General features: G+C 55.4%; 89 protein-coding genes across 89 annotated transcripts; 44 read left to right on the forward strand and 45 right to left on the reverse strand.

Moving 5' to 3' along the window:
- Window positions 1–1561: 1561 nt before the first annotated feature.
- Window positions 1562–3603, reverse strand: CMQ_1615 (gaba permease; the record flags this gene model as incomplete). The annotated part of the gene is made up of 7 exons (XM_014318694.1): window positions 1562–2065; window positions 2129–2302; window positions 2372–2460; window positions 2529–2604; window positions 2672–2993; window positions 3055–3424; window positions 3492–3603. The coding sequence occupies 7 exons, from the start codon at window positions 3601–3603 to the stop codon at window positions 1562–1564; spliced, it is 1647 nt and encodes a 548-aa protein (XP_014174169.1).
- A 1219-nt stretch (window positions 3604–4822) lies between these two features.
- CMQ_780 (uncharacterized protein) lies at window positions 4823–5272 on the forward strand (the record flags this gene model as incomplete). Its single annotated transcript, XM_014317859.1, has 1 exon — window positions 4823–5272. The coding sequence occupies one exon, from the start codon at window positions 4823–4825 to the stop codon at window positions 5270–5272; it is 450 nt and encodes a 149-aa protein (XP_014173334.1).
- A 1042-nt stretch (window positions 5273–6314) lies between these two features.
- On the forward strand, window positions 6315–7547 carry CMQ_766 (aspartic proteinase; the record flags this gene model as incomplete). The annotated part of the gene is made up of 1 exon (XM_014317845.1): window positions 6315–7547. The coding sequence occupies one exon, from the start codon at window positions 6315–6317 to the stop codon at window positions 7545–7547; it is 1233 nt and encodes a 410-aa protein (XP_014173320.1).
- A 306-nt stretch (window positions 7548–7853) lies between these two features.
- On the reverse strand, window positions 7854–10910 carry CMQ_423 (c6 zinc finger domain containing protein; the record flags this gene model as incomplete). Its single annotated transcript, XM_014317502.1, has 1 exon — window positions 7854–10910. One exon carries the CDS (start codon window positions 10908–10910, stop codon window positions 7854–7856), a length of 3057 nt encoding a protein of 1018 aa, XP_014172977.1.
- A 1560-nt stretch (window positions 10911–12470) lies between these two features.
- On the reverse strand, window positions 12471–14461 carry CMQ_1190 (malate oxidoreductase; the record flags this gene model as incomplete). The annotated part of the gene is made up of 4 exons (XM_014318269.1): window positions 12471–13257; window positions 13325–13559; window positions 13616–14105; window positions 14162–14461. 4 exons carry the CDS (start codon window positions 14459–14461, stop codon window positions 12471–12473), a joined length of 1812 nt encoding a protein of 603 aa, XP_014173744.1.
- Window positions 14462–15457: 996 nt separating this feature from the next.
- Window positions 15458–16433, reverse strand: CMQ_849 (uncharacterized protein; the record flags this gene model as incomplete). The annotated part of the gene is made up of 3 exons (XM_014317928.1): window positions 15458–15576; window positions 15627–15937; window positions 16012–16433. The coding sequence occupies 3 exons, from the start codon at window positions 16431–16433 to the stop codon at window positions 15458–15460; spliced, it is 852 nt and encodes a 283-aa protein (XP_014173403.1).
- A 1928-nt stretch (window positions 16434–18361) lies between these two features.
- Window positions 18362–20084, forward strand: CMQ_510 (putative dfg5 protein; the record flags this gene model as incomplete). The annotated part of the gene is made up of 4 exons (XM_014317589.1): window positions 18362–18458; window positions 18526–18594; window positions 18659–19314; window positions 19383–20084. 4 exons carry the CDS (start codon window positions 18362–18364, stop codon window positions 20082–20084), a joined length of 1524 nt encoding a protein of 507 aa, XP_014173064.1.
- A 386-nt stretch (window positions 20085–20470) lies between these two features.
- CMQ_559 (extracelular serine peptidase) lies at window positions 20471–22262 on the reverse strand (the record flags this gene model as incomplete). Its single annotated transcript, XM_014317638.1, has 2 exons — window positions 20471–22084; window positions 22152–22262. The coding sequence occupies 2 exons, from the start codon at window positions 22260–22262 to the stop codon at window positions 20471–20473; spliced, it is 1725 nt and encodes a 574-aa protein (XP_014173113.1).
- A 395-nt stretch (window positions 22263–22657) lies between these two features.
- CMQ_880 (uncharacterized protein) lies at window positions 22658–23785 on the reverse strand (the record flags this gene model as incomplete). The annotated part of the gene is made up of 1 exon (XM_014317959.1): window positions 22658–23785. One exon carries the CDS (start codon window positions 23783–23785, stop codon window positions 22658–22660), a length of 1128 nt encoding a protein of 375 aa, XP_014173434.1.
- Window positions 23786–24378: 593 nt separating this feature from the next.
- On the forward strand, window positions 24379–24831 carry CMQ_1307 (uncharacterized protein; the record flags this gene model as incomplete). Its single annotated transcript, XM_014318386.1, has 1 exon — window positions 24379–24831. The coding sequence occupies one exon, from the start codon at window positions 24379–24381 to the stop codon at window positions 24829–24831; it is 453 nt and encodes a 150-aa protein (XP_014173861.1).
- A 306-nt stretch (window positions 24832–25137) lies between these two features.
- Window positions 25138–26682, reverse strand: CMQ_1741 (zip family zinc transporter; the record flags this gene model as incomplete). Its single annotated transcript, XM_014318820.1, has 3 exons — window positions 25138–26303; window positions 26411–26578; window positions 26655–26682. 3 exons carry the CDS (start codon window positions 26680–26682, stop codon window positions 25138–25140), a joined length of 1362 nt encoding a protein of 453 aa, XP_014174295.1.
- A 378-nt stretch (window positions 26683–27060) lies between these two features.
- Window positions 27061–28073, forward strand: CMQ_633 (60S ribosomal protein l23; the record flags this gene model as incomplete). Its single annotated transcript, XM_014317712.1, has 5 exons — window positions 27061–27074; window positions 27389–27436; window positions 27590–27836; window positions 27898–27975; window positions 28041–28073. 5 exons carry the CDS (start codon window positions 27061–27063, stop codon window positions 28071–28073), a joined length of 420 nt encoding a protein of 139 aa, XP_014173187.1.
- Window positions 28074–28850: 777 nt separating this feature from the next.
- Window positions 28851–33989, reverse strand: CMQ_1602 (uncharacterized protein; the record flags this gene model as incomplete). The annotated part of the gene is made up of 2 exons (XM_014318681.1): window positions 28851–29110; window positions 29282–33989. 2 exons carry the CDS (start codon window positions 33987–33989, stop codon window positions 28851–28853), a joined length of 4968 nt encoding a protein of 1655 aa, XP_014174156.1.
- Window positions 33990–35174: 1185 nt separating this feature from the next.
- CMQ_545 (uncharacterized protein) lies at window positions 35175–36930 on the forward strand (the record flags this gene model as incomplete). Its single annotated transcript, XM_014317624.1, has 3 exons — window positions 35175–35754; window positions 35804–36368; window positions 36522–36930. 3 exons carry the CDS (start codon window positions 35175–35177, stop codon window positions 36928–36930), a joined length of 1554 nt encoding a protein of 517 aa, XP_014173099.1.
- Window positions 36931–37862: 932 nt separating this feature from the next.
- On the reverse strand, window positions 37863–40544 carry CMQ_964 (c6 zinc finger domain containing protein; the record flags this gene model as incomplete). Its single annotated transcript, XM_014318043.1, has 2 exons — window positions 37863–40004; window positions 40074–40544. The coding sequence occupies 2 exons, from the start codon at window positions 40542–40544 to the stop codon at window positions 37863–37865; spliced, it is 2613 nt and encodes an 870-aa protein (XP_014173518.1).
- A 1557-nt stretch (window positions 40545–42101) lies between these two features.
- On the forward strand, window positions 42102–45831 carry CMQ_1470 (kinesin family protein; the record flags this gene model as incomplete). The annotated part of the gene is made up of 3 exons (XM_014318549.1): window positions 42102–42184; window positions 42248–42367; window positions 42423–45831. The coding sequence occupies 3 exons, from the start codon at window positions 42102–42104 to the stop codon at window positions 45829–45831; spliced, it is 3612 nt and encodes a 1203-aa protein (XP_014174024.1).
- Window positions 45832–45932: 101 nt separating this feature from the next.
- CMQ_1562 (c2h2 finger domain containing protein) lies at window positions 45933–46896 on the reverse strand (the record flags this gene model as incomplete). Its single annotated transcript, XM_014318641.1, has 2 exons — window positions 45933–46771; window positions 46830–46896. The coding sequence occupies 2 exons, from the start codon at window positions 46894–46896 to the stop codon at window positions 45933–45935; spliced, it is 906 nt and encodes a 301-aa protein (XP_014174116.1).
- Window positions 46897–47331: 435 nt separating this feature from the next.
- CMQ_698 (udp-n-acetylglucosamine pyrophosphorylase) lies at window positions 47332–48810 on the forward strand (the record flags this gene model as incomplete). Its single annotated transcript, XM_014317777.1, has 1 exon — window positions 47332–48810. One exon carries the CDS (start codon window positions 47332–47334, stop codon window positions 48808–48810), a length of 1479 nt encoding a protein of 492 aa, XP_014173252.1.
- Window positions 48811–48987: 177 nt separating this feature from the next.
- CMQ_645 (carbohydrate esterase family 9 protein) lies at window positions 48988–51957 on the reverse strand (the record flags this gene model as incomplete). The annotated part of the gene is made up of 1 exon (XM_014317724.1): window positions 48988–51957. The coding sequence occupies one exon, from the start codon at window positions 51955–51957 to the stop codon at window positions 48988–48990; it is 2970 nt and encodes a 989-aa protein (XP_014173199.1).
- Window positions 51958–52323: 366 nt separating this feature from the next.
- Window positions 52324–55932, reverse strand: CMQ_635 (nuclear migration protein; the record flags this gene model as incomplete). Its single annotated transcript, XM_014317714.1, has 3 exons — window positions 52324–53387; window positions 54498–55692; window positions 55792–55932. 3 exons carry the CDS (start codon window positions 55930–55932, stop codon window positions 52324–52326), a joined length of 2400 nt encoding a protein of 799 aa, XP_014173189.1.
- Window positions 55933–56947: 1015 nt separating this feature from the next.
- CMQ_1264 (bifunctional catalase-peroxidase cat2) lies at window positions 56948–59176 on the reverse strand (the record flags this gene model as incomplete). Its single annotated transcript, XM_014318343.1, has 1 exon — window positions 56948–59176. The coding sequence occupies one exon, from the start codon at window positions 59174–59176 to the stop codon at window positions 56948–56950; it is 2229 nt and encodes a 742-aa protein (XP_014173818.1).
- Window positions 59177–60657: 1481 nt separating this feature from the next.
- CMQ_497 (uncharacterized protein) lies at window positions 60658–61706 on the reverse strand (the record flags this gene model as incomplete). Its single annotated transcript, XM_014317576.1, has 2 exons — window positions 60658–61374; window positions 61446–61706. The coding sequence occupies 2 exons, from the start codon at window positions 61704–61706 to the stop codon at window positions 60658–60660; spliced, it is 978 nt and encodes a 325-aa protein (XP_014173051.1).
- Window positions 61707–62923: 1217 nt separating this feature from the next.
- On the forward strand, window positions 62924–66311 carry CMQ_1651 (nb-arc and ankyrin domain containing protein; the record flags this gene model as incomplete). Its single annotated transcript, XM_014318730.1, has 3 exons — window positions 62924–62969; window positions 63025–63834; window positions 63892–66311. 3 exons carry the CDS (start codon window positions 62924–62926, stop codon window positions 66309–66311), a joined length of 3276 nt encoding a protein of 1091 aa, XP_014174205.1.
- A 1956-nt stretch (window positions 66312–68267) lies between these two features.
- On the reverse strand, window positions 68268–73124 carry CMQ_1290 (nacht and tpr domain containing protein; the record flags this gene model as incomplete). Its single annotated transcript, XM_014318369.1, has 1 exon — window positions 68268–73124. One exon carries the CDS (start codon window positions 73122–73124, stop codon window positions 68268–68270), a length of 4857 nt encoding a protein of 1618 aa, XP_014173844.1.
- A 1421-nt stretch (window positions 73125–74545) lies between these two features.
- On the forward strand, window positions 74546–76043 carry CMQ_1625 (methyltransferase type 12; the record flags this gene model as incomplete). Its single annotated transcript, XM_014318704.1, has 4 exons — window positions 74546–74611; window positions 75204–75244; window positions 75304–75821; window positions 75892–76043. 4 exons carry the CDS (start codon window positions 74546–74548, stop codon window positions 76041–76043), a joined length of 777 nt encoding a protein of 258 aa, XP_014174179.1.
- Window positions 76044–76434: 391 nt separating this feature from the next.
- On the reverse strand, window positions 76435–78949 carry CMQ_1514 (beta-glucosidase 2; the record flags this gene model as incomplete). The annotated part of the gene is made up of 2 exons (XM_014318593.1): window positions 76435–78391; window positions 78456–78949. The coding sequence occupies 2 exons, from the start codon at window positions 78947–78949 to the stop codon at window positions 76435–76437; spliced, it is 2451 nt and encodes an 816-aa protein (XP_014174068.1).
- Window positions 78950–82038: 3089 nt separating this feature from the next.
- CMQ_702 (uncharacterized protein) lies at window positions 82039–83346 on the reverse strand (the record flags this gene model as incomplete). Its single annotated transcript, XM_014317781.1, has 2 exons — window positions 82039–82524; window positions 83113–83346. The coding sequence occupies 2 exons, from the start codon at window positions 83344–83346 to the stop codon at window positions 82039–82041; spliced, it is 720 nt and encodes a 239-aa protein (XP_014173256.1).
- Window positions 83347–84082: 736 nt separating this feature from the next.
- Window positions 84083–84997, forward strand: CMQ_371 (short chain dehydrogenase reductase; the record flags this gene model as incomplete). The annotated part of the gene is made up of 1 exon (XM_014317450.1): window positions 84083–84997. The coding sequence occupies one exon, from the start codon at window positions 84083–84085 to the stop codon at window positions 84995–84997; it is 915 nt and encodes a 304-aa protein (XP_014172925.1).
- A 768-nt stretch (window positions 84998–85765) lies between these two features.
- On the forward strand, window positions 85766–86743 carry CMQ_1311 (methyltransferase type 11; the record flags this gene model as incomplete). The annotated part of the gene is made up of 1 exon (XM_014318390.1): window positions 85766–86743. One exon carries the CDS (start codon window positions 85766–85768, stop codon window positions 86741–86743), a length of 978 nt encoding a protein of 325 aa, XP_014173865.1.
- Window positions 86744–87114: 371 nt separating this feature from the next.
- CMQ_906 (monocarboxylate permease) lies at window positions 87115–88605 on the forward strand (the record flags this gene model as incomplete). The annotated part of the gene is made up of 3 exons (XM_014317985.1): window positions 87115–87353; window positions 87425–87892; window positions 87948–88605. 3 exons carry the CDS (start codon window positions 87115–87117, stop codon window positions 88603–88605), a joined length of 1365 nt encoding a protein of 454 aa, XP_014173460.1.
- A 422-nt stretch (window positions 88606–89027) lies between these two features.
- Window positions 89028–91353, reverse strand: CMQ_1563 (calcium calmodulin-dependent protein kinase; the record flags this gene model as incomplete). Its single annotated transcript, XM_014318642.1, has 5 exons — window positions 89028–90093; window positions 90173–90417; window positions 90575–90628; window positions 90889–91244; window positions 91314–91353. The coding sequence occupies 5 exons, from the start codon at window positions 91351–91353 to the stop codon at window positions 89028–89030; spliced, it is 1761 nt and encodes a 586-aa protein (XP_014174117.1).
- A 5196-nt stretch (window positions 91354–96549) lies between these two features.
- CMQ_1193 (uncharacterized protein) lies at window positions 96550–99405 on the forward strand (the record flags this gene model as incomplete). Its single annotated transcript, XM_014318272.1, has 3 exons — window positions 96550–97449; window positions 97521–97767; window positions 98804–99405. 3 exons carry the CDS (start codon window positions 96550–96552, stop codon window positions 99403–99405), a joined length of 1749 nt encoding a protein of 582 aa, XP_014173747.1.
- A 623-nt stretch (window positions 99406–100028) lies between these two features.
- CMQ_865 (uncharacterized protein) lies at window positions 100029–101012 on the reverse strand (the record flags this gene model as incomplete). The annotated part of the gene is made up of 1 exon (XM_014317944.1): window positions 100029–101012. The coding sequence occupies one exon, from the start codon at window positions 101010–101012 to the stop codon at window positions 100029–100031; it is 984 nt and encodes a 327-aa protein (XP_014173419.1).
- Window positions 101013–101512: 500 nt separating this feature from the next.
- CMQ_794 (proteasome regulatory particle subunit) lies at window positions 101513–102681 on the reverse strand (the record flags this gene model as incomplete). Its single annotated transcript, XM_014317873.1, has 3 exons — window positions 101513–102203; window positions 102275–102528; window positions 102613–102681. The coding sequence occupies 3 exons, from the start codon at window positions 102679–102681 to the stop codon at window positions 101513–101515; spliced, it is 1014 nt and encodes a 337-aa protein (XP_014173348.1).
- Window positions 102682–103344: 663 nt separating this feature from the next.
- Window positions 103345–105797, forward strand: CMQ_788 (histone deacetylase rpd3; the record flags this gene model as incomplete). Its single annotated transcript, XM_014317867.1, has 4 exons — window positions 103345–103548; window positions 103631–103931; window positions 103995–104536; window positions 104604–105797. 4 exons carry the CDS (start codon window positions 103345–103347, stop codon window positions 105795–105797), a joined length of 2241 nt encoding a protein of 746 aa, XP_014173342.1.
- Window positions 105798–106048: 251 nt separating this feature from the next.
- CMQ_1408 (trans-aconitate 2-methyltransferase) lies at window positions 106049–107062 on the reverse strand (the record flags this gene model as incomplete). The annotated part of the gene is made up of 1 exon (XM_014318487.1): window positions 106049–107062. The coding sequence occupies one exon, from the start codon at window positions 107060–107062 to the stop codon at window positions 106049–106051; it is 1014 nt and encodes a 337-aa protein (XP_014173962.1).
- A 755-nt stretch (window positions 107063–107817) lies between these two features.
- Window positions 107818–108228, forward strand: CMQ_1689 (uncharacterized protein; the record flags this gene model as incomplete). Its single annotated transcript, XM_014318768.1, has 1 exon — window positions 107818–108228. The coding sequence occupies one exon, from the start codon at window positions 107818–107820 to the stop codon at window positions 108226–108228; it is 411 nt and encodes a 136-aa protein (XP_014174243.1).
- Window positions 108229–109765: 1537 nt separating this feature from the next.
- Window positions 109766–111428, reverse strand: CMQ_1155 (major facilitator superfamily transporter lactose; the record flags this gene model as incomplete). Its single annotated transcript, XM_014318234.1, has 2 exons — window positions 109766–111122; window positions 111181–111428. 2 exons carry the CDS (start codon window positions 111426–111428, stop codon window positions 109766–109768), a joined length of 1605 nt encoding a protein of 534 aa, XP_014173709.1.
- Window positions 111429–112265: 837 nt separating this feature from the next.
- CMQ_1229 (beta-galactosidase) lies at window positions 112266–115556 on the forward strand (the record flags this gene model as incomplete). Its single annotated transcript, XM_014318308.1, has 1 exon — window positions 112266–115556. One exon carries the CDS (start codon window positions 112266–112268, stop codon window positions 115554–115556), a length of 3291 nt encoding a protein of 1096 aa, XP_014173783.1.
- A 339-nt stretch (window positions 115557–115895) lies between these two features.
- On the forward strand, window positions 115896–116927 carry CMQ_1505 (alcohol dehydrogenase; the record flags this gene model as incomplete). The annotated part of the gene is made up of 1 exon (XM_014318584.1): window positions 115896–116927. The coding sequence occupies one exon, from the start codon at window positions 115896–115898 to the stop codon at window positions 116925–116927; it is 1032 nt and encodes a 343-aa protein (XP_014174059.1).
- A 579-nt stretch (window positions 116928–117506) lies between these two features.
- On the forward strand, window positions 117507–120105 carry CMQ_1101 (exosome complex exonuclease rrp41; the record flags this gene model as incomplete). Its single annotated transcript, XM_014318180.1, has 5 exons — window positions 117507–117798; window positions 117868–118239; window positions 118305–118340; window positions 119191–119482; window positions 119562–120105. The coding sequence occupies 5 exons, from the start codon at window positions 117507–117509 to the stop codon at window positions 120103–120105; spliced, it is 1536 nt and encodes a 511-aa protein (XP_014173655.1).
- A 285-nt stretch (window positions 120106–120390) lies between these two features.
- On the reverse strand, window positions 120391–121906 carry CMQ_536 (disulfide isomerase; the record flags this gene model as incomplete). Its single annotated transcript, XM_014317615.1, has 2 exons — window positions 120391–121680; window positions 121754–121906. The coding sequence occupies 2 exons, from the start codon at window positions 121904–121906 to the stop codon at window positions 120391–120393; spliced, it is 1443 nt and encodes a 480-aa protein (XP_014173090.1).
- Window positions 121907–122408: 502 nt separating this feature from the next.
- Window positions 122409–123631, forward strand: CMQ_674 (duf605 domain containing protein; the record flags this gene model as incomplete). Its single annotated transcript, XM_014317753.1, has 3 exons — window positions 122409–122517; window positions 122581–122863; window positions 122935–123631. The coding sequence occupies 3 exons, from the start codon at window positions 122409–122411 to the stop codon at window positions 123629–123631; spliced, it is 1089 nt and encodes a 362-aa protein (XP_014173228.1).
- Window positions 123632–124257: 626 nt separating this feature from the next.
- On the reverse strand, window positions 124258–125609 carry CMQ_407 (cytochrome p450 monooxygenase; the record flags this gene model as incomplete). Its single annotated transcript, XM_014317486.1, has 2 exons — window positions 124258–124916; window positions 125021–125609. The coding sequence occupies 2 exons, from the start codon at window positions 125607–125609 to the stop codon at window positions 124258–124260; spliced, it is 1248 nt and encodes a 415-aa protein (XP_014172961.1).
- Window positions 125610–126438: 829 nt separating this feature from the next.
- CMQ_785 (major facilitator superfamily transporter) lies at window positions 126439–129021 on the forward strand (the record flags this gene model as incomplete). Its single annotated transcript, XM_014317864.1, has 2 exons — window positions 126439–126842; window positions 127383–129021. 2 exons carry the CDS (start codon window positions 126439–126441, stop codon window positions 129019–129021), a joined length of 2043 nt encoding a protein of 680 aa, XP_014173339.1.
- A 3132-nt stretch (window positions 129022–132153) lies between these two features.
- On the forward strand, window positions 132154–133880 carry CMQ_881 (serine beta-lactamase-like superfamily protein; the record flags this gene model as incomplete). Its single annotated transcript, XM_014317960.1, has 5 exons — window positions 132154–132156; window positions 132216–132341; window positions 132397–132460; window positions 132511–133426; window positions 133493–133880. The coding sequence occupies 5 exons, from the start codon at window positions 132154–132156 to the stop codon at window positions 133878–133880; spliced, it is 1497 nt and encodes a 498-aa protein (XP_014173435.1).
- A 757-nt stretch (window positions 133881–134637) lies between these two features.
- CMQ_1718 (aldo-keto reductase) lies at window positions 134638–135755 on the forward strand (the record flags this gene model as incomplete). Its single annotated transcript, XM_014318797.1, has 3 exons — window positions 134638–134689; window positions 134756–135305; window positions 135374–135755. 3 exons carry the CDS (start codon window positions 134638–134640, stop codon window positions 135753–135755), a joined length of 984 nt encoding a protein of 327 aa, XP_014174272.1.
- Window positions 135756–137144: 1389 nt separating this feature from the next.
- On the forward strand, window positions 137145–137723 carry CMQ_367 (uncharacterized protein; the record flags this gene model as incomplete). Its single annotated transcript, XM_014317446.1, has 1 exon — window positions 137145–137723. One exon carries the CDS (start codon window positions 137145–137147, stop codon window positions 137721–137723), a length of 579 nt encoding a protein of 192 aa, XP_014172921.1.
- A 1811-nt stretch (window positions 137724–139534) lies between these two features.
- On the forward strand, window positions 139535–141293 carry CMQ_1154 (benzoate 4-monooxygenase cytochrome p450; the record flags this gene model as incomplete). Its single annotated transcript, XM_014318233.1, has 4 exons — window positions 139535–139676; window positions 139746–139918; window positions 139986–140238; window positions 140305–141293. 4 exons carry the CDS (start codon window positions 139535–139537, stop codon window positions 141291–141293), a joined length of 1557 nt encoding a protein of 518 aa, XP_014173708.1.
- A 63-nt stretch (window positions 141294–141356) lies between these two features.
- Window positions 141357–143657, reverse strand: CMQ_998 (c6 zinc finger domain containing protein; the record flags this gene model as incomplete). The annotated part of the gene is made up of 1 exon (XM_014318077.1): window positions 141357–143657. One exon carries the CDS (start codon window positions 143655–143657, stop codon window positions 141357–141359), a length of 2301 nt encoding a protein of 766 aa, XP_014173552.1.
- A 330-nt stretch (window positions 143658–143987) lies between these two features.
- On the forward strand, window positions 143988–144540 carry CMQ_863 (uncharacterized protein; the record flags this gene model as incomplete). The annotated part of the gene is made up of 3 exons (XM_014317942.1): window positions 143988–144165; window positions 144218–144459; window positions 144520–144540. 3 exons carry the CDS (start codon window positions 143988–143990, stop codon window positions 144538–144540), a joined length of 441 nt encoding a protein of 146 aa, XP_014173417.1.
- A 1988-nt stretch (window positions 144541–146528) lies between these two features.
- CMQ_1704 (caib baif family enzyme) lies at window positions 146529–150462 on the forward strand (the record flags this gene model as incomplete). Its single annotated transcript, XM_014318783.1, has 9 exons — window positions 146529–146811; window positions 146966–147348; window positions 147411–147744; window positions 148409–148694; window positions 148746–148984; window positions 149044–149156; window positions 149359–149378; window positions 150000–150283; window positions 150350–150462. The coding sequence occupies 9 exons, from the start codon at window positions 146529–146531 to the stop codon at window positions 150460–150462; spliced, it is 2055 nt and encodes a 684-aa protein (XP_014174258.1).
- Window positions 150463–150746: 284 nt separating this feature from the next.
- Window positions 150747–152027, reverse strand: CMQ_427 (fructosyl amine: oxygen oxidoreductase; the record flags this gene model as incomplete). Its single annotated transcript, XM_014317506.1, has 1 exon — window positions 150747–152027. The coding sequence occupies one exon, from the start codon at window positions 152025–152027 to the stop codon at window positions 150747–150749; it is 1281 nt and encodes a 426-aa protein (XP_014172981.1).
- Window positions 152028–153107: 1080 nt separating this feature from the next.
- Window positions 153108–154758, reverse strand: CMQ_1134 (trypsin-like serine typically contains c-terminal pdz domain protein; the record flags this gene model as incomplete). Its single annotated transcript, XM_014318213.1, has 2 exons — window positions 153108–153850; window positions 153912–154758. 2 exons carry the CDS (start codon window positions 154756–154758, stop codon window positions 153108–153110), a joined length of 1590 nt encoding a protein of 529 aa, XP_014173688.1.
- Window positions 154759–156349: 1591 nt separating this feature from the next.
- CMQ_764 (zinc-binding alcohol dehydrogenase) lies at window positions 156350–157486 on the forward strand (the record flags this gene model as incomplete). Its single annotated transcript, XM_014317843.1, has 2 exons — window positions 156350–156526; window positions 156578–157486. The coding sequence occupies 2 exons, from the start codon at window positions 156350–156352 to the stop codon at window positions 157484–157486; spliced, it is 1086 nt and encodes a 361-aa protein (XP_014173318.1).
- Window positions 157487–159282: 1796 nt separating this feature from the next.
- CMQ_1572 (uncharacterized protein) lies at window positions 159283–163598 on the forward strand (the record flags this gene model as incomplete). Its single annotated transcript, XM_014318651.1, has 8 exons — window positions 159283–160475; window positions 160589–160614; window positions 160685–160795; window positions 160997–161123; window positions 161182–161253; window positions 161356–162147; window positions 162212–162498; window positions 162571–163598. 8 exons carry the CDS (start codon window positions 159283–159285, stop codon window positions 163596–163598), a joined length of 3636 nt encoding a protein of 1211 aa, XP_014174126.1.
- A 538-nt stretch (window positions 163599–164136) lies between these two features.
- Window positions 164137–165643, reverse strand: CMQ_527 (uncharacterized protein; the record flags this gene model as incomplete). Its single annotated transcript, XM_014317606.1, has 3 exons — window positions 164137–164988; window positions 165097–165215; window positions 165277–165643. 3 exons carry the CDS (start codon window positions 165641–165643, stop codon window positions 164137–164139), a joined length of 1338 nt encoding a protein of 445 aa, XP_014173081.1.
- Window positions 165644–166408: 765 nt separating this feature from the next.
- On the forward strand, window positions 166409–166899 carry CMQ_1574 (pre-mRNA splicing factor dim1; the record flags this gene model as incomplete). Its single annotated transcript, XM_014318653.1, has 2 exons — window positions 166409–166625; window positions 166685–166899. The coding sequence occupies 2 exons, from the start codon at window positions 166409–166411 to the stop codon at window positions 166897–166899; spliced, it is 432 nt and encodes a 143-aa protein (XP_014174128.1).
- A 755-nt stretch (window positions 166900–167654) lies between these two features.
- On the reverse strand, window positions 167655–168118 carry CMQ_1355 (small nuclear ribonucleoprotein; the record flags this gene model as incomplete). Its single annotated transcript, XM_014318434.1, has 4 exons — window positions 167655–167738; window positions 167813–167887; window positions 167957–168028; window positions 168089–168118. 4 exons carry the CDS (start codon window positions 168116–168118, stop codon window positions 167655–167657), a joined length of 261 nt encoding a protein of 86 aa, XP_014173909.1.
- Window positions 168119–168349: 231 nt separating this feature from the next.
- CMQ_640 (uncharacterized protein) lies at window positions 168350–170054 on the forward strand (the record flags this gene model as incomplete). The annotated part of the gene is made up of 2 exons (XM_014317719.1): window positions 168350–168431; window positions 168526–170054. The coding sequence occupies 2 exons, from the start codon at window positions 168350–168352 to the stop codon at window positions 170052–170054; spliced, it is 1611 nt and encodes a 536-aa protein (XP_014173194.1).
- A 255-nt stretch (window positions 170055–170309) lies between these two features.
- Window positions 170310–171688, reverse strand: CMQ_891 (uncharacterized protein; the record flags this gene model as incomplete). Its single annotated transcript, XM_014317970.1, has 2 exons — window positions 170310–171038; window positions 171113–171688. The coding sequence occupies 2 exons, from the start codon at window positions 171686–171688 to the stop codon at window positions 170310–170312; spliced, it is 1305 nt and encodes a 434-aa protein (XP_014173445.1).
- A 516-nt stretch (window positions 171689–172204) lies between these two features.
- Window positions 172205–172713, reverse strand: CMQ_1491 (uncharacterized protein; the record flags this gene model as incomplete). The annotated part of the gene is made up of 2 exons (XM_014318570.1): window positions 172205–172441; window positions 172516–172713. The coding sequence occupies 2 exons, from the start codon at window positions 172711–172713 to the stop codon at window positions 172205–172207; spliced, it is 435 nt and encodes a 144-aa protein (XP_014174045.1).
- Window positions 172714–172834: 121 nt separating this feature from the next.
- CMQ_1055 (uncharacterized protein) lies at window positions 172835–173176 on the reverse strand (the record flags this gene model as incomplete). Its single annotated transcript, XM_014318134.1, has 1 exon — window positions 172835–173176. The coding sequence occupies one exon, from the start codon at window positions 173174–173176 to the stop codon at window positions 172835–172837; it is 342 nt and encodes a 113-aa protein (XP_014173609.1).
- Window positions 173177–173707: 531 nt separating this feature from the next.
- Window positions 173708–174305, forward strand: CMQ_1199 (uncharacterized protein; the record flags this gene model as incomplete). The annotated part of the gene is made up of 2 exons (XM_014318278.1): window positions 173708–173926; window positions 174003–174305. The coding sequence occupies 2 exons, from the start codon at window positions 173708–173710 to the stop codon at window positions 174303–174305; spliced, it is 522 nt and encodes a 173-aa protein (XP_014173753.1).
- Window positions 174306–175474: 1169 nt separating this feature from the next.
- On the forward strand, window positions 175475–176893 carry CMQ_735 (uncharacterized protein; the record flags this gene model as incomplete). The annotated part of the gene is made up of 4 exons (XM_014317814.1): window positions 175475–175602; window positions 175676–175905; window positions 175970–176111; window positions 176167–176893. 4 exons carry the CDS (start codon window positions 175475–175477, stop codon window positions 176891–176893), a joined length of 1227 nt encoding a protein of 408 aa, XP_014173289.1.
- Window positions 176894–177370: 477 nt separating this feature from the next.
- CMQ_1628 (methyltransferase type 12) lies at window positions 177371–178057 on the reverse strand (the record flags this gene model as incomplete). The annotated part of the gene is made up of 1 exon (XM_014318707.1): window positions 177371–178057. One exon carries the CDS (start codon window positions 178055–178057, stop codon window positions 177371–177373), a length of 687 nt encoding a protein of 228 aa, XP_014174182.1.
- A 1437-nt stretch (window positions 178058–179494) lies between these two features.
- On the forward strand, window positions 179495–181015 carry CMQ_1642 (flavin-binding monooxygenase; the record flags this gene model as incomplete). Its single annotated transcript, XM_014318721.1, has 1 exon — window positions 179495–181015. One exon carries the CDS (start codon window positions 179495–179497, stop codon window positions 181013–181015), a length of 1521 nt encoding a protein of 506 aa, XP_014174196.1.
- A 135-nt stretch (window positions 181016–181150) lies between these two features.
- Window positions 181151–182645, reverse strand: CMQ_1375 (candidapepsin-4 precursor; the record flags this gene model as incomplete). The annotated part of the gene is made up of 2 exons (XM_014318454.1): window positions 181151–182352; window positions 182405–182645. The coding sequence occupies 2 exons, from the start codon at window positions 182643–182645 to the stop codon at window positions 181151–181153; spliced, it is 1443 nt and encodes a 480-aa protein (XP_014173929.1).
- Window positions 182646–184251: 1606 nt separating this feature from the next.
- Window positions 184252–185902, reverse strand: CMQ_1509 (amidohydrolase 2; the record flags this gene model as incomplete). Its single annotated transcript, XM_014318588.1, has 10 exons — window positions 184252–184612; window positions 184687–184831; window positions 184891–184954; window positions 185025–185143; window positions 185200–185283; window positions 185352–185430; window positions 185488–185553; window positions 185621–185647; window positions 185704–185716; window positions 185772–185902. The coding sequence occupies 10 exons, from the start codon at window positions 185900–185902 to the stop codon at window positions 184252–184254; spliced, it is 1089 nt and encodes a 362-aa protein (XP_014174063.1).
- A 1094-nt stretch (window positions 185903–186996) lies between these two features.
- On the forward strand, window positions 186997–188407 carry CMQ_968 (DNA-directed RNA polymerase 3 subunit; the record flags this gene model as incomplete). The annotated part of the gene is made up of 2 exons (XM_014318047.1): window positions 186997–187262; window positions 187312–188407. 2 exons carry the CDS (start codon window positions 186997–186999, stop codon window positions 188405–188407), a joined length of 1362 nt encoding a protein of 453 aa, XP_014173522.1.
- Window positions 188408–188849: 442 nt separating this feature from the next.
- Window positions 188850–189713, reverse strand: CMQ_1029 (peptidyl-prolyl cis-trans isomerase; the record flags this gene model as incomplete). Its single annotated transcript, XM_014318108.1, has 4 exons — window positions 188850–189039; window positions 189118–189394; window positions 189506–189573; window positions 189703–189713. The coding sequence occupies 4 exons, from the start codon at window positions 189711–189713 to the stop codon at window positions 188850–188852; spliced, it is 546 nt and encodes a 181-aa protein (XP_014173583.1).
- Window positions 189714–191537: 1824 nt separating this feature from the next.
- CMQ_1451 (golgi to endosome transport protein) lies at window positions 191538–193432 on the forward strand (the record flags this gene model as incomplete). Its single annotated transcript, XM_014318530.1, has 3 exons — window positions 191538–191619; window positions 191729–191840; window positions 191905–193432. The coding sequence occupies 3 exons, from the start codon at window positions 191538–191540 to the stop codon at window positions 193430–193432; spliced, it is 1722 nt and encodes a 573-aa protein (XP_014174005.1).
- A 1564-nt stretch (window positions 193433–194996) lies between these two features.
- On the forward strand, window positions 194997–195793 carry CMQ_392 (uncharacterized protein; the record flags this gene model as incomplete). Its single annotated transcript, XM_014317471.1, has 2 exons — window positions 194997–195161; window positions 195230–195793. 2 exons carry the CDS (start codon window positions 194997–194999, stop codon window positions 195791–195793), a joined length of 729 nt encoding a protein of 242 aa, XP_014172946.1.
- Window positions 195794–196309: 516 nt separating this feature from the next.
- On the forward strand, window positions 196310–196537 carry CMQ_1302 (uncharacterized protein; the record flags this gene model as incomplete). The annotated part of the gene is made up of 1 exon (XM_014318381.1): window positions 196310–196537. The coding sequence occupies one exon, from the start codon at window positions 196310–196312 to the stop codon at window positions 196535–196537; it is 228 nt and encodes a 75-aa protein (XP_014173856.1).
- Window positions 196538–196713: 176 nt separating this feature from the next.
- On the reverse strand, window positions 196714–196914 carry CMQ_1658 (uncharacterized protein; the record flags this gene model as incomplete). The annotated part of the gene is made up of 1 exon (XM_014318737.1): window positions 196714–196914. One exon carries the CDS (start codon window positions 196912–196914, stop codon window positions 196714–196716), a length of 201 nt encoding a protein of 66 aa, XP_014174212.1.
- A 1367-nt stretch (window positions 196915–198281) lies between these two features.
- On the reverse strand, window positions 198282–200123 carry CMQ_721 (major facilitator superfamily transporter; the record flags this gene model as incomplete). The annotated part of the gene is made up of 1 exon (XM_014317800.1): window positions 198282–200123. One exon carries the CDS (start codon window positions 200121–200123, stop codon window positions 198282–198284), a length of 1842 nt encoding a protein of 613 aa, XP_014173275.1.
- Window positions 200124–201114: 991 nt separating this feature from the next.
- Window positions 201115–201878, reverse strand: CMQ_641 (isochorismatase family protein; the record flags this gene model as incomplete). Its single annotated transcript, XM_014317720.1, has 2 exons — window positions 201115–201756; window positions 201810–201878. 2 exons carry the CDS (start codon window positions 201876–201878, stop codon window positions 201115–201117), a joined length of 711 nt encoding a protein of 236 aa, XP_014173195.1.
- A 1356-nt stretch (window positions 201879–203234) lies between these two features.
- On the forward strand, window positions 203235–206947 carry CMQ_530 (hmg-reductase; the record flags this gene model as incomplete). Its single annotated transcript, XM_014317609.1, has 2 exons — window positions 203235–206494; window positions 206566–206947. The coding sequence occupies 2 exons, from the start codon at window positions 203235–203237 to the stop codon at window positions 206945–206947; spliced, it is 3642 nt and encodes a 1213-aa protein (XP_014173084.1).
- Window positions 206948–207327: 380 nt separating this feature from the next.
- On the reverse strand, window positions 207328–209333 carry CMQ_506 (heat shock protein sti1; the record flags this gene model as incomplete). Its single annotated transcript, XM_014317585.1, has 3 exons — window positions 207328–207480; window positions 207615–209202; window positions 209263–209333. 3 exons carry the CDS (start codon window positions 209331–209333, stop codon window positions 207328–207330), a joined length of 1812 nt encoding a protein of 603 aa, XP_014173060.1.
- Window positions 209334–209749: 416 nt separating this feature from the next.
- Window positions 209750–210655, reverse strand: CMQ_1203 (uncharacterized protein; the record flags this gene model as incomplete). Its single annotated transcript, XM_014318282.1, has 2 exons — window positions 209750–210246; window positions 210316–210655. The coding sequence occupies 2 exons, from the start codon at window positions 210653–210655 to the stop codon at window positions 209750–209752; spliced, it is 837 nt and encodes a 278-aa protein (XP_014173757.1).
- Window positions 210656–211242: 587 nt separating this feature from the next.
- CMQ_758 (ribonuclease hi large subunit) lies at window positions 211243–212424 on the forward strand (the record flags this gene model as incomplete). Its single annotated transcript, XM_014317837.1, has 2 exons — window positions 211243–211377; window positions 211645–212424. 2 exons carry the CDS (start codon window positions 211243–211245, stop codon window positions 212422–212424), a joined length of 915 nt encoding a protein of 304 aa, XP_014173312.1.
- A 176-nt stretch (window positions 212425–212600) lies between these two features.
- Window positions 212601–215315, reverse strand: CMQ_619 (GTP-binding protein; the record flags this gene model as incomplete). The annotated part of the gene is made up of 3 exons (XM_014317698.1): window positions 212601–212887; window positions 212960–215154; window positions 215224–215315. The coding sequence occupies 3 exons, from the start codon at window positions 215313–215315 to the stop codon at window positions 212601–212603; spliced, it is 2574 nt and encodes an 857-aa protein (XP_014173173.1).
- A 667-nt stretch (window positions 215316–215982) lies between these two features.
- On the forward strand, window positions 215983–217241 carry CMQ_1702 (biotin synthase; the record flags this gene model as incomplete). The annotated part of the gene is made up of 2 exons (XM_014318781.1): window positions 215983–216258; window positions 216333–217241. 2 exons carry the CDS (start codon window positions 215983–215985, stop codon window positions 217239–217241), a joined length of 1185 nt encoding a protein of 394 aa, XP_014174256.1.
- A 2031-nt stretch (window positions 217242–219272) lies between these two features.
- On the forward strand, window positions 219273–221773 carry CMQ_733 (glycosyl group 2 family protein; the record flags this gene model as incomplete). Its single annotated transcript, XM_014317812.1, has 2 exons — window positions 219273–221243; window positions 221300–221773. The coding sequence occupies 2 exons, from the start codon at window positions 219273–219275 to the stop codon at window positions 221771–221773; spliced, it is 2445 nt and encodes an 814-aa protein (XP_014173287.1).
- Window positions 221774–222122: 349 nt separating this feature from the next.
- On the forward strand, window positions 222123–222845 carry CMQ_1549 (carbonic anhydrase; the record flags this gene model as incomplete). The annotated part of the gene is made up of 4 exons (XM_014318628.1): window positions 222123–222220; window positions 222298–222335; window positions 222409–222548; window positions 222624–222845. The coding sequence occupies 4 exons, from the start codon at window positions 222123–222125 to the stop codon at window positions 222843–222845; spliced, it is 498 nt and encodes a 165-aa protein (XP_014174103.1).
- A 359-nt stretch (window positions 222846–223204) lies between these two features.
- On the reverse strand, window positions 223205–225350 carry CMQ_731 (uncharacterized protein; the record flags this gene model as incomplete). Its single annotated transcript, XM_014317810.1, has 4 exons — window positions 223205–223666; window positions 223986–224077; window positions 224228–224659; window positions 225272–225350. 4 exons carry the CDS (start codon window positions 225348–225350, stop codon window positions 223205–223207), a joined length of 1065 nt encoding a protein of 354 aa, XP_014173285.1.
- Window positions 225351–226110: 760 nt separating this feature from the next.
- On the reverse strand, window positions 226111–227179 carry CMQ_1521 (phosphotransferase enzyme family protein; the record flags this gene model as incomplete). Its single annotated transcript, XM_014318600.1, has 2 exons — window positions 226111–226204; window positions 226269–227179. The coding sequence occupies 2 exons, from the start codon at window positions 227177–227179 to the stop codon at window positions 226111–226113; spliced, it is 1005 nt and encodes a 334-aa protein (XP_014174075.1).
- Window positions 227180–227865: 686 nt separating this feature from the next.
- CMQ_1237 (glutaminyl-tRNA synthetase) lies at window positions 227866–230070 on the forward strand (the record flags this gene model as incomplete). The annotated part of the gene is made up of 5 exons (XM_014318316.1): window positions 227866–228252; window positions 228316–228397; window positions 228472–228990; window positions 229060–229901; window positions 229987–230070. The coding sequence occupies 5 exons, from the start codon at window positions 227866–227868 to the stop codon at window positions 230068–230070; spliced, it is 1914 nt and encodes a 637-aa protein (XP_014173791.1).
- Window positions 230071–231181: 1111 nt separating this feature from the next.
- CMQ_610 (uncharacterized protein) lies at window positions 231182–231613 on the reverse strand (the record flags this gene model as incomplete). The annotated part of the gene is made up of 1 exon (XM_014317689.1): window positions 231182–231613. The coding sequence occupies one exon, from the start codon at window positions 231611–231613 to the stop codon at window positions 231182–231184; it is 432 nt and encodes a 143-aa protein (XP_014173164.1).
- Window positions 231614–235395: the final 3782 nt, after the last annotated feature.

Raw genomic sequence — 235395 nt, forward strand, 5'->3', positions numbered from 1 at the left:
GCTAATAGCTTTATTAAGAAGTAGATGTACCTGCCGTGCAGAAATACCAGTAAAGGCTTCGCTTTGATTATTCGTAGCACCGAATAGCTTTAAGCTAAGGGCCTGCGCCCGGGTAGCAATATCGTATGAAGGCATAATGAATTAGATGTAAGAAAAAACAAAAGGCGCGACGGCAGCAGCGGCAGCAGCGGCAGCAGCGGCACGGAAAAGTAAACAAATAATTCTGCCGGCATTATTTAGATTTGTGGGTCTAAGGCGGTCAGAAAGGACTTTTGGTAGCGACCTCTGTACAATCCTCTCATATCCGGCCGGTGGGCCAAGCCTTGAAGCGCTAGGCCGGCCCACAATCAACTGGGCAAATGTGACGGGGTCAGCAAAAACTAAAACAGTGGGGGCTCTTTACTACCTGCCCAACTGCTGTATCCTTCTTAGGCGGCAAGGCAGTGCAAAGATCTACAGTTGCTGTTGTTCCCGCTTATGATACAGATTGTTTGGAAGTACTCCGTTTGTCGAAAAGAATGTAGCGTAGGTCTAGGCTTGCTGTGTTACTACTCCGTATGTATATTATCTTACATAGCGATAGCTTCATCTGTCTCTAACCGGATTCCCGATCCCCATTGTCCGATCACCAATTGAATGACTGGTTCAGTACTCAGTCAAAATCACAAGCAGCCTCGAAAAACAAAACTGTCGTCAGCTGTTCGTGCCCACGGAACACAATGGCCATAGAGGTGACATGCCAAGATAGGCCAAAATTGACAATGCTGTTCTTTCCGGACTTTTGAGGGATTCAAGCTATTTTAACGTTGACCGCTCTACTGATTCTGGAACTTTCGAAGCACGACATAATGTGAGAAACAATTAGGTGTCTTGCTCGGTTGGTGAGTCATAACGCACGTGTTGCAAGTTGTGACGCCACGTGATCGACATTCCATCATGAAGTTTGAAAGATGCATGTATCTACATTGTCCGTACATGAACTCGTGATACAAACTCAAGTAGTATCTCCCTGTTGTACTCGTACGACTAGAACTAGTGGGAATTGTCCCCGACGAAAAAGGAAAGCGGCGTTCGTATACCGGAGTACAGTGAAATATTCTATACGGTACAGATCATCAGAAAAGAAAGCATCTCGAGTTGAGAATGACAATGCCGACTGAAGTTAGTGGAACGTATATTGCAGCCTCCTTTTTCCACCGATGGCTTGAATCAATCGTCGAGCCGAAATCGATCTACTACTCCGTATATATGTAAGATGCTATTGAGATATCTTCCATATACGAGCACAATCCTGGTTCGGCCGCTTCCCATCGGGAAAAGATCTTCGGTAGGTATGGGGTGCTCCGGATTGGATGGCGCCTCATTTCCTGATTTGTGGACTCATCTGCCATGAGGACCGAGATCTGTCCTGCTGTTGCATTCCCCCACGAACGCAACCTTGCTCACAGAGCGACAAAATACGACTGCATGCTAGGCAGCTGCGGTGCTGTCAGTCCACAGGCACAAACTGGTTCTTATTAGACCCTCTACTCCGTACTGAAAATAGCACAATCCAGGGCATCTACCCCTGCTTCTGCTTTTCGGACTCCACCGCTTCGTCAGAGCTGGCCAGCTCGGGCGCGTCAACGCCAGCGATGCCTTCGTCGTCGAGCGTCGTCTTCGGGCCCGTGAACCACTTCCGCGCGTCGATCAAGTAGTAGAGCGATGCGCTGCCCCACACACCCATGTTGATGACGACGGTGTAGTTCATCGACTGGGGATCCGGGTTCGGGCCAGACAACGGGAACATGGACAGGACGATGCCGAAGCACAGGAATACGACGGAGAACCAGGCAATTGGCTTGGAGAAAGCGCCGGTGTAAAAGGCGCCGGGTGTAAATCGCGCGTTACCCCAGACAATGCGAGAGAAGATGGGCAGACCCCAGGCCAGATTGTTGCCGGCGACGGCGAGCGAGAAGAGAGCCGACGCGGCGGCCGATGCGATCAGACACAGGAGGCCGAGGATGATGGCCAGGAAGACGCTGCCCCAGATGGTGCGCAGCGGAATGTAGCCAAACGTCTTGGACTGGTTGTGGGGGTCAGCACAAAGCCTAGCATCGTACATTAGGGATCATCAGTCGGTGCTTACGATAGGCCGGAAGAAGGACGAAAACGGGAGGGCGCCGTCCCGCGAGAATGCCCACATCTGGCGCGAGGATGCCACAACGATCGAAAGGCCCATCAGGTACTGCACGATGAAGAGAAAGGACATGAAGCCCAGGGTGCCCTTCTTTCCGAACGCGTCGTAGTAGATCTGGGCCATCTAAGAGTGCGGGATAAATCAGAACCAGTCACGGACAAAGATGGGAAGAGCAGCAGGTATTGTTCTTACTGGCTGACCAAAGGAAGAGCCAAGCACGTTCTCCAGATTCGGGTCGATGCACGCGGCCAGAACGATGACGATGACGAAGCCGAGACCCCCTGTTCAGCAAGCAGTCCATGTAAGCATGGACACATGACAGAGTGGGGGCTGCATTGTGGAGACTTACAGCACATGCCGATAGACGACAAGATGCCCAGAGGCACGGCTTTTGCCGCGTTGGAAGCTTCCTCGGACATGTGAACCTGAACAGACGGGAGATGAGTGAGAATATGTGCTTGGCAAAGGCTGGCGAAGAGGAAGAAAACTCACGCAGGAATCAAACGCGCCAATGGTCCAGATGGGCGACAGCCAGGCGAGCATGAAAGCCCAGCCCTTGGGCCAGGTGGTGAGGTTCTGCAGCGAGGCAAAAATAAAGTGGCCGTCGTTGCGAGCGTTCTTCATCCCGATGGGCAGCGCGATGATGGTCGACAGGATCAGGGCGATGTTCATAAATACGGCGACAGACTGCAGCTTGGCCATATACTTATTCAAGACCGAGGCCAGGACGCCGTGGGTCAGGACGCAGACGAGGAAGACGACGTATACGATTCCGTTGGACGGCTCCCAGTTGCCGTCCTTGGAGACGACGATGCTATTTCTTGTCAGCGATCGGACGGGAGCGAAAACAAATCGAGGCAGAGGAGAGGACGCACACAGAGCAGAACATCAGGGCAAAGCCGTAGTCGATGCTGCAGAGGCCGCCGACGAGGCCGAGACTGTTGCTGTAGCCGACCAGGAAGCAGAGGTAGTTGCGTGTGCGTGGACTGGCGTAGTAGTGCGTCCAGTAGTAGAGGCCGCCGCTCGTGGGCATGGCGCTGCCGAGATCAGCCATGGCCAGGCCGACCATGAAGATGCAGCCGCTGGCCAGGAACCAGGACCAGACCATGCCGGAACCGCCGGCTGGCAGCGAGAAGGACAGCGTGCTGGCGATGGACGGCAGCAAGCCCATGATGGAAAAGGCGATGCCAAAGACCTCGAGCGTGCTGAAGTTGCGCTTCAGCTCCTGCTTGTAGCCCATCTTGGCTGCAGAGTGTCGGTCAGCAGTAGCAGCAGCAGCAGCAGTAGATAGTGCAAGGACAGAGAGACATACCCAGAAGCTCAGCATCAGCTGTGCCTGAGAGCGGCATGCCTCCCTCCGGGATCGCCGTATGGGGGTCATCTTGGGCCAAAGCCTCTATGTCGGACACGGGTTTAGTCGCCATTGCCGTGGCTATGACGTTGGCAGCTGGTCTCGGGATTTGCCGTGCACCAGGTTCACGTGTACGAAAGTGCAGGCTTGTTGCAGAAGCGGTAGACCGGTAGAATGAGCGGCACGTTGGAACAGCAAGAATTCGGTCACTGCAACGATGCTCAAGGTGCATGCAACGACATCTATATAAAGCTTCCGATGGCCTGTATGCTTGCCATGAGATGAGGAGATAAGATTGATTGTGGGCTTCGGTCGAATTGCGACTTTCCGAGCGCAGTCGTCTGTAAAGTACCTTGCTGGAATACGGACGAATAGGGATGGAGCATGGCATAGATAAGAGGTGCGAGACGACCCCGAAGATGTGTAGACCGTTTGCAGATCACAGCGGAAGTCGGCGAAGCTTTCCGAGCAGCATGGCACAGACAGCGATAGGAACGTCACTTGAAAAGAACACATAGCAATTGTGCTGTCAATCAGATGGTCTCGCGTGTATTTTTCCTTCCAAGAGACTGGTATCAGTCCATTCCATGACCGGAGAGATTCTGAGATTCTGGCGTTGCAGCCAGGTCGGCCGATAGACGAGGCTCATGCAAGTGTGATAAGCTCGATAAGCTCGATAAGCGCAGACGAGGTGGGAGGCGTCCTGGCAGAGATGCTGCAGAGATCCATGGCTTCGGTATGCGGAAGGCTCTCGGACGTTATCATGGCCCTGCATATGGGTGGGAAGCATTCGCTTAGGCGTGCCGTTTGGGGGGCAGCTGGGCGATAAGAACGTCGCGAATCGACACTAAACAGTATCAAGTGCCGTGGCTGTCGGCATATTTCAGGCACACAACGGCCGGCAGGCAAGTTGAAGCATGTCTGATCGTTCATGGTGCCTGTTGTCGGAGAGTTCCGAGTAGCTGATGCTGATAACGATCTCGGTCGTCATTTAAAGGTGCCATACCTCTTCCTTCTTCTTCTCTGTCTCTTCTGGTCTTGTGTGGTCATGTTCGACGACATGGTGAAGTCGGTGACCTGGCGATAGGTGCAACCAAGCTTCACGATGCTTCCAGGTGCCTGCTGTTGACGCTGTCTTTGTCAAAGGACACGCCATCACCGAATTGCCTGTGCTGCTAGCAGGAAGAGTTCGGCTGCTCTGTCGAGACTGCCTGGCCCCCCCCCATCGAAGAAAATTCGACAAGTCCACAGCAACGTTTGGCCAGAGGCATATACGAGTCAATGACACTCCCATGGCAGAAAGGCCCGAACCCCTATCACAGGACACAAATGGCGTCATGCAACAGGTCGTTCGACTGCCTCGGCTCGTCTCTCGATTGCAATGGCATCTTCGTGCTGCTCTCCAGACAGGGCAGGAGGATGTCGACTATTCCGGAAGGCTAAACGGCGCCGTCTGCGCTATCTGCGTTATCAGCGGTGGATGCCCGACAAAGTGCTGTGTACGAGAAGGCATCACGTACTCGTATGGATCAGGACCTGTGCAACGGCGGGCTTTCCTGCTTTCAGCGGCCTTGGCGAAACAGGCCCCGGTCTGGTGGACGCCCGTCTGCCGCTCCGGATTGGCTGTCCGCAGGCGCTCTGCATATCGGCATCGTATCCCCATCAAGAGCGACAGGGGGGCAGTGCTGCTATGTATGCAGACGTTCTGGAAGAACGGACGGACGTGGGTTTGCAAGAGGTGACCAAGAGGGCAAATGGGATAATAGGATAACGTGATCAGGTTTATGCAGGACATTTCACCGGTTTTGGCAGGTTCGGCCGGCCAGTGTTGCGCGATAAGGCCCAATCGGTGGCGACTCTCATGATAGACGAGGGATCGGCACGATGACACTGACAGGGGCTCAGCCATGGCACTTTCCTCTTTGGGAACCGGGCGCTAAGGCAGCTAATGGTCGGACTGAAATTAACCTTGTGTCTATTCTGAGCCAATGGCCTGAATATGCGTCTCTGGCATTCGACCTTCTTCATCAGACGAGCGGGCCATCAACCAGAGGCGGAGTGTCTCGATGCGGCGCAGTACTCCGTGAACATGGTACACATAATACACATTGTACGAGCGAGCCATGCCGGATCGCCAGCATGCATCCACCTTCCCCGAACGGACAAGGCTGTTCTCTGCCGCTGCGGCACGTCTTCTTGGACACTTGGAGGCCGCTGCCACACTGACTATGGCAGGCCAACTCTAAACCGTCGCCCCCAACAGCCATCCGTCCAGTCGTCCGTCGTCCGCCGTTTTGAGATGGGCCCCACAATGCTTAATTCTGCCCCAAGGTCGCCAACCAGGCACCGGCCATCACCAGGGATCCTCGTCTGAAGACGGCAGGACAGCAAGATAGCAGACGTGTGGCCGACGACCTGCTGCTTCTTCCGTCTTCTACCACGTCGATCCCTCGCTTGGCGGGCGCAGCTGGATCGGCCATGCCGTGACGAAGGCCCGGCTAACATGAAAGAAGAAGGTCAGGCCTGCGTGCGGACAACGGCCTCGTCGACAGCATTGCGTGCTTTCACGATACGCACGGATGGCGCCGGCCGGTGCGAGCAGCTACCCTTCTGGGCAGTCTGGCCGTCGGACAATACGAGCGTCGAGCAGCCATAAAAGGACGGTCTCGTCCGGACTCTCTCTCTCGATATTACTCCTCATCCTCACTTCTCACCTCTCCTCTACATCTCATCCCGTCTCCAGCCTCCAGCCTCTCCTGCCAGACTTGCCAGACCTCCAGAAATATGCCGTCCACCACCTTCCTCACGGTGGCTCTTGCCGCCGTCAGCGCCGTCTCGGCCATGCCGGCGCGCATTGGCGTGCCTGTCTCGACGAGCAACTTCTCGATCCACCAGGTGCGCAACGAGCAGTTCACCGGCCACCACGGTCCTCTGGCGCTGGCCAAGGCCTACCGCAAGTATGGCGTCGCTCTGCCGACCGACCTGGAGGCGGCCGTGGCCAAGATTCAGGCCGACCAGGCTGTCTCGCGTCGTGACACCGGCAGTGCCACCAACACGCCCACGTCCGACGATTCGGAGTACTTGACGCCCGTGCAGATTGGCACGCCGGCTCAGACTCTCCACCTCGACTTCGACACCGGTTCGTCTGACCTCTGGGTTTTCAGCACCGAGACCCCGTCCGGCTCCGTCGACGGCCAGACGCTCTACAAGCCGGCCAGCAGCAGCTCGTCTGAGAAGCTGACGGGCGCCACCTGGAAGATCAAGTACGGTGATGACAGCACGTCGAGCGGCGATGTCTACACTGACGTCGTCTCCGTCGGCGGTCTCTCGGTCCAGAGCCAAGCCGTCGAGTCGGCCAAGACCGTCTCGTCCTCCTTCACGTCCGACACGGCCAGCTCCGGCCTTCTCGGTCTTGCCTTTAGCTCCATCAACGCCGTTCTGCCCGACCAGCAGAACACCTTCTTCGACAACGCCCAGGACTCGCTCGACTCTGCCCTCTTCACCGTCGACCTGAAGCACGGCAAGGCCGGCAAGTACAACTTTGGCTACATCGACTCTGCTGCTCACACCGGCAGCATCACCTACACCGATGTCGACAACGCCAAGGGCTTCTGGGGCTTCACTGCTGATGGCTACAAGATTGGCAACGCTGCCAAGAAGGGCACCTCCATCTCCGGCATTGCTGACACCGGCACCACCCTGCTGCTGCTGCCGGACGCCGTTGTCGATGCCTACTACGCCGGCGTCTCTGGCGCTTCCTACGACAGCAGCCAGGGCGGCTACACCTTCCCTAGCAGCGCCACTCTGCCTGCCTTCACGTACTACGTCGAGGGTGTTGCCTTCACCGTCCCGGCTTCCTACATCAAGTATGCTGCCATCGACTCGTCCACCTACTTCGGTGGCATCCAGTCCGACAGCTCCATTGGCTTCTCCATCTTCGGTGACGTCGCTCTCAAGGCCGCCTTTGTCATCTTTGACGCCACCCCGAAGCTGGGCTTTGCTCCCAAGACCCTGTAAGCGTCTTGCACTCGCTTGCATTCGCCGGCATTGGCCTTGCGCCCGCCTCACACCCATCAATGTACAGCCCGTCATAGGGATATTCTCGGCCGAGGACGTCCCCGTCTCCGGTCTCTCTCCTTCTTCGATTCTTGCCCATATTTGATCCTTTTCTTTGCTTATTTCCTTTTTCGCTCATGCAATCAATTCAAAAATGCTGTCAAGATACTATTATGAGCTAGGACAGATGAATGGACCAATGAAAACCAACTGAGTGTACTACATCCACGTGACATGTTGAACCGAGCAGATAACAACTCCACCCCCTTACAGCCCGGCATTCTCGTTGTACAGCAGCAGCGGCCACTCTGTTGGCCCCGGCACTGCCTGTGCTGCTGCTGCCGCCTGTTGTGCTGCTGCCGCCTGTTGTGCTGCTGCTGCCTGTTGACCGGCCTCGTTTCCGTCCACGCTCGTCGACGATGGCGGCGGCATCGGTGCCAGTCGCTGGTGCAGCACGCTGAGGTCGAGCAGCGCGTCGGCACTAGCAAAACGGTCCTGGCTGTTGCTGGCCGCGATGGCTGCCGTCCAGTCGGTCCACGTGTTGTTGGCTGTCGCCCCGGCAGCCGAGGAGCCGGTCGCTGCAGGGTGTCCGGCAGCGCCTGTAGACGCTGCTGCTGCTTGGGCCTCCGTCAAGAAGCTGCCGTCTGGCGATGTGGCATACATGTAGGGCGGCTGTTGTATGTGATGCAGATGATTCTGGTGGTGTGAAAGGTGTTGTTGCTGCTGCTGCTGCTGCTGCTGACGATGACCGCTGTTGTCGTCCAGGGCCATTGGCGTGTACGACATCGACACAGGACCGTATGCATTGCTGCTAGTAGTAGTAGTAGTAGTGATGGTCGTCGTCGTCGTCGAGTTCGCCGCAGCCGAGCTGCTGCCGTGGCCATATATGTTCGATATGGACTCGTTGTTGTCTATGCGGTCTTCGAGCTTGCGCCGGGCTTCGGCCTCGAGCTTGATGGCCACGCTGTCAATGTGACCGTTGCTCGGGTGCGTGTTTGCGTTGTTGTTGCCACTCCTACTACCACCACCACCACCACCACCACCACTCATACCAGTTCCACTCCCACTCCCAATCCCTCTCCCAAAACCACCACTACCCCCATCCGGCATGTCGCGCAGGATCCATGAGATGGTACGTGCGCAGATGTGGGTCAGCTTGCTGTTGAATGGCTGGCTGTTGGTCGAGGCTCCCGTCATCAGGCCGATCTCCGCAATGACCGACAGCCAGATGCTCATCTCGTCCTGCAGCACCTCGACCTCCTCGCGCGTGGCGGTAAAACGACGCTCCCACACGCCGGCCACGGTCGAGAACATGGCGGCGCAGTAGACCGACATCTGGTACCATGTCGTGTCCAGCGACTTGAAGGCCAGCAGCCGCTGCACCACCTTGAGCAGCCGCCGTGCCGCGTCCTCGCAGATGCGCGTGCTGTGTGCCCGCACCTCCGAGTCCGTCGACAGACAGACGGACGGGTGCCATAGACACAGCCGGAACTCCAGCATGATCGCCTCCGCGTACAGCGCGCCCACCATCTCCGTCGGCTTGCACCGGTCTGTCCGCAGCTCCGTCGGCAGGTCCGCCTCGATCGCCCAATACTGCCGGTCCAGGTCCCGGATCGTGGCCTCGTACCGTCGCGGGTCCCGACGCGCCCCGTAAATGGTCGAGAACATCTCCATGAACAGCGGCGTGCACCGGAACGCGTGCAGGCTAAACAGATACACACACGACCCCACCTTGCTCAGGTCCGTGATCCCTTCGGCCGTCAGGTACTCGTCCGGCACTGCTAACGGCAAGTCTGTGTCGAACTCGCGCAGCGAAATCGGCATCGGCCGGCCCAGCCGTCCGTTGAGCGTGATGCACAGCATCAACGACGTCCACCAGCACCGCCGCCGCATCTCAATGTCTAGCGTCGTCGTGCTCGGCGTGCTCGCCGGCACCCGGTGCAACCCCAGGTCGATCGCCTTCATCAGACTGAGCTTGGACATTGTGGATCCGCAGCCCGGCTTGGGAAAGGCCCGCGTGTATGCCGTGATCAGCAGCACGGCCTGCACGGCCGTCAGCGACCAATCACACATCAGGTCGCACACCTTGCTGAGTGCCCAGTGGTAGTGCTTGTTGGAGAGGTCGTGCAGCTGCATCTGCCGTCCGGGCTCCTCCCGGTTGCGCGTCCCATACTGGAAGTATATGGTGGCAAACACCATGTGCACAATCACCAGTTCCGATGTCGTTGCCTGGTACTTGGCGTCGTCGTAGATGCGTGCCAGCAGCGCCATGTACGACGGCTTGTGTAATATTGGGAGGAACGGCTGCACGATCAGAAAGTACCACTCCGAGTACTCGAATGCGTCCGAGCGTGACGGCAGCTCCACGTCCTGCAGTGGCGGATTGATGTTCATAAAAGACCGGAAAAACGACCCGAGCGACCGGTTGTACAGTCCGGTTGGCTCGTGGTAGATCGTCGACGGCTCCGGCTCGACGGCCGACGGGCTGACGTCAATGTCCAGCAGCGTGCCCAGGATCGATACCTGCGTGCCGTTGACCGAGTTGAGCGGCGACCGGTCTGCATAAACGCCCAGATAGCTGTCTGTCGGAACCGACTGTAGGGCCGACGCGCTGGCGTATTCCGACACGTAGTGGTCTGTTTCTGCTGATGTTGCTGTCGTCGTCTTCGTAAGTGCTGTGCTGCTCCCACTTCCACCACTCCCGTTGCCGCTGTCGTCACCGTCGCTGCTGCTGCTCCCCTTGCCCTTGTACCACACCGAGCCCAGATAGGACCACGGGTTTGCCGCGTCCTGCACCACGCCGCCATTAGCGTCCACGGCCACGTCCGGCGGATAGACGGGCGAATAAGCTGACCACCGCCACGGCAGCACCTCGACACCCTGTTTCTGTAGCAGCACCTGCAGCTGCTGTATGTGCGCCTGCATCGCCAGCTTCTCGCGCTCCAGCTCTTGCAGGTAGCCGCGTCGCTCGGTCCGCCCACTGATTCGGTCTGTCACGTAGCACTCCAGCTTCTGGCTGATGCAGTGCGAGCAGCCCTCGGGTAGGGCATCGCAGCGGATCTTGCGCACCTTGCAGCGATCACATGCCTGTCCTGTGCGCGTGCACGACTGCAGCTTGCTCTTGACCACACTCGAGAAATCGTCGCCCGCCCGCTCCAGACGCGGCAGCTTCACCCGGTTGGCTGCATCTTCATCTGCTGCCACTGCTGCTGCTGCTGCCGCTGCTGCTGCCGTGTCGGCTGTGTTCGCCGCGCCCGCGTGGCTGCCCTCGCCATGTGGCCGCTTCGTCAGCCGCGAGGTCGAGCCCGTAAACGCCGCGGGCATCTTAGTCTTTTGCCTTGCTTGGCCGTTGCTTCTTGCTGCTGACTGCAGACAGGACCGGTCAGTGCAGACGGACACACAATAACGGCCGTGTCACGACGGAAAAGCAGGTTGACCGCCGTAAATGCCTGTGGCTGCAGGAGCCGCGGAGAATTCCGATGGGGGATGGAAGATGCCGTTGATAGCTGCTTCGCTAATTGCCTGGGCCCTGTTGCGGAGTCGCCGCTCAGCCTCTAGGCGTCATTAGTCACAAACGGTAAGTCCGGTGAAAGCCGAGTTTGCTCCATCCTGGGGCCCCTTTATGCAGCTAATTTGCAACAATTTGCACCCAATGCAGGCTAATTAGCGGAAGGATCGACAAGCCTGTTTCCTTTGGCTATTTCCGTTTGCCCAGTCGGGCCAACTGCCGTGTCCTGTCTCTGGCCTCACCGGGCCCGCCTCTGCCCAGCATGCTGTAGCAATCGTGGTGGACATGTGTCTCTGTTCTGCCCGGACCCGGGAGGCGTGCCGGAGTCGTCGGAACGGCAGCTGCTGCTGGCGGTGAACGTGCGAGCTGAATCCACGACGGGGATCCATATCTCGATCTCCACGCGGGTCGTAATAGCGCAGCCCGGACTTTTCGACAACTCCGGGGGTGCTCGACGTACGGAGGCATTGATTGTGCTGCTCACATTTGTCGGTGTTGATTGAAGCAAATACAAAATTATCCAAGTGATGGACTACGACTTATCAAGCGTACTCAGCAGTCCAATACCAAGGAAGGCACGATGGTCTACGTTACGTAAGCTGTGTGTCGTAATGTCGTTCATCCGCCATTGACAACTACGACGACGGGGCGGTGGCGAATACACATGGGCCCGACAGCAGGGGTAGACGACGTCGGCGAGCAGCGAAGCGACGACGATGATGACGGGCAGACGGAGAGTCGTGATTGTCGCTCCATGGGACGGCCCTGATGGCAGCATCTGCAGACATGTGACCGCCTCGATTACTTTCGGTCAACAAGCTCTTTGGCTGGCCTGCGATTTGTCTGATTCTGCTTCTCGTTGGCTCGACGGCTTTGATATCAGTACGTCGTATAGCAGCTACTCCGTATGTATGCACAAGGCTGTTGACAGAATCACTTTATCACTTTCCTCCTTCCTGAACGAGTAAAGCGGACACCATGTTGGTCTGGGGAATAAAAGGGGTGGAGCAAGGATCCGTCCTGCATGGGTCCAGCTGAGCCATCCATACGACGTACATAGTAGCATTGTCACAAACCGGCCAATACTATGTACGACGAACCGCCTTATCAACAGGGGCGGGACCGATGACCAGTTCCGAACCTTGCGTGTTCGTTGGTCGACGAATGAGCCGAACCCGATTGTTTATCTTCGCTTTGAGCTGTTCCGTAGTCGGAGATCAGTCTACTATGTACAGGCTTTCACTCTTCATATGCTTCATTTGCAAGCACCAATGGATGACCATCTTTCCCGGTACGTATTTACCAAAACATCCCATTCACCAACGCTCCGTCTAGTCCACTGTCTAAATCTGTAGCGTCTAATCGTCCACGCAAACCTACGCCCAGCTGTCACGACGACTAAACGTGCCGGCTTGCCGCTGCAGCCCCAACGCCTCATAGCTAGCGTACTCCACAGGCACGCACTTGAGCCGCCGGTAGTCGGCCTTCCACATCTGCTCGCGGATCCACTCGGCCAGCAGCTCGTCGTCGTCCAGCGGGATGTCGTGCTCCGTGGCCACACCCTCGTCCACGGCCGCGTGGATGACCTTGCGCGCGATGCATACGCTGACCTGACGCACCGACTCAACGCCCGGCAGCAGCGGATTGCGCGGGTCCTTGAGCGCTGGACTGAGCTCGGCCACGGCCTCCACGGCTGCCACCAGCATCCGGTCTGTCACCCGGCTGGCCCGACACAAAATCGAGCCCAGTCCGATGCCTGGGAAGACGACCGAGTTGTTGCACTCGGCAATTTCAAACTCCACCTCTTCGCCGTCTTCGCCCCACGGGCCGCGCACTGGTTTGAACGGCGACCCCGTTGCCACCAGCGCTCGGCCATCCGTCCAGGCCAGCAGGTCTGCCGGCACCGCCTCGTGTAGTCGTGTCGGGTTGGACAGCGGCAGAATAATCGGCCGATCCGTGTGTGCCGCCATGGCCTGCACCACATCCTTGGTGAATGCGCCCGGTACCGTCGATGTGCCGACAAGCACGTTGGGATGGATGGTCTCAATCACGCCGAGTAGGTCTGTCTTCTTGCCGTCCCATTCGGCCTGGTCCCTGGCATACGATTGTTGCGCCCTGGACAGCTCCAGGCCGTTCGTCAGCAGGCCGGGTTTGTCGATGAGCCTACAGAGATTGGTTAGCAAATGCGAGTAGAACAGAGTCTTTTGTCGCTTGTTCTGACCATATGTACTGAGAAGCTTCCTCCTTGCTGATGCCTCCTGCTGTCGCGATGGCATCTCGCACCTGATCGGCAATACCGACGCCGGCAGTGCCAGCTCCAAAGATGAGCATACGCAGGTCGGCAAGAGTCTTGTGGCTGACGTGGAGGCCCGACAGGATGGCGGCCAGGGTCACGCAACCGGTGCCTTGGATGTCGTCGTTGAAGCAGGGAATCTGCGGCCGGTAGATGTCGAGGATGCGTCTGGCTGTTGCACGTATCAGCAAGTGGGCCTACTGTCTATCTGCTGCCTCACCAACTCACCGTTGTTGAGGCCAAAGTCCTCAAAGTGGATGTACGCGCGCGGAAACAGCTTGCGGGCTGACTTGACAAACGTGTCGACGAGGACGTCATAGGGCCTGCCGCGGACACGCTTCTCGCGCAGGCCTAGGTAGAGCGGGTCGTTCAGCAGCTGCTCGTTGTCGGTGCCGCAGTCGAGCACCACGCCGAGAGTGCGGTTGGGATGGATGCCGGCGCACAGCGTGGTCAGGATCAGCTTTGCCAGCGAGATCAGGATGCCACCGACGCCCTGGTCGCCAATGCCGAGGATCTCCTCGCCGTCCGTGACGACAATGTAGTCGATGTCCTCGGGTCGGCCCCACTGCGACATGTCACGGAAGACCCGGTCGACCTCGTGGATGTTGAGGAAGAGGCCGTCTGGCCGCCGGAACAGGCGCGAGTAGTTTTGGATCGCGTCGCCTTCGGTGGGCGTGTAGAGCACGCTGAACATCTCCTTGATGTGGTCCTGGGCAAGCTGTGGGCCTGGTTAGCTGTTGTCTGCGTGCTTGCTGCCTATTGCTGTCTGCGTACCCGATAGAACAGCACCTGGCTCTGGTCGCGCAGAGAGGACAGAAACGTATTCTTGGCCAGGTCATTGGGCCTGCTGCTGTACTGCTGGTAGGCTCGCTCGACCTGCTGCTCCAACGTCTGCACGCTGGCAGGAAGTAGACCGGTCAGGCCAAAGGCACGACGTTCCGCTGCCGTAAAGGCCGAGCCCTTGTTGAAGACGGTGTGCTTGAGCATCATTGGGCCGCGCAGAGCGCATTCCAGCGGACCGCTGGTGCCCAGTTGCAGCTCGCCAAACTTGGATGATCCGGACGAGTCGGACATGATGGAGGAGGGGTTTATGGAAACAGCTGCAAGTCAAAAGCAATAGAATGCAAGAGGAATAAGTACGTTGTATTATATCTGACAAAATTACAGCCTGAAAGACAGCCAGCCGTATCCAAGCAATGTCCCAATTCCCCTCAAAATACAAGGATCGTCACGGAGACGCGGATACGTCCAGCGAATGACGTATGCGCCTTCTTTCGACAGAAGATGGTGGGGGTTTTGGCCCTGATTAGGCAGGAGCCGATTGGGCTAGACAGGCCTGACATTCCTTCTGCACCCGGATTCTCGCTGGTCTCTCTACTTCTCTCTATCTGGGCTGCGATACGAATATTTCATGATCAGCTCGGTCGAGCGAATGTGGGAGCGCTTGGAGCCTCGCCCGTGTGGGTAGACAGCCTCAGCCTACCCCTGTCCCCTCTGACAGGGAAGGGGGCAATGGCGTGAAGAGGCCGGCGGGCGCGGACTATGATGGTCCTTTGTTTGTTCTTGCAGCTGTCTAAGAGCAGCAGCCGCAGCAGTCAGGCCGAAGCCTAGCCACCCCGACCAAAACTCCTCCCCCAAACGATTGCATCCAAGCCCATTTCCGGCTTTGACACAAGACGTGTCGCGACTGGAAAGCCTGCGGCCGAGGCCACAGGAGCACACGAAAGGATCTGGCTGGATGGGGAAGCTGCTTGAGGCAAATAAAGAAAAAGGAGACGGGGATGAAGGACGGGAAAACAGGAATAGGACGCGAACAAGGCCCAGAAATCCATCTACAGACCTACCAGGATCAAGCTGGCCATTTCACAACCGGCCATGGGGGCGCGCTTGTTCGCCGTCAGGAGATAGGTTGCTCTGAGGAAAAGGGGATTAAGTGAGGAAAATATTTTCTCTTTTTCTCTTAAAATAGGTAGAGCTGGGGATAATTGCTGACTAATGCACTGATAGCGATTTGCCAGCCTTGGCTCCGCCCCACGATCAGCTCGCCCTGCCCAGCAGGCCGCCCACCCGCTACGATGCCGAGCACAGCCCCTCGTAGACGGAGAGAGGATCGCTCGTGGCATCGCCCCAGTCGAAGCTTCCGAGGATCTTGCCAGCGCTGGTGGAGTTGTCGGCGAGGATGTAGTCGCCTGATGGTCAGCTGAGGAGCGATAAGGGAAAAGGAAAGAAAAGGACGCACTGCTCGTGGGAAAGTACCACCAGTCCTGGCTGCGGAAAGCGTTGTCGGTCAGCTGTGAGAGCGCGTCGTTGTAGCCGGTATTGCGCGTGTTGTAGTGCGCATGTTTGGACCAGGCGACATAGACCTTTGCGTGATCGAGGTTTGTCCGGCCGTTGGAGCCGGCGCGCGAGAGCGACACGTCGGCCGTGTTGAACGTGTTCTGGATCTTGGCCCAGGCAAGCGTCTGGTAGCCCGAGTGCTGCGACAGCATGATGTGCGACGGCGTCCAGCTGCCGGAGAGCGTCCACTTGACGACGACGCGTTCCCAGTCGCTGATGGTCAGCTATGACTGTCTCTTCTCTTTCTTTCTCTTTCTTTGCCCTCTCTCCTCTCTCACCCAACTTACTAGGCATGTCCAAACACTCCCGACGGGTTGAAGCCATCCTTTTGATAGAAGAGGTTGTAGACCACGCGGATCTCTGAGCTCGAACACTTCAGAAAGGAAAAGTACACCGGAAACGACGGCCCTGGATTGCTGATGGCCACGCCCGGTTTCCGACAGTTGCACCCCGTGTCGGGCCAGTCGCAGAGCGCCACTGACGCTACCTGGCCGTTGCTGCTGTCCAGCGCCGCTGTCGGATAGCACGGCGGCTCGTCCATGGCCTGTCCGAAGAACCACATGGGCGCCGCCGCTTCGGCGAGGTCGACGCCGCCATTGCTGAGCCACGTCGCCATAGTGTCGGTCGACACGGACGACACAGCGCCAGTGCCGCCGGCGAGCAGCAGGCACAGGGCGCCGACGAGAGCAGGAAGAGCAGAGTGATGCATCGATGGGAAGAGGACAGGATGCAAAGCTGTCTTGCCTCTCGCAATCAGTTCTCACTGCCCTCTTACGAGAGACCAACTGCTTTTAAGCTCCAAACTAACGATCCTTTCGACGTCATCGTGCTGGCCAGACGGAGAGCCTTGGACCGAAAAGAGAAAGTGCCTCAGATGCAGTCCGGCTGAAGGATCGCAGGTGTGGCAGCTCGTATGTTGATGGACTGTCGACAGCTCTCACGGCTGCAGCCCGCCTTGCCGTTCATGGTGTCGCGAGGGGTCTGATCGCCCTGATTGCAACGGAGCGCTGCGCAGAGGCAGCTGAAGCAAAGGCCCACATGTTGCTGCTGTTTGGCCGTTTGTTAATACGCGGCTGCTTGCTGCACGGCTGCTGCTCTCGGAAGATGTTCCGGCTTGTCAACTCGTTCTGCATAATAGGTATCGGCTTGAATCGATACTATTATGCACCTTGTGCAGAGCGGCTCTACGTTTACGGAGTACTGTGGCTCCGACGGGGCTGGAAGAATAGCCCGGCGTTTTAGCGAAAGACACCACCTTGTGTGCATGATCCAACGGCATTCCATGCTGGCTAATTGCCCCTGAAAACACCGGCCGTAGCCACTTTACGTGCAATACCGCTTAGCTGAAGCACGCCGAGTTGCCATTACTAAAATAAAATAAAACAAAACCGCTGTATTGGTGGAGCTTAGGGCCTAACTTTCGGTGGTTATACTCCATACTTTCCCCCTTGCTTGAGCAGAGGCTTGTGAATCTTGAAATCGCGTTTGCTCTGTTTTGTCCACTCGTACGGAGTACTCCGTAAATGCGGCACAAACGGCAGCCGCGGGCTCTACCACACTCGTATTGTGTCTGGCCAATGCCAAGCCACCCACGCGATGTAGCGCCGGCTTTTATTACACATACGAGGTACTTACGAAGTAGAGAGCACACCCGGCACGCCAGTGTTTAACAGGCCGACGCCCAAAGCCCCCCAACCGAACAACCGAACGATGGCCCCTCTCTTTTCCTTCTGCTCGTATTCTCTAGTTCTCGATTATACGAGCTCTGGGACGGTGTGCTGTCCTTTGTATTGCAGCACAATCGTCATCGCGGCCGAGAGGGAGGGTGGTCTTTGTAATCTTACCGTCCTTCTTTCTTTGCTCATTCTGTTTCGACCTGTTCCTTCCGAGCGGTCCGATGTTGAGGCCAGCAAGCAGGAATAATGGAAGAAGAAAATCAGGCAAATGAATTCACCCCTGCAGACGCTAAGACACTGTTAGAGGCGATAGAGTTTTATTAGGGGAAGATGCAGCACGAATCAGGAGGAGTTCTGTGTTGAGCTTCCTCCTGACCACACTTCAAGGTTAATCAATCGGCACCGGAGCCCACAAATTCCTTGTTCCGACCACAGCCCCCCCTGATTCGTGTGGAGGAAGAGGCAAAAGGCCGAAGCACTGTACGCCGTACGAGTTGTGACCATCATGCAAGTCAGACGGTTGGATTTTCCCCAGCGTCTTGCATCCCAGGAATGAGATACGAGCCGCTGTGGGTGGCATTCTGGTGCCAATTTCCCATTTTGGCCGCGCTAAGACACCCGTCTCGTGTTCTACGGCCAACTGGGCCTTTGTTCTCGCCGGCTGGTCTTAGCTGTCGGCTCGTAGCTCGCAGGCTCGTACGGAGCGGTCTCGTAGGCTCGTAGTCTGCCAGTTCTGGCACCGTGTCGGCATTCTCTGGCGCGTCGTATCCGTCAACGGCGAGGAATGTATTTTGACCTCTGACCACTCCTTCCCCCTTTGCTCGAATCACGTCTCGACAGGAAGGAGCCTTGGAGATGACCGCCTTATCTGTCCTGCCTTTTCTTGCATAGTCTGTCTGTCTTTGTTACTACCCCCGTTTCTTGTCTTGTATTCCTCACGGTCCATCCATCTACCGGCATCATGAAGCTCAACGCGGCCACCACGCTTCCCTTCCTGGCCTCTTCCCTCCTGGTTCGGCAAGCCTCAGCCGCACTTGACGTCGACTTGACCTCTTCCGGTGCGTTCAGCTCGTTTCGAGTCCGCTCAGCTCGGTCTGGCTTCTCAATGCTGATTGTCGCTTCTAGACTCCATCAAGCAGGCTGCCAAGCTCGTGGCGGCGAATCTGTTCACGTACTACAAGGGCAACCAGTATGGTAAGATCGGAGGCAACCCCGGACGCGCGCACCGGTAATTGAACACCAACGCTGATCCTCGCAGGCCAGACACCCGGCATCCTTCCCGGCCCGCCGCCCTTTGGGGCCTACTACTGGTGGGAAGCCGGCGCCCTTTGGGGCACCTACATCGACTACTGGCACTATACCGAGGACGACACGTACAGCAATGTGAGCATGAACTCGTTGTTGTTTCAGGCCGGTGCACCCGGCAACAGCTTCCAGCCGGCCAATGTCACCATGTCCCTCGGCAACGACGACCAGGGATTCTGGGGCATGTCGGCCATTCTGGCGGCCGAGACCGTCTTCCAAAACCCACCTTCGAGCAAACCGCAGTGGCTGGCCCTGGCCCAGGCCGTCTTCAACACGCAGGCCGCTCCCGACCGCCACGACGGCACGTGTGGCGGCGGCCTACGCTGGCAGATTCCCTTTGCCAACACTGGCTACGACTACAAAAACTCCATCGCCAACGGCATCTTCTTCAACCTTGGTGCCCGTCTGGCGCGCTACACTGGCAACGATTCATATGCGCAGACGGCCACTGAGACCTGGGACTGGGTGCAGGGTGTCGGCCTAATGTCGGCCGAGTACGACATCTACGACGGCGGACACGTCGAGAAGAACTGCACCGACATCTCCAAGGCGCAGTTTAGCTACAATGCCGCCGTCTTCCTGGAGGGAGCGGCCTTTATGTACAACTATGTAAGTGCAGGGACAGACAAGAGAAAAAGAGGAAAAAGGAAAAAGAGAAACAAACTAACATTCACCAGACAAATGGCTCCGATATCTGGCGCGAACGCGTCGAGGGTCTCGTTAATCGCACGCTCGATATCTTCTTTCCCAACGGCATTGCCGTCGAGCTCAGCTGCGAGCTGGCTGAACGGGTGCAGTGCAACACCGACATGCTCTCGTTCAAAGGCTTTCTCCACCGCTGGCTAGCCACGGCCACGAAGATGGCACCCTTCACCCACGACACAATCATGGCGGTCTTGCGCACCAGTGCAGCCGGAGCCGCCCAGGCCTGCGACAGCTCGGGTGTGTGCGGCTTCCGCTGGACCACCGGCTCCTTCGACAACCTCACTGGTGCCGGCCAGCAAATGAGCGCCTTGGCAGCACTCTCTACCCTCCTCATTAACGAGCCTTGGGCCATTGCGCCGGCCACCAACAGCTCCGGTGGCACCAGCCAGGGCAACAGTGCGGCCGGTACCTCCTCGCCAACTATTGAGACCTACAGGCCTCTCACTACCGGCGACCGTGCCGGCGCCAGCATCCTCACCATCGTCATCCTCGCCAGCCTCGTCGCCCTCTACTTCTGGCTCTCGACTGACCTGTCGGAGAACAGTGGCAACTGGTGGCTGGAGCTTGAGTCGACTCCGCTGGGTGCGATGCTGCTGCGGACAAAGCCAAAGCAGGACTTGACGAAACAACTATCGGTAGCTTCAGCCACCTCGGCCTCGACATCCGCGGCTTGAAAGGCTGCACTGCAACTGGGGCATGGCGCCCTTCTTTTTCTTCATTCTCTTATAATTGGATTGCATTGATTGTATTGGTGGCGAGGCAGCCATGAAAATGCAGACGGCCCGTAGCCACTGCACAGGACAGGCGTTTGGGGGACTCACATCTGGTGGCGTATTCAGGCATTCAGGGTTACCCCGTGTCCCAGGAAAGGATGGGGGTTTGTTATAGATGCCAGGCATTGGCTGGGGTTTTTGCTTTTGTGCACGCTCTTCACTGTGCTTGTACAAAACCCACTGTACATATATTCCGGGGAGCCGGCTTGAGATTAAGAGAGTATCTTGGGCGTTGAAAACAATCATAACTTACCGGCTGTAATATGGTGCTCAGTGCTGGTAGTTCCTTATAGGCTGCTCTTCTGGGCGGTCCACTCGTCCACCCAAGCTTTGACGAACCGTACCTCCTCAGCCTGGACGTCGAGAATGGGCTGTGGCGGAAGGTCAGCGGAGGTTTCGTCAGGCAGCAGGCCGTTCTCGTCCCAGTGGTGAACGGCGCCACCGCCAATGAGCCAAAAGGGTTCATCGGTGGTGCTAGGACGGTCTTTGGCGCCAACGAGGGCGTGTGGCGTGGCAGCACGCCAGGGATCGGCCTCGCCGTCGACGATGGCCAGTCGAGGGTACTGGATGTCGAAGCCGCCGAGCCGGTTGACAGATTCGACGTCGGGCGGACCGGTGATGCCAAAGGCGTCGCGGCAGATGATCGAGAGGTACTCGAGGTCGAGCAAGCGGCTGATAAGCGGCAAGCGGTCGTTCGGGACGCCGGAGCCGGTGGCCAGATAGCCCCACTGCGTGCAGTACTGGTAGGGCCAGGCTCGCCAGTGCTGGGAGAGATCGTCCTGGCGGTAGAAGGTGGCGTTGCGGTTGCTGAAGCACTGGTCCTGCGTCCGGCCGTCAGCGCACTGGAATGTGGCCCGCACCCAACCTGCAAAGTTGAGCAGGGCGTCGGCAAGCGTGGCGGCCTCGTGGCTATAGGTCGTAGCGGCCAGCAACGTCGTGGCGACGCTCCGGCTGGCCTCCAGCTCGGGGAACAGCAGCGTGTCGGCGGTGACGTTGCCGCAGTACCAGCCGAAGCTAGGACTGCTGACGGCCGGGTCCCAGTTGGTGTCCTGCCAGCCGGCCAGGCCCTCGCTTAGCAGGGCGGCAAAGTCGTCGTCGTGGGTGACGTTGGCCAGGTTGAAGAGGGTCTTGAGCGTGGTCACGTGATCGGAGGTAAGCTCTCCGAGCTCGTCTTGAAGCGCTCTCAGCGGCTGTTGGTTGGCGTGGCGTCTTTGTTGCTTGCCCGCAGGCCTTAGAATCTGGTCGACGGCATGGATGAGGGTCTGGGTCGTGTTGACGCAAGCGGGCGGGCTGAAGAGCCGCTGGGCTTCAAAGTACTGCCAGTAGTCGTAGATGGCGACGGTGACGCCGGACGAAGAGATGGCGCCCCAGAAGACGTCGGGATAGAGGATGCGAGCGAAAGCGGCAAAAGCGCCGGCATAGGAGCCGCCGTAGATAATCCAGGGGGCATCAGAGCCAGGGGTGGTGTGAGCGAGGCCGGGGAAGCGCACGTGGCGGGCAAAGTAGGCGGTGTCGGCGAGGGCCTGCTCGGTGCGCAGAAAGCGCAGACTGGCAGTGCTGAGGTCAGAAAGCGGAAAGCTGGCGCCGTAGTAGCGATGCTCGAGGATGACGGCGAGTCCATGCGTGGCAGCGGCTAGCTGGGCGGCGATGCCCTTGCGCAGGAACGGCAGCCGGTCAGCCCCGCTAGTCTCGCCGGCTGCCAGCACGATGACGGGGCCACCTGGCCGGTAGTGACGGTCGTCGAACCAATAGCGCAGGTCAAAGTGGCCGTCGACGTGTGGCTCATAGAGCGAGTCGTTGTGAAAGTGGTCAATGGGCACGCGCAGGACGTGTGCCGGGTACTCGGGGTACTCGTCCGCAATGTCGTGCCCGTGGGCAGACAGGCTGGGGCCTGACTGGATCTGTTGGAGTCAGAAGCTGTACAGAGTAGCGGCTATGGCAGGCAGCCAGAATGAGACGCATACACACCTGCTTTTCTAGATGGCGAATCGGCTGCCACGTCTGCAGGCCGGCGCCCGGCTGCAGCTGCGAGAACAGTGCCGCAGCAAGCGCCAGCAGCGCGCCTCCAACCGGTCTCATTGGGAATACGAGCGAGCCTAGATAGTTGTGTGTTGTTTCGTCTTGAGTTTGGCTGGTTGATGTTTAGTTGAGAATGTGATGTACGGAAATATTATCGTAAACGTGTGAAAGATACAAGGGCTGTGACCGCTAATCCACGCGGGGAAGGTGCATAGCTGCTCTTTCCGCTTCTGTTCATGCAATTGAGACGATGGCAAATATTATGTAAACAATCATGTGTACTGGCTTCACTGAAATTAGATGCCATCGCCGAAGCTGGTTTGATTTTATTCTTCATACATAATACCCCTCCTTCCATCCTGCTTGATAGCTTATTCCTCCCATCCTTCGTCTCTTCATCCCTCAGACCACCAGGTAAAGCAATCCATTTTGTGAGCTCCATCTTCCTCATTCTCCTAATATCCCTCAATAATCTTTGTAAAATCGTAACGCTGCTGGGCCGTCGGCGACGTGCGCACGACATCGAGCAGGTCAGGCTGGCCGTTCAGGCGCTGTAGCTCGAAGCGCCAGAACAGGCCGCCATACTCGTTGTGGGCCTGGCTCTCGCGCACGATGCGGTAGAGTCCGTCGTAGCGGATGCCAACGCTGGGCGCCCAGCGTGACTTGCCGGCAGCCGAGCGCAACACGCGGATCGGGTTGGCCAGCTCGAGCGAGCGCAACAAGGCCTGGGTGAAGTTGCTCGGCCGCGACGCTGCGTTCGGGTTGCGGTTGCTGTGGCTCTGACTGCCCGAGTAGAAGACGGTATCGCCGCGATCGTCGTCGAGACCGTCGTAGAGGCCGGAGATGACGATGCTGTAGGCGCCGAGTCGAGCGCTGCCGGCGATGCCGCCCTGGCTGCTGCCGTGGGCCCCGTGGAAGAGCGCGACCATCTGCATCGGCCACCAAGCCCCGACGGCTAGCCCGTTGTGCCCAAACACCATCGCGTTGTGTGGCCGGTAGTTGGGGTTGCGCCGATACACCCGGCCGGCGTTCTTGCCCTGCGTGATCACCACGCCGTGCATGATGCCGTGTTCGCCAAAGATGGCGTGACCGCGTGGCGGCGGATGGATCGTCACCATGTCGCCGCCGGCCGTCACCACCGTCGTCTGTCGTTCTACGTTGTTTGAGACCGCGTTAAGGCTTCCGTCTGCACCTCCCTCGCTATCCGACCCTTCGTCCACCACCAGGTCCTCGCCCCAGTTCTGGTCTGTCCACTTCTGCTTCAGATCCCGGGCCGTCTGCACAAAACGCGCCGGGAAGCAGTACTTGGCGTCGATAATCAGATCCAGCCCCTTGTCAATGTACGTCGCATCGCGCAGCTGCGGTGTCATCTCCACACAATTGTCTAGGTACTGCAGGAACTGTTCCAGCTGCGGCACGCGTGACAGCTCTTGCCGCCCGCTCTTATTCTTGAACTGCACGGCCAGGTGCTGGATCACCTTGCGTCGGATGTTCTTGATATAGTCCACGCGGCTGGCAAAGCTGACGCCCACGTTCGGGATCAGCAGTGCCGCCTGCGAGCTGGATTCTTCAGACGTTGCCATCTTGAAGTGGAAGTCTAGTGCTCTTATATTGTCTGTTTGTAACAGTCTGATGCTCAGTTTTTGCCTGTTTTAAGAAAGTCTGATGCTCAGTTTTTAGTCTGCTTGAGACAAGAGTCAAAGCTCTAATTTTGGTCTGGTTGAGACGAGAAGTCGATGCTCCCATTAAAAGCGGTATGCTATTTGTGCTCTTTGGCACTATTTCACTTGACGATATATCAGAGTCGAATTAGCATTTATTATGTCTATTTCTGTCTGATTTGTCCTGTTTGGAAGTCCAAACTGTGAATATGACTAGCCACAAAATGTTTGTGCAATTCGGGAAGGAGTGTAAAACACTACTCATTCACTCAACTCTTTGGCCGAGGTGGGAGACCGGTCGCCTCTTAAGTACATCAGTCGAGCCACGTGATTTTAATGAGCTAATGACGACACGGTATCTCGGTACGGAACATTAAAGTCGCGCATAGGCAGCAGCGTGGCCCCACTGTAAGAAAGTGGACCAACAGCGTCTTATATACTCCGAGACGGCTACAAAACATCATCGTGCACAGCTTTCGTCTTTCGTATCACGACCAGGTCGTCCCATAGCCACCATGTCTCAATACGGCGCCTGCTGCAATCCGGAAGCCAATTTCCCCGATCCAAACCGCCGTACCGGAAGTGCTGGCCGGCCCATTACCAGCAATCGCGACCGGCAGTACCGCCGATCTCGATTCTTCTCGCCTCGTCTGCTACGCGTGTCCGAGGTGCTGCAGAACCCCATGTCCATCAGCCTTCGCGAAATTATAGCCACCGTCTTTGTCGTCTTCTCCCTGTACCATGCCTATCTCGCTGGCGGGCACATGTACGAGATTCTCGCGCTGCGCGATGTCGGCGTCGTGTGCAATGGCGCCTCGGCGATGCAGTGTCTGCGCTATCACGCGAGTCTGTGTCTGGGCTTGACGTTTGGCTGGGCCGCCAACGTGGTGCCGTGGGGGATTCTCGCCGTCGTCGCGGCCTTTATTGGAGAGGAGCTCTTGCGAGCAGTACGACGAAATGTGAAATGATCACGAGGAAAACTTTGTCAATGCGTCCTTCAAGGCACATATCCAACAAGCAAGCATAAGAGTGTCTAAATGATATCCCAGAATCGTCGAAACCTTATAATACAATATATCGCAGCGTGTGCCACGAATGCCGTCTATGCAAGTCAATTTTAAGCGCTCAGCTAGCCGACCATGAGACTAAAATCTCAGCCCAGCCCGATCCAGTCGTGGCCGATGTAGCGTACTATGCAGCAGCCTGTGCTGTAAGACATCCGAAGGGTGTCCTGGCTCGCGCTGTTGTGTAAGGAGAGGGAGAACAGCCCTGTCTTACGCAAAAGCGCCGACGGCGGCCATCAACATGGCGCCGGAGATGACGGCCAGGAACGCCTGGGTTCTGCGCCGTCCGTGGAGGGTCTTGTAGCTCTTCTCGGTGAGGAAGTCTTCGGCCAGGAGCTGGACGAGACCAGCAAAGAGCAGAAGGCCGCTGGAGATGGCGTTCATGATGCCGACCATGAGCAGGCCGGTCTGGCTGAGAGGGTCGTAGAGGTTGTGAACGAGCAGGCCGATGGCCTGGCCGAGAGGCGTGGTCGTGCCATAGGCCAGCACCATGAGCCAAGGCCGGTACGATGCGCGAGGGAAGTGAATGGCCGCGATGCGGCTGCCGAGTGCCAGGCCCTCGAAGCACTGGTGGAAGGCAATGGCGACGAGGAAGACCACGAAAGCCGGCCCGGTCGCGACCGAAATGGCCATGCCGATGAACACACTGTGGAAGAGAATGCCGGCCTCGAGCAGCAGACACTGCAGCATGAGCCGCTTCTGCTCGGCCGAATCGGGCAGATGGGGTGCACTCGTCTCGCCGACCGGCAGCGGCTGGTCTGGAGCCTGATCCAGCTCGTCGAGGCGGACGTTGAGTCCGAGCTCGTCGTCATTGTCATCATCGTCGTCGCCGTCGCCGTCGTCAATGTCATCATTGACATTGACATTGTTATTCTTGCCCCTGTTCCCTATACCCGGCCGTGTCGGTGTCGACTCAGGCAGCGGCGAGGCCCCGGCCATGAGGCCCTCGGACGCGCTCCGATCGCCCAGCACAATGTGTCTCGGACGATGGTTCGAGCTGCGGTGTGCAGCCAGGCCGTTGGCCGGCCCATGTGCAGCGCCGTTGCCGTGGCTGTGGCCGCCGTCGGGATCGTCCGAGTCGACTTCCTCCCACATGTGCGAGTGCGAGTGGCCGGCACCGCGTGTCGTTAGGTAGGACTCAAGCCAGACGACGCTGAGGGCAAAGGCCATGGCGATCAGGCCGGCGAGCGGGTTGTAACCTTTGTTGAAGAAGTAGGGAAGACAGGGGTCGGTCAGCGAGAGAAAGGCTGTCGGGAGGAGATGGACAAAGGCCGTGGCGATCAGCACGCCGGTGCCAAAGTGCTGGCAGAGAAAGATGATCTTGCTGGGACGCATCCCTTTGCTGGTGCGGCGGTTGAAGAGGGGGAAGCCGCATGCTGGGAGGCGAAGTTGAGTGTGAGCCTGCTGCAGCTAATTCCAAAGAGGCAAATGACGGCTTTGGGCACCGGAAGAACCCGAGCTGCTCGCAGGAAGCTGCACATACCTAATATGCTGATCGTCAAGATCAGGAAGAGCGCAAACACGTGAAGGCCGGTTTCGTAGGCTCCTTTCTTGCCGGAGCCGCAGACTGGCCGCGTTGGCTGGCCGGCTTCTTCGTCGGAAGCTCGTCGAGCCAGCTCTGCCCGCAGAATCTCGGTCGGAATCGACCAGGCTGCGTCTGATCCCATCAGCAAATGAAGGACGGAGGAAAAGGACAGGTAGAGCTCATTGGACGTCTGCATACGCACCTCTTGCCATGGCTTGCGGTTCCTCCATTGTTGAGGGCGTCGATGATCCAAGATCAAGGACCGAGTACCAACAAGGAGAGACCAGCCGGATTGGCCAGGGATACTACGCGACGTATGTATGGAGCACTACGGAGTATTATTCTCGTATCCGAAATATCTGGAAATGCGACCGCTATCGGCACGTGTGAGGCGGATGGCGTATCTGCACGTGATATTAGGCGTGAGTGAGCTGGAGTGACACGTGACCGTATAGTAGGGTTAGTCTGGCCCACACCAAAAAGTTTCTGGACAAAAAGTTTTTTGGCGGGGAGTGGAAAATCGGTGCACAACTTCACAACACCCATTGTCCACACGCCGAGTCGACTCAACAAACAAGCATCTCTTTTTCACACAACCAAACGACGCAATGGCCAAGCTCTCGTAAGTCGAGGATTCCTTCCGGATTAGTCTGCCTTTCAGGGAGATATTTGCACCAGGTTGTCGGGCCGGAGGAACACCAATGCGAGGATGGAGCTGGGGATGAAAAAGAGAAGAAAAAAGAGAAGCAGAGAAGAGGAGGGCAACAGACGAATTTGGATGGGAACGGGGCGAAGTCTGGACGAGTTCCTTCGAATGAATCGTTGAAGATCGGGCCGTCTGACAATCTGGGCGCAAATTGGTCGAACACATTGTCATCTCGTGAAGGGCAGACGACGTTTCCACGACGAGCCCCCATGCTGACATATTTTCTCTAGTCGCGGTGCCCCCGGTGGCAAGCTCAAGATGACCCTGGGTCTTCCTGTGTATGTTACCATTTTACCTATTGTGATTTTTCCGTTTTCTCTCGTCTCCTCGGATCGACCGAACGAGGGAACATCCGACGAATGAAGCAAGGATCGAACGACTCCGACCGGGAGAACCAGCGCGACAGAATGGAATGCTAACAGCGATTACAGTGGTGCGATCATGAACTGCGCAGACAACTCTGGCGCTCGCAACCTGTACATCATCGCCGTCAAGGGTATCGGTGCCCGCCTGAACAGACTACCTGCCGGTGGTGTGGGCGACATGGTGATGGCCACGGTCAAGAAGGGCAAGCCGGAGCTGCGCAAGAAGGTGCACCCGGCCGTCATTGTGCGCCAGTCCAAGCCGTGGAAGCGCACCGACGGCGTCTTCCTGTACTTTGAGGACAACGCTGGCGTGGTATGTTTGGAGGATCTGCTCTCGCTGAAGGGATCGCGTGGTCTTGCTGACAGTTGTGCAGATTGTCAACCCCAAGGGCGAGATGAAGGGCTCTGCCATCACTGGCCCCGTCGGCAAGGAGGCTGCCGAGCTCTGGCCGGTACGATATATGTCCCTGTTTCTCTTCTTCCTGTCTACTCTTTCCTCCCTGCTGACCAGCTCCAGCGTATTGCCAGCAACTCCGGTGTCGTCATGTAAAGTTGTTTTTGCGGATGGGCCAATTTTAGAGTTTTTACACACTAGTTTTCGATTTCTCTTCTGCGCCCGGGATCGGCGAGAGGAACGAGAAAGCCAGGTTAGACGGCGAGTGCGCAGACAGACGGCCTTGCTCTGGGGATGCGGGGGAAAATTCACAACCGGGCTTGCATGTGCATTTTTTCGTTTGTTTTCTGGCTGTGGTGCTGCATGGAGAAATCACATACCACCGGCATGACAAACAAGGAAAAAAAAAGAGAAAACAAAACGAGTAATACGAAAAAAAATCAAATACACACGACGAGAAGCAGTGAATGTAGTGCGATCGTCTTGATGTTCACAAGCACAAATGCACAGCCTGTTGTAGTTTGAAGAAGTCCTTGAAGACCTTGACTGCTGGGACATGCCCATCGACAGCGATAATTAACAATAAATAAGTGCGATCATAGACGCATGCTACCCGTCACGAGCTATATGCTCGTGTCGGGTGCGATAAGAGATCCTATGCCGTTTCATGATCCATCTAATAACCACTTTTGTTGCCCATGTGCATCATGATGCCTTCCGGAACGCCTGACGAGGAACAATGGGAAAGGACGAAATAGGACGAGACTGGGTAAAGGACAAGAACAGAAGCAGAGGGCAAGAGAGGCAAGGCAAAAAAAGAAAACAAGAAGAAAACAAGAAGCAAGAAGCAATATACATGAACACTGTCCACAACACACTGTCCAAACACATACAAAAAATACACAATACACGCAGTTCGCGTCGCAACGCGCTTTAGATCAGCGGCCGGTCGTAGTAGAGGGCGCTGTCATCGGCGCCGAGTCCGAGACGGTCGCCACCAGGACCGGGATAGTCGACCGGGCTGCCGGCGCCCAGCGGTGTTGTCGTGGTCGCAGGGGTGGCGGCAGCAGACGGTGTCGGCGTGGGGGCCACGGTGGCCTGCTGTGCGGCTTGTTGTGCGGCAGCCTTCTTTGCTGCCAGCGTGGCCTTGCGCTTGGCCACGGCGGCCTGCATGGAGCCATTTGCCCAACGAGCTGTAGATGTTAGTGGTGGAAAGAGAAGAGAAAGAAAGAAAAGAAGAAGAAAGAAAAGAGAAGAGAGAAAAGAAGAAAGAAAAGAGAAGAGAGAAAAGAAAAAGAAACAGAAAAAGAAAAAGAGAAAAAGAAAAAGAAAAAAAAGAAACGAGAAAAAAACAAAAAACTCACTTTTCATCGAATGGCTCATCTTCTCGCTCTTGGTCATCTGCCGGTAGTCCTTCCCGTCGTCCGCTCCGCTGACGTTGCCGCCGCTGTCAGCCCGACTGCCACCACCACTACCGCTCTGATGCGCCATGGCCACCGGGCTGTCTCCGGCAACGAGGCCGCGTGCTGCGCTGCCGTACCCGCCGTGACTGTGGTGGCTGCTGTGGCCGTTGTGGCCGTTGTGGACACCATGTCCGCTGTTGGGCATCATCTGCGTAAATGCCTGCAAGCCCGTAGACGAGGCCACCGGGGCCGGCGTGTAGTTCTTGATCTTAAACGTCGTCCGCTGACGGCCAGAGCCAGGCGGCGCTGGAGCCAAGGCGGCCGGCCGGTGTCCCTGATGGCTCTGGTAGTTCTGGTGGGCTTGGTAGTGCTGCTGCTGCTGCTGCTGTTGTTGTTGGTGGTGGTGGTGTGCATATGTCGCTGAGAACAGGTCCAGCGGCATCCCGTTGCTGCCGTGACGCTGAGACGCATCACCACTGCCCATGGCTGCTGCTCCGGCATTCCGTCCGCTGCTGCCCGACATCGCTGTCGCTGCTGCTGTCGTCGTCGTGGCGGCGTACCCGTTGCTCGCGTTGTTGCTGTTGTTTCCGGTGGCTATCCGACGTCGTCGCTGCTTCTTGGCCGGTGGACGTGTCGTCTCGGCCATGTCGTTTTCGTCCCCGCCGTTCTCGTCCCCACCATCCTCGTCTTCGTCGTCCTCGTCGAGAAACTGTCGACGACGCTTTGGCCGCAGCGAGTAGCTCGAATCGGCCGTGCCGGCCGTGTCATCCGAAGACGAAGAAGACGGCCGTGAGCTGCTGTTCTTGCCCCCGGCTTTGACTGCAAACGGATCTGAGTAGAACCGGTCCGGTCCGATCTCGCCCAGGTGGCCGTTGGCTCCGTTGGCATCCCGCTTCACCACGGTGATGCGAGTCCGTCGCGGGTTGCTGCCGTTGATCCCACCACCACCCTTCTCGGCGCTGCCTGGTCCCCGACGTCGCTTTCGCCGGTTCTGTTGTGGTGTTGGCTTCTCCTGTGGCGGCGGCATGTCCCGATCCTGGTCCTGGTCCTGATCTTGGTCTTCGTCCTGCTCGTCGATCTCGTCGGCCGCCACCGATTCCGACAACAGGCTCTTGACCACACGGCTGCGGCGACCGCGTTTCGGCGTCGTCATCGGTGACCCCCCATCGGCTGCTCCGGCTTCCGTCGCCGCCGAATTCTTATTACCATCACTCGAAATATCACCTCCGCGTCGACGAGTTCGCTGTGATGTCACCGTCGTTGAAGATGCTGCTGCTGCTGATGCTACCGGCGTCCCAGCCCGGCTGTTGTCCCGGCTCTCGTCATCCATCGTCTTTCGTCTTCGCGTCCGTCGGCCGAGACCCACAAAGCTGCTGCTGTTGTTGTTGCCGCTGCTGTTGCCACCGTTCGCACCGTTGCTGTTGCCGTTGCCGTTGCCACCACCACCGCTGCCCACCAGATCGTCTGCCGCCTCGGCCTCGGCTGCCTTCAGCGTCTGCTTCGGCCGGTTGCGTAGCCGCGTGTTCTGTAGCCCCTGGCGCTGGGCCACCGGGTCTTGCCGTCCCACCATGGAGTCGCGGGCGTCGTACTCAAATAGGTACACCTGCGACATCAACCGGTCCTGTTTCTTCGCCCGCTGCTTTACCACGTCCGTCGTCGTCTCGGCCGCCCGGATCCCCTTGACCACAAAGTCGCGCTCCACCACCTCCGAGTCGACGTTGCCGCGCTTGATCGCCAGTGCTGTCCGGTTCTCAAACGTCGCGTCTTGCTGTCGTCTTCGCACCGCATTCTCCTCGTCGTCTGCGATCCCCCGCAGAAACTTGTACTCGTCCTGCCATGCCACCAGGCTCTCGTTGACGCGCGCCAGGCACGCAAACAGCTCCTCTGTGCTCATGTTCTTGTGGTCCTTGAGTGCTTCCACAAATTCCTTAGGGTCCCGGATCTTCTTGAACCGGTATCTCTTCTTCCACATTGGCGTTGTCCCGTCTTCTGTCATCGTCTTGGCCTTTGCCGACAGTGTCTGAATGCGAGCAGGAGCGGCAGGAGCAGAAGTGACTGAAGTAGCACCAGCACTACCACTCTCGCCTGCCTCCGCCGGTGAGCCGCCATCTGGCGTCTTTCCCTGCGACGCCTCATACTCTTCGTCGTGCTCCACGACGCTACCGTTGCTGTTCTGCGATGCAACTGTCGTTCCGTCTTCGTTAGCAGCACTTGCGTCGGCCGGCTCGGCCATCGCTTGCTCGATGCTGCGGGCAGGCGCCACGACTGCTACAGGCACGCCAAACTGTTCCGGGTAGTACAGGTTCTCGCCCGTGAACGGCGTCAGCAGCTCCCACGGCCGCGGCGGCTTGCTGTCCTTCCTACCGGCAACGGCAGATGAAGCAGATGTGGAAGATGCAACCGCAGATTGTACCGTGCCCGCCCCTCCTGTCTTGGCAGTGGCAGCAGACGCCGGCTTGTGCTTTGGCTCGCTTGCTGCATGGGCCGAGGCGATACGCGTGCTCATGCGCCGAGTCATTGGCCGGAGTGGCGAAGGCTCTGTGAGCTTGTGCTCTTCTTCGGGGCTGCCGACCACAGCCGCAGCCGCTGGTATTGTCGCTGCCGTCTCTTTTTTCGGCTCGTCCGCCACGACGGGCCCGTCGGCCTGGTTGTTGTTCGAGACCGTCACCGTTTCCGAACTGGCCGACGGCGGCTCGTTCTTCGTCTCGGTCGGGCCATCCGCAGTAGCTGGCTGTACAGGTGTCTGTTCTGACACGCGCACAGGCGACTCGCGTCTCTCGGCCTTGGGAACCGATTCCGGCCGTGACGGTTCTTCTGCTACTGCAGTGGCCTCGTCTGTCTTCACGTCCGCAGTGGCCACTGCGTCTGCGTCTGCATCTGTATCTGCTTCTGCTTCTGCATCCTCCGTCTTAGTTGGCTCTTCTGGAGGAGGCAAGTCGTCGTCCTTTGCTGCCGCCTTAGCAGTCGTGGCTCTGGCATCGGCAGCCCTAGTGGCGAGGTACGTTTCGAAGCGCTCCTCGTCCTCGTCCGACGAGATGGGAAAGACTGTGGGCGGCGAGCGGTTACGACCGTACGGCAGCCGTAGCATCAGCCGCCGGTGTCGACGGGCGACCGGCTCGGGCGAGCTCTCAACCGTCGGAAGCGGCTTGGCCTCTGCTGCCGTGGAGCTGGGAACAGCAGAAGCAGCAGCAGCAGAAGGCGTGGACGAAGAAGTGAACTGCACCGACTGGCGTCGTGGACGCGAGGCCTTGCCGCTTGTGCTAGGCGGATGCAGCGACTTGGCGTCCAGAGGAACCGACGACGAGCCGGATGACCGCGGCGTCCGCACAATGGTGATGGGGGGTGGACGCGAGAGGCTGCCGCCAAAGGCCGCCGGAGGACAGACAGCCGCTGCCGTTGGCTTCGGCTTCTCAGGAGGCGTGACGCTGGCCGCCGACGACGAATCCTGCTCCGTATCGCTGCTGACGGGACTGCCGACCTCGATAGTGTCCTGCACGACGATGCCGTCTGAGTGCGGCGTTGACGCGTGCGACTGCGACGACGGAGGCGCCGGAGGGGCGTCCACGACGGCCGTAGCTTTGCGCTGCAAAGTGCGGCCGCGACGGCTCACCGGTGCTGGCGTGGTCACGCTGCCGGCATCGTGGCTTGTGTTAGCGGTACCGCCGGTTGTGCTGCCGGTACTGCTGGCGTCGTTGGCACCTGAGCTGGCGGCGGTGGAACCGGCGTTGTTGCCGGTGCTGCCAGAGTTGCTGCCATTGCTGATGAGCACGGACGTGGTCGTGGTGCCGGTCGTGGCTGCAGCTGACGAGGGCGTATAGTTGTGGTTGACCAGGCGAATCTTCTTCGTCACGGCAGCCGGCGCCGGCGACGACGCAGCCTCGTCGGCCTGATGGTGATGATGAGTGTCCGCATAGACCGACTTGCGCTTCCTACCACGAGTCGACGACGGCTGGTCATTGCCGACAGCCGAGGTGGTCGTTGTGGTGGCTTGGGCTCCAGAATGGGCTCCAACACTAGCACTGGCATTGGCATTGGCAACGCCCTGCAGAAAATCGATGGCGTCCCCGTGCTCCATGTGGTTGTAATCGATGCGCGTGCGGCGACGCAGCGAATGGCCGCCCTTGGAGACAGCGTCCTCCTCGGCGACACCGGCATCATGGCTCTGGCTGCGAGCAGGGGTGTCGGGCCCAGCGGCACGCGAGCGCGTCCGCATGCTGTCTCGTCGGGACGGCATGGTAGGTGAGACGGGCGGCGAGGACGTAAAGGGCTGAAAGAGCACAGAAGCGATGGTAGTCGTGGTGGTGGCAGCAGAAGGAAACGACCTTGGTCGATCAGACGACTGCAGCAGGGGAGGGAGAGAGTGGAGCCGAGACTGAGCAGGGTCTGAGAACCGGCTGAGGGTAGGGGGTGATGACGAGGAAGGGGTTGAGCCGAGCCGGGCCCGCGGTCGACCACGGCCGAGCTGGCCTGGTTGAGGCTGAGTTTGAGAGGCAGGTGAGAGCGAGCTGAGCGATGACGGCACTGCGGCCTGAGTGGCCTGCTCGCTTGTGTTTGCGGTCCCCTCGATGGCTGTTGGCCCTGCAGCTGCTGCAGGGGACATGGATGACTGGCTGCGGCGCTGAGACGAGCCGCTGCCACGCGACCGGCTGGCCACCCGTGCCCGGTCCATTGATGTGTGGAGGTGTGAGGGAGAAGAAGGGGATGAGTGCGTTTGCAGGAAAGAGCAAAGAAAGCGACCACACTGACACAACCGGCTGTTCCGACCGGCCTTGACCTCACGATGCTGCCACAACGGCCAGAGCTGGTAGGGGGCCGCGATGGATGACACGTATGGCAGCCGTCGCTCGGGTTTGTGTGTAAGAGAGGATGCTGTTTGCAGCAGAAAATGGGGCAGGGAAAATAATAGGATTAAAATAAAATCGGAATAAAACAGATAAATAAGACGAGCCAATAAAACCGGGTGGAGAAGGACAGCCGGCTGTAGAGAGAAAGATGTACGTGCAGGGACAAGAGAGGGAGCAGAGAGTAAGAACGCGCGAAAGAGAGAGAGAGAGAGAGTGAGAGAATGAGCGCAAAAGCCAGAGAGCGAGGTTGCAAGCGAGAAAGACGGAGCGAAACAAGGCCACACAACAGCCACACGAATGCCGTCCCGGCTGGGCGAATGCGCACAACGGGGCACTGGGCAATGGCTGATGGGCTCGGCGCGGCCGTCTCCGCGTCACTCTGCTGATTCTTCTGCACGTCTTTCTGTGCTGGCGAGGCGTATGCGTGCGCAAAAGGGTGGCGGATCGGTTGCGTGTGCTGGCCAAAAACACTGACAGATTAAAATTTGGGCCTCTGCTCGCAAGACCATTTCACTAATAACAGCCCGGCCGGGCTGGTCATTCATTCACCTCTCCGGTCGCTCTCCCCTGATTAGCCTTAGGAAAAAACCCCCTTCCTGCCTTCGGATAGGCTAAGCCATCCACCGTGCGCCCAGCCACATCCACCAGCCACACCGCCCACGCTTGCATCCGCTAATAGTCGCCAACTGCTCCGTAGGGAAGGCGGCACAGTGGGAAGTGGGGGGAAAGAAGCAATCCTGGTGGAGCATCGCTCCCGTGACGACAGGATAACAGCGGATAGCTTGAGCACCTTGTCTTTGTCTCCCATCCCGACTTTGCATTTTTCTGTACACCTCGCGGCCACCGCTACCCTTCGTTTCCGTGTGCATCCCCCGGCTGCACACACGCGCATCGTCCTGTCGTAACAGACCTGCAGCTCGTCTACACTGACCTTGTCCAGACTCGGCAATCTGACCGATTTTTGACTTTCACTTTCTCTCTTCTCTTTCCGTCCTTCCCTTTCTCTCACTATGGCCAGCAAACGATCAAAGAACGCCCCTCCTGCCGACGATCTCGACGAGCTCTTCGAGGGTATCGGCGACGAGACTACCGCTCCCAAAAAGACCACAAAGACAAAGGGCCCGGTCGGAGCCAAGAAGACCGGCCCAGGTGGCCCTGGCAAGGACATACTCGCCGAGCTGGAAAACGAGCTCGAGGACAAGCCGATCTCACGCCCGCACACGCCCCGCATCAAGGAGATTGCCGCCTCCTCGACCTCGAGAGCCTCGCCCGCTCGTCGTGCTGCTGCCGGGACGCCGCCTCCGGATGCCGCCTCGCTTCCCCGTCGGTCTGCCGACAGCGCAAAGTCTGCTCTGGCTGCCGAGGTCGTACATGATCACGCACCAGAGCTGATGTCTACATCGGCATCGGCACCAACAGCAGCACCTGCTGCTGGCGGCGGCGGCTCCGGCTGGTGGGGTGGTCTGCTCTCGACCGCTTCAGCAGCCATGAAGCAGGCCGAGGCTGCTGTTAAGGAAATCCAGCAGAACGAGGAGGCCAAGAAGTGGGCCGAACAAGTCCGCGGAAACTACTCTGCTCTTCGCGGCTATGGTGGGTTTCGTCTTGCCCTTCTTTCGCCTCCCTCTCACTGACATCTCAGGCGATGAACTTCGCCATCGCGCACTGCCGACTTTCACCGACATTCTCCACACTCTGGCACCACCAATTGCCTCACACGAGCGGCTGCTCATCCACATCACCCACGATATGGTCGGCTACCCGTCGCTCGACCCGCTCGTCCACGGCGCCTTCTCGCGCGTCATGGCCCAGGTCGAGGGCGGTGATCTGATGGTCATCCAGCGCGGGCAAGAGAGCGCTGTGCGCACGTCGTCTTCAGCGTCGGAGCGAAACCCGGGGTCCACAGGCAACGGCACGGCTGGCTGGCGCGATGGGCCCTGGTGGCGTGCTGTCGACAGCCCTCGTGATCTCGGGGCCGTGCCAGGACTGCATGAGGGCACGAAGCTGTGCCGCGCCAGTGCTGAGGCCTATGCTAAGGAGTACCATGCGGCCACTGGCGGCCTGGATGAGGCTCGTCACCGCGCCGTGGAGCCCATGTCCGAGAGCAACCCGGTCCGGCGCTCCGACTTATTCCTGGCCGTGCAGGCCATCCTCACGACTGCGGCTGCTGCCGGCAGCGACAGCAACACAGAGCCGCTCTTTTCCGGGTCCCCGGCAGCAGCAGCAGCAGCAAAGAAGGCCAAGGCAGCCAGCAAGAAGCACGAAGAAGACGAAGACGACGAAGACAGTGATGACGAAGACGAAGATGAGGATGAGGACGAGGACGACGAGGTCGGCGACGGAGCGGAGGAAATGGTCAGCTTTGCGGTCTACGTGCTGGACCCGGTGCACGAGATTGTCTTCTCGACCGTCAGCCAGGAATTTCCGTCCAAGTGGACACGCTGGCTGGAGGCGCCGGCAGCGTTGACGCCCGCCAGCAGCAGCGTCGACGATGGGACAGCGGCAGCGACGGCGGTGTCGGGAGGCGACGACTACGAGCGTGTGCCCGAGGACATCCGTGCCATTATTGAGAGTGGTGGCGTCGATCCGCGCGAGTGGGTGGCCGAGTGGGTCGAAGAGGCGCTCACGCTGGCCGTCGGCGTTGTGGCCCAGCGCTATGTCGCACGCCGGATGGGTGTCGGTTTGGGCAGCATTGGCAAGGGTAAGCGGCGCATGGACGCCGTTATTGCAGATGGTGGCGGCGAGGCTGCACGAGCCGGCCTGATCTAGGGCTGTCAAGGATGATGGGATCTAGGCCCAGTCTGGTCTAGGACGGGGGACCTTTCTCCGGTCTTTATCTATTGTCTGTTTTTGATTATTGGCTGTTCTCTACCGCTTCTTTCTGGCTTTTTGATGTTTATGCGTTGTTTTTTGCTTTAGCCTGTATTCTATGCACATCGATCCAATTGAACACCGTGTCTCGCAGCAGATGGGGAGAGGGACTGGTTGTGAAGACATGGACTGTCTGAGAGCTCGGACGGAGATAAGACGACGGGATATTAACTGCTTACAGCCCTATGGACATATATATCCGCAGCGCAGCTCCTAGAGAAGCTGCGCAAGGTCTCATCCTCAACCGGTCATAGGGTCTCATCCCTCCTTCTTCTGTTCCTGTTTCTTCCGTCTTCTCTGTCTGCTCCCGTCTTTATCCCTTTCCATCTTCTCCTTGTGGTTCTCCATCGCCTTTGTCGTCGCCGAGCTCTCGGGCTCTTGGCATATTTCTACTCAATAAAAAACTCCCCCAACAATACCTCGACGCAAATGAAACGCTGGCACGGCTGGCACGCTGCCTGCGTTCCCGTATACACCAGCATGGCACCCAACTCGGACGCCCTCTGGGAGAATTGGCACCACTAGTTGCAGAGCACGTTACAAACTCGCTGGCGTGACTGATACATCATCTCGAGATATCTCTGCCAAATTGAATGATCTCTAATACGGAAAGCGCGGCTGGCATACATTACGAAAACTGTTGCTCATTCCTACCTGCAAAAAGACATTCTGGTTAAATTCGTTAGTCCCGGTACGTAATCCTGTGCCTTCCTTGCCATATTCCTTCCCTCCTCGCCACACGTCCTTTCCCTGTGTTCGAGTTATTTGTGCATTTTCCATTCAAATCGTTGATCCAAACATTCCAGTCCTTCACCCATCTCCCTCGTTTATCAAAAGCTCGCCCCGACACAGTCGTTGTATGGATAGAACCAGTTCGGATCGACCATGTACTCACCATTCCAGGAGCCGGCGCTGCCCGTTACGCTGAGGTCGGTGCTAGGAAAATGGCCGATCGCATCGATATCCACATTGCCAGCATCAATTTCGCCATACAGGGCTGGTCCCACAATGTTGTGTGTCGGTGCAACGATCAGATTCAACATGTGTTCTTGCGGCAGCGCCATCGGTGGCATGTGCGGCATCGGTGCGTCCGCTGATGCAGTCACCGATGTGGCCACCGATGCAGGCACCGATGAGGCCACCGATGTATCAATGGGTGCGACCACGGGTGCGGCCACAGGTATGTCCACTGGTGCATCGACAGCATCGTCAGGCAGTGTCACCTTTCGAGAACTCGCCAGATCCTGCAAAAGTTCAATGCCTTGCCCTGCCGCGCGATCCATGGCATCTGCGATATCCCGCCGCACTGGTCGACCGCTCATCAACGCCTCCAGTTGGGCCATGCCACCGGCAAAGAAAATGAGACCCTTCACGCTTGTCTCGCCCGCCAGAATGCGATCCTCCAGCAAGGTCTGACATGCCTGTGCTGTGCCGTACAGCTCGCGCTGGGTCACACTCAGGTCTGCTCCGGGGATGAAGTCCTCCTGCAACTGCAGGATCAGCTCGATAACCACCGTGGCGTGCACGTCGATAAACGTGCACTTGACAAGTCCGCGGCCGACAATGAACAACTGCAAGCATGGGTCGTCGACAGCCTTGCCGGCGCCTTGCTGTTGTGGCTGTGGCCGTCGCGGTCGACTGTCGTCATCCTGTGGCGGTCTGCTGCTGTTGAGGCGTCTGCTACCCATCGCTGGAGACAGGCTCATGCACAGAAGCCTGACAGCCGTGTCAATGCGGGCGCGCCGCGAGAAATAGTAGGTGTTGCCGGACGACTTGCGAGCAAAGGGTGAGTGCAGCGAGTGGTGAAAACGACCCGTGAGCACTTCGTAAAACAGGACACGCAATCGCAAAAAGCTATCTTTCTCCCGTGGATCCATCGTCACACTCTCCATCATGAGCCGCGCCATCCGCAGCGTCGTCGCCGTATAGCGCCTCGCCTCCAGCAGTTCGCCGCTCAGCTGCAGCACTCGACCATACGGCAGCACCTCCTTCAGGCTATTCATCACCCTGGCAATCTTGAGTCGGGGGGGGAACGACCGGAGCAGAAGCCGCTGCATGCTGGACTGCGTGAACTCCGTGTCCGGACGACCCTGTGTCGTGGACGATGACGACCGTCGGTCCTTGATCCGGCCATCATACGGGTTGCTGGAGGCCTGTGTGGTGCCGTCCTCGCTGCTGCTTGCGTTCTCGGACGGGCTGCCTTTAATTTCTATATCGTCGAGGTTTGTCGGCGGCAGGCAGTCGTAGTCGTCGATGCTGATCAACGGCGGCATGCCCTGGTCCAGGGCAGACTGCACCAATAGCTCGAGGACCGTGGCCCACAGGCGCCGGCGCATCTCACACTCGAAGAACGAAAGCGACCGGAAGTGCGACGGGTCGCGGTGGAGGCCCATACCAAGCGCCATGTGCTGCAGCGAGCCGGTCGAAAACCAGACGAGGTCGTCACCCCGGTCGAACGCCGTGGTCTGCCGCGCGATGATCACCAGACAGTACACCTGCAGCATGTCCATGCTCAGATCGCGTTTGTCCAGCGGCGTACACGCTGCTACCTCGAGATGCTTTACCGCCCGTGCGACCGCAAAACTCAGGTCGTCCCGCAGCGACGCATAACCGTCATAGAAGCGGCTGCCTAGGGCGAGAACGAGAATCAGCTTGACCGCGAACACGTCGGGCACCGCGTCCGCGTCTGCACCGCCTTCCCAATAGAGACGACACTCTTCCTCGAAAGTCGGAATGTGCAGTACTCTGAACACACACTCGAAAGCGTTAAAGTACAGGGCGACCAGGTGGTCACAAACAGCGCGCGGTGGCCGCTTGAACCACCCCGGGTCGCCCGCCTTGACAGCTGCGATACGCGTGCGATAGTCGTCCTTGATGGCCCGCGCATACCGCTTGCTGATCTGCAGAGATTTGTGAAGCGTCGGCACGGCCGCCTGAGGGCCTTGGATCGTGAGCGCATGAATGTCCGTATACTATTGGCCAGCGGATCGTCAATCGAGGCCAAATCAAGAAAGGAAAGTGGATGATGGCCGCTAACGCACCTGATCCATACTGTGCATCCAATGCGTGCGCCCAAACAGACGCGTCTTGGCCAGTCGACCGCCGAACCGAGATGGCTGATCCGTCATGGAAGCAGCATACCTCTCGGGCTCACCGGACGCCTCTTCCCCGAACGACACGGCATCGAGAGACTCGGCACTCGGCTTGACGTCGGCCGCATCTGTGTCCGGCCAATCAGGACCACTCCCTGGCTGCAGCACGGGGCTTGTCGGCGCCTTGACAGGACGGCCGTACGGAGGCGGCACCGCTCCCGTCACGTACACGCACTCGACATTATGCAGGGCACACTGGCCACACGGCGTCTTTCGGTCGCAGGCAATCTTGCGTCGCCGGCACTCGGCACACACAACGGCGGGTCTTCTTCTCTTCCGTGGCGGCTTTGACATCGGTGAGGAGGCCGGAGGCCCAGAAGAGGAGACCGAGGCTGAGACCGAGGCTCTAAATTCCGTCATCGCGTCGCCGGCCGTGAGGGGGTATCGAATCGATTAAGCACTTGATGCAGCGCAATGGAGGGGGGTCGGTAGATTGGTTGCTGCTTTGTCACTCGCTGCTACGGACATGTAGCCGGCAAAGGCGTTGGGAGCGTCACAATTTTCTTGTGCGGGCGTTGCCTTGTTGGGGACTCCGAAAAAGAAAAGGTAGGGGGGTCGTTTATCAGATCATCAGATATTCAAAGTTCAAAAGTCCCGTTTACCGTATCTTTAGCTCCGTGATTAGTGTTATTCGCCTGGAAGTCCCAGTCGGTTGAGTAATCCATCCGAGCGCGGGAATGAAGGGACAAAACGTATATACGGAGTAGACAAAGGCATTCGGGATGATTCAGCCCGTCGGCGCTTATTGTCGGCGGTCGCGAAAACGGTCTGGCCTTGTGTAGTGAGGCACACGATGTGGTGAAAAAGCTTGTATTTCCTAGGAGATCGCTATCTACACTAGGATGAGGGAGGGGTATTTACCCCCCCTCTACACCACGTGACCGTAGGTCACGACATGTAGCCGTTTTGGACTGGTGCCGTAATATCTTGCATACTATTGCGCACAAAGAGTGGCTTGCGGCAAGCAAAGCTGTTTGCTCGGTGTTTGAGTTGGCTTGATCACCGCAGCCAAGAAGTCTCTTGGGTATTTATACGAGTTTCGGCCAGACTAATATTGGAATTTGCCGATCGGTCTGCTGTCCAACACTTGCAAGAGGACATGCTATACGAAGTATGCAGCATGAATAGACTTGCTGCACGGTAAGCTTTTAGGCAGACGAAGTGTGGAGCGAATGCCCACTTCAGCTTGACGGGAAACGTGGATTAGCGGCTTGAGTTTAGCAAGAGCCGGTGGAGATGGTCAATCCAGCATAACCTGCTCAGCCGCCGCCAAAAGTGACGAGAAAAATCCGCACAATTTGCACAAAAATGGGTAAATTTGCACGTGTCTAATTGCAGGGAAGTCCACATGTGTGAAGATGGCGGCCGAAGCCGAATAGACCAATTTTCGGTTTTGATACCTGATGTGGTATTGTTCGGCCGTTGAGTTGGGTTCACGCGTTGCAGCGATGGTGGATGATGTGGGGTGCGATGTGTTGATTAGTCAGCAGATATCGTGACGCGGTCCACAGGAAAGGAAGGGGCGACCAAACGTGGTTGCCGTGGTTGCCCCAGCAAAGGCGCTAGAGAGAAAAGAGAAAAAAAATAAATGGTGGCCAGCACATACATACGACAAAGTAGCCAGTAAAGCCCAAGGCGATAAAACAAGTCAGCACGTTAGAAGAAGCGGACCCAGAGGCCATTTCGACACGACGCCAGCAAGCCTCTGCTAGCATTGGAGGACATCCGGCATTCAGTCCCTCATCACTCTCGTTTGTGGCGGGATTGTTTCTCATAGTTTCGCCCACCGCCTTTCCTCGCCGTGCTCCGAACGAAGGGCACTTTTGACTTGTCTCGACATTCCATGCGAGACCTACACGACTCACGGTCCTTACCACTACGACACAGCACGCGAGGCACTCTGGAAGGCACGTCATCATGCCGCCGACAGACGCGGGCGCGTCGTCCATTGCGGTGACGGTTCGTGTGCGGCCATTCACAATTCGAGAAGCAGCCCAACTGTAAGCTATCTGCAGCAGACGGAAAGGTAACTGGCACGGATGGCTGACCGGATCGGACGACAGACAAAAGACAGATGGGGGCACGCTCTTCCTCGGAGACGGCTCGATGGCGGCGGCTCCCACGCCGAAGCTGAACCAGAAAGGACTGCGGTCGGTGATCAAGGTCGTTGACGACCGCTGCTTGTAAGATGCCCTCGCTTTTTGTGCGTTCTTCTGGGTTCCCTTCTAAGACAGGCAGGGTTTTCGATCCACCGGAAGACAACCCGGTGCACAAGTTCTCTCGATCGGTGGTGCCGACGGGCAAGAAGGTCAAGGACCAGGTGTTTGCGTTTGACCGGATCTTCGACGACAACGCAACGCAGGCGGACGTGTACGAGGGAACGACCAAGGGCCTACTGGACTGCGTGCTGGACGGATACAACGCAACGGTGTTTGCATACGGAGCGACGGGCTGCGGCAAGACACACACGATCACGGGAACGGCGCAGCATCCGGGAATTATATTTCTGACGATGCAGGAGCTGTTTGAGAAGATGGACGAGCGCAGCGGGGAGAAGGTGACAGAGGTGACACTGTCATACCTGGAGATCTACAACGAGACGATCCGTGACCTGCTGGTTCCGGGAGGCAGCAAGCAGGGGCTGATGCTGCGGGAGGACTCGAACCACGCGGTGACGGTGGCGGGGCTGAGCAGCCACCGGCCGAACAACGTGCAGGACGTGATGGACATGATTGTGCAGGGCAATGAGTGCCGGACGGTGTCGCCGACGGAGGCGAACGCGGTATCGTCACGGTCGCACGCGGTGCTGCAGATCAACGTGTCGCAGAAGGATCGCAACGCGAGCGTGAATGAGCCGCACACGATGGCGACGCTGAGCATCATCGACCTGGCGGGCAGCGAGCGGGCGAGCGCGACGAAGAACCGTGGAGACCGGCTACTGGAGGGAGCCAACATCAACAAGTCGCTGCTGGCACTGGGAGGCTGCATCAACGCGCTGTGCGATGCGCGCAAGACGAATCACGTGCCGTACCGAAACAGCAAGCTGACGCGGCTACTCAAGTTCTCGCTGGGCGGCAACTGCAAGACGGTGATGATTGTGTGCGTGAGCCCGTCGAGCGCGCACTTTGACGAGACGCAAAATACGCTGCGGTACGCGAACCGGGCGAAGAACATACAGACCAAGGTGACGCGCAACGTGTTTAACGTGAACCGACACGTCAAGGACTTTCTGGTCAAGATCGACGAGCAGATGGCGCTGATCAACGAGCTGAAGGCGCAGCAGCGGGACGCGGAGCGGACGTATGCGACCAAGGCGCGGCGGCAGCTGGAGAAGCGCGACGTGACAGTGCGCGAGGGCATGCAGCGGATCCGGCAGGCGTACGACAATGCGGCGGCGGAGCGGCAGCAAAAGGTGGCGGACATGTGGAAGCTGCGGTGTATTGAGCGGCGGATCAGCACGCTGTCGGCGTGGATGATGGCGTTTGAGATGGTGGAGAGTGGTGGTGGTGGTGAGGTTGGAGAGGATGGAGAGGCTAGAGAGGAAGCAGGACCTACAAGGATGGCAGCAGCACTGGTGCCGATGCACAAGTCAGCACGGGGAATCCTGGCGGAGCTGGAGCACAGCCGACAACACCTGCACCAGAAGGTGGAGCGGTGCAACTGGGAGCGGGCAGTGGACACGGCGCTGCAGCACAGCATTGGACAGGTGAAGACAGCGGTGGCAGACAGCGCAGTAGCGGATGCAGGCGAGGCGATTGCGACGCTGACACGCGAGGCAGAGCTGCTGAAGGCGCAGTTTGGGCGCGAAGCGTTGGTGGAGGTGCAGGAGCAGGAGCGGAAGACGGGGACAGGCGAAGTGATGCAGGGACTGCTGGCGGCACAATTCCGGATGATGGCCGCACTGGCCGAGACGCTGGAGATGGGCGACGAGGAAGCAGGCGAGCGTGGACCGACGGTGATGCAGGAGCTGCTGGAGAAGGGAGTGACAGCGGCAGGACAGGTGATCCGGCCAGACGTGTCGGCAGAGATGGCGGCGACGATTCCGCTGCCGAAACGCGGACAGCCACGACGCAAGCGAATGTCTAGCCTGGGCTACGGAGGCTATTCGTCGACAGCACGGCCTTCTATTGGCGGGTCGTCGTATCTGGGATCGCATCTGTTGGTGGCAGCAGCGGGGACGCGGCCGGGGTCGGGGTTGGGGCTGGCATCGCCGTCGAAGGCGGCACCTCGACGACATCGGGTCAGCGGAGCGGGAGCGCGTAAGAGCGTGTCGTTTACGCCGTTGAAGAAGAAGGCGTCGTCGTCGTCGCTGAAACGCAGTGTGCGATGGCGAGACGACGCGTCGGAAGACGGCACGCTGGCCGACTACGAAAAGACGCCGCAGGGGGAGAGAAGAGAGGGAGAGGGCGTGAGAGCCGAGAGTAGGGCGAGCGAAGCGAGGAGTGAAGAGAGCCAAGAGAGCCAAGAAGAGGCGAGCGGAGCGAGGAGACAACTGGCTTGGACGATGGATACGGTGCCGGAAGAGGCGTCCAGTCCGATGAGAAGGGCGATACCCGGCTCACCGGCATCTCCAGCACTACCGACACCACCATCGCTCAGCCGGATGGACCTGTTGGCAGCAGATGAGTCGCTGTTGGTGGGCGACACGTCGTCGATGTCGACTTCGATGCTGGCCAGCAAGCCGAGCCGATTCCAAGCGGGATTTCTGACAAAGACGCGGCTATCGTCGGCAGTATCGGCGCCATCCGTGACATCCATCCCATCGGCCGTTTCGTCCTCCAGTCTCAGTCCGCCGTCACCCGACAGCGAGCGGACGTTGACGCTGGCACCTTTACAGCGACGGGCGTCACCGCTGCGCAACATCTCGCTGCCGCGGGCGGCGAATCACCAGCTGACACCGCCGTCAGCGACGCGGATTGCGAGCCTGAATCTGAGTGGCAGTCCCAAGTATATCAGCACAGGCTTGTCACCGTCGTCGTTGCGGGACGAGAACCAGCCGCCGAGTCAGCTGCCGCGGACGTCGTCGCCACGAACGTCATCGCCGGCCGGCCACCATTCGGACGCGGACATGACAGCTGGACTGACGGCTGGCGAGCTGATCGACCCGCTAAAGCTGCGGTCGGCCATTCCAGCGGCAGCAGGCGCGCGGCTCTTCTCGATCGGCACCCATAACGCGCACAGCCGGCGGACGTCATCGTCGCTGCCAGCATCGTCGGCGAGCTCGACTAACGGCATCTCGCGCCAGCGACGGCGCAGCAACGAGCGCCAGCGATCGCCACCCATTTCGTGCTCGCCGCCTAGGAGTCACGGCGCCGGAACGAGTGGCATTGGCCGGCTTGGCAGTAGTCTCAGCGGCAGTGGCAGCGGCAGCCTGCGCGACGGCATGGCCACGCGTGGCGGTCTTGCGGGTCCGTCCGGTCTGTCGGGTGCTTCAGGTCTCTCAGGTCCGTCCGGTCTGTCGCCCACACGCATCCGTCATGTTGCCACGATCAGCGGCGGCGGCTCACCTCAACAAGGCAGCCGTCTGCTGGATGGCACCGGCAGGCGACGGACTACGACCGGCAACAGCGGACTGACCGGACCCGTGGTCGGGAAGAAGGAGGGTAGCGGCAGCAGCAGCGGCAGCGGCAGTATGTCATGGCGATGAGGCGAGAGAGTCACGTGTAGGATTTAGTAGAGCGGGCTGTAACTGGTTGAATGAGTACGTGCATGATTACATAAGCAGAAGCAAACGCGTAGAGACAAGTATCAGGCCGTTGCAACGGCATAACGAGGAATGAGGGCCATGCGTTCCTCGAGGCTGAAGTCGCCGTCGGAATAGACCATGCGCATAGCCTTTTCCTTTTTCTTTTCCTTCTCGGGTGCGGCCGGCTGAGCAGCAGGCGGGCCAGGCTGAGGAGCAGGGGGACGGATGCCGGCCTCGGCCATGCGGATGATCTTGTCGATGTCGTCACCGCCGTGAGCAGCGCCAGAGACGAGGTCATCGAGCGTGGAGGCAGCACCGGTGCCGTAGGCGGAGGGTCGCTGGGGCAGGCCGGCAGGGCCGCCGATGCCGCTGTTGGGAGGCCGATTGGGGAGAGAGGTAGGCGAGGTAGCAGGAGCGGAAGCGGAAGCAGAAGCAGAAGCGGAAGCGATGGGAGCCGAGGGAGCAGGAGGCGGACCAGCAGCTGCGGCAGCTTTGCGAGCGCCTTCCTGAGCACGGTACTCGGCCAGGCGGTGCTTCAGCTCGTCGGCCGACTCGATGCGGATCTTCTTGGCCGGTCGCTGAACGCCGGGCTGACCAGGCTGTGGGTTTCCGGTCACGGCCTGGCGGCTGGCCCGGTCCTTCTGGAAGCCCTGCAAGATCTCGTTGTTGTGCTGGGTAGCAGCGGCTTCGGGCACGCCCTCCATCCCAAAGATCTCCACGTCTAGACCCTCGCGGCCTTCGATCGCGTTTTCGACCCGCACCAACGTCTCCTTGTGCACCTGGTTCATGTGCACCGACAGGCCGCCGGCCGTGTTCAGCCGCCGACCGCATCGGTCACACTTGTAGTGCTTGGCCTTTTGGTGCGAGATCAGCAGCTTCAGATCCTCAAAGTCACGCTCGCCTGGTCCGTCAGCTCAGCCGGTACGCGCTCGCGGGCACACACACGAAAAGGCACCTACAGTAGTAACACCATGGCCGGCTCAACAGCTCCTCCAGGTTCGGGTAGTTGCGCCGCTTCTTTCCCATCGTGCCGTCTGGGTGCGCGTCAGTACAAGAGGAATCGTCGTCAGCGCGGACTCCGTCGTCCGAAGGCTCGATGCCGCACCTCACCAAAGCTAGAAAGTTTCGGACGCGCGAACCAAGGACAACGCGGCTGGAGGTCACGTGATATAATGTTACGTAATATGCTCACCGCCTCAAGGGCGGGACCGTGCATCAGCTCTGTACGGAGTACGCTAAATATAGCTTGCAAACGGAATACGTCGTAGCGTCTCGATGGTCAAATAGGACAGCTTAGCCCGGTCAGCCCTCGTATTCTGTCTTTGGTGTGTATGTTTCCGTCTGTCGCTGTCGTCTGTCGTCTGACATCTGTCTGTTGCTGACAAGAAGATAGTTTGCAGAAACACCATCTCATCATCCCCTCAACCCCTCCATTTCATCTCTCCCATTCTCTCCATCACCATGTCTTCTGTCGACGTGGTCGAGCTGCGGGCGCGCTACACCGAGGCCGGCCAGGGCCAGGTGTTTACGTTTTTCGACGAGCTGACGGCGGCCGAGCAGGCCGCGCTGGTGCAGCAGCTGAGCCTGTTTGACCCGGAGCGAATCAACCGGCTGGCCGAGGAAGCGCTGCACCCGACGACGGCCGCATCGACGGGGCCGGCGCAGCTGGAGCCGCTTCCGGCGACGGCGACGGCGAGCATCATGGACGCGTCGGCCAGCGACATGGCGGCCTGGCAGACGGCGGGCCTGGACCTGGTGGCGGCGAACAAGGTGGCCGTGGTGCTGATGGCTGGCGGCCAGGGCACGCGGCTCGGCAGCACAGCGCCCAAGGGCTGCTACGACATTGGGCTGCCGAGCGCCAAGTCGCTCTTCCGGCTGCAGGCCGAGCGCATCCGCAAGGTGCAGGCGCTGGCGGCAGCCCAGGCTGGGCTCGCCGCTGATGCTGTCGTGGTGCCGTGGTACATCATGACGAGCGGCCCGACACGTGGCCCGACCGAGGCTTTTTTCCAGGCCCACGACCATTTCGGGCTCGCACCCGACAACGTCGTCTTCTTCGAACAGGGCGTCCTGCCGTGCATCAGCAACGATGGCAAGATCTTGCTCGAGAGCCGCGGCCGCGTCGCTACCGCTCCGGACGGCAATGGCGGCCTCTACCAGGCTCTCGTCGCGTCTGGCGTCCTCGCTGACCTCCAGGCCCGCCGCGTCGATCATGTTCATGCCTACTGCGTCGACAACTGCCTCGTTCGCGTCGCCGATCCCGTCTTCGTCGGCTTCGCTGCCCAGAAAGACGTCGATGTCGCCACAAAGGTCGTCCGCAAACGCAGCGCTACCGAGTCCGTCGGCCTCATCCTCCTCAAGAACGGCCGCCCCGACGTGGTCGAGTACAGCGAGATCGATACGGCCACGGCTGAGGCCCTCGATCCCAACCAGCCGGCTGCTGCTGATGCCAATGCTGCTCCCGTCCTCAAATTCCGCGCTGCCAACATCGTCAACCACTACTACAGCCGCCGCTTCCTCGAATCCATCCCCGAATGGGCTGCTGACCTTCCCCATCACGTCGCTCGCAAGAAAATCCCCTACGCTGATCTCACCACTGGCGCCACCGTCAAGCCGACCTCCCCCAACGGCATCAAGCTCGAGCAGTTCGTCTTTGACGTCTTCCCTCGTCTTCCCCTCGCCCGCTTCGCCTGCCTCGAGGTCCGTCGTGAGGATGAGTTCTCTCCCCTCAAGAATGCCCCCGGCACCGGCGAGGATGACCCCGAAACTAGCCGCCGCGATATCCTCCTGCAAGGCCGCCGCTGGATCGCTGCTGCTGGCGCACATGTTCACGGCGCCCCCGATGCCGGCGTCGAGGTCTCCCCCCTGCTCAGCTATGGCGGCGAGGGCCTCGAACGCTTCCACGGCAAGACTGTCGATGTGCCTGCTGAGCTCAAAGAGTAGACCTCCGTCGCCTGAGCAAAAGTGCATGTGCAGGTTCGTGTGTACATGATTTAACGTCATATTTACTGGCCTCGTCATGTGACTCCATTTAAACTTTTCATACATATTAGTAAGCAAGCGATCTTGTGTCAACTGTGTACTTTGTATCTTACGAGTAGTCTCTTTGCTCATCATTCTCTACTCAAAAACCGTAGTCTTGCCAAGGCCCCCTGCGACGGCCCGGATCTTGGATCCAATCTCCAGCGGGCTGCCCTCGTACACGACAAAGTGGTTGCTATCGTCGCCGCTCTGCTGCTTGCCCCCCAGCTGCAACATCTTGTAGATGTTGGTCGAAATCAGGTCCAGCGCCGTCTTCTCCGTCAGCCGTCCACCGCCGTTCTTGTAAGCAATGCCGGCCAGCAGAGCCAGGTCGCGCACCAACCAGTCCTCTTCGAGCCCAATGGCCACCACCACCCCCGCGTCCACCAGCACGTCGATCGCCGTGCCGTTGGTCAGTGGCGCCCCCGTCAACGCCCGCCGCTCGTCCCACCCTGTGCGATACGACTGCAGAGGTGCCAGCACCACGCCGACGTCTGCTGCCGCCAGCTGATCCGCCAGCAGGAACGACTCGGCGCCGCCGACAATCACAAGCCGGATCTTGGCCGGTGCCGACGCAGCCGCTGCTGCTGCCTCCACCTCCTTCTTCACTCGCAGGATCGCTGCAATCGAGTCGGCGCTGTGTGTCGTGACGGCTAGCGATAGCGAGCCAGCCACAACCTGTTGCAGATAGGCAGCCTCAGAAAACGGCTCGGTCGCACTGCTGCTGCTGCTGCTGCTGCTGCTGGCTGCCACCGCCTTGAGCAGCTTGTTCCGAAGAGCACCGACAGCCGACGACAGTGACGGCGTGCCGCCGGCTTGCGTCTTGCCGGCTTGGCCCAATGTGTAGTGAACAGCAGCATCCGAGGCAAAGACGACACCGTCGTCGAGAGTCGTCGGGCCGCCGCCCGTCAGGAAGCCCGCGCTGGTGCCAAAGTGCGTAAAGGCGCCGCCCTGCTCTGGTGCCGAAATCGCTCGCGTCACGCCGTAGCGCTGGGCTGCGTCCAGCTTCTTGCCCCCCAGGGCAAGACCGTCAATGGCCCGACTGAAGACACCGCCGCTGGCCCCGTTGTCCGTCGTCTTCTCCGCGTCGATCTGCAACAGGCCCAGCTTCGATGCAAACGCCGTAAAGGCTGCCGTCACGTATCCGTTCTGCAGTGACACCACCCGGCTGCCTTCACGCGCCATCCGCAGCTCCTCCGAGCAGGCACCCACACACGTCACACGGCCGCCAGACACGGCAACGTTGAGTCCGGCCGTAGACTCCTGCGTCACTTCCTCCTCGAACCCCGGCAGCAGCACTTTGGCCACACCCGTGAACACCACGTCGCCGCCCACATCGACGGGTGCCTCCTGGCTCTTCAGGGCGAGCTTCTCGTCCGGAACGACCGGCTGGCTGGCCGGCTTGCTCAGCTCCACGGGGTCTTCAAACTGCACCACACCGTCGATCCACACCTGCACCGGCGTGGCACCAACGCTGAGCGGATCGCTGTCCCAGACGACAATGTCAGCATCAAAGCCCGGCTTGACGCGGCCCAGACGCTGGCCAAGACCCAGACGTGCAGCTGGTGCCGTCGTGACCGAGGCTAGGGCGGCATGGTAGGGCAGGCCGTAATGGTAGGCCTTGGCAGCTTCGAAGAGCACGTGCTGGGCGTTGAGGACCGGGTTGTCGCTGACGTAGATGGGCGTCAGGCCGTTGTCGTAAAGGATCTTGCCGGCGAACTCGGAAGCCACGTAGGACTCGGCCTTGTAGTACATGTTGTCGGCAAACATGGCCGAGGCCGGAGGACCAAAGCGGTCGGCACCCCAGGCACGCTTGAGGATCTCGGGAACGAGGAATGTCTGGTGAGCGTGGTGGAAGGCCCAGACAGGGAAGCGGAACTCGTTGGTGTGGTCGACAAAGGCCTCAAGGTCGGGCACGGTGTAGCAGTGCGTGTTGACGCGGACTTGGCCACGAAGCACCGCCGCCAGCGTGTCCCACTTCAGGTCGCGTGGCAGGTAAGCCGAGACGGTGTGGTGCAGCGTGGCGTTGGACTGAGCCGCCGCTGCCTCGGCCGTGGAGCACCAGTCGTCTTGGGCCTGCACGAGGGCCGCGGCCTGCTCAAAGGCGTGCCGGAACTCCCAGCTCTCGCCGAGACGGCTGTAAGGGCCGCGCTCACCAACCTTGCCGTACACCCGCTTCGCGTTCTCGCCACAGGCCATCTTGATGTAGCGCAGACCGGGTGCATCGGGTGCCGCCAGCAGCGAGGCGATGCTCAGCTCCGGCCGTCCGTCGTGGCGGTCGACTGCGTGTTTGATTACGTAAGCCTCTCCGCCGATGTTGTTGCCGGAACCGGGCAGCACGAGCGACGTGGTGACGCCGCCGGACTTGGTCACCTGGATCTGGTGGTCCTGTGGCTGGATACCGTCGATTGCCCGTACGTACGGTGTGATGTCCGACGATATCTCGTTGGTGTCCTCGTTGCCGTCTAGTTCCGGCAGTGAGTCCAGGCCGGCGTGGCTGTGCATGTCGATGATACCGGCCGTCAGCTGGCGGCCTCGCGCGTCCCACACCACAGTTGACGCCGGCAGGGCGTCCTGGCCGATTGCCGGAGCCACCTGCTGGATCAGGCCGTTCTCTAGCAGCACGTCGGCCGTGATCCACTGGAAGCCCTTTCCGGCGCGCGCCTCCTCGGCCGTGGTGCCGGCAACCGGCTCGCCTACCCAGACAGTGGCATTGCGAATCAGCACGGGGCGCTGACCATCCAGATAGCGCGCGTTCGTGGCTCGGCCGAGTCCCTCTGCATCGCTCGGAATGCTGTGCAGGGCCGCACACGTGGCCACGTCCTCCTGCAGCTTCTCGAGCGACAGACCGGCCGTCGGGCCGTCATCAACAGGGCTCCCACGCTTCAGCTGCGTCCACTGTGCGTAACCGATGTAGAGCAGACAGGCCAGGCCGGCCAGACGCAGAAATCGGCCGCGACGACGCAGACTGTGGAAGCTTCGAGGGCCATGACGACGGGTCCACTGAGGAGGAGGCGGTGGGGGGACGGTGGCCGAGTACGGCGGCAGCAGCTGCTCGCCTTTTTCCATGCTCGAAGAGTGTCTATGGGAGCATGCAGCATTCGTTAGGGGAGTGGTAAGAGGAAAGAGGAGAGAATGGAAGACAGGAAGAAGAGAGATGGAGATGCAGCGAAACGCGAAAGATAGCCAGTCCACATAGAGACCCCACAGCAGGCCAATCGCACGTATGGCAGGAGCGACTAGCAGCGAAGCTGCCTAAATGGCGTCAGGATTGACGTGCTAAGGAGCTCTTATCTCGCCGAGACGGAAGGCGGTATTGAATTAGGCAGGTGTGATTGTCTATTGTGTACTATGTAGTAATCCAACAGGCCGAGATGTTGACTTTTTGTATCCTGTGAGCTTCCAATGCACAGCCGTCCCCAGCCTACGACTTCTTTACAGCTCCCGCAGCGCCCCGCCCTCGGCGCCCGACTGCAGCATTGTCTCCACCACGAGCAGGTCCTGCAGGGCCTCGCGGGGCGACTGCAGCTGGTCGACGGCAGCGGCACCGGTCGCAATGCTGCGGGCAAACGCAGCGAACTCGGCCTTGACCCCGTTGGCCTCGGCGGCCGGAAAGGCAGCCGGGTCGGCGGTGTCGATGACGGCAGGAGTGACGTCGCCGCGGCGCATCACGGTGACGCAGCGCGGCGTCCAGGTCAGGCGGCCCTCGGTGGTAGTGACGACGACTTCGAGCAGCGGGCCGCCAAACTCGGTGCCAAACGACATGTTGAGCACGCCGCTGACGCCGCCTCGCGTCACAGCGACGCCCCGCAGAGTGTCGACTGGCGGCAGGTGCGGCTGCAGCTGGGCGGCAAAGCAGGCCAGCCGGGCGATCTCGCTGGCATCTCCTAGACTTCCCAAACTGCCCATCAGCTGTCGCAGCGCTGCCACAAAATGCACGCCACCGTCCAGCAGAAAGCCGCCCGGATGTGTCGGCTGGCGTCGCCACGACGTGTTGATGTAGCCGCCGCTGGTCTCGTCGCGCACCAGCCGGTCGCTATGCAGCGAAAACGACACCAGTTCGCCGCCTAGCCGTCTCGCCTCGGCCACCGCCACCTGCAGCCCCGGCTGGTACCGGTAGTTCTCGGCTACCGCCCACAACGGCCGTGACGACGACGACGACGACATCTGCTCATACTCCGCAATCAGCTCTCGCGCCTCTGCCACCGTCGCTGCCACCGGCTTCTCGCTGATCACGTGCTTGCCCGCCGCCAGCGCCTGGCGCACGACTGCCGGCTGCAGAGTGATCGGTATGCCCACAGCCACTGCTGCCACGTCGCTGCGCGCCAGCAGATCTGCCAGCCCGCGGCCTGCCGTCGCCGGCTCGTCGAAATACACGTCCACGGCGCTGCTGCTGCCGGCCTTGGCGTGCAGCGTCTCGGCCGTCTTCTGCGACCGCGAGTAGATCGCCTTGAGCTCTAGCTCGCTCGCTGCCTCAATGGCCGGCAGGTGCTCTGTTGCTATCAGAGAGAAGACAGGCAGACAAGGTGGACAAGACGGCAGATAGCCACGCACCTCGCGTGGCAAAGATGCCAGCTCCCAACATTGCAATTCCAATGGCCATTTTCGCGTTCTGCTCGTTTCTTGCTTGCTTCCGTTTCGCTGTTGCTGCTTGTTGCTGCTTTTGTGATGTTTCTGACAGCAGCTCTGTCTTCTGCATCGACGTTTTCGACTAATACGTGGCCGGTCGTCGGAAAGGTCCAGCCGAGACATGTCCCCAGTCGCGGCGATTACCTCTCGCTAGTGACTTTAGCCTCGGAATGAACCCCACCATGTTGAATGTCACGAGATTACGCAAGACCAGTCATGCATTGCCACTGTGGACTGCAGTCCCATGCCGAGGACCTGGTGATCATGCTGGCTCTGGTGCTGTGGACGTCTCGATGCAGGACAGTTGTCTTCGAAAGGCAGGGCCTCTTTTCCGTACTCTGTAAGCTGGTGCTGCCAGTAGCCCGAGAACTTCGAACTCGTATCTCAGGTTGCGTTGGCCCAATGCTGTTTGTCCGACCACGCAAGTTTGATCGGAGCTGCATTGGCCAATTGGATTGACCAATCACATCATCCCACCACCAGCACAGAAGCGTAAAGCTGACAACCCTGTTCGTTTCTATTTCCCAACTGTACAGACGAAACGGAGAGAGAGCAGCATAAACAAGTTCCACACGCTGATATCTACATGCTTCCATTCTCTAATCTTTCAAAAATACTCCTCCTCATGCTCTCCCCGACCCGTCCTTGCCAATGAGGACGCTGCTGTCGTCTCCTGCACCTTTCTGTGTGGAGGGACCGCGTACCTTGTCGTGTTTCGGCTGCCCATGTCCGATGACACAACCACAGACGGCTGTTCCGGCACGCCGGCCCCTTGATTCTTAGCAGCGGGCGGGCTGCTCACGCATGGCTCCTACCACGTGCATCTGCAAACGGGGGATGGGGGATATAATGCGTGCTGTTTGCTTTGTGCTTTGTGCTTTGTGCTTTTCGCTTTAGCTTCTTGTCTGGTCTGTTTTGTAGTTTCTTCACTTCGTCTGGACGTCTGGGTGCTCATTAGTTCGTAAAGATCCGTAGCTTACAGTCCACACATCCCGTGGCTACCACGCAGCGGATCTGCACGTCCTGTGGCTCCTTTGTTCGCGTGCCGTTGGCCGCGACCGTGGTGGTGTCGGTCCTGCCGTTGCCGTTCTGGTCGGCGCCCGTGCCGCTCAGCCCTGCCGCCAACTGATCCGTCCCGCCGGCACTACGGACGAGGCTGGGGGCCCAGCGCAGCGATGTGACAAAGCGCTCGTGCGGGTCGCTGATCACCTTCACGCAGCGGCCCTCCTGGGCCAGGTCCCAGCAGCGGACCGTCTTGTCGTCGGCGGCCGAGAGCAGAAACTTGCCGCCGGGGTGGAAGACGAGCGAGCGGATCCAGTTGTCGTGGCCGATGAGCGTGCGCAGACAGGTGCCTCGGGCGTCCCAGAGCCGGATCATCTTGTCGCGGGAGCCGGTGGCGACGAACTCGGCCGAGCTGGCTGCTGAAGGCGGCCGCTTGAGGCCGGCCATCTGCGCGAGGTGCACGTAGGCCGACGGCGGCGCCAGGGCGCAGCACTCAATGTAGTGCTCGTGGCCGTAGAGCGTCAGCTTGCTCTCGTTCGTCGTGGCGACCGACGTAATGTCCCAGAGCCGCGCCGTCATGTCGTCGCCGCACGAGACGAGGTAGCGGCCGTCAAAGGCCGGCACAACATCGCGCACCCAGGCCGTGTGACCGTGCAGCGTGCGCACGACGAAGCCGGTCGTAACGTCCCAGATCTTGAGCGTCATGTCGCGGCTGGCGCTCACGAGCAGGTTGGCCGAGTTGGGGATGAAGCGCACTGCGCTGACGCTGTGGTCGTGGCCCGAGAGCGTCCGGATGTTCTTGTAGTCGTCTGCCGGGTCCCACAGCTTGATCGCCAGGTCCGAGCTGCACGACACCAGCAGCACGTTGCCCTTGGGCCCGCCGTAGTCCACGTCCAGCACCGCCCGCGTGTGGCCCTTGATCGTCTTCTCGAGCTCGCCAATGTCCCAGTCCCAGATCTTGATCGTGAAGTCGTCCGACCCCGTGGCCAGCGACGAAAAGGTCGGGTGGAACGCAATGCAGTTGATCGCGTTGCGGTGCGACTCTAGCGTGTATCGCGGTGGTGCCTTGGGCAGCCACGATGCCGGATCCTTGTTGCGCAGCATCAGCGATCCGGGAGTCGCGTTGTCCACCTCTGACTGCAGCGCGTTGTTCCGGGACTCCAGGTCCATGATCTGCCCGTGTTAGACTGTGAAGAAAAAGAGCGGAACAGACCCCCCCTCTCCATGACGCCAGAACTCCTCCCGGCTGCCCACCTTTCGCTGTAACCGTACAACGCTCGTCCATTTCTTCTCCAGCAGCGTCTCGTACTTCTTGGCCGTCGTGGCGTCATACTGGGACTCGTCCAGATTGAGCTCCTCTCGCAGGGCCGCCGCGCTGGCTGTGTAGTTGTTCGCCGCAAGATACGCAATCATCGACTTGTGTCTGGTTCGAGGCGAGGCGAAGAGAAGGTGAGGGGAAGCCCTTGTGTTAGTTGTGTTGCTGTTTGCCAGCCCGGACGGCAGGGAAAAACGTACAGCTCTTCGGCTTGGCGGCTAGTCAAAAGACTCATCGTGATGAAAGCAGCGCTTCCAGACGGGGGATCGCTGCGTGCACTGGCAGTAGACGTTCGGAGGTGATGATATGGGGGGGGGTCGTTCCTCTGTGGGCTCCCCTTCTCTTTAGCGACGTCCCTTGATTTTAGTTGGACAACCAGTGGAAAAAGGTAAATCCGACCGATCTGGGGGATGGAGACGTCTGGAGAAGGCACGCCTTTCTTGCGAGGCAGGAGCCCTGTTTGTCGTGCCTGCAGAATCGGGAGACCGGCCAGTGAGGTCGGTTTGGAAATAAGGACAGGCCACGGCAACAAAGAGAAGGGGCAGAATCTGTCGCAGCATGTAGACGGCCAAAATCCGCCGGCAGTTCGTTCGGTCACAGTGGGGCCCTGGTTTTGCGCGCCTAGAGCTTAGGTGTCACATTAGCTGGGCGAGAGCTGGATGCCAGGAACTCAGGACGGAGTGTGACACCGCATAAGCTCCCGGCTGCCGGCTGTCCAATTGATTCGTCTGTGCTGCTGTTGTCACAGCACACCTTCTTGCGCACTCGTGTTTGTATTTCTAGCAATACTGGGTCTCGGGCTGCTCGAGACGCTACAAAAGTACAGGGCAAAAAAAAGAGAAAACGGCGAAAGGGACAAACAGAGCATACAGAAAACATGTGTCGCTCTCTCTTTCTTCAGCCATACAAGGCTGTAATCGTTAGATCCGTCCGATATTAGCCATTCCAATCAGCATCCAGTTTCCAGTTTCCAGCGTCCCTATTTCAAAGCATTTTTTTGTTGAAATTGTGGGGTTTTTCAAAAGTTCAGGTTCCATTGGTGTTTTCCGTCTCGCAGAAAGGCTCTTACAGCCTGCTGCGCTCAAGAGGGCGGTCCTCAACGCTGCCATGCAGTCAATGGGGCGTTAGGTCGAAACGGTCCGCATTGGCGACCTTGGTCCAGGCGGCGACAAAGTCGCGCACAAACTTCTCGCCCGCATCGGCGCTGGCGTACACTTCGGCGATAGCGCGCAGCTCGGCGTGCGAGCCGAAGATGAGGTCGACGCGCGACGCCTTCCAGCGCGGCGTGCCCGTGGCACGGTCGCTGCCGACAAAGAACTCGTCCGCGTCGGCGCCGCTGCCGGCTGGCTTCCAGACTGTGGCCATGTCCAACAGGTTGACAAAAAAGTCGTTGGTCAGCACGCCCGGCCGCTTAGTCAGCACACCGATCGCCGAGCCGTCAAAGTTGGCGTTGAGCGCGCGCAGGCCGCCGAGCAGCACCGTCAACTCGGGTGCGGACAACGTCAGCAGCTGCGCGCGGTCGATGAGCAGCTCCTCGGCACGTGCACGAGCCGTCGACTTGCCGTAGTTGCGGAACGCATCGGCCACCGGCTCGAGGTAGCCGACCGACTCAATGTCCGTCTGCTCCTGCGTGGCATCGCCGCGACCCGGCGAGAAGGGCACCTTGACAGACGTGTAGCCGGCCGCATGGGCGGCCTTTTCGATGGCCGCAGCACCGGCCAGCACGATCAGGTCGGCCACCGACACCTGCTTGTCGGTGCTCTGCTGGGCCGTGTTGAACTGGGCCTGAATCTTCTCCAGCACGGCTAGCACCTCAGCCAGCTGGGCCGGATTGTTGGCCACCCAGTTGCGCTGGGGCAGTAGGCGAATGCGGGCACCGTTGGCTCCACCGCGCCGGTCACTGCCGCGGAACGTCGAGGCCGACGCCCAGGCGGTACGGATGAACTTGGCCGGCTCGACGCCAGAGCCCAGGATGGCCTGCTTCAGCGCAGCAATGTCGGCACTGTCGATCAGTGTGTGGGTCACTTCCGGGATCGGGTCTTGCCACAGCAGCACCTCCTTGGGCACTTCGGGACCGATGTAGCGCGTGCGCGGGCCCAGATCGCGGTGCAGCAGCTTGAACCAAGCGCGGCCAAAGGCGTCGGCGAACTCGTCTGGGTGGTCTTTGAAGTGTCGCGCAATCTTCTCGTAGGCCGGGTCAAAGCGCAGTGCCAGATCCGTCGTCAGCATGCGCGGCCGGTGCTTCTTGCTCTTGTCAAAGGCGTCTGGGATGATCTCGCCACCGTTCTTGGCCACCCACTGGTTGGCGCCACCCGGGCTCTTCTCCAGTTCCCACTCGAAGCCGAAAAGGTACTCGAAGAACTTGTTCGTCCACTTGGTCGGCTCCGACGTCCAGGTGACCTCGAGTCCGCTCGTGATGGCGTGCGGACCGGCACCCGTGCCCAGCTTGCCGCGCCAGCCGAGGCCCTGCTCTTCAAGCCCGGCTGCTTCAGGCTCGGGGCCCTGTAGATCGCCGCCGCCGGCGCCGTGGGTCTTGCCAAAGGTGTGACCGCCGGCGATGAGCGCCACGGTCTCCTCGTCGTTCATGGCCATGCGGCCAAAGGTGACGCGGATGTCATGAGCTGCAGCCAGCGGATCCGGCACCGCGTTAGGGCCCTCGGGGTTGACGTAGATCAGGCCCATGTGGGACGCAGCAATGGGCTCCTCGAGCCCGCCAGCATGCTCATGGGGGTCTTTGCTGTCGCTGACGGCGGCATAGCGCACGTCGTTGGCCATCCAGGTAGTCTCGCCGCCCCAGTACGTAGCCTCGTCGGCCTCCCAGGTGTCGGCACGGCCGCCAGCAAAGCCAAAGGTCTTGAAGCCCATGTTCTCGAGAGCGACGTTGCCGGTCAGCAGGATCAGGTCGGCCCACGAGATCTTCTGGCCGTACTTCTGCTTGACTGGCCACAACAGCCGGCGGGCCTTGTCGAGACTGACGTTGTCCGGCCAGCTGTTGAGGGGGGCAAAGCGCTGCTGGCCCTGGCCGCCGCCGCCACGACCGTCGGTGACACGGTAGGTGCCGGCGCTGTGCCAGGCCATGCGGATGAAGAGGCCGCCGTAGTTGCCAAAATCGGCTGGCCACCACGGCTGCGAGTTTGTCAGCACGGCGTTGATGTCCTTCTTGAGGGCCGCGTAGTCGAGGCTCTGGAACAGCTTGGCGTAGTCGACGTCCTTGTCGAGCGGATTAGAAGCGTCCGTGTGCTGGCGTAGGATGCCGAGACGCAGCTGGGCCGGCCACCAGTCGCGGTTGCGTGTGCCGTTGCCGGCGACATTGTGCACTACGGGACACTTGCCCTCGGCCATGTTGCTGGGTCGAGACGAGGAGAATGGGTGGCTGTGTTGTGTTTGGAGAGAAGATGTGTGAGGCAGACGGCTCAGACGGGTCAAACGACAGAGACGAGGAAGTCGGGTGCTGTGATACATGAGAAGACGGCCTGCAGCGTTGAATATGTAGCCGGAATGAGAGAGGCAGAAAGAATGGTCCACACGATACCAAATTGTGACCCAGAGACCCCGCACTTTATGCACGCACAGTGGCAATAGCCCCCTCCCGATTGGCAGGTGCTTGCGCCATCACTGCCTGTAGGGCAGGTGGGTCGGCCTTTGTGGTGCCTATGGTGCGATTCCAGTGGTCCGTAGCGCCTGATCTCGGCCTTTGAAAATCAAGCTACAGCACAAAGGGGCTCCAGCGACGGCGGCCCCACAAGACCTGGCATGAGCTATCACTACAGTAGCACGTTCAAGTTTTCAAAACACGCACACACGCACGTACGCGCACGCTTGCGAGAGCACCGCGCAGCAGCAGCGAGAAATGTATGTCATCTTCACGGGTGCCTGCACGGCACAAAATGCGACTGCCACGCGGTATCACGTGGTATCAATCCGAGTAGATCTCGGGGTTTGAACCCCACCCACACCGCCATTCGACAGAAAGGCCGCAGCGGCAGGAGCATTCGGCAGTGGTTACCAGGTCTGGAACGTTTCGAACCGGCGTCTGTTGGCGAGGGGAACACACAACCGTCAGGGCCAAGCAAAGAGGGGAAGACACGGAGGAGCAGAGGCTCTCCCCGAAGAAATCCCGAGAGGATAGGAACAGCGGAGCTGCACAACATCTGTTCTGTCAGAGAAGAGCCAACAGCCCCGTGCCGGCCTGCTCCTGTAGTTCTTCCCCGCATCCTAGATCCCGGGGTCCCGTAACAGGATGGAGCAAGACCAGCGAGCGAATGGGGGACGCTGGAATAGGATCACCTGTGATGCTTTGCTTCAGTTCCAATAGCGCCATGAGCAATGGTCATCGTTGTGGGGATGACGCGGGGAAGTGGCCGTGGATTGCCTTGTTCGTCGAATGAGTTGGTGCCTGTTTGTTGCAAACGGGCGCTCCATTTGTGGATGCCTTCTGTGGATAATTGAAGTGGTTCCCAGTTAATAATCGGCATACAACTATCTACATCCTCGGTAGCTCTAAGTTCTCTTGCCTATAAGCTGACGTAACCCGGAAGACGGGAAAGCGCATCCGTCCGTGTCAGCGCTCCTGCCATATTCCCTGTTAGCCCAATTGACTTGACTTCTCACATAAGCTTTACAAAAATGCGAACAACGCAACAATGCCCGTCAGACACGGCGTTGGCTGTCCGGATATATTACTATTAACTATGTTAATTTCATGAGTATCGTGAAATTGCATTCATGAGAACCGAAATCTCGCAATTCATCTTTCCCAAGACTCGAAGAAAAATCGTTACAAAGAAGTGAAAAGAAACCAAGCCGGCAGTCCAGCATGGCGATCAACGGTGGTATTCGGCTGGCAATTCCGCAATGTCGCCAGCCGGGAGTTCGACCGGAGCCGGATACTCGTTGGGGTGAGTAGCGCCGCCCAGCTCGGCAGCAGCAGCATGATCGTCTGGATGGGGTGTTCCTTTCAGCTCGGCAGCATCTGGGGTTTCGTCTGGGTGAGGCGTGCCCTTCAGCTCGACGGGGGGACTCCCGACCGGGGCAGGGGACATGGGCGAAGGGGCGTTTCCGGGGGTGTTGGTAGCAGCAACGACGGCCTCCTCAGGCTGGTAGGGCGCCTGTCTCCGCTTCCGCCTCCACACGGCCCAGGCAGCCACGAGGACGAGGACGATGCCCACAACGACGCCCACAACGATGCCCGCAATGGCACCACCGCTGATAGAGCTGCCGGACGACTTCTTGCTGCCGATCGTGCCAGCTGCTGTGGCCGTGGCCGTGCCCTGGCTCGAGCTCGTTGTGGAGCCAGGCCGGGCTGACGACGACGTGGAGGCCGTGAGCCCGGTGGCAGTCGAGGCCGACACGGTCGTGCATTTGGTCGAGGCGGTCGTGATCTGGGTCGCGGTTGTCTCGCCCGGGGCCAGGGTCGAGCCGTAGTCGGTGCAGCCAACGCCCTGGCCGGAAATGGACACGCCAAATTCGTCGCTCTCACAGCACCAGGACCCGTTGACGGCACTGCCAGTCGCCCACATGGTCCAGTCTGTCAGGGGACACTGCAGACAAACACATTGGTTAACGCCAACTCCCAGAGGATCTCCCGGCTTGCGAATCCGGGTCAGCTTACCTGTGGCACATTCTGGAGGTCGTCCCAGCAGTCCACGTCCTCGCTAGGACAACAGTACGCCGAGCTGTTCTCCCAACAGTGGAGCGAGTCAGGACAGCATCGAGCCTCCTGCCCTCCACCACACTCGGTCGTGTTGCTGGGACAGCCAGTCGGATTGCGCAGCGCGTAGCCGCCATCAAAATCACAGGCGGTCGCGTAGACGGCCGGGAAGAGTGAAGACAGGGCTATCAGGGCGCCTGCCACGGCTGCAAATGATGTCATTTTTCTTCGTAGAGTTGAGTTGTGAACCGGAACAGAATTTGCCGGGCAGCTTGGAGCACGGAAAGGTCGAGGTGCCGACGGTTGAGTTTAGACTGCACCAAACAACAAAGCGAGCAAGGAAGTAAGGGAAAGGGCGCAGGATCATCTTTACATACTGCGGACAGGCTTGTATTATCTTACATCCAAAAGTAGCAGACACAATTTGGGCTAACATGTCTCCACATTGTGGATTGGATGCTCAATATGGCAGATATTGAACTTTTGTTGACGAGTTCGCTTTCCTATTCGGCCTTGGCTTTGGAGCGAAGGATCGCAGAAGACCACGATGGGCCTATTAGCCAGCACACCGTCGGTGGCAGATATGACTTGTGCCCGTGGTAGCCTGAATACTCCTGCTGTGCACGTACGAGCGTGATTCTCAGTACGGAGTAGGGTTGAAAGAGCTAGAGCATAGCAGCTAGCAACCAAGGGTCGCTTGGCCCTTGGCGGCCGACAGTTCCCTAACTGCAGCGGACAATTATGCAGCAGTTAGAAAGCAGCACAGCTATGTTTTCATCTCAAGTTGCATCAGGGAGTCGCAGTATTATCATGTGGCAGGATCCAGACAAAAGTGGCACGGTGCGTATCTTGCACCAGTCCTTGAGGCCAATCGTGTTAGCACTAAACAGATCTCTCTTGGCGATCGAAAAATGAGTCTGAATTCGTCTAGCTCGACACTCCCTATGTACCCACTCGCTCACCCCTTTCCCGTGTTAGGGTCAGTGCTTTGGACAGGTCACACTTGCTCATCGGATGAATGGCCAGATCGAGAGCTCAAGGATCGCAGGTGGTCTTGCAGGAGACTACATAGTAATCTTTGCTCGTACATATATATTGCCTGGTATTTCACGCGTGACTTCTCACGTGCAGTCTCGCCTTTGCGCACTACTCCTGTAGAGATGCGGAAGCCCGACATGACACGTCAGAAGTAGCTGCAGCCAATTAATGCTGGTCGGAAGCTCGTCGGGCATCAAAGTCTGCCTTGCGATGCTCGCCTTGTGTTTGCCCCGCCCTCTCCCCCGCTCATCTTCGTTCTGAAACCTTTTCGTGACTTGACCTATCGTGCCCTCTCCCAAAATCGTATTGTATATTGCCATCGATCTCCTTGCATACTGCGAGCTCGGCAGCTAAGTCGTCAGGAAATACTGCACTGATATATATCTGTGCTAGATATTACAATGTGGTGTATCAAGATCTTGCGAAAAAAGCGCGGCACAGGTCCAGGTAAGCACTTCGGCCCTTCCCATTGATAACAACACCAGTCTCAAACATGTGCCAGAACTCCCTTTCCCCGATGGCGTGAAGGTTCTTCATGACTGCCCCGACGCCGCGGTTGACATTTGCTTTGTCCACGGCCTGACCGGTAATCGAGAAAGCACCTGGACCGCCAAAGGTCAGACCAAGCCTTGGCCAAAAACCCTCCTCCCACAAACGCTTAGCGATGCCCGCATATTGACGTACGGCTACGATGCGTACGTGGTTCGAGCGGGAGTTGCGGGGTCGAATCGGCTGATCGATCATGCGATAAACCTTCTGCACGACTTGGTTGCAGAACGGGCCAGTTGCGGTGCATCAAGTCGCCCTCTCATCTTTGTCGCCCACAGCCTGGGCGGCCTTGTCTGCAAGTTGGCCATCCTTCGCTCGCGAAACAATGCCGAAGATCACCTTCATGGAGTCTTCGACTGTGTCAAAGGTGTTGTATTTATGGGAACACCTCATCGGGGCGCTTGGATGGCCGATTGGGCCAAGATACCTGTTTCTGCTTTGGCTGTTGGGAAAACTGCAAACACGAAGCTCTTGGACATTTTACAGAGAGACAACCAACTACTCGAGTCTATACAAAGTGATTTTGTCGGCATGGTACGGGAGCTACAGCAAAGCGGCAGGAGATTTGAGGTTGTATGCTTTTTCGAAGAAATACCTCTGCCCGTTTTCGGTAAAGTCGTGTCTAAGGATTCGGCTACTTTTGATGGCTATGACCCGATTACCATCCACGCCAACCATATGGACATGGTTCGGTTTGCCTCGGCGGAAGAGAATGGCTTCAAGAGATTGAATGGAGAGTTGACAAGATGGAAAGGGCAGATTGGTAAGGAAAATTAGGACTTGTTTGTTACTAGGAACCTATACCAACTGCAAGAAACAGATTCGTCCAAGCCAGCACCACAGCTGTCGGAAATCGAATCTCGCTGCCTAAAGTCACTAGCGTTTCCAGCGATGCATGATCGCTCCAATGACATTGACCGCGCTGCCGGTGGAACTTGCGAGTGGCTGCTTCAGCATGAGCAGTACACAAGCTGGGCGTCTCGCGACCAGGGCTTGATGTGGATCAAGGGAAAGCCGGGCTCTGGGAAGTCGACTCTGCTCAAACATGCTCTTGGCAATCAACGAATTCTTTCTAGCGCCAAGAAAGACGATCTGGTGCTGTCTTTCTTCTTCCACGATCGTGGTGACAGCCTCCAAAGGACTCCCCTCGGCTTTTCCCGATCTCTCATCCACCAGGTCCTCAGCCAGTCTCCCGTTGCCCTTTCAGATTTAATCAAAACATTCAAGAGAAAATGCGTGGAGATAGGCGAGCCTGGCAACAAGTGGGATTGGCATCAAGGAGAACTGCAGCGCTGTTTTGAGTCGTCTATTTCAGCTGTTCTGAAGGAACGCTCGGTTTGGCTATTTGTCGATGCCTTGGATGAATGCGGCAGAGACAGCGCGGTCGAGCTCTTCCAGTGGTTCAAATCATTGCTTCAGACCCTTCCTCAAACGCTGCGTTTTCACATCTGCGTTACCTGCCGCCACTACCCGATCATAGGCCAGACTTGCGACTTTGAGATATGCCCAGAGAAGGAAAACCACAAGGACATTTCCTTGTATGTGCGAACCCAGCTGTCTGGGGCGCGTGAGTTGGCCGAATCGTCGATTCCGTCCCTGCTCACCAACGCGGCCTCCGGCGTGTTCATGTGGGCCCGTCTTGTTGTAAAGCAAATCCTGGACCTTGACAATGAGGGGAAGGGACTAGAGGAGATCAAGCAACGGATCAGCGACATCCCTCCGGAACTAGGTGCTTTATACCGCAAGCTCGTCGAAGACATGCAAGAGAAGCAGGCTTCACTAAAGCTGATCCAATGGGTCCTCTTTGCGACGAGGCCGCTGAAATTGAAGGAGTTACGATGGGCTATGGCAATCGAACCTGGTAGTCCACAACGATCACTGGAAGAATACCAAAAGAGCAAAGAGTTCGTCACTAGCAGCGACAGAATGAAACGGCGATTAGAAGCGCTAAGCTGTGGGCTTGTTGAGGCTATTGCGTCATTTGGCAATGATGAAGACGAATATGACTCAGATGACTCAGACTGTTTTATCTCAGGCGCAAACTCGCCACTTGACGTCCAAAACGTCCAGTTTATCCACCAGTCCGTCAAAGACTTCTTCATGGACAATGGCCTATTAGCCCTAGACGACAGCTCGGCATCGTATAAGGCAGCAACCGGAAAGTCGCACTATCAGTTATCTCGGACCTGCTTACGCTATTTGATGACAGAGGAGATCGAACAATCAAAGGGCTTTAAGAAAGACGTGTTGATCGCCGACTTTCCTCTGCTGAAGTATGCCATTAAATCATGGCTGGTGCACACAAAGAGAAGCGAAGATCAAGGTGTTCCTCAAGATGATCTTCTGGAATTGACTGCTTGGCCATCAAACAGTTTCACGGCGTTATGGAGGCTATTAGACGGCAAGCTAGAATTCGGAAATTATTATGCAACAGAAGGTACAGGTGCGACTACTCTCGTACACGTTGCAGCGATATACGATATAACAGGACTTTTGTCTTCCATTCTGCAAAAAACCAACCAGTCCACTCTCGTCGATTCAAAGGACAATAATAGCCGGACGCCACTGTTGTGGGCCGCTTGGGGAGGGCACGAGGCTGTAGTAAGGCTACTACTTGCTACTGGCCAAGTTAACACGAATTCGAAGGATGATAGTGGCCGGACGCCACTGTCGAGGGCCGCTTGGGGAGGGCACGAGGCCGTAGTAAGGCTACTACTTGCTACTGGCCAAGTCGACACGGATTCGAAGGATGATAGTAGCTGGACGCCACTGTTAAGGGCTGCCATTAAAGGGCACAAGGCCGTAGTAAGGCTACTACTTGCTACTGGCCAAGTTGACACGAATTCGAAGGATAAAGAGGGCCGGACGCCACTGTTGTGGGCTGCCGAGGAAGGGCATGAGGCTGTAGTAAGGCTACTACTTGCTACTGGCCAAGTCAACACGGATTCGAAGGATAATAATGGCCGGACGCCACTGTTGAGGGCCGCTTGGGGAGGGCACGAGGCCATAGTAAGGCTACTACTTGCTACTGGCCAAGTTGACACGAATTCAAAGGATGATAGTGGCCAGACGCCACTGTCGAGGGCCGCCGGGGAAGGGCACGAGGCCGTAGTAAGGCTACTACTTGCTACTGGCCAAGTCGACACGGATTCGAAGGATAATAATGGCCGGACGCCACTGTCGTGGGCCGCCAGAAGAGGGCACAATCGGATTGTAGAGATATTATCTAAGATGGCTTAAAAGTAAGGGATTTGTATAGGCCTAGAGCTGCCGTGAATGTGTGAATAAGAGCAACAGTGTCTTGTCTATAATTATTTGATAAGGAAAATTACACTACTTATAACTTGCTCATTAATATATTTCGATAGTATAAAGACCGCAAAGATCGGGACCGGTTGTAACGCCGCCCCAGGAAGGGGACCGACGCAGGCTACGCGCAAGCCGTACGCAGTATGCGCACAGCGTATTAGATGCACATCGTGAACTAGAAGCGGTGCTTGTGGCGCAGGCTGCGTGGCGCAGTCTGCGCACAGGCCACAGCACGTGCTAGCGCACGGGCCAAGTAGAAACGGGGTCGCGCCTGTCCTGCGCACTTGGTGCGCCAGAGGTGCGCCTACGATAAAGAGCGCCTCCCGCACTCCCTTAGAGTGCAGAAGGCAAGAATTAGCTATTGAATATACGGCTGCTTCCTCCTGTTAAGAAGATACCTCCTTGCCTGCCTGACTTACCTGGCCTGCCCAAGTACACCTTTAACACCGGTGCAGCTTTAGCTGGCTGATTTGTATTATTGTCGTTAGCATTACCCGTTAGACATCAAAACCATTTTCTTCGTTTCTATAAGCAGCGTCCTATACGTATCCTACCACCGTTCCGACGGCCTCTCTTAGCAACAACACTCGATCGGTCTAAGGCGGCTGGACAACCCTGAAAGGAACGACCCTCTTTACAAGCATAGCGTTGTAGATGGAATATAGATGTAGTTTGGTAGTGGCATAGGATCCTATTTATCTTGGCCAAATCTGTATGCCTTATACAAGAGCACAAACTTCTAAGGCTCTAATATGTCTTTTCTGTTGTCTGTTTTTTTCCTATGGTATAAGTCTCTGGGAACACGGATTCCTCCTAGCCACGGGGTATAATTTGCCCTTCTGGAACTGTCCTGTACCGACGTGATGACTAGGTACAGCCAGCACCAACCTCACGTCTCGAGTTTGTCTCTAACCCTAATTCCATAAACTAAAGTTTCCCGTCAACAGCAGGGACAGCAGTGCAGAGGGAAAAAAGTTGGGCTTCCAGTCTTGTGCATAGATGATACCAATCTCACTTTGATTCTCTGGTTCTATCTGGGGCCACCTTTTAGCCAGCTTCATTGACAATGAGTAGTCTGGCATGCTCGGACGCCTAAGTGCTCCCGTTGTGAGGTCTTGGATGCGCATGTCTAAAACTCGACCGGCCGACTACGAAGCCGGTGCTCTCTCAAGGTTTGAGTCCATTAAACTCACCTGTTGGACATCATTAACCGCTCCGACCCAGACCCGTCAATGTCCAGCTCGCAGTAAGGTCCATGTCTATTTGACCAGGATGACGCACGCACCTTCCAAAATATAGCTGGCGCTGTTCATTTTCTCGTTCGGCTCGAGTAACGAGATAGCTCAGATGCCACACCAACCGTATTTATACTGAGTGATATACGCATTCATCCCGGATCCAACAGCCGACAACGTCTGTGTGGCACACATGGTATAGTTCGTCTTCTGAGGCATTACGGTCGGTAATTAGCGAGTACAATATGTCAATTTGCGTAGCATTTCGTCCATGGTGCCAAAGTGCGTGTCTAGCGGCACGTCTTGCGTCTCGGGATGGGCGAAATGTGTGTCAATGCGACTCGGCATCGTCGAATGCATAGAGTTGTAAAGGAATAGAGGGAATAATAGACGCTGCTCTCTAGAAACCTCAGTGACATGGCTTGTCTTGCATCAGACTTCCACCTAGCGATAATGCCTCGTCTTAGAGATTTTACGCTGAGTGTGTTTCGATAAGAAGACAAGTATAAATTTGTAAATAAAGATTTCCTGGTTGCATATATCTAGTTACTTCGTCAGTATTTCCTACTCGATCGACAGATTATTGCCCTTGAACGGCGGAGAGGACACTGATTTCTTAGAAACAAACTGCAAATAAGACTGCTCTGCTCGACTACAACCCCAAGTCCATATACTTCGCCCTGAGCCCCTTTTTCCAGTCCTCCAGCCTGATCGTGTCGCTTCCCATCGGCAGTGACCCCTTGGGCACGGTCTTGGCTGCTTCATCATCCCACTTTGGCAGATACACGAAGTGGTGGGCTTTATTGCACACGGACGGGGTGGACCTGCACAGCTCGCCCTTCTGGAGCCGCTGATAGCACTTTTCGTCAAACGAGACCGTGCCGACGCAGTCACAGCACATGTATGCCTGACTGGCGTACAGAAACTCTTCATTGCAGCCGCCACATATGAGCAGTGCCACGGGTGCATCTGGAATAGAACCGAAGCTGACGGAGGAGGCATCATCGACATCTTCGGTCGCAACGGTTTCTCCGTCAGTGGTAACGTGGTCGCTCTCTACCGATCCGGAAACGCTTGTGTGTGCGTCCTCGTCTGTCGTGTCAAGCGTCGTAAAACTCGCATTCTCCCCGGCAGCGGACTCTGCACCTTCCCCATCGTCAACTTCCACCTCGGCAATACTGCCGCGACTCTCAGACATTTCCCCATCTGGAATCATCTCTTCCCACGCCCTACGTGCTGTTATCGCCTCGGTCTGGATCAGGTTTACAACCTGCCAAGCAGCGATTGTGTTTTCCTCATCGGCAAAGACATTGACCACTCCTGCCAGACACATCATGGCCCACTCATCGTTGGATGGATCATCATCACTCAGCATGGCCATGATGGCCTCCATCAGGTCAGCCACTGCCTTTTTGGCCTCAACCATGTTGCCCACCTGGACATGGTAGCGTGCAACACAGCACAACACAGTACGGTTCCACATAGGTGCCACATCGGGGAAGACGAGTGCCGTGATCTTGTCCAGCAACTGCGTCGCTTCCACTTCTTTGGCCTTGTCCTCTGGGACTCTCCCACCAGCTTCGCGCAGATGACGCAGCGCTTGCTCGAGGTAGATGCGTGATAGGTTGTTTGCAATTTCAGTCACGCTGCCCATCGCGATCCCGTCGCTCGGGTGAGCCACCAACACCTCGATGGCTGCGGCCCAGCTCGCCACCACGCCCGTCTCGTGCCTTTCCAGATCGGCGTCATGCTTGTATAGCATATCGCCGAGCGACTTGAGCATGCCAAACGTGCTATCCCAGTCTTCCCTTTTGCGAGCAATGCGTGTCGCCTGTGCAAACAGATTCTCCACTGTGTCCCAGCGGTCCAGTGCGTTGGCCGCTGCAGGAACCACGGCGTCAAACTTCGGGTTGGAGATCAATATGGTGTACAGCTCATTAAAGTATGGCGGCCACTGCTCAACACAATCCAGTATCCAGCCCAAAAGCGCAATAACTTCGTCCCAATGCTTCTCGCCGCTATACAGCAACAGTGCCTCAATGTACTCCCGGAAACGCGTCCCGCTGAATTTGAAGCTTTCCTGGTGGTGCTGAACTGCCTTTTCGAACTGCCCGGTTTTCCAGTACCTATGGCCCAAGCGGAGGTGGATATGAGCCAGAATGAGCTGGTGGTCTCTTGCTGCGTTCCAGCGCGTCTTGTCGCTGCTATTTTGTATTTTTTCGATGCTCTGAAGGGAACGTAGCAACAGATTGATACTGGCTTCGTCTTTTGCCTCGCTACAAGAGAGGTAATAGCACACAAGCCAATGACTGGGGTCTTTCTTCAGTGCTTTGTGTGCACGCCGGTCGGCTATCGTCTCGGCCTTGAGGTGGTTGCAGCTGTAGGATATGATGGCGGCCATCTGCACTTCCCACAGTGGTTCGCAAGCACCACTCTTCTCGAGCGCTATGGAAGCCCAATTCTCGATGCGCGTCAACTGCGCCAGGCTAACCTTTCGCTTCTCAATTTTCCTAAAAGCCACACCATCGAGTTCGTTAATGGCGTCGGCAGAGCGCGGAATCTCTGGCAGGTCGTCGTTGCCGTCATGTTGATCATTGCCATTGAGTGGACGGACAGTGCCGTCGTTTTCTGTGCCAACATCTCCTCTGTCACTACCGCCAGTCTCGAGCTGAGCTGGTGTCTGCACCGACCCCAACGTCACAGGCTTCATTTCTTGTCGTGGCAGCTTGTCCATGAATCCGTTCAAGAAAAACAGCCAGGTATGAGCCTCACGAAGCGAGCAGTGATCAAAACACAGCAGTTTCTGAGCCAGTCGCTTTGCTGCCGGCTTGAACAGCACCTCGTGCCGGTTGGCGCCCTGCTTTGTGAAAGCGGCCACGAAGGCGCCTTCCCTTGTGTTGGTAGCGATTTCATGCACCACGTCGGCGTCACAAAACCACTTTAGCAGGATGTCCACACCGTCGAAGCTGTACAACCAGTCGACGCGCACGAGGCGGAGGAACCTGTTCTCTTCCATCTCCCATCTCTGCTGCGAGACCGTGTCACACTCGATCCAGAACAGCGCATCGATGCCGACATCTCGCGTGAATAAAGCGACCAACAGCTGTCCCGTGGCCGCTTTGAGCCCCTTGTCTGCCCTGTCGAGGTCGGTCTTGCAGAGGTGCTTAAGCAAGTTTACCCGTGCATAGTGGCGAATGGCAGCCGTGGGCTTGTCCTTTGGGCTCGTCAATACCATGAGGCTGGAGAGGGCGATGCGGATATGCATATTGTCTGGGTCGCTGCAGATATCCGTGCTGTGAAGCGGTGGATCGGCCTTGTGTGCAAAGAAATGATCAAACTGAAAGCGTCCATACAGGTCCGGCGGGCAGAAGGTGATGAGTAAGTGCTGAACAAGGGAAATCTCGCCGTTCGTGATGCGCTTTGGGGAGGTTGACGATGCAGACACCGTGCGGGCGGAGATCGCTGTCTCGACCTCATCGGAGCGGAAATTCACGTTGCCGCTGGAGTCAATCTGAAAGATGGGATACTTGTTTTTGATCTTGACGTCAAAGAGCAAAAGCGATGTCATCGCTGGCCCGTTATTGTGCTTCACAGCCAGGACGGCCTCCATGGCCTCGACCGAGAGCCACGATTCGCCACCTTGAATCCACAAGATGATCTCGTTGATCTCTATGCGTTCTTTGAGCGTCCGCGCGCGGTTGAGCCGCTCGATTTCGGCAACAATCTGGTTCGCACGCGTACCGTGGGCATTATCGAGCACCGCCTGGATGTCGTCCACGAAGTCGGCATTGGCGATGGCGTCCAGACTCGTGACGAGCTTGCAGTAGTCGCCGTCACACTTTACCTGGAGCTCCTCTCGGATTTTTCTTCGCCACTCATCAATGCCGGGGCGTGTTGAGTCCTTGAGGATGTCCATCTGGTTCATCCGGTAGCAGATGTAGCTGGCAATGTCCTTGTCGTTGCTGTGAACAGGGTGCTTGTCTTTCTTTCCGTGCGCAATGCCCTTTTTTTTTCTGCCGTGAATTTCAATGCATCGGAAGTCGAGGGAGCCCAACTGGTTCTGTAGTTTTGGTGTCGTTGTCAGGAACACGCGAACTCGGCGTTCGGCCTTGTCTGCGCTGATACGCCGCAACAGTGGCAGCACAAGCGACATGTCATCCAGCCCGTCGACAAAGAGATAGAAAACAGTATCTGTCTTCTGGCGCTCGGCGTTGTTCAGGAACAGCTTGCTCCACATGTCGACAGCGCCGACCAGATCCCGACCCTTCTCACACATCTGTCCAATGGACCGCGTCATCGTTTCAGAGCCGACTGCACATTGCCACAAAAGACTGCGCGACACTGCCTCAAGGATGCTGACGCCATCCCGCAAACCCGCCTGCTTCGGGTCAGGCTGCACGAAAAAGTACGACAACACTGCCTTGGACGCAATGCCATCCATCTTGCCGAGGTACTTGATCACGTTGGCCATCATGAATGTCTTGCCAGACCCGCGCTCTCCGTTCAGTAATAGTATCGGTGGCACTTCCCGGTTGCTGGCACCGGTGGCCCACTGCATAAAGGGGCCATCGGCGTCGTCCATGATCCACTGGCCGGTGTCTTCCAGCAGCGACAGCAGGTTCTTGTACTTGTTGAGCATGGTGCGCCACTTGGCCACCGGCTCCGAGTCAGGGTCCAGATCACCAGGTTCAAATCCCAGAGTCTTGGCAATCGTTTTTCGCCATCGCCTGCCTTCGCTCTCCTTCTTCTGGTCGTTATTGTCCTTGGCCAGTCCCTTCAGGCTGGCGCTGTTGTCGTTGGTGGAGTTGAAGACCTGCGCGAGCACCAAGCCGCGCTCCTTGTCGAAAAGCTTGCCCATATCGGTCAGATGCGAGCGGACTTCGTCGTCGTTGAGGAAAAGCATCTTGGTAAAGGCCAGAAGCTTGACGTGCTTCTTGCGCAGACGTATGCTGCGGTCGCAGATGTCCACAAACAGATTCAGATACTGCACGGCCACGCGCGTCAGCTTAACGTCCATGTAGGCTTTGTAGTGATCCAGCCGCTCAAGAAACTCGACACAGCGCTCCAAAAGGTCTGCCAGGTTCTCAAAGATGCCGACATAGCCCTGCCACGCCTGGATGACAAAGGTGAGCGCGTTGTAGCATGTCTGTGCCGGCTCGAACACGGTCGACACTCCATCAGCAATAATGCCGCCGATGTTGCTGATGCAGCGCAGCGTCGTACTGATGGCTTTCTCCACGCGCGCGTACTTGACTGTCTCCTTTTCGCTGTACTCCTTGGACTTCTTCATGATCTTGAGCACGCCGTCAATGTCGAGGTTACGCTGCAAGCTCGGTACCTGGCCGGCCAGCGAGAGAGTTCTCGTCTCGGCCAGGCGCTGCACGCGGCTCTCAACATCTTTCCACACCTTGCTGAGCTCTCGGTAGTCCTCGCTGTCGCGGTCGATGCTTGACGCAAAGGCAACGCTTACAGGGCCGCTACCCGTGGTGCTGGTAGCCGCAGTCGTCATGATTTGTGCTTTATACAGTCCACAGATTTTTTTAGGTTGTTCGTGCTCGGATGGGTTCTTTGCATTGGATGAACCATGAAGCAGCGGTATATATAGCCGGAACATCTTTGCATAGATGCTTCACTTATTGTCTCATGGGCAGCCCTCGATGTCAGCATTCCGTGCGGCTGAAGTAAGAGCCGCATCCTCCGTATTCGTAACCAATCGGCGCGGTACGACCCTTACAGGGGGCTTCACGAAAGAAACAAGTCATATTTCACATACGTTTGCGAGGATATGTGTAATAATACGGAATAGTATCATACGAAAGGATTCCTTTACCCCGGACGTACGGAGAAAGCCGTACATAGTAGTATTGGAATTTGCACATGAGTAATCATGTCGAGGCAAAGAGCCCGTGCAAAGTGTAACTATGCAAGTGACAGCAACGTATCCGTGTGACTCCTTCTACGGATACACGGGCTTCGTATCGTTGTTCTGAATGAGAACAACGCACTGGACTTCCCGTGGTTCCACTCCCTGTACTCTATACGGAGTAAGCGAATACACGCTTCTGTCCATCCTCTCCCCTTCCACCGTCCGGACCCTACCGGACTGACAAGAGCTTCGCTCGGTCACGACGATTTTAGCAACGGCCAACAAATGCTCGGTGATTTTTTCGGACCGCGCCCTGAAGCTACGATGATAGGCGATTGATCTCCTATCCAGCTGAGAGGGTGCCATTTTATGTGCTACTGCATTTCTGAACTTCATTTTTTGTGTCAATGATTGCGTCCACGCACGCTGGTTGTTTGCTGCGTGACTATCCATGTGGACTGACCACTAGGCTGTCTTATCAGTAGACTATTACCGAACGTCCGCATACTTTTACCGCTGTACTGAACATGGCTGTGTTGACTTATCGTTTCCCGGGGACACCTTCCGTAACAATACATTATGTATCATAGACTGGTAATGTGTGTGGCGCAAGCTACCCGGCCTACCTAGTTGTATTCATACACGCTGGCACAGCGTGCAAGTACTTAAGCACATTAATACGTTAATACATACCGAGTACTCACTCAAGTGGCCAATAAGCCGATATCGTGCGACTGGGCCCACAAAGACTGCATTTGTAATTGCATGCCATCATCCTTGTGCATATTGACTAACCGTATTGGCTCTCTATGCCGCTGCTCCTCCTTCCCGTGTGAAGTTGACATACGTTGTGACCAGATAGCTGAGCCGCATAATTTTCCCCTCTTCTTGATCTTCTCCCTATTCTGTGCCTCGGTATTTCTATACCGATACGAATGTACAGCTGTTTGTCTACCTTTTTCTTCTTCCCTCTGTTTGGTTTGAGTTTTTGTTTTTGTTTTTGTTTTGTTTTTAAAAAACAGGAAGCTGCCGTCATGTTTTCCGACACAGGCAGCGGAACAGCAATGGCACCGGCCAGCCATACTAATGCTGCTACTATAGACGAGCCACTACTAGCGGCCGAAGGCGGTGTATGTGTAGAGAAATTGATGGAATAAGAACAAGGGCTAAGCTTCTTTTTTTTAGGTAGACAACTTGGATGGAGATGCTGATTCAGCTTTCGGAGACGAATATTCGTAAGTGTAATCTCTTCATCGCTGCATAATCTCAAACTCGCTCTCCGTAGTTTCATTTCGCCTTCCAGCCATACGTGCTTTTTTTACTATCAGCGGGCGGCCGAAGCCCTCCTACCTTTCATAACACGTTTATCACCAAGCTAACACGTCTTTAGACTTTCGACGGCATCTGTGACCAGCAGCATCTTACAGTACCGTACAATCCATGGACGGACCTTCCATAGCGACAAATACGCAAGCTTTTTTTTGCCAAACGATGGCCAGCAACAGGAGGCAATGGATATAATGTATGTTGTACCCATATACGCCCTTTCTTTCTTTACTATATCTTCCAACGGTTGACGTATACGGAATAGAAACCATGTCTTGACCCTACTACTAGACGGCGCTTTTTTCTTAGCGCCTGTTCCAGAGACGGTTAAAGTTCGTTCTTATAACGGATAATACTATTAACTTAAAGTAACCTAATCCCCTTACCGTTTACTAGAACATCCTTGACATCGGCACTGGTAGCGGCACCTGGGCAATGTAAGAAGGTCCCATTTTCGCGCATTCAAAGGGCCTATTTCTAACCCTATGCTTTCTAGCGACGTTAGCGACCAGTTTCCAAATGCCCAGGTGATCGGTACTGACATTTCACCCACCCAATCATTGTGGGTGCCGCCCAACACTAGATTCGAAATCGATGACGCGACGCAACCATGGACCTGGGATGAGAATACCTTTGACTTTATCCACGTCCGTTATATGCTAGGTGCTATCACGGACTGGGATGCGCTGTTTTCTCAAGCATACCGCTGCTGCACGCCGGGCGGCTGGCTTGAGTCGTGTGAGGTTCACCCTGAGCACCAAAGTGATGATGGGACGAACGAGTTGGCTCCGGTCTTGAAGCAGTTCTGGCAGCTGTATGAAGAAGGCATGCCCAAGATAGGCCGAAAGTTCTTTGTTGTCAGAGAGGGTACACAGCGCAAGGCCATGGAAAATGCAGGATTTACGAACATCACGGATAAGACCTTCAAGGTGCCGATGGGCGGCTGGCCTGCCGACAAGAAGCTGGCCGAGATTGGGCAATATAATCTTCTAGCGTTGCTAAACGACCTTGAGGGTATGTTTCTTGTTCTCTCTTTCTACGAAATCTTGCCCCTTATTGGAGGTGTTCCTACTAACTGTTATAGGATATACTACCTATCTGTGGAACGAAGTTTTACAGTTAGGCAAGGCCGAGTACCAGGTCTTTCTTATGGAATTGCGCAAGGCCGTAAAAGACAAGAGAATCCACACATATTACACTGTCCGCTACGTCTACGGGCAGAAACCGTATGAGTAGTAGTTTTGCAGCAGGCGGTCGTTAAAATGAAGAGTGTTTCAGTGTACCCAGTCAAGATAAACACGGTTCATCAAGCACTACAAAGACCATCTGCAGTCCATAGTGCTCGTATTAGAGGTTACAGCTGCAGCTGCCACAGGCGCCAGTCGTGTTATTTTGTCTCGCTGGCCACTATGACGCTGTGTCTTGTTGCACGACAATGTATGGGAGAACGGACAAAAGACAGATACGCCAACTGTTACGAAGTACTAATCACAAATTATGCCGGGACAAAGTGATCAATTCCTCAACAAGACAAAACCTTACAGTCTGCACGCAAACATACACTCGTTATCATTACACCTCTAGGAGGTTCTCGATGCAACTATATACAATTTGTGACCATCTCGACCTAAGCGGTGCGAGCGGTCAGGGTAGTGGTAGCCTTGATGTCGCGGCTGCTGAAGCCGACGTTGACGGTGAAGGCACCCTCGGGAATGAGCCACTGCTGGGACACGATGTCCCAGTAGCTGACATCGCGGCGCTGGAGCTCAAAGGTGACGTTGCGGATCTGGCCGGGGGCGATGGCGAGCTTGTCGAAGCCGCGCAGCTGCTTGGGCGGAGTGCCAGAGGGCGTGCTGTCGGGGAAGGTGAGGTAGAGCTGGGGAACGGCCTCGCCGGCGACGCTGCCGGTGTTGGAGACGGTGGCGGTGACCTCGTAGAGGGTGTCCCAGAGGGCCGGGTTGCCGCCGGGCTGGATGGGCAGGTTCTCAGGAGCAGCGGTGATGCTGGTGCTGGTGGTGACAGCATCGACGGCGAGGCTGCTGTCGATGGCAAAGGTGGTGTAGGAGAGGCCGTAGCCGAACTCGTAGCGGACCGAGATGTTGTTGGCGTCAAAGTAGCGGTAGTCGATCTCGAGGCGCTCGGTGAACCAGGACTGCCAGTCCTCGATGCCGGTGGTGTTGATGGCCGTCGTCGGCGGCGCGTTGTAGTCGGACGTGTTCTTGGCAATGGTGTAGGGCAGCTTGCCGGACGGGTTGACGTCGCCGTAGAGCACGTCGACGATGGAGTTGCCAGCCTCCTGGCCAGTGAAGTGGGCAGCCAGGATGGCCGTCACGTTCTCGTTGTCAGCAAACGGCAGCACGTTGATGCCGGACGACTGGGTCACGACGACCGTGTTGTTGCAGTAGGCGGCCACGGACTCGACGACGGCATTGCCGCTCCAGTCGAGCTCGAGTGACTCGCGGTCGGCACCCTCCTCGGCATAGGTCTTGAGGAAGACGAGGCAGACGTCGGGCGAGGGCACCCAGAGGCTGGACACGTCCGAGGCGGCCACAAGCGTGTTGTTGAGCCACTGCTGCACGAGCGCGCCGTCCTGGGCTGCACGGGTCTTGACGGCCTGCAGCGGCGACACGAGGTAGGACAGCCGGCCGGTGCCGGAGCCTCCACCGACGGAGAGGGTGCCGTACTCAAAGTTCGCCTGGTTGTAGAAGCCCTGGGTGTCGTCGCCGGCCGAGTTGCCGAAGATGGCAATGTTCCGGGGCGCCTTGAGCGGCAATGCACCGGCCGTGTTCTTCAGCAGCACCATGGACTGGGCCGCCTGCTTGCGGATCTTGGCCCCGTGGTCGGCCCGGACGTCCCGGCTGACTTCACCGGTGAGGTTCCAGTCCTGCAGCCACTCGGAGCGCGTGAAGAAGGTGTTGAGATCGGCCGTCGACGGGTCCACGGTCGGGAAGCCCTCGTCCTGGCCGAGGAAGAAGTAGGGTGTCAGGATGCGCAGCACCATGTCGTTGAGCCGCGACTCGTTGAGCGTGCCGTTGTTCACGGCCAGCGTCAGGTTCAGACCAAAGTACGACCGGCCCCCGTCGACCTCCATGCCGTAGTCGCCCATGCCGCCTGGCATGTTCATGTCCAGACCGCCCTCGACCGAGGCCAGACCCGAGTGCGTGCCGCCCCAGTCGGACTGCACGTAGCCCTGGAAGCCGAGCTCCTCCTTGAGCAGTCCGTTCTGTGCCTTGGAGTTCTGGCATGCCTGCGACCCGTTGATCCGGTTGTACGAGCACATCACCGATGCCACGCCCGCCCGCACCGCGTTTGCAAACGGCCACAGGTAGATCTCGTGCATCGTCCGGTCGTCCAGGTTGGCTGACACAGCCTCAAACGTGATCGTGTCGTTGGCATCGTATGTCGGGTTGCGCTGCGTCTCCTGCTCGTACGCAATGTAGTGCTTCGCCGTCGCCTGCACGCCCGCATCCTGGATGCCCGTAATCGTCTTCTCCATCGCCACACCCGTCAGGTATGGGTCTGCCGCAAAACCCTCCCAGTTCCGCCCGGCATAGGCTGATCGGCCCAGAGGACCGCAGACAGGTCTGTGCTTAGTCAGCATACAAGTCACGGGACCAGCTTCAAGACACCCCTTCCCAGACAACTTACCCCAGCATGACGTGGGCGCCCTTGGCGCGGAACTCCTGTCCCATGGACAGGCCGCGCTCGTACATGAGATCCCGGTCCCACGAGGCCGCAATGGAGACGCCGGCCGGGAAGACGCTGGCGTAGTCGGCCACGCGGATGGCCAATGGACCGTCCTGCAGACAGAGCCCCGGGAAGTTGAGGCGTTCGATGGGAACCGTGTTGCCGATGCAGGGTCCCGGGAAACCGGTGGTGAAGTTGGCCTTCTCGTCGAGCGTCATCTGGGCCAGGAAGGCGGACGCTTTGGCCAGCGCACCCTCCCAGCCACCCTTGCCCGTGGTGGCTGGTGACGGATAGACGGCCGGCGAGTGGCCATACTGGCCGAGGATCGTTGTGTTCAGCGGCTGCACATAGCTGAACGCGCTGCTGTCTCTGCTGCTGCCGCTGAAGTCCTGGCCACGTGCTCCGGGGAGCTGGGTGAGGGCCGACAGGGCAAGACACAAAAAGGCCGAAGTCATGACTGCGAGATGGGAGCGAGGCTTGATGGAGCAGGCAGTTGAGGCTGACTTCCAACCGTTCTAGCGAAAGGAACGATGTCCAGCCAGCTCTTATATAGAGGCCGTCGTGGTCGCCAACGCCAACCGGCTCCAGACTCCGCAACGACGAATTTCACGATCATGGAGAAGCGAGGCGTCCCACTCCGCTCGCCGGAGACAGCTGCTACAGACGCACGCCGTCTCGTCTGTCATCAGACCTGCCATCAGCAGCTGCCGGGCACATCGCGCTCCGAAACAGGGTGACTTGTGGTTAGTCCACTGTAGCTTGCGCAAAGCCGTGCCATGGCACCGCGAAGCTAAGCTGTACGGCTGGGTTGGAAGGGCCGATTAGCAGGGGCACAGGGTCATACGAAAGTCCAGCAGCAGCCATGGCCAAGGAGCAGTCGTGCTCTGTACTCACTATGTGGTATTAGTCTGCCAGCAGAAAAGGGCCGAGGCTCCACCTCAATGTGGAAAAAAGAAAGAGGGCTAAAAGTCTCTAGCCAACAGCAGCTTGGCAGCCGCTCTTCAGCCCGGCTGTCGTCCCGTTCACAGAAGCCGCGCAAGGCCAAGGCACGTGCTGGAACCTTGCCTTGTCTCTGCCTAGGAGCCGAGTTGCTCGCCTAGTCCTGGCAAATCCCGATCGTGTTTGGGATTGATCGGTCAATCTGCAAGTTTGGCGTTTTCAACCCCCCGCCGGGTTGCGGTTAAATTACAGTCATCTGTCACCTCATGTGGGGAGACAGCGGGGAACTAAGTCTCCCCACGTCCGTTCAGTCACCCCTGCTCGTAAAAACCCGGCATTTAGGCAGATTATAAAGTGGTGCACACATTTACGGTTACTAGCATCTCGTGGGGAACTGCCCCAACTGACCACGAGACCGGTCCCACTGAACCCATACCCCATAACGGGGCGACATACCATGTAGCGTGACTTTCTGGTAAGATACTTGGACTAGCTTAGTACTCGTACTGACGTTCTCGTACTACATACCAGCTGTACGTGCAATGTGGGTATTCACCTCCGCGTTTCTCGTAAAGGCGAAAGCTAGTACCGAGATACAACCGCTTGCGAGGCCTTGGCGCTAATCCTTTCCCGACCCGGTCCTCCGGAGGTTGGGGTTGTGCAGTGCAAAAACTGCCGGTCCCACCCTCAGACCTCGGTTGCTACGATGTCCAATGTAGCATCACATACCCATACCTTACGAGAACAGCCCGATACATCCTCTGATCCTCCCCGCCGTTGCACAAGCTACGTTCTGCTGTCTACTTGGCAAACGGCCGCAATCAAATTCTGCTGACCGCAAGTCAGTAGGCTGCACGTCACGAGTGTACGTGAGGGTCTATGCTCGTCCGATGCTCGGGCGGAGACTTTGCTCCGACTCCTAATATCCGAACAATGGTACGACTACGAACACAGACCATGTCGTCCCGAAGACTGGCATACAATTGCTCTCACGTGGCTAACCCAGATGAGTGCTGCTGAATTCACGGGCTTGCTCGGCAACCGAGACTGTCGGGGTAAGTCCATGCGCTTTGTGCTGTTCTGGGACACCACAAGTAGTCTCTATCTCAGTTGATAGGCCAAGAGGACATGAAAGCGAACAAGAATGCGTTGATTGACCATTGTAGCATTCATTCTCTCTGTAGCCCACCCACATCTTTAAGCGCTAGTACGGAGTCGTACTTGGGGAGTAAAATCTGAATCCTTGATTACCCCAGACCTTGAGAGCCTGCGCCACACAATCGTCATATGGTAGCTAGGTCCGACTAATTTAATCGCTAATGTACTGATTAGTAAGTCCGAGACTTCTTCTTTCACGTCACGATTCAGTGGGGTTTTTACACATATTTCAGGGGCATTTATCCGTAATTGCCACCTCCTGTTCGGACGAACGATTACGTATAGCCGCCTGTTTCTCTCTCCTCTGACCAGCTTTCATTACCATCAGGAAGACGACATGTTGCCCCGGCTGCTCTGCCCGGAACTGCTCCATATACTCCGTAGAAGGCACTAAGCCAAAGCCGATATTGTCCCATAGGGCCGCAAATATGAGAGCAACAGACGATTCGAACATACGAGTAGCTCCGCTTGTTCCTTCGCCGTGTTGGCGGTCAGGATAACGCGCGACTCTAATGTCGGTTTCCGCTGCTATACAAGCACGATGCCTGCGAGGTAGGTCGCCACGCACTCCTACTATCTACTATCCGTTGCGAGTAGTCTCGACGACGATCTTATTTGCACAGTTCACTGCCGTACGATCGCGTGGGGGTTGTGCCAGCTATTTGCTTTCATGGTTCCCAGTCCCGTCTCCCACGTGCGGCAACCGAGATGCGTCTGACTCGGGATTTTATGATTTCAAGGAAGCTTGGCACCTGCGGATAACCATGCACCGCTTTGACAGAGTTACCATTTTAATGGCCCCTTTTGCTAAGCGCCCGCAGATCGCTGCCACACCAACATCTTCTTCTACGGGCGGTGGGTGTTCATACCATCGTCTTGATTGGGCACAGTTCCAGCCAATAGAAAATCAGAACTCTCTGTGGCTTATGCACGAATCATAGGGTTGTTGAAACCAGCGACCTCATGAATAGCTGGGCGTTCTCCACCTACGACCATTTCTTCCCCAGCTCTTAGATTGCGAGACCGAAGCATCTACCAGAGATAATACTCAAGGGCAGAAGAACCATGTCGTTGTGTGCTGACATCTGCTCGACTAGACACCCGTCACTGCTCATACTCAACTTAGGAGACCCGCTGCTGAAGATCAGATCCGCCACCCGGTCTAAACTCTAAGCATATGGACTGGCTTTATATTGTCTATATTAGGTCTTACAGACGTACCTGTATACTTCTGTGCGACTCGTCTAATGACAGAAACCCTTAGCGGTGTGTCAATTCCAGGTTACCAATGAGAACCAGAGATTGAAACAAGTTTCGGGGCCATGACTGTCATTCCACATGGACATTAACAATGTGGAGACCATTCGTATTGAATCAAAGCATGTGAAAAAAAAACAGCAGATAATGCACCCTTTCTACTCATAGAAATATATTTGTGTGATTTTATTTACGTAAGCACGACTGCTGCGAGCATAACTAGTCCCCCAAATTCATCCATGCCGGAACACCAGTCCTCCCACACGTCAGAGGACTTGTGTGACGACGACGGTGCCATGCTTCTTTCATCTATTGTCTCGTACATCAGCCTCGATTCGCCGTTGCAATAGTCCTGACTGGCATACATCCGGACCAAATCGCCGTTGGCAGTAAGCCCATATTCAGACTGCACGCCCTGATCCTTTGCCATCTCCTCCTTCCACGCCAGAGGGTTACCGGCTTCCCACAGCCGTTTCCTTGCTGGCAGCGGTGCCATGACCAGGTCTGATTGCAAGGTGCACATCTCGGCAGGTTCAAAATAAATAAGGACGTTTAAAGTACGGTAGAGTACTGCCAGACGGCGCCTAGACTCTTCGTAAATCCAGTTTTCCCAGCATGGCTTCACCCTGAACGGGCCAAAGTTTCGGCATGTAACGTCGACATGCTGGCCGACGAGCTATAGTAGTTAGTATTGGTGTATGCAGTGAAACATATGAAAAGGTTTGTAGGGGGTTTACAATAACTGCAGACAGCAACAAGAAGTCGATATTGTTGTAGTCCTTTTCTCCTTCATGAAGACGTATCAGGGTGTATAGAGAGAGAGCATGCATTGCAGAAAGCAACTCCCAATTGGTAAGCGATTTGTACTGTGCACAGAGGTCAGCATGGATCGTTTCCCACAATACATTATCTGTGAAGCCTCATGTCTAACCTCTAGGCAAAGTCGTTCACATTCCTGCTTCACATTCCTCCAAAAAAGCTTTCGGCTCCCCTGCATACTGGTGCTGATCATGTTTATCAGATTCATACAATTTGACAAAGTCTCCATGCTGCCAGGTTCTATCTCGCCCGTTCTACAGCTATCACTGGAAGAGAGAACCAGCGGGTGGATAAACGGTGGCAGCGTCTTATGACGGAGCATCATGACAGAATAAGATCGGAGAGTGTGGAAAATGAGATTGACTGTTCTCTGAGCACCGGGACTCCTAGTTTGCCGCGGGATCATAGACCGTGCACTGTATAATAGCGGCGGAACGGGGCTTACGGTAAGGGTCAACGGCATGACGTCAGTGGCCTGTGGTGCTCCGAAGATCTGGCCAGCCAATGAAGTCGTAAAGGGCTGAGTCGAGCTCGCTTCAGAAAGGTCGGCAAATTCAAAGTTTGGTCCGGCCCAATCGAAGGGATCATTTACGATAGCTGTAGGCATTGTGTTGAGCATCATGTTGTTGGATGCAGTACTGTCCTGCTGTTGGACCGGGCCTATTCCATCCTGAGCCATATTGGCCATGGCTCCTCTTGCAGCTGCTGTGCCAAGAGGATAATGACACGCAATGCCTTTTGCTCGGCAACGTGAGCAGGCTGGCCGCCCGGCGTCGCAGCGTGTCTTTCCTTTTACGCAGACTGCACATGACCGGAGTCGAGGTGTCCGGTCGCCTGTTCGAGACCGACAGTAGTATCCATGTCTCTTGAGCGAGGATTCTGACCGCGAGTAAACCCCGTTGGGTAAGTTTGACGGACAAAATTAAGATAACCAGGTGGGCACTCACGCTTGTCAAATGGCTTGTTGCATTGCCCACACCGCAAAACAGCGGTGGCGCCGTTCATTTTGAACAATTCCGGTAGATGTCTAGGATAGCAGATTAAGAATACACAGATGGCGGTGCCGTTGAAGACAGAAAGTTGGCAGCACCGTCAATTTGTAAGCATCTTACGCGCTGCTTACACAGTGCCAAATAACGGCAGCTGTTCCGTGCGATCATGTGACTAAGACATCCCGTGTAAGACGGAATAAATGGGTCGCATGGGTCCACCTCCGGACGGAGCAAAATGTACGGCCCCACAAATCCGGAACGGGACAAATTGCATCGATGTGAGAGCGGAAAACATCATTTGAATAGTGCATTTGTCATAATGCATTCCGAGTGCTATAAAGACAATGCTCATCATCTCTATGGATTTTGGCGACTTCATCTTAATTCTCCAGTTGACGTTGACCATTCACCACAATCCGAACCATGTCGGCACCATTTCCCTCTCCCACCAAAAAGTGGCACGACAATACATACCCGTCGCTATCGCCCACGCGACCGGAGCTCTCGGCCAAGGGCAAGAATGTTCTCATTACAGGAGGCGGGACCGGTATCGGCGCCGAGACAGCCCGCTCGTTTGCTCAGGCTGGTGCTGCCCGCATTGGCCTGATCGGCCGCCGAGAGCAGCCGCTACTCGACACCAAGGCGAGCATTGAGAGCAGCTTTCCGGGCATCGAGGTGGTAGCAGCGCCGGCGGATGTGACCAACAAGGACCAGGTCGAGGCGGCCTTTGCCCGGTTTTCCGGCACTGACGGACAGCACAAGATCGACGTGCTTGTCAGCGGTGCCGCCATTCTTGGTCCACCAGAGGCCGTGGATACGGTAGACGGTGAAAAGCTCGTGCAGGTGGTGGATTTTACGGCGCGCAACACAATCAACGTGACGCAGGCATTCCTCAAGCACGCTGCCAAGCAGGATGCTGTCGTGGTGAACATCTCGTCGTCGGTTGCCCACTTGGACTTTGGCGGCTTCTATGCGGCGTATGCTGTGGCCAAGTTTGCCGCATACAGGCTCTGGGACTTGCTCGCATCAACGCACCCCGAACTCAGTATCTATCACATTCAGCCGGGCGTGGTCGACACGGACATTAACAGGGAGGTAGGCGGAATGGAAACAGTTGGTTTCAAGGACCACGTGTCGCTGCCAGCAACGTTTAGCGTGTGGTTGGCCAGTCCTGAGGCGCGTTTCCTCAAGCGGAAGTTCTTGTGGGCCAACTGGGATGTGGATGAACTCAAGGCCAGGGCCAAAGAGCTGGAGTCGGCCACGACATTCAACTTGGGCCTGGTCGGTTGGCCGTTTGGCGAAAGCGGCTTCATGCCTGCTTGGGATCCTGAGAGCTGAGAAAGGTGGAGACGTGCTCAGACCGTTCTTTATGTAATGAAACTACAACAAATCATAAGAAAAAAGTTATACTTCTAGTGCCAACCCTTTAGCTGATGGCGATGGCGTCTGCAATTGGAGAAGTCCCATAGAATAGCTGATGTGACGCAGCTCGGACAGAGCCCAGGATCTCAAGTATGGATGACTCAATGTCCGCTAAAAAGTACTGTATAGTGGCCAAATGGCAAACATAGTGACTGCAGACTGCCGGTGTAAGTCTGCAACTTTCATTTTCCTAGGAAACGAGGGTTGCTCGCAGTCGCTATGTACGAGTCGACGTCTTAACTTGGGCGCTAGAGATGTGGCGGACGTGCGATCGGCATATCGCGCACAGTCTTGCGGATGATGCACTCTGACTCGTCACGAACTCAGACGGTTGTTGTAAGCCATTGCTGACGGTTGGTTTGGAAGAGTCTAGCCAGTTAGATAGAATCATGGTGAGATAGTGGCAGGAGAGGCGCAGCTTCTGTGGGTCGTCTTCTACCCCGGGCATCGAGCTGAAGAGTGGGTCTATGGATTCGCACTGGGTGAGCGCTAGTCCGCTTGTGGTCGACGGCTGTGAGCTCCCCAGAACGGACTTTATGACAAAAGTCCGGTCGGTGTATATAGAAGCAGAAGGACGCGTCGGTTGTTGTGGCGGTGTGTATGATTCTTGACTGACGACGAGGACGAGTGACTGCAGCATAGTCACGAAAACAGCTTTTCGACAGGAACACCTCGTGAGCAGCCATGGCAGACGCAGGGATGCCATCCTCGGAGAAGACCTTCCGCGGCTACAGTGCCGAACAGGGCCAGAAGTATGCGCGTGCGCGTCCGGGCTACCCGGTGACGCTGTATGATGCCGTGGCGGCCTACCACGTCGGACACGGCGGCCGTCTGGACACGCTGCTCGACGTCGGCTGTGGGCCGGGCACAGTGGTGGGTGAGTTTGGCGGTCGGTTCCGGCAGGCCATCGGTATTGACCCGTCGGCCGGTATGATCAGCGCGACACGGGAGAAGGTCCAAGGCGCGGCCGTGCGGTTCGAGGTGTCGACGGCCGAAGCACTCGGTGCCGACCACAGCCCGCCGCTCGTGGCCGACGGCAGCGTCGACGTCATCACGGCCGCCACGGCCGCCCACTGGTTCGACATGGCCGGTTTCTGGACGCGTGCCGCCCAGGTCCTCCGTCCCGGTGGCACTGTCGCGCTCTGGTGCGTCGGCGGTGGACCACTGCGGCTGGCTGCTGACGTGCCGGCCGGAGCGGCCATACAAGCACTCATCGACGGCTTCGATGCCCAGCTGCACGACTACATGGTGCCCGGCAACTGGATCGTGCGCAACTCGTACACCGATCTGGTGCTGCCCTGGTCGTCATCGTCGTCATCGTCGGCTTCCGTTGCGGCCGTCTTTGATGAGACCACGTTTATCCGCCAGCCTTGGTGCACGTCGGCCGATCCGGCGTACGGCTACGGCCCCGACTACGCTGTCTATCCGTCCGTCGTCACAGCCATCCCCTTGCGCGCTTTTGAGCGCATCGTTGAGACCGGCAGCCCCATCACGCGCTGGCGAGAAGCCCATCCCGACCTCGTCGGCACCGAGAATGACATTGTCCGCCAGACCTTCATCCAGATCGAACGGCTCATGCAGGCCGCCGGCGTCAAGCCGGGCTGCGAGACCATCTCGGGCGCCTACGCTGGCGTCCTGCTTCTGGTGCGGAAGAAGGACTAGGTGGGAATGGTTTCATGGGTGCATCCATCTTGTCGTTGTGCTATTCATTCTCTAGTAAGCCGGCGAAAATTTCAGTAGCTAGTTTCGTCTGCACAGCGTACCTTCCTCTCCAACACGCTGCTTACTCACTTTATGTCTGCATGTTTACATAATCTTAAATATTCTTTCTTTCTTCTCTGTATGCTTCTTGCTCTCGTTGCCACTGGCTTGTGAATGGTTGGACGATGTCAATTCGTATACGCCCTGTCGTTGACATTTTGTGGGCCCATTCCTGCTGAAGACAGCTTTCTCTCTATGTTCTCGGTTCCTAGACCTCTTATCATCTCCAATCCCACACTCACCCCATTACATCACCATCTCCCCCATTTCTCATGGCTACAATCACTACTCGCACGGGTGTCGAGCTGGAAGACCAGTCCACGGCCGCCGGCCGGACCGGGGTGATGCAGCGAGACGTCGGCACCAGCAGCGGCTCCGACCGCAGGTCGACACGGGGTGGTGCAAACGAGGACGATCCTGTGCTCGAGGCCTCACGACTGGCCGATGCCACCGTTCCCGAAGGCGGTTATGGCTGGGTGGCCATTGCTGGCTGCGCCGTCATCACCTGGTGGTTCGTCGGCACGAGCTACAGCTGGGGCATCTTGCAGGGTGCTCTCGCCAATGAGGGTCTCGCCAGCACAGCCACTCTGGCTTTTGTCGGGTCGCTGCCAACGGCTCTCATACCTCGGCCCTGGCCATCGTCAATGCTCGCATCGTCCGCTGGCTCGGCATCCGGCGCACTGGTCTTCTAGGCGTCAGCTTGCTCGGCCTCGGCGAGATCGTCAGCGGCTCCGCTGTCCATAGCCTCGCTGGCCTCTTTGTCACTGCTGGCATTGTCATGGGCCTCGGCATCAGCCTCTGCTTCACCACCGTCTCTGTCACGCCCGCTCAGTACTTTAGCCGCCGCCGGGGACTCGCCAACGACATCGTCTTCGCCGGTGGCGGCCTTGGCGGTGCCGCCACCACCTACCTCCTCCAGGTCCTCGTCCAGAAACACGGCCCTGCCTGGGCTTATCGCATCGTCGGCTTCCTCACTCTGGCCACCGGCTTACCTGCTGCCTGGGTCGTCAAGGAACGCACTCCCATCCGCACTACTGGCTTCGTCGACTGGTACGTCTCCTGTTCCACCTCTACCTCTTTCTACTTCTTCCTCTAACCTTGACAGGCGCCTCTTCCGAGACCCAAAGTTCCTCCTCATTTTCCTCACTGGCGTCATCGCCACCTTTCCCCTCCTCGTCCCCCCTTTCTTCCTTCCCCTTTACAGCCGCTCCATTGGTCTCTCCTCCAGCACTGGCGCCGCCCTACTCGCTGGCTACAACTTCGCCTCTGCTGTTGGCCGCATCCTCTGTGGCTTCTTCTGCGATAGGCTCGGCCCCGTCAACACCCTCTTCTGCGCCCTGCTGCTCACTGCACTCAGCATGCTCGCTCTCTGGCCTGCTTCCACCACCCTCGGCTCTCTCGCCGTTTTTGTCGTCATCAACGGCGCCGCAAACGGCGGCTACTTTGCCACCATGCCCACTGTTGTCGGAAACGTCTTCGGTTCCCAGAGAGTTGCCGTCGCCATGGGCATGGTCGTCACCGGCTGGGTCGGCGGATATCTGATGATAAGAATTCTCGGGACAGTCTGCTTTTCTTCATCACTGACCCTATTCCAGGGCGCCCCCATTGCCGGCTATCTGCTGCAGGCTTATGGTGGTGCCGACTCTGGTCTCAAGGCTTTCCGGCCTGCCATGTTTTATGCCGGCTCTTTGTCCCTCGGGGCAGCAATATCTGTGGCATTGATGCGGTTATACATAAGCAGGTCGCCATTCAGAAAACTGTGATCGCGAGTGAGTTCCCAGACAACAAAAACGTAAGATATGCATTCACATTACCCTAGAGGGTGTACATGTATCTAGCTGGCATAACATTTGGTCTCTGTCGTTCGCGGGTAACTAAAACAAAAAAGACACGCTGAAGTAAACCCACAAGAAAAAGACAATGTGGATATAAAGAGTGGCCAGGTTGCAACAAACGCCGTAGGAATGTAGTCGTCGACAATGCAAACAGTGCATCAGAGGCTTCTTGACAAAATATCAAGATACCGGCTGCCTTCTCCAGGCAACTCCTGGCAGAGTTGCTCAACAAATTCGGTGGCATCACTTTCCGCCAACCATTCCTCCAGTTCAGCAGATAACGCCGACCTTAGTTTGGAGGAGTACTCCATAATCTCATGGCGTTCGCCTGTCAAGTTGCACGGGGCATTCTATGCCACTCTAGCCGCAGGTTTGGCGCCACGCCGACCGAGCAATGTAGCCCCATCGAGATTCAGCTCGAATGCACCCTTTTGTCGGTTATGGTCTCGGACTTGCTGCCGCGCTGCAGCAGCCACCGTAGCCGAATGCTGACCGTAGCCCCGGTCCGATCGTCTTTCGCGTTCTCGGCCACGGGTCTGTTCCTGGTCCCGGATGTTCGTGTTCCGCATGCTCTGCTCCAGGTCCTGTGCTCCGTTAGATGCGGCAATCCCTGGTGCGGTGTGAGCGGCGTCGCCATCGTTGCCCCTCGCTTCGGGCAGCTCAGACTGATCCTCCTCCTCGCTCAGCTCTTCGTTCAGCTCTGCAAGGCGTGATACACCTGCAGCACGGGTGCCAACGTGCTTGCGTCGTTTGTCTTCCTCTTCCTGACGATGCACGGCATAGCCAACATCAAATACTTCTCGGAGATTGACGGCGCCAGGGGATCGGAAGTCCGAACGTCTGTCACCATCGATGATCCGATCAAGCGGATGGAATATTCCTTCTGAAGCCACCTTTCTAGGAGTACTACCGGGCTCGCGTACCCATGGGTGGTTCAGGAATTCGGCGATTGTGTATCGTTTTTCAGGGTCGACGTCCAGCAAGTGGGAAATAAGCTCCTTTGCGGACTCGGAAATATCGTCCCACCAAGGCGACAAGAAGGTGAACTCGCCCTTAGCGACTTTCTCGGTCAAGGCCTCAATGCTCTCGTCGTAAAACGGTGGGAACCCACAGAGAAGCGTATAAAGAACGCATCCAAGTGCCCACATGTCAACAGACTTGGAGTACCGCTCATCCTTGACAATCTCGGGAGCCGTGTAGCCTACAGTTCCACATGGGGTTGTGGTCTTCGTTTCCCAGACGACTTTAGACAGACCGAAGTCGGCGATCTTGATTTTGCCGATCCTGCCGGCACCTTGGCCAGGGATAAATTCGCCTTCGTCGGCTTTGTCTTCATCGCCAGCCTGCCTAGGCTTTGGACTCTTTGCAGGGACAAACGGAATGGGATAGAACAAGATGTTTTCGGGTTTGATGTCACTATTCAGCACTTAGTAAGGTATCCAGCAAGGTATCCAGGGTAGTAGCAATCCACAGCCTGTTCTAGGTAAGAACATACCGGTGCACTACCCCTTGTTCTTCGTGAAGGTATTCGAGAGCTTTAGCCACCTGGACGATGACGTGCCGAGACAACTCCTCGCTAAAATAAGTGAGCTTCACGATCTGGTGGAAAAGCTCGCCTCCAGGTGCTAGCTCCAAGATGATGTAGTAGTACTGCTTCGCCTCCGAGAACTCGATCAGACGGATGATGTTGGGGTGGTCGAGCTTCCGCATAATCGCCACTTCCTTAAGAATGTTCGATCGCTGCTAGTGGTCAGCAACCAATGCATTGCATGCGGGGCCAAAGCTTCTGCTTCAAGTATCGTTGCAGTTTTGTCAAGATACAGTGGCGGGCAAGAGTGAAGTCGAGGGAGGAAGTAAGATGACGTAGAAAAAAAGACAAAGAAAAGGGCGTTCCCACCTCTGCAGCCTTGGGCAGCTTGGGCTTGAAATTCGGATGAAGGCGGTCGTTTCCCTATGTTCACAAGCCCATGGCGTCGGTAAAAAGACGGAGAAACATATTGCAAGAGCACGAAGCGCAGCAACACAATTCCATCTTAAAACAGAAACAATAGTGTGGTTGGTTTGGGGCTTGACTGCACACTGGTACAGACATGCGGAAAGTGTACGAGACATGCGTAAAGTGTACGTAAGGCAGAGGGCCAATGGTGGGGGGGGGGGGAAGAAAAGCAGAGGCACACCAGGAATGGAGAGAACAAAAATAAGGAAGCATACCTGGGAGACGTTCATCTCGTATTTGCGAACTACTTTGATGGCAACGTCTTCAGACAACACCCCCGTGCGGTCTCGAGCACGGTATACATTGCTGAAAGCGCCGTCTCCCATCTTCTCGAGGAGGAGCCATCTCTCGAGTCCAGGATACTTGGGAATTTTTCCAAGACTCTCTTTCTCGTCGGCCACGAGCTGGGCTATCCCTTCGTCGGCTACCTTTTTGTTCTTAACCTGTGGCTCTTTTGGAGACGAGTCCATGTCCGACGCTGTGGGATTGTGTCTTTGGGTATGATTGTGACGAGACGGCGAAGTTTCTTTCGGGGTGGGCTGCCCGTCATTGACGGCGCGAGCTTGCTTCCCTGGGGTCAAGTTAGCAAAATGCATATGTTTTATTTGGCGGCGCAGCGGTGATTTGCTGGGTCACGAACCATGGCGAATAAAGTTTTTCAGCTGCTGTATTGTCGACATTATGGGCAGCAAGAGGGCAGAAAAGCCCAGGGAGGAAGAGGAGGGCAAATGGAGGTAGAGGTAGGAGGCCGGGAAATGAAGCTACCGCGCAAAATGACAGTTTTCCGTGATACTCTTGCAGTGCCCCAGTTGGCAGGCGTGAAACTTGGCAGCTGAGGTATTGAGCCAGTCCAGAAAAAGGGTTGGCAAAAAAATGGCGGATCAGATCGGACGCGAGGGCATTCCGGCTATTCGTTGTATCGCGACTTCTGTGTGCCTGAACAGAGCGACAATGAGAAGCGAAAAAGAGAAGACTAAATCAGGCGCTGGTAGCGGTATCCCTGGGTGGGAAAAAGTTGCAGCGACGGGCTAGCCACGATAGTATGTCGCCGAGATGACGTCGGAAGAGAAACGGGCGAAGAAACAGGGCAGTAGTCGTGGTGACAGAGTGGGGAGAATCTGCGTCAGCGGGACAATCGGATGGAATTGGAGAAACAAAGGGCGGGTGCAGTGAAAGCGCAGCCTATTTCCCATCAAAATTCAGCGACGGGGACCGATCGGACAGGCGAGGAACAAAGAGGAGGAGCAGATGCGCAAGGGGGCAAAGTCTGCAGGATCAAAGGGTAAGTTCGACGACGAAGCGGCAAGTGGAGGGCGGAAATTATTGTGCTCGACGATAAGAATGTCAGCAATCGGTTGCGAAAACAGCGGTGGACAAATAGTAGAGTGGGTGCAGAGAGGCGTAGTAAGCCGTTCAGAAACAGAAGGAGCGCAAATGGAGAAACTGCGAATGCACGATGCATCGGTCAGCAAGCGCTTGCGTGCGGACGCAGGAAAAAACAGTTTTCTGGTTCCTGCCTGCGCTCGAAATTTTGGGGTCTAACCCCTCCAGCAGCTCCGGCAGGGGGCGCCTTGATTGACGTATGACGTATTGCTCACTTCCCGGCCGTCGTCATAATTTAACAGTCGCAATCAAGCCCAGTTTTCTGCGAAGCTCACGGCGAAAAAGGTGCCTGCCTGCCAATCAGGACACGAGAGGACGAATGCCAGGCGCAATGGTGCGCTAATAAATGGTGGAGCCCCACTAAAGGCCGCGCTGCTGAAAACGGGGGATGATCAATCCGTTGCGTCGCGAGTCTGGGTCTCAGCCTTCAGCATGCCTTCCAAGATTTGGAATGGCAGGCTTCGGCGTTGGGTTCCACTAGAGCTAGCCAGGCCGAAGCCGACTTCCCGCCACAAGGCCCAGGACAGGCGTGCGGATTTATGTTTCATCTGTCGTTTGGGCAGCTGGTGGACATCTCTGCAGCAGTGCACCCCACGAAAGGTAGATACCACACGCTGATCGCCTCTGGAACGCTGATGGCCTGCAGACAGAGACTCCCCAGGGCTGGCCCACCAGTGGGGAAGGACAGGCACTGTGACGTCAGAAACAGGCCACAAACCAGGCCAATATTTGGCATCCATGCTGACAGGACGCTAAGCCCAGGCAGATGGAGCGCTGTCAGGCACCAGAAAGACTCCCATTGGCCGCCAATTCGAACCCGCCTTAGTATCATCTTTTTGCTTCCCTCCGTTCTCCGTTTCTTCTTTCTTTTTGCTTGGTCCGTTTTTTGCTAACAAATGCTGTTCTTTTATTTTTGATTTCCGCTTTCTGTCAGCCCCTGGTTTTTGGCCATTCTATCAGCTCTCGGTGAGGACGAGAAAAGGACTTAGTTTTCGCGTTCCCACAAACTACATTTATGTCGTATAACACCCAAAAGAACCCATCGGCGGGATCCATCCGTGCCAAATTCTTCGCATTCCATTTGATAGCGAGATGCCGAATCAAATATTTTTTTGCGCAGCTCCAGATGTCTTAGGATAGACACTGTTGTTTTCCGTCTTCTTCGACCCTCAGCTGGTGGCAACATGCCGAACGACAGTTGAAGCGGAATGTAGAAAACTTTGCCGACTTTGCTCGCTACCTTCGTCCACACGTCAAGGCATATTTCTATCCATATCAATTGCATATTCCAAGTTTCCTTCATCTTGATTTCGGAGGGCGTGGCTTCAAAGCGGAAGAAGCACATCTCTGATTTCCCGCGTTCCACAGTTCTATGATTTCCAGCTTTGGCATTTCTAGAGCCATGCGTCCTGCAAGCTCAAGCACATGGTTCCCGCCACAGGATGGCGAAAGGCTGCTGTCTGAGTGCGAGAGTTCTCAGCCGTGGCCAAAGACAGTCTCTTTTTCGTAACAGCCGGTAAACGCCTTCGGCCTCCTTGAAAAAGGCTCTTGCGTCCACTGCATGGGATTGGGTCAAACTTTGTAGTACACGGCTTGCTTGGACTAAAGAAATGCCCAGCCTCGGATAGTCAGCCCTATCAGCAATCGTACAAAGCGAAGATGTGTGAGAGGAGCAGACGGATATGTGTAGTTCTTGGAGCGAGTTTGGCAAACGTTCATGTTCGAATCCGCAGATAAAATCTACAACATCAGCTTCCGTCTTTTTAATGGTGTGAGAATGTATGCTTAACTATACATTTGATTGAACACAGGCGCTATTGTTCTACATGTAAATCGTGAATGCTTCGAAACGCCGATCCTAGCTATGACAAGATGAGTTGGGGGCTGATTGCACGGAAAAATCACCGGCAAATCAAAAACCTCTTAACGATATCAAGTCGTCGGAATCGGCACACTATATCCTTAGCAAGCACAGTGAGATCCGTAGTAAGTGACGATGACCCAGTCAAACGATTTGGAACAGCAGGTAGACCTACTACCAGCCGACCATGCCAATGCCAGTACAGATGTAGCCAGCCGTGATTTGAGGCTAGCCCCGACATCTTCCAGAGTTTGTATGCCGTATGGTCGCTGTCCCAAATCGTTCACAGTCTCGTATGGATAGCCTCGACTTAACCCGGAAATCAGGAAAGAAATGCTCGGCGTCGCTCCACGATGCGGCGCTCAATTCCAAAACCATGCCGTGTGCTTTGCTTTAATAGTCTCCGAGCCACTTTTAGAAGCGGCCACAGGGCTTGCGTAAAGGCTGTATCGTTAAATCGTTCTCGTGTAGGATTTTCCTCCTTAGTGCATTGGGAGCAGTCATATTTGTCTGAACAGACGTGGATATGTAACTGCCGGATGCATCCGAAACGTACTTTCCGCTCGGCTTGCACAAGGGAAGCAAACTGTTCCACCTCTCTGCCATCGAGTACTATGTTTCGGAACGTTACTCTTCGAAGAAGCCTTGCCAGTCGCTGGAGACAGCAGCATATGCAGCAAGGGTGCTCCAACGCATCTTCCTCTCCCTCCAAACTTTGAGAGCTGCTAGGCTCCTTTTTGAGCGCTTTAGTCCTGGTTTGTCTGGCTGCATTTTGAGAGATTGACGCATCTGCAATCACTCGTGTACAACGTAGTCCCAAACGAAGACGCGAATGTCTCAAGGTAGCGTTTCCTAGGAAGCCATTGTGCCAATATGTGGGATTCGAGTGCTGAAATGCGAAGCTTCACATAGTAAGGTAAGAGGAGTACGGAGTAACGACTGTAAAATTCGAGGTAATTAGAGAACATAAATTGTTGGTGGTCATTGGTCACGTATCCTCTCTGCACGACTCTTCTTGGTTTTCAATTGAAATTGCACTGTTGGCTCTTGCAAAGATCTCGGACCCGGGTGAGGTCAGCGACCTGAGCCAGTTGTAAGTGGGTAGAGATCTTGGGCGCGTGATCTTCAATTTTTGAATTTGTTCGTCAATCTGTCCGTTAGTCGATCACATGACCATAGATCTTATTGCTTTATTTTCTTGTTTATTTACATACCCGGCGCGTGCGCGCCCTTTTATTTCACCACAGTTCACACAGCGCTCGTGTCTACCAAGTACTCGTCGAAATTCAAAAGTCTTTCTTACTCCTGCTGAAGTAAGAATTCTTTGAGCTGATTCCTCGTGCAGAAACTAGCGCAGAGACCGATTAAGAAACTGGTGCAGGGACCGGCATGAAGACTGGCGGGGAGACTAACTAGTACGGGGACTAAGTACGACGTAGGAAGCATAAAGAATGGCACAGAGAATGTCATAGAGAGAATTGGTAATTCAAACATCTTTTTGCTCAATAGAACGTTTTCAAATTCTGTCGAAAAAAGGGCAAAGATCAAGGGACGTTGTGGCTAGCTACGATTCTGTCAAAACAATACCGAAGCCCCCAACTTCACCAGAACAAAGATTGACTCGATGAAGTGCCATTTTTGCTCCCTGTAGATTTGCACGGTTTACCCCCGGTCGAAGTGGCAGATGGCAAGCGCCGGATAAAAACGGGGCGTTGGAATTTGATTGAAGAGCAAGCCCTGAAGCTCAGCTTCTTTTCTGTTCAGAATTCATGTGACCCCGACTGCCCCGTACATCCCTTTTGATCTGCTATTGCTGCTTTTCTGGGGGGGGGGGGGGGTTTGTGAAAACTGGTTGCTGTTTATTAGGTGCCCAACGTTATGCAGGTCGGAATGACTACAAATTAAAAAGACAAATCATACACCCTACGGCAGCTTAAAATGTTGCGGTTTTCTTCGAGTCTTTGTTTGTGACGACCCTGCATGCCCATCAAAATAGAACCTTTGCCATGCAAGAGCCAGAAGTGTGCCAGCATGAATACTTCTCATATAACTCTAGCAGATCAGAAATCAAGCCGCTTACAATTAAGGTTTGTTGACATCCGAAAGCGCCGTCTCTCCTATGCTGCTAAAGATACGGCATTGCTACCCAACCTACTTGTCCGACATCTATTGGCCAGGACATGCCGCAATATCATACAGATATGACAAGATGAATAATTGGCAGTTATATTGGGGGGTGGAAAGGCGGGCGCTCAATTGGGAGGGGTTTAAAGGAGTGCTCCCGGCGTCATGGAAGCTTTGGCGTGGGTGGCAAATTTACAGATCAAAAGAAAGTAGGACGAAGCCATCCCCAGCCATGTGGAGTGCCCTTGGCCACGAACACATCAACCGCACCGCCCAGTAGGAGCCGGAGCCTAAGACCCGCGGCACCTGGAGCATCCTCTCAACATGTCTGATCACGCTTTCTCTGTGTGTGTGGACGTCACTGCATCTCAACCTGCCTGAGCATAATAAAACTAGCAGTCAGAAATGGAGGAAGGTAGCCTTCCTCATCGTCGGCTTGCTGGAGCCTGAGATAGTGGCGATTATGGCGTACCTACAGTTGTCTGAACAGTGAGATCTGACAAAAAGGATGGAAGACATATTGAACAAGATGGTGCTCCCACAGGCGAAGGAAGTGGGCGGTTGGTTCACCGAGCTTCTCTTCTTGCTTCACATGAAGGAGAAGCCGGATACAAAGAACTCAAGAGACCAGGACAGCGATCAGGCCAGCGACCATGCGATTTTGCCATCCCACAAGTCGCGCCAGTACCGTTGGTCTCACGTACTCAGTTACTTGGCCGTCATGGGTGGTTTCGCCTTCGACAACAGTCACGCTCCCGAGAAGATCCCGCTGCCCAATAAACGTGCGCGCGTCACGCTGACCACGACGGGCATCTTGTTTCTGGCCAAGCTAGAGCCAGACCTGATACCCGACATATCGGAGGAGCAGATCCGCGACAAGAGCAAAACCAACCCGCTTGCCAAGATTCTCACCTGCCTACAAGCCCTCTGGTTTTGTGCGCAGGTGCTGTCGCATCTAGGCCAGAACCTAGCCGTGACGCTGCTCGAGCTTAACACATCTGCACACGCGCTGTGCGCGCTGTGCGTCTACTTCATGTGGTGGAACAAGCCACTCGACATTGTCGAGCCCTTTTCGATTGATGTGCAGAGCGATCGTGCGGCCGCACTGTGCGCGATGTTCTGTTACAATTTCGAAGGCGGCTTTTACCATCTGTGCCGCTTCGAAGGGAAACCCTATCAGCAGCATGATTTATTGCAAGTACGAGGAAGGATCTGTCTGGACTTAGACGAGCTGCTGCAAAGTCCTGAGCAGCAGGAATCAGTGAACGAACAACATGTACACGACATTCAAGAACAGCCAGAATGGCGGAATCTTAGGTACAAAAACGACGAAAAGCGACCTTACTTTTTCGACAAGGTCGAACTACGCGCACCGAACTGCAGCTCACTTGACTATCTCCTCAGATACGTAAGCATGCCGCGCAAGATAAAAACCGGACTCAGCATAGACACCGATCCGGACATCTTTATCCGTTCTAGGTTAATACAATCGATTTTGGATCTGCCGATGTTGGCAGAGGAAATCGACGATGGCCGGCTTACCTGCTACCGCTCTTCTTCACGATCAAGGAGCGCGATGTCAACTTACCGTACTACGATACACTGTACCACGCCACACTCGCCGTGACTAGCTGCGTCTATGGTGCCTGGCATCTGATTGCCTGGGGCGGTCCCTTTCGTGGACGTACCGAGATGGTACTGTGGAGAGGCTCGGCCATCGGCCTGGGTGCGTCGGTAGTGGCAATTGCTGCACTCGTTCTTATACGATACATTATAAGTGTGAAAATGGATCTTACCGACTATTTTTATCTGTTAGTAGCATTACCTCTTTACTCCCTATGTGTGCTATTTTTGGTCGCTTGCAGGTTTTGTCTGGTCGTCGAGAGCTTTATCGGAATTATGTATCTTCCGCCGTCATGGTCGGCATACTTTCCGCACATCGGCTAGCATCCAGAAGTCGGAAAAAGCAGGCTGGAACTGGGGAGGGGTGCTGATCCGTTTTGGTTGTTGTTTTTCGTTCTTTCCAAGGAAGATGCTGTCATTTAATATCAGTTGCAATTGCGAGAATTTGATGGCGTATTTCGGGTGGAAACAATATATATTAAAGCGAGTTTCGTCTAAGCTGTAGAAGCTCATGCACGGTGGTACTGCATCTTGGCCTCCTTGTGCACGCACTTCTTACTGGACAGGCAGAAACGGGGTAGGCTATGCAGACGTGGCTCTCTCCTGCCCTCTCAAAGCTCAACACCAATAGGACAAGGGAACGGTCTTTGCACAGTCATCAATTTGCCAGTGAGGCTCCAAAAGCGCGCAGACTGGGCATCCTAATTCCTGCTTTTGTCTGGAGGGATCAAACAATGTCCACGACTTATTTTCGGGTTCTCAATACTATCTTATCATTAGTGGGACCTGCACACAGTCAACGATCGCAAGTTTACTGATCCTGTGAATACCCATCTTCGATTGTGCCAGCATGGCAGCAGTGCATACCATATCAGACGACTGGGAGGAGGTCCCTGACGATGACACATTCTCTATGGTGTCAACCCCAAGTTCAGACCATGACACAGTTCTAGTTCCCCGGGCCCAGAGAGAGTGCACAAATACCCCCCAACAGCATCGTGTGCACTCGCCCCAGGAGATTCCCACGTCGTCTGCCTTATCATCGCCATCCACCCCAATGGGAACACCTCGTGCATTCCTTCCCATGGTTGAGGCTCACTCACGCAGCCATCCGGCTTTGTCTTCTCTAAATTTCTTAGCCACTCCAACAGAACTGTCGCCACCTTATTTGGACATCGACACGGAGGCCTATATGAGTGCCAGCCATTTGGACGGACTCCTTGACAACAGAGGTGATGGCTCTAGTCATCTCGACAGCGCGCTTGCCGTCAACCGCGTTGGTGTCGATACTTCAACGCACCTCTGCAGCCTGGCAATGGTCGAGTCAGCCCGTAGCGAGATCGTTCGCTTCACCACCAACGAGCTGGCTCCTCTCCGCGCTCGCTTGGGCCAACAGATCCTGGAAGTATGCTTCAAGCTTGGCAAGCAGGTGGAATCCCTGCATGCCATTCTATCAAGTTTTGAGAGTGACTGGGATCCTGAGAGCGCTGGCTCGTACTTCGACCCTGCCCTTGAGGAATGGCTGCACTGTGTGAAGCAGGTTCTTGTGGCGATGCAAGCAGAAACCGAGTCCGTTGCTCTACATAGCTTGGACATGGACAAGGATACTCGTGACGATGTGGTGGACGGCAAAACCGAGGAGTTCCTGCAGTGCTTCTATGTGCGTTTGGTCGATCATACCGACAAGATGGACGACTTTCTCCCTATTATGATTTTGTACGCAGCTCCTCCTTCAACCTAGACACGAGGATCATCCCCATTCTTTCCAAGACTTTCCAAGACCAAGGACCAATGAACTATGAGTACATATTAACACAGACAGAGATCACAGAAATTTACTTGCATCCCAAACCGCGATACGCCCCTAACTGAACGAACTTGAACGATCGACGACATGCACCCGTCCTCACGAAACAGAGCGGCCGGCAATGAGAAAATGAACTGCATAATAAGGAGAAGACAATGGCGCAAGCTTATAATATGGAGCGAATTATTCAATGAGACATGTCACGGTTTTAGTCAGTGAAGCGAGCACCCGGATATGCAACACCAAATTTGATTTTCGATTTAACCTAGATTGAAAGAATGGAATAAAAGAAAATAGCATGTGTAGGGAAGCCCGTTCCCAACTGGTTGCATAGCGTATACATCTTTTGAATAAATGTCGCCGAAAGGTCTGTTCCGGTAATACTAATATCGTTTTCTTCAAATAGCATACCTCAATTGCTTTGTTGCTCGTCTAGCGAGGGGGTGAAAGAAAAGGCCTGAAAAGCTGCATCTACACGGACAGGGTATGCGAGAGTATGGTGTCATTTGGGAACCTTGCTGGCCACGCGTGCATGACACACTAGGCTTCACGTCTGGTCATGCATCTGTGGGCAGCTCGATGCCTGCGTCACAAAACAAGTTCTCAGACCCCGGGTGCGCTATCAAAAAAATCACATAGAAGATTGGATCCAGCACTGCTGGTGCGTTCTGGTATGATAATCTTGTGAAACTGGAGGATTCGTCGTGGGCCGAAGCGATGCGCCGCAACAGCCAGCAGATATCCTGTGCAAGGGCGTTTCGTGTCGCCAAGTCTTTGGCTACTGACTCGCCATAGGCGTAGTCAGTAGCTGCCACATTGACAAGGGTCTCCAAGGAGAGAAGCCTGATGTGCGACCCCGCAGCATTGGCGAGCGTGGCTATTTGAAGCTGTGAGAACGTGTCTTCGTCAACCCAGTTGACTGTCAACGGATAAATCTTACCGTCTGGAGTAGCCGGGATGCCGATCAGAGCAGGCCTTCCCGGGTACAGTTGCAGACCCTTGCAGGCAGCCCACGACGTGATGATGTCCCTGGTGCTGTCGCAGCAGACGATCGAGATTTCTTGTGGCGCTATTAGCTGTAATGCGTTCTCGCCATCCGTCTCCTGTTTGCCCCAAAGCCAAAGTGCTGCTGGCCCACAAACGGCATAGCGAATATGCGACAGCGCCTCATCCACGGCTGCAAAAATGCCAGAGTATCCTGCGGGTGTGAGAACTTCTAAAGGGTCCATCTGCGAGACCTGCTCTGCGGGCGGTGGTAGTGGTGATGAGAGCGGCCACGTGGCAGCAGTCGCAATGTGTTCCCAGCTTTGCAAGCTTGTTGAGGAGCACGACACTATGCCAGAAATGCTCAGCGGCGTCAGAGGCTCTGTTGCTGGAATACAAGGCAGAGTATGCCTTATTCTCTCGCTCTGATGCTGCGCTTTGCGACGTGGATATCTAGATACTACACGGCTATGAAGATCGGAGTAAAACATCCAAAGTTTATGCTTCACGTAGTCCCCTTTTCGCATCATTGCCTCCTTGGGTGCAGAGCAAGGCATGGCTTCGATTTTTGAAATGAAAGCACTGCTTCCAGGTTCAATTGCTTTCTTTCTGTGCTAAGTAGGTCAGTTTGGTCGCTAAATGTAGCGACACTATTGCAACACTTGTCAGCACAGAAATGCAATGACGAATATGAGGAGATGAGACGAGAATTCACAGTTTGAGACAGATTGGCTGAAAGCTGGGCTTTAAATACTTCTACATTGCCAACGCTGTTCGTCCTGAACGAAGCCGGCATTAACAGACTGTGTTGTTCAGCTTGTTCATGCCGGCTTGAACAAGAACTTCCCGAACACATTGTCTAGCCAATGACGTCTCACAGGAGCAGATAGCGATAAAACAATTTGGCCACACAGAGTTATGCGGATGAGCCAGAGAGCTCGGCACAGCTTTTGTGGCATTAGCCCTCTATCCTAACGCCTACTCGTACACCGCAGCGCTCCGTGGCTAAAAGGTAGACATTGGGACGTTCACTGGCGCGACAAGAGAGACTCCCTTTTCATAATTCCTCAACTTCCATCTTGTCTTGTTCGCTCGCATCGTCTCCAGCTGTTGCCGCATCCTTTCTCGGCGCTGTCGTTTCCTTGTCGATCATCTGCCGCGACACGGCCACGATGTTGTCCTCGATCAGCTGCTGGCCCACGTCCTCCAAATGCTTCTTGGGGTCCAGTTTGCCCACGTAGCGAGTCTTGAGCTGCTCTTTGGTGAGCTCTGTCTCCTCCTTGACACGCTTCTCGTAGCCCTCGGCCAGGCCGACGAGTTTCTTGAGCCGGTCCTTGTTCCGGGTACCCTCTGTGCGGAAGTCCTCCATCTGCAGGGCTTCAGTCCACACCTGCTTGTGCAGATTCATCAGCATGTTCTCTTCGAGGGCCGTCTTGCGGTAGTTGATGGCAATGGAATAGTAGTGGCGGTTCAGGCCGTGGATGAGCGCCTGGATCGACGGCTTGTTGAGGTGGCCGAGGTTGCTCGTGCTCTGTCGGGGTTCCTGGCCCATGATAAGAGTCTGCGGGCTGATCGAGCGGAAGGCGTCAATAACGACCTTTCCCTTGACCGACTGGATCGGGTCAATAACGACGGCGACGGATCGTGGTGTCAGCTGCTCAAACGACTGCTGGGTGTTAATATCCACAGACGACAACCAGCAGCCGAAGCCGGGATGCGAATGGTACCAGCCGACAACCGACTCAGGTCTGGCAGTCGTCAGCAAGGGTGGCCAGGCCCGATAGAAAGAATCGGGGGTGAGGGGAGAGGGAAGCCATACCTTCCCGTTTGGCGCAGCATTTCCATCATCTTTGTCTGGAACACAGGGTCTACGGCTTCAACACTAACGCCCGTACCGCTCTGTGGCATGGCAAAAACGTCCACGACCCGGACCGTGAAGTCATCGACAAAGTCGCCCAGCATCAGACCCATGACCTCCATTGGCACACCGGCACGGCCATGCCGTAGCATCTTGAGCAGGGCGAGCGACGAGATGTAGACGGTTTCGGAGTTGTCGATCAGGTTTGTGTTATCCTACGCCCAGTCAGCTCCCACCGCACAAGATGCAAAGAATGACGCCAAAGTAGCGGACATGAGAGGGCATTGATTCAAGCATACCGTGCTCGGCTGCGCTCCAAGGCCGCCCAGGCCACTGTTGGCAAACATTGACCGGAATCGGTGATCCATTTTGCGCTCAGTATGTGCAGAGAGGCGGGGGAAAGCGACGCAGCAGGCACCAAAAAGATATCGTGGTGTACGGAAAGACTTCTCTGTGGGGGCCGGAAAGGATGGTATCTCAAGTGTTGCTCGTTTCTCGAAGTTGAAGCTACCGGGGAGGCAAAAACGAGTTCGTGCTGGTTCATGGTGTTGACGCCAACCCACCGCAGCCTGGAGCTTCGAGGCGGAGACGAGCGGCAGAATTATAATATATAGTCACGTGCGGCTTAATGGGCTGGCAAGGCTCAAGGTCGCAGCTGAAGCTGACTTGATCCACACGCTATGACCATTATTATTAATGTCTCTAGCCTGAGAGTTGGGGGGGAAGGGTGGAGTCGAACTCCTCCGACATGCGCGAGTGACGCTCCAATTCACCATTAAATTTATTATTTCTTTCCTATTGTGCTCGCGACCGATTAAGCTGTTTTCTCCCCTACACCTTTTTGGCCATACTCTCCCCTTCCCTTGCACTTGCCTCTCAAGACACCTTGTCTTATAGAAATCGCCGCTGGGCTTCGTAGAAGCTCTCTGCAAACTTTGGCGGTCACCAGCTGCGAGCTCCCCCTCAAAAGTGTTCCTATTCCTCCAGCAGCAATAAATAGGCGGGCGTACGGACGTCTTTTACACTGCACGATGGCTACCGACGCAGCCGGCGTTGACCGCACACGCCCGCTCTATACTGTCACCAACACGGACAAGAAGCGGGTGGCATACTTTTACGACTCGGACATTGGCAACTATGCATACGTGACGGGCCATCCGATGAAGCCACATCGTATCCGGCTGGCGCATAGTCTCGTTATGAACTATGGGGTCTACAAGTTCCTCGAGGTCTACGTAAGTCATTGTTCCGCAGAAGGACTCCCCCAGCCTTTCCTTGTCCTCTTGGGCATCACGTATCGACTGACCCGTAGTTCAGCGAGCAAAACCGGCCGTTTTCATGGAGATGACACAATTCCACACCGACGAATACATCGACTTTCTCCAAAAGGTCACCCCGGACAACATGGACAGTTACCAGCGTGAACAGAGCAAGTACAACGTTGGTGACGACTGCCCAGTGTTCGACGGCCTCTTTGAATTCTGCGGCATCAGTGCCGGAGGCAGCATGGAGGGCGCCGCTCGCCTTAACCGAAACAAGTGTGACATTGCGATCAACTGGGCTGGAGGCCTGCACCACGCCAAGAAGAGCGAAGCTAGTGGCTTCTGCTATGTGAACGGTAAGGTGGCATCGTCCGAGGTTGTGCACGCATGAAGCAATTCTAACCCAGCCGTTCAATCAGATATCGTGCTCGCGATTATCGAGCTTCTGCGATTTAACAAGCGGGTCCTCTACATCGACATCGATGTCCACCACGGTGACGGCGTTGAGGAGGCATTCTATACTACGGACCGGGTCATGACGGCGTCCTTCCACAAGTACGGCGAGTACTTCCCCGGCACGGGCGAGCTGCGAGACATTGGCATTGGCACGGGCAAGAACTACGCCGTGAACTTCCCCCTCCGCGACGGCATCGACGACGAGACCTATAAGACAATCTTCCGACCGGTTGTCACGGCCATCATGCAATACTTCCAGCCTGATGCAGTGGTGCTGCAGTGCGGCGGCGACTCTCTGTCAGGTGACCGCCTTGGCTGCTTCAATCTGAGCATGCACGGTCATGCAAGCTGTGTGGAGTTTGTTCGCAGCTTCAACTTGCCCATGCTCGTTGTTGGTGGAGGTGGCTACACGATGCGGAACGTGGCCCGGACGTGGGCCTTTGAAACCGGAAAGCTCGTTGGTGTCGATATGGACCCAGTGCTCCCGTACAACGAGTACTACGAAGTAAGTGACGGCATGGGCTGGCGAAACGAGTGCGAGGGATAGTGGGGCTGACTTTTTTTCTGAACAGTATTACGGACCTGACTACGAGCTGAACGTTCGGTCGTCTAACATGGAGAATGCTAACAGTGCCGAGTACCTCGAGAAGATCAAGATCGCGGTGATTGAGAATCTGAAGCGGACTGCGCCAGTTCCATCGGTGCAGATGCAGGACGTGCCTCGCCATGGGCTAGGCATGACGGACGAGGAGGAGGCAGAGCTGGACGACCTGGACGAGGATGAGAACAAGGACACGAGGATGACGCAGCGGCAGTGGGAAAAGACCCGTGCCAGACAGGATGAATTTGAAGAGAGCGACGACGAAGAGATGGCACAGGCGAACGGGGTGAACTACGACGGGCCGCCGAGAAGGTCAATTCTGGACTACCGCAACCCTCATGCAGAGTACGATACGGACAGTGGAGTGGCGACGCCCGAAACAAAAAAGGAAGGCAGCGAGATACCGGCAGTGGTAGAGGCGGCAGTCAAAGCGACGGTGGAAGTCCCAGAAACCAACGACGTGGCAATGGAGGATGCAGAGGCGGCACCAGTAGCTGCTGAAGAGGGGGAAAAGAAAGACGAAGAGACTGCTCCTGGTTCGAATAGCGCTGTTGCTGCTGCAAGTGCTGCTGTATCAGCAGGTGACAGCACTCCTGTCGTCGAGAAGGAAGCGAGCACAGCCGAAAAGGCAGCAGAAGACGGCGACGTTGAGATGACAGACGCAGTAGAAGAGGCACCTGCGACGTCGGAGACTTCAGCTGTGGCCACGGAAGTTATTGAGAAGGAGGCCGTCGTCCCCGTAGAGGCTGTCGAGGCAGGCGAGACCAGCAAGACGACTACATCTGATCTGACCGCCGCGCCCGAATCAGAAGCGACCAGCAAGGCCGATGCAAAGGCGGTCACGGATACTGCTACGAGCGGTGCTGCGGAGACCGAAATTACGCCTGTTGCCGAGACGAGCGAGACGAGCGATACGAGCGAGACGAAGGAGACGAAGGAGAAGGCGGCAGAAGAGAAGACCACCGAGGTGACCATCCCCAAGGCTGTCGAGCAGGAGAAGACAGTCGAAGACACAACTTCCAAGAAGGAGGATGCCGAGAGCACGGCAGTGAAGGAAGGGGAGGCGTCAGTCGAAAAGAAGGCCGACGAGGAGAAGGCAGTGGAGGAGAAGAGCAGCACGCCAGATGCGAGCGAGGCCAAGGTGGTCAAGAAGGAGGACGCATGAGCGAACTTGAGGCCGAGGACATGCGTGGAGGCAACTGTGGATTGGTGTAAAGGCATTGTATTTGCGAATTGTTTTTGGATTTGATTTATTACCGCGCAATGTAGGAGGATACCAGCGGCGCATGTCCTGTCACATATAAATAAGGAAAGGAGCTCAGTGAGCACAGACAAAAGGCAAAGAACGCATTGAATCCGGGTTTGGGTGTTTATGGCTGGCGACAGCGTGATATAGACAAGCTGGCATACGTTCTCCTACTTCTTGACGGCAACGACAAAGAGACGGGGGTAGCGGATGAGGACGGAGCCGTCAGCACGCGGCTTGTAGAAGTCGGCGAGACGAGTCTTGTAGGCATCGAGATAGGCATCACGGACGGGGCCTTCCGGCAGGGCGTTGACAAAGGGCTGCAGGCCGGAGCCCTTGAGCCACTCGACGATATCGGCGACGCCGCCGGGCAGAGCGTGGTAGTAGGCCGTGTGCCAGACGTCGACGGCGGTGCAGTGAAGGATGAGCGCGTCGTAGATCGTCTCGGGCGTCTCGATCGGGTCGCGATCCGAGAGGTCGCGCAGGAACGGCACCCAGACGTCGTCGGCCGAAGTTCCGGGCGCCTTTCCGCTGCCGACTTCACCCATTGCCCGGTGTGACGGCTCGTCCTTGTTGTCGGGCACCTGGTACGCGAACACGCCGCCCGGCCGCTGCGTCGCCAGCAGCCGCAGCACCGTCGGCAGCCGGTCTGGCAGCCGCAGCCACTGGAACACGGCGTTGGCCAGCAGCAAATCGGCCGGTGCATCGTCTGTCGGTTGGCCTGCATACGTGCGTAGGTCGGCCAGCGCAAAGTCGACGTCTGGCAGCGCCGCACGTGCCCGCTCGATCATGTTGGGCGACGCGTCGACGCCCGACACGTGGGCGCCCGTGAACCGCTGCACCAGCACGGCCGTCGAGTTGCCGGGACCGCAGCCGAGATCGATGATGCGCAGGGGTGGCGAGGCGTCGTCATCTGTCGTGGCCGGCAGTTTGCCGCCCGGCAGCGGCACCCGCGCCACCAGGTCGTGCACGGCGCGGGTGCGCTCGCTGTCAAACTTGAGGTACTGGGCCGCTGACCAGTTATTTTTGCCGGCAGCCGATGAGGCCGATGAAGCCATCCTGGAGTTGGTGCTCACGAGAGCGCCTTTGGCTGTTGTTCTCGTGGCCAGAGATGCCAAGACGGGCGATGATGTACTGTGCGACAGCGCTGCTGGCAGACGACGCACAAGACGGACGGTGGACATGGCAATTGGTACGGCAAAAGAGACGATGCAGATGCTTCGGTCTTCTCGTGAGATTTTGGAGCCGGCACCAGACTCGATTTATGTGCCAGCAGCGTGCCTGCCTTGGAATGGCGAAATTGCTGTTGGTGCAGGGCGGCAGGCGTGCAGCTCGTGGGTCGGACCTGCCTTGCCTGGGCGCTGTCGTAAATGCGTCGCGCTGCCGAGCTCGCCGCTCTTTCCCCCGCGCTCGATTCGGAGCAATTGCTGGTCCACCGTCGGTCTGCTGTCGGTCGGCGATTGCCACGCCTCCGAGCCGAGGAGATCCAACCTGCTCGCTGCTATTGCCAATGCTGACCCTCGAGGAGCGCTGGGCGAGTCAACGGCATGCGCAACTGCAGCCTCTTTGCTTTGCAACCAAACACTATGTGCCTCGGCTCTCGATTTAAGCTATGCTCAAACACAACTGCCTCTTGATCCGTTCGCACAGCAGTCGCTCTTGCCACAATGGACTGGTCTGACGCGACTTTAACAACTCCTCAGCTACCAAAGCTTGCGGATGACTTGCATCTTTCATAGCCATCAATACAAACATACTCTCATATACATTAGTTATCACTACAATGTACCACGTGGTCGAATTCAAGAACGGATCGGTCGCAAGAAACCCATCGGTCGCAATCTCCTGGTGCGGGTGCGTCGCCATATGAAAGACGTGGACCTGCACAAGCTGGCGAAGCATCTCGGCCTGACTCCCGCAGAGACAGATAATTAATTGGATGTGCAACGCTGTGGTCGAGACCTTGTTCCGGCAGCTTGACAGCTCCTATCTTATCTACGAGCCGACGGACATGCCCAGCTTAAAACAGCTTACCCGGCGGTTAACAGACGAAAAGATGTGCTCAGAATCGCCAAAGAAGTACTTCGGACCATTTGCAGACGAGCCACATTATGACGGTGTCGACCACTGCCTGCGATTTGCTCTGCGGCTGATGCAAGACAGCCAGAACAACTACCATGACAACAGTGACGTACCCTACAACCTCGGCCTCCAAGGGGCCTGTGAGGTGCTGGCATATCTCTGCAAGTGGCACATGATCAGGTTGGAAGAAGAAAACTGGCTGGCAGACGGGATGGGGGATTTCCAATGCTCGGACTTGGCGACCTGGTACACAAAAGCCTGTGACTAAGTGCCGCATCTACTCTGACTCTCTTCTGCTTTTCCGAGTAAACGGATCTCGCTGCTAGTATAATAAAGACCTCTACGGGTGTATGCAGGATAGTTATGGTTTCCCGTAATAGACCATCACATCGCCTGCCGTTTACGTTAATATTCTGGTGCTGGGGCGCATGGGCTTGTGCTACGACTTCCACTAATAATCGACCTTCCCTCTCTCGGAAATGTCTGGAAGTGACAGTGCAGACGCCAAAGCCAGTCAAAGTAGAGATGCATCCATGTTCCGCTTCTAAATTGCCTGATAGAACTTTCCCCAGCCAACGGTCATAATATTTCACAGAGTTGGCCCGTTGCGAAAAAATGAGTTGTGCGGATCTAAGACAAGCAACGAGGAAGGAGACGAGAATATGAAAAGTCGGATGCATTCAAGAAAGCAGCCTTCACCTGTTTCTGAGCGGCGTTGTCGAATATCTAATCTTCTCCTTTCATGATTGTTGGCTTGATGAAAGAGTAATATGCAATGAGCGGAGAAAATGTTTGAAAGCTTCTGCTGAGCGAACTAGGCTAAGTTGGGTGATTACAAGCGCAGGGCGCCATTTGATAGGGGATTCATGCACGTTAAAGTACGGAGTACTCCGTACCTATTTATAACAATACGCCTCACGGGCAACGATAATCTAACGAACTCAACACATCTCATTCTTCTGCGAAGTACGTGGTGAGAACTACAAATCTGCTTTTATCGCTTAGCCTGTGATTCTAGGAGACCTAACCTTTCCAAAGACCCACCACTAGATTCTCGACGCGCGCAACGGACGCGTCACTACTCCATTCAATCTTCCAACGAAATATGACCACTAGACCTTTTAAAGGCCTACAAGACCTGCAATTGGTCCGAACGGATATCTCCGGATTGCTGTCAGTTGCATATACTCCGAACGATATCTACGATATCTACTATGGCGCTATCAAAGCAAAATGCGCATTATCAATAGTACGCTTCCAGAAAATCATCCTTCGCAGGTTCCAGGATGCGACACGACGATCTTCCTCCGTTTGAATACAATCAGGTCGACACCATCCGCATCGTCTCTGGGGAGATCTTTTGCCGGTACGCAGAACGAGGAAGCCGAACGATTCGCTGTCCCTACTTCAAGAATTTCGGAAGTGAGCAGGCCTTGCGCACCCACGTTTGTAAATTGCACTCTGTCAAGGTTGAGGGCAAAAAGGCCGGGAAAACATCGCTTCACGACATCATGGAAGTGATCAAATATTACGGCGACCTGCGGTCATACATGCAAATGGACAACATGCCCGTGCCGAGCGCGCCTCTAAAGGGGGTGAGAAGCGTCGTCTCGCCCAAACAACAGTCCAGCGTGTCCCAGGAAGCGTTACCCGTGGCACGCGCAGAATCTGGCGACCGGGTTTGCAAAGTTGAGTTAAGTCAGAAAACTGAGCATGCTGGTTTTCTCTAAATAGGAGGGCAGGCCCGCAGGCTAAATTGATGAATATAATGAGTAAGGAGTAACCCCCCAGGCTATGTACACAGCTCACGGCTGGTCTACCACCTTGGCCTCGGCGACCTGCAGTGTATTGAGGACGGTATGGACGTCGCGCTTCTCCAAGCTCTTCTTGACCGGGTTGGGCGCAGAGAAGACCTCTTCGAGCTCTTCCAGGGTGCGGTCCTTGGTCTCGGGAAAGTAAAAGTAGATGAAGACACCCTCAAAGAGGTCCCAGAAGACGAAGACGAGGTAAAAATAGTAGCCGATACCCTGAAAGGCCGGACCGGAGCTGTACTGCAGCACGGTCGAGGCGGCCGACGAGGCAAAATTGCCAATGGCCGTGCCCTTGGCGCGCGTGTGGGTGGGCAGGGTTTCGGCGATGTACATGGATTGCAGGGGGGTCCAGCCGAGGGAGAAGACGACGCCGAAGATGTATATGAGGGCGATGGTAGCGTTGGCGGCCGCGGTATTTGAAGGGTCATCAGTAGCCGCCTTGGAGGAACCAGTCAAGGCGGCAAAGCAGAGGGAGGAGAAGCCGATGGACCAGAGAAGCAGCGGGCGACGGCCGACGACATCGGTGAGGCGAGCGCCCGCAACGGCTCCGAGGAAGGAGAGGACCTGGTTGAGGGCGTTGAGGGCTAGCACCTTGTGCTCGGAAGTGATGCCGGCTGCATGCATCATGACGACAAAGTAGTAGGATGACAAGCTGTTGCCCGAGATCTGGCCGAAGCAGGCCATGCCGAGGACGCAGATGAGGCGACGACGGGCCGAATGGGTGCTCCAGAGCTCGTGGTAGTCGTGCCAGGACTTGTCGGACGCGGCCGTGGCAATCTGGCGGGCCATCTCGTGCATCTGCAGCCGCACGATCGGGTGGTCAGCCCGGCCCTCGCCGTGGTATGTGGCCAGCACGCGGACAGCGTCGTCGTGGCGATCTTGGGCCATCAGCCAGCGCGGCGATTCAGGCAGGAAGAGAACGGCCACGGCCACGAAGCCAGAGCTGGCCATTTGCACCCAAATCGGGATGCGCCAGCCGCTGGAGCTGTCCAGGTACGAGCAGCCGTACACAACCCAGCTGGCCACAATGGCCCCAATATACCACGTGCAGTTGTATAGTCCCGTCAGTGTTCCACGCCACCGCGAATGGGCCATCTCGCTGACGTAACACGGCGCCGACACGCAGCAGAAGCTGACGCCGAAGCCCAGCAGGAACCGGCCGCCCAGGAACTGGCCGTGCGTCTGCGCGGGCGCCTGCACACACGTGCCCACAATCACCAGAACCGCCCCCACAAACATGCCCCAGCGCCGGCCGAAATAGTCGTTGACCGGACCTGTGAAGAACACGGCCGCCACCGAGCCGATGTTGTACATGGCAAACACGATGCCCGTGCTGGAGCCTGCCACCTTCCTGCAGTCCTGTCAGCAGTGCGATCGCTGACGCCGGGTTCCTGTTTGTGGTCCCTCACATGTGGAAGTAATTTTGGTACGACGTCATGCCGTTGAGGCCGCCCATCAAGCTCCCGTCATAACCGTTTAGACAGCCGCACAGATATGCACAGGACAGCACGACGTAGAGTCGCACCATCCGCAGCGTCCACGGCGAATACGTCTTCGTCTCCGCGTCGTGTGCCATCTGCACCGCAATGTCTGCCTGGTCGCCATATGTCCCGCTGTCCCTCCTCTCCTCCTCATGCTCTGTCGTTGTCTTTGCCATGGATGCTCAAGCGTGTTGTGTCTTCTTCTGCTTCAAAGGCACGATATTTTGAAATTGGTTCGAACGATCGGGACAGAGATTTCACAGGGGAACACAGATGTCCCGCCACATTTAAGTACCGGCTGTCCATCTTAAAAGCCCATCTCTGCTTGACTCCCGTGCCATTGTTGGTCCGGGGCGCGCTGACACACTTGCTGTCATGCCATCCCCGCATTGTCCTCTCCAGGTGGCGCCCAAGTCCAGACATACTCAAATTCGACGGGAGCCCTAGGATGGCCGATTCGGAGAAGTCAAGGTGATATTAGCCTGTTTGTCGGTGCCGGACCGCAGTGATGACTCGCGGTTTGGGGTTCATAATACGAGAGCGACAGCGTCTGGTGATCTTGTCCGCCAGAAGAACTGCCGTGGCTGTCTGTACAGTGTAGCTTGTCCATTCGGAAGCATGTTAAGTGTATCGACGTCTGGTTGTGATTTGTAGCGTCGTTGTTGGTCTGTCGTCAATGACACATCACTAATCCTAATTTGGCAGGGCTGCCGCCTTCCCCTCATCCCCCACTGATCGACGCCACTTTGTGGGCCCTACAACAACGCTACTATCTTCCTGCCGTCTCTACACTGCATCGGACAACGGTATCCCGGCGGCCGAGCGCGCCTGGACACGATATCACATTGTGGGAAGGAGCAGCCACCGATTACGGAGCACCTTCCTTATAGGACGTAGTACGAACGATCTCGTATATCTTTTCAACCAGCTCTTCCTCCTCATCTCCTCTTCTCCTCATCTTCCGCTGCACCCCTCCAATCTTACAAACCACAACTCAGGAAACTTTCCCCAACATGGCGCCACCTCTTGGCATCTCTACCCAAGCGATCTCGGGACGAAATGACTGGGAGAACGAGGCTGTCTTCCGCCGCAACTGTTTGCCGCACCGCTCCTACTATCTCCCCGAGGGCACTGTCAGTCTTAATGGCACCTGGAGCTTCCAGCTTTCCAAAAGGCCTATTGATGCCCCGCATCCAAACCCGCAGGACTCTATTGTGGCGCTTTGCCCTCATTCAATAACTGTTCCGGGCCACTGGCAGCTAGAGGGCCGACAGCAGGGCCTAGACTGGGGCAAACCTTGGTACACGAATGTGCAGTACCCCATTCCAGCCACACCTCCATACGTGCCCTCAGACAACCCAACCGGCACTTACTTCAGGAAGTTTGATCTTCCGAAAGGCTGGTCCAAAGACCAGAACCGTCTAGTGTTGCGTTTTGACGGTGTCGACAGTGCCTACCACATCTGGGTCAACGGTATACTTTTAGGGTACGCCCAAGGCTCTCGAAATGCTGCGGAATTTGATATTACTGAAGCCACACACTCTGATATTTCAAACGAGCTCGTCGTGCGCGTGTACCAGTGGTCAGATGGGACCTACATTGAAGACCAGGATCAGTGGTGGCTTTCGGGCATCTTCCGGGATGTGCATCTGATTTCAGTGCCTCGTGACTGTGTCATCGAAGACTGGTTTCTCCGTACAAACCTGGACAGCGAATACAAAGACGCTGAGATTGAGGCTTCAGTGCAGGTGTTGGTGACCGAGCCAGCCCATCTCACGTTCCAGCTCAAGGACACAGACGACGATGACGTGATCCTGACTGAGAAGACGGTGTCAGTGGCCACAAGCACACCAGGTGCCAGTTCCAATGTCAGCGTCACCATCCCAGTTTCAAACCCGCGGAAATGGACGGCCGAAACACCGCGTCTTTATCGTGTGGAAATGACTTTACGCTCTCGGGGAGAGAATTATACCGTCCACCAAAACATCGGCTTCCGTAAAGTCGAGCTACTAAACGGCCTGATCTGTGTCAACGGGCAGGCCATTCGGATAAATGGTGTCAACCGACATGACCACCATCCAACCAAGGGACGTGCTGTCCCCCTCGACTTTATGTGGGATGACCTTGTCCTCATGAAGGCGCATGGAATCAATTCCCTGCGGTGCTCCCATTATCCTCCCCATCCACGACTGCTGGACATGACGGACAAACTAGGGCTGTGGGTCATGGACGAGGCGGATCTCGAGTGTCATGGCTTTTTAGATGCCGTTGCTCGCCATATGGATATCCCAGAGTCTATGGACTATGACGATCGAAAGGAGCTTGTCTACCCGGAGGCTAGCAAGTTCACATCCGACAACGAAAGCTGGCACGGAGCGTATGTGGACCGCATGGAAGCAATGGTGCAGCGCGACAAGAACCATGCCTCTGTTATCGTCTGGTCGCTGGGTAACGAAGCCATCTATGGCCGAAATCACCACGCCATGTATCTATATGCCAAGGAGCAGGACCCAGGCCGTCTGGTGCACTATGAAGCCGACAATCTGGCTCGGTCATCCGACATGTACTCGTACATGTACCCAAGCATCGAAAAGCTTACCAGCCATGTTGAAACAGCAGGCGTTGCGTCCGACGGCTCTTTTGCAAAACCCGTTGTCCTGTGCGAATATGCCCACGCAATGGGCAACGGGCCGGGCGGACTTGAAGACTACGAAGCCATGTTCCGCAAGTATCCCCGTCTCCAGGGTGGTTACGTCTGGGAATGGGCCAATCATGGAATATGGAAGGAAGACTCTGCGACGCAAAAGTACTATGCTTACGGTGGAGACTTTGGCGACATCCCCAATGACGGCACATTTGTCATGGACGGCTTGTGTACGAGTACTCATAAGCCGACTCCTGGACTGCTAGAGCTGAAGAGTATCATGCAGCCAGTCCGGCTGGAACTTGACACGTCAGACCGCACCGTCCTTCTGCTCCACAACCTCTACGACTTCATCGACCTCGGCCATCTGCGGCTGACATTCAAGATAGAGCAGTTTGGTGGGAAGTACGTGGTGCTCAAGTCAGGGACCGTGGAGCTGCCCAGCGTGCCTCCAGGAAGCACGGCAAAGGTGACATTGCCACTGGACTACAACTCCTACGTCGAAGGTTCAGACACCCTTCTCACGGTGGTTCTCGCAGAAGAAGATGACAGTTCGTACACCGCACGCTTCCAGCAGTACCTGACAAAGGAAAGAAAAGACCGACTAGTGCTTCCGCAGCTTGGCCCCCGGCTTCCCGAAGGGCAAAAGAAGCCAGTTGTCAGCAGGATGAGCGGTATCGTGGCAGTATCCGGCACAAACACGTCCGGAGATAGTCGGTGGTCAATTGCTTTCGACGAGCACGAGGGCCACCTCCTGAGCTGGACCCGAGATGGGTTCGAAATTCTCAAGCCCCTGTCAGGGGCATGTGGGCCGGTCCTGGAGCCTGGCTTTTGGCGCCCACCTACCGACAACGACCAGCCAGTCGCAGTGCCTTACTGGAGGCGATACGGCGTCGACTTGATAAAATACCATCGTACAACGTGCATGTCTGTTGAAGAGCATCATGTCGATAAGGTGATCATCCAGACGAAGTCACATTATGCACCGCCTGTGCTGGCCTGGCAATGGGAAAGCGACATGACATACACGATCACAGACACTGGCACGCTGAAAGTATCTGTCCATCTGAATCCAACGGGGTGGTTTCCAGAGCACGTGCCACGAGTCGGACTGAATTTGGGTCTGAACTCGGACTTGGGCGAGTTTACGTGGTACGGCAGAGGTCCTGGCGAATCCTACCCTGACAAATGCTCGAGTCAGCTTCTGGGCATCCACACCGTTGCCGGGTTGGACAGCTTGGAGGGGCCGTACGATGTGCCACAAGAGAACGGAAACCGAAGCGGGACAGGCTGGCTGGTGGTGAAAAAGTCGTCGTCTGGCGCGACAGACCCATCTTTCTGTGGACTTAGGGTTAGTCTCGACGGGGTGGGAGCTGAAGAGACCACCTCGCGCGTCAGCAAAGTCAACCGAACCAGTCTGTCTAGCGGATTTGACTGGGCAGCAACGCGGTACACGGCCAAGATGGTAGAAGATGCGAGGCATCCGTGTGATTTGCGAGCATCGTCAGATACAACGCTGCGACTGGATGCCAAGGTGGCAGGTGTGGGGTCGGCAGCATGTGGACCAGGCGTGAGGCCAGACCTTCTAGGCCGCGTGGAGGAGATGCAGTTCGGATTCTGCCTGGAGCCTTTCGACGATGGAGGGCCGGAGGTAGTGTAAGTGCGGACGGAAATGGCTTATGTCAGACGGCACAACGAAAGCGGGGCACAGGGAGAGCTAGCACTTTTCCGATCGGAATTAGACACAGAGGAGGAAGAATAAAGCCGATAATACGCTATTGGTCACAACAGCAGCTCTCGCCCAACTGGGTACTAGGCACTGACAGCAGATGACGTCGAACTTCTTATGGTATATAAGGCTGCGTCCCTTGGGAATATCCGGCATCCTTTCTTTTTTCTTAGTCTGCATTCACACAGTACAGCAACGACGAACATATACGAGAGCATTTCCCGGCCACATAACGACAAACTCAGCCCCCCAAAAACACAACCACAAACAATGTCATCTTTGCCCAAGACGTACAAGGCGGCAGTACTGGAGGAACAAGGCCAGCCGCTTGTGATTCGCGATGTGCCACTGGAGCTTCCGGGTCCAGGCCAGGTGCTGATCAAGGTGCTGGCGTGCGGAGTGTGTGGCAGCGACGGGCACGTGCAGATGCATGGCATGGGGCCAGTACAGAAGGCGCTGCCTCTGGTGCTGGGGCACGAGATTGTCGGCGACATAGTGGCGGTGGGAAGCGGCGTGACGGGTTTCTCGGAGGGCGAGCGGATCGGAGGGTCGTGGCACGGCGGCCATGACGGGACATGTCGCAGCTGCCAGCGCGGTCTGTTCCAGATATGTGAACGGGGACAGATCAACGGGGTATCCCGCGACGGCGGCTTTGCCGAATACGCGCTTCTGCAGACAGAGGCGGCAGTGCGGCTGCCGGCCGACGCAGATCCAGTCGAGACAGCGCCGCTGCTGTGTGCCGGCATAACCGTGTTCAACGGCCTGCGCAAGCTGCACATCGAGCAGGGCTCGCTGGTGGCCGTGCAGGGTCTGGGCGCACTCGGCCATCTGGCCGTGCAGTATGGTCGAGCCATGGGCTACGACGTCGTCGTGCTTTCGTCCAACGACAGCAAGCGGGCCTATGTCTCGGAGCTGGGCGCGATCGCCTACGTCGACGCGAGCAGCGAGGACTCGGTGCAGGCGCTGCAGCGGCTCGGTGGCGCTGCTGCCATCGTGTGCACGGCGCCCAACCCGGCCATCATCGGTGGTCTCATCGGTGGTTTGCAGCCACAAGGCACACTACTGGTCCTGAGTCCGGTTTCGGGCGTCCAGATCGACATGACGCCCATGGTTGTGCGCGGGCTCCGGCTCGCCGGCTGGCCGTCCGGTCACGCGCTCGACTCGCAGGACGCCGTCGCCTTTGCCCAGCGCCACGGCATCAAGACGCTCATCGAGCCCTACAAGTTTGCCGACATCGACAAGGCCTTTGAGCGCATGCACTCGGGCAAGGCCCGCTTCAAGGTCGTCGTCGATATGCAGTGAGAGGCGAAAGGGACGGCAGATACCGCCTGGCGCGGACGGCGAACAAAAGGACAAGAACGCGTTGGAGCGGGATAATGGAAAAGCTGGACATTTCAAAGGAGATAGTTAATGTTATTATGGTCTACATTCGAAAACTTTCTTTTAAAGTGACCCGACGTGATAAATGGAAAGAGCGCCGCACATTGCGCCTGCCTTGTTAACAACAGGCCAAAGGAGTTTGGCCAAAGAAAGAACGGTGTCTCTGAATGAACAATGCTATCGTTCACAAAGGACGCCAAGACCGAAAAATAGTTCATTGGGGCTTTTTCCCAGCTGGATGCATCGTGTCCTTTGTTCATTCAGCCACCGCTTGCAGACATATAAAGACGCAGACTCGTCCGTCTTGTGAGCTTCATTCTGTTTATCTACAGCGCCTCTTCACATCAACACAACAACCATCCAGGAAACTCTTTTGGAGATACAACCAGTCCTACTTTGACAGTAAGGGCTCCTTTTCCATTCTCTCATCCACGTTTCTATCATCCCCCCCCTCTCTCCTTTCTGGATTCCTCTTCCCATACCCTTTTAAAGTACGAAACCATGTCTACTAACAACAGCTCCTTCCGTCTTCCCCCCAACTTCCGGCCGACTACGCTGGAGTTGTATCCTCAGCCAGCGGAAAGCTATACTGACGCAGTGTGTGAGCATGAACGCCGCCTCATGAAGGCACCGTCGGACCAGGTCCGGAAAGAGGTAAAGGGTATAATCAAGTACAACTCCATCCAAGAGGCTCTCGCAGCCCGTCCGCCCACGCCCTCAGGTAACTACCGGCCCATCAGCTTCGGTCTGCCCCGACACACGCTGCCTGCTGAGACGTCTGCCGACGACGAGAGTAAGCATCTACTCCTCTGTGCTGCCTGCCAGGCACGCGGGGCTGAAATTGAAATGACACTTCTTCCAGCTGCGCTGCAAACCCGCCGCGTCCGCTTTGTCGACCCGGAAAACACTTGTGCCATATGTGCCAGCTTTTTGATCAGACCCTGTGGTGCAAAGGACGCGGACGAGATGACGCTCGTCGGCAGTGACGATGACGATGATGAAGACGACGACGACGATGACGGCGAAAATCCCCACGTGGTCTACCGTGCCGTTGCAGCAGCTTATCCGCCCGACCCGACCATGGGGAACTTCGACGAGATTTGCGACCTAACGGCCGACTTCAACGTCACTGTTGGCTCCATGGTTGCTCAGCAGGTCCAGGGAGATTACCTTGCTAGTATACTGAAGGCCGGGAGATCGGAGACCTTTGGGTTTACCCTTGTCCCGGCCCGCGGTGAGTCTTGAGGCAAAATATGAATCGGGGGACTTCTTGCCCTGACCACTGACACGTTCGGAAAGCGTTGACGCTCTACATCCGGCAGGTCTGGATTGATTGTAGAGACAGTCTTTGTGTTTATTCGTTGGGGCGCATTTCTGGTTTACTTGTTGTTTTCATGCTTTCTTCCCCTGTTCCTTGCTAATCGCCGTGATACTTTGCAAGTCATTGTACTTAGTCCCGTAATAGTATCTTACATTGTCTCTACATTATTACAGCGTTAAACTTAATAATTACGCTCCATTGATGAGACGCGCAAACTTTGATGAACAAGCTGGAAATGGCTATCCTCAAAGCTATGCATCGATGCCACCCAGTGACCATTTTGTAACAGTGGGCCTCCCTTTTCCAGAGGCCATTGTCGCCTGAGAAATCTTGACACAAAGGCAATCGATATCTCTCCTTTGGAGTGACTTGGGATGCTGGCCGTGAGCCAGCATACTGTAAAGTAGGAAATGAAGAAAATTGTCGTTACGGTCTCTCCTGTTTGATCTTGTCTACCTGTCGTCTTTCCAATCCTGTGAGCAACTTTGGTGTAGCGGTAACATCTACGCTTCCCATGCGTAGGCTCCGGGTTCGACTCCCGGAAGTTGCAAGTTGCAATCTCCAAGGATATTTTTTGCACCCCATCTACTCATGCAGCCGCTTTTTTGGCCTTTCTAGCACGACAATTCGGACCAGAGGACTTTCATTGGATTGAAGGCCAAGCTGTGAAAATAAGGACGGTTTGCTTTGCCAGCTAACGCAAGTGGAGCGGACCCACTAAAAATTTCAGGTCTTTCTTCAAAAAAATTGAGAGACGAAAATAGCTTCGACTGTAGAAGCACAGCAAAGACAGAAGCCAGCCATCCATTCTTCCGTGCACCCATCCTGGAACCATGCCTCTCGACACGTCGACATACTCACTAGCGCTCCTGCGCGTGGATGGGCGCCGCTGGAACGAGCTGCGGCGCTGCCACGCCGAGGTGCGCACGCAAGCCGCCGCCGACGGTTCCAGCTACCTCGAGATGGGCAACACCAAGGTCATGTGCGTGCTGACGGGACCGAGCGAGGTGGGCCAGAGCCGCGCACGAATGGCGGGCGGTGGCGGCGGTGGTGGAGGTGGCGGTGGTGGTGATGCCAAGGACGCCGAGGTGATTGTGAACATTGTGGTGGCCGGGTTCAGCTCGGTGAACCGGCAGCGGCGAAGCCGGCAAGACAAGTAAGTGATGACGGTGGAGGGCGGGTGACTACAGGTGACGATGGGTGATGGCGGGTGCCAGAAATGCTGACACGGGTAGACGGACCCAGGAGATGGCGGCGACGATCTCGCGGACGCTGGCGGCTGTTCTGCACACGCACCTGTATCCGCGCAGTACCATCACGATCAGCCTGCACGTCCTCAGCCAGGACGGCTCGCTGCTGGCGGCGCTGATCAACGCGGCCACGCTGGCGGCCGTCGACGCCGGCATCCCCATGGCCGACTACGTCGTGGCCTGCTCGGCCGGCAGCTCGTCCAGCTACGCGGCTGCCGACGACGCGGCTGATCCGCTGCTCGACCTCAATCTGCAGGAGGAGCAGGAGCTGCCCGGCCTGACCGTTGCTACCCTCGGCGCCTCCGACCGTGTTGCCGCCCTCGTGTGCGAGAGCCGCGTCCAGGCCGGCCGCCTCGAGGGCATGCTCGCCGTCGCCGTCGATGGCTGTAAGCAGGTTCGTGCCATCCTCGACAAAGTCGTTCGTGAAGCCGGCGCTCGCTTCGTCCTGCAGGATGACGCGACTGCCGGTGGTGGCGGCAGCGGGGACGACGAAGACGAGGAGGCCTCCGCCATGGAGATCGACAACTAAGGAGAGCGGCTGGGGGATGGAGGAGGCCGCGAGAAGGCCGAGAGGAGGCCAGAGGAGCCAGAGCAGGGACGGGGTAGAAGAAACAAGACGTGATGGCTATGGTATCGCTCTGGGAACTGGTACGTCTGGGTTTGACATGTTTGCTTTTGGGTCTTTTCTCCCTTACATATCCATTGCATGCTAATTGCTCTTTTTTTTACTACATTACAGGTACGGGTCGTTGAGAAGTATTTGCTGGTGCCCCCTTTTATCAACAGGCCACTGCCCCGATGAGGAACACATGGTCTATAGCTCGTCATGCTTGGGCTCGTCGGCTGCTGGCTCGGCAGCTTCCACTGTCAGCTCTGGGGCTGTCTGTTCTGGTTCTGTGGTGCTGCCGCCGTCTTCCAACGCAACGGCGACGATGCCCTCGGGCAGCTGCTTCTTGGCACCCTCACCCAGGCGGATGGCATCGATCCAGCTCTCAATACCCTCGCGTGAGAAGTCGACGGCCTCATAATGCCGCCACCAGCCCCGTCTCGCGTTGATGGCCACCAGCTGCACGTTGTCGCTTGCGAGCCCGAGCGCCTTCAGCAGGTCGGCTGCGCCCGTGTTGCTGTCCGGCACTGCGAAGAACGGGAATAGGTTCCGCTTGCTCTGCGCGTGTTTGAAAGCCAGCTCAGAGAGCTCCTCCAGCACGACCTTGCTATTGTCGATGGCCGTGTTGCCGCCGTGGCTGGCTGGCACAAACGCCAGGACGCACGCGTGCGCTTTTCCGTGCAGACATTCCTTAGCCAGCTTTTCGGGCGTGTTGATAGTCGGGATCGGCATTGCGCTTTCCACAATGACAGGCGCCGTCTGCTCCGCCTTCGTGGTCGTTGCCGTCTCCGTCTCCGTCTCCGATGACTCCTTCGTTGCCTTCTCTTTCTTTTCCCGAGCGGCCTTGGTCTTGCTCTGCGACTCTTTCTTGGCCTTGCTGCTCGCTGTCGACGGTGTTCGATCCGGGTTGGGCGCACCGGCCTGTGAGAGGAACTTGACCATGGCGTCCTTCTTCAGCTCACCGTCGTACTTGATTGGCTCTGCGTCGCCACCGGGGACAAGAACGAGCGTAGGAAAGCTCGCGACGCCGAACTTCTCCACCGTCTTGGCCTCCTTGTCGCGCACTTGACCGAGGGCGATGACGTCGAGAAAGTCGATGGCGAGACTCTTCAGGAGCGGGCTAGTTGTTCCCTTTTTCGTGAAGAGGAGTGCCTTGGGCTTGCCGTTGCTGCTGTCGAGGAAGGCATCGACGTCCGCGTCTGTCACCTTGATGACGTGGTTGTTGATCTTGGCCGTCACGGCGTCCACGATGCCGGTGGCCGTCCTCGGACCCTGGTAGTCCTCCATAACTGGCCGGCCAGTTTTCTTCCCCGGACGCACAATCTTCAGCGTTGGAAAGCCTTGGACTCCGTTCATGCCGCAGAACTGCTTGTTGGCATCATCGTCGCAATCGATCGCTGCCACGTGGGCGAGGCCGTCGAGGCTGCGGGCCGCCTTCTCGTATGCGGGCTTGAGGTTTTGGCAATGGCCACACCAGGGGGCGTAGAATTCAAGGATCTGGACAAGTTGGTTAGATTTTTGTCAGTGTAGTGCGAGACCAATATAGTGTATGTGAGCAGATTTGCCGTACAGTGGTGTGATTGGACTTGGCCACCAGTTGGTCGTAGTTTTTTGCGTTGACCTGTAGAACAGGCGAGCTTTTGGTGTAGAGACCAGCCTGAGCGGCTGGCAGGACAGAGAGCAGGGCAATCGCCACTGCCGACAGGGACGCAGAGCTATGCATTGCGTGATGTGCGCTGCAAGATGTCGATAAAGATTGGAAATATGGATCTAGAATGTGGGGAGGGAAGACAGATGAGAGAGAGAAACAGGGCGTGCAAATTTATGGGCGCAATGATTCCCTTATAAAGCGGCCTAGCGACAAAGAAAGAATAGCCAGCATATTAGGTTGTAGTTGAGACCGTTGCCAGAAGCAGCTGTCAGCAACGAGTTTTGGCAAAAAGGCCAGCGTGGAAGCAGCTGCGGCAAGGAATGCTCCAGATTCGCTTCTGTGGGGAGCTTAAGCCATGATTGCTAATGGGTGTGGCTGAAGCTTGGCGGGGTCCTATTGGTGGGGAATGTGGCTTTCCAGGCTGCCGTGATATTGGTCGCAACTTCCTGTCGCCAGTCGAATTACACTTGGACTTGCTGTTGTTGCAATTTCACATCTGGAGTCATCGTGAACCAGCTTCCTATCTGCGAAAGCATAGTTCTTTCTCTCCCAAGCGCCCTCACCTGCCGCCGCCATGGCTGACGAACCCCCCGCTGTCCTGCGGCAGGCCGACCCGAACATCTACAAGACGGCCACCCGCGCGGCGCAGCTGCAGTCCGTGAAGCCGATTGTGTCCTACTGGTGTACGCATGCTACATCCCCATTTTATTCCGGAATAGGATTCTTTTCCTAACGATCGAAAACAGGCGATTACTGGGTGCTGAAGCAGATTCTCGCAAAGGGCCTGCACAACAGCAGTCCCGACATACTTGAGTACAGCTCGCATCTGATGGACAAAATGGAACAGGCAAGTCTGGGAGAAGATCGTCATAGAGATTCTCGGGATACTGACTCCAGACAGATCAAAGCAGAACATGCTACCGAAGATGCGATCCTCGATGACACGGCTGGCCAGGCCTACGTGGAGCAGTTTGCGCAGGAGACGCTGGACCGGGCGCAACGTGTCGTCCGGGCCAACAAGGTGACAGCGTGAGTGCTGAATGGAGAGGACAGAAGGACAGTAGGCCGGAAGGGTGCACTGCTGATGAACAACCATATAGAATGACGGCAAACACATTTGATGCCGCCGCTTCGTTCTTCGGCCTGGTCAACATCTGGGGGTCACCGGAGCAGGAGAACCTGCAGAAAATCAAGTACGCCAAGTGGAACGCGGCACGAATTCTGAAGGCCCTCAAGGAAGGCAAAGATCCAAACGAGTCGAATCCGCATCTGGACGAGGAGGAGCCCGGACAGGAGCTGGAGCCGCAAGAGAGCTTGTCGCCTGGCCCCGCAGCGCCAGCAGTCATGACACCACGACCCGTGACGATCGAGGACGAGGAAGAAAACGACGGCGATCTGCAGCTACCCGACGCCCCTTCTGCTGCTGCTCATATCGATGACACGAATCCGTTACGTCCGTCAGCACCACCGGCGATACCATCGGTGCCGTCTTTTGACCCGGCTGACCAGGTCGACGCGCATGAATGGGCGGCTCCCACGCCATCTCCCCCGGCTGTCCAGCCGGAGCCGTACTACCAGCAGCAGCCTCAGGGTTTCTCGTCCGCGCCCTCGGCAGTCACAGGCTTCCCACCGCTATCACAGCCACGGGCGCCGGCAGCAGCAGCAGCAGTCGATGAAGCAGCAATGGCGATGGCGCAGAAACACGCAAAGTGGGCCATCTCGGCATTGAACTTTGAGGACGTCACGACAGCAGTCCGCGAGTTGCACAGAGCGCTGGAATTTCTGGGTGCTTCCTGACACGGTCGCGCTTTAGCCGTCTGTATGTTATAATTGCCTCGCTTTGCAATGCGAGCTTGTATTTTGCTCTTGTCCCTTTTTGCAATTCTTTGGTTTTTTGTGCGCACGATACTACGAGCTGCGATGATTTGTAGCGTGGGAATTTTCAAGTTTCATGAACCTGATCTTCGCTTTCTGGTTCCAAATCGCAATTCTTCTAGAACATTTTGGATTTTCCCACCGGGAGTCAATGCTACGCGGACGAGTTTCACATTCAACAGCAGAGCACAACCAACACGATGCAGAGATTATTCAGCTCTTCGTTCTGTAATATCATCTCGTACCTTAAGATCTTGTATCTTCGGAATGAAAAGGCTCCAGAATGACGACGAATACCCCGTTTCTATTGGCACTGCAGCATATTGTGGTGGTTTGGGCTGTCAAGCCCGTCCTGTCCTCCTCCTTATACTCCTTCCCGGCAACATACAATCTTTCGTACACATGTCTGTTGAACTGGCTACTAAAATACCTGACGCGCTCTTGCTTGTTCACAAAGACACTTTTCAATCTTCTTGACGATAAAGTCATTGTACTTATTTACTTCTGGTTGTACGATATCTATTCTAAATAGGTAGCTTCATTAATCCCTACGTCCACCCATCGAGGCGTCTTAGCCGGGTCATTACGCCATCCTTGGGCGCCGCTGACACAGACTGAAGAACCTCTAGTGGTCGGTCTGGATCCTGTAGCTCGATCTGGAAGCGGCCGACTAATACGGCCACGAGGCACAGTAGTTCCGACTGGGCAAATACCTGACCAATACAGCTGCGTGGCCCAGCGAGAAAGGTGAGATTGGCATAGCGACCGGTGGCGCCACCGTTGTTGGAGCGTCCGGGGCCGAGCCAGCGCTCGGGAGAGAAGACGGCGGCATCCGGCCCCCAGAGTTCTGGTTCGTGGTTAGTCACGCCCGGCAAGATCAGAAGCGTGGTGCCCTTGGGTATGAAACTGCCCGCGAGTGTTGTGTCAGCCTGGGCCTGGCGAACAGTCGAAGGCACGGGTGGATAGAAGCGCAACACCTCGTTGCAAAAGGCACGTAGATAAGGTAGCGCGTCGACCTCGTCCGCACACATGGCAGTGGTGACAGCAGCACCGCTAGACATGGGCACACGGGCGCGCACCTCAGCGCGCAGACGCGTCTGCATATCCGGGTGTTTTGCAAGCGCGTAGACGGCCCACTGCAGCGCCGCTGCTATGGTCTCGTGGCCGGCGACGAGCAAGGCGATCATCTGATCGACCATGTTTTCATCTGAGAATGCGCCGCTGGCTTTTGCCAGTGACAAGATGCATTTCGTCGTCTTTTAATTTTGCGCGTATACGCTCGGATGTGGTCCGCCGCAGCCTGGGACTCACGGTTCCACCGCGTGGGCAGATGAAAGATAGCCGGGTAGCCCACCGTGAGCATGACGGAGAGAATGAGCAGACGCATCCCGGTGGTCGGGCGCATGCGCAGCTTGTTATGCTCCTGATGGAACGCGGTTGTGGGATCGCTAATGGAGCCAAAGTCCTGTCCCATGGCGGCGAGTCCGATCAGGTCCAGCGTGACGCGGCCGGCCCAGTCGCTCACCTGGATGGTGACCGTGTCGGCGTCCGCAGATTGTGCCTGCTGGGCCTCTATGGAGTCTGCCATCTCAACCGCCTTTGCCCAGAAAGTCGGGTAGAGGTCCTTGATATGGCGATGTGCAAAGCTCGGCAGTAGCCCTCTGCGCTGAGTCTTGTGCTCCTCACCCACAGCGAGTAAGATGCCATTTCCCGTAAAGCGCTGCAGCTTTATACGCAGAGACTCCGACTTGGGGAAGGCGTACACCTTGGACACCAAGACCTCTTCGAGCGCCTGGGGGCCGATGACGAGGACGCGCTCCAGGTTCCCGGCCAGGTAGTAGCGAAGCAGACCGTCGTTCGGAACCGTCGCTGCCCACTTCCGGATATTCTCCATGTCCATGTTCAAGGACATGGAGTTTCCCCCGAACCATGAGCGCTTCTGTGATGCGAAAGGTTAGCCGTATGGGTCAGGGTTTGCATGGCGTGCTTTAATGATGGGTATACTTTGGCCGTGGGAATGTGTCTTAGCGGCGTTAAATAGGAAGGATATAAAATACACCAGTATACAAAGTTTATGGTGACAGACGCAGCCGCGAAGACAGTTATCGTCCAGAGATAGGAGTGTTGGATAGCATGCTCCGGTGCGAACGACACCAAAAGCACGGCCGCGCCCATAGCGAGAGTTGTCCACGGTGGTGACATATTGGCCAAGGAGCACAATACACAATGGCGATCCGATTTCACAGCGCAGTTGTTGTGCAATATCAGTTCCACATTGGCATTGATTTATTCTGCTGGCCGGGAGGGCCGCGGCTGTTGCAGGCTCAATAGCATGGGTAATGGCTGACTACAGCTTTAGTCAGGATCCTTCATGCCGGACGTGTTGTGTCGGCCGCACATGTCTGAGTCAAGGAGCATTCTTGCGGTCTAAACATTCAAGGTCTCATAAGTTTTGGAGTCAGGCGATGGGTGTGGGATTTGGCGAGTCAGACGAAACATTAGTCAAATCGAGTATGCACCCGGACATGTGTAGAACATGTGTAGAACGGTGAATAACTAGTTGACGGCCGTGAATATTATATAATTCAACTGTACGGAGTACTTCGTATGCAATACGTGGCCGACGATTCATACACATATAGAGGTTAAGAATACGTCAATGCGATCAAACGTCCTGCGCTACAATCCAACTGTCTGTATCCTTACGCTGTCGAAATACTGTCGGAACGATGCCGTCTCTAAAGGCCTTGGCCATTCAGGCAGAGTCCATTCATGCTGAAATCCAAGAAGCCACTACGGATTTCGTCGCGGAGAGGAGTGCCAGTCCAGAGCTGGCACAGCTGGAGCATGTCGACTCCTGGCCATCGGAGGTTCAGGGGCACCGGTCTGACACGCCCACGACAGAGCCCGACGCGGGATTTGCGAGCGCGCAGTCCACCGTGGGTCTCACCAAGATGGCCCTGTTCCAGCCCCAGTCGACAGCTACACGCGAAGCGGCCGCACTATGGTGGGCATGGAAGCATTTGCATGCCCAGAACAAGCACTTCCATACCCACACCATCCTTGGGCGGTGCAGGCTCCTGATCGATAAGACGATTTGCAAGACCCATGGTGATACTCTAGTTTTACAGAGGTAAGCGGTAGAGGTAGCAATGCTGGCTACTCGACGAAGACGCTAGGCTTCCGTGTTCCTTCATATAAGCTACTGCTATATCCAGGGCATACCTAGCCATACTAGCAGATAGTGTAGTTATTATCAAAACAGCACGCAGCTTTTACTCTACCACAGCAACAGCTTACATACACCGTCAGCACTAAAACCTTACTAACGGTGGGTCCTTTTCAACACGGAGAGTGATTGATTAATAAGAAATAACTGTTGGAACTGTTGGAAGTTTGATGGGCTTAGGCCACCGCTACTAAATATTAGCAATACGGAAGGTTTGTTTACCTCTTATTTGCCCCAATAAGGAGCAAGTCGAACCAAGGGAAAAACAAGCTTCTTCGTCGTCTAGCACAGTCGTCAAGTTCGTCACCTCTTCTAGTGCCTCGCCATTTTTTTTTCTGTCGATAAACAGTCCGTTACCTATAGGCAGACGGCATAACGGTGCAGAGAGCGCACGACAAGATGGATAAGGTGGATGGTAGAAGCGCAGGGCACCTGCGCTAACAGCACTCCAGAAGCTAAGGAGGTGGAGATCAATGAGATCAACGAGATCGCCAAGACTACCGAGACTAACAAGACCGCAAAGGCCACCGAAGCTGCGGAGACTATGGGGGCAGCTGCAGAAGAAAACCGATTAGCAGACAGCAATGGGAATGTTATGCCATGGTCGGTGTGGTCTTCGAGGCAACGGAAGCTGATTGTCCTGACAGCCTCATTTGCATCACTGCTATCGCCACTGTCGAGTCAGATCTACTTTCCAGCTCTAGGAGCGATTGCCCGGGACCTACAAGTGAGCGACAGCCTTGTCAACCTCTCGATCACGACGTACGTGATTCTACAAGCCATAGCGCCGACATTTACGGCACAGCTGTCGGACGAGGTGGGCCGGCGACCGCTCTACATGACGTGCTTTGTGCTATACACAGGGGCCAACATCGGGCTGGGGGTGCAGCACAGCTACACGGCGCTGCTCGTGCTAAGGTGTGTGCAGAGCGCAGGAAGCAGCGGCATGGCGACCCTGGCGAGTGCCGTGGCCACGGACCTGACAACGCCAGCCGAACGCGGCCGCTACATTGCCTACGCGGCTGCCGTGCCTATGCTGGGGTCGACACTGGGGCCTATCATCGGTGGCCTTCTGGCCCAGTTTGCCGGCTGGCACTCCGTTTTCTGGTTTCTGGTGGCGTTGACTGGCGTCGTCGTCCTCGTGATGGTCCCTCTCTTCCCCGAGACCTGCCGCAAGATCGTCGACGACGGATCCATCCCACCGCAGCGGTGGAATCGCTGCTACGCCAACGTGCTACTCGAGAATCGTCTCACGGCCACGTCTCAAGAAGGCTTGTCACAGCTGCTCGCAGCCCGCACCGAGCGCGACGCGCGCGCGAGGGCGCGTCCCCGCGTGCGACTGCCGAACCCCTTGGCCACGCTGCGGCTGCTGTTGCAGCGCGAGTGTGGCGTGGCTCTGCTCTATAGCGCGCTGCTGTGCTGCTCATTCTACGCGACGCTGTCCCTGATCCCGTCGCAGTTTGGTGCCGTCTACCACTTCAACGAGCTGCAGATTGCGCTTTGCTACATCCCCTTTGGCCTCGGCAGCCTTGTCGCCGCCTTTCACCGCGGACGCATGCTCGACGCCAATCTGCAGCGCCATGCCCGCCGCCTCGGCATCGTCTTGGAGAAGAACCGCAACACCGATCTGGCCGACTTTCCCATTGAACGCGCCCGCCTAGAGGTCGCCCTGCCTACTATCGTCCTTGGCAGCGCCAGCATGGTTGGCTTCGGTTGGATGCTGCACGCCCAAGTCAGTTTGGCCGGGCCGCTCATCTTTCTGTTTGTCATGGCCTTTTGCATATCGTCCTCGCTCAACTGCGTCGTCTGCCTCATGCTCGACGTCTACCCCAGACAGGCAGGCGCCGTCACGGCCGCCAACAACCTTGTCCGCTGCCTCTTCGGCGCTGCCGCCACCGCCGTTGTCGTACCTATGATCAACGGCATCGGTGTGGGCTGGGCCATTACTATCTTTGCCGTCATTAACATCATCGCACTACCGCTGCTGTGGTATGTTATGAAAAGGGGACCGGTCTGGCGTGCCGCGACGCGGCAAAAGAATCTGGATAAAAAGGCAGCCCAGGGAGTTCCTCAGGCAGTCTGAAGAAGACGTACGGATTCACGCTTTGGCAGAAATCGGCAATTTCAGTATACGGATGCGATACTAGTAACTATAGGCATGGATAGGGTTATTAGATAAGCAGGGAAGTGTAAGGGTTTGTGTGCAATGCGTGGTCATAAAGGCTTATATCTGGTTTGTACTGTTGTATTAAGACTACAACTTGACGAACTATAGGAGACTAGTAGGCGATAGTCTGCCGTCTACTTTTATACGTAAGCAGAGGTGCGTAATAGCGCAACCCTAAGAGGGTGTAGTAAGAGCGGAGGTAGGGGGAGGCCTCAGCTCAAACCAGCAACAACACACACTTACCAACGTACGCACGTAACTGTGCACGAAGAGAGGTGCCATAAAGCACCTCCCTTCGTCAGAAGGTAGGGGCAGCATATAGCTAGTCCGAAAGGGAAGAGGGAAGAAAGCTATGCAGGCTTACCTTGTAATCCCGAAAGAGATGACAAGACGAGCCCGCCCGGCGAAGTCTTAGGCGTAGTCTATGCTTTACGAGTGTACTATATATATTTGCAACTAATTAATTCTGCAGATGCGTGTCTGCTTCTCTCCCTCTCTTAAGGAGAGGAAAGAAGAGAGGGTTTTTATATACATGGAGTGTGTAAGTGGTGACAGAAGGCATGAATTGTTCCACATCTGATTGGTTAGGAAAAGTGGAGTCAGTCATGTGACGATATAGCATCCCGCGAGGGTCCTGACTTGTCATCCCGTGCGGCCGGAATAGGTGTTCCTGGGGGTGCACTTTTCCTCATCACTCAATACTTGTTTTTCAAGACGGACTATCGAAAATCAATGACATAGAGGCTTTCCGTCTATCTGAGCCCACAATGTCCAACCTGGACAATCACGCGGAACACCTAATCAACCTCGACGTATTTCATCAGATCCACTGTCTCTGTTCTATTCGCAAACATTTCTGGCCGGAGTACTACCCGTATGACAAGAAGTTGAGCGAAGACGGCACAGAGGATAAGACGACCCTGAATTGGATGCATTGGGGTATAGCTGATCCCCTCTAACACCATCTTCCTTCCTTGGAGCCACAGCTAATCATTTTGTTCTAAGATCACTGTCTAGATTCTATTCGGCAAAGCTTAATGTGCTCTGCGGACATAACACCTGTTGTCTTTCACATTGACCCACGGGGACACGGGTTATTTCCAAAATTGCAAGGGACACATGTGTGCCTGAACTGGGACAAGATTGTTGAATGGGCTTCAAATCATGACGGAAGCGATGCAAGATTTCTGTTTGAGGAAGGAGATGCCGAGCTGGAGCTGTACAGATTGGACCCGCAGGGTTATTTGGAGAAGGGTGGGAGCGAGTAGAAAAACAAAGTTGCTTTTATCACTAATAAGCTTGAATTCGGGGCTTGGCGGAAACGGGAGTGCCAGATGGCCCATATAAAACGGGGAGTAGATCAGCCGCATACGATCTTTCGGCCGGGTAATAATAATTTTTATTGCCTGACTTCCTCACGTCGTAGGGCTAAACTATTGAATGCAACAGCTCTCGGCTTTCATTTCTGTGAAACGGCCCACATGCTGGCCGAAATATGTGATTCTATCGGCCGGGTATAAAGGCCGTGTACATTTAAGCTGTTTCGGGTTAGTAAATGCAACCCCTCTCGGCCGGCTACTCCGCAGACGTGCCAAGCATTGATAGCTTGTTATCATCAACCAAAGATGTGACAGTGATCTTCCGCTTCTGGAAGGTCCTTGACAAAAGAACGGGTACAGGCTTACTGCATATACGAGAATCGTACGATCTGCGAGTTTGTGCGAAGCGCTGTCGTGTAAGACAAAAGCCTGCAGGTTTTGGCTGCAAGGATCGGAGTAAGTGCCACAAACCCCGGCATTACACTGCCTCGGAACCGACTGCGATGTACCAGTATCGTTGTGTACTCTCCTAACGATGTGATGGTTGTTGTCAGTTTGCGGACAGTACAGGAACAGCAGCATTACTCTTTCTTCTGAAGAGCTAGGCAAAATTTGCGTTTCGCACTTCTGAACAAACCTCCCACTCCTCTTACAATGACACGCAAAGCAATACAAAGTTCTTCACAATTTCTACGGTGGAATTGGCGGCGATGGAGCGAGCAGAAGTACGCACATGTCTATGCAGAAACAGACGAAGGCGAGCTTCCCCAGTTGCAAGAAGTTCATCGTTCTGGAAACCGTGTCACAGGCTGGCTCCTGCTCGTATACATTGTTCTCTCAACATGTGGTCTTCTTTTTTTCGTGGCGCGTTCATTCTCAATTTACGCTTCCAACTCACCAAGGATCATGGTCTCGCCGTGCGGCAACTCGACAGCTATGGCACAGGCCGCGGGCTGTCATTTTAATATTATTTCCTTCTCCTGGCTCCCAACAGAGTGTTATGATGCTAGTCTAGCGGACGAGTTCCGGGACCTGAAAGGGTGGGAATATTGGCTGGATCGTAACAAGACACATTCATTGCCGCAGGATGTAGCGTTGACTGGCGCGTTCCCCGGACTGTACACCGAGTTCGAGTACCATTTGCGACACTGCACGTTTCTCTGGAAAAAAATGCATCGAGCAATGCTTGGCCGGGGAAAATCTGCTGTCGATTCTGTCACCGGAGCATATCCACACACGGAGCACTGTGCACACATGCTGATGACAAGGCGAAATGTGCAGCTAGATGTAATTAATGCAGTTATTACTGTCAAGTATCCGGACTGTGGCATACTTTGATATTTGGACCGGAGAAGAGAGGTTTCGGTGTGCTGTATTCTTTAGTGAAAAAAAGTCTAGGGAGTTGTCTTGCTCACAGTTGTGTACTACGGCATCAAAGTCAAATCTATTTCACTAATCATATACAGACTACTCTCAAAAGCGGCTATTGAGATATGCACGGAATGCGGTATCACATGTCCGGGCCAAATAACGCCCCGTACTCTTGCTTCCGGGCCAGAAATGTATGTAAACCGCCACAAGGCCCCTCGTATTGCCGTCTGGTATCACGCATACACTTGAGAGGCCAAAATATCCCATCGTATGCAAGGTTCCAAAATCTCGACCATTGTTTCTGCTCCGCATTCATTTCTCCAAGAGATCTTCGAATTGAACCCAAATCAGAGACAAAATGGTGAGATATGCGCGCCGATTGGGCCCGCATACATCTGAAGTCTGACTTGTACTAAACAGGCCATGAATGTGGGCGAGAGTCCGTTTGATACGACTGTCGATGAGCTTGTCGCCAAGGCAATGTCAGAACTGCATGTTCCAGGACTTGCGCTAGCTGTTTTCGACAGAGATAAGATATGGTCAAAGGTATTTATATCGTACGTCTTGCCAAATTATGCTTACTGATCTGCTTCCGTGTCAGGGTTATGGTGTCACGAATGTCGATTCCGGAAGCCGGGTGACTCCAGACACCATGTTTTCGGTAGGTACAGTGCGCTATTTGCATTCTGTTGTAACCTTTCTAACCCAACATCAGGAAGCACCACGAAAACGTTCACGGCTGCAGCTGCATCCTTGCTTGTGGATGACAACGAGGAGCACTCGGATGTTACCTGGGAAACACCGATGAGTAAGCTTATCCCGGACGACTTTGTTCTCCAGGATGCGTATGCCACTGCACATGTAACACTAGAGGATTGTCTTTGCCATCGAACGGGACTGGCCACACACCGGGCCGACCTTGGGGGACACTCAGTCAAGGAGAACGTACGAAACCTGAGGCATCTTGAGCTGACGAAAGAACTCCGCACAAAGTGGCAGTACTCAAACCACATGTACTGGGCCGTGTCGCACGCGATCGAGGAGAAGTCCGGACAGGACCTCGGTACTTTTATGTCAAACAGGCTTTGGAGGCCTCTGGGGATGGATGCCACCTTTCTCAGCATTGCAGATGCTCTGGATTATGAGAAGGCTCATCCGGAGACGAAGCTAGCTGCACCGCACAAGTGGCACGAAGAGTCCAAGTCCTTCAAGGTAATGCCATTTTGGGACGATGTTGGCATCAGTGGTGCGGGTGGCATGGTCTCGAGCGTGTCGGACTGTGCCAAATGGATCCGCGCCTTCATCGACAAGGCCGCCCCCATTTCTCCAGATGGCTACAGCGCCCTGACAAGTGCTCATATGATCCAGAAGGCTAGTCATTCTCGCTTTACAGGACCGGTCTGCTACGGTCTCGGCTGGTTCATGTCCGTGTACCACGGAGAGAGGGTTTTATGGCACCCGGGCGGACTGGTTGGGTCAGTTTCCAGCTTTATTTACCTGCCTGAGCGTAAATGGGGCATCGTGGGCATGTGCAATGTCACAAGTGAGCAGGCTATCGAGGCACCGATGTGGCATCTGATTGACGAGCTGTTGTCTGTACCACGGGAGAAAAGAACCGACGTTGTTGCTAAGTATGTTGAAATGGGTTTGCCTATTTCTAATATCTAGACACTAGAGCTAACATGTTCTCTTTACAGGGCGGTTGCAGAACTGCAGGACATGAAGGCCTTTTCCAAAGGGGCTAAAGGTATAATGTTTCCTGGTCGGCCAGAGACACCTAAGCCATCTTCAGCTCCTATTTCAACCTACTGCGCAACCTACTCTCATCCCTCTTACGGATCTATCATTGTAGACAACACCGAGGACAAGGCGGTGTTAAAAGGAGCCTTTCCTGGGAGGCTTCCTCTTGACCCATTGTTTCTCGAGCATATTGACGGCGATAATTTCCTGCTGAAAGCAGATATCATTGAGTTGATACCGGTACGAGCGAAGGCTAAACTCGAGATTGATGAGACCGGCGTGCCCGACAAGTTAGGCGTGGAATTCGGGGACAGCATTACAACATGGTTTTGTCGAATGAAATAAGCCAAATTGGACGGGCTTGAGGCCTTGTGCCGTGCTGCGCTGGACATGAGAATCGTTTCGACAGACAACGGTAGGGGTTTTCCACTCCTTGTATTGCAATAACGGGTATTTGTTGGACTTGTCTGTTTTTTTAATTCTACGGTTATGACAATTCCTGGCTGCAAATCAAGACCAAATAGCAGACCGTAAAACTAGATTATACAAAGCTCAGACAGTCCAACTAAATGGCAGGAATCAGTGTCTAGATGTGTCATGCACTCAACAGTAACAGCGCATGCTTCTCGACGAAATAAAGGCCGTGCAGCTTCTCGATATTCATCGGGATATTTTTGCTTACATCTTTGTGTTCATGAAAAGACCACTACTTAACGCAGACACCCAAGCAGAAGGAAAATGCCTATCGCCTAGTAGGACCCAACTTTTCCAACAAGTACTTGCCAGGGCCATTCTTTCACATATGTCTGATCATGGACAGGGCTGACAAAAACAGTCAGCAATTCGTGTAGCATATCAAAGCGACACGATCATCACTAACACGTTATCTTATTGATGGTGGATAGTGGAATCGCATCGCTCTTTCCCGCGACGCATAATTCCGCTAAGTCCAGATACCGTTTTGTTGGCACCGGATTTATTAGTCTCTTATTGACGTCAGTGATATATTGTCTATAAGAAGCTGGAGGCCACGATATATTTCATTCGGGTTCTGCTATTATACTAACAACGGACCCGAAAGCAGTTGCTACAATAGAAAACAATGGTTCGGATAATTGGAAAAGAAGTTGGACCCATTGGCGTTGGCCTTATGAGTGAGTAGCAATCATCTCCTCCTTTCTTCCTCGTTATCAATTCCCTAACTCTATGCTTCTGACCAGGCCTGACGCGTCCTGGCAGCGGTGTAAATGACGAGCAGGCTTTTGCTGTTCTGCGCCGCGCCATCGAGCTTGAAGCGTTCTTCTGGAACGGAGGCGAGTTCTACGGGCCCGAGAATGCTAACAGCCTCGTGCTGCTAGAAAAATACTTTGCCAAGTATCCCGAGGATGCCGACAAGGTGGTACTGAGCATTAAGGGTGGCTCGGACAAGCCGAACACGTTCCACTTTGATAGCTCGCCGGCCAACGTGCGGCGCTCAGTCAACGACTGCGTGGAACAACTTAAGGGTCGCAAGACGATTGATCTTTTTGAGTTGGCCCGCCATGACGGCGTGACGCCATGGGAGACCTCAGTCAAGTCGCTGCTGGAACTTAAGAAGGAGGGCAAGCTCGGTCATCTCTCCCTGTCTGAGGTGCGCGCCGAGTCGATTCATCGGGTGGCCAAGGTGGCCAAGATCGAAGCCGTCGAGATCGAGCTCAGCATTGTTTCGCCTGAAGTCCTCACAAACGGTGTGACTGCAGCCTGCTCACAATATGACATACCGGTTATTGCGTGCGTGCTGCCGCCCAGCCACCTCGTCTCACATTTGTCCGCCTGCCTTCGCTGACTCTGCTCTACAGCTACTCTCCCATCGGCCACGGACTCCTTACCGGACATATCAAGTCACAGGATGACCTGAACTGGGTGGCCAAGATGTTGCCGCGATTCTCGCAGGAGAACCTGCCAGCCAACCTGAAGTTAGTGGAGCAGATCGAAAAGATTGCTGCCGACAAGGGCTGCACGACCGGCCAGCTTGCCATCAACTGGGTCCGCTGTCTGTCTAGACGGCCTGGCATGCCGACCATTGTCCCGCTTCCTGGCACTACCACGATCGAGCGGCTGGAAGAAAATCTTACGCTTGTCGACTTCTCGGACGAGGAGATGGACACCATCGACGACATAATCAGCAATTTTGAAGTCAAGGGCGACCGGTACCCTTCTCACCTTCCGACTGAAACGTAGAAGGGGAGCAGTCAGGAAACGGCCATATTCAAATCGCTTTTGTCAAGTAAATAGTACTTCGCGACGATCAAAAATGTGGATTGATGGACAAACTTGGTCAAATGTCTGATATTTTTTTTTTAAAAAAAAAACCTTTACATTCACTCACCAACGCCTCCGTTTGCTCACCGTAAACAAAGAAGTAAGAAACAATCTATATTTCATTGCGGTCAATTCAAGTAGATGAGAGTCTCCCACCCACAAACAACAAGCACGGATTCGCACTCTGACCTTTCATCACTGTTTCGCACCATCATCAAGCTGCCGCCATGATCGACAAACTCAAGAGTGGAGGCCCAACGTCACACTGACACCTATGTCTATCCGCATCAATGACCTTGTCATCACATCCCGCCGGGCACTGTGCATGCCGGACAGCAAGACAGCTGACGAGTTAGCAAAGTCGGTGGGACACTTTCAACTAGCTAGCTTGTGCAGAGCGAAATGGAGCACCAGCCCCATTTGCTGCACCGATGACATTTTCCGCTGTCCGAGGCGGAGAAATAAATCGGCTCCTTGCAAAATGGCCCAGCCGTTAAAGGAGGTCTCGTATTTCCTATGTACTAAACGTTTTTTTATTATTCTCCTGCGCAACCTATATCTGTTTAATGCGAACCAGATGGAAACCAAAGGTTCCTTTTTTTGCAAAAGGAATCTTGGTTGTTGTAATGTATGTATATAAAAAGGGTTGTGAATGCTTCAGCATATAACGATAAACGTAAGTACGCCTTAAATTATCGACGTACGCCTTTCTCTTTGCCCCCTTACAAGCCTGTTTGTATGCGATCGGCGCTCCCGGCAGTTTCCCGCTGTCTCAGCCCCTCTATCGGGACCACTAATTTCATTGCCATCCGATCGGCGTCCAAGATCAGCACCTAATACGAGGTTAGCGGCAGCGAGGTGCCGAATGAGACGCTGTGAGCTGGTATTTGTTTGCCGAAATCACTGCCCTACGGAGAACACACCACTTTATTGTGGAGCTGGCAGTGCCGAATGGGGCGTTTGGTTAGGTGTTCTCTCGTTTACCGTCAATCCACAGCACGTTCTTATGCTCCATAGCTATTCCTAACTCGTATTCCGATGCTGTTCGATAAACACGTATCGTATTCGGTGGCTCTGCCCCTACGTCATACGTTGTAAACTGACCGCAGATTCAAACGACGGGCTATGTTGTAGGTAAGGTAGAAGGAAGCCTAAAGAACGGAAGAAGAGAGAGGCAAATTTTAAGTATAAGACTGCGCTTCCGTTCTATCTTTCGTCTATACTTTTTTCTCTCTTATCCTTACTCTTATCCTTACTCTTATCCTTACCCTTACTTATCTTTCTACCTTTAAATCTCCAACCGCCAACATGCAGACCTCTTTCGTCGCTCTTCTTGCTCTCTCGGCTAGCGCCCTAGCTATGCCCTCTGCTCCAGCCCCGTCCGAGCAGTTCACTTGCCAGAACGCTACCGAGGGCTTCGCCTGGTCTATGACTCTCTTCCTGTACGAGTCCGCTGAGATCTTTACCACGCCTTCGCACCAGAACGCCGACGGCAAGGTTTCCTTCAACATCTCGAACCCGGGCCTGCTGTCGCTCCAGTCTTCCTCTGGCTGCAGTGGCGACTCGGTCCAGTACCCGGACTACTTCTACGGCAACACTGTCTACGAGTGCATTGACCCCCGGACCGACACTAACACCAAGACGACCTTCGCCTACGACTCCCCGTCTGCTCTCCTTAGCGTCAACCAGACCTGGACCTGCCCGGATGCGACCAACCCTATCACCTTCTTCGCCGCTGGATCTGTTAACCTTACTCTGATTACGAGCAAGAGGAACTACTCCAACCCTGACTGGAAGATGGGCGAGACCTATTCTAGCAAGACTACCGTCAGCAACGGCCCGTATTTGGTCCCCATTACGGCCTTCCACATCTCCGCCATCGCTTAAGCGATAAGCAGCAGATGAAGAGGCTGTCCTTCAAGACTACTTCATACTTGGTTTTAATTAGATAATCTGCTTGGCTTTTACTCTTGGTATTACGATTTTGGTTCTTAGACTTATAGATAGACAGCAGCTAATATATTGGGCACTGCCTAATTCTGCCTTATTTTAAAATCCGCTATTTGGTGCTTCTGTAACCACAGCATAATTATATAAATAAGTATATATTTAGATATGCTATAAATAAAGTATAAAGGCGTTACTGCCCTAGTGTCTCGCTTATTAATGTACTAGTACTCGAGTACTAGTTTCCTAATACTGTGTAGAGTGTGTAAAAGTTTAATAAGCAGCTTTGAAGAATGTAGGCAAGTCTGCATAAATCTAAGACGGGTGGGATCGCTTTACTATCCTTGCATAAAACTAAAGTGCTCCAGCAAGGCTTTTTTCTTTCTCTCCCTTCGAACTAGCCACCTGCCGCCTGCCTTCTTATTTAATAGAGGTGCCTTCCGGCGGGTAGTTAGTAGTTTTATATGGCTCGCTTAGCGTAAGCTAAGGTCTTCCCCGACTTTCGCTTACAGTGAATGTGTACTTGAAGCTATACCAAGGAATAATCTCCATGATTGTGGGGTGCCACAAGAGGGAATGACGAGAAGGTTGGCAAAGATAAGAAAAAAAGGACATTATGTTTAGTGTAGACCTGCGTACTAGATCTATCCCAACTGGGTTGTGTGTATACATTTGTACTTGTATACCATAACATCTTAACTACCGTTATAGTACTGTGCACTGCCGTGCACGCACGCACTATCTACCATGCGTTGAGTGACAAACAAAGTCGTGTTGTGAATGTTATTGCTCTGGTGGGTCCGCCACAAGCTATTTTCTTCATCTTGTCAGCTGTGGGGTTGTTAGATGCTTCTAGTTTGCTAGTTCATTCGCAACAGTGCCGTACATTTCCGCTGTACAGAGTGGTCATGGATCCTTTACTTCGATAACGACATCCGTACGGAGTACTGCAGATAATTAGACAGATTGAATGATTTCCCACGTCCGGAGCAGGCCTAGACCAGCAGGATCAAAGTCTAGGTCACCGCAGACACACCTGCATGCAATGTCTCAGCGTCTGTGTCCAATAGCAGAGGGCACTACGTATACGTGATGAAACGGGGAGGGGTTGCATGCGCCACTATCACAGGCAGCTGAAAAAAAAAAGGAAGAAGGCTGTACACCTTTTACGTTTACTTGATTTTATTCGGTAGCACTCATCATTTGGACCGAAGCCAGTTCAGTATACTAAGAAGTTTTGCAGTTTTTGAGCCTTCCAACCAGCGCGTCCCAGAACATTGCGGTATGGCACAAACTTGAGTGCTGAACGTGTGCCTCTTCGTTCGTATGATGGTATAGTTGCCAAGTGCTATACGTTGGTGGCTTTATCCAGTGTTGACTACGTGCTTGAGTAGTATGGCTCCGTCGTTCTTTGTCAGTCCTATAGGAGGTGTGGGGACCGACGGCGATGGTGGCGGCTGTCTGGGAAGATTATCCAAAAGCGTCAATTATCCGAAAGGGTGTCTTGAAAACCAACACCCTATTTCTTATCATCCGGTTCCCCGCTTCCTTTCGATGCACTCTTACCCCATGGTCCAGTTGAGGCGAGCCTCGCCTAACTCTGTAGGTGTTTTCGGTAGTTTTTCATAGGTTATCGCTTAGTATGTCTGGCATATGATACGTTTGGTATAAGTATTGGGCGCCGTGCTTTTAAAGCATTCCTTCTCAGCTGGCCAACATATTTCTGAAATAATACTTCTCTTCTATCTACAATGGAATTTCTCTCATCGGAAAAGAAACACAGCTTCAACCGACCTCTCGTGGGAGCCACTGTTCTGGTAGTTGTCTTGGTGTGGTTTTTGGTGATCCATTTCACTTCTCCCCTGAGAACGTTTCCTGGACCATTCTGGGCGAGTAAGCCATGACACAATACGATACGTCGGCGGGATGTGCAAGATAAAAACTTCTAACCCGTGTTTTCAGGGTGGACAAATATTTGGAGACTGTATCAAGTTTCGACTGATAAGTACCAGTGGACCATCAAGAGGCTCCATGAGAAATATGGCCCAGTGGTCCGTATCGGCCCAAATCTACTAGATCTAGACTATCCAGAGTTGATCCAGACTTTGTATAGCACCGATGGCAAGTGGAACAAGGTTGGTCAAACAGACATGTTCTTGTAGATTCCTTCGCATATGCCGTATCAGACGCTAAGTGACAAAGACCGAGTTTTATCAAAGCCTCAGCGTTGTTGTCGATGGAAAAATAACCCACGACGTGTTCAGTACGTCGAATCAAGCCGAACATGCCCGCATGAAGCGGCCGATCGTTAAGTACTACTCGATGAGCAGCGTTCTCAAACTAGAAACGCGTGCCAACGACGTTCTTAGCGACCTATGCAGACATCTAGAGCATCGCTTCATGGACGGGGAAAACGAGGGCAAAGATTGCAACTTCGGAGAATGGATTGCTTTTTGTAGGCTACCACTATCGAATGCTGTTTTCTGAAGGGCCATGAATTGCTGACATCGCATACCGGCAGACACCTGGGACTTCATCAGCGCTGCGACCCTTAGCACCCGATTTGGTTTCATGGAAAAGGCCGATGACGTGGATGACACTATCCGAATTTCCGACAAAGGAATACATTATTTTGCCATGGTCGGCCAGATGCCCTTTTTGGATTTCCTCCTAGCCAAGAACCCGATAAAGCGGATCGGTCCACCAAATCTGCAGAATGCCAATCGCATCGCTCTCGAGCATATGTTTGGGCGATTCAAAGAGGATCTCGACAGTAAAGAAGTCGAGACGCGTGATTTTCTGGACCACTTCATTGAGGCGAAGAAGATGGCTCCTGACTCAGTGGACGAGAACCTCATTATGTGCTCCCTTTTGGTGAACTTGATCGCTGGGGCTGACACGACCGCAACCACTCTTCGTGCCATATTCCATTTCTTGATGACAAATCCCCACACTTTGAAAAAGCTCGAGCAAGAGGTCCTCGCTGCCAACTTCGAGCCCGAAGGCGTGGTACCATACAGCTCAGCTCGTGCGCTGCCCTATCTCGATGCTGTCATTCGCGAGTCCATGCGGATGCACCCAGCCGTGTGTATGCCTCTGGAGCGCTATGTGCCCGACTCTGGACTCACACTACCCGACGGCAGCTTTGTGCCTTCTGGCACGGCTGTTGGCATCAACCCGTACATTGTGGGCAGGAACGAAGGCGTATGGGGTCCAGACGCCAACGAATTCCTCCCTGAGCGCTGGCTGAAGAATGACGGTGAAGACAATGACACTTACAAACGACGTTTGCGCCAGATGAATGCTGCCGACCTCGCCTTTGGCGGGGGTTCCCGGATCTGCCTCGGTCGCAACGTGGCCTTGTTGGAAATTTACAAAGTTGTCGCCACGCTGGTGTTGCGCTACAAGATCCTGCCGTCCAAGGTACCCAAAGAGTTTGTAATCTTCTCCTCCTGGTTTTCTCGCCAGTTGGGGTTGGTCTGCAGACTCGAAAAACGCCAGGTGACGTGACATAGCAGCTTATGGTTTGATCAAGATGCACCAATGACAGGAACTAAGCGAATTATTCTGTTATTATATCATGGTGCCATCCATCATTGAGAATAGCGGAAGATTTCTGTCGAAGGAATCGAAGTTGAGCACGCGTGGAGACGTTGATAGAAACATTTCTGATAGTGTTGAGGGGAATGGGGTAGCGTCATCATCCACGTTGAATTCCAGAGTCCGCTGCAGGTCCGTTACATCTCTAGCACAAGAACCATGGTCATCTGGTCTCTTTGTAGTGGCGTCTGCCAGAATTTCAACAGTGCTTCCGTCTCGGCCCATGCTAAATGGATCGTCCGATCCTGTTGAAGTGGGTGTTGGGTCCATTTCGGCGCAATCCTGTGACGAGTGGCTATTAGGGTAGTCATCCTGAAGAATTGCGTTCGGGGTCCTCGCTGACACTTGGGCAGTGCTTAGGTCATCCACGGTCCCGAATAAGCCGCCTATGAGTATGGCATGCCGCTCCATCTTGTAACGTGCCCGACATTCTGCATAGGAGTCACATGCAATCTGCAGATCGGCTACAATCGCAGCGTATCGCTTGGATACGGCATCGTGGCGGCCAAGGAGGGCCAAGAGTTGCTGTCCGAAGGCAAGGCTTTTTCCTATCGGAAAGGTCCGGTCGAAATCACCAAATTGGGCCAGCCCTAGGACGAGTGCCGAGACGAAGACACAGTTGGCCACAAAGGGGAGTCGCCGTGGAATCTTTTCTGCCGTGAGAAGGTGGCGATGTATGCTCAGTGCCCGCGTGGCCGAGTCGATGCATGCATATGTGAGAATATCGTCTGTCTGAGCTACAGGAGACGGAGTTTGGGGTCGATCGTGTGTCTGGGTTTGGCGAGAAATGTGTCGGGACACGTGCTCGACCAGGAATGGCCGTGAGAGAAGCATGATGGTCCAGTAGTACGCCCCTTTCAGGTTTACGAGGCCAATGTTGGGCATCCTCAGTCCGTCCATATCCACATACTCTTCGGGCGGAATGCTATCGGCGGCGAGGCCGAGCGCAAAGCGTGATGTCCATAAGCGATGTTGCTGACTAATCTCTTCGACCGTGGCCGTAGAGACTGCGCGCATCGAGTATACCTCAGTCAGGATGGCCTCAAAGATGGAACAGAGGTGAGTCGATGCCGAGTAGTTTGTCTCGCCCTTGGTGTTGCGCGTCTCGGAAGTGGACGGTGGTCGTCCCATGGACGTGCTGAGAAATAGGTCCAAGATGCGCAAGGCCTTCCACAGACGTTCCCGTGGTGCACATTCTGCCGGCTCAAACACGGAGTTGACATCGCTTCGGTAGATGCCAAGCGCATATGCAGCACGGACGGCAGTGCCCAGACACATGAACGCGGCATTTCGACGGGAGGCGCCGAGCAAAAAGACGGTCATGAGAATGTACGCCTGGATGGTGGGAACGCTAGGTTCCAGAGCATCTTCCGACAGGGTGAGATAGCGGCCGTGGTTGAAGTACTTCTCCGCCCTGTCGTCGTCTTCTTCGGGATTCGCCTGTGCGCCAATGGCCAAGATGAGAAAAAACACGGACTGGTGCATGACACTGTCGGCATTTGGGTCATTGTGCGACGGCTCCTCTTTGGACTGCTGCTGGAGCCACTGTGATATGTTTTCCCTCAGTTCGACGGCGTCAAACATGCACAATGTAGCGTTGATCGAGCGCAGAAACCAATTGAGCAGGTTGGCTGCCTCGGCTGCTGCTATGGTCGTCGGTCGGTTTTCCAGAGCAGACACGATCCAGCCAGTCTGGCCGCTATTCGGAACCGCTTCGACAAAGACATGTTGCACGGGATCGTCGGTGAAGGAGCAGACGCCCACGGATCTGTGGACCAGGCGTCGGATGATCTGCAGAAAGCAGAGGTTTGCCGAGTCACCAACGAAAAAGAGGCTACGTCCCCTGTCTGCTTGTATGAGGCGAGAGAGGTGTGGAACGGGCGCAAGCGAGACAGGACGCAAAGGACGCGGAATGGAACCATGCGATGGACGGCGATGCTGCTGGGCCGCGGCTTCGCCCAGAGACGATGTGGTGCCATTGGACGCGCCCAGATATGGCTGACCAATGTCAATCGAACGCAGCTGACGTCGTGTGGGCGGTATCGCTGGCGGTTCCCGTCGCCGCAACCGACTTGTGGCTTGTGCCTTTTGTAACGGCGGTTGAGAACGCGAAAAACTGCATCCGAATGGCACGCCACGTGAACTGCAGCGGCCACATGGCTGTCGGCCGTCACAGCGCTCCTTGCGACGTTTGCAGGTCCCACAGGCCTGCAAACAGCGGCGGCGCTCCCTGGAGGTCGGGTTCGGCGAGGACATTTCCTCCGACTGTGGCATTTACTACTTCATGTTCGACTCGTTCACTTAGCAGCGACACCGCATTTTATCGTGCTGGGGCGTCCTGGGGAACCCCATAAGATACCCCGCACTCAGCGTGCCAATGCCAAACAGTTAGTGCTCAGGGTGCGCTGGAAATAGGCGGGTCGTCAGGCCACTAACAATAGCGGTTGTTATTGCCGGGTTTCCGAGCCAGGTCCGTTTCTGATTACTAATCACGCTGGACAGTATAAAGAGTATCGATTGCCGAGCCAAGGTCCCGTCCGCCTTCAGATACACGAGCTACTACTTTTGGAACTTATCTTTACTTTTTTGCATTGTCCCTTCATCATGGCTTACATAGACGCAAAGCTTCCTCAGGATTGCGGCCCTATCGCCGGCCCTGTCCAGTTTTTTAACGACTTCTACAGGATATCTGACACCCCCGAAGCCCACACTGAATATTGCGACATGTTTTCTCCCGATGCCACCTTCATTCTGGCTTCCAAGACCATTGTCGGTAGTGAAGGTAAGCTATTCGTCTAAGATTAACCAAATTGACCAATTCTCCGTTTCCTCAGCTGATCATACCCCGGAAGCGATACTCCGTACGAGGCAGCTCATGTGGTCCAATGTGGCATCCCGTAAACATTTCGTCCACAAGATCTTCCCCTTTGGATCGATATCTAATGAGTTTATGCTGTACGGAACTGTAAAATATACGACAAAGGCGGGAGACGAGTCAGAAAAGGAATGGGCCGCCCGAGCACAATTGACAGAAACAAACGGACAGTGGAAACATCAGTTCTACCAAGTATACTTGGTAAGAATAAAGTTCAATGTTGTTTTACCGGATCTTTACACACTACTGACTGCAGTACAGGACACCGGCGCAGCGGCTTAATAGCGAGACTTGGATACACTCTCTGCGAAGCCCATCAACAGTTCCCCAACTTTGTCCCCAGCCTCGACGCAGTGCCAATGGCCTACCTTAGCCAAAATCTGAAGCTGCGCTTTTGGTTTTCCTGCACCCCATCTGTGTCGCAAAAATTAGATATCAAATTGACGTTTATAGGTCAATAAACTGCACTGGGTGAAAAACGGACCTTTGCATAATAGCTTTGAGGTCATGCGCAGGTGCAACCTTGTCGTCTTCTCCGGCAATCAGCAATACAGGGCACTGTGCCTGCTCGTAACTTGGCGTCTGTGCTGCTGCGATTGTACGGCAAAGCGATGCATACCCGGCCGGGGTTTGCGATAAGAGGAGAGCTCGAATAAACCCGTGATGCGTAGGCGTTGAATTCGAGCCCGTCGCATGTACAGGTATGCTGTCTGCCATAGCTTCGATACCTTCTATGCATGGATAATGGTCAGTTTAGTCCCACATTCAGAAGCTTTCATGCTGCTTCCAACCTTGTTCAATCGTCTTGATTCTCTGCGTGAATGCATCGGCAAGAGCATTGCTCGGTGTAACTGAGCCAATGAGCACGGCTCCTGCCAATGGGCACTCTATTGCCAGAGTGCTCGCCACCAGACCTCCCATTGAGTGGCCCACGGCAATGGCTTTTTTCTGGGGAATGTTCAGGGCCTTGAGAAGCAGTTTGGCATCTTCGGCAATGCCCGCAACAGACTGGCTTTGGCCATCACTCTTAGATAAGCAACTACCTAATGTTTTACAGCGTGATATTAGCTATTGAAATCTTCGGTCGCTACATATCGTGCAGTGTAAGCTCATCATACCTCGCGTGTCAAATGCTAAACATGAAAATCCTTCCCGTACCAAACGCGGAATAACCGGTGCATAAAACGAGCTTGAGGAGCCAAGTCCGTGAATAAACAGAAGCGTCAGTCCTGCATCAGATGGTCCCTGCGAGGGCCGCCAAACGTAGTACAATTCTTCTGTAGACGAGCTCAGAGTTAGAAACGGCATGATGGGCTACTATAACAACTTCCAACTTCACCAGAGAATGGTTTTGAAACGAAAATCACTTGTATATCCGAGCTTAGTAAATGAGATGCTCGTCGGCTATGGCGAGGACCATCGGTATAAACAATCTTTGTAATCAGTTGTCTGAAATGCCGAAGGCCAGATCCGAAATCATACCTCGGATGCTTTTAGCTTAGCCTAGCGTTCGGCTTCTTCGCGACGCGATGTGCTGCATCCGACCCGATGCACTTAAGTGGGGTTCAACAGCAAAGCTATGCTATCCACTGTCCTCACGGAGCAAAGGAGAAGACAGTTGGAAATAAACTTGTCTACTCCGTACAATTTGCATTATAGACATCCGAATTGCACGCTATACTAGCTCCCTGTCCGGTGTCGGCAAAAGGTGTACGTAGACAATCTTATATAGATTTACGAATAAACGAAGTCTTTGCCTATACCCATTTTCCCAAACTTCAACATACGATTGCCCGTTTTTACCGGTATAGGCTTCTCGATGGCTACAACTTACTCCTCATTGGAGGAGACTAAGCGGATACTTGGAATTATACAGGACCTTGTTACCTTACCCAAAGGTGTTGACAACATCATCACCAATGTATCCTTTACGGCCACACAGGATTTTCCCTATTTTCCTATTCCTTTCAAGGAATCTGAAACAGCAGCGGCCCTGAAAGCAATAGAAGCCTCATTGTGCTGCGCTTTGCAGAACTTGAAAGATGGAGCTCCTCGTTCCCGTCACATAACAATAAACTTTGAGAAAGCCACTGCTTTCTTGTTCCAATCTTATCTTACTCGACTCGCCGGCTACCAAAAACTGAACCCCGAAGTGAAGAAATACCTCGTCGGTATGCCACTGTCTGGGTATTCTCACACGTGTGAAGAAGAAACTTACAAGTTTCATAGATACCGATCTATTACAAGCACAGTCCAACCCATACCGCCGTATGTCGGCAAATCTGTATCGCACGAAACGGCCAGAGCAATACTACCATATTCACGGCTCCTTGGAAGCATCAACAACACTGCGAATGATAGGACTAGAGCCTTTCCGCCCGGATCTCACGGAGCACAAAGATATCGTCGATACAATTGAGTCCCATGTTGAGAAGTACACGATCGAAGAGCTGGAAGAACTCAATGCCAAGCATACGCAAGCTGGCGTGCCGGCATTCAAGCATGAAGAGTTTTTACTCACTCCCCATGTACGGCCAAACCTCCTGCATATGAGTGTGTCATAGTCCTTCTTATCATTTGTTGACAAATCGAAAGGGAAAACTGAATTCTACTCAACCGCCATGGAAAGTCGAAAATCTAGAGACTGAAACTGCCCCATATTCTCTGCCTCGTTCAACGACTAACAGACCACTTTCGGGAATCAAAGTTCTCGAGCTCTGTCGAATTGTTGCCGGGCCGACGATGGGCCGCATCCTGGCCGAGTATGGGGCTGATGTATTGAAGATCACAAGCCCCAATCTCAGCGATGTCCCGTTTTTCCAAGTGGATGGAAACATGGGGAAGCATGCCGCTAATATCGACCTAAAAACGGTCGAGGGAAAGCGGCTATTTGAGGAACTGGTCCAAGATGTGGACGTCGTCCTCGATGGTTACAGACCTGGAGCCCTCAGCCGACTAGGATATGGAACACAGTTCATGACCGAACTTGCAAAGAAGAGAGGACACGGGGTCGTTTACGTCAATGAAAACTGCTTCGGCTATGAAGGCGAATGGGCCTCCCGACCAGGATGGCAGCAGATTGCAGACTGCGTGAGTTTCCGGTTCTTGTTGCTGCCTATAACATGTAAAGGCTAGCTGACGTGACTCTACAGGTTACGGGACTGGCGTGGGAGCAAGGAAAGTTTATGGGCATTGATGAGCCTATCGTGCCTCCGTTTCCCATATCAGACTATGGAACGGGGTGCATTGGCGCCATCGCGGCTCTGACAGGACTCTACAACCGTGCTACCATTGGCGGGTCGTGGCACGGAATGGCATCTTTGATGCAATACGACCTTCTCTTGTTCAAAGCAGGACTGTATCCTGCAGATGTCCAGGCGTCCCTGCGCAAATCCGCCGGAGAAAGCCTGTCTCAGATGCGACACAGCCATAGCGTAGACCAGATTTCTGGTGCTGCACTGCTCAGTATGCAGAAGAACTACCCGGGTGTTTTTAGCTCTGATAACGTACTAGAAACATGGTTCTCTAGCAAGTACGGGGCCGATGTCGTTGTCGTCAAGCCTGTGGCAGAGATTCAAGGCTTGGAGTTGGGTTTTCAGCGCGCTTCCAGGCCAAATGGTAGCGACGCGCCTACTTGGGATTTCGGAAAGGACGAGAGTGATATTAAGAAAACGGCATAATTATAAGCAGGTATCACTAAAATCAGAAGTGTCTAAAAAAAGTAACGAGACATGCAGATTGTGTATCATGTACAGAATACCTGGGCACCAATGGACGCTCCGAACGCATTACGTACGATGAGGTACACCCCACGTATCAATGGAAACCCCAGACCAAAGCAAGTGCCGTAGAAGAGATGATGAGACCCGCCGGGGCCCCGCCATCAAACCGGTGGTTGGGTATCATACCATGTACTGTACTATCCGATCCGAAGGACTAGCTCAGTTTGCTTCCGACAATCGTGCTATACCGGCAACAGCAAGCCGTGCAGTCTCATGACTCCCCACAATAGCTTTACAAGCCGGGGTGCACCTTTCTACTATAGAAAAAGTCAATTAACCCACGCCAATTCAAAACTTCTGATTCATCAGCAGGGACTAACATCTTGGCCACACAAACGAAACATATTCTATCATGACTCTCACAAAAGACAGCAAAGACATCAGCAATGGTGCTATTGGCGCTGAAAAAGTAGGGGGCACTCTTGGCCAGGAGTTCACAGAACATGTCATCCATGCAATGGGCCCGAAGACGAACCCCAGACTGCGCCAAGTGATGTCCTCGTTCATCCAACATATTCATGACTTTGCTCGTGAGGTGCAGCTCACTACGGATGAGTGGATGCTTGCCGTGCAAGTGTTGAACGAAGCTGGCAAAATGAGCAATGAAAAGCGAAATGAGGGACAGCTAGTGTGCGATGTGATCGGGCTGGAATCGTGAGTCAAACTGACCTGTTGCCTACCAATACAACTACTGATACGTAATAGATTGGTGGATGATATTACATACCAGCAGGCGGTTCGGACAGCACAGCCATTGACACAAACCGCCATTCTGGGACCGTTTTGGCGCAGCGACACGCCTGTTCGCGAAAACGGCACAACAATCTCTTTCAACACTCCGAAAGATGGAAAGACGGCTTACATGTTTGGGAAAATCACCAGCGCCGATACTGGAAAGGGCATACCCAATGCAGTTGTGGATGTGTGGCAGGCTTCCACCAATGGTGAGACATGTGATGACTTGACGGTCGTAACTCAACTAATTGTTTCCCAAATGTCTCAGGCTTATATGAACAACAAGACGACGATCAGTGCGAGCACAACCTACGAGGAAAGTTTATCACCGATGCCGAAGGGAGATATTCCTTCTACTGCCTGCGACCGACGCCATACCCTGTAGGTTGACTTCATCGCCAAGCATTCGTATTCAGGCTACAAGGAAAGAAACTAACGAAAGAATAGGTTCCCAATGACGGACCAGCAGGAAAGCTGTTGGACATGCTCGATCGTCACCCATGGCGACCAGCCCACATACATTTTATTGTAAGAAGTCTTGCCATGCACTGTATTTTACAAAATAGATTCTCACATATAACAGGTCGAGGCAAAGGGCCACAAGTCTCTTACTACACAAATTTTCGACTCAGAGTCGAAATACCTTTCTGATGACTCCGTTTTTGCGGTGAAAGATGGGCTGACGGTTGATTTCAAGCCGCGCAAGAATGACCCGAAAGCTTCCTTTGAGGTGGAATACAATGTAGCTCTTGGTTGAAGCGTGTACGAAATGGTTGGGGATGGATTACAGTTGTGTACTAACTGAAATGAAAGCTTATTCACTACGTGACAGATTACTTGAAGAGATCCCTACTTAAATAAAGATCGCATACGGAGTCCAAAGGGCTTATTTTAATTGCAATAACCATTCTGCCCTTGCAGTAATAACGCCGTTGCTCGAATCCGACCTCACCCCGGTCATTCTGTGTCGTATGGGTATACGGAATAGGGATTGATTCTGACTTGCCGTTGTAGCTTTAGTGAAGAACAGTGTGAACTCCAGTAAACCCCATGCCCTTCGCGTCACGTTTTAAGTGGCAAGGGTATAGAGTACTATGTACGGTGAACACGACGCGGCGCGTAAAAGTTGTCCGGCTTTACCTCACCACAAACAACGATAGTGTCCGGCGCTACATAGAATTGTTAGTCGATTCTAGTCATGGCCACTCCACAATATACGTATAGCCATTGGCAAAGACTGAAGTCGGAGCCGGATCACATCGTGGAGATATCTGACCATACTGCCCACCTCGTGCTGATTGCACTCTGCAAGGATCCGGGAACCAGGCAAGATGCCATGAAAGTTATCGCAAACTTTGATGTCGCTGAACAGAATCGGCCGCTATCGGAAAATAGCACCTGCAGTACGAAGCGCAAAGTGAGGGACGATGACGTTATGGTTTGCGAGCAATGCACAAAAATCTACACTGAAGACGAGAACTCGGACACTGCTTGTAATTTTCACAGCGGTATGTAGCTTAATAAGGCAGAGTTTAGAGTGGGTGAAGAGTTGTGCTAATGCAGAATTAACCCAGGCCAGTTGGAGCCAGACTACGATGGCGAAGTCTGGTGCGACCACGACGAGGACAGTCACGGCATCATCGACAGCGACGAGCTGCGCCGCGAATACCCTGAAGGCTACATTTAGGACTGCTGCCAGCGCCTAGGTGACACTAAGGATACGTGTGAGACGTCTCGACACAGTCCTATCCACGGGCTAAAAAGACGCCGCTCTGTCGGAGTGGACGAGCAGGAGACAGATGGACAGGACAAGGAGAACGACATTCCAGGCGAAAACAAGACTAAAGAAGAGCACGAGATAGTTGTGATTGACTAAATGAGAGCATTCGGAGCTCAGTTGGAAGCGAGCAACATGACTTTTGTATTCTCTATATTTTCAATCTTCTAAATCATTACTCGCATTATACCGTCTTATATCTTTGCCTTGATGTCGTTGATGTCGACAACCTCGCCGGAGCGGTGCTTGTCGGCGGCTCTCGCATCGGCGCCTTCCTTCCAGCGCCAGCGAGGGAGGTCCTGGTGGCCCTTCTCGGCGACCTCCTGAATCCATTTGCCGGCAATGGGCAACATCTTGAAGCCGTGGCCGGAGTCACCGGTAGCAATGACAAGGCCAGTGGTTCCGGGGACGGTGTCGATGACATAGTCGCTGTCGGCAGTGTCGGCACACCAGCACAGGTGGCCATCGATAAAGGGGCGATCGGCGAGGGTGGGCAAAGCCTGGGCCAGCAGACGGCGCATCTTTGCCTCAGCAGCGGGTGGGAGAAGGGCGCTGTCCTCGACGGAGGCACCAACGGAGAGGCCGAGGGAAGGAACGAAGTTGGAGAAGCCGGCACCCTCGGCGCAGACCTTGAAGAGGCCGGTGGTCGGTTCGGGCTCGAAGAAGAAGCCGAGGTCACGCATGAAGGTGACGGGGATGCCGCGCAGCCGTTTGGCCTCGTCGGGGGTCAGCTGAACGTGGGCGAGAGCCCAGGCCTTGGCGACGACCTGGTTGCCGACAGCGGGAAGAAGGCGACCGACGTTGGCGCCGAGGGTGAGGATGACGACGTCAGCGGCATAGCGGTGGCCGGTAGCAGTGGAGACTCCGACGCAGCGACATGACTGATCGGGTTGGCCGGACTGGATAGCCTCATAGATAAGCTCGACCACATCTTTGCCCAGCTCGACCTGGACGCCGAGATCGAGGACGGTGCGATGGATGGCGCGCAAGGCGTTGGCTGAGTGGGCGTAGCCAGAAAACGAGTTGAAGTAGCCGGACCAGCCGGGCATATCGCCGTCAAGCGCGGGTGCAACGCGGTGCAGATCTTCACGACTGCGCACATGCTCGATTTTCCCAGCCCAAGCAGGGTGGCTCTGCAGGCTCTCGAGCTGCAGGGCCAGGGTGCGGCGGCCAACCTCGGGTGCGGCCCCGGAAACGCCCAGCAGGTAGCCAGTCTGGTGGTAGTGCGGCGCAAAGACGGTGTCGGCCGTCCAGGCGGAAATGGCCTCGAGGGCCAGGTCCGAGTAGAACGGGTCGGTGTATTCGGCGCGCACAATCTTGTTGATATCGTTGGCGGCAGACTGCGGCCCTGGAATGGCGGCGCCCTTTTCCAGCACGGTGACAGCGCTGTAGCCGGAACGGGCCAAGTGGTAAGCCGCCGACAGACCAAAGGTGCCGCCACCGACAATCACGATCCGGCTCTGCTTGTCCAGCATGATAGGAGTCTGTGTAAGAAGGAAAGAGTTGGGGGAGATAAGGTACTGGACGGAAAGGAAGAAGATGAGGCGCCTTGAGGGACGAGAATGAGTGGCTGTTGACAGCAAGAGAGAACGGCACCCGGAGCCAGACACCCTATCCAGATAGGCACACAGAAATGAAGCTCAACAGACTCGGCGATGTTGTATCGTCATCCTCGAAGCTGCTTTAGGAAAGAGCCTGCAACCACGCCACCGATAGACGCCACTAGCCGATCTAGTGCCGGCTCCAATTACGAAAGCACAGTCGTTTTTGTGGGGCACCAACACTCTGCCTGTTGGGCCGTCTCTGTTGGCTCCGTGATTAGCAAGACAGATAACGGTTTCCGGCTTTCGTAAACTTCCCTCTGTCTTCACCCCATCATCCCCGCTCGTCTGACGATTTTTGGTCTGGCTTCGGTCTGCTAGACACGACTATGAATCGTCTCCAGTTGTGCACCTGCTGACTAACAGAAAGTTGAGGAGAGTGCCCTGGTAAGCTCCCTGTCGTCGTTGCTACACTGGTCGCTCTTGTTTCTGACCGCCAGCGACCGATAGGTCACTGCTGCAAGAGGCCCTACCGGTCGTGTTGCTACCAGACTCGCCTCGCTTGGGTCGCGGTCCGCAAGGCCCACTGTCGGCCTCACCAAATGCCGTTGCCGCCGAGATTACTAGGCTGACCCTACATACGGACGTTGGGAGAGGCCGAGGCCGGTGCGAGCAACTTGGAGCTGCCCCACAGATCTTCCCGTTGTCGCCAGAGTCTCATTGAATTCTGGGGCTGAGAGGTGGAGAGGAGTCAAAGGGGTGGATAATTAGTAATCTGTCAATCCGCCCGGTTAGCTCAATCGGTAGAGCGTAAGACTCTTAATCTTAAGGTTGCGGGTTCGACCCCCGCATCGGGCTCAAATCCCGGTGCGCCTGTTCTACAGGCAATTCCGAACCAGAGCCAGGCGTCTATTTTTTGCCATTTTACTTTTACTATTGCAATGATGAAATTACTTTCTCAGAATACAGTAAATATGTCAGTCCTGAACAGCCAGCAGTGGTGCCGGTTCGGTTTTACTCCCACGATAACTCCCAATTTAGCACTTTCTTCTCTGTTCTCGGCAGAAACTCCACCGTGATCAGAGGCTTTTGGGTACCTCTTTTGACAATGAGCTTATACAGTTGCTGGCCAAACTCGGCACAGCGATTGTGACTGGAGGCGCTGACGATTTCATCACCGTCGTGAAGGCCAGCCCGCTCAGCAGCTGAGCCCGTCACAACGCCTGTCACAAGACGTGTGCGCAGACTTTTGCGATCGAAGCCAAAGCTCAAAACTGGCATAGAGCTGCGCACAAAACGAGCCTGTGCGTCTCCGAAGTAGACAGCCGAAAAGTCCAAAGTTTCTCCTCTCCGCATTCCCTGATAGTGCTCGTTGACCGAAAAGTTTGACGAGGCCCCAAGATACCGCTGGACTTGGGCCAGCCAGTCCTTGCTTTGGACTTTTTCCCCCTTTTTCTTTCGCCTGGCCAGATCGATAATGATGTCATCGAACACACTGCGTTTCGTAATATCCAGGTTCTGTGTTTCCTGGCGCAAAAGACTGTCGATAAGAATAAAATAAGCGCAACCGCGCTTGTAGGGAATCCAGACAGCATACCAGTCCGCAAAAAACCCCGCGGCCGCATCGTCAATATGCATATTGATCCTCGGGCTGGTGAAGTAGGCCTGCACCAGATTGTTGACGTCCGAGATAAAGTCCAGCTTCCCACACATGCCAAAGCGGTAAGGAAGTACGACGGAGTAATACTCGGCAATACCTTAAACGCATGTTGTCAGTGCCAGAAACGAGAAGGGAGCGGTAAGTAGAGATGAGCGAACCCTCTTCGAACCATTCGTTGCTAGACCCGTCGTCTTCGCTTTCCAATGTCGAGAAGCTGTGCACCATCTCATGTGTAAATAACCGCTTCAGATCTGCGTCACTTTCCTCCTCTATGGAAGTGTCATATTCTAGGACATAACTTCCCAGAAATCCCGACCCACCGAATCCGACGAGAGCCTTGCGGATGAATATGCGATATTCCTCATTCTCCCGCTGGAAAAAGTCCGTCATCTTGGGAAAGAGCTCCGTGTTGTAGTCTTTCACCTTGTCGAGATCGTCTGGAATAGAGCCAAACCAGTAGCAGACGCACTCTGCCGTGGACGATTCGCCCAGACTCGGGTAACTGCAGATGGGGCCTACCATGTAAACCGAGTTCCACGTGATGTCTGTACGTCCAACGAGATAGATGGGCTTAGGTCCTTCCCCAAAACTCCAAACACACCTTGTGCCCGCTGGTGCATCACTTGGCAGCAACCACTGCACAATGTTTGTGTATGTAGCATCAGAAAGGACACGGGGCAAGAACCAATAGCCAACGCCTTGCAGGCCACCCTGGTCACGACGAAGGTCGATCCGAGAGCCCACCGGTGTTTTTATGTCGACTTCGCGTGGCTGCACATTGTAAGTCAGAACGATGTCACCCTTAGTTGCCCTGCCGAGGTACCAGTGTTGCTGTGTGTTTCTTCCGGCTCTAGGCAGGTCAACGAATTGGAGAGGAAGCCGGCCGTTATCATCGACAGCGACTACTGCTGCTTCCGTCAAATGCGGGGCCGGAACATTGTCAGTAAACGTGTTGAACAGTAATGCCGGTCGCTCAGCAGCGATAGATGGCTGCCGAATGGTCATATGGACTGTAAGGCTGCTGGCCCCATTTGTGGAAAAGGTCGGTGCGAGACGCAGCCAAATAGCCGGTGAGTCTGGAAGCTGCATCGCCACGTCGTCTTGGCTCCTTTTCTTTATTTCATTCCCCGTCGTTCTAACGGCAAAATCCAGTGGACAGCAAGAAGGCGGGCGATAAAACGATTTACAACCGAAAGTCGCTTTTAAAGTTCAAAATTTTCCTTGAGGATTGTCGTAAACGGTTGCCTGATAATAACGGTCGAAGTCTAGTTCGACCTTGCCGAATGCAGCAATCGGACAGTCGTTGTGCAAATTAATCAACGGCATACTCCGCTTCGAGCGTCCGTAGTAGGCAGGTGTTGCAAGACTACGGAGTACAAAGAGTGCTAAAAGTAGGGTAGAGAGTAGAAAAAATACAGTAGCTTGACTGAGGCGAGGCAAAATCGCCTCCACCTCTTATAAGCGGGCTTATGTTGGATAACAGCATAAGAATAACAGAAAGCACAGCCTGTTTCCATAAGTCATACATAGTACTGCGATCCGATAGATATCGGGTTGACAAGTGAGTTATGCCTGATTCCCGGTGAGATGAGGCCTAACAGTAGAAGTAATGAACGCGCGAACGGATGGGTATCAATTACACAAACACGACCCTTATTATGGCCGTGAGTGGTATGCATGGTCCTCTATGACTTCATATGCATATGTCGACAAAACACACTCTTGTGAGCATTATAATGGCGCCCTGTATTACCCCGTACGGAGTACGGGTTCTTTTTGCAGTATCGCCGTCTTCGGTGTTAAGTCGCTTTCCGGCAGATTTGCGTATGCAAGGGATACTAGCAATACTACTGTAATTATCATCGCAGTGGGGCAGATTTTTTGGCACTGGAAAAAAATTGTAAGTTACAAACACGGCGTAACAGCATCTGCCATTTTTATATTATCGATCTTGCAGCCCCTCCTGGAGAGCCAGACCGCTGGAAGGTTTTAGAGTCGGTGAAGACACACTACGTCGTAAAGATAGTGGGAAAGTACTTGAGTTCGCGTAACCAGTTTAATGGAGGACCGCCCCGTTTATTCTTAAGACATGACTTGAAAGGATATGGAGTACTTCGTAATCCCTAAGTGCCCCTCGCACTCAACGGAAGAAGTGACGCGTCCACCCCATCATGGGATTAGGCCGCCCATGGTACTCCGTACTCCTCAGTTTCGCCAGGGCAGTAGGCTGCTAAAGGCATCCAGAGTATCGCGCCGCTTGGCTTGATAGCGCTGAGCATGTCCAAGAAAGCTAGTAGTCACTACTAGCTTCCGTCTAAGCCGAACTGCCGGAAAAGTGGACTACGAAGGGACCGGGGTGGCGTTGGGGCTTTGCTAAAGGAGGCATCGGAGAAAAAGGAGAAGCGCTTGTTGGAAGGGAGCTACTATGTGTGCCATATCGCGCAGGAGCAGCGTGAGAGACCGGTTTTCCCACTTTGGTGCCCATGATTAATGTCCATTCTCCACTAGACAAAATCTATAAAGATAGCTCGTCCCCTGATAGAAATAAGATTCCCTATTACAAGATTTTCAAGCTTTCAAAAGTCAAAGGAACACCATGAGCGCTGCAACCGACTACACCTTCCAGGGCTGGGTGGCCCTGGACAAGAACTCTACGGGCAACCTGGAATGGCAGACGTTTGAGCCCAAGGCCTGGGAGGAGACGGACGTCGACATCAAGATCACCCACTGCGGCATCTGTGGCTCCGATCTGCACACGCTTCGCAGCGGCTGGGTGCGTAGGCCTTTTTTGTCTTGCATCCTGCCATCCTGCTAACACGTACAGGGCCCGACAAAGTACCCGTGTGTGGTAGGCCACGAGATTGTCGGCACGGCCGTGCGCGTAGGCTCTGAGGTGAAGCACATCAAAGTCGGCGACCGCGTCGGCGTGGGCGCGCAAGCGGACTCGTGCCGCAACCGTAAGGGGTCCTGCCGGGCTTGTTCGACCGGCCGCGAAAATCTCTGCGGCACACATGTGGGCACCTACAACTCGGTCTTCTACAACGGCGGCAAGTCCTACGGCGGCTATGCTGACTACAACCGCTCTCCGGGCCACTTTGTCATCCCCATCCCCGATGGCGTCACCTCGTCCAATGCGGCGTCTATGATGTGCGGCGGTGTCACCGTCTTCACGCCTCTCAAGAACAGCGGCTGCGGCCCGGGAAAGCGCGTCGGTGTCATCGGTGTCGGTGGCCTAGGCCATTTTGCCATTCTCTGGGCCAAGGCCATGGGCGCCGACCGCGTCGTCGGCATCTCGCGCCGCAACGACAAGCGCGCCGATGTGCTCAAGCTCGGTGCCGATGAGTACATTGCCGTCGCCGAGGAAGCCGACTGGGCCAAGACCCATGCCTCCAGCCTCGACATCATCGTCTGCACCGTCGCCTCGACCGATATGCCTCTGCGCGAGTACTTGGCCCTGCTTGACATCGACGGCCGCTTCGTCCAGGTCGGCATCCCGGAGGGCCTGATGCCCCCCATCGCCGCTACTGATCTCGTCCTGAAGAATGTGTCGATCGGGGGCGGCATGATCGGGTCGCCCGCCGACATCCGCGATATGCTGCAGCTGGCTGTCGACAAGAACGTCCAGCCCTGGATCGAGGAGCGCCCCATGGATGAGGTCAACCAGGCTATCCTCGACATGGACAAAGGCCTCGCCCGATACCGCTATACCCTCGTTAACGAGAAGCACCTGTGAGCGTCACCATGCAAGGATGGTGCTTCAGGAAACGGTGTCTGGCCGCGGTTGATGACGTCACCACCAGGCGGTCAGGAAAGGCAGAACACCCAAAGCGGAATGGTGACTAGACATTTGAGCGCGTTTTGTTGGCGAACTCGGCTAAGGATTGATAATCAATTTACGAGCCTCGAGCGACGCAGCTAGTTCAACGACTAAGCTTTGAAAATACGACCTTCACTGGTTTTATCTCTATTACATAACTAAGAGAAATTTAACGCTTTCTCGTGTGTCTCCTTCCTAAAATTTATGAATAGCAAGCAGGATTTCCGCCTGCCTTCGTGAATAGGGAGGTCATTCACGGTAATTACTCTGTACGAGTAAGATTTAGTGGCCAGTCAGTCTGTGCCTCCTAGTCATTAGTCAGCTTAGTCGGTATTTGCGCTAGTCTGCCCCCTAATTAGTCTCCTACGTATTTCAAAGCAGGGAAATAGTCAAGTCTACGGAGTATAGCAGCCTGCCAAGTACTGCTACTGCAAGTCAGTGCAAGAAGCGGACTAAAGTCTCCGCAAGCGGCGAGCTTTTCTTGATAGCGTATTTGAGGCCCCGCTTGATAGCGTATTTGAGGCCCCGCAGATAGTATGTGCTTCTGGAATTAGGCAAGACAATAAACCTTGTCAACCGTTGGCAAGGCCTCATGTAGACGCGCCAAGGCTGGCACACTGTTGATCTTAGTGCGCATATGCTGACTATCGTCCACACGCCGTTAGTTCTTGGTGCATCAACTGACTCTGGTTTGTGTTGACTCTACATGTGTGGGTGGTGTTTTGCAATCGGCGACAGATGCATTCTATCGATTTGGCCATCTCAGCACTCAGTAATGCACTTCTGACTGGGAGCTAAAAGCTGGCGTTTTGCATCCGGAAGAGCTGTTGCTTAGATTCGGAGCAAATGTCTTCTTAGACATCGGCAAATGAAACGTGGTCGACATAAAGCTTCAGCACGCGGACGACATCCAGGTACTTGCTGTTGTCGCATGGCTAGAGGCCCTACTTGCCATCTCGTAAATATACGGCACTGCTAACCGGAAGCAACCGTGCGGCTGAAAACGGCTGGATCGTTGGCAGCTGTTTTTTTCTTCTGCCTTGCTCTTGCTGCTTGCTTCTACTAGCCAACTTGGTGCATTCGTCTTGTGCGTGACCTCCGTGCATTTGCCAGCAGATCTATGAGTCATGAGTCAGCAAATCTTGAAAACTCCCAAATAGGAAAGAGCATCTGAGTCCTGAGTGATCTGGCCTAGCGTTGCTTCCCGTGTTGCGTTGCGTTGAACAAAAGAGATTCATCGCGTGTTACGTTCAAAGACCCTAACAGACTTTTTCATTTCTTGTTCAAGATCAACTCAAAAAAATCGGGGACACTTCAGCCTGGCTGTACGGGCCTTTTTTACCAATGAACGTGATGAGACATGTTCAACACTCAGTTGCCCATGATTTTTTCACCATTTCAGCGACGAGCTAACATGAACGTACACAAAGATGAACACCCGTCTATATACTCTCGCCCATACAGGCTGCCAGTTTCTATAAAGGAAGCGTCGGGAGCCCGAAATCCAAACACCAGAAAAAAAACTTCAGACAACAATACAACAACCACCCAACTCCCCACAGCAGCAGCATCTTCCGCATCTTGGCATCTCTGATACATCCGATCTCACCAATCATCGCTTTGTCTCTGCCTTTCAAGCGCAAAGACTATCTAAGCCACACACCCATTCGCCTACTCAATCTCACATATATATACACACACGGATATTCAAGATGATGCCCTGGATGCGCAAGAAGACCACCTCGTTTCCCAAGGATGAGGCCAACCAAATATACGTCTCTGATTTCTCCTTACGGACACAGCGCCAGGACGTGTCGAAGAAGCCGGCAACGGCCAATTTCGGCTCACCCAATGCGCGACCAATGGGCCCGGAGGACGCCGAGGTGACGATTCCCAGCCAGATGTACTACAATTTGCTGCAGGAGGTGGGGGAGGCCGACAAGGTTGCCAAGGTGATCGAGCGCACGCTTGCGGCGTCGGACCGGACGATGGACGATGTGATGCGCGGCGACCAGACCGGCTGCATTCTGGTGGTGATGACCGAGAGCGAGCAGCAGGCGTGGCGGCAGCTGAAACACGTGTCGTGCGCAACAGGCGAGGTGGACTGCCTGTACGCGATGCGGGAGTCGCTGGCGGGAGTGGCACGGGTGGCGAAGCAGCTGGAGCTACGCTTCGACGCACCAGCTGACGAGGGCGTGCGCCAACAGAACGCTTTTGAGCGGCTGGCCTACGAGGCGGAGCACTGCAACGGACGGGACAAGCGAGACGCACACAAGGACAGCAAGAATGGCGGCAGTCGGGCACTGGCGAATCTAAACCGCGAGGCTGAGGCGCTGCTGCACCGGATGCGGGCACTTCTCAGCAAGGCCGAGGCGGGTGTGGTGCCGTTCTGCCGCCATGTGATGGATCTGGGGGCTGTCTGCACGGAGGGGGACGACGACATGGACGAGCTGACGGCGCTGGACGTCGTCCGGGGGAGCAGCGTGATGACTCTGCTGGACAGCACATTGCGTCGCATGTCGTCATTAGACCGTGTCAATGCGGTCGACCTTGCCCGCACGACCTGGTCACGCTGCGATGCCCGGATGCGCAACGGACTCGGCGACGAACCTCGGGCGGCTGACGGCCAGCCCGCCAGTCTGCTACGACGCTGGCTCCGACTTTCTGGCTCGCGCGAATTCCACCACGAACAGGTCCGGCTTGCGCGCGGCCTGCAGGCCCAGGCACAGGCGGCCGGGTGCTGCCGGCGCTGCCGTCCGTCCTCGACCGAGACGTCCAGCCCACAGAAGCCCCAGGCGACGAGCTCGTCTCGCAGATCGGAACCGAAAATCGAGCGGGTGAGCAGCAGTCCCGGTCGCAATGCTGTCCGCAGTCGCCGGCCGGACGCGCCGAAAGTGACGTGGAAGTAAGCACGAGTGTCTTGGTTTTCTTTGTCTTGGTTCTGCTTGTCCTATTCCTTCTGCATGCTAACATCCAATCAACCGCTACTTTACTAACTTGAGCTTTGTTGCCTTTCAGTCGAATTATTCTTTATGTTCTTCTCTGTGAGTCTTGCATGCTGTAACGTAATGATATATATGCCCTGCCACTGATACGGCTGTCTCGGTGCCGAAGATCAGATGGTTGTGTCAGGAAATGCCCAGATGGGAATACTCACTGTTTGTCAGCCGGCCGGAATTTGGCTCAAAGTCCGGTGCTACATGTGGGGCCTCTCGACGTCGCGGAGTAAGCACGGTCAAATCGATCACCGCCGTGCTGCCATCATGCAAATCGGCAACTATCATGCAGAAAGGGTGGAACCACGGCTGCGTCTAGATGCCACTATTTGGCTGAATGTGCGCGAGTCAAAAAGTCCGTCGGACTCTTTACGGAAAAAAGACCTGCAGTAACGGGCAGAGAAGCTGGGTACATCCGCACATGAAGCAGAAGCAGCAGCCCTGATGGACGAAAAGGCAAAGGCCACAGCCAAATGGGGAGCCGCCTGCTCCGCCTGTGCGTCGGCCAAGGTCAAGTGCATTCGCTCTGTCGAAGATGCAAGCGCCAAGTGTGACAGGTAAGAGACCGGCGTCGTTACTGTCTGTTCCTGCATGCTGACTGCCAACGTCCAACAGGTGTGAACGGCTCTTTAAGAACTGTGCCGTACAGGTGCACCGTGCGCGGAAGAAGCGCACCAGCAAGACGTCGTGAGTGGCACTCCCCTATTATATGCGTACTTTCTACTATCCCCGCCGGAGAGTTAGGATATAGGGCAAAATCCCGGATTGACAGCAACTGACGTGGGCTAGCAAAACGGCCCAGCTTGAAGAACGCCTTAACGGCCTGGTGGACCTGCTCCGGGCCTCTGGTGACCTGCTCCGGGCCTCTGGTGACCTCAACACGTTGCATGCGGCCGAGGCCTCGCCACACACCATCTTGGCCGACCCATCACGAAAGTCTGACCGTCTCTACCATGCGGACACGACCGATGTCTCATCCCGGCCTCCGCCACAGGACGTCCAACAAGAGCAGCTGACTGCCCAGATTGCCATACCGGTATCATACAACTCGTTTGCACCGCCGACATGCATCTGCCGCCCCGAATCTGGCGAGATCATCACGACTGCTGTCGACTCGGATGAGGACCTGCTGAAAACGTACCGCTCGCTCGAGTACCCACACTACCCCTTTGTGGCTGTGGCATCCGACGTGACGGCTGAGCAGCTGATGGTCGAGCGGCCGATCCTCATGATGGCCATCCGCGCCGTCGCCTCGGTCGACAACAGTCGGTTCATGCAGGGTGCCATGTACCGCCTGATCTGCCTGATCGCTGACCGCGTCATCCTGCAGTCCGATCGCTCGCTCGACCTCGTCCAGGGCATGCTTGTCGTCGTCGGCTGGTACCAATACCACTGCATGATGCACGCCCAGCTCAACAACCTGCTGCACCTCGGCATCAGCATGATGGCCGACCTCGGCCTCAACCGGCCACCGCGTATCGCTGAGCGCACCCATATCTTGGTCCTGCACCCCAACATCCCCAGTCCGCGCGCAAACGAGGAGCGCCGTCTGGTGCTGGGCTACTGGTATATGTCATCATGGTGGGTTTTCTTTTCTTCTTTTCTGCTTTTTCCTTTCTCCCTTAACTTAAGCCTGATCACCCAGTCTGTCTCTTGGATTTCTTAAAATCGAGGCCATGCGCTTCTCGCCATACGTTCGGCAGTGTCTGGACGAGCTGGACGAGATCTCAGAGTATCCGTCAGACGCCCGTCTGGTGACTATCGTCCGGTTGCAGCATCTGGCCGAGAAGGTTGCCAGGTTTAACAGGCCGGAGGAGCTGGGCGACGAGATTCCGGGAATCTCACGGGCGCCCAGTTCTGCGTACCAGCTGGCCTTTCAGAACGAGCTCGACCGTCTGTGCCAGGCCTTGCCAGAGGACATCAAGACAGACAGTACGTTTTCGGAGGAGCTTCAAGCCTTTGCATTCCACTCCACAAGCAAACCTGTTACTCATCATCTCCCAGAATTGATCCAAAATCAAATCAACACCATCAAACTCCGTCTTTACGAACCTCCTCTTTTAGATGCCACACTGCTGCAGAAGTTCTCGGCCGACTTCACTGCCGTGTCGTCCAACAACCCAAGCGGCTTGGATATCCTGTACCGCTCATATAATGCCCTCCGCGGATGGTTCGACCAGTGGTTTACCATCCCCGTGTCGCAGTACCACTGGGTGCCCATCCCGCTCTGTGTGCAGCTCGTCTATGGCATCACCATGCTGAGCCGTTGGGCGCGGCTGGTGGGCGCCATACGGCCAGCACACACCGACCTTCATGATTCGACCATCAACATGGCCACAGCCGTTCCGCCCTCATCGTCTTCCACCCTCAAGGACCCCAGCAGCCGGCTTGTGCCAGGCCAGGGCGTTCCCGTATCCTCCTCATGTGCCCTACCGACCAGTTCGGTGGTCCAGCCTGCCGTCGCTGCTATTGCCGGCCTCGATGGCAAGGAGATTGCCTGCGATCCGAAGCTCAAGGCGGCCATGGCCCAGATGCGGGACACACTGCGCAATCAGCCCGGCCTGTTGATCGATATATCAGCCCTGCTCACTGCCCTTGGAGACCGCTTCGAGCAGTCCAACCTAGAGATGCGCGCGGCAAGCGCGGCCAAGTTTGGCGACTCGGCCGACCGCGGCATGAACATCTGGGACCTAACGTCCCGCAAGATTGCCATCCTGCGATCCAAGCTGGGCCCCTTCCTGGATGACGCAACCACCACCGAGATGACCACACAGCAACAGCAGCAACACAATCAGCTAAATCACCATGCCGCTGCCGCCTTTCCTATCGAGGGCAGCGGCTTTCCCGTCGATCACAGCCTCGACGTCAACTTGGCCAGTGGTATCGCTGATGCTGCGACAGATTCCGCCGGTCTGATGTCGACATCCATCGAGGGCTGGGACTGCAACAGTCCGTGGGCCAACGAGATTTTTGAGGACATGGAAGCGAGCCTGTGGCTAGAAAGCCTTCCTTGGGTGCCCATAGGCGGATGAAAGAGTTCTGTGATTAGCCCATACTGTTCATCATTGTCTGCACTAATGTACATCCATCGGTCTTTTTCCAATATCCCCAGGCTATGGCTCTCTATAGCCAGCCTTGTAGTGGGAGGGGTCTTCATTGTATGATTGCGTCTGAAACTAGGTGCTAACGGCGAGTACTGCATGGGTATCTAAATCACAACGAAGACACTAAAGTAGGTAGACGGTCATGAATTGACACTGGCGCAGCATTGTATACCGCAAGACGAAGCCGTCGCGACTGTCTGGCACTAGCGATCGCTTGTCGGAAGGCCCGTTATTCGGCGAAATGCTTCAAAGTTGCGTGCCCATTGCAGCACGCTCAAGAATGTATGATGTTCCCCATCATCTGTGACAGTCTCTTCTTGACCGATTTCCCCAGCTTGACTGGTTCGCTCTCCCGCTGGCCGAATGAGGTGGCGCGTCCCAACATCTCGGCCTGCTTCGGCTTGCCGGAATCGTCAATTCCAGACTTGCTGCTTCCCCGGATCGGGATACGAAAGCGGCGGCCGAACTAAGGCCCCTTCTTTTCGTCATCTCTAGGCGGCTCGGGGTCGCTGTCCTCGACGTCTTGGTGGTAGTATTCCGGGTCACGAATAGACTGCAGAAGGCTGGAACACTCTTTCTGGCTCTGGGCCTCCAGCAAGGACTGGATCTGCTTGTCGTCGTCCGGGGGCGTGTCTCGGAGGTCGGCTGCAAAGTCAGCAGCGCCGGAGATGCAAGCCATGCGCACAGCGAGCCACTGTAGTTTGAGGAGAGCCCTCATCTTTGGCGCGTCATCCTTTGCAGCCCGGAGGTCAAAACGAAAGCCAGACTCGATCCGGCGGCCCGAGGGAAGATGCCCCAGAGGAATCCCACTGCCATTTCCATGAGGGATACTCGGAGGAGAGATTTCCTCCACGTTGCCGCTGATCTCGCCAAGGGCCTTTCCGATGAAATCAGAAAGACCCTTGGAGTCAAGGTTAACTGAACGAAACGGCCTCTGGCTCGGGGCCTTGCTCTTTGGCAGGATGTGGTCGCTGTCAACTAGGGCTTGTGACAAATGCTTTGGAAGCCATCGCCATTCGACTTTAATGAGTTCGATTTCTCCCTCGAAACGTGGGAACGTTTCGGAAACCGGCTTCAAGCCAAAATATGCGCGATCCCAATACCAGTGCAATTGGTGGTTGAGAGATACCATGTTGAATGGCTTGTCCGAGCACGACAGAACGGGATTGCCCGTGACTGGATCATGCTGAATTAGCAGGTCGCGAACCTCTGCGTACAGTGCGGGCGCCGCTGTATAAAGGAATTGGAACAGGGCGGTTCGTGCATTCTTAAAGTGGGTCTCGTTCTTGTTGATCGTATGTGGGATGATGTGAGCCACCTGTGGCTCAGAGCAGTTTGTGATAACACATGCGCTCCGATCTCTCGCCAGAGCCTGCAGATAATGTCAGGCCCAAGGCTTGATAAGATCCTGAGATGGGCTACTTACGATTGCGGCCTCGCCGGCCTGTCGTCTTCTCTCGTCCTGGGATGTGCAGGGGGCAGTCCCAGATGGCGAACCGTCTCCCTGCACGGGGGTACGGTCCAGGTATTGATGTTTTCCGCAACCTGGACGACTCATATTAGACGGGGAGGGAGATGGGTTGGAGGGCCGACAATGTGCTCTTACAAGTACTGAGGAACGGCTCGACATGCTTGAGGAGATTGTACCATCCTAGAGCATCAGAGTCCTCAACCATCCTTTGCAAAGCGTGTGTATCTTCGGTGGCCAAAAAGTAGGAGAGCTGCATGATGTTTAAATTGTAAGACTCCAGACCGCCGAGGGAGGTGCGAATCTTTTGTCGGACTCTGCGAGCAAGACCAATGCGTCTCTCGACGTCTCTAGCATAGTTGTCGCTTGGGTCAACAATGTCGATGTTGTGGTGAAAATCATGGCCGGTTCGGAATGCCAGAGGTGTGGTCGACGCTGAGTTCAGGAACTCTTCGACCTGCCGGCGGTAATCCACCTTTTGTTCTTCCGTAATTAGGAAAGGCATATTGTCTTTGGAAACAAACAATCTGTGATCAGGTCAGTCGTAAGAAGCAATGGGAAGCACTGCTAAAGGAAGGCTTAAGGAAGCACTCTAACCAATTCCTCAACAATACACAAATTTCGATAGTGCTGGCACGTCAGAGGACTAGTACAATCTATGTGCTTCCGAGGCTGCTTTAAAGAAGCGTTCAACGGAGAGCTGATTGGGTGTGCAGCGTCAAAGAAGCAGAAAAGCACAAATTATTCACCAGAGGAGCAAAAATTTCGCTCCTGACACAAAGTCCTGTAAGAGTACTTGTACGCGTACTGATATCTTGGACGTTACACACTGTAGTAATTATAGCAAAGGCGATTCTAGACTCTGATTGGTCGAGGGCAGAAACGCGACTTTGAATGTCAACGCTGCCGCGGTTCGGCAAGATCTTCCTTTGCCTTGGTCTTTATTTCGAGGAAAAATTCAACCGAAATCTGTGTTCTTTTAGACCAACAGGCCGGTAACAGTGAGAGAAAGGATCTAACAAAAGCTCCCGTGTGTTTGTCCTGTTCACCTGTCGATGTGCTAATTTAGGAAAGCGGTCAGTAGCTACAGCATGACAGCTTTCCGTACCGCACTCAAGGTTAGTCAGCGACACAACGCGCTCATAATATTGCCACTGCGGCGTAACCATGTCTATCTGCCCCTACAACGAGACTTTGCAGATGCCAACAAGGACGAGCTTGCTCCTGAAACCACGCCTGCGCCTGTCTTCATTTGAGATTTCATTATAAGATGGGATCTCTTGTTATCCCGCAGCTCAAGGAGGCCTGGCATGTCGACCAGGCCATCCTCTCGGAAGCTGACCGCGTTGTGGTCATCCGCTTCGGCAAAAATGGCAACCCCGATTGCATGCGTCAAGACGATGTGCTTGCGCGCATTGCACCAAAGGTGAAAAACTTTGCTGTCATCTACATCTGCGACAACCAGAAGGTTTCCGATTTTAACGAAAGTGGGTTCTACCGATGCCGTCCCCCACCCGCAGCTCTGTTTTCTGACGGATTGCATTAGTGTACGAGCTCTATGATCCATGCACCATCATGTTCTTCTGGCGCAACAAGCACATGATGATCGATCTTGGCACTGGCGATAACAACAAGATCAAGTGGGTAATTGAGGACAAGCAAGAACTCATAGATATTATCGAGACCGTCTACCGTGGTGCCAAGAAGGGTCGTGGCTTGGTTGTCAGCCCAAAGGACTACTCGACCCGCCATCGGTACTGAGCGAGTGTGGCCCATGAAACGAAAGCTTTGGCTGCTTTTCACGTTGACATTCCATGCACGGCAACTCTTGTTGACGCAGGCCGGCCGTTCTTCCCTTTACGACTGCGACTTACGCGGGCGGCGTTGAAGCGAAGGAACATCACGGCAGTGGCACATTTTGGCTGCAGATTCTGTTTTAATCTCGTTTTGTTGCATGCTATCGGTCGATTTAGAGTAGGAGACGCTCCTTTCCCTGGCATCCCGCCACGGCTTATTATCTACCCTTTTCTCATGTTGACTCTCTTTGCTGAACTTGTCATGTCCCAGACCGTTTAACAGAAAGGTAACAACTGTCCTTACAATTGCTAGGTGAGAGCTGTAAATTTTTTGCATTCTTGAATTGCCCTTGTTGGAATGGTGCTGCATACGTGAATGTGCCACTTCTACGTAATTGCATGTCATGTGCTGCGGATCTGTCAGGGGACAAGTATCCTGGCCAGTCTTGCAAATAACTTTAGAAGGCGAGGCCATATCACATTCATGAAAACTTGAAGCATAAGCGTCCTTATAGGAGGTGGTAAATCTCGGTGCACTGCAGCGTGCTTATCAAAAGCAGCTTCTATCTGTTGAGCGTGCTCTTTAACATTCGTTTGACATTGGCCATTTTAACGCCTCTTGGTGAATGAAATTCCGTAAGAAAGAATTATTAAAAGCAGATGGGGAGGGGGAGAATTCGGCAACACAAAAGCTCTCGTGCTCTAACGCAAATTTTGGCATCATTGATGTTGTTGTTGTCTCCTATCATCGCCACCGATCCTCTCAAGCGCCTCGAGCATGACGATCGAGTTTCCGCGAATGACCTGCACATATTGTAACCATTTGTCAGTTCTCCTGTGCCACAAAAAGCCATGCAAACTCGGGAGTTGTTACATACCACCATGCCAATTTTCACCTTCTCGCCGCCATCCTTTTCCTCGACCGCTTCGTCTAAAACAATGTTTAGGAAGACCTAGTTCAAGCCAAAAAGTCAGAAGTGTATTGCAGGACGCAAGGCCGCGATCACTGGTGAGGAGCTTACATCGTAGCCACGGAGGACGCCGATAACCTTCCGGCTGCCGTTCAGCTGAACGAACAGCCGCTTGTCGAGGTACTAGAAACGGGGCGTTAGTTGCGGGAACCGCAATATTGGCACACACGGAAACGAGCCTACCTTCTTCAATTCTGGTTGTGCGGGCGCCATTTTGTCGAGTACCGCGGGTCGAGGAGCAAAGAAATGATGAGGCGGGGAGGTAAGATATGTTTCTAGGTTTCGAAAGCTTTGACGCGATGCATTCTGGACCAGGCGAGTTTTGTGTCACGTGTCGATAAGATAACGAGCACTTGGAGATACGCGATGAATTTCCTGTGGCTTCCTTTGAAAGAGGCAACCTACAGCTGGTACTCGAATTTCAAGCATCTGGCGGAGTACAGAATGAGCCTATTCAAGCGCAAAGGGCGTAGGATATCTACTTTTGAAGACGAGGAACCGGGCGACGCGTCGGTTGGTGACGAAGGTATGTTGCAGCGCCCTCTTTTCGCCAAAGCCGTTCATTTCCACTGCTTGTCGCTGATGCGAGAGAACACAGCCGGCTGATACGTCTTCGTTAGAACCATCAATACAAGTGCCGGTGAAATTCGGAAAGCGGCCTTCCAAGCAGTCTGCGCTACGACGAAATACCAGCGTTGGTGACCCGGCTGAAGGCAACGATGGCGACATTGGGGAAGACGATGAAGGGCCGGCAGTGGTGCGCCCATCCATAGGCCGGATCAGCTCGACAAGGTCGAAGAAGCGGATGTCCTCTTCAACGCGGCTGTCTTTCGGTGTCGGGGCAGTAAGCGAAGCGTCTGAGGCAACGACAGAAGACAGGACGTCAGCCACGACGCCACGACGGACCGGGATCACATCTCTGAGCCAGCGGGTGTTGGAGACGAACGCGTTCCGGAAGTCCCTCTCCGGACGGCTGCCGACCCGGCCGCTGGACACGGAAGACGAAGACCGGCCACGATACAGCAAAGAGCACCTCGAGGAGCTCCAGAGCTCGACGCCCAACACACCGCGGAATGTCGCTTCGAAGAGACACGAAGACGGCGACGCTAGTGATGGCCGCGCGGATGCAGACGTGATGCAGCTCGACGTGTCCGAGCTGGAGGGCGCCACGGTGGTCGAGTCGTCGGACCTAGCGGCGCTGCGGACTGGAGCTCTCGCGACGTCAGCACCGGCAGCACATGTCCTGACGCAGACGGAGATTCAAGAACGAAAAGACCGGCGACAGCGGCTGGCGCTCGAGAAGAACGCGCTCGCGATGGGCAGCGAAGACGACGAGGAAAACGGGTACATCTCGCTGGTCTCGGGCGACGGCAACAAGAAGAAGCGGAAGGAGGAGTCGCGGCTGGTGCGCGAGGACGAGGATCTGGGCGAGGGCTATGACGAGTTTGTCGAAGACGGGGGGCTGTCGCTGGGCCGAAAGGCTGAGCGGGAGGCCCGACGGCGACGCAAGCAGGAGATGGCAACGCTGATCAGTGCGGCCGAGGGTGGCGGCGGTGGCCACGGCGACGGCGCCGACAATGACGAAGACGGTGTCGACAGCGACGACTCGGAAGCAGAGCGCCAGGCAGCCTACAACGCAGCCCAGACGCGGGCCGGCATGGATGGCCTGAAGCGGCGTGGCGGCGGGTCGAACGAGGACGACGAGGACGAGATGAACGTGCTGCGTGGCACGGCGGCTGCCTCGTCCACGATACCCAAGATGCAGCCGCTGCCAGAGTTGGCAGACTGTCTGGCACGCATGCAGCGCATCGTCCTCAACCTCGAGAACGAGGCGGCACAGCGACGCCAGAAGCTGGCCGAGATCGAGGCTGAAAAGGCCGAGATCCTTGCGCGCGAGGCTGAGGTGCAGGAGCTCCTCAACGCGGCCGGCCAGAAATACCAGGCTATTCTGGGCGGCGACGGCAGCGGCAGCAGCAGCAGCATGGCGACAACCGATCCTGCCAGTGTTGCAGCAGCTGCGGCTGCTATGCTGGCGACGACAACACAGTCACCACTGCGGCCACTGCCTGTTGGTGGCCCGGCCGAGAGAGGTCTGGAAAGCCTGGGCGGAACGCCAGTTCGCCGGGCAGACAAGGACGACGTATTCTAGGGGCGTTGTATTGGGTGTTGGGAACTGTTCATGCTGAGACAGGGAAGAATAGAGAAAAAATGTATGACTAAGCAAGCAATTATTTGTTCTTCATGATATTACCAACGCCGATTTGTGGCACAGGCTACTGCCAGACATTTGGCAGGACATGCTGCCATCCAACTGCAGTCCTGGCCGTGGCTCATCTCCAGATACCTACTATACAAACACGAAACGCGAAACGATAAGAAACAAGCCGTTCACTCCGCTCTGTCCCTACTTTGATCGGCCGACGCTGACGCCGGCGCCAATGACGCCCGGCAGCTTCTCCTCGCCGACGTTGAAGAGCATGGCGATGGAAAAGGTGACGACACCGACCATAGTGACAGAGAAGCCGGTCAGCAGCCAGAACGGCGCGCTGATGTCCTTCTTGTGGCACATGTTTCCGGCCCACTGCGTCGTGCTGAGGCCGCCAGCCTCGGTCTCGGGCCGGTTCAGCGTCGAGTAGCAGTGGCAGACAAAGCACGACGCCGCGCCGTCTGCCTTGGCCACACCGCCGCTGTTGTAGGCGTACTTGTCCACGCACACGCCGTGGCTGCTGCAGTTGCCCGTCTGCGTCACGCACGAGTTGAACGACTGGAAGCAGGCCGGGATGGCCGTCGGGGTTGTGGCAGCCCATTCGTGCAGGAATTGTCGGCCGTCGTCCTTCTTGTTGCTGCTGCTGTCGGTGCTGTCCTCCTCGATCATGACAGACTCCGACTGGGCTTCGCGCTCCTCGATCGCGCTAGCCCGGAACTTGATGGCCTCGCGGACTTGCTTCTCTCGCAGCTCCCGCAACTCGTCGGAAAGGGCCAGCTTTGTGCGTGGAGCCGTGTTCGTCCAGTGCTTGAGCTTCGACTTGCGGCTGGACTCTGGCAGCAACACGAGGGTGACTTCGACCGCTCCAGACTCGACGTCGGAAATGAGCTGGTTCATGCTCTGCTCCAAAATGAGAATTTCATCGGCCTAAGAGAGACAAAGCATCAGAATGGCGTTCCGAACAAAACTTCCTAATACGACCAATAAAGGAGCTAGCTTACGTCTGACAAGTCATAAAGGCCAACATGGGCCCGTTCGCTCAGTTTGTACCGTCCCGGTAAGGAGCTGATCTCAGACATCACGTTGCTGAGCTTGACGCGCATGCCGGCCTGTTTCAGCTCGTTGATGAGGTGCTCGTTGGCCTTCTGGGAGGGTGGGTCGGCAATGACGAAGCTGGGCTGGCGATAGGCTGCCGGAAGTGCCGCCTGTAGCCTGGTGACGTGCTGGGCCTTGACGCGCTCAAACAGGATGACCACCTGGGGGGGCGATACCTTGTGTTCGGAAAAGAGAGGGGGGGTCGGGAGGCCGTATTGGCTGATCAAGTCGAGTGTGGCTTCGGCATCGTAGCCCGTGGGAAGCTCGTTGAGAAAGCCGCTGCCCTCTTCAAGCTGTAACCGCTGCAGGAGAACCTGACGAAAGATCTGACGGGGAACCTGGGGCGGCTCTGCTGGCGAGTTGGCGGTGGCGGCAGCGTTCTGCTTCCGGAGAATGTAGACGGGAGCAGCGTCTTTGGAGTCGACGGCGAGGGCAGAGCTGACCAGGGAGGCAGCTACTGCCAGGCCCGCGAGAAACTTCATCGTTTTCGGGCTTGTTTTGTTTCCAGGCCGTCGCTGGGGCAGATTGAGAGACGAATGAGATGCAATCGGACGACGACGCAAAGCGGCTGGTGGATGAATTGCGCGTCACGTCTAGGTTCGATAGAGAGGATTAGAGTGTAGGAAACAAAAGCCGCAAAATATGGAGGGAGCTATCCTCGTTAGTAATAAAACTGGCACGTGACTGTTTCGGAGCTCCCTCAGAATTGCACCGCAAGTCCTACCTTTAATCTGATCAATTACGCTTTAATTGGATCGGACTAGGTGGATATGCACCAGTATACAATGCCGCTCCTAGCAGCACCTGCGCGCTCGATGATGCGGTTCTTCAGATTGTCGGACAGCTCAAATTGTGATGAAGCTAAAACAGGTTTCCTCAAGTAGAGAGAATTCACTAAATTTGTCGACTATACATGGTAGAAGCACAAGCCTAGAATCCGACCTCTGTTCCCGGAGCAGCCTTGGAATAAATCATTATATCTTGACATGTTTTTTGTTCTACTTCTTTCTACGTTGCCCTTCTAGAGTGTGCACCATACCTTGAGTGCTCTCGCCGTCGTCACCAATGTGTTCCCACCGGGCGCCACCGAGACGATTGCTGTTACACGACAGTGTGACCATAAGACGTGGACTCGAGACAATGCTTGACGTGAAATCGGAGGGCCGGCAAAGCAGCGGCAATGAGGCCAAGGCCACATTCGATTTGACTTCAAAGGAGGATCTAGCCGTTCCAGTCTGAGAATGAGCAAGTTGATGAGCAAGTGAGACGAAAATATAGACAAATAACTACAAGAGCATAAGACACATACACAGAATATCGGTTTCGGCGAGGTAATATTGAGATAGGGAGCGCGCACAATAGTGGCGCTGCTGGCGATGGCGCCTAGGCTCAGGATCGTCATGACTAGGACTTTCGCACGGATGGGCATCTGCAGCCGGCGGATGTTGAACCACGGCAGGATGGCGCATGTCCAGTCAGTGGTGATGCCGATACGAACGACGGTCATTTAGTTTCCGCAGCTTCTCAGCAGATGATTCCAACAGGCACTGATGGAATGGCAGTAGAGCAGGGTAGCCAGGATGCCGACAAAGGCATGACGGAGGCGAAAAGCTGCATGGTGTACAGGATCATGTGATAAAAGCAGCCAAGGGGAGAGGAGGTAGGATGCGCAGTAGCGTGAAGACGACACCTGCCTTGATAAAGGGCACGTAGAAGCCGTAGATCACGTTAGCATACAGGGTGTACTCAGCGCAGCGGACCTGCTGGTACTTGTTCAAGTAAGCGTCGCGCGTGTCCAGGCCGTAGTAGACAGAACGCAGCACGAAGACGGAGCTGCAGGTAGGTAGCGTAGCCCAGGCTAAAGAAGCTGTCCTCCCAGCCCCAGCGCTTATTTTGAAGGCGTACATCTGCAGGGCCATGACAATAGTTGAAGTGGCCAGCATCACGGCAACGACAACGATGATAGCCATAGCAAAGCCGCAGCTTGCAGAGCCCGGCCCTCTTAAGGTTTCTGGAAGTCATCGAAATACGATGGTTGACTGGTGATAGGTCGTTGAAGATGGCTGCTATCCACGGATCTAACTATCAGACGCGATGAGTTATCTTACCTCTGTCTTATACAGTTACTCCGTCTCTCGTATACTAGAGAAAGGCTACCAACCCCACCAGATCCCAAACCGACAGAGATCCGGATTTGTATACTATCTGCCGGCCGTTTTCTCGGAGGACAGACCGCCCCTCGCATATTCTCATGTCGGGCACGGCATGTCTGCCGCTCAGCACCCTCTGGCCTCAAAGCTGCCGAAAACAACGACAGCCGCGAGTGGCAGTAGCCGCCCACAGATCGTCGGCAACCCGGACAGCTTCCGGCGCCTGTTCTACCCAGAAGGCGGTCCTACCAAGCTCGACCATTACCTCACCAGAGACATACTCAGATCGGCCTCCACGTCGTCTCTTTTCCCGACAAAACCATCGTCACCGTCTACTGGCCACACACCACCATGGACGCCATGGGAAAGCGTGCCCTTCTGGAAGCTGACTTGGCTAGCATGGCTGTTCATCCCGGCAAGCTAGCCTTTGTTCGCGAGGGCGATATCATCTGTGTCTGGTGGGCTCGTCTGGCTACAAAACACCTCCTCCCTCCCAACAGCGACACCACCACCGCCAGCAGCAATCAGACCGTTACCCTCAACAGCGCCATGTCGCTGCGGGAGCCCCTGGTAGCCGCCTAAGCTACGTCTCTAATGCCACCAGCTTTGCTTTCACTCGCCTCACCTCAGCGCCCTTGCCACCCAGCCCCTCGGAGGCACCACGGCCGCCATCCGTTGCGCCCTCATTGCCCAGTGTACCCGTCCGCAGATCGAGGCCTATTCTTCACTGTGGCGTGCCGCCCCTGGGAAAATTCTGCCACTCGTAGGAGACAGCGGTATGCACATGCTGACTTTCTCCAACTGGTGCAGAGCCAACCTTTCCGAGACAGATCTATCGGCTGCTGTTGTCAGCAGCAACACTAGCAGTGGCAGAAGCGGCCGTCCATCTTACTTCCAGAACGACCAGTTCGGTCTTATAATGCCGGATGGCTTCCCTATCATCGGGTAGGATCTCGATGGTCACGTCTGGCTGTCAGGCTATATAAATTCGGGAATCTGGGCGTTCTTTGAGGCTGAGCTGGCGAAATTAAAGGGCAGCTCTAAAGCAGTGCGGTTATAAAGTATGCCTGCCTACAACATATCCTACCATAGCAGTGTCATGCTTTCAATGGGTTTTCGAGTTAGACTTTGATTTGGACAGACTACTTCGTACAGACGGATCTGCACTACTTGTGTAAGACACGCTACAAAGCCGCACTAGTACGGAGTACGAGAACAAATACTCCGTACTTGCACACGGGCTAGAATAAAGCACGAGTATGGGTAAAATCAGCATTAGCTCATATCCGTACAATCTCCTACCCTTGTACATATGAGACCCACCTGGACCACGAGCCGGCCGAGAAAGTGGATAATACCATCAGCCTCCGTACGGAGTAGTACGGAGTAGGGGGACTTGTACGGAGTACTCCGTACAAAGTTGTGTTTTATCAAAGATGAGCGGAAAAAGAAACGAATAAACTGAAGTCTTTGTGCTTATAACACTAAGCCTTAATAAGAAGTGTATGTAATACGGAGTAATTGCGCCGGTTTCCCTATACTTTCAAAGCAATAACCAGCTCGTGCGCCATGGCATCTTTCTCCGTCCTTCAAAATCGATGCCGTCAGGAATCGGCTGAATGTGCTCGGAGGAAACAGATAGTACATCAGATCCGCCAGCTCTTTCGATGCTTGTACTAAGACCCCCCGGCCAATCACAGGACAGAAGATGCACAATATGGCAAAGTCCACTCTGATAGCTGGATCATTGTTGTTCCGAAGTGGATGTCCCTTCTTGCTATAGCCTGGCTTCCACGCTAAAATTCAACAGTAAAGTCGCAGTGGTGTCTGCTAAATAAACCTCTGCAAAATCACGATCTGCTCAGCACGACATCCTGTCGGAGTACGAGTACGACCCATCGCAGCTCCGGGCACCTCTGCCGATGCAGCGCCGCACCACACCCCCAAATCTTCGCATCCGATACGAGCAGACTTGATCTGTTCCTACGCTCTCTCTCCTCGCCATCGGCCTCCCCGCCTTGGTTGCGCAAGGCGTCTACTTTGCGAAAGCCTCGCTCCTTCACTCTCCCGCTCTCTCTCGACTAGCGATCAGCCCGCTTCGGTCGACGCCACTGTGAGATGCTGCGCTCCATATGGGCGTCAAGGGTGCCGCTGGCATCCTTTGGGTTCCGCAAACCACCGCCTTCCCCCGCCACACCTGAGGCTTTTGTGCAGCACGTGAGAATCAAGACCCGGCGTAGGTTAAGGTGCGTCGTCTGTGCGGCTCCAGGCCATTTTTCTGTCTGGTGCCGGCATTGTTCTGACTTTTCATGTGCGCAGAAACGCGGCCATCGGCGCAGGCGTGCTGTACGTCTGCTGGTCGGTCTACCTCACCCGAGTCGTCGTGCCTCCGATAGCAAAGCACATCGAGGAAGACGGCTCGCCCATCTTCTTTCCCTTTCCCTTTACATCCAAGACGGTCGAGTCGCGGCCGTACAAAGGCACCGACCCAGAATGGCAGGAGTATATCCGCATTGCCCGGGACCGCGAGCTGCTGTTAAAGATTCGAAGTGCGTCACACCACCCTGTCGACTGTCGTTGAAAAAGGACACGCAGAGCTGACCAGGCGCTCAGATGACATGCTCGAGACCGTGCGAATCGCCGCCGAGGCAAATCCGGTTCTGATCCAGAGATGCGGGCGACAGATGAAGATACGGAAACACTGGCTAGATCTGGACTTTCCATACCGGCCGCCGCCCAAGATTATGCGAGACGGGTATGGCGACCTCCTGTCCAGCCTGACCCTACGAGTTGCAGCTAACAAGGACCAGTCTCCTTCTCTCGCAGGACGGCCTAGAGCTCGTGACGATGGAGGTCGACCCGACGACCATGATGCGTATCTCCCGGGCCCTGTGGCCGGCGCCAGTAGCGCAGTCGGCACCGGCCTTTGTCAGCACCCTCTTCCGGCAGAACATGCAGACTGTGGCCAAGTACTTTGGCTTTGAGGTGGAGGAACCCGCCCCGATGAACACGTTGGCGGCGGTCTTGAAGAAGAAACTAGAGGAAGCGGAGCGACGGGCCAAGCAGGGCGGCGCGTCTGTGGACAACGGCCGGCGAGTGGCCTCGACCCCGACCTCGGCAGTTGAAGCGGCCGCAGCAGCAGCAACAGGCACGACGAATGCGGTAGGCCTTCCAGGAGCCAATGTGGCGGACGGTGGACAGCAGCCGACGGCGGCGACGACGTCGACGTCGACGAACGAGGACTCGAGCAAGCCGATGAACGCCAAGGACCTGATCCCGTTCAACTCGCTGCGGCCGAGCATCGAGGATGCGTGGGCCGAGTTCAAGAAGAAGCTCTCACAGACGTGGCTGCCACTGCGGCCACAGCCACCGGGCGGCTGTGTCGGGGTGTCAGGTCTCGTAGAGCTGCACTCGTCCAACTCGCGGATCATGATTGAGGTCAGCGCGTTCTGGGATCCCAAGACGAGAAAATACGATGCCCAGACGATGCACATGAAGCTGCGGAGCATCCGGCCGCGCAACCAGGTGCCGCTGTAGCCGGACGGTATCGTAAAGCAGCAAGAGAGGAGAAGGAGTAAAAAGCACTCAAAACAGACAGAGAGACAGCCACGTTGGCCAAGCCGAGAGAAAGGATGACCAGGTCGACGGGGATAAGCGTTCCAGCATTTTGTGGCGTTTAGATGGGCATGCAGACCGGGGCGTCAGTCATGTATAGTTTACATTGTATTTGCAGCAGCGGTGAAGACGACATGCAATCCGTGCTGGCAGCAGCAATACCGTTACGAAGTACGGAGGAAACGTCTTGAAATATGACTAATCAGTGTGATGAGTCTAGGCAGTGCAGATTCAACCGTCATACAAAAAAAACACTAAAAAGGAACCAAACTTGGCGTTCCATAAAAGCACATGAGCCGCCCACGCTGTCTTTTATTACTCACGCCGTGTCTTTGTCGCTTCCATGTCCGTCTCTTGCCCATCACTCGCTTGCACTTGCATCCCACCGCGCCTGCAGGCCTACTCCGGCTTCTTTGCATAGACAAACAGATGCGGCTCTTCCCAGACGTCTTCGGGCCGGCAGATGCCAGCCTCGGCGCTGCGTGGCCAGAAGGTGGTCTGTTCGTGGTGGACGACGCGAAGGCCGGCAGCGCGGACAGATGCCAGGGCGTCCTCGGGCGCGAGGCTAGACACGGTGACCGGACGGCCCATCCAGCGGATGGCTTTATTTTCGACCGGCAGCGGCACGGTAGCAAAGACGAGCGAGCCGCCTGGCCGGAGCAGGCGACCGAAGCCGGCGAGCAGAGCGCGGATGTCCTGCTGGCTGACGCCGGCGATGAGGCTAAAGTAGATGGTGACAGCGTGCAGAGTTCCGGTCCTGGATGTTTCCTCCCGCCGGACATAGTCACGCGCGTCGATCAGCTCGAACCGGCCGCGAGGCACGCGCTCACGGGCAGCCTCGAGCATGGCGGGCGAGATGTCGATGCCTAGCACGTCGTGGCCGGCGTCGGCCAGGGTGCTGACCACAGGCCGGCCAGTGCCGCAGCCAACGTCGACGACACGGGCACCACCAGCAGCCGGCAGCTGGGCCAGCAGCCAGCGCAGCGAGGCAGCCTGCGTGGACAGGCCGTGGAAGGCATCCTCGTAGGCTGGGCCGACGCTGTCAAAGACCTCGACGGTCGACATCTGCGGCTGGACGGTCATCATTGTGGAGGTGCTAGTGGGTGGATGGAGGTGTCTGTGAATGTGGATGCGAATGGGAATGTTACTCTGTACGCCGTAGATAGGAATGCAGATGCAGAGACAAAAAGACCAGGCAATCGCTGAAACGAGGCAATGCGACCTTGGCAAGGGACAGCGACTTGCTTTATATCCAGTGGTCTGACCACGGAATGAGAGCACACGCCGTGCCGGACAGAGGTGCTGTCCCGCCTAGCCGTCCTAAGCCTCCTGGCCTCTCGTACACCTGTCGGCTCGAGAGGTCGAACCCTTGCATCGATCCAGGCCGCGAGCGGAATGGCGCCCATGCACGATCGACGCCCCGCCTGAACCGCCTGGACCCCCTGGGCTCCAGCGCCTCTAGGTAGCCACGCGCCTGTCCCAAGACACGCCCACTTTAAACGACGCTTGCGTCGTATAAGCCCTGTATTCCGGCACCGCGTCCACTGGTCCATCTCCCGCCGGGACTAGGGCCAGCGAGCTTAAAGTGCAAGGAGGTTCTCGATCGGCATTTCGCGATGCCTTCTCTGTCAGGACGAAGGCGCAACCGGGCTCTCGTGTCCGAGACTGTCTCAGCTTCCACGTTTCCTTCCCATCACGTCCAAGGCCGAGTTGCGCCATTTTACACTTTCTTTTTCCTTCTGGCCAAGCCAGTTCGCATCCACTCCCCCTTTTCTTTTCTTCCCAACGGTCATGTCTGGAAGCGTTCGAATCACCGACTTCCTCGCAGCCTTTTTTCGATCATCCGGGCTTCTCAATCCCCCCTGTGCCCCCCCCCCTTTAGTTCTTTTCTCCGGCTTCTTTCCGACCTCCGGCTCTGTCTGACTACTGTCGCCCCGCCGCCACCAGTTTCACACGTGGCTAAGGCTAATACTCTCGATGCCCATGTGCTCAGCCGCCCCGGTAAACCTGGTTCCAGCTGTTCCACCCTCGCCGACACTTCCGAATTGAGGGAGATGCGTTGGATGGCACGAACTGGATGCTCTTCTCTTCCTCCCGGCAACAACGCTTCCATGCAGAACAGTCCAGACTGCAGGCTATGTTATCTATCATCCCACGAGGGCCACAATACAGCTTGGAATTAGCGTCTGGATGTGCCTCGGCGCCATCAGAAAGTCCCCGCTGGCTACGGGATACGCCTCGCCGTTGGCTTTTGGTCTTACCAGCTAAGACACTCGTGACTTGCCGATCTCTTCGGAACGAACCCGAGGCTCTGTACTCCTCTTTTCTCTTTCACCCCATATCTTCTTGCTGCTGATTATAGCATAGTTTGCGCTTTCAGCTGTCGTCATGCTGTCTGGTTCACCGTTACTTCCAGACTTATACCTCTGTCTCCCTCTTTCTCTCTCAGTTCCTCGGCATTGATGTGCTCAAACCATCCACGATTGTCCTCTTCTCCCGTTGCTTCACTTAGACTCCTCGACAATGGCCGACAAAGACTTTGACGTCATCATCGTCGGTGCAGGCCTCTCGGGCATCAACGCCGCCTATCTGCTCCAAACACAGGTGCCGGGCATTCGCTATACCATCCTTGAGGGCCGCAAAGAGCTAGGTGGCACCTGGGCCTTCTGGAAATACCCAGGTGCCCGTTCTGACTCGGCCTCGTCCGTCTTCTGCTTCACCTGGCACTCGTGGCCGCACGACACCGACTTTGCCGATGCCAGTAGCATTCAGGCCTACGCCGAAGATGCCGTCCGGACCCAGGGCATCGACAAGCACATTCGTTTCAACCAGCGGGTTGACGGCATGCGCTGGTCGACGGCCGAACAGCTCTGGATGCTCGATGTCAATCAGACCAACGACGGCAACGGAAACGACACCGATGCTAAAATCATCCCCCTCCAATACCGCACCCGCTGGATCATCCACTGCAGCGGCTATTACAGTTACGAAAAGGCCCAAAAGGTCGACATCCCCGGCCTCGACAGCTTCGGTGGCACCGTGTCGCATCCGCAGTTCTGGACGGAAGCTGATGACAAGGCCGTCGCCGGAAAACGTGTCGTCCTCATCGGCTCCGGCGCCACCGCCGTCACCATGCTGCCACATCTGGCTGCTTCCGCCAGCCATGTGACCATGCTGCAACGCAGTCCCTCCTACGTCATGACGCTTCCACGCCGCAACCCCATGGCCCGACTGCTGCACCGCTGGCTGCCCCGTCGTCTCGCCGAAGTCCTCGACTGGTACCGCCACATGTTGACCGAACACGTCTTTGTCCTCTTTCTCCTTCATTTCCCCGGTCTCGGCCGTCGCATACTGCGTGCCATGACCCGTCACCAGCTGCCTGACGACTGTCCTGTCGATGTGCACTTCAATCCCCGCTATACCCCCTTTGAGCAGCGTCTCTGCATGGCTCCCGGCGGCGACTTCTTCCGCGCCCTGAACCAGCCCAACTGCGACATTGTCACTGGTGTGATTGACTCTGTCACCGCCGACGGCATCCACCTCCGCGAGAAGGACCAGCCTGACATCAAGGCTGATGTCATCATCACGGCCACCGGCCTCCACGTCCAGATTCTCGGCGGTGATGTGCCTGTCGTCGATGGCCGCTCCGTCAACATCAACGAGCGTTTCATTTGGCGTAGCTGCATGGTCGAGGGCATCCCCAACGCCGCCCTCATCATAGGCTACGTCACCGGCACCTGGATTCCCGGCGCCGACGTCCGCTTCCGCACCGCCCTCTCCGTCATTAAACGCATGCGCAGCATCGGTGCCACTTCTGCCGTTCCCACCATCGACCCTGCCGTTCGCGAGGCCTTGCCGCACATCCCTGTCCTGCCCAATAGCTCCGGGTACCTCGTCAATGCCCGTGACCGGCTGCCGATGTCGTCCGGCAAATGCCCTTGGGTCAACGGCCGGGACTGGTTCAAAGACGCCTGGCATAATCTCACTGGCAACTCCAAGGATGGCATCGTCTACACCGTTCCTGACGACAAGAAGAAGGTCTGATCCAGGTTCTGTCATGGTTCTGTTGCTCGTACTTTCAAGCTTGGTCTTGCCCCACATAACGAATTAGTCTTATGTGGTGTATGTATAATTCAAAATAAAACGATAAATGAACGCCATGCAACGCTGCGGCTCCACTCACATCATAGCCATCATTATCTGTATGCAGGCAAAGGCGAACAAGACCGTCGTCAGAGATATAGGGAAGACGGCCGCAGCCGAAGCAGAAGCGGACACCTGCAAGTCGGCGGTTGACTGGTTGCACTCGCCAGTGTAGTTGTACGAGGTAATGTTGCCCGATATGGTGCCAACCAGGAGCTGCGCGTGGGTACCACAATTGGCAGCCTCGGCCATATAGATCTTCTGGTTGTCCTGGTCGAAGAGCACGTAGGCTGAGCGTAGGAAATCGTCGCCCAAGACGGCGATCTTGTCGTCGCCAATCGGTTCTATTCCGATCATACAGACGTCGCCGTTCACCCATATCAGGTCAGCGAGCGGCACGCTGATGGTCAGCGCAGAGCCAAAGGCAAAGTCGACCATGCCTGTTGGGACAGTGGCTTTGCAGTCGATGGCGATGGTGCCGTTGATGGTGGTGCTGCTAGAGGTCGTACTGACCGTGAGGTTGAGCGTGTTGGCGAGCGCGCCGATAAACGATGGCGGCAGATACGAGTAGCTAGAGCCGCTGTCCAGGAGCACCCGCAGGCTGCTGGAGTAGAGGGTCGTCGTCGTGTTCGTCTTGTCCTTCTTGGCGTAGGTGCTGTTCGTCAGCTCGACAAAGTAGCGCCACCGATCGTCGTCTCCGTCCTGTGGGCTCAGATTGTCAAGCTGCTGCAGCGGGCCGGTGAATTTTCTCGTGTCCACACCGTTGAAGATGATGGTTCCGTCAGAGGCGGGTGCCTCGTCTGTCGCATTGCTCGCACCGAGCACCAGGCTGAACGCCCGGCTCTGCATCTCGTTCTGTGCGTCCAACTTGTCCAGCACGGTAAGGTACTCCACGTTGGAGGTAAAACCGACACCCAAGATACCGATTGCGAGGTTTTTGCTGGCCGTGGCCACGCCGAGCGTGACATCTGTCATGGACAGATTCCTCATGGCGCCCGGGATGCTGACGCTGTCGACGATGTAGGTCACATTGGCACTGCCCTTCCCGTATTCCAGGAGCGAGGAATCCTTCGGATCATCGGCCGTGGTCGAATCCGATGGGAAGTACTGACCCAAAACCAGGCAGGCTTGCTTCGCGACCGAATCCGACAGGCCAGAGCAGTCGGGGTTCACCCATAGCTCATCGGAGCCAGTGTCGATCAGCACCGGCACTCTCTGTGTCGGTGTTCCCACGTCGACTGTCCAGCCGTCAGTTCGGCCCAGGTTGGTGAAGTTGGGTGCCGGACTCACTCTCGATCGCATAGCCTGCGTCGCTCACGGGGTAGACGACGGTATTGACATCATCACGCCGGCGGAGGCTCTGGCCCGATGACAGCTGAACCCGCTCCATGGGGATGCTGAGAAAGGTGTTATTGCCCATGTCTGAAGTTCCGTCTGAAACGCGGGCCACCACCATCGGCTGCTTGGGCATGGCGGATGCGAGACCACCGACGGCCGACAGCGCCAGATGTAAGAGGCGGCTGCATATCATCGTGTCGGAGCTGGAAGAGGAGAAGACGTGAGCAAGACGGGAGTAGTATTGCAAATAGAGCAGAAACAGGAGAAAAAAAGAAGGATGGGGCAGGGCATACCTTAAATCTGGAGGGATGCATCACCAAGTGCTTCGAAGGATTTGAGCATTGTCGTAATGCTTCACGACTTTGTCCCTACAAAGCTTAGACTGAATTTAATACTTCAGCGCCGCGATCCTCCGCCAAGGCCATCCTAACCCAAGAAGAGCCCTTGGCCAAACTTCCAGGGGTGAAGCTTGTGGCAACAACGGCCTCATTGCCACACTTGGGTTCCTTGCAGAAAGAGGAAGGAGCGGCTCAGCCGCAGACAGGAGAGAAGGCCCGCCTAGCCAACAAGCCAGTGAGGACTGGGGCGTTTATGTTGCCCCAGCTGTTGGGCTTTAGCCTTTCGCGAGACTGAAAGTGGAAAGGTGCATCGCTTAGTACTTGTCGGATCACGTGCATGCGGGGCACCTGATGCCTATTTAGATTACCTGCCAAACTCTGGCAGATAATAGTGATCCTAGAAAATACAAGACTATTATTTCCTACGTCAGTACTAGACCTAGGTCAGAGCTACTTAGGCCTTTTGAACATTAATCTGGGTGGGTACAAGTACATGATGGTTGTACGCCGGGCTTTTGCCATTCTTCCCAATCTAGGCATAAGATGCATAGAAGTCATTCTCATTTCCGCCACAAAATCCTGCAGGACCGTCAGCAGGATCTTCATGCAGACAAATTAAGTATATATTGATTATGTACGTCCAAACCATGTGAAGTGGACAGGCATTACGGAGTACGATACAACACAATCTTTCCTAAATATTTGCTTATTAATCACGATATTTCTTGCTCCCATCATCGGACACTTGCTCTTGTTTGCCAGCATACAGCTTTGCCGGTGACAAAAGAAGATGTAATTTCACCTCGACCGGTATCGGTGCCGCCGTTGGTCCGGTAGGTATACATGCCATTGTAGCCAGCCTCACGGCAGAAGCTGTCGTCAAGAGTAGAGGCGGCGAAGATGGCTAGCGCACCAAGGAAGGCCAGCAGACGCTGGCTAATTGCCTTTGTGTTGCATGTGTGTGTGCTTGTGTGCTTGTGACTCGGTAGTAATACGGTATAGATTGTCTACTACGCTCTCACAAGGTCTTGCGAGCAGATATGGATGGTAGTTATTACCAGGCCATAAACAACAACAAAAGAAAGCCCGACTCGCAAAGAGACTGTGAAAGAGGGGAGGAATGCCTGATCGAAAAAGGCAGCGTTGTTGTAGACGAGCACCAACAGGTAGGCGATCTGCTTGGTGCCAGTGCCTAGGATAGGCATGCAACTTGCAGCTTTAGATAACGTTTTGTCTGGAATTCAAGGTTATGTGTGCCCATGACAAGCCGGCCGTATACAAAATCGGTAAAGACGTAATATCGATCTTGTGTACGTTATAACTATTTTTATTGGAAACTGGTCCGGTTAGCAAAGGACTGAAGATGGTGCTGGCTTGGCCTTCAGAGAAAGACATGCCCACAACCAGTAGCCACATGTCTTATGTAATGCCTCTTTATTTTTATTTTCCATACGGCCCCAATCATTCCCACCGCAAGCTGAACACTTCAGTGCCCTCGCGTGAGATCCCCACCTCCACCGATCCGTTCTCGCTCCGGATGCTCTTGGGAATTTTCTCGCCCTTGCGCTCGAGCACAATCTTCTTGGTGCTGCCAGCAGGCTTCTCGGGAAACTGGTAGAAGCGGCGACCATTGGTGCTGAGGAATGCCGCAAGCTTCTCCTGGGTCACTTCGGCCTCCGTAATGACACCACGCTCAATGCCCTCTTCCAAGCCCAACAAGACAAGTTGTGTGGCATACGGCTGTGTGAAAACGCCGGCTGGGAACTTCCCCGGTGCTGCATCTGTCTTGGTTTGGATGAGATGGGGAGCGCTGTCGCTACCGCTGTGATGAGAGGTAGGTTAACAATCGCACTTCGGAGACGTTCGGATCACGCTGAAAGAACAAGGAAAACGTACAAGAAGAACTTGGGGTTTCCCTCTGCAATTGTTTTGATTAGAACATCCCGGTCCGTAGGCTTCTTGGGGATAGGCTTGCAGAAGGCAAAGGGATTGCAGCAAGCATCGTGATGGGTCAGATACAAGTGATGCGCCGTTATGGTAGCTAAATTATGCTGTCAGTATACCGAATCCATTGCGACAGGACTAAAACTTATGGCTTACCACCGACGGTTGGTCCGCAAGCCTTGACGGCCTCGACGGCCGCTGCAGTAGTGCAGTGCTCGAGCTTCGTATGTCATTAGATAATATTATATAATGGACGGACATTCATGCTGAGAGATGAAATAGATGCATACCACGATGCGGAGCTTGGGAAAGCGCTCGTGGACTGACTTCAGAGTGGGCAAGAATGCTTCTTCCAGAGTGGTGTTCGGCGGAGCCAGAGACTCTACAACCTCTCCGTGAATGTTGAGAACTGAGACGGCAGTATAAGCATATGAGCTCCAGTAGGAAAGACGCATGAGATCATACTTAATCCATGCTCTTCCATGGCCGCGAATGTGTTGTAAAATGCCTTCAAATCAGAGACGCCGGAGTCTGAATTGGTTGTTCCTCCTAGATAGACTGGTTAGCAGCTTGCGTCGTGCTTTAGAAAGGACAGAATAGAGCTACGCAGGCCATACCTTGGGGGTAAAGCTTAATGCCAGTGATCCCAGCCGCGGCCGCCTTCTTCACGACTTCGGGCGTTATGGACTCATGAAGCTACGAAGAACGTTAGTGTGAGAGGCCAACACTCCAGCAGTCGGAGCTCAAACTCACAAAGAGTGACATGAGAAACGTGACATCAGGAGCAATAGCCTTCAGCTCTTTTTCGTATTCAAGAACCTGAAATAGTCAGTTTCATAGCCAACAAATGCACTAATGGACCTCTTTTGACGTTTGATATCCATACCCTGTCGATGGTCGTAAGAGGAGGAACCTTGGCACGGTCCTGTTAGTCTATGTCCCTACCACCGAAATTCAAACATCACATACGAGGTTCGGCATCCTGTCAAACCGATCAGCATATGGGCTCTCTAACATTTGACTACCCCCAAACTTACACAAACACCGTATCCACTCCTCCCTGGACAACAGTAGGCACCACCAGGTTCATGAGCTCTCCCTGCCGCATGTGGACATGCATGTCTGCGGCGGGGGGAAGCTCCAGACGCTGAACAGTTTTAAGCTTCATCGTGTACGATTAGAGATGGCAGGATCGCTTTTTCTGCTCGAGTTGGTGACGATGAACAGGTCGCAGGGGGTCGAAAAAGTTCGCAAATCCAGCATACCGAAAATAGACATGTCAAAAGAGGGGTGCACTGTGATGTATCTTACATTAACTAAGCACTAACGCAAACAGCGTATTCAGCGCAACCGGCGCAGAGTACGGGGTTTCTATGTAGAATATTCAGCGTAAGCAGCATATCGCGAATATTCATCGCATACAGAATAAAATTGAATAAATTCAAGGTAATACCCTATCTAATTATGTATACTATGTGAAAGCAGCAGTGTTATATCACTTTAAATACTGTGCTGTTTAAGATGCTCATTTTCTTAACACAAAGTGCACAACCACGAACTAAATTAGATCTTCGCCTTTACCGCCTTCACCCCATTATAATAAACCAACAAAACTACTCCAATCTCCGCCCAGATCGTTCATTGTTTTCTGGTGTACGGAGTACTCCGTAAGTTCTTACGCGCCCTCTACCGCTGACAGGCCGCTTGCGCGACCGCGTCTATACAGTATTTCTGTTGGTTCCTGACTTACTTGGCCATTTTTATGGCAGAGGGAATTGGCCGAAGACATATAGGAGTAGGCTAGTTGTCGTTGCTTTGGCTGCGTTGACTTGCAGAGGCTTGTGGCGACTTCTTTCTGCCGCACCTACGGAGTACTCCGTAGTCCAATTAGCAACTCTTTTTTTTTTTACGGAGTACTCTCGACTAAACCGGAAGGCGGTAAGCCACTCTTGAGCCAATTACGCACAGTGTTGTATCTTGGCGGGGTAGCTAGCAGGAGAAGCCTAGGCGGCAGAAAAAAGCTCACGGGCATTTTGACAGTGTCATTCGAAATATTTGCAACTCTTTCTTCTAGCTGTCTGTACGAGTCATCACTGCTTCTCAACCATAGCCCCTATTCTCTACCTCGCCTAATATCAATTCTTTGAACTACTAACGAGACAACACGACCTGCATCTTACTGGCTAACAAGAGCCAGGCTTCGAAGCCGCCTCGAAAAGAAGAACCACACTGACACGTGCGCGTGCCGCACAAGCTGTCACGATGGCATCTTTCAGGGGTGCAAGCGAGGACCCCACAAAGTTCGAGCTCCTCCGAGATGCACTCTACCAGGCGGTTGTCGACAATGGCAGCGAGAGCCGGCTATGGAACCAGAAGGAGCTGCTGGATCTCGATGTGATCCCGGAACAGAATCTGGTGGTCCTTATGAAGGCCGTCCAGGCGCTGTGCCAGGACTTTTTGTTTAAGGCCATGAACGACAGCCGGGCGGGGCTGTGCTGGCGGTACCGGCCAGCAGTGGACGCAGCCAAGTGAGTAGCATCGCCATTAGCTGACAGCACGGGAGGCTAACGGGCACAGGTACAAGCAGCTCAACCAGGACCAGATCATGGTGTACGAGCTCATCGACGATGCTGGTGCCGACGGCATCTGGGCGCGCAGTCTCAAGCACCGGCTCAACATGCACGACTCGGTGCTGAAACAGTGTATCAAGCACCTCGAGGTGAAGGGCTACATCCGCGACATGAAGAGCGTCGAGAACATTGGCAAGAAGATGTACATCAAGGCGACGCTGCGGCCGTCGGAGCGGGCCACGGGCGGGCCGTGGTATACTGACGACACGTTTGACGAGGCCTTTATCGACCAGTTGCAGCGCGTCGTCTTTGACCTCATCCGGGACCGGAGCTCGTACCTAAGTCGACACGGCGGCGCCATCAGCCGAGGCGGTGCTGCCGGGGCGACAGCGCGACAGCCAAAAAAGGGGGCCATCCGGGGAGGTGACCTAGCAGCGGCAGGAGCAGGAGCATCATCATCATCATCGCCGGCGGCGACGGCCAAGACTGCCGCTCCTCGCGGGACGAAGCGTGGCGCCGAGGCGCTGTCGACCGGCGATGACGGCCGTCCGGTGGCGCATGCCAATGGCCAAGGCCACATCCAGCAGCGGCGCAGTCGACGGCACCAGGAGGTGTTACTGCCCATGCCGATGGGATACACCGAGTATCCGACGGTGCGGCATATCGCGGAGCTGATCGACCAGTCCGGCATCACGTCCAACACGACGCTGGGCGAGTCGGACGTCCAGCAGATCGTTGACGTGCTCGTGTACGACGGGCTGCTGGAGTCAGTGCGTCTGCCCCATTCGCATGACACCGGCTACCGGGCGCTCAACAGGTCGCGGCTGGCCCCCGGATCGTCGCTGCAGGCCGAAGAGAACGGCGTACCCGTGCCGTTGGCGCCCGGCCAGCCGCAGCCGACCCTGGGCGCGCCGACCATTAGAAATGGCTTCACCGAGTCGCCCTGTGGGCTGTGCCCCGTGTTCGACCTTTGCGAGGACGGCGGGCCAGTCAGCCCGGCCAATTGCGAGTATTTCAACCGCTGGCTGGGCCTCGAGGATCTCCAGACCACCGCGCCGCCTATGACAAGAGATGCTGTGGGCGCAGACGAGATATATGTGTGAGCTGCCTGAGTCAGATGCTCTGCTTTGGACGCAAGGTCTGCCAACTGTATACTAAAATTCGGGCGTTGCGTCGTTTGGGTGCTGGTAAGAATACGTATTGTGGTTCATGGGGGGAAAGGATTGCTGTTTCTTGCGTCTGCGCTGCTCAATGCTGAGCCAAATGGAAATACATAACACTAGAAAGCGTATTCGAGAATGAGACAGCTCACTACGCAAAACATGCAAGCAAGGTCACTGACAAGGGAGGCGTGTTGATGCCGATAGGCTAGCTTAGGCGATATTATCACCACAAGCCATCTGTCAATTGTCTTTATACCTTTTACAGGGAAAATTGTTTGAGGAGCAAGTGTTTCTACTTGTCCAGAAAAAACAGCACAATCCACCTGCTAGCGCAGGCCTCTTTTATGATCTTCCCATTTTAAATTCCAAGGTGGCAACGGACTTAAACCACGCCAGACTTGACAATGGTAGGCTTCTTGCCGTACTTGATGGTACCGTTGGGCGAAGAGCCAGTAGCCTCCAGAGACTTGATGACGTGGACAGAGTCACCGCCAACAGCCTCGCCGAAGACGACGTGCTTGTTGTCGAGCCACGAGGTAACGACAGTGGTGACGAAGAACTGGGAACCGTTGCTGCAGAAGAGAGAAAAAAACGTGCGTTAGAAAGGAGCTAGCGCCCAGTGGCGGTGAAATTGGGGCTCAAAAACGTACGTGTTCGGGCCAGCGTTAGCCATGGACAGCAGGAAGGGGCGGTCGTGCTTGAGCTTGAAGTTCTCGTCGGGGAACTTCTCGCCGTAGATGGAGCGGCCACCGGTGCCGTTGCCACGAGTGAAGTCACCACCCTGGAGCATGAACTCGGGGATGATGCGGTGGAAGGACGAGCCAAGGTAGCCCTGGCCCTTCTCGCGCTTGGTGAGCTCACGGAAGTTCTCGGCAGTCTTGGGGACGACGTCGTCGTAGAGCTTGAACTCGATGCGGCCGCTCTGGGCTGTTGGACGTGTGTTAGCTTTGAGACGAAGCGAGGGCCGAAAACAAGCTGAATTGAAAAGAATAGCAGGGGAGGCTTGTGAGACTGGTGGTTCTCATGGGATAAACGTACGCTTGACAGTCGACGTGGGCCGGTTGTTGGCATCGAGGACCGGGCCCTCCCACTCAATGTCGAAGAAACTAAAGACAACCAGTTTTAGCGAGGGAGCTCCAAAAAGAGCAAAAAGGAAAAGACAGAAGGGCACCAAAAACAGAGGTATGATGAGAAGAAAGAGGGGCGGACTGAATCTCTGTCGGGGCTGGACTCACACGTTGGACATCTTGGATGAAAAGCTGCGGTATGCGAATGGGCGGTTGAAGGGTGAGGATGAAGCTTTCAAGCTGGTGGAGGAAGAGAGGAACGAGGAGACGAATCTCGCTCGAGGGGCAGCTGGGCCGGAACAAATATAGTTCTGGCGGGGTAGGAGGGGTCGGAGAATGCTGGTTGCCAGTGGGCCCTTCATGGTTGGTTTTTGGTTTTTCCCTGCTTGGTGCCTGCTGTTGTTGAGGGTGTGCTACCCTCCACGCATTGCGTTAGCCAGCCAACCCCCACTATCGCAGCCAACCATAGCTCGTTCCTCAGGTCCATCCCGTCATCATCGAACAAGGCGTGGCTCGGCGCCCCGTCGTTGCGGCACAGTTCGTTTGACGCAAGCGCCCCTCCCGGCCAGTCGAGCAGGAGAATCCCCTCCAAAAAAAACTCCAGCTAGTCCATCCCTTTGTCTACTTGGCCTGATTTGCCGTCCGCTCCCACGAAGTAGTAGGTTCGGTTGAACATGCTACAAAGGAAGGACAGGAATTGAGACATCCAGCATCGTCTAGCCTCAGGCCGAACTGCACCTGCGGAGAAACCTGCTTTTTCAGGAGACCAAGGGCGGTGGGGAGGTGGTGGACCGGCCACGGAAATGGAGTCGTGGCGTGCTCTGCACCCAATGTTGGCCTAGAGTCCGGCCAGCCGGCCGACCTGTCAGCCAGCCCCGTTCTGGACAGCAGAGATCTGGCATCATGATCATCACGCTAGCTGGCAGTCCTTTTCTCTGCTCTTTCCCATGGCGCGTCGTCTTTTCCCGGTGCATCTGCCTCGATTCCCTTTCGCCCATCGCCCGAGGGAAAAAGGCGCAATGCGGGCCAAGCAGGATTGGTAAGAAAAAAAACTGCCGTTGGCTTGTGCGGGGTCTCGGAGAGCCACAGCTTGAGAGAGCATTGAAAGAACAGGGGTAGACGCCAGTGTCGTTTGTGAGGGTCGAATGACACCCCCAGCTCTGCCGGCCCTTAAGCCCTCGTTTCCAGGACAGTTCGAGGGCCAATGCAGAATTGCCAGGCTGTTTTTTCGACACCAATCCGACCCAGAAGACAGCGGAGGCTGCTCCAGACAAAACCAGCTCAAGAGGACTGTTCGATGATGACGAGGAGAGAGGAGACACTCCCAGTCCACGCCGAGACAGGAAGGTTGCGGCACGGACTATCTAGATGTACGCACCTGTGAGAGCTGGACGGCTGCTGGACTCCAAAAGATCAAGGCACGCAAAGACGCGCAGTATGCAACGGGGAGGGCGGTAGACGAACGGTTTCGACAAGCTGTTGGGTGGCACGGTTTCGAGAAGCTCGATGAGCTCCGAGAAGAATTTGTGGTATTCCGCTGGGGCCCGTAGAAAATAAATATTGTGGCCTCAGGCCGCAAGGCGCGGGCTAAGGCCAGCTACGAGGTACGGGAGAGGCAGCCGCGTAACGGCGTCCAAGTATTGCCGAACACGACGCTGGAGAGGCGACTCAATCTGCGTTTTTTTTGAAGCTCTTCAACACGATCGTCATGTTGCCCCCAGCTCCGCGACATCCACATGGTCGAGGCTCGTGTCACTGTAACCGAGAGCTTGCTCGCGTACGGCCACGTGATTGCAGATATGCTGACTCAGCACCGCATCGGGCTAGGGACAGTGTGGTAATAGCAAGGGGAAACACACAGGGGGATCTTGACTGCGTGTTCTTCAACCATCTCCTTGTCCGGCGACGGAATTGCGTTTTCTTGCGTCTTCACGCCCTCCCGACAGCAACGACAACGACGGCATTTCCAGAAACTGTCCCGCCAGGGACGATCGTGCTCAAAGATGGATTTTAACAGCCTCAAGGACTCGGTGTCCAGCCTGACGTTGTATGACCTCAAAGCTGGTGTTCGCAAGGTGCAGAATGGTAAGGACGGCTTCCACGGAGAAAGGGGGGATTAAAGGGAGGGAGATCGGCGGGATCTTCCTGAGAGCTGTGGGCTGTGGGCCGTATTCCATTGCTGACCTGAGAACAGCTGTGATGAACTACACCGAGATGGAAGCCAAGGTGCGCGAGGCGACCAACAACGAGCCATGGGGCGCCTCATCGACGCTGATGCAGGAGATTGCCAACGGCACCTTCAACTAGTCCGTGTCTGCCCCCCATTCCCCATCTATCGTTCCCTGCTGCGTGCTGACGGTCCGAGCACAGTCAAACGCTCAACGAGATCATGCCGATGATCTACCGCCGGTTCACCGAGAAGGCGGCTGAAGAGTGGCGGCAAATATACAAGGCACTACAGCTGCTCGAGTTTTTGATCAAGCACGGCTCAGAGCGGGTGATCGACGACGCCCGCTCGCACCTGACGCTGCTCAAGATGCTCCGCCAATTCCACTTTATCGATCCGAACGGCAAGGACCAGGGCATCAACGTCCGCAACCGGGCCAAGGAGCTGGCAGACCTGCTAAGCGACGTGGACCGCATCCGATCTGAGCGCAAGAAGGCCCGGGCCAACAAGGCCAAGTTCACGGGCGTCGAGGGGGGTGGCGGCGGCAGCATCGGCGGCGGCAGCAGCGGCCGGTACAGCGGCTTTGGCAGCGAGTCGGGCGGCTACGGCGGCTACTCGGGCGGCGTATACGGTGACGGCGGCGTGTACGGTGGCCGGACGAATGAGTACAGCGAATACGGCGGCGGTGGCAGCAGCGGTGGTGGTGGCGGTGCCGGCGGCAGCTCACGCTCAGAACAGTTTGAGGAGTACGACGAATATGACGAAGGCGAGCGGCCGGCACGCTCGCAAACATCTTCAGCAGGCGCACGCGCTGGCGTTAAGCGGACGACAGGCGGTGGTGGCAGCATCAGCATGACTAGCAAACGAGCAGAGCAGGCGGCGCCGCCGGCACCGCCAAAGAAGAAGGAGCCTGAGGTCGACCTGTTCTCCTTTGACGAGCCGGCGGCGTCGAGCGGTGGTGGTGGTGCCCTGGAAGCACCGGCTTTGGCCGCGGGTAGCGGCGGCGATGACGATGATGACGACTTTGCCGACTTCCAGGAGGCCACGGCGTTGCCGGCGGCTCCGACAAACGCCCTGGCTGGCTTGTCTCTGTCCAGCGCATACGGCGCTCAGTTTGCGGCCCCGCAGCCGGTGTCAGCACCCAAGCAGGCCGACCTGGCCGGCATGGTTGGGCTCTCGTCCATCTCGCCACCGCCAGCCTCGACCTCGACGCCCGGTGGTGCGCCCAACTACTCAGCTTTCCACGCGCCTCCGCCCGTGGCTGCAGCTGCTGCTCCTGCTGTGGCTCCCCAGGCGGCCGGCTTTCGGCCCGCGCAGCCAAACTACTTCCAGTCGGTGCAGGTGCAGGCGCCTTCGTCGACGTCGGCGATGCAGACGACGTCTGTGTTCCCGCAGTCGCAGTCGCAGCATCGGCACGCGTCCAGCACGAGCGGGGCGGCTGCCGGCATGGCGGCACTGCGACCGGTTCTGCCGTCGGCGACGAGTAGTGGCAGTGGTGGCAGCAACAACAAAAGCGGCAGCGGCGATGCTTTCGGCGCGCTCTGGTCGCAGGCCAGCACGACCATCAAGAAGCCGACCACGACGGCCGGGCCAGGACCGTCGATGGGGCAGCTGGCACAGGAGAAGAGCAACGCGGCCATCTGGGGCACGGCTAGCACGAGCACGCCCAGCACGCCCAAGCCTGTGGCGGCGTCGAGCAGCAGCAACGGCCTGGATGACCTGCTGGGTTGAGTCGGCTGGAGCGACTAGGCCAATTGAGCCGACTGAGGCGTGGCTGGTGGGACGTGTATAACATACATAACATATATTCTGTTGGAGGACAGGCGGAAGAAAAGGGAAACGGGGAACGGGGAAAGGCGAGGAGAGGGGTGTGAGAACGGTTGTGGACGCTGGCCAGAGGGCGGAAGGTATAGTGTCCAAAGTTCGGCTGCTCGAATCTACGTAGTTTGGACTCCTTCTGTTGCTTCTTGTTTGTCTTGAGCTCGGTGTAGTGTTTTTAAAAAGAAAAGAGAACTCTAGATATCGCAGAATAGCTTCCGCCGTTCATCCAGTCTTTGTTGCGTCTGTTCGACGGGTCTCGCCTGCTCGGAAGCGCACGATTTGCACTGCCGCAGTGCTTGACGGCGGCTACAGAAACAGCAGTCGTCAGTCCGCTTCACCCGGCCGATCGGATCGGCCGTCGGGCTGTTTTCCAATCGGAAGCCAGCGTGCAGGCAGCCGGGAGTGGACACGGCTGAAACGTGCGGTAATCCACCACAAGAAACAGAGAAGCGAAGAAGAAGAACGCGCAGGGCTTGTCTGTCCAATCGATTTGCCCGCGCCTAACAGACCATCTGATGCCCCGTATAGATCGTGTCATGCATACCATGGCGTATCCTCCGTATACTCCGTATACTTGGTAGCAGCTACACCGGTGGAGCATCAGCTTGGGCAGGGGCTCGATTGGCTGCTACAGTGCCTTTTTTGCTCTTGGGGGCGGTTTCAAAGGCGGGGATGACAGGGGTACCATTTATGATGTTTTTGGTTGTTTCAACAGCCCCCTCCAGTGAAAATGACTGGTCCCGACGCAGGAAACGGAATATTAAGGGGTGACCATGGAGTGGTGGCAGTGACAACCAGCTAAGGCCTTCCTTGTTCAGCCGCTGCGGCAAGCCCTACGAACCGGGATCTACAACCAGATGGACCTCCCTCTGATTAGTCACCGGCGGCTAATTGGGACGTATCCAGGACAGAAGACGACGTGCTTTCTGGCCGGAGCGCGCGATCATGAATAACAAGAACTAGCCTGAGAGCTTGAGCGGCCGTGCAAGAGGACAGGCCCAAAATAGCGACCAGGTGGAAACGACAGACAATGGAGAGAAAATAGAACAGGCCAGGCCTCGTCTTTGAGGGCAGCGCCGACTGCAGCATACAAAAGGCCGACCGGTTCGCAGCTTCTCGTTTGACGGTATGACAGCCATTTACAGCCAGCAACGCAACAAGCGACCATAGACAAGGAATAGCGCCCGTCTTTGTCGCCTTTCTCTTCGCTACCTCTTCATTCGGCTGTACCGCCTCTCTTTATCTGCTCGTTTTTTTCGACTTTCTCTCTCTACTTCTGTCTTCCATCTTCTAGTGCTGTCAACTTTACGCTCTTTGTCCTCTTCACTTGAGATATCGTTTGTTTATAAAACCCTCGTCCTCCCTCTAAAGCACTCGTTTCTCACGCGCTTGTCCAATACTTCCTTTTTGCCTCCATCTTGCTGCTCTGGAAGCAGCAAACTCTCTGGCACTCTTTCCACCCTTACTGCTCACAATGGGCTTCCGCGACCATGGCTACTATGGCTACGCCTTCATCGGCGTCCGTCCTCTCCAGATCATCTCGCTGATCGTCGTCGTCGGCATGGTTAGCAATTTCATCAGCGAAGACAGCCGTGCCCATATTTCTGCACCCAGCCAGCTGGTCGGCACTCTTGTCATTGTAAGTTCTCGAACACCTCTGTGACAACTCCTCGCCAAAGTTATCCTGCCTCTAATAATCTGTTGCAGGCCTGCTTAGCGCTGCTCTGGACACTTCTCTCCTTCACAGCCTACGACGACACCCACTTTCCTTATGTTGCCACGAGTGCCCTGGATGTGCTCTTTATGATTCCCTTCATCGTCATCGCCGCCATCTTTGGTGGCCCTCTGTCATCTACTACATGCTCCGACTATCCGACCGTGTCAGAATCGTCGGCTCACAGCTTCCTTGGTCTTCCCGTCGGCAACGGCGACATTCTCTTGGTTGGCGGAAACCAGTCAACATGCAACCAGATCATGGCCGTCTGGGGCTTTGTTATTTCTCTATGTGTCCTCTTTGCTCTGAGCGCTTTTGCCGCAGGCCTCTTGTTTCTCGGAAAGAGACGTGCCTTGGCTGCGTCCGAGACTCTGCTCGTGGGGAAATCGATCGAATCCCAAATTGAGCTGGCCGCAGCTCAGGGCAAAGACTTTGTATCAGATCCCGGCTATCCTCCATACGCAAGCACTGATCTACAAAAAATTGGCAACGTGTCTGATCCTCAATACCCGCCATTCGCAACGCCTGACCGCGCTGTCTCCCAACCTTCTCAATAGGAACTCGGGGCTTCGCGAAAGAAGCTCCGAATACTACTGCCTGACGACGATTCTGCTTATAATGAAGATGGTGGTGTGGAAGTGATAACCACACCATTGTCGCCTCCTCCGTCTAATCCCCTGCCAAAGTCCAAGCTGGTGTCGGTCCGCAAACCTATTGCGAGCAGCCACTACCCACGGACTTCATCCCCTCTCTCAGGTGGCACGCACAGTGGGGAGCCATTTAGACGGCAAGGAACAATTAAGATCATGTTCTCTCCGCAGATTCCATTTTCGGCATCGGCAGCAGCATCAGCAGCATCGGCAACAACAGTAATATACCATGAGCCTTCTATCGCGACGCCCATTGCTGGGACAGCAACGGCACGATCTTTGACTGGTAATCAAAGATCCGTTTTACCTACCGACGAATATCCACCCCCGCCGTCCTCCCGGAGGAAAGGCGAGAGCAGATTCCGCGAACTAAGAGACTCTGTGTTCTCTTTACGGGGAAGCCAGCAGCCATCATCGCCCGCCATGCTCAGCCCCTCAAGCTTCGATGACGTTCCACGCACACCACTCCCAATTGCGGATGAAAAATCATATGCTCGACGAAAGACTATTCTTGAGCGTATTGAGGGCTGGTGGGATCTGGGCTTGATCCGTGGCGGTACCATTCGAGGGAATGCCTTCCGGAGCGCCACCAACGGCGGGAAGAAGCGGAAGGACACGAGCGCGGTTGAATCACCGACCACATTCGTATAATATCGCCCTACATCTTGAAGATGTTAGGAGCTTTCCATCTCATTTGTCATTTGGTTGGTTTTATATGCGGACAATGCCAGACAGGCTGTTTTTGTTTTTGTCATCTGGTGGCGTTAATCTAAATGGTTGATATGTTTACACGGGATAATATGGGCAGTATGAAGAATGAAATTGAATTATTCCCACCTGTTCAAACCATACAGGCTCTTCGCCCTGTTATATGCAAGCACCTCGCCAGACCGTTCGGCCCAGACGGCCTCGTGGTGCGCAATGCTTCTTGGACCGCCGTACACCACAAGATTCTGTGCCTCGGTTGCTAAGCAGCCCGTGCCGTAAAATGGGCAGGATATAGTGCGCAGCCTTAAGCTCGACAGCATCTTCGTGATGAGCTGCAGTGTTCTGTCCACGCTTTGGCAATATAATCTGACTCTGGTTTCCACCATTCACGACGACAAGAAGATATGTCAAAGCAGCATATCTCCTGTTCAGGCTGATAGCCTCAGAGTTGATACGTGTAGAATTGCTCCTGTGAGACCCAAAGCGCCTCTGATATAATTCGCTTGCTCGCAAGGTAGATAGCTGGGAGGTAGCAGCCCTGGGTCTGTGGAGATGACGTCTAACTATATTTTTGTCCTTCCATCATCAGCCATGCGTGTCTCAGAACCCGCCAGGCGTCCGCAAAGCACCGTCTCGATAGCAATGCACGTTGCACAAGTTATGTATCAAAAAGCTTCATAGTTGAGTGATTTTTTTCCTATGTTGCCAGAGCAAACATCTCCGAAAGTCAAAGAAGAACCCATTTGTGGATGCCAATAGTCTCGGCGATATTAAGGCACGGCTCGGAATGATTCTCATCATTGGGAAAAGTTGACGTGTCCGATGGTACTGTCATGTCTCCGAGGGGACGGATCAGAGTAATCCATATAATGATACCTCCGCAGACGAGGTGGAGTTTCGAGCATCTCAGCCACGTGCCTTCAATTGGTGTTTTAACCCTTGTGAGATCCGCTCTCTGCTAAATAAGCAATGCCCATACGTTTGTGCATGTTCAGTAATGGAGAACAAAAGTGTGAGCATTCTTGCTCTGTACCGACAGATGCTGCCTCAATTGCACTATTAGGACGTAGGAAGGAAACCTATCCAGGGTTTACGGAGTACTGGCCCATCTACGGAGTATAACCCCATAATTTCAGGGCCAAAGAGCGGTGGTTGTAAGCCTATGTGGCATGGGACTGTTGAGATATTGAATTCCCCCGTCCCACCCAATTCACAGGAGGGCTTTGCACCAGAGCGGTGTAGGCCGATAGCAGGAGTCAAGGACGAAAGGGTGAAGGCGACGCGTCGACAGCGAAAACCGACTGGCGGTGAGCCTATTGCGTTGTGAACGGACTAACGAGGGGCAGACAAGCGGTGTTGGTAAGGATAGCGGTTTGGTAGGGAAAAGGGGACCTGATGCCAAGGTCATTAGATCAAAGTCGCGTCGTTGTCTTCGCACTGTGCTCACATAGCTGTAATGCGTGAAGAGTTGTTGCAAGACATCTGAACGAAAGAATAGTGACATAGTCACGGTAAAGATTATATCAGATTCTCTGACTTCCATTTTGAGGTGTCGTACTCCATAGTCTATATTATCATACTCATGTCTATTAGTTTCTTTAAAATATTCCCTTGGCCAATGTTCCGGCACGTCGTAACACACACATTTGCTCCTTCCAAAAACGCCCCGAGTCAGATGCTCGCCAAATTATTCCGCACCTTCCGTAATAATGCCTTGCTCAACGTCGCCGATTACTCGAGTCGTGTCAGCCTTCTTTTCCTTCTCGTTTTCTTCCATATTATGAAGACCCGTCTTACGCTCCTCGAGCACCGTGCTAAGCGTCTTCTGTTGGGTGAAAAAGGAGACGAACAGTCCAACCCCAGCTAGAGCTGCAAACATGATATACATGGCTCGCAAGCTTTTCCAATACGCCTCACGGACAAAAACCTTGGCCGTGTCATCCAGGTCTTTGATGATATACACGCTGGAAGCAGCATTGCTTCCAGTGAAGAGATTAGCTGTTTCTTCGCCGATGCTAGCAACAAGCGATTGGTGCTGTTGCTGCATGGTGTTCTGAAAAACCACACCGCCGATAACAACCGATATAGCCGTAGCCAGCTGGCGAGTAAAGCCAAAGGTTGCCGTGGCGGTAGCAATATCTCGCTGCTGCACCGTCGCCTGGAGAGCAATGAGTGGGCTCTGAAAATTTAGGCCGATGCCCACGGCAGCAACGATCTGAATGATAATGCATCTAGCCCATTCAATCTTGGCGCCCAAAATAGTGAAAAGACTGAAGCCAAAGGTCAGGATGACGAAACCGGCAACTATGAGCACCTGGAATTTGCCCGTCTTGAGTATGGTAAAGCCTGTGACTGCGCTGCTGGCGGAAATGAGGATGGAAAAGGGCAGGACATATACACCAGACATCAGCGGAGAGGCACCGACCACGGCCTGGAAATACGTCGGAAGGTAGTATGACCCAGAGATGTAGACGAGTCCATGGAAGAAGCAGCAGGTAAAGGCAGCAATAGCCGCACGACTCTTGAACAGGCGCATGGGCATAACCGGTATCCGAGAAAAATACGCCTCAATGACGATGAACAGACCCACGACAACGAAGCCGAAGACCAGGAGGCAGATGACCGTGGCAGACCGCCACGGGTAAACCACGTTGCCGAATGTCAGGCCGAGGAGGATCATTAGGGTGCCGCCAACGATGGTCAAGGTGCCGGCCCAGTCGACGGCTGCAAGCCCCTCCAAAAGACCGGTCCTCGGGTTGTGCAGTTTGAGGACGAAGGCGAGAAAGAAGAAACAGACTCCCGAGATGGGGAGGTTGATATAAAAGCACCACCGCCAGCTGACATGGGTTGTAAAGGCACCGCCAATGATGGGACCGATACCGCCGGAAAGGGCCCATACCAGGGCGACGAGACCAAAGTACTTGCCTCTCTTCCGCAAGGAGAACAAGTCGCTTATGCAGACGTTCACTAGTACGATAATCCCACCACCGCCGACACCTTGGATGGCGCGGGCAGCAATAAGCATGGCCATGCTGACGCTGGTTCCGCTCAGGAGGGACCCGAGCCAGAAGATAGCGACGGCGATGAGCAGGACCTGCTTCCGGCCCCAGATGTCGGAGATCTTACCCCACGAAGGAGCGGCGGCAGCATTGGCAAGGAGATAGGCCGAACCGATCCAAGTATAGCCAACCGTGCTGTTGAACTCGTTGGATATGGTGGGAATGGCCACGGTGACAATGGTCACGTCCAGAGCGGCGAGAAACAAGGCCGAGCACAGGGCCAGCATGATGATGGAGGTTTGTAGACTCGTCCGCCCCTCTTCAGGTGCTGCTGCCGATGCAGCGGCTTCGACCGGTTCGGTGGCAGAAGGAGACGTCAAAGCGGCATTGCCCGTCGGTTGTATTCCTTCTGCTATGACCGGCAGGGTTGCTATGTCGGCGTCCTCACAGGCCAGTGACGTCTTTGGCGGTGTATCCGTGTCTGTGCCGGAGCTTTCATCCGTGGCACCGGGCCATTTTGGTGATTCCATGGCAATGTCTGCTCTGATAATCAAGCGTATAAGACAAGAAAACGCTTACAAGACAATGCTTGCCAGACACATATTGTTTGTCAAAAGGGTTCGTGTACTCATTTTGCCATGTATTTTTCCAATTTATACGAATACTTTCCAGGACAATAAGTCACCCCAAAGCCGACTACCTTGACACATGGAAACGAAAGCCCCATCTTAAAATTGCCACACTCATGGCTACATTGGCAGGTCCGCGATACTCTTCAGTGGAGACGACAGCTGCTTGGAGAATTGGCAGCATATATGCTAATATTGACAGTATGCATCCGGCTTCTGTACGGAGCTCATAGCTTGTTTGGGAGAGTGGAGAGTACTGTTTCTTCCTCCTGAAAATATGTTGTCGCAGTGTTATGGGTGATGCCGCCGGCTGAGAAGCCAGCTTCGAGTCGAAAGACATTATTCGCCTCACCTTCCCTTCACCGTTCTCAGATGGGGTGCCAAACATCGGGGGGGCGAGTGCACCCCGCAATCGTAAGATAGCTCTGTCATGTAGCCAGAAAGCAGGCCGGAATCGAGCAAAATCGAGCCGGGGATAGACCCACCAGCTTCAACTCTTGAATAAAGTGTCAACGGTGAAGGATGCTGACTCATCCAAATCTATGGGTACTGTTTGGAAAGCCTAGGCGATATGCTGGGGAACCTCCACACCTCAGCAAATAAGAGCAACCGTGTCAGACAATGGCAAGTTCGCCAACCAGTACTTCAGCCGCCCAGCCTTATGCACACCCAATCTTCCATCTGCTTCTTCACAAACCTTCTGTGTTGACGAGCTCGAATTCGAGGTAATTCCTCGCGGTTGAATAGCCTACAGACGATGTGGTTCATTCTACTAAGTCGGCAAGCATCAGAAACAAGCATCGAACAGCTATCGTCTTCTGTAAGCAAAAACAAACTGGCAGACGGGAGCCTGATGGCAACGGGGCTGCGGTAGTATCCCCGAGGCCATCCACTATTTTAAAGCCTTGACGCGCGCCACTTCGGGCCCGTCTATGCTGATGATGCCCACGCCTGCAGCCTGGATCTGCTGCTGCTCTGTCAGCCAGCCGGCCGGGTCGACGGGGCGTGTGGCCTCCTGCACGATGTACGTGACGAAGCCTTCCTTGCGCGCATCGAGAGCTGTGCAGCGGACGCAGTAGTCTGCCGCCAGGCCCACCACGTAGACGTGCGTGATCGCAGTCGACTTTTCCGACGGCGATCGCAGCAGGGCGGCGAGGCCGCTGTCGCACACCCGTGGGTGCTCAAACGGATCGTAGAAAGCGCTGTACATCTCCACGTCTTTGTTCGTGCCCTTCTCGATAATCTTGTGGATGTGCGTGTGGTCCAGCTCCGGGATCAGCTCTGCGCCCGGCGAGCCTTGCACGCAATGGTCCGGCCATAGACGCGTCTCATATGGAGTCTCGGCCGGGTTGAGCGGATTGGTCACGGTGGCATAGTCCACGTATGGCCGCTTGCCTGGGTGATTAGACGCAAACGAGATGTGGTCCTGTGGGTGCCAATCCTTGGTGGCGACACACAGGGAAAAGGGCAGGGCGAGGAGACTGTTGATGGCTTTGACGGTATCGCGACCATTGGCCACAGCGAGAGACCCATTCTGCGTGCGAGACGGTCAGAAAAACCCTTTACTAGGATTCTATATCCACATACCGGCGGGCAAAAGTCTTCCTGCAAGTCCACGATGACAATGGCGGGGTTGAATCCTTCCGAAGTCGTCATTGCGCTTTTTACCAGCGACTGTCACTTTTTCAATGGAAAGTAAAATGATAGTTTACGCAAATGTACTGTCTCGGTCGGAGAGAACACGCGGCAATTTCGCCATTTCATAGCAGAGCAGGCCAATGTTCATCCGTCAGGCGAAAAGTTCATGTTCGTAAGCTTCTTTGTGCTCAATGAGATCCCTTATCCCTGATCCCCCTCACTATTTTGAAGTGAGAGCACGTGACCGCGATGGAGTAAGCCAATGTTTTGGGGTGTGAAAAGCATATCAGCATCGAGACAAAACCCCAACACAGTCAGGTCAGGTGGCAGCGCAGCGTACATTGTGGACAGGCGGGGCACATTGAGCAAGATAACGAAACGCAGGAGGTCTGCATGCACGGAGAAAAGATAGATGCGCTGGCAATGCTGCGTGATTTCCCGAATTGCTATTATCCTATACAGTCGATTGTGTGATGGAGCATCGTCGTAGCGGTCAAGAAAACTTCGGCGAGGCAGCTGCGATGGATAGGCAAAGAAACAGGTCTTCGGCTGCGCCTGCCCAGCCATAAATTGTGCATCCAGCTTCGGAAAAATGCTACCATACATTACCTATAGCGATACTAACAACTAAGCATTCACACCCCTTTTACTCCTTTTTGCCAGACGCTTGGTACGATTAGTGGCCATTGGTCATTGGCCGTTAGCCGTCATTGGTCGACCTGGGTAGCTTCCCTAGTTGCGGTGCAGGTGCAATTTAATCGATTTTCTTTGATTGCAACCTCCGGTTTTTAAGCCCTTGTTTTCCTCTCTCCTCCACGATCGTTGCCCTACTTCCTCCTCACCCTCCCTGCTCCCTGCCTGCCTCCATCTACAATTGGCAACAAAGACAGTTCTGACTTTGGACCGGCGATACATCGCCTCCCGGTCGCAAGCTCTTTCCCTCCACTGTTGGCATCTTTACTTCTCGGTTCTCGAACCACCTTCCACCCTCACCGTCTCTGCGACTTTCTTCCTGTCAGCGTCGGTGCTTTGCCCAAACTTGGTCTGGCGACGGTGACGTTGCACAGCTACTCTCTGTTACGGCATTGAATCTTTCTGTCTGTCAGCGTCGCACACACAACAAGCAATCAAATCGAATCCTGATTAGCTAGACCGGCCTGAATGTAAGTATAACATCTGATGCCCCTCTGTGCCCGTCAGCGTGGACCCTCGTGGACCCTCGTGGACCCTTGTGCGGAATACATCGGGTACGACTGGATACAAAGATGGGACGGCTTGCTGATTTTTCACGTCCTCTTCTACAGACACGTCCACGCAACACTGAAGCAGATGCATTCTCCATAAGCAATTCTCGACGTTGTAGCTGTCCGAACCATGATTTCGACAGCCTCTTCGTTTCTGCCTTCCCGCTTTCGCGGGGAGCAGCCGTCAGAGAAGGCGGCTGCTCCGAACTGGATCAGCAAAAAGCTCACGCCGGTGCTGCAGCTCCTGTCGAGCCTCACATCGTCTCACCCAATTCACACAATCGTCATTGTCGCAGTGCTTGCAAGCTCGACGTATATGGGACTGCTAGAAGAAAGCCTGTTTGATGCCGGCCGCTCTGCCAGCCGGGCTGACTGGTCGTCCCTCGTCGAGGGCAGCCGCAGCCTGCGAGCCGGCCCCGACACTACGTGGAAGTGGCAGCCTTGGGATGCTGAGGCGTCCAAGGATCCCATCGGCTCCGATCACCTGGCCCTGCTCACCTTCATCTTCCCCGGCTCGCTCTCCGCCAGCGCCCCGAAGACGGCCCCGCTGCTCAATACTGTTCCCATGCCCGAGAACATGACGACTCTTGCGCTTCCCTCGACGCCCAACCCACTGGCAGCCTACTCTCAGGACAGCTCACTGGCGTTTGCCGTGCCGTACGCCGATGCCGCTCTGTTCACTGCTGCGGCGCGCGAGATCCCCAACGCCGGAAAGGACACGACGCAGATCACCGAGGAACACGGCCGCGAGGACAAGCTGTGGATCATGAAGGCGGCCGGTGCGCAGACACGTTCTAGCGTCGTGCGCTGGCTGCAGAACGGCTGGGTCGAGTTTCTTGACCTGCTGAAGAATGCCGAGACGCTTGATATCATCATTATGGTTCTTGGCTACATGTCCATGCATCTGACGTTTGTCTCTCTCTTTGTGTCGATGCGGCGTATGGGCTCCAACTTCTGGCTCGCTGCCAGCGTTTTGTTCTCGTCCATCTTTGCCTTCCTTTTCGGCCTCATCGCCACGACCAAGCTTGGCGTCCGCGTGAACATGGTTCTGCTTTCCGAGGGCCTGCCCTTCCTCGTTGTCACGATCGGCTTTGAGAAGAACATTGCTCTCACAAAAGCGGTCTTGTCCCACGCGCTGGAGCATCGCCGGAATCAGGAGAAGGGCCTTGCCGGCGACAGCACCGCCCGCCGGGGTCTGTCTTCGGGCAAGAAGATCATCACTGCCAGGTCCCCCAGCGTGATCCAGTACGCCATTCAGATGGCCATCAAGGAGAAGGGGTACGACATTGTTCGGGACTACGCCATCGAGATTCTCATTCTCATCATCGGCGCTGCTTCCGGCGTCCAGGGAGGGCTGCAGCAGTTCTGCTTCTTCGCCGCCTGGATCCTCTTCTTTGACGGCATCCTGCTCTTCTCGTTCTACACAGCCATTCTCTGCATCAAGCTGGAGATCAACCGGATTAAGCGTCACGTGGAAATGCGAAAGGCTCTGGAGGAGGACGGCGTCAGCCACCGGGTGGCGGAGAATGTTGCACGGAGCAACGACTGGCCGAGAGTCGACGGGAAGGGCGATCCAAGCACGACCATCTTCGGGCGGCAGATCAAGAACACCAGCGTTCCCAAGTTCAAGGTGCTGATGGTGTCTGGGTTTGTCATTATCAATCTTCTAAACCTGTGCACGCTGCCGTTCCGGAACGCAGAGTCGACGCTCTCGTCGATCTCGTCGATCACGGGCGGTCTCGGTGGAGTGATGGCGCCGCCGCCGGTCGACCCGTTCAAGGTTGCCTCCAACGGCCTGGACACCCTGCTTGCGTCAGCTAGGAAAGGTAACCGGGAAACGATTGTGACGGTGCTGACGCCGATCAAGTACGAGCTTGAGTATCCGTCGGTGCACTACGCCCTTCCTTCGTCGCGACTGAACGGAGGCTCTGGACGCGACGCCGGCCATGATGCATATGACTATGTGGGTGGCCGCATGGTGGGCAGCATTCTCAAGAGCCTGGAAGACCCTGTTCTCTCTAAGTGGATCATTGTGGCTCTGGCCATGAGCGTGGCTCTCAACGGCTATCTCTTCAATGCAGCTCGGTGGGGCATCAAGGACCCTAACATTGCATTCCATCCCATCGACCCACAGGAGTTAGCCCAGGCACAAAAGTTCAACGAGACGGATTCGGCAACTCTGCCTCTGGGCGAATTTGTGCCGCCCGGAACGCCGGTAAAGCCGATGACACCCGCCCTGACGGACGACGAGGGCGACCAGCTGTCGATGCGGCCACTAAAGAAAAAGGAGCCGATGAGCAAGTCGCAGGCCCAGCTGGATCTTCTCAAAGCGCAGTCGTCTCTGGTGACACAGCGCACGTCTGCCGAACTGGACAAGATGCTCAAGGAACAGCGCGCACACGAGCTAACGGATGCGGAGCTGGTTTTGCTCTCGCTGCGAGGCAAGATTCCTGGATATGCGCTGGAGAAGACGTTGAAGGATTTTACACGAGCAGTCAAGATCCGACGGTCGATCATCGCACGCACAAAGGCAACGGAGGAACTCACCGGGCTTCTCGACGAATCGGACCTCCCGTACGACGGCTACAACTGGGCACAGGTGTTTGGGCAGTGCTGCGAGAACGTGATTGGGTACATGCCGATCCCGGTTGGTGTGGCCGGCCCGCTCGTGATTGACGGCAAGAGCTATTTCATCCCGATGGCAACGACAGAGGGCGTGCTGGTTGCCAGTACCAGCCGCGGCTGCAAGGCGATCAACGCGGGTGGCGGTGCAGTAACGGTGCTGACGGCGGACGGGATGACGCGCGGGCCTTGCCTAAGCTTCGAGACGGTAGAGCGTGCGGGAGCGGCCAAGATCTGGCTGGACTCGGAGGACGGACAGACGACGATGCGCAAGGCGTTTAACTCGACCAGCCGATTCGCACGACTGTCGGAAATGAAGACGGCACTGGCAGGCACGAACCTGTACGTGCGGTTCAAGACGACGACGGGCGATGCGATGGGCATGAACATGATTTCGAAGGGGGTGGAACACGCGCTGAATGTGATGCGGAATGAGTCGGGCTTTGAGGACATGAACATTGTGTCGCTGAGTGGCAACTACTGCATCGACAAGAAGGCGGCAGCGATCAACTGGATCGACGGACGTGGCAAGAGCGTGGTGGCCGAGGCGATTATCCCGGCGGAGGTTGTGAAGAGCGTGCTGAAGAGCGACGTGGACTCGCTGGTGGAGCTGAACATTTCAAAGAACCTGATCGGATCGGCGATGGCGGGAGCGATTGGTGGATTCAACGCGCACGCAGCGAACATTGTGGCGGCGATCTACATTGCGACGGGCCAGGACCCGGCACAGGTTGTGGAGAGCGCCAATTGCATCACGATCATGAAGAAGTGAGTATTTGGGGGAGTTAATATCAAGAAGCAGCAACGGATGTGTGGCATGTGGCGCTAACAAAAAGTAGTCTTCGCGGCTCTCTGCAAATCTCGGTGTCGATGCCTTCAATCGAGGTGGGCACACTTGGAGGCGGCACAATTTTGGAGCCGCAGGGAGCGATGCTCGACATGCTCGGCGTACGTGGACCTCACCCGACGAACCCAGGCGAAAATGCGCGACGGTTGGCGCGCGTGATTGCAGCGGCCACGTTAGCAGGCGAGCTGTCTCTCTGCTCTGCGCTGGCAGCCGGCCATTTGGTCAAGGCGCACATGGCTCACAACCGGTCGCAGCCACCGACACGGACGACGACTCCGGCTCCCTCGGGGACGGTGACGCCGGCCTTGTCGATGACGAACATGGCGAGCGTGGTGGCGCCCAGTGCGGCCGCAGTTGAGCGGTCGAGGCGATAAATGTGGTAGTTGTAGTGGGTGAGAGGCTTTTGCTTTCGTCGGTCTGCATGGCTGTTGTTTTATTCCTCGACAAGAACGGCTCTATCGGTTACAATATCACTAGCCGGGCAGTATATGTGTTATTTAGTCGTTTGGTCGCTGAAACTCGGGACTCGAGACAGCACAGGACGATTCGCAATATGCGGCTCAATAGGCCGATGGATGGACATGGAGGCATCTTGCAGCAGGCAGCATGCCTTACTAAGCTAGAACAGCATTGATAATAGAGTTCACTGAGGTGATCACATGACGAGAAGCAAAGGTGACTAAAATAGGAAATGCGGATTGTCCCAGCTATACGCTATCATTGGATGCTAAATACACGTCTGGCGGCCGCCCGTTTACCTGCCGACACGGATGACGCCAGCGGCGATGAGCTTCTGGATCTTGGAGCGGACGCTGGGATTCTTTGTGTGTTCGTTGAGGGCGGCGGGGTCGGACTGGGCCTGTTGGAGGATGGTCTGCATGACGGGGTCCTGCATGATGCCCATGATCTGAGGGGGTTAGTTGAAGAGGAAATAGAGAGAAGGAAAAAAAAGAAAATAAAGAAGAGAAAAGAAAAAAAGAAAGAGAGAGATACAAAACATAAAATACGATATAGAACAAGGGACAACAAGCAAGAACTCACCTCTGGGTCCTTCATGATGCGCTCGCGCGTCTGCTCCTCGGTCTCGTTCTCGCGGGCGCTGTACATGGCGCCCAGAGCCTTCTGCTGCTGCTGTTCGATCTCGCGGGTGTTGGCGCCGCCGTGGAACTCGCGGTCGACGCGATCAGCCTCGGCGCAGGCGTCGACGCACTCGCTGTACTTGCGCATGCCCAGATACGTCTGGGCCTTGCGGATGTAGGCGCGGATGAAGCGCGGGTCCTTGCGGATGGCCGCGTCGCAGTCTTCGAGCGCGCTCGGAAACTCGAGCAGCTTGATAAAGGCAGCCGCCCGGTTGCTGTAGCCACGCGCATCGTCGGGTGCCCGCTTGACCATCTCGCTGTAGGCAGCCACGGCGCCCGGCCAGTCCGACTCTTTGAACTTGCGGTTGCCGGTCTCGCGCGCCTCTTCTGCCTTGGCTGGGTCCACGTATGCCTGTCGTGCCTCGTCAATCCGCCGCCGCTCGGCCGCCCGCAGCTTCGATACCACGTCCGGCGTCCGCTGCTCCCGTAGCGACCGGTTGTAGCTCTCGATCGCGGCATCCATGTTGCCCAGCCGCTCCTGTGCCGTCCCGATGCGCGCATACGACTTGGCAATCGTCTTGAAGTCGGCAAACGAGGCCCGGCCCTCCTCGGCCGCCGTCGTGCACGCATCCACGCACGCCTGGAAATCGCCCTTCTCAAAATAGGCCGCCCCCAGGTTGTTGAGGTACGTCACGTCCTTGTGCAGCTCCCACGCCTTCTTGTAGTGCTCGATCGCCACGTCAAAGTTGCGCTTCTTGTAGTTCTCCGTCCCCAGCGCCTTTTCCTTGTCGGCTGCCTCCTTGGCCGCCTTCTTTGCCTTCTCTTCCTCGTCCTCTTCTGCTTCGGCCTCGCTCACTTCTTCGACCACCCGCTCAACTTCTGGCTCCGGCTTCGCGGCCGCTGCTGCTGCTGCTGCTGCTCCTCCGGTCATGTCCACGTCTTCCTCGTGCTCTCCTGCTGCTGCTGCAAAAGGAGACGACGAGCTGCCACCAGCCGGCGGTGCACCGGCAAAGTCCAGGTCCACGCCCATCAAAACGCCCATCACCTGGATCATGCGCGGGTCGCTGAACATGGCCTGCGAGTTTTGCGGGTTCTGCTGGATGTTCTGCAGGTTCCGCACAAACGTCGGGTCGGCCAGAAACGCGGCCGTCTTCGGGTTTGCCGCCAGCTTCTGCAGGATGTTGGGGTCGCTGAACATGTTGGACAGTTGCTGGCCCGGACCTTCAAACGAGTTGGCACCGCCTTCAGTCCGCAGTTCGGCGTCCATGGCCCGCTCCACCGACGCCAGGTCGTTCTTCATCCCCGCGTTGTTCGGGTCGATCTTGAGGCCCTCCTTGTACGCCTCGTACGCCGGCACCAGGTCACGCTTGCCATAAAGCGCAGTGCCCTTGCGGCTCCAGCCCTTGGCCCAGTCCGGCTTCAGCGTCGTCGTCTTCTCGGCATCCTCCAACGCGTGGTCCCAGTCCTTCTTGGAAGCGTACGCCGCCGACCGGTTGCTGAACAGGATGTGGTTGCTCGGGTCGATCGCAATAGCCTCTGTAAATTTCTCACTAGAGCCGACAAGGTCAGAACTTGGACGCTTTGTCTGTAGGTTGGGTCCATCAACTTACATGGCCTCGTCGTAATTCTTGGCTGCAATGGCCTTGTTGCCCAGAGCCTTGAGCTCGTCTGCCGTAGCCATCGTTGCAATGCGTTCTGTGCGATGAAATCGTAGAAAGAAGGCAGGATCAGAATTTGCAAGAGTCGTCAGTATTCGCACCCCCAGATGTCCGTTGGCTTGGAAGGCTGGCAAGAAAGTTGGCGGCGAAAATATGCTCGAAAGACAGATGGTGGGGCAGGTTTCTAGGCCTTTCGACGCTGGTGGCCGCACTGGCCGCTGATTGGCTGGGCGGCAGAGCATAGCTGCCTATTACGGATATGGGGATTCCGGCTCGAAATGGCTTTCCAGAAGCTGCTTTCCAGAAGCTGCTTTCCAGAAGCTGCTGCACCTTTCGACATTCTCACGCCATTCTCATGTAGTGGAGATAGTTTCAAGGTATTCAGGCTGTACGAGGCGAGCGAATAACAACGAGAAGACTGGATCGAAGACCCCCCTGCCTACAGATCCTCCTTCGCAGCCGGTGCTGCCGGTTCGCCACGCAGGGCCCAGAGCACCTGCGGCTGGCCGGCAGCATCGCAGCTTGCGAACCGCCACCACTTGCCGTACCAGGAGCCGGCAATGTTGATCAGGCCCCAGCGGATGGGCGCCGGCATGGGCGGCCAGTTGGCCCAGGTGCCGTTCTCGAAGCCGGTGGAGCGGTCAAGGTTGAGCAAGAAAAAAGGCACCACGTCGAGAGTGCCAGCCTTGGAGACGGTGGCTTTGCCCCAGGCCTTGAACATGGCGAATGCAGCATCGGCCTCGGGCGAGCCGGGCACTGGCGCCTTGGGGTGGTCGGCCAGCGCGGCAATGGTGCCAATCTCGGAACGGAAGTGGTTCTCAAACGGCACCTCAAACGTGGCCATAATGGCCAGCAGCTTCTCGCCCGAGAAGTCGGCCGGGAATGGCAGCCCGGCAAGGTAATCATGGAAGGCGCCGAGGCCAGCCAGGAAGGATTCTGTTGTGTCAGATAAGAGGGAAAAAAAAGAAGAGGAAAAAAGAGGGCGAAAAAAGAAGAAGAAAATACCATGCTCTTCGTGCGTCTGAGTCCACACGCTGCTGTCTCCCAGGACATCGGCCACCTTGGGGAAGAGTACCTCCTCCTCGTCATCGTGGTGCGACTTGACAAAACGGAACCATGTCAGGCAGTAGCCGATAAAGTCGGCCTTGTCCTCTTCCTTGATGTGGGCTGCCTGCAGGAAGATGCTGTTGTAGCCGCGCAGGATGGCGTTATGCAGCAGACACATGTGCGTGGCGCCCGTAGTGAACAGGTCCGTCTTCTTGGTCGCATACTGCGGCGTGGGCACGAGCTGGAGCGGCCCATCCGCCCAAGGCTGCGCTGCGACAGAGCCGGTCTCGGTGGCCATTGTGACGACTAGGCTGGAGAGAAGGAGAAGGAGGAGATGGAGAGTGCGGGCAGCAGAGAAAACTGGTGAGGACATGGCTGTGCTCGGGGGAGGATGGCGCAAATAAGGAGTCGAAAGAAGACTGAGCAGACCGAGTAGGCCGGAGAGACTAGACGGAACAGACAAGCCAAGACAAGCAGACCAGAAAGAGGACGGGGCAGAGAAACGGCTCACCACCAGCTGTCAGCCCAGAGCAGCGATCTGACATCAGAGTGGTACGATGCGGAGACGCCATGGTGCATCAGCTGTTTTCAATCACCCATGTCCTATTGGCGCTGTGTATGAAGGCCAGGGTGGCATTCGTTCATATTAATAATCAAACAGAGGCAAGAGTCCATTGCGGATGTGAGATACGAGTACGAGACGATACTGACTGAGGAAGTGACAGCAGGAGCTGTGTTCCCAAAGAAGGCTAGCGTTCTTTCCTTGTTAATGGGCTGTCTACTGGTAAAACGCGACTGCTCAGACGCGTCTTATCACCATTGATAGCCATCTTTCAATTTGTCGACCGTCCAGCCAAGTCTGTCACCCTCTCCCTTCTGCTCGCCATGGACGACGACACACACATGGAAGAGGCTGGCGTCCCGGTCGACACGGCCGTCGCAGCGAGCACCGAATTTCTGCCCCCATCCATCGACGAGGCCGCCCTGCTGGCCGGCGACTCCTACTCGTACTTTTCGCCTGTGCCGCCAAGGCTGCTCGGAAAGACGACGACGACGACGACGACGACGACGACCACATCTACATCTACGTCCACCGATCCCGTCGGCGTGCCCTGCATGCTGGGCGTTGACGAAGCCGGCCGCGGACCCGTGCTGGGCCCGATGGTGTACGGTGTCTTTTACGCGCCCGTCACCGAGGCAGACGTGCTGCTCCGAGGAGGGAAGCCGGCCGACGTTGCAGACGGCGACGACGACGACGACGAGCGCTACCGCTTCGACGACTCCAAGGTGCTCTCGGCCGACACGCGGGCCAGCCTGATGGCGGCGCTCTGCCGTCCGGGCTCGTCGCTGCATCGGTCGTGCGGCTGGGCTACGGCAGCACTCTCGGCACGCGATATCGGCGCCGACATGCTGGCGCCAGCATCTGCAGCCGGATCCAATCTCAACGCACAGGCGGCCGACGCGACCGTGGCGCTGATCCGTGGCGTGCTGGCACGCGGCGTGCGCGTCACTGACGTCTACGTCGACACGGTCGGGCCACCGGCTACGTACCAGAAGAAACTCGAGCGCGTCTTTCCTGGCCTCCGCATCACCGTCGCCAAAAAGGCAGACTCGCTCTACCCTTGCGTCTCGGCTGCGTCCGTCTGCGCAAAGGTCACGCGCGACGTCGCCCTCGCCGTCCTCTACCGCCGCTATGGCGCCGCCTCTGCCTCTGAACCCGACTGGGGCTCCGGCTATCCGTCTGACGGCAGATGCACTGCCTGGCTGCGCCGAAATATACACCCTGTCTTCGGCTGGGGCCCCGAGTGCCGCTTCAGCTGGGGCACCGCCAAGGACCTCCTCGAAGATGACAGCAGCGCCAAGAAGAAGAGCACCAGCACCAGCGCCAAACAGGCCAGCGTCCGCGTCGAATGGCCGCTGCCAGACGACGACGACCCTTCTATCGGCCGTATGACCGGCTTCCTCGTCTCCTCGACCACCAAGCCGTCCCAGTCACACATCCCTGCCGACGACGTCGACGAGCTGGGATCCTGGTTCGGGCGGCCCGTCGGCCTCGAGGCGTTTTAGGTCCAACTGTACTTAATTGCTGCACTTTCTACCCGTTTCATTGCATACACACACTGTCTCTTATTTATATAATGTGCCGGCTGGCCGCGTTGTGAAAAAGCGTACGTGAATATCCAATGTGGCTCGTGCATTTCTCAAGTGCTTACTAATCATTCTCGACAGCCCACATCCTCCCCTCAGATCTCGTCGTCCAGCAGATCGATTGTCGGCTGTCGCTTGCCACGCGAGTCCAGCGTGTCCATGCTGATAGCCGTGCCGTTACGCGAAGGCATGGACAGGGCATCTCGAGCCGTGTCCGAGTTCTCAATGAAGTCGCGCAGCTTCTGCTTGCCAATGTCCACCGCCTGGTTGGACGCAGCGTTGGCCATCTGCATCATCGGGCCCAGCAGCGCCAGGCTGTACGCAATATACGTGCCGCCCATGACGATGAGCAGCACGACGAACAGCAGGGGGTTTCGGAGCACTACATGGTCAGCACAGATATGACAAAAGGGGATGATCTCGACCAAACGTCTCAAGGGATACAAAAACTCACCTGCAAGAATCTCGTTCCAGCCCAACACCAACAGGATGCCGTAGAAATAGAGCGGCACCTGCGTGATACCGCCCAGAGCACCGCGCTTGGCCTCCACATACACCCCGTCGGCCGTCTTCTTGAAGCGGATGACCAGGTCCTGCCGCTTGCCCTCGCTCAACACCGTCATCTCCTCCTCCAGGCTCTTGCCATCGTCCTCATCAATGCCACCGATCGGCGTCAGGTCGTCCTCGTCCTCCGGCTCCGCTGCCGCCGGCTGTGCTCCGATCCAGTCCGACAGGTCCGGTGGTCCATATGTCGCCGCCAGCCGGAAGCGAGCCAGCAGAGGGATCAGCGACAGGGTCGACTCGCGCGCCCGTGTGTAGATGCCCTCAATATCGTCGCTTGGCCGCCAGATCCGCGGCACACCCGCCTCATCATACCGGAACTTGTCCTCAAAGTTCTCGCGCAGCTTCAGCAGGATGTTCCCCTCCATCACCTCCTCCTCGATCTTCTCCCGCAGCGCCACCCAGCTCTTCCGCCGCAGCCGCCACAGGCCCACCTCCACCTCGCCTTCGCTCGCGTCAAAGCTCTTGGCCCGGTCCGTAAACCGGCCCTGCGCCTCCGTCACCACGCCCGAAAACAGCGCCCAGATTCGATCCCAGATGTCCTTCTCCGCCGGCAGCTTCTCGTTCTCTCGCCCGCTGTCGGCTACGCCATCCTCCAGCACCACTCCGCCACCTGCCCTGCCAGAGCCCAGCTTGTTGAACTCCAGGCCGACCGAGTCCGATAGCCGTGACTTCACCCATCGCTCAATCCGCGTCGCCAGCCGCCGCATCTCCTCCTTGCGCATCTTGCCGCTGACTGCATCCAGGTCCTTCTCGAACAGCTTGTTCTGCGGTTTGAAGTCGCTCCACGCCACGCCCTCGATCGAAAGCCCCTGCGCCTCCGTCTGGAATGCCTCCAGCGTCTTGCTCTTCTGCGACTCCACAATCTCCGCAAAGTCGTAGGCGCCGCCGCCCTTCTGACCAGCTTTCACTGCTGCCGTCACCGCCTCTGTGAAGGCGACGACGCCCGCCTTGTGTGCCGCCCCCAGTTGTCCCTGGTACAACGCCTTGAGCCGTCCGTCCACCTTGCCCTCGAGCTCCGTCCGCTTGCGCGCGTACACGCCCTTGTGGTAGCGGCTGGCCTGCGTCTCAAACAGCACCAGACAGGCGGCCCGACTCTGGCTGCCTGTGACTCCCAGGTCTGGCAGCACCTTCGGATGGCCCAGACGCGCGGCCTCGGCCTGCGCCTCCTCCAGCGGCACCATGGTCTCCTCGAACGCGACCAGAGCCTCGCGCGAGATCTCGTCACAGCGGAATTGCGCCAGCAGCTCCTGCTGCGTCGGCAGGTCCAGGTCCTTGTTGCTCACAATCTGGTCCCACACTTTCTCGGCATACACTGAGAATCCGTCCGCCGGTATCCGCCGGTGGTACTCGGGGATGAACACGCCGCCCGAAAACTCCTGGTCCTTGTCTGAGCGCTGGCCCGCCACGAACCGGTTGCCCAGCTGGGCCACCTCTGACAGGAACTTGTCCGGCTGCAGAATCTTGTGGGGCAGCGCGGCAAAGGCAAAGTCAAAGTAATCCTCGATCTTGGCGCCGTCCAGCCCCGATGGCTTGGCGATGGAGCTCCAGATCTTGGTCAGATCCTGCACGAGCGTGTTGCGCAGGTTGGCCAGGGGCGTGTTGCCGATAAAATCGCGGATAACAAAGAAGAGGAGCGACCGTGGCGTCGACTGTCGGTCTTTGAGGAAGAGCTGCAGGTTGACCTCGAAGACAGTCTTCAACAGGCCCATGTTGGCGCCCTGGTACAGGCCAACCTGGTGCTCCCAGATGTTGACGATCAGGACCTCGCTCGTTGCCAGCGCAAAGAGTGCGCTCTTGCGCTCAAAGTCCTGGTCCTCACCGCGCTCGCGACCATCGGTACCCTCGACGTCCATTACGAGGATGTTTTCAGCCATGTTGGAGTTTTCCTTCTTGTTATTTGACATCCAGATGCCCTTGGTGGTCTGGCGACGTTCCGACTCGGACATGACGCTAAATTCAGTGCCAAACAAATGGTTGAGCAGGGTCGACTTGCCCGTTGACTGCGAGCCAAAGACGGAGATGAGGTGGTAGTTGAAGCCGGCCGGCGCCACCTGTGTCTGCTGGAGATACGCATTCAGGCTCGTTCTGTGACGACGGCCGAGACGTGTGTGTCAGCGGAAGCTCGTGATGGAGGGGAAAACGGTGGAGACCCACGTAAATTCCTTGTCTTCGTCAATCACCTGGATGCCGTGACCAAAAGTCTGGGCGGTCGGCTCCTCGCCGACGGCAGCGAAGTGGCCGTTCATCCTTTTCGTCTGTCGAGGGGACAGGGGGGGAGGGAGGGAGAGAGATAGACGAAGCTATGCGTGGATGACACGATTCGGTTTCGGGAAAGGAGCAGAGCTATGTTGCTGAAAGGCGAAAGGTAGGAAAGCAGAGACAGCAGAGCGGGGACTCAGATACAGCAGCAAAGACAAAGGAAAGCTCTTTCCATGACAGGATATCAATGCTGAAGGATCGGATATCGGCCACGTTCGTCGATGTGTCGATATGAAGCAGCCACAAAAGCAAGCACGGAAGCGAACTAGGGCCAACCTCCCGAAATTGGGCGAGAGCTTGTGCCGGGGGTGTCAATGCCTATTCATCCCACGGCCCAGCTGGCCTCATGCAACGACAGCTCACATGGCTGCAGACCGCGCCGGATTAACACTTGCGCCGAGCGCTATTTATTGCTTAGTCAGCTAGAGGCCCCGCTCCGTTCAGTCGTTGCGTCCCGTGATTCGACCTTGACTACCCCAACGCTTGTGTTGAGGAGCCAGGGGATTGTACAATAGACGGATCCCTCCTGCCGTGTCAAAGTACGTATGGCCCAACATTCGGAGATCGCCTTTCGGCTTCTTTTGCAGTGTTGGAGCCTGCCTTTGCCGTCTGGTCTGTCTGCCTGTCACGATGTCTGCGATCGGCAAAAGAAGAATGGTGCTGTTGGCGCGCGCTGTGCCGTGGCCTGTGACGTTGAGAGTGACGGGCATCCGAGCGTATGCTGCTATTGGAGGAGAGGAGCAGAAATGGACCAAGTCGACAATCCCAACCCCAACATCGGCCACGACAGGTCTGCCAGCCGGCCAGGTCCAGGAAAAGAGCGATGCTCTGCTGCAGGCCATGGCGGCGACGGAGATGCGGAACGACTGGACGAGGGAGGAGATTTCCGCGATTTACCACGAGCCATTGATGGAGCTGGTGTACCAAGCTGTGGGTTTTCTTTCTTCTTTCTTCTTTCTTCTTTCTTCTTCTTCTTTCTACCCGCAACGGCTTATATTTACCAGGGTACGGTGCACCGCCGCTTCCACAGGCCGGGTGAGGTGCAACTGTGCACGCTGATGAACATCAAGACCGGCGGCTGCACGGAGGACTGCAAGTACTGCGCACAGTCGACACGGCACCAGAAGGGAACAGGCCTGGTGGCCAAGAAGGTCGAGTCGGTCGAATCGGTGCTGGCGGCGGCACGGGTGGCCAAGGAGAACGGCAGCGCGCGCTTCTGCATGGGAGCAGCATGGCGGGACATGCGCGGCCGCAAGAACAGCATGCGCAACGTGATCGAGATGATCCAGGGAGTGCGGGCGCTAGGAATGGAGGCATGCGTGACGCTCGGGATGATCGACCAGGCACAGGCGCTCGAGCTCAAGGCGGCCGGCCTGACGGCCTACAACCACAACGTCGACACGAGCCGGGAGTTCTACCCGAGCGTCATCTCGACGCGGACATACGACGAGCGTCTGCAGACGCTGGGCCACGTGCGATCTGCCGGCATCAACGTCTGTTCAGGCGGCATTCTCGGTCTCGGCGAGGCTGACCACGACCGCGTCGGACTGCTGCACACCGTGGCCACGCTGCCGAGCCATCCCGAGAGCTTTCCAGTCAACGCACTGGTGCCCATCAAGGGCACGCCGCTGGCCGAACAACATGCCGTCCCGTTCACCAACATGCTGCGCACCATTGCCACTGCCCGCCTGCTGATGCCGCGCACCATCATCCGCATCGCCGCCGGTCGCAAGGCCATGTCGGAGGAGAGGCAGATGCTCTGCTTCTCGGCTGGCGCCAATGCCATCTTCACCGGCGAGAAGATGCTCACGACCGAGTGCAACGGCTACGATGAGGACAAGGACATGTTCGCCCGCTGGGGTCTGCAGCCCATGAAGAGCACACCGCTCGTGGGTCGGGAAGGCCCGCCCTGATCCAACAAAGTGATCCAGATAAACCCGAATTGAACGGTTGAAACAATTCGTACATCATGCATCAAACATTAACCAGTCAGATCCCCGCTGCAGAAACCCCGCTGCAACCAAAAATAGATCAGCACCACAACAGACTGTTCGCTTCTCGGTAGCTATGTCCTCGAGAAGGTCGTGTCTGGTCTGCTCGTCGGAAGCAGCGCAAAGCACTGGCCGCGCGGCGTCCACGTCGCGATTACGAGCTTCCGAGCTCTCCTCTGACAACAACACAGGTGGGTAGTTACGTAACCGCAATGTCCCGCTTTCAGCCCCTGCAACTCGCAATTGGCCTCGGCATACGGTCGCATGCTGTTCTAGTTTCACCTTACGGCTGGTATGTCATGGAGCTTTAGGCGTCCGCATCAGTGCGCACACGTAACTCACGACTCTGTGCTGTGTATCTGTGGTCATACGATATTAATAAGAGAAGCTAGATGCTCTGTGAGATCTGTGAGGTTAGTGTGCTGATAGCATTGGAAAAATGGCGAGGCATCTCCCGCATACATTGCTCCACGCGGTTTGCTAATAGCGCCGAGCACAAAAGCTCGCCGGACGAGAAGTACTTTTTTTTTTTAGCTTTGGCTCTGGAATGAAATCCGGCCGGCGGGACGTTGGGCAAGATACGATCTGTTGCAGGTCTTGCATAGCAAACACATCCTGACTGAACTACAATTGGGCATGGTGGTGTTCAACATATCGGACTCGCCGTCCCCAGTCCGAAGCTGAAGCTAGTCCTGAGCCTTTCCCTTCTCGACCGACAGGGGTCACACAGCAGCCGACGATGGTTTTTACTGATGTACATCATCGTCTGATAAAGGTATAAAAAAACAACGCAGGACAAGTGAGAAAGATAACACGGGAACAGATGTCAGACGAACAGCCCCAGTTAGCTGCATCGAGTTCCGAAAACGACAGCGTAGGAATAAAGAGGATGAGGATGGCCGAGAAATACGATGTGTCGTGCTCTTGTGTAAGCTTCTGCTCCTCCTCGTGAGAGCACACATTGGGCGCAATACTCGTACGGAGTACTTTGGAAGTGGTGCAACTGGTATCTAATTACGGTGTTCTCCGTATGGATCGGAGTTTTTCTGGCCGTAAAGGATATGCTCCACTTTTCAGTCTCTGTACTCGTACACGTAGCTCGCACCAGTTTCATGCTACCCAGAGACACGTGCAGCGTGGCGACCTCGAAAACGTCTATTAATATCCAGAGTATGCAAGGAATTCAAGTTACCATGCATTCCTCTGTGTTCTGCCGCCGTACGAGTGAGCATCACGAGGTTTCAGCTGCAAGACGCGCGCAGCAGTGAATCCAAATGAGAGACGAGAAAGGAAACAAAGCAAGAAGAGAGGTCAGCCGAGTAAAGTCCAAATTTGTGGCCGAGATGCGTAGTGGAGCATACTATGTAAGATAGGTTTGGCCACCGGTGGTTTAGAATGTGGCCGGTGCAGTCACCTGACAGCCCACGTGAAGCACCAATAGTATTAGTGGGAGCCCGCCCGTTTTTCCCCTGGAACTAGAAAGAGACTACATAGTATATTGGAGTCGACCTAGGAAGCACTCGCATCCGAAGGGGGAGGGGAGCCTCCGTCTTGGCCACCCACTAGCAAAATGGTTTAATACGATGTTTGAATTTGCACAGCAACGGACCAGCGGGACCGGTCGTGTCTGCCCACCAGTAGTATTTATGTGCGAGAAAGATACGCTACTGGTGGGCCAATATATAAATCCCCCAGGCTCTCCGGCCGTGAGAGAGAAGAGAGAAGAGAGAAGAGAGGAGAGGATATCCGCCATTCTGCTTCCGTGTCGACGCCTTTCACTCAACACAGTCCTTCGTCTTCTGTTGTGGTCCATTGACTCTCGTTCCGTCGATGTTTTAGAGATTTTCTTTGCTCGAGCAGGCAGCTTGTATTGCACCTTTCATCGAAACAATCCACGGAGCTCTCCCATCCCCGTCCCTTTTCCTTATCACTCCTCGACCTCTACTTTCGGCCATGCCTATCAAGAGGCAGAAGTCGGTTCGGGTGGCCGACATTGTCGTGCCGGACTCGCTGATCGCGACGACACGAGGCGGCCGAGACTGGACGCCGTTTCGTCGTGACCAGGAGCTGGAGGGCCATGGACCTATGCAGACGGCCATCCGACGGACGGCCAGTAAGCGTCAGAGCGTGGGACGCGGAGGAGCAGCCGGACGGCCGACGGTAATAGCAGAAGCCACAGTCGCACCCAGACCACGGCCATGGAGCAACATCTTCGAGCAGCAACCGGTTCCGCAGCAGCAGAACAGCTGGATCGGACGGCCACGCAAGACGAGTGACCCAGCCACGCTGGAAGAGGCACAGAGGGCCAGCCGGGTGTCACCGGCGCTGGCGCTGGGAGTCAGTCACTATGGGCTCACGGAGCAAGCAGCATCGGAGCTGACGCTGTCAGATGCTCTGGGCACGGTACAATTTCCGGGATCAAGACTGGTCTTTGAAGAGGAGGTGGAGGAGAGCAGCGAGGAGGGAGAGCTAGTGGCTGAGATGCAAAACTCTCGGATCCGGCAGCGGAGCAGCATATACGAGACATACGAGCGGGCCAAGACGCGCGGCGTCGAGCTGGATCGCAAGCCATGGATGCGCGTGCTGTTTGAATATGCCGTCTACACGACGCTGCTGGCGTTTGTGTACTTTGTGCTCGTGGGGTTGCCGTTGTGGCGTGGCGCCGTCTACTGGTTGTACTGGGTGTTTGCCAATAAGCTGACGCCGGTCTGGGGCTGGTCCATCACGATGGGCGTAGCCTTTTTCTTGGCCTTTGCGCCGCTGCTGATCTTCTATGAGGAGGAGGCGATGATCAAAGATGCAGACGGGCGCCGAAGCACCGAAAGCACCGAAAGTGCCGAAAGTGCCGTCACCAGCCACACCAGCCACACCATCGCGCCGGCCTTCCGTCCCGGCGTTAGCGACACGGCGCTGCTGATCCCGTGTTACAAGTCGGCGAGGATCATCGGGCCAACGCTGCAGGCGGCGCTGCGCATCTTTCCACCATCGCACATCTTTGTGATTGCCAACGGCAATGCGCCGGCGCCGCTGGACGACACCGAGGCTGTGTGCCGGCCGTACGGCGTGAACCACATCTGGTCGCCGGTCGGGTCCAAGATTGTGGCGCAGTTTGTGGGCTGTCACGCTGCCCGGGGCTTCCGCAACGTGCTGCTGATCGACGACGACTGTGCGCTGCCACCGAGCTTCCCGGTCGTGTCCGAGCGGCTGACCGGTCGCGTGCAGTGCGTCGGCTACACGATCAAGAGCGTCGGTCGGGCCGATGTCGGCTCCGGCTCCGGTCCCGATCCCGGCACCTGGTGTCAGCAGGCCCAGGACCTCGAGTACAAGATCTCGGGCTTACAGCGCGCGTTCGCTGGCCGCATCGGCAGTGCCACATTTCCGCACGGCGCCATATCGCTCTGGGATCGCCGCTTTCTCATCCGCACGTTTCATGACCATCCCGGCTTCTCCGTGTCCGAGGACTGGTTCTTCGGCCACAGCTGCCGCCGTCTCGGCGGTCGCATCACCATGTGCACTGCCGTCTTTGTCCAGACTGAGACGCCTGCGGCCGTGTTCTATAGCGCGCCGGCCGCCAGCCGCGGCGGCTTTGGCGAGATGACCGTCTTCCGCCAGCGCTTCTCTCGCTGGAACTTCTTCTTTGTCAACGGCATGTGGTACAACCTCGGTTACGTCCTCACCAGCTGGCGGCTTGGCTGGTGGGAGCTCGGCGCCAAGCTGTTCGTCCTCCAGGAGGTCTATGAGACTCTGCTCTACCTGCTCGCCCCCTTTGTCCTGCCCATCTCCTTTGTGGTCCAGCCGGCCTTCAGCGCCTACCTCTTCGCTGCCACCCTCGTCCTCTACTACATCAACATTATCATCTTCAACCTCGTCCATCTGCGCAGACGCAATGAAAGCGTCAGCTGGACAGTCTGCCTCGTCTACTACGTGAGTTTGTTTTCTTTCTTCCTTTTCCTTTTTCTCTCCCACTCACACCTCTATAGATGCCCTACAAAATGGCCCTCTCCGCCATCAACGTCGCTAGCTGCTACTGGTCTCTCTTCAAGTATGCCCGCTACTTTGCCCGGCGCCATCCAAAGGTCGTCGAGGACGAAAAGGCCGTCGAGGTTGTCCTGCGCCTCGAAGAGACCACCCCCGCCCTCTTCCGCACCACCAGCATCCACGACTCTGACGACGACAGCGATAATCTCAAGAATGGCCGTCGCATGACTGCTATCACGGCCGTCCATCCCCGCGCCCAGGAGCCCATCCTCGGGCATCACATTCGCGACTTGTCGTCGTCAGATTCATCCGATACCGTCATCACCATCGGCGAGGACAGCAACAACACCAATATTACTGCCCAGCCATGCTTCTGGCCACAGGCCCAACGAGCTGTGCATATCAGAGATCCGGAAATGGTTCAAAGGCCGGGCAGTCTTCTTCGCAAAACCAGCTGGTCCCAGAGCATGGTCTAATTGGCGCATATCACGTGAACATACCTTTTACCTTTATTACCATAATTAGCATTGGGGGCGTTTGGATATCATACTGGAATATAGAGTACATAGATAGAATCTAACCTTTGCATCTTCGTCATGCCTTAGCGTCTGCTGGTGTCAGTGTCCAATGGCAGCAGCCGGTCCTATAATCACGTCAGAAGCCGAGCTGCTTGCGTCTTTGACCTGTTGGCTGGGATGGCCATTTTCCCAGTTCATGTATCCCAGAATCCCGATTCTTGCATCTCTTCCTCCCTGACCAACATTCAATCCGTTATAATTTTCCCTGTTATACCCCCCGTCTCATTGTCCAACCGCAATCACCGTCATGGCTCCTGCAAACAAGGTCGCTTCCGAGTTCGAACAGGCCAATAAGGCTTATGCATCGTCTTTTCAAAAGGGCCAGCTACCCCTGCCTCCCGCCCGGTAACAGAGTCTCATCGCTCCGCCCAAGCGGTCGTATTACAATGTGAAATGTATTAGTCAGCTAACAGCCCTCGCAGAAAGGTGGCAGTAGTGACCTGCATGGATGCCCGTCTTGGTGGGTAGCCTCTGTCTGTCTGCAGAGTACTGTTCATTCCACTCTCTCGTTGACCACTCTGCTCCCTTGACAGATCCGGCAAAAGCCCTTGGGCTGGAAGAGGGCGATGCCCACGTCATCCGCAATGCCGGCGGAAGGACCGTCGAGGCCCTGCGCTCCGTCATCATCTCTCAGCAGCTGTTAGGCACGCGCGAGATTGTCGTCATCCACCACGTAAGAGGCTCTCCTCCTTTCCTTTTTCATTGTCTTTGGGCTGTGCCTCTTTTTGACGCTCGGTCGTCGTCTTAGACCGACTGCGGCATGCTCACCTTTTCCGACGCCGAAATCCGTACGAAAATCGAAAAGGACCTCGGCCACAAGGCAGACCACATTGCCTTCCTACCCTTTAGCGACGTCAAGCAGAGTGTCACCGACGATATCGCCGTCCTCAAGAGCAGCCCCTTGGTCCTCGACGTCCCCATCACCGGTTACGTCTACGAGGTCGAGACAGGCAAGATTGTCAAGGTCTGACAGCTTAGCTTCTTGTGGTGTTCTCATCAAGCATTTTGGTGAACGGTTTCACGTTCCGACAAGTGAACATGAACAACAGTTCTAAGCCACCTGGCTATCGGACGGGTGAAAGCTGAACCAGAACAAACATTTGGGGAAACCTCAAGAAGCCAATTACGCTATTTATGTTTACTTTGCGGCCCGTAGAGCTAGCTTGTCCAATGTTTACTATCTACCGTTTCCCATAACCCATTTCCACGTTAGTCATGACGGGGTGATAGCGCAGTTAGGGGAAGGAAAGGCATTGGGCCAGATATGTGGATTCATCTTCCATTTAGCATGCAATTCACAATCACTGGGATATCGTCAGACTGGAATCGCTATGCATTCAGCACGCTTACTTCTGGCCTCTCTGTGCTGTACTGCCGCTTGCGTAATGCGAGGTGCTGTGCTCCTGGTTCTGCCGATGCCGGCGTCGGAGGTCCAAGACTGCCCTGGTGAGAGCCTAGGGTCAGGTGGGCACGCTCAAAGTCAATTTTCATGACTCGTCGCGTGTCCTTGCACCAGGTGACATTGGCCTCGTTATCGTCGCTGTCATACAGGCCCAAGTTCGCCAGGTCCTGCAGCGTGCGATCCACCTCCTGGCTGAAGTCCACCATGTCGTCATCTTCGGCTGTGGCAAAATAGACTGACTCGCCTGCATACGACATCAGCATCATGTATGGCAGCACCGTGAACTTGACCGGAAGTGGATATGGTACCACTAGCTTCAATAGGCCGAGAAATACGGGGATGAGCACGCCTTGCGGCGCCTGCAGGCCGGCATAAATCCGCTTTTCGTCCTTCAGCCGTCGGTAGTGGTGTGTAGCCGAAGCCGGTCAGCGTGATTTTGAAGAGCCAGCCGATCGATCGCCCCTCTGTAGTCACGTTTTGAAAGACATTCGCAGTCGGCCCCGGGGGCCTGCAGTAGCTGCTGTTTAATCAACTCTGCCAGCTGGACCTGTGTTATTGCGTGTTTTCCTTCCTGGACTGGGGCCGCAGCCGCTAAGCTCTGGTTGTGGAAATGATGATTTGGACGGTTCGGGTCCTTGTCCCAGCCGTTTGCTAGTCCAAGCAAGCAAGCTTGGGTACAGTAGGCAGAATTGGCTTGGTAACCGGTACATCTCTCCAGCTGGTTGTGGCCGGGAGAGTGTGACCAGTCGTGTAGTCCTGCTGCAGTAGAGATGGCCTCCGGGCTTTCGAACCGCCGTCTCCTAGCGGATGCAAAAAGCGTCTTCGCAGATTGTATCGACCGTCAACGCTCCTGTCGTCAGCATCAGTGTCTTCGTCGTTGTCGTCGCTGTCATCCCCGTCATTTCTCCTGGCTCGTCGACCGAGAGACGAGGGACTCTCTGGTCGGGAACCGGTGATTGAGGATGGCGATTCGGGGTATGTAGCCACACCAGCCAGGGCGCGTGCTATCCACGCATCCGGCCGAACGGGTGAATTCGATGCCAGAATGCACAAGCTGCAGAGCTGTGCGATTGCCAGCTTGGCCAGCTCCACTTCGCTGACAGGATCCGTAGCCACCGACGCAGGCTTCGTGGCGCCAGGCGGTGCGTAGGAAGACCTGTCCTGAGGTGAAGTAACAGGATAGCCACAAAAGTGGTAGAGTAGTGTCGTGGGCTCGTCTTCGGGAATGCGCAGCAACACGAGCGTCTCGCCTGTGGCCAAGTACCCAAACTCGATGCCCGAGAGAAGCATGTAGTAGTACGTCCGGGAAAATGCATAGGCTAGGTAGCTTTTCCTAGCAGCCCTGACAGACCTCGAGGAAGAGCCAGCGCCGGTGCTGCCGCCTGCATCAACCAGGGTAGAAAGCGTCTTGTCACTCTGTGATCGGACACGCCGCTGCAAGGCCTCCCGTGTGAGACAACATAATCTTCCGCCAAGAGGCCCCGAATTATCTCCAAAACATCCGCAGATCGAGGTACTGTTTCATAACATGTGAGGCGGGCAACTTAAGGGCAGCATCCAGGAATCTTGAGGTCTTGGCTGCACTTTGAAACAATTTCGTTTGAAGAGCATTTAAGTCGATAAAATTGAGCAGACGCTCCTCCCCTTGCTGCACCTGTATATGGGAAGGAAGTTCTTTCTTGGTGTCATCGAGTTTAGTACAGATGTGGGAGAAGACAGTCGCCTGGAGATCAGGAAAATCGGACCACACTCTCAGATTTGAAGGGTAGTATTTGCCATGAATGCTTGTGTGTCCCGAAGTCGTTGCTCGCGTGCCAGATTCCCTGGTTACCGACCTTGATGGAAGGGGTCGAGGCAGAGGAATAAGTCATGGCAGATACGTATGTAGACGTGAGATCTGCACAATATACGGTTTGAAGGCCTGGGCTACAAAGAATAGGAAAGTGTCAGACAGAGAGAGGAAGAGGGTGTACAATTCGGAAAAGGAAACCCACGCTCGCTCTTTTCCTCGGCGAGCAGGCGAAGTCGCTTGTCTTTCTCGAATAACGCTTTGTAATCCACGTTGTCGGACATGGCATTAACTTATGGCGAAAAAGAAGTTGTGAGGCGCGAGTAGTGTCGAAGAGTAGTGCGGATTGGTGTTCGATGGTGAATCACAGAATAGGTACGGAGTACTCCGTAGCTTGATCTTGTGAAGCTAGTTTAGATCACATCAGTATCAGTCCTTGCTAAATAAAATAAGACGACACCTTCCTTTGCGGGTACAATCCCTTTTTTTGATGAAGTTTTGATCCTTAACTTGAACACTGGTCACTTAAACGAGTGTGAAGTAGAAAAGTAGGAGCAAGCCTACTTCTTATACAGCGTACATTGAAGAAGCCAAAAAAAATTGTGGCAATATTCAGATGTTCTGGGACCACCGTGAATCGAACACGGGTCTCCTCGGCCACAACGAGGTATTCTAGCCACTAAACTATGGCCCCGTTTCGAGAGAACATTTCTGGTCGTTAGATTTTGGACCCGCTTAGTTGACCTTTTATGTAGCTGGTAGCGTTACATTTTACAGGTTACTCCATACTTCGTACGGACAGGACAATGCGCCCTGTATTATACGATGCAACGCAAGTTTGATGCCTTCGGCGTGTTGTGAACAGAGATTCCTTGCGATTGCACCCAAGTCCAAAAGGGGGTTTTACAACAAGTAGAAGGACTTCATTAAAGGTTGACATACAGCGCGCATAAATTTTACCCATTCGTCTCCAGACTTACGTCGTCCTTTCGGTCTATCGTGTCAAGAAACTGCGATGAGAACAGCCATATTGCACATTGTTGCTCAACCATACTTTGTCAACACCTTCTGCATTATCGACATGGCTCCACTACGGTATCCGCCTCCAAACAGTGCAAAGTGGTTGAGATGGTGGTATCTGTCATGTTAGTGCACTTCAAAGAACTGAAACCATATTACTGTGCGGGCAGTGCTCAACTTACAGTTCGTAGAGCTGTAGCCGGTCCTCCCATTCGCCCACCGGTTCATCTTTGGGCACCAGCTGTCCATACTCTGACCAGAAGTCACGGCCAAACCCGCCAAACATACGCATAATACCTAGTTCGTACTCCGAGTGGCCATAGACGCATGCGGGGTCGTATACCACCTCTTCGCTGTCGCTGCTACCATCAGGACGCACGATGCGACCCCAGCCATGATTTCCGTCCCACAGATCACCATGTACGACGACAGCCGCGATGTCTCCGCCACCGCGCTGCATACTGCGCTGGAGATGGCTATCTCGCAGTAGCCGTGGCACCACAACAGTCGCCGTGCGCTCAACTGCCTCTGCTAGCCCAGTATCAGGCCCATTGTTGCGCAGCCCAACACGGAGGACGTGCCGCAGCCGACATTCGGCATAAAAATCAGCCCATGATGAAGCCCAGGAATTGTCTTGCTCTGTGGCGCCGCAGCAGGTCGGCACAGGAAAGCCGAACCGTTCGCCATTGGGACCTTGCACAGTGGCCTCCTTGAGATGCATCTCCGCTAGCTTTGATGCGAAGGAGCGGCCAGAGCCTGCACCTGCCGAAGAGCGGCCAAGATCCAGATATTCTGTGGCCAGAAAATAACCGCTGGTTCGATCCTGCAATGGGCCGTGTGCGTGGGCACGAGGACAGAATAAAGGCACGGAATCAGCAATGGCGTTGAGCGAAGCAAACTCCCCGCGAAACATGACTGCGGCCTCCGGACCAGTCCCCGTCTTGATGAAGTACTGCACGTCTTTAGCTGTACCAACCTGGTGGCCAGTAACTCTAAAAGTCGACGAAAAGCCCGAACCGCCATGTGCATGCGCGGTCGTCATCGTAGGGTCAAGCCCGAGGGCTGTAACGATGGCTGGGTCGGCCCCAACCATGGCGGTATGTCCAAGCCCTAAGTGCCGTATAACTGATAAAGTATTTTTGCTATATCCCAACTTTCAAAACCTAGCAGAAGGGACTTGTATGATGTTGATAGTTCTGAAGTCTTTCTGTGGATTTCAAGAAGACAAGATTGTGCAACATGAAACTTTGGCCCCTTCCTTTTCACAGGAGATTGTAACACTGGCGTGTATAAGTTGTATGCCGTGTCACTCCACTGGGAACTGAACCGGTTTCAGACTCAAGAACTGGGCAAATCATAAAGGCGACAGAGATCTGAAGTGACGATGAAGTCATGGACGCAGATCGGTGTATCACGTGAGTGTGGCATTACGACGAGCACGAGCTTCGAGTGACTGGAAAAAGTACCCCTCCTTCTCATATAGTTCCCAGGTACTGTACAACGGGTCTCAGGGGCTCATATCGGCTTTGTTTTCTGCATACAGTCTGCATTAAGGTGCGGTGGCCCTCATAATACTCGAAAGAAAGACAGGGCCTTATCGCGCTTATCGACTCAAAGTGGTCTGTGCGCGCTTGTTGCTTCACTCCTTTGAGCCACAACCCCACCAATCCTTCTCTTAGTGACTCAGAAAACCACGACTATTTCACTTCTCGTCTTTACGCGAGTCAACACCCCAGCAAACCAAAGCATTTCCCGGGACTGGGACCGAAAGTGGACAGCATGGCGGACTCGATCGTTGAAGCCACTGCCAAGCTGCAGTTGGACCCCGAGACGGGTGAAATGGTGTCCAAGAACGAGCTGAAGAAGCGGATGCAAAAGAGAGCCAAGAAGGAAGCATCGGCGGCCCGTGCAAAGGCTGCAGCTGCCAACCCTGATGCCGCCTGCACGCCGAAGCCTGCTCCGAAACAGCCAAAGAGCAACCAGGATTCCCAGGTCGACCCCGAAGCCATGTTCAAGCAAGGCTTTCTGTCCGAGGTGTACAACGAGAGGCCTACAAAGGACGTCCTGACTCGGTTCCCCCCCGAACCCAACGGATTTCTCCATTTGGGCCATGCAAAAGCTATTGCTGTCAACTTTGGGTTTGCTAAGTTTCATGGTGGAAAGACGGTATGCGGATTCCGCCTTAGAGCTTGGATTGAATCAACCGTGGGTGGTGCTAACCGTTGTAAGATCCTTCGCTTCGACGATACGAACCCGGACAAGGAGAAGGAAGAGTACTTTGTGGCCATCGAGGACACAATAAGATGGCTCGGTGAGCAAAGGCCCTAAATACCGACTATTTGATGTTGCGGTCTGAGGATGTCTAATTGACGATCAAACCTTTAGGATTCACACCCTGCGACATAACCTATTCGAGCGATAACTTTCAAAAGCTGTACGATCTGGCAGAAAAGTTGATCGAATTAGAGAAAGCATATGTGTGCCATTGCCAGGAAGCAGAGATAAAGCTGCAGCGAGGCGGCAAGGAGGGCAAGGAGGGCCCAAGGTACCGATGCGCGCATGCCGAACAGGACGTGGCGACCAACCTGACCAAGTTTCGGGATATGCGAGACGGAAAGTACGAGCCCCAGACTGCATTCTTGCGCATGAAGCAGGACATCGAGAACGGTAACCCCCAAATGTGGGACCTGGCCGCCTACCGCATCCCCAAGAACCAGACACCACACTTCCGCACAGGCGACAAGTGGAGAATCTACCCGACATACGATTTCACGCACTGCCTGTGTGATAGCTTTGAGGGAATCACTCACAGTCTTTGCACAACTGAGTTTATTCTCTCCCGGGAAAGCTACGAATGGCTCAACCATACTTTGGGGGTGTACGAGCCAATGCAGCGCGAATATGGTACGTGCTCCTAGAGCAGCGCCTCAGAACTCTCTTCAGGTGCTTGGATGCTTACGTTGCTTCTCACAGGCCGCCTCAACATCAGCGGCACGATCATGAGCAAAAGATCGTTGCACGAACTTGTTGAGCGCAAGATTGTGCGCGGATGGGACGATCCCCGTCTTTACACGCTGGGTGGTCTTCGTCGGCGTGGAGTACCGCCTGGTGCGATCCTGTCGTTCATTTCAGAGCTGGGCGTCACGACGGCCCAGACCATTATCCAGATCCCGCGCTTCGAGCAGTCAGTTCGGCGCTACCTCGAGACGACAGTTCCACGTGTCATGCTCGTCTTGGACCCCCTCCCCGTCGTTCTGGAGGATCTTGGCGATCTTGAGGGACAGGAGCTGGACATTCCCTTCTCGCCAAAGGATCCCAATATGGGCAGTCACAAGCTAAAGTTGACGAAGACTGTGTACATTGACCGTTCGGACTTCCGGGAAGTTGACAGCCCGGACTACTACCGCCTAGCTCCCGGAAAGGTCGTCGGTCTGCTGCAGATCCCCTACCCAATCCGTGCAACAACGTTTACAAAGGACGCAAGCACGGGCTTGGTGACGGAAGTGCGCGCCGTGGTAGACCGGGACTCGAAGAAGCCCAAGACTTACATCCAATGGGTGCCTGAGGGTTCGCGCAAGGTCGAGGTTCGGATCCACAGCGCCCTGTTTAAATCCGAGGAGCCTAGTGCTGCGGAAGGTGGCTTTTTGAACGACATCAACACCGAGAGCGAGACGGTTTACCCCTCGGCCCTCGTCGAGACCGGGTTCGAAGAGGTGAAGCGGAAGGCCCCCTGGCCGGCTACGGCTGGAGAGGAAAGTGGCGAAAATGTGAAGCTGGAAAGCGTCCGGTTCCAGGCCATGAGAGTGGCATACTTTGTAAGTCAATAATACCAACACTCTTCCTAAATTGCAAAGGCAATGCAAGAGTTTACAGGCATTCGCTAACCTTTGTTGCGTGCAGGCACTGGACTCGGACAGCACGGAGGACCACATCATCCTAAACCGGATTGTCTCCTTAAAGGAGGATGCTGCGAAGAAGAACTAAGTTGTGTGTTGAAGCAAGCCACGTACCTCCTTTTCCTACTGGCTCCATCTCCGGATCCAAGAATCATTCTGTAGATGAGGGCCTGTTAGGTTTCCATGGAGTCATTTGTAAGGCTAGTTAGCAGGCAAGTTTAGAAAGCGAACAGGTCATGTATCTTGCCGGTGGGGATACTAGTTAATACGGAGGCTAGGTAACCTCAGCAACTTGTATGCGAATAATGCCATACGGAGTACGTAGTATACAGATCACGTCTACCACAAACATCTGGATCACAAGCCAAAGGGTGTGTTTGCATTTGTACTATTATGGTGTGTTTTCGTAAAGAAAGAGCCAAAAAGCAACTGTCAGTACAAAAAATATGTTTTCTGTGTTAAAGGTCCTACCCGGAATCGAACCGGGGCTACTGGAATGTAATATATGAACATATCAGAATCCAATGTCCTAACCGCTAGACTATAGGACCTTTCATTGGTGGTTGACGACGTTTGAAAAGGTAACTAAGAAGCCTTCCTTCACGAAAGGTATTTTGCAGCCGACCACACTGTGTGAACATCTAGATGCCATCTCAGCAGTTTCTGGCTTTGATGCAGAAAACTCTGCATTGTTTCGAGATTTCAAGGGTTTGTCACGTGTGGTACGTATCGTAGGAGAGAGATACCGGTGAATACGGAGTAGCATGCACACACCGAGTAATCTCAGGATCACGAGGTTTTTGTGGTAATAGATTTAATTTGCAGTTTTCTATGGCGGATGGGGGTATCTTCCTCTTGTTCAGTCGTGGCTCTTTCGTTACTTTGTTTGCTGTCGCGTGACAGATTAGTCGATTTCTACAGCTTCCGATGGGTAGGAATCAGACGGGCGGTTCCGCAAGCAAGACAGCTCAAGCCAATTGCGTTGGCTTTCTCTACATCAGGATGGGTTCAAAACCCTGCTGTTCGACGCTATCAGCATGGGACGCTATCTCTCGTCCTACTGAATACGTGCTTGATGAGCAATGCTTTTTGTGTGGTTACCGTTATCCGGTGAGGGGGGCAGAAAGCTCTCCAGTGTGTTAGGTTGTGGCGCGTTATTTTTTGGCCTGCGGCGTGTTGCGACGGCTTCGTAGCTTCATTTAGTTCTTCTCTGACACGGATGGGGGGCGTGACGAGGCCGGCGTCTCTGGCATGGCAATGGTCGTAGCGGTCGTGGTATAGTGAAGAGTTCGCAAGTCGGAAGCGATGCTGTCGAAGCTGATGCGTTTCTTAAGAAGTTTCAAGGGCGACCTTTTTATGAAGGAGTGTGTCGATGTCGAGGCAACGGATGAAGTCGCCATCTTCTCAGGTGTATTCTTCACCTTCTTCGGACGCGGCACATGGTATGGCGATTCATTTTCCCAGCAGTCATGGCAGGGACACATGGGCGCCCGGTCCAGCTGCCAGCCTTCAGGACGTTGACTGGGATTAGGGCTAGCTATGATGAACTGGCGAGACCAGAAGCCCTTTGAAGGCGTAACCGGAGTGCTGTTTGAAGAAACCGCAGAAGCAGCCTGAGAAAAGGTGGGCATGGTTGGGTATGTGTGTATCAAATCCAGGTATAAAAGGTATGCAATATTATTTATTTCAGTTGAAGGTGGAGGTGAGCTTGAAGATGTCACCGAGTGGTATCAAGACGGTCTGTAGCGAAATGTTTCAATAGAATTTTAACACATAAACAAGACATTCTTCAATTGGGAATGCAAGGAGGAGTACAGAAAATGTATCATATAGTTGTGAGGATCGGAGGGCAAAGGAAAGGAACGGGAGAGGTGCTTCTAAATACAAAATACGTCAATGAGCGCGGCGCTGAGGCTTTTCGTTAACTGGACCCGTACTTACAGCCTTTCAGTTCTAGATTCTAGAAGAATAAAAGACTAGGCCGGTCTACCGGCCAATCCGGCAATGCCACGGAAATCGGACCTGCTTTTTTGGGCTGCGAAGGCGAATGAGCCCTGGCTAAGGCAGTGAGAACCCGATAATAGTGCGAAATGGCACCGCTGACTGCCAGGGCACGAAGGAGTCATACGGGGGTTATAGCATGAGCAGCAGCACCGGTCCACTTTTTTGTTTTCTTATGGTAATATTTCGGCTGTTACTTTTCCTTTTAACCTCGGGACAAAGTCACATTTTGCTGTTCAACCGGCAACTCTTCACGTCCGGCCGGCTGATCCAAATCTGTTTACCGATCAGATACGGAGTACTCAACCTCGTCCCGTCGCGAACGGTGCTGGGCCGAGCTGTTTGAGAGTTCGATATAGTTGGTAGCGAATTTAGGCGGTGGTTCTGCCATACGCTTGTAAGAGTAAGATACATAGGACTCCGTACGGCGGTGATCATTCGGGATTCCCGACCGCCGGAACTCTTGCGGCATTCATTATATTTTGGCATGCACGCACAACGCAAGCAGTTGCTTCAATCTCCTTGTTTCCGACAACTGGTTTGGTGATAAAAACGGCGTGACGACCCCGTGCTGCTCACACAACATCGACCGGAATGACTCGCGAAATGCAAAAGTGGCGTGTGTCGCCAGCATGACCTAATTCTTACCCGGCCAAGTGCTCTCTAAACTTTTTTTTTTTTTTTGAGTGACCGCATGTGTCTACTCGTAGGACGAGAAATGAGCTTCGGCAGACATTGACCACGCAGTTTACAGCATGAATTATCGACGTGAAGATAACCACGACTGCTGCATGACGATGAATCTGGTAAGATACTTGCTCCCATATGATAGCGGAGCCGCAGGTATCAAAGATGAGCAGCTCGACGGACCTTCACGGAGCGGGACGGCTTAGTTTTATTTAAGATGGGGAGCTGTGCATATCAGCCTCAAACTCTGTACATATCTGTGCACTGTAGTCACGGGCTCGTACACGTGACCTGAAATTTCCTGGAACTACCAAAGCGAAGTACGGAGTACGACGCAAGAATATCTGCGACAACTACAAAATATGTACGGAGTGACCTTACGATCTCGAGGAGAATCACTGCATTGACGCTTGCGTTGGACCGGTGAGTCTGGGCAGGGCCAAAAGAAATATGGTGATCATGTCTCTCATCGGGAGAGGCAAGCTTACATATTTGGCGTTGGGGGTGGCCCTGTGAAAATGGAACGGAAAGACAAAATGAGCAAGGAAGGAATGGATTGTGAAACAGACAGATCACCTGCAGCTAACAGGATGGCGCCGAAAATGTGAAATGGGATGAGAAGAGACTAAATAAGAAAACAAATAACGACTAGTTTATCGTTTTAAGTCGGCGAGGAATGTAAGACGCTGGCTGCGCGTCGGCTGAGATAGCCTTGTCATGATTAGGATCTCACTGCTGCTATCGTTTTGTTGGTCGCGGTCATGTTTCAGCCAATACGCAAAATAAACGAAATGGGACACTGTAAAAAGCGAGCGTAATTTGCAAGCATGTCAGACACGGTAACTATCGCCTCCCCTATTTTCTTTCTTTCTCTGCCAACTCCTGCCAGGAAAAATCGCGATTTTGGCAAAGACATGACATTCTTGGCCCGTCTCTTTCTTTTTTTTTCTAGTTGTGATTGCAACTGTGACTGTGATTGTGGCTGCCGGGGAAGCCGTCCCGAAGCTAGCTTGCTCGATAAGGACAGGCGAACAGGGGGCTTCACCGACCCGGGAGCGTGGCTCTGGGATGGGAGCTCCTTCTCATCACTCGGGCTGTTTTCTCTATCTGTCCTCGTTGACTGGGCCCTTACGAGCCTGCATTAATACCAATAGCATTCAGGGGGGGAGGGGCGGCTGAAACGGACCAAAAAGGAAACATAGACGGGGCACCATGTAGTGGGTTTTTTCCCTATCATATTGGTCTTTCGTTGTATCAGAGTGCACATGCTTGTATGATGTATATCTGACAGGTCAGCCAAGCCACCCGATGAGCCAAGTCGTACGCGGCTTGACCTATCAATATGTCGCAGGCTGGTTCGGTAATCACCCCGTAAAAGGCCGGCCAGCACGGCCAACCCGGGGGAAAGCTATTAAAAGCTGCAAGCACTTTACTCCGTATGAGGCTAACGTAACCCCTGCTAGGCGAATCAGTGACAGCTGAACTCTCCTTGGACGCAGTACTATCCTTCCAGAGCCGGTTTACTCCGTGCATGAATGGAGTGGCAAACAGCTTGCGGCAAGGGAGTTGTCCATCCCCTGACAGTTGGGCATGTAATCGTTTCTTGTATCAAAATCCGGTTCCTTTCCAACAGACAGCTGGCTGTGTTAGACACGGAGGCCTACCAGAACAAGTTAAGATACGAACCCCTTTTCTCTGACACCAGCGCAAAGGGAGTCGACAAAATTAAGCATTGAGTCAACAAGTATTTTTGAAGCCGAAATAACACGTCTTCTACCCTTAGTACAGCTTCTGAGTTTCGATGTCTTGACTGTTGTCATTGTTATGCAGTAAATTTCACACTTCCATGTTTCATTGCTCCTCTGTTCTCAGTCAAGGTATATTATAATTCTGAACGCTGCGAAGCGAGTCTCCTTTCCGTATGTTCTAAAAAAATGGTGCTTCTGCTGGGTGATATTCATCCTAGTTCCAGCCCAAGAGTTATTTTCCCACTCGAAGACTGAAGGCTCTGTTCCGCCATTAATGGAGACCAGTGATCTGACCATATAACCCGATTATGCGTACAGAGGTGTCGAAAAGCAGAAAGTAAAGCTGATATATGATATATGTGGCAGAAAAGTGGAAAGGAAAGGCAGCGCCCATCAGGTGAGTTTCTGGTCCGCGGAGACGAGAAACCCAAGAAGGAAAAATCAGTAAGCCCAGTCTATCTATGTGCATGCATGGTCCCTCCCAAAAACAAAAACAATTATTTTTCCCACCCATCCAGTTTTTGCTCCCATCCCAAAATGAAAAATGAAATCCTGCTCGGCGAGAGTGATGTAGATCCCTCGCAGGCCTCTTCCTCTAGACCAGGTCCTACTCTATCGCATACCGACGAAAATGAAATAAAACAAAAACAAAAAAAGCAGACAGCTGTCGAGTGACGGATGTGACAGGTGATTCAACCGTCCTGATCAGGAAAGCTGGACAAAAAAGCAGAACCCAATAACCGTCTATAGTAAACGCCAAGCGCAAAACGATGTACCATGCACACAAAACTGAACGGAAAGATACCAAGTGACCTCGTCTCGTGTTGTTGTTGTAATGTTGGCCTCCTCCTTCCCAAGCCTTGCTGCTGGGAAGCAAGAGATTTATGTGGCACCGAGCCGAAACGTGTAATGTCTTCGTCCTTTCGTTTTCTCGCCCAAGTGTGGAGCATATTAAAAGTGTAGAGAGAAAGATGTCC

Source organism: Grosmannia clavigera, assembly GCF_000143105.1.
Source record: "Grosmannia clavigera kw1407 unplaced genomic scaffold GCSC_140, whole genome shotgun sequence".
NCBI lineage: Eukaryota > Fungi > Ascomycota > Sordariomycetes > Ophiostomatales > Ophiostomataceae > Leptographium > Leptographium clavigerum.